Source organism: Tympanuchus pallidicinctus, unplaced genomic scaffold, assembly GCF_026119805.1.
Source record: "Tympanuchus pallidicinctus isolate F22 unplaced genomic scaffold, pur_lepc_1.0 scaffold1, whole genome shotgun sequence".
Classification (NCBI taxonomy): domain Eukaryota; kingdom Metazoa; phylum Chordata; class Aves; order Galliformes; family Phasianidae; genus Tympanuchus; species Tympanuchus pallidicinctus.
This window is the reverse complement of record NW_026294618.1, coordinates 2,096,281-2,384,638: the sequence shown is the minus strand read 5'-3', so window position 1 is coordinate 2,384,638 and position 288,358 is coordinate 2,096,281. Positions and strand designations below refer to the sequence as shown.

At 41.5% G+C, this 288,358-nt stretch overlaps 10 protein-coding genes and 1 long non-coding RNA gene across 14 annotated transcripts; 8 read left to right on the top strand and 3 right to left on the bottom strand.

Moving 5' to 3' along the window:
* The first annotated feature begins 123,521 nt into the window (after positions 1 to 123,521).
* On the top strand, positions 123,522 to 134,805 carry LOC128085728 (cysteine-rich venom protein-like). The gene is made up of 9 exons (XM_052693505.1): positions 123,522 to 123,676; positions 126,440 to 126,501; positions 126,859 to 126,909; positions 128,664 to 128,783; positions 129,270 to 129,357; positions 131,167 to 131,312; positions 131,797 to 131,891; positions 132,696 to 132,784; positions 134,222 to 134,805. The coding sequence occupies exons 2-9, from the start codon at positions 126,442 to 126,444 to the stop codon at positions 134,347 to 134,349; spliced, it is 777 nt and encodes a 258-aa protein (XP_052549465.1). The 5' UTR covers positions 123,522 to 123,676; positions 126,440 to 126,441; the 3' UTR covers positions 134,350 to 134,805.
* Positions 134,806 to 168,194: 33,389 nt separating this feature from the next.
* On the top strand, positions 168,195 to 175,675 carry LOC128088875 (serotriflin-like). The gene is made up of 7 exons (XM_052699760.1): positions 168,195 to 168,293; positions 171,480 to 171,704; positions 172,511 to 172,601; positions 173,114 to 173,259; positions 173,874 to 173,968; positions 174,644 to 174,732; positions 175,548 to 175,675. Exons 1-7 carry the CDS (start codon positions 168,195 to 168,197, stop codon positions 175,673 to 175,675), a joined length of 873 nt encoding a protein of 290 aa, XP_052555720.1.
* Positions 175,676 to 190,689: 15,014 nt separating this feature from the next.
* On the top strand, positions 190,690 to 203,398 carry RHAG (Rh associated glycoprotein). The gene is made up of 10 exons (XM_052692987.1): positions 190,690 to 190,900; positions 195,476 to 195,662; positions 196,571 to 196,721; positions 196,873 to 197,020; positions 197,561 to 197,724; positions 198,252 to 198,389; positions 198,700 to 198,821; positions 199,756 to 199,841; positions 200,689 to 200,762; positions 202,667 to 203,398. The coding sequence occupies exons 1-10, from the start codon at positions 190,795 to 190,797 to the stop codon at positions 202,742 to 202,744; spliced, it is 1,254 nt and encodes a 417-aa protein (XP_052548947.1). The 5' UTR covers positions 190,690 to 190,794; the 3' UTR covers positions 202,745 to 203,398.
* Positions 203,399 to 205,979: 2,581 nt separating this feature from the next.
* Positions 205,980 to 212,357, top strand: LOC128085345 (cytochrome P450 2K6-like). The gene is made up of 9 exons (XM_052692546.1): positions 205,980 to 206,343; positions 207,260 to 207,422; positions 207,596 to 207,745; positions 208,649 to 208,809; positions 209,464 to 209,637; positions 210,369 to 210,510; positions 210,672 to 210,856; positions 211,104 to 211,245; positions 211,524 to 212,357. Exons 1-9 carry the CDS (start codon positions 206,164 to 206,166, stop codon positions 211,709 to 211,711), a joined length of 1,485 nt encoding a protein of 494 aa, XP_052548506.1. The 5' UTR covers positions 205,980 to 206,163; the 3' UTR covers positions 211,712 to 212,357.
* A 9,806-nt stretch (positions 212,358 to 222,163) lies between these two features.
* Positions 222,164 to 228,216, top strand: LOC128085351 (cytochrome P450 2K6-like). Its single transcript, XM_052692551.1, has 9 exons — positions 222,164 to 222,526; positions 223,443 to 223,605; positions 223,779 to 223,928; positions 224,835 to 224,995; positions 225,651 to 225,824; positions 226,228 to 226,369; positions 226,531 to 226,715; positions 226,963 to 227,104; positions 227,383 to 228,216. The coding sequence occupies exons 1-9, from the start codon at positions 222,347 to 222,349 to the stop codon at positions 227,568 to 227,570; spliced, it is 1,485 nt and encodes a 494-aa protein (XP_052548511.1). The 5' UTR covers positions 222,164 to 222,346; the 3' UTR covers positions 227,571 to 228,216.
* A 7,667-nt stretch (positions 228,217 to 235,883) lies between these two features.
* On the top strand, positions 235,884 to 241,777 carry LOC128085359 (cytochrome P450 2K6-like). Its single transcript, XM_052692561.1, has 9 exons — positions 235,884 to 236,244; positions 237,151 to 237,313; positions 237,487 to 237,636; positions 238,543 to 238,703; positions 239,359 to 239,532; positions 239,789 to 239,930; positions 240,092 to 240,276; positions 240,524 to 240,665; positions 240,944 to 241,777. Exons 1-9 carry the CDS (start codon positions 236,065 to 236,067, stop codon positions 241,129 to 241,131), a joined length of 1,485 nt encoding a protein of 494 aa, XP_052548521.1. The 5' UTR covers positions 235,884 to 236,064; the 3' UTR covers positions 241,132 to 241,777.
* On the bottom strand, positions 240,774 to 251,449 carry LOC128085972 (uncharacterized). The gene is made up of 2 exons (XR_008209187.1): positions 251,330 to 251,449; positions 240,774 to 241,056 (listed from the first exon to the last, which is right to left on the bottom strand). It is a non-coding gene; the product is annotated as an uncharacterized LOC128085972 (long non-coding RNA).
* On the top strand, positions 243,695 to 252,007 carry LOC128085335 (cytochrome P450 2K1-like). 2 transcript variants are annotated; one of them, XM_052692534.1, is made up of 10 exons: positions 243,695 to 243,776; positions 243,868 to 244,073; positions 245,008 to 245,170; positions 245,504 to 245,653; positions 246,040 to 246,200; positions 247,264 to 247,437; positions 248,030 to 248,171; positions 248,983 to 249,167; positions 249,375 to 249,516; positions 251,217 to 252,007. In XM_052692534.1, exons 2-10 carry the CDS (start codon positions 243,888 to 243,890, stop codon positions 251,402 to 251,404), a joined length of 1,491 nt encoding a protein of 496 aa, XP_052548494.1. In that variant the 5' UTR covers positions 243,695 to 243,776; positions 243,868 to 243,887; the 3' UTR covers positions 251,405 to 252,007. The 2 variants fall into 2 exon arrangements, with proteins under 2 accessions (XP_052548494.1, XP_052548484.1); XM_052692524.1 differs by having other exon boundaries at positions 243,741 to 244,073.
* Positions 252,008 to 254,806: 2,799 nt separating this feature from the next.
* On the bottom strand, positions 254,807 to 262,469 carry CENPQ (centromere protein Q). Its single transcript, XM_052693418.1, is given in 10 exon segments — positions 254,807 to 255,912; positions 256,325 to 256,402; positions 256,663 to 256,782; positions 257,454 to 257,583; positions 257,972 to 258,040; positions 258,984 to 259,098; positions 259,470 to 259,530; positions 261,671 to 261,826; positions 262,354 to 262,421; positions 262,424 to 262,469. Coding segments are annotated over 10 exon segments (957 nt in total). The 5' UTR covers positions 262,455 to 262,469; the 3' UTR covers positions 254,807 to 255,783.
* On the top strand, positions 258,318 to 281,490 carry MMUT (methylmalonyl-CoA mutase). Of its 3 annotated transcripts, none has more exons than XM_052691520.1 (13): positions 258,318 to 258,579; positions 263,877 to 264,288; positions 265,862 to 266,229; positions 266,932 to 267,089; positions 267,826 to 267,997; positions 268,780 to 269,028; positions 271,291 to 271,402; positions 272,423 to 272,538; positions 272,907 to 273,022; positions 276,851 to 276,982; positions 279,093 to 279,240; positions 279,328 to 279,495; positions 280,732 to 281,490. In XM_052691520.1, the coding sequence occupies exons 1-13, from the start codon at positions 258,436 to 258,438 to the stop codon at positions 280,858 to 280,860; spliced, it is 2,424 nt and encodes an 807-aa protein (XP_052547480.1). In that variant the 5' UTR covers positions 258,318 to 258,435; the 3' UTR covers positions 280,861 to 281,490. The 3 variants fall into 3 exon arrangements, with proteins under 3 accessions (XP_052547480.1, XP_052547491.1, XP_052547496.1); XM_052691531.1 differs by lacking the exon at positions 258,318 to 258,579 and adding an exon at positions 262,413 to 262,471; XM_052691536.1 differs by lacking the exon at positions 258,318 to 258,579 and adding an exon at positions 262,424 to 262,501.
* Positions 281,491 to 283,867: 2,377 nt separating this feature from the next.
* Positions 283,868 to 288,004, bottom strand: LOC128088867 (opsin-5-like). Its single transcript, XM_052699747.1, has 4 exons — positions 287,932 to 288,004; positions 285,832 to 286,125; positions 284,970 to 285,301; positions 283,868 to 284,215 (listed from the first exon to the last, which is right to left on the bottom strand). The coding sequence occupies exons 1-4, from the start codon at positions 288,002 to 288,004 to the stop codon at positions 283,868 to 283,870; spliced, it is 1,047 nt and encodes a 348-aa protein (XP_052555707.1).
* Between the last annotated feature and the right edge of the window lie 354 nt (positions 288,005 to 288,358).

Here is a 288,358-nt window from a genome sequence, read left to right as displayed (position 1 = left end):
CAAGCAAGTATGCATCTAAAGTTGAGATAATATCAGCATGTCTCCCTTAAGATACAAATAGAATTGCATTATTTTATTAGATTAACATACTAAATAAACTGAACTATCCTTGGCACTCCATCGAAACTCGTGCTAGGAAGATTACTGGGTTCACATGACTGTTTGATGATGCATGATTAACTCTTTCCAGTGAGAAGTAAACTAATATTGCAGTCTGCTTGCCTAATAAAGGATTGTGAGGAGAGGAGGGGAGGGGAGGGGAGGGGAGGGGAGGGGAGGGAAGGGAAGGGAAGGGAAGGGAAGGGAAGGGAAGGGAAGGGAAGGGAAGGGAAGGGAAGGGAAGGGAAGGGAAGGGAAGGGAAGGGAAGGGAAGGGAAGGGAAGGGAAGGGAAGGGAAGGGAAGGGAAGGGAAGGGAAGGGAAGGGAAGGGAAGGGAAGGGAAGGGAAGGGAAGGGAAGGGAAGGGAAGGGAAGGGAAGGGAAGGGAAGGGAAGGGAAGCACTTACTGGACTTCCCAGTCTTTCAGGGTATCCCATGTTCTGACTTCTGAATCAGTATTGCAACTTAAAAAGTGTTTCCCATAGGGGTGGCAAAAGTTGTCTCACATGCAACCAACAGCAGTTGCTTTTCTGCTTTCTCAGATAAATTGCCCCTGAAATACTTCTGTTTGTAGTCATCTGGGATTTGTCTTTAATCAGTGCAGAGAGAAAGGTATTTCCTGAGGGTAAATATGCTTTCCAGTGTTGGAGTGGACTGAAATGCCTTCTGCATGATGGACAGTCTCTTAGGATAGACTTCAAGCAAACCTACCCAAAAATGAATGAGGAGAAAGGTGTGCCTAAACTGAGTTAAGAGAAATCCTACCCCAGGATTTTACATGGAATTATCCATCCTGTTATACTGTCCATTTTTTTTCCTACTTATAAAAAGGAACTGTTTTCATTTACCATTGAAAAGCAAGAAGAAGAAAATGTTCATTAGCAATTCCATCATCTTTTCCTGCATTCTACATAGTAGAAAACCAGAGAAACAGCATTTCATCATAACCTTGTACTCCAGATACTGCTTTTTGTTTGATATATGAGAAACTAGGGATAATCCATTCCACAAACATTTTTAAAAACAGTGGAGGGTCCCCATCAACTGAAATACGGAATTTAACCATGTCCTTGTGTCCCAAAGTTAAGATATATCACCCTCAGCCTTACAGAAATTTGCCTGTAGAGGAAAGATTTATAAATCATTCAGTAACAGATGATATTACAACTAAAGCAGTGGGAGTTTTGAAATACCTACATCAGATTAGGCTTGTGTTTATCTCAAAAAAAGCTCTGATCTACTTTGGGTTTTTGGCAGGCACAACATGAGCCCAACATGAACTATCATAAATCAAAGCCTTTTTTGAAAGTCAAACTTGGAATTCTTCCAACCTCAATTAAAAAGCATTTGATGCCTTTTGGATTTCTATTTTTTATTTTTATTTTTTTTTTCTTCTCACTTACTCTGCCCAGACCTGTCCACAACAAAGACCCCACCAGGATCCAATGAAATTGCAAATAATTTCCTGTTTCTTTTATTTGTGGGCTCTTTTTGAATACATTTTACTATGTGATATTACTTTTTAATAAACAATTTAGGAGAAAAAGTCATCCACAGCCAGGGACTTAAATTAGTCAAGATTAACATTTTATATGTGTTGAATAGTTTATGTCAGATATAAATGGCAACAGAAAGGCAGAAATGAGGCAGCATTTGAAATTAAGAAAGTTACTCAGTGGAAGTTTTCATGCCTTTCCTCTCTCTTCCCTCTAGGATTATGATAAACAAATTACTTCTGATTAATTCTGCTCCTGTCATGTGGTCTAAAACAAACTCAGTGACAAAAGTTTTTGCCATCTGAAGATAAATAAACCCTGTTACACAGATTTTTTTTTTGAGATCAATATAAAAGTCAGAGGAGATGTATGAATTTTTGCATGCAATCACTTTCACCAAAGAGTAGTAGAGTTTTCTTCAAGTTTACTACTGGGTTTTGTCATACTTACCATGGAATCAAATCTTGTTGCAAATCTGAGTAGTCTTCTGTTAATGTAGTTTGCCAATGGGCTAAAAAGTTTTAATACCAGGACAGGATCATAGAATCACAGAATCATTAAGGTTGGAAAAGACTCTAAGATCAAGTCCAACCCCAGCCACCCCAACATAATTGCTGACAATGGCCCTCAGGCCACATCTCCACAGTTACAGAACCCCCCAGGGATGGGGAGCTCATCACCTCCCTGGGCATCCTGTGCCACTTTTTTGGAGAAGTTTTTCCTAATACCCAACCAGAAACTTCCTTGGTACAACTTAAGGCCATCACCTCGTTTTCTATTGACAGATGCTGCTACATCCTGCCCAAGTTCAAAAAACAGGAATTGTAGATAATAAAGAAGCAAATGGATGCGTTTTGAGCCATTCCTTTTATTCTGGAAATTTGAAATCTGAGGATGTTATTACCTTAATATAAGTAACTTCATGAATTCAAAGCCATGAAATCTTTGTAGGTGAAAAATACTACCATAGTCTGCAGTGTAAAGTTGTCCAAGGACTGATTTTAAACCTTCATACATAATGACTCCCAGTAACACTTTATTCCTGAGGAGATAGATGAGTATTCCAGTTTATGTATCTTTAGCACCTCTTGATTGCAATATAAATGTATTGCAGTGGTACCAGTATTGCAGCTACCAGGACATACCTTGCAAAAATACTGCAGGATGACTCTTCCTCTCCGGTATACTTCTCTGATTAACTACAATAAGCCATTTTAGTTCTTTGAGAGGGTATATTTTCTGAATGCAACACAAAGCATATCATTCAACAGAATGCATGTGGTGCAATGCAGGGATGTAGTGCTTGGAAGGGCCCAAGTCACTCCAGATCTGTTATTAAGGTACCTACCAAATGTTAACCTCTTGGTCTCAAGACTACTTGGTGCCATGAAAATAACTGAGAGTCTCAGAATAATAAAACTATACTTGCAAGAAAAGGCTGCAAAACAGAGTTTGAAAAAAGTGCCTCAATTTCTCTTCAGTGCTCATAAACTAAAAGATTGGTAAAGAATCTCCATCTGTGAGCCAATGCACTTACTGTCAGAATGCGTGTGACAACAATGCTTTGACTATATATGATCACACACTGATTTCCCCCCTAAATATCATTTAATTAAACATGCACATGTTAGTTCTAAACTTACGACCTACTGCAAGAGGATTTGTGTGTGTGTGTGTGTGTGTGTGTGTGTGTCACTGATCAATATGCTGTGCGTAATAAAAGCTCTGTGTCTGTGTGGGGGCAGAAAGAAGTTACTCAGCATTTCCATTCCATTAGTATGAACTCTGTTTCACCTTCCTTCCCTTAAAACAAGATCTTATGTATGGAGTGCAAGTTAAAAATGGAGAAAGCTGGAGAGTGTGATAGATGATTGATCAGAACCATTGGTGCAGTTCAAGAAAACCAAATTGTTTATAGGGTTCCTCTAGGACACTGCTGTGATGTCTCACCTGCTCATTCTTGACAGAAGGCATCAATGATGAGCTGTTTATATATATATATATATACAAAGTTAGAAGATAACATTTATTAGGAGGTCATTAAAGTGCTGATTGGCTCCAGACTTAATTAAGGCATGCACCTTAGCAGTAAATTTAATGTTAGTAATTTAGAAGAGGTAATCTTTATTATCAAGCCTCTTCAATGCACTAGATAATGTTGCATCTTCTTTGTAATGGAGGGGAAAAGAGAGATGATTCTTTGTTCAGATATCGTTGTAGGGAATAGCAAATCACATTTCAGAAGGAGTTTTCTTTAAAATGAGAAGTCTGGATGAATAATTCAGGAAAATATATTTGTATAGCAGTAGTATTTAATAAGATGAATTGAGAGTTATTGAGAGATGTAGCTGTGGAGCTACATTATGCAGTAACTTTATAGTGGCTTTAAACTAAAAGAAAATAGATTTATATTAGATGTAAGAAAAGAATTCTTCATTGGCAAGGGTGGTGAGACACTGGCACTGCTAACCAGAGAAGCTGTGGATTCCCCATTCCTGGATGTTCTCCAGGCCAGTCTGGATGGGGTCCTGGATAGCCTGATCTGGTGCCTGATGTCCCTTTTCATAGAAGGGGGGTTGGAACTAGATGGTCCCTAAGGTCACTTCCAACATAAAACATTTTATGATTCTATGATGACTCTTTTTATGCTAGGGTTGCATAGTTAGACATGGCACAGCTGTCAATTAACTGTATTGTGCAGTGAAATGGAGTTCAAATAGATTTCCATATATCCCAGCACTTAAAATGTTGTGTCTTCAACTGAGAAATTTCCACATTGCTGCTGTAAAAGTGTTCCAGACCTCTTCTCACATTTATCAGGATACAGAAGATTGCAAAACTATTTGAAGTGAACATTAAGCTAATGAACTAAATGTGGTTCCCAGACCAAGTCCAAGAAGTCTGTAACAGAGCCAGATCCATACTGGTCTCCTTCTCTAATTGCATTGCCTACACACTCAGTAACCATAGAATCTTTGAATCACTATATGGCTTAGGTTGGAAGGGACTTAGAGACTTCAAAAATCATCCAGTTCCAACCCCTCTGCTGTCACCAGATCAAGCTGTCCCGGGTCCCATCCAACCTGGCCTTGAATGCCTCCAGGGATGGATCAGCCTCACTTCTCCAGACAGCAGTGCCGGGGCCTCACCACCCTTTGAGTAAAGAATTCTTCCCGATGTCTAACCTAACTCTCCCCTCTTTAAGTTGAAAGCTATTCCGCCTTGTCCTATCACTGTATGACCATATGAAAAGTCTCCCTCCTGTTTATAATCTCCTCTCAAGTACTGGAAGGCTGCAATGAGGATTTCTCACAGATTTCTCTTATTCAGGCTGAAGAAGCCCAACTCCCTCAGCCTTTCTTCGTAGGAGAAGTGCTCCAACCCTCTGAGCATCCTCATGGTTCTCCATGACAGTGTTGAAGTCAACTATGCAATGGTATCTACATATCCAGGATTTTACATGAGCTTTTTAGATGCACAACTGAATTATCTAAATTAGATCATATTCAGGGTGTCCTTGCTCAAAAATGTTTTCTTGTTGTGATGCAACATGAACAAAAACCTCACTATGAGCACCAAGAGAGCATGCTACAAACTAGATGGCCTTGAATGCACAAATGTGGCCTCAGATTCTCAAAGTGCTGTGGTTCAGCTACAGATGATCATTTGTACTTCCATAATGGTTATTTCATGGGTTGGATGAAGTACTCCAAGATAATGTCTGTCACTTTTTACTGTTTCTGAGTACCTGGTCCCTTTTCTTTAATCAAGTGCTGTCCTTAACCACTTTTATTCTTATGTACATATTTGAAATGTCTATTCTTGCCTATTTTTATCAGTTCACCTTAACAGTTAATGTTGTTGCTGGCTTCCTGTTTTCTCTTACTCAGGAGTGAGATATGGAGTGAATTTTTAGCTATCTCTCAACACAGCTAAAATGTACATGCTTATATATTTGATCTACATCTATCTCAGCATTTTGGGACTTGACAACCACATTTTGTGACATTCAGTAAACATCTCAGTGAAGGGAATGTCACATAATTTTGGCTCTGAGAGGTCTGCAATACACAAGCCTTGTCATATCTCTGTCAAATTTCAGAGCAAGATATATTTCAGTGATAGGCCTTGCACAAAACTCTACAGCGGAAGAAACTGAGTGAAACTTTTCCAATATTTCTTTCTGATTGTTCTATAATTTGTGAAAGAAAAAAAAGTCGAAGGGAGATGTAGGATTGAACTTTTACAAATGTAGAAGGGAAGTGATAGGAGGAGAGGGAACGTCCTCAAGTTGCATGAGGGAAGATTCAGGTTGGATATTAGGAAAAAATTATCTGAAAGAGTGAAATAGGCTGCGGCTGGAATGGGCTGCCCAGGGAGGTTGTGGGTCACTGTCCCTGGAGGTGTTCAAATAATGTTTAGATGTGGTACCAAGGGACATAGTTTAGTAGGGAAATATTGGTGGGGGGTGGGTGGATGGTTGGACTAGATGATCTTGGAGGTCTTTTCCAACCTTGGTGATTCTATGATTCTATGACTCCGTGATTCTATGAGTCTATATTTCTACGATTCTGTGATTCTAAGAAGGAAGACCCAGGAATTTGTGGTTTCATGGAAAGCTATTTTAGAAAGTTTTGAAGCCTCTCTAACTGTCCTCGTGCTCGATAAATTTTGTACCTTAAATCTCAGTGCTTAAACTTTTACAAGAGAGATGGGCAAATCTGTAGCGTTGCCACGGAGTGGGAATCTCAGTTTGGTTTCTGACTCAGGTCTGAGATCTGTGGTTTTAGACATGTTTAGTAGCATATGACACATTCTACTTAATTCTCATCATCATTAATTACTTACCTTGATAAAGTAGGATTCAGTTCCATATGGAAGCTACATTTTAATGTCCATAGTGTAGCATTGTAGGGGTCTATTTCAGCAAGACGTATTAGCTCCCTTTGTACCTAATGGAAACCTGATCAACACACTCAGTAGGGAAGATACTGACTTCACATTGTCATCAAATACCACATATTAAACAACTTATGGTACCCTGTGTGGCTTTTGGCTATCTCTCCAGAATGATCTAGGTCTCAGTTAGATTCTTGTATTGTTTTGCCCAGTTGTGTATGAGTTCTTTTTGGCCCTAGATCACTGAATTTGATTATTATGAAAATTAATCCTATTCCTACAGTTATTTAAGCTACATCTCAACATTAGCCATTCTGTTTATCATTAGCCATTCTCTTTTTTTCATCTCTATCAATGATTTCCACACACAAAATCTAAATGTAAATGTCCTGAGCTGACTGCCAAAAGATAAGAGAAAGTATCTCTTTATCACCAATCTTGTGCTCTTTAATCTTGCCAACAAGCTCCAATGGGCAAGCTTGAGAAAGTGAGTGACCACAGAATCACAAATGACACAGTAGCAGAAGCCCTGAGGTTACAGGGTTGGGCTATGCAATATCTGATTTTGAGACTCATTTACAGCTTTGCACAGTGGTTTTTCTCATGCTGCTTGGTGGCTTTCTGGACTTATCTCTGACCTACTGGCCACCTTTGTGTAGAGTCACCAAGCAGGAAAAAGGCCATATCAATGAATTGTCCCTAGATATGTTCAAAGCAATCAATCTAAAGCTTTTGATATATTTGGGTTTATCACCATGTTCCTTATTTGCACTTTTGTGGGAGCTCACATCTTAGGAGATGAAGAATTTTAATGCAAGTCACTAAGAGCTCATTAGACTCATTAGGCACTCATTTCTGTAGCCTTTATTTCTGACTCCGCTGCAATCCTTTATGTATGAAACTCCACAGTTCTACTGATGTAGGTAGAGAGACACTAAATCAATGTTATGAAGACAAGATGTCAGGGATCATAGAGTCATGGAACATAGATAACAAAACATCCCAAGTTGGAAGGGGTCCACGTGGATCCCCGAGGCCAACCCCTGGTTCCGTACAGCACCATCTAAATTCATGCCCTATGGTTGAGAGCAGTGTCCCAGTGCTCCCTGATCTCCGTGCCCACTGCCCTGGGGAGCTGAGCCATGCCCACCGCCCTCTTGGGCAGAACCTTTCCCTCACCCCCCTAAACTCCCAGTCACCTCGAGTATGAGACAACCCAATTGACTTCTCTACTTTACCTTGAATTTTGAACTAAAGGCTACCTGAAATACCAGCTCTTGTTGCTGTATGCAGGCTCGCTGTCTCGTGTTATCACCTCCTGCATTCTTCTGAGCCTCTCTCTGCCCTGGTTCCTCCCAGCCCTCCTTTCATTATCCCTTTGCAGCATTTCAGCTATGTATCAGAAAATGCAAAAGCTGTGAGTAAAGCATTACAGCAAGAGAACACCAGATAAAAATCCCCATTTGTGGATACAAACCTTCTTAAATTGCCATTATGTATTTTGATGATTTTTTAGCCTGTGGGTACTATCACTGTAATTTGCAGCGTATAAGTTTTAATAAGTCAATTATAAATATAATGTGTGCTGCAAATATCACCGCAGTAACAGCTTAATAAACAGGTTCTTCTTTAAATCTCATCCTCGAAACAGAGTTAATGTACCATTTCTCTAATTTATAATCAAAATGCAAAACAAAATTCAGCTTAACACTTACAGTGGAGCTCAGGTTCTTCATATCATTAACTTGAAACACCTGAAGGCAAACTTGTTCTTTTATAACTGTAAAAGATGCTAGAAAACTATATTTGTATATGAGGATAATATACATATTTGTGTTTAAATGTATGAATATATATACATACACTTTTTAACTATATATTTAAATAGAGAGGATGAGGAACTATATATTTAAATAGAGAGGAATAGAGATGTATATACATCTTCCTCTGTAGTATATGATTTCACAGTATAAAGAAAGATTCTATCATAATGACTGTGGTGTCCACATTACCCCAGCACAGAGAAGGCATTTACACAATGTACATTGCAATCTTGTTTTTAATAAGGCACAGAAAAACCCCAAGGAAATCCTCCACAGACTCACCTTCATATAAACACAGTGATTACTATTTTTTCAGCATCCCACAGCAGTGACTCCTATGTTCCTTAGATGCAAGCAGGTACATCTAATTGGTGACAGATCTATAATTCATCTTCATAAAGTGCTCAAATTCTCTGTGTAGTCAACAACGTGAGGTGGGTACCCCTGAAGGCCTGCAAATGGAAAAGGGAGACTGTGACGGCCATCACTTAGTCTCCAACATCCTGTTCTGAAAGTGCAGATCACTCCTTCAGTAGTACATTGCACTTCTACCTTGAGAAAGGCCGAGTGTATGTCTGGCATCCAGAAAAGTGGAATAAAAACCTAACGGCAAGCCTGACTCCTCCACGATATTTTCTCTTTTAGAAGGTTTGCAACCTGAAGTTCATCTATCTAGTCTGTGTTACTCACTTAAGTTCTATGTATGGACACAGAAGGATGAATATATCCAGAAGACAACTCACATCTTCATAGAAATCTAAGAAATGAAGTTGTCTAGAGTGTCCATTAATTTTGGAGACATCAGTGACTCATGTAAAATGTACGCTTAAATTTGAGGTTGATAAACCGAGAGGAGATAACCCTCTAATGAAGTCATATTTTTATAAAGTCTTTTCTTTTACAAAGGAAAAAGTAATAATTAAATTTAAGATAAGATAAAATATGATATATTTTGAGTTTTCTTTCTGTGCAGAAGGAGAAAGCAAGCAACTAAAATCTGAAAGCACTAGACTCTCTTGGGTGTTCTTATGTCCCATCACTATCACTGTCCTTCAGCATTTGGAAGTCAAAGGACTTGAATCCTGTATCACTTGGTCTCTTTTATCCACCTCTGCCCTCTGCAGCAGAAAGAACCCATTCTTCTTGTGGATGCTCCGTCACTGGAGGTGTTCAAGGCCAGGTTGGATGGGGCCCTGGGCAGCCTGGGCTGCTATGAAATGGGGAGGTTGGTGGCCCTGCCTGTGGAAGGGGGGTTGGAGCTTGGTGATCCTTGGGGTCTCTTCCAACCCACGCCGTTCTAGGATTCTATGATTCTTCAGTCTGGATCAGTGACATTGTCCTCAGCTTTACAACTCATTTCTGTTTCCCTTATGCAGCTGACATAACTTTATCCCCTGCTCACAACGCTTGCAACTGATTTCAACCAAAAAATAACTTACAGATAAGTGAGCACGAGTGTGCTGGGTCTCACAACCTCCTCATTCCTCTTCTCTTAGATCACCTTACCTACATGGAAACCTGGATAATTTAATAGGAAATATCACAGAAAACGTTTTTCGACACGTGCAAAGTGTGCTTTGCCTTCCAGACCGGATTTCTTCAGCCTGCCCAATTCTAGATACAAAACCATCCTTTGGTCTGCCACTACCACTCATGCACAGTAAGGGAAATTTTCCACTGCTGTGCTGTATGTCATTTACTCTTGCTACTGAAATACACAACCTCTAATTAGCTCGTCCAGGTCCAATTCTTCTTTTTTTTTTTTTCCCCAGTACGGAAAAAATGAAAGTCATTTATCCAGCTAACATTCATTAAAACTTGTAACTAGTTTGTTTATTGAAACCAGACACAGACAGCATTTCTTCCCCTTCCCAACCTGTCACCATGCGGTACATTCATGTATGAGGCATCAATAATTATACAGTGCATTACAAATGAGCTTTTAAAGCCAGGATGCAAATTAGGAATGTAAATGCGGCTTCCAAATTGGCTATGTAAATATGAAATATGATTCTTTCTAATAGAGCAGGAGTGAGCCCCAGCGGTACTGATCTTTTCCCTTTCTGGTCTGAACCCCCCCCTCCCCCCTCCCCGTTAAGCACCAGTGTCTTTTCACCTCCCCTCGACGAGACTCATCTGGTCAAATCGGACTCTTTCCTCTCATTTGCCTTCTCCGAGCCATGAGCACTAAATGAAGCGAGTAATTTGGTGCATTGTTGGGGGGGACGAGAGGAGGGGGACGGGGGAAGGGGGGCAGCTGACAGTGAATGGTGTCAGCTGCAGAGGCAGCAGAAAAAGCCGACATCTTAATAAAACAGCCTCGGGCAAAATCCCATTAAAGCCTTCAGAAGCTTGTTTCCCTGCAGTTGAGCAGGTAGGCGCTGTGCACTGCGTGGCAGCCCTGAGTGCTCTCTGGGAGCCCGGTTCAAAAAAAAATTAAAAAAAAAATTAAAAAAATAAAATAATAATAACAATAAAATAATAATAATAAAAAAATCGAGTAGTTTTTTAAATTTAATTTATTTTTTTTTCCCTCCTCCCCCCTGATCTAAACCATCCACCAGCTTCTGCCCCTCAGAGTCATTTGCAAGGCAGAGAGAGAGGGAGGGCAGGTGAGGGAGCAGGGAGCACGCGTGTGCCTTGATGTGCGGGGACAAGTGCCGATGCAGTGGCAGCAGTGGCTGCCGAGCACTGCTCGCCCATTAGCGCTCCAGAGCAGACCTCGGGCTGACCTTTGGAGAGCAGAGGGAACGGGGAACACGGGCAGAATGACAATGAGCAGACGGGGCACCGATGTGGCTTGTAGGACTTTGGTACCTTTGGAGGAGTGAGGAGGGGAAGAGAGGGGAAACGGGATGGGAGCAGGGAGACTGGAAGGGAACTGTGATTGCAGCGCGAGGGAAGATGGTGAAACCTCCCCACACCACCTCCCAGATCTCTGCTCAGTTACTTCTAGATGCTTGCAGAGAATAAAGGCACTCACAGGTTTTACTCGATTTAATTCTCTTTTCATGGAGGGTCTCTAACGTCACTGCAGAAGTCAGGGGTTGTAGACAGAGCTGGGGAGATGGCCCACACCCCTCAGTAGTCGTGGCTTTAATGGGTAAAAAGATTGGGTTAAGTATCAGATTATTTTGGCCCATTTGCAGCCTGGAGATGCCCGCTCCCACACACCCCCACCCAATCCTCACCACATCTCCCTGTCTTATTGATGATCCCTCTTTGTATGTAAGTTCTGCACGCGAAGGCTTCTTCTAGAGCATTTCTAGAGGTTCTCTTTACATGTGAGCTTATATTACAGAAATCTTCAGGACACTGACAGTTCAATGTACAGGGAAGAACAATTCTGCCTGACTCATACTGTGATGCAGCTGATCTGACTCTAATAATGTGTGGCAGCCTCCCATACAGAGAGACGATGCTCTTTGTACATTTGAAAGACCAGTTATGTCTCTTAAGAGAATACAGTCTGCCTTGGCTCAAGACTGCTGCATTGTATGTTGAATGTCTGATGGGTGTCTGGTTAGAAAAAAAGAAAAAAGAAAAAGAGAAGACTTTCTTATGTTAAATTAATTTTACCTGTTCTTTTGCCTATCTTTGGGCTTATAAATGACCCTGTGCTGAGAAGGAATACCCTCAATATATCTGGAACTTGGTACAGCAGCTTCTGTTCAGCTATTACTCATCTCTGTTGAGAAAGGAAGAAGTCTGTTTGGCTCTTAATTTGCCTAAAAACCACAATTAAACCTGTACACACCGTGCCTTCATTTTCCTACCTGTAAAACAGCAAGAATAAGAGATGAGCTTTAACGTTATATAGGGACTGCTGCGTATGCCATGGGCTATGATGTTCAGGCAGCTACCAGCAGGAACATTCACACCTCTGAGAATGCAAAGGCTCATTCCATTATCATTAAATTATCTTCGATATGCCAGAGCCATGAGACCAAGTCTGAGATCATGCAACTTGTGGGCTTTAGCTCCTCTATATATGAGCTTTTCCCTAGATAACAGCTAGAACACTCTGAAATCATTCCTATACTCTGAATTCCTAATTTTTCTTTCCTTCTGTTCTTTTTTATCTTTATTCACTCTTTATTAATTTCTAATTTTCCCCATTTCCTTGCCTTCCCTACTCTTTCCTCTAAGCTGCACAAAGTCCCAAAGCATTTTCCATCCTGCATTTCTGAAGTTTCATTGCCCCATGAGTGCATGTCCACTGGCAGAAGGTGAATAAATGGGATTGATCCCTCACCTCTCATTCACTTTCAAGGCAGAATACTGCAGCCACTCCCCCAGTAGCAGGTGTCATGGATCTCTAGAGAGGAAATGAAGGATAACACCTTCTCCTTAAAGTACCTTTTTAGGTAAGCTGAATATAAGTTGGAATTAAGCCAGGACACTACAGTTAGCACATCTCTGATAACTTGAGACCAGGAATATCAGGATATTCCTTCTGTGCCTGTCTCTTGCCTTGTAAAAAGGAAAAGTACAAAAGTTTCACCTCTTTTTTATACATATGTATGTAATATGCATGTTCACTCTTGTGTTTTGGAAGCAGAACCTCCTGGAAAAAGAAACAAACAAATTGGGGGGAAAGTTTTCACAAAGTTATTTCTTATAACACTTATGCTCCAGGAGGTCTCAAAGTGTTTGCAGTGTTTTTTAATATCTCCAAGTAAAATGGAATGAAACCCCACCGTAAACAGGACTCCCTTTCCCCTCTACTCTGATGCTTGGTTATGAACACAGGACCTTCATCCACTCCTTTATGCTGTTGCTGGTCATGAATGGACATACAATCCAGTCTGGCTAAAACTCACAGAAATGTTGAGGCATCTACAGTTCTCCAAGACTGGGTTGGTCTCTTCTCACTGGTGACAGATGACAGGATGAGGGGAGATGGACTCAAGTTGTACCAAGGGAGGTTTAGTTTGGATATCAGAAAACACTTTTTTTCAGAAAGTGTTGTTAAGCACTGCAATGGGCTGCCCAGGGAGGTGGTTGAGTCACCATCTCTGCATGTGTTTAAAACCATTTGGATGTGGTGCTCAGGGCCATGATTTAGAGGGGTTGATAGAGCTAGGGTAGGATGGTGCAGCGTCTCATGCATGGACTCAGATGTGAATGATCCAAATCGTTTATTACAAGTTCTCACATCACTTATATACCTTTGCAAGTTTTCTTTTTCTAGCTTTCCCATCCGCCCCTACAACTTTCCCATCCACCTTTACATGTGAACAGAGCATTTTACAAACACTCTTCAATCGTTCATGCAGGCGCTTCTCCAATCGGAGCCGTGAGACGTTCTTTCTTCTTCTAGAGGTGTCCTTGGTTCTCATGCTGCTTATCTTGCTCCACAGCTGCTGCTCTGAACAGTTTTTCTTGTATTCCCACAGTATGGTTAGGCTGTGGTTGGCCTTGATGATCTTTAAGACCTTTTCCAACCTGAGCAATTCTATAATTGTATGATTCTATGACCGTGAGCCCTTCGTGCATTCCCATCCAAACACAAAACAGATAGGTCATTACAGGCCTTTATGTAAACTCATTGGGTCATTAACTTTAGGCTAGCCTCACATGCTCCAAAGAGTCGTTTTCTGCCCTCATCTGAATTTCTACTCTGGCCCAGACAACCTTACAAACTCCTTCATGCTCACAGAAATACCCATAAAATCAGGAATGCAGCTAATCCAGGTGCTGAACTGAAGTAGAACTTGAGCTCCAAATCTGCTTCTCTTAAAGACACCTCAAGTTTACCCCAGGCTGTCACTTGATAGAGATCAAAATCCTTTTCTGGAATCAGCAGCTAATTTTAAATAGGAAAATACTGTTGTAAGACTGCAACAAACAAAATGGAAATTCTGCCTTTGAGTTAGAAGAATTCAGTTTCTGGATTTATGTTAGAACTGAAAGCAACAGCATAAACCTTAGCATTGATCCTTGGGCCTTTATTCCAGCATAAAAATTAGAGATCTAAGCTTATTTTGGATGACCTCTGGATGAAATTCAGCTTTGATTAGTTCATCTGATTTCCCGAGATTGTGGAAGATGTGGTTAGTTGTTTCATAACTGTCTGAATAAGAAGCTCTACCAGTGGGAGTGGTGTGAAAAGGACAAGCAAAATTTGTCGCTTTTCCACTTTTATCAGTGTAGCAGTGTGTTTACAACAGAGAAAAGACCAGACACCGCATAAGGAAATCTGCTGTCTACAGAGAGAGCAACACTGGATGCGCTGACTATCCAAAGCATTATTTTCCTTAGAAGTGTCAAACACGCGGCTGTGTGTCTGCGTGCTCGTGCATAAATACATATATATGCAAAAATATGTAATGACCTGTCTGTTTTGTGTTTGTATACATTTGAGTCGGGTGTAAACACCAAAGCAGACAAGGGTACGTTTGCATATTCAGGTACACCCGGCTCTTTTAAAACAACTGAAAGCCCTCATCTGTGTCTGTGTTCATAGTTTCACATCAACGTGCACACAAACACCTTCATCTCCTCCTGCTTTTCCTTGCCAGAACAATTTAAAGGAAAATATTCATGTGGATACTCCATCCTGGCAGAAAATTTAAATACAAGAATGCTATATTCGTGGAATTATTTTTTTCTTTAAAAAAGAACTATCAATTAAGAGAGACTATTCCAGTGTTCTTCAACTGTTCATGTTAATTCTGGTAATGATTTATTTGAAGTGCACCATATTGGATGTCTCTTATGAGCTTAATCCATCTACGAGCTCCATCAGAACTCTGGATGTGATGGAGACGTGACAGGAAAGCTGTCCAAACCCATCAGAGACACAAAAAGTAGCAGAACCTTGGAGAGATATTTGTTTTTAATTAAACATCCTAAGGTATTTCACATGATCCCTTCATCTGAGTACTGCATAGATAGACATACCTATAAAGAAGACAAACAAAACGAATGCTTGAAAGGATGAGGAGGAACAAACTCTCTCCTCTCCAAATCACAGAAGAGAAAAAGAAGATAACTCTCATTTGGACTTTCTGTAGACCAATGACATCTGTTACTGTGCAGCAGACGTTAAAAACACACACACACAAAAAGAAGCTAAAATACATTTTGCCTGAAGGTGTTCAAGAAGTGTGTAGATGTTGTATGTTTACACAAGGCACAGTTTAGTGGGCAAATATTGGTGTTAGGTGGACAGTTGGACTGGATGACCCTGGAGGTCTTTTCTAACCTTAATGATTCTATGATTTTGTGATGCTCTATTTCCATTGGAGACATAAGTAGGATTTTCACACATTTCTATATTACCTATTAAGTGAACTGAAAAAAAACCAACACCCCAAATCCCTTGAATTCACAGGGCACATATAAACAAATTTCAATGTTTGCATGAGCTTGTTTTGCATGATTAAAACCTAGGGTCAGTTTTAAATTCCACAAACTTCTGGCCTTAAAAAATTGAAGTTGATTTCATGCAAAAGAAATTAGCATTTCTGCTTTCCGTTTTTGCTCAGCCATGAAATAACTTCTACCTCACAGAAAAATTTAATTATTGGACAAAGAAAGCTTCCAGGAGAAAGAAGATTAGGAACACAGGCTTCTATACAACCCAGTTTGTCTCAAGGGAAGCCAGTGACTGTGACCTCACTAATAACATCAGAAATTATATTTTAAGTTTGAAAACGTGTCTCCTTTTCTACTCTGCTTCTTTTCCTGTTCTGTCTTTTAAACAACCCTCTGATCTCATGTTTATCAAGCCATGAGGAGGAAACAGGTACATTAGGAGAAATGCTCACTATTTCAGCCAGCTCCATTTTGTTATCATGGTCAATTCCAGTTTTCTCCAATTTTCCATATATTCCAAGTTGGAATTCTTTCCAAAGAAACCCATGAAAATTCCTTCCCCATCACGAGTTTGGGAGTTGGTTCAGATGACATTTAAAGGTCCATCAAATGATTTTGTGATTATGTATGTGGGAGTTTAGTAGTGCATACTCAGTGTACTACAGCACAGGACTAGTCACACCATGATGACAATGCATCAGCTTTGGAGATAGTACCTGTAGGTTACTCCTTTGCTAGTAACTTGAACAGCACCAGGAAAAAGAGCTCAAGCACTGAAGTGAATTCTCTACATGATAAAACTGCTAGTCATGCCTGGTATCAGTTGGCACGGAACAGCCAGCACTCATGCCTTAAGTAGAGTTGGTCTCAGGACCATTTGCAAGTGGAAAACAGGATAAGACCACTCTATTATGGAGGATAAAAGGCTTCAACAAACATAGCCAGAGAGAAGGATCTGGTGGCTTCAGTTTGCTACAGAGACTCTGCCATAAATTCTGGGTGCTTTGAACTATCCTCAGACTGGCTGCCAGAGGGGCTTTTGCTCCCACTTCCCCCAGCTGCTGTTCAGAAACCCATGTGCAAATCAACTCTCAGCTCAGGATGCTCCAGGGTTGGTTTTGAAGATATACACACAAGCATGTCTGCATACTCACAGAGGTGTGCAGATACATCCCTACCCAGAATAGGATCTTAAAGTGCAATTGTTACGCAGACAAAGGGGAAAAAAGAAAAATTTTGTGGCTTCCAAATCAATTTGGGCACACAGTGCATTAGAATGAGAAAACAATTGCTATCATATTCATAAATTCAAGCAGCATGTTGCTGGAGTTATTCCCGGTTATAGGCACCCGAAGTGCAAAAATTCATATCCTCCACTGAGCAATGTCTACACCACTGCTGTACAGCACTTTTGCCCATGTATTAGTTGGGGGTAATTCTATTTTGTTTTATAACATTAATGGAGCAGAACATTATCATAGGATAGTGGTCTCCCACTGCTACCTCATTTAAGCAATCAAGCAAAAATAAAGCATATGTTACACCTTGTAATGTATTTATCATTCTTGTATTCCTACACTATTATCACTGTCATAATGATCCCGTATATCTTTATCTGCTTGGACTTTTTATATAAGTTAGCTTCTCTCTAAGGTTTACAAGTTAATAATTTAGTCAACAGCCATGTACTATATATTATTTTTTCACCCAGAAGCACAGCCTTCCTGAGTTACAGTCTGCAGAAGATAGTTCAGCTGCAGGAGAATGGCCTACATATGACAGGAAATTTTTGCTATTACCCCATGTTAATTTGTGCAGTGTTAGGTGAGCCTTCATTGCTGCACTCGAACAAGTGACTCCCACAGAGTGTTTCTGTCACACACAAGAGCATTAAGATGAGGCTTATGTCCATCAGGATTCTAGGGGAGCAACTCGTGTCTCTCTTATATGAAATGATAAATAATATGAATTCCTGTTGCTCTTGACTTAAAATGTGAGGACATGTTTCTGGCTGAAGTATTCCACACAGATCAAAACAACTGTGTGGAATTTGTGGCTTAACCATTTCAACCCAAGAAGAATTTGGGCTAGTCATTTGGCTTCAAAAGCCTTAAGGACTAACACACATCAAAATCGATGGGCATTAGGTGTCTGTAAGGCAGTAGATCCTCATTATTCTCTCTTAGGGAAACAACATTATTGGCATTAGAAAATAATTGTTAGGGAAAAAATAAGAACCATCATTTTCCTCTGTGGACTTTTTCTATTTGAGCAGAGAACATTTTATTTTAGACTCTTCACCCTATTTCATATTCACACCAATCTCTTTCATAAGCAGTGCCACTATAACCAGGATAATAGGAAACTAAATTCACAACTTCAAAGCCAAGCCAAATCTGTAGGGTCTCAATTAAGTTCATTTAACATCATCACCCCTAATGTCATTTTAGATACCTTAAAGTATTCAACCTCACCTCCTGCCAGTAGTGCAGTGAGGAGCAAAACTCACCCGTGTTTTGCATCACAGCTGCCACTGCCCATTGGTGCCTCTACTATGCATGAGCTTCTCAAATGCAGCTAAAAGTCAGTGCACAGTAAAATGTATCAACCCCTTCATGTGCTGTTAATTTATTTGCCAGTAAAGACAGTTGGTCTGAACATTTTCCTGAATATTTAATATGTTTTCTGTGAAGGGGAGTTTGTGTCTGCTGCTGGTGCGACTGATGTGCTGTTGTTTTAAGGATGTATTTGTTTAGGGGCTGTCTTTCCTGGACTTTCTTCTTAAACTCTTCAGGAGAATAAAATTGCAAAACTGAGCAGAAGAATATTTTAGCTAAAGATCAAGAGAAGAATCTATTCCAGACCCCAAGGTCTGTTTGACTGGAATTTTCTCCCAAGAGAAGCAGTGGAAGCCTCAATACTTGAATTATTTAAAATTGGAGTAAGCAAAGAGTTGGAGAATACTGTAAGGATCAATTCTGTATTGACAAGGGGATGGACTAGCTGAACTAGCAAGGCTTTTTCATCTCTAAATTGGGTGATTCTATAAAATGAAACTATAGTTTTAACGAACATTTGCCATACTCTGTGGGTACAGTTGTGGTAGCAACATATATGTTGCTAGAATTAATTCTTTTAGCTTGGGTGGAAGTGGTGAACCTGGGAACTCTGAAATGTCATAATAAGTTCTCTGCTGTAAACAGGATAAGCTTTCCTTTTGCACTTTTCACTGTACACTGTACATCAGGATCAATATGCCAGAGAAGAAGAGAAAAGAAGTTCATAAAAAGGCATTGTCTTATTTTGAGCTACATTTTTTATTTCAGCATTTTGCAGGGAGAGAGAGAGAGGACAGATTCCCATCAAACTGAACAGCTACTTCTCCAAGTCGAGCGTGCAAAATGCCAGCCTATAATGTTCCTACATTTTGAGGGGACATGAGCCATGGGCCTGAGTGATCCAATACAGCATTCGTTCTTCTTTGAGCAGGGTGCTGATCCAGATGATCTCTTGAGATTCCTTGCTACCTAAATGACTTTACAAATGGATTGTACTTGACTTGCTGTACATGGGAGTCCAGAAGAGAATTAGCATATATGCAGTACTGATAATCTAGAGCTTAAGAAGCAAAACAAAAGGTGAATCAAATTAACTGCAGCGGTCAGAACCATAGAATCATAGAAATTCATAGCAAATGGGATGGAAAAAAAAAAAAAAAAGAAATCCTTTGTCAAGTTCACTGTTTTCCTTGTAAATCTCCAATAGAACTCGTGATTTGATCACTTTTTTCATCTATGGGATAAACAGAGGGCAATACAACTCACATATATATGACAAGGATTTTGACTTGGTTTGCAAGGTTAAATAAATATGCAAGTTACATGCTCTTGTTTTTGTTGTTTTGTTTTGTTATGTTTCTGCTTTTTTTTGAATTTTATTTTATTGAGAAACCTGAGACTCCTTTTAAATTATTATATTTTTTTTCTGTAGAAACTGGGACACGAAGCCTGAAAACAAATATGTGGAGAGCGACTCAATGACAGCCACATTATACCAGGCAGAGTTTCCATCTTCACTCCTCATTAAAACGCTTGCATATTCCAGTGAGGCAAATATCCTTGACTGAGCCCTACGGTGCAACTATGGTAAAAACTATAATGATTAAATAAATAAAACAACAATCTTAACATACCAAAATTCGTATCTTTCATTTTGAGTTAGTTTAGAAAGATCAGCTTTGGTAGTTTTTGTTTGAGGTTGATTGGATGACCTCAAGAGGTAACCCTAAACTGCCTTCCCACACTTGTACTCCTTTGTTTCAGTGTTCCCATGCTGATTCTGCAACTTTTGTTTCTTCTAAGTGAAATTATCTCAGTGCTGACAATGACAGTGAGGTTTATGGTGAAATGGTGTTTAAGCTTTTATCGTAACTTGATGTTGATGTTATTAACAGAAGTTTTGACATAATGGAATAAAATCAGTTTACTGTAGATGTTCACACATCATAAGCATTCAATACTAGGGAAAAAAATATTGATCTCTTACATATTAATTTAAAAATAAATGTTTTTGAACTCAAGTTCCTTTTGAGCGTGCTGTAATGAATACAAGTCACGATTCAGCATACTCTCTTTGACTAATGCCCTTTTCTTTAGGAACTGTGAGATGGAAAAACATACCTTTCTTTTTTTTTTTTTTTAAGGTTATTTCTTCTTCTTTATGTACAAGCTGTTAGGCAAATGACTTTTCTGTCACCGAAGGGACTTGAAAAGGGAAAGCAGTTGCAGATTTCTCATAGAGCAGAACTGGTGGCCAGCAGGGACAGGGAGGTGATCGACCCCCTCTGCTGAGCTCTTGTAAGGCCCCCATCTGCAGCACCATGTCCAGGTCTGGAGCCCCAGTACAGAAAGGATGTGGAGCTCCTTGAGTGGGGTCCAGAGGAAGGCACTGAGATGATCAGAGGGCTGGAGCAGCTCTGCTATGAGGAAAGGTTGAGGGAACTGGGCTTGTTTAGCTTGGAGAAGAAAAAGCTGTGGAGTGACCTCATGGTGGCCTTCCAGTGCTTGAAGGGAATATAAACAGGAGGGGGAAAAAGCTGTTTGTGATGGTGGATGGTGATGGGACAAGCGGAATGGTGTTAAAGTGAGACAGGGGAGGTTTAGGTTGGAAATGAGGAGGAAGTTTTTCCCCCAGAGGGTGGTGAGGCACTGGAACAGGTTGCCCAAGGAGGCTGTGGATGCCCCATCCCTGCAGGCATTCAAGGCCAGGCTGGATGTGGCTCTGGGCAGCCTGGGCTGCTGGTTGGCGACCTGCACACAGCAGGGGGTTGGAACTGGAGGAGCGCTGTGGGCCTTTGCAACCCAGGCCATGCTGTGGTTCTATGAGCCTATGATTCCCAGAACACTTGGCTTCCGGGAAAAAAAAATATATATATATATATCAAAAAAAAGTTTCTTCCTTTCAGTATCTCCTTGAGGCAGGTAGAACTGAGAAATAACCAAAGGGTCATTCCATACGTAGAGAACTAACTGGAGTATTTTACCTTCATTTTTTAATGTATTCACATCTGAGCTTTCGAATTAGCTTCTTATTAGCTGGATTAGTTTTGTCATTATTGTATAATAATTGTCATTATTATATATATATACATCATTATGTATCTATTAATTCCCTAAATGAAGCAACATAAATGGGAACGACTTCAAAAAAATTTCTTAAAAATTCAGTTTTGGGGAACCATCATTTTGAAGTTACCAATATTTTGGAAAATCTTTGGTTCATTAAAATGCTGGGGAATTTAGATATGGGGGTTTTTTTGCTTTTACTGCTCATTTCTACACATAAGTGGTCTGTAAAAGGGCCAGGTCTTTTTTATTACTTACTTTTTTCACCTGAATATTAATATCAGACCTAATCCTGCATCTGTTAAGATGCATGGTTAATGCAAGGGGTGAAAATGTATTCAATGTTGACATGATTTTTCTATTAAAATAGGTCACCAGTGAATTGGATATTTTTCCTGAAATATTCTGAAAGTTAATACTGGTAAGAAAATGCCAATATTAAATTCTGACAGAAGAAAAGAAGCACTTAAACTCACCATTTCAGACCAACTGTTCTCCCCCATTACTAAACTTTATTGTTAAAAGCTCTGAACAAGATTAGTCAGTGACGTTTTCCTCCTCTCTGTAAACAGAAAATAATAATTAAAGTGTGCATGTAAAATGTAACCAAGAAGTGTATTTCTTTCTGTTCTGCAGGATCCTTGCATTACTTTATGGAGACCTTGGGGTAGAATGATAGAATGACTTGGGTTGGAAGGGACCTCAAGGATCAAGAAGCTCCAACCCCCTGTGCCATGCAGGGCCACCAACCTCCACATTTAATCCCAGCCCAGGCTGCCCAGGGCCCCATCCAACCTGGCCTTGAACACCTCCAGGGATGGACGGGGCATCACAGCCTCTCTGGGCAGCTGTTCCAGCACCTCACCACTCTCATAGCAAAGAACTTCCCCCTGACATCCAACGTCAATTTTCCCTCCTTCAACTTCAAACTATGTCTCCTTGTAAGCAAGGTAGGCACTTTAGTAGCCTCATTCACCCTTTAAGAAGCTCACGCTACCTGTAAATTATTAAAACCTCCTTTCTTGGTAAGCATGAAGGGATTTCTGTGACATTCCAGAATGTGAAGTCCTATCCTATAAAGCTGAATAGGGTAGCACAACCTTCTGACATCCTGACTGTAAGACAAGACTTTTATGAACTACAGATCATGTAACAGGGATGCCGTGTATCTCTCTTTGAAGTCTGGGATTGTCTCTAGTCTCACTTCAATATGATTCGATTACTTTGTCCACGCTTCTTCCATTGCAGGTTCCCAACCTTGCCATAATCTAGCTGAACCATCTCCATGTAGTTTCTGATCTCATTGTCCTAACGAGGGAGAAGGAGCAGTTTGTTCCAGTGGTTTAAACTACAGCTCTGATAAAATACCTGATCCATATGTTTAAGAGAAGTCCTTTATGAGCTACTGAAATTTTACTCTACCTGACGAAATGTCTTCTTGAAGGAATTACAATTGCTGGGAAGTTCAACTGTTGTTTGGAAGCCAAATTTGTGATATTATTGCTTCTTTGTGCCAGAAAATATTTTCTCAAAGTGATCCTAAACACAGCATGAATGATCGAAGTGTAAACTAGGATTTATTACGTTTATTCTACCCCATACTTCTTTCCAGAAACTTTTAAGAGAATCTGTCCAAAAGAATAAAGTCAGAATTAACCCAGGGATTTCAGAATTGAGAGGTTAATGACACTTATTGTAGTTCTGCTTTTGGATAGGAAAGTTAGCTACATTGCCACATTGTTCCTAGTGAGTCAAAACAACAAAATGTTTAACCATGCCTTACTGCGCTGGAAGTTTCATTATTTTAGTGCACATCTTTGAGTTCAGGACAAACTGACGTGAATTATAACCTGATTAATCTATTTCTTTATAGACGTTAGGTCTTCTCTATAGCAGTATCCTGTCCTTCTCATCATCTAAACTAAATTGATAAAAATAATCATTTACTTTAGGTTCTTTTAAAATTTTGCAAGAAGCTGTTGCTAAGGGGGATGTTTCTTCAAGGACAATAAGCTGCTTGACAACTGAAGTTCAGCTTCAGTCCCTGAGATACTGGAGCAATTAAGCCCAGCTCAGAGCTCTCTAAGTTAGTTTGCAGCTGTACCTGGACTCTGAGTGATGTAAGTGCACGAAAATACAAACGTGACCTAAAATTGCCTTCATCTCTCCGTCTCTGGAGTTGCAAATTTTCCACCGTCATGCCTAGATGTGGTTTCCACCCATCCTCCCTCTGTTTTCATCTCTGCCTCCAGGAGTCTCGGTGGAGGCTGGCAGAAAGGGATGGCTGGCCACTGAAAACTTGCCTTCATTACTTTATCCTGTTAAAGTCTGCAGGGGGAAAAAAAGTTGCTGTGAAAGGGGAATAGATGGATCAGGAAAGTGTCTGACTTTGGAAAGGGGCATTCAGTACAGAGACTTTCTCACTTTATAAAATTTCAGTTACAACTCTCTTCTCCTCCCCATACACAGACGAAATCCAGCCAGCGTCTCAACCAACCTTTCAAAACCTTTTTCTGGCTTGAGGCTAATTGCAGAGCTGCATTCTGGGAAATACAGAGGGTGTCCAAGTCATTGAAACCAAGTCTTAACTTGGACCCACGTTTCCTCCTTATTAAACTGCCGGTAATTTGGTACATGAGAGGATTGTTTCTGCGAACACAGCCCCCTCTCCATCCTCTTATACTACAAAGATTGCATTTTTCACAGTGGATTAGCAAGTCTAGACATCCTATAAAATGTCAATGAATGTATGGATCTTCAGTGCACATTTCTCAGGAGAGCTATGCTTGTTTGCAGTGCTGCTCTCAGCCCGATCAATACAGCCACAACAGCCTTTTGCATTTTCTGTCAGAAAAGAGAACCCCACTCATTGAATTTCTTTTTTTTTCCTGTTTGTTTCTATCTTTCTTTCCAAGGCATTTAATCAAGTAGCGGAGGTAGAGAAGAAAGGAGGGGGAGGAAGGGAGTTAGATTATATTCTGAGCACCCAGGGAAGTTGTGAATAAAGTATTTTATTTTAATTATTATTACTAACCACGAAGGCACGGGAAGAATTATCATGTGAAAAATCATACCTCAGGGGCAAGATGAGGACTGGGGAAGAGAAGGAAAAGGAGGCACAGCTGAGAGAACCCCCACGGGATGTGATTATCTCCTGATAACAACATCGCCAGACTTATTGCTATTATGAAATTTCGTTTTTCCCATTTTTTTTATATATACACAGATACATATATAAATTATTTAGGTGAAGTACTTCAATTGCCTGCAAACTGCGAGTTTGCATTAAAATGCTTGAACTGTGAGATTCCCAGGTATATTAATATCCTCTCTTTTTGGTTGTTGAGCAGTCCATCAGAGTAAGCTCTTCATCCTCATCTATTTTATGATACCATTACAATGTATTTTGGTTGGGGAATGGAAGGTAGAACAAGTTTTCAGAGAAATAGACTTGTTTGGGTTCCATTTGGTTGCTGGAGGGGAAAACTCCACATAAAACAAATCTGTCTGTTCAGTAAGGCTTCCTGGTTTCTCATTATTATTATTATTTTTTCCCCAGCACCGCTCTGCTTCTTTTCTGCTTCTTAGAAATCCCAAGTTCCCCTTCCCATCTAGTTTAATAAATGTGAGAAGGGATTGCAGCCACAAGACTTAAGGATCTTGGGAATTACATTCAGATGTGTGTCATTACTCTGGCAGTTATATATAAAAATAGCGAGAGATCGATCCTGCTATTATAAACAAAGTAATCAGTGAACAATCGTGATTCACCAATTGTTAGGGCTGAAAAACACCTAAGAAATTCTGCTTCATTTTATGTTGCTCTCACCTTGCTTGTGTTGACATATTTTAAACTTCCTTTCAACTTTCTTAATTGCTCAGTATGTTCTGTTTCAAATTTAGGGCCCTGATGACGTTCTGAAATGTGGTTGCCCTATAGCAGGTGTGATGATGCCATCTCATGGGACTCCTGAATTTCTCAGGAGTCACTGCAAGAGTCGTGGCTGCTCATAGGGTCAGTGGCTCATAGGGTCAACCTTAAGGGTTTCTGGATGTAGCACAAAACTCTACATGACTTTGACACCAGGGCTTTGGATCAGTCACATAACATGGAGAAAATTTAGCAGATTTCAAATCTAGCAAAATTACATGTGAATAGTAAGAACCTTCTGAAATACTCACACATACATTCCTTCTACAGCAAAGGTAAGTATGTTTATATATCTTTTCCCATGCATTAAGTTCACAAATTCATCTAAGAAAATTCTACCTAACTTTGATACTTATCGGAAACAGATAAACAAACAAACAAAAGGAAAATAAAACAACAACACAAAGCTCTCAGGAGAAATGCTGTTAATGTAGCTGAAGCTCCTTGCTCATAGAATGTCCTCTAAGCTGCTTGTTGAATCTATACAGTCTGGGATGCTAAATCCTTTCTAAGATAGATATTTCCTTTTTCACAAATTGTTTGAGCTTTTCTCTCCTCCTTCCTATCCCCTGTGGAAATCTTTGGGAAATCTATTGAGTGATTTGGGGAAGGAGACTACACTAAGCCATCATAGAGTGCAGGGGACTTTTAAACCCAGAATAAACCAATCTTACAAGTGAGAGCCTGGCAACTTTATGTTCTTTCATTTTATTGTCATAATGAGTGTATCTCTGAATAGGCTCCAACAATTATATTTCCTTGTCTAATGATTTTTACAGGTAAAACTCCAACTGGAAAAGACAAATTTTACACACTGATGAAAACAATGCTGATTCTTACTTCTTTTTCTGCATTTGCAGTAATGTTATGGCTTGATTTGTTGTTTCTGTGCTGCTTCATCTCTACTGACATCACTGAAGCAACTCCTGATGCATATTTGTACAGATAAAATCACGCTCAGCCCTTCAGATTTCATCTAGTTGCTTTTCTTCTCTAATCTAGTAAGCAAGCATCATTCAGATGATAAATGAACAGAAGATAATGCTCATTTGGCTTTCCTTATCTACTTGAAGTGTTTAGTGCAAGCAGAATTCAACACTACAGCATTTTATGCCACTGAGATGGCTTATTGCCAGCTGTAGAGATGGCAATGCAATTGCAACCTACGGACAGACTGGTCTTAGTTATCCTGACACCGATAAGGAAATCTGTGAAGTTATGCCATAAAAAAATTTAAGCTACAGATATTCATCTGTCTAAGCCTTCTTTAGCTCAGCTGAAATCAGTAGAACTATATTTATTTATTTCTGGATGGAGATCTAGCTCAAGATCAATGTCACACGCCTGATGGAGTACGTACAGGAAAAAAGAAAAGGTGAAAATGTATGTATACATACACATACATATATATACTCACATAGGGATAAAGTTACAGCATAAATATCTCAACAAACTCCACCATTTTGCACACTAAGAGGGAGACCAAACTGTGGAGATCTGGGAGCTCTGCCTGTCCAGACGGATACTGCAGAAAGGTCACTTTTTTGTTAGGAAGAATTTCTGTAACAGATAAAAAAATAAAAAATAAAAAATAAATGATGTATTGGATGCTCTGCAGTTTCCAAATTCCAGGCTACGTGCTGTGATTTGGCCCACCTACTACTGAGCCACTGGGGGGTCTTCATTAAAACGCAGCAATGCAGTTCAGAAATAGAAGTTGAAAACCTTAAAACTTCAACTTGTGATTATAGTCATTTTAAGCACATGATGACGTTTTGACATCCAGCCTTTCTAAACAAATAGAATTTGTTACAGCACATGGATAGGTAAAAAATGATCTTTAGTAAATAGCAGTTTTTCTGGGCTCTAATGCAACACACTGTCATTCCAGAGGAGCAGAGACATCAGAATTCCTGCTTTGCACGCCCTACATGTTTTACAGAACAGCGTTAGATCCAGTTGCTGTCATGCCACGATGATTTTTTTCCATGGAGAGAAGCACACCAGTCAAAACTTTGCTGTCCCAAGTGGTTGGTGCCACTTAGATAGAAGTTAAAAGCCCCAGCAGGGACAACAAACAGGTACACAGTCAATTATGCCACCGACATAAAATAATGTTGTGTCTGTAAAAGGAGTGCAAACAATTAGAAGCCAGACAGTGGAATATTGTGATATATTACTTAAATTATAGCTATACTTCAGGAGGATGTGGATACACCACAGAGAGTTCAAAGCAGCGCCACAAAACTGATCCATGAGTTGGAAAAAGAAACTCAGTGATGTCAGGCTTAAGGAGCTCAACTTAGATTATCAAAGGGAAAGTGGAGAGGTGAGTTGATCACTGAGTAAGGTACACAGAAATGTTTGATAGCAGAGAGCTTGTCAGCCCTGCTAACAAGGGCATGACAAGAGCCAATGGCTGGAGGTTTACGTAGATGTAACTTTGAAATAAGAAGGAATTTCCTAGTGCTGAGAGGATATGTCTCAGCAACACATAACTAGCTTGGTGTTCAGACATTTTTTACTTATATGTAGGTATACTTGCACGTATCTTTATCTACATACTTTGATTCAGCTGTTGAAATAATTATTTGTCCTATGTCTGCTGCAGCAGGAGGAGGAATCCGGGTTCTTCTGTTCAGGTTCTGAAAGGAATTGATGATGTTATCACTTCAGCATGCTCAGGACATACACAGTCCCATATTAAGGTAACACAATTATATTTCATGTTTCTCAGCTTTGGCTTTATAACTTGTTGAGGGATAGCTTTCTTCTAGGGCATAATTTGCCTGTTGGTGATTGGTCTTCATCTATAATTTAAGAGATTGTGACCAGATACAAGATGTAAGAGAAGGACTTATATTGATCCTCATTCTCTATGTTATTTGCCATCTTCACTGAGATGGAGACTTCCTCTGAGAGGGCAAAATCTGTTCAGCTCCTATCAGCACTTGAAGGATCTGACCTCCCTGAAGTCAATGGGATTTTCAGCACATAAACTCTTCTCCCAGAGCATTTTATCTTCCGCTTGTCTGTGTTGAATTTCATCTGCCATTGTGTTGCCCAATTACCTACAGCAGTTTAGCAGTGAGGTCCATCTGGAGTTCTACTCCTTCCTTCCTACTCAACTCTCTTGGGCCCAGAGCAACCTAAATAACTTTGTGTCTGTGTCATAATAACCATAAAATAATTCTGTGTCAAAACAATTTTGTAAATTGGTGTTTCGACATTTGTCCTGAGTGCAGCTGAACAAAACCCTGTGTGTATAGCTCCAGTCTTTGCGCCTCAAGGACCCCCCTATTATACACCTGCTCTTGACAGATTGAGGCCTAAAACTGGATAGCTTAGTCATATATTAACCAGCAGGAAGAAAGTCTCTCCTTTTTATTAATGCCTGCCTACTAGTTCGGTGTTTGGAATTCAGTCCTACCTATAAATCAACATCAGAGACTACAACCCAGTGTGTTCAAGAGCTTTGTTTAAACATCAAACGAAGAACACAGACAAGCACTATGATAGAAATATAACTAATCACTTGCACATACATCTTTCCTGTCAGTAGGAGCTTAACCTTTTTGTTTAATGTTACTGAGGGAAAGTGCACTTATTTCCATTCTCTCTATTTTCTTTAAAGCAATATACAGGTTCACTATGAAAAATGATCATATTTATTTCTAATATTACACAAGCTTGGGAAAATAGATTTTAGAAGTATTCTGTTGAAGGGAAATTTATGGAATCCCATTATTTGCAAGTTTCAAGGCTACACAATGATTAATAACAACAGGAACTACTGAGATTGCTAAGCATGTCTGGGTAACCCATCCCTTGATGAAATGACAATTTATTAAGGAGGCAAAATATAACTAGGGCTTTAGCTTGTTTGTTGAGTAGCAATGAACAAAACATGACTGCATGTGGCACATTGATTGCATCAATTTAACTTCACACTCTGCTCCTGGCTTTCATTGCTCACAGGGGACTGTGGTAGGATTTAGCCATAGCGTGCAGAAAATCCTAGAATCTATAGACCGTTCCTTTTAATTTGAATGCTGAAGATTATGGATGAAAGATTGGTCGCCTATAGGATTTAAGACTTCAAAAGAAAGGAAAATAAAGAGACACAGAGGGGAAAAATACAAACAAAAAGCCCCTGTGAGAAAGAAGTGGAAATGTAGCCTCCTACATGATGTGGAGCTGGTTTCAATAAAGCTCCTGAATCTGATTTTCTACTTACTCACACAGGCTTCATTGAACTCAGTGGCATTACTCTTCATTTGCACTTTGGTAAGGGAAAGAAGAATCGAGTCTGCTTTTTCCTGGTTTGTTGACAGCTAACATGAAAATCTTCGCTACTTCTCCAGTTTGCATTCATCTTTAGGACTTGATACTGTTTCATTGAAAGTAAGTTTGTCACTGGTCATCAGTGTGAGCTCTGTCAGTGGGATCAGGACCTCTGCATGCTCCGTGATCTATTTCACAGGTATGAAAACGTACTCCTAACAAAGATGCGCTTCACAGAAATGCAACTTTCCTCAGGTGATAAAAGTCATCTCAGCAATGCTCAGATACAAACTCAGATAGAGTTTACAAGCTCCAGAATGTTTAGTCCTAAGTGAAAAACCTCTGGTTGGACTGCCTGTAACCAGCACTCCCCAGATGAGTGACTCACAGGTCTCACCATACCCCTCAGGTTCAGAAACAGATACAGTAAATAGCCTTGAATTTATGTCATGGATGTCATACCACATAATGGACTTGCCTCCATCCTCCTTGTGGCACATGCATTAAACATTTGTTCCTCTCCTCCATCTCACTTCTGTAATGACCTCAATAGATGTTTTCTCCTGTCCCTCAGGCATCTTGTGTCACTCATTTTGCTCTTCTCACTGCACCCTCACTACAAGACAACTGAACCAATTTCAGAGGCTTCTGCACTGTCTGGAGAGGGAATGTAGCCTAGCTGCCTACAGCAGACACCCCATCATCCTGTTGAACTGAAGTCGGGGAGTAGGTGACTTGAAAGAGCGATACACAATAAATTACAGAAGCACAGAACCACAGAATGGTTAAGGTTGGAGGGCACCTCTGGGTCCATCTGGTCCCACTCCTGCTCAGTCAGGGACAACGAGAGCAGGGTGCCCATGACCACATCCAGGTGGCTCTTGAAGACCTCCAAGAACATCTTCATTAAAGCAACAGTCATGTCTCTAAGTTAGGTGCTACGGATTATTTTGTTTTCTGCCCTTAAAGCCTTTTCAGATTTTGTTTTTTTCTACCCTTACCTAAGTTTGTTCTCACCCTCATTGATGCCACTGTGTGTGACAGAGATCCTTTCTGTCTTTCAGTCACTGGTTGCATCTTCTTCATATCCTTCGACCTCCAGTCTACTCTGAAACTCAGCAGGGAGTTGAAAACAAAAATTGTATTCATCTTCTGGCCCATATTTCTTCATCTGATTTTTCCAGCATTTTGTTTTAGTAAGTGTTTACTCACATTAATTGTATAGACCACATCAGGGTTCAATATAAATGAAAAGTGCCCTGACAAATATGACTGAGTTGAATTGCCCCTCTCATAACGTAATCTACAGTTCTTTCATTTCCAGGAGTTCTAATGGTAAAAGTACAGCACTAGTGAGCATCACAGGCTGTACAATACATTATAAATAAAAGTGCAGACACTACAGTATTCAAGATAAAAGGTATTAAGGTTACTGTAGGGGTACTGTAAAATTTAGTGTTCTGTAGAATATGCTAGTAGCTTCTAAAACAGCAGTCAGAAACTCACTAGGCACAAAAAAAACAAAGCAAATTCAGGAAAGAAACTGTCAATAGCACAAGCCCTAGAAGCCTTCAAAGGATTCAGGTCTGATCTATTTGCCCTTATTCAGTAACGCTTTTTTTCATGAGACATTCCATTGAAACCATGATGTGGAAAAAAATATTGTGCAATGCAGAACCAAGTCAGTAGCTGCAAACTCTTTGAAACAAGCTCTTTTCAAAACCATGCTGCTTGATATAGATGAACTAAATAATGATCACATAAATACAAGATTTTAGTGGACTGCAATTGCTCTCATATTTTGGGTTTTGGATCGGAATGGTGCCTAATAGTCCAGAATCCTAGGAATTTCGGTTTCCAAGCCACTGCAGAAAATCAGTGTTAAGACAGAGCCACGTTATTAGCATGAGCAATAATACAGCAATTAATATCATGTCCATTTTCCATTATCTGGCTTAATCTGACCTCAGCACCTTTCAGTATGTGCCAAAAACAACCAAGATATTTAGGCAGTGTCTCAGTATTTATAACACTTAGCTTCAAATGCATATCAAGAAATTTCTGTCAAACATAAGTATTTAGCTGAGGTTGTTTTATATCTAAAAGGTTAAGGTGAAATTTTAAAACTCATTCTGAATCTACCTGCTGGGTAAGTGCCTCACTGCAGATTCTAGCATAGGATTTTAGATGTGGTTAATGTCCCTCAAGGGAGAAGTGAGGCAACTCAATTGTCTGCATGGTTAAATGTCTCCACAGTGTTGCTTGATCTCAATTTCTGCCCCACATATTACTAAAAACTTTTGCAGAGCAGCAGCAGCAGCAGCATTTTGGCATTCCAGAGAATTCTCATCCAAGAAGCTGCCAGTGCTATGGTTTTTCTGGCATAAAGTTTCTCAGAACATTTTCTGATTATTTATTTTTAATTTTCTGTGAAGACCCAGTGAAAAAACTGGTCCAAAAAAAATCACAAGGAAAATAGGCATTTAGAATTTTCAACAACAGAGCTTGGTACAATGTGGATCTCTTTGCGATTGCTCAAGGGACCTTTGGCCCTGCCATACTTTCACATACCATAGTGACACCGAAATTAAGGAGGACTCAGTATTTTCTGCCAGCAGCATCACTTCTGAGTCTGATATGTGCTATTGTTACAACAGCTGTAGCAAGTTGATCCTTTGGGGGAAATCAAAGAGGAAGTAAGATTAGGGCTATATTTCAAAGGAAGACCAAGCTCAGCTAAGACTTCAGTATGGTAATTTCTACATTGCTAGAGATAGCTCAGCTGTAATTTAGGTTTAGAAGAGAATTTTATCTGATAAAATGAGGACTTTTAAATTAAGGTAGTCACTCAAAACTTTCTTTTCGGTCAACATGGGGAAATTAAGATTCTCAGAGTGCAATTCATTTCATCCTACTGGAAAAATGTCCAGCATACTCAGATCGATCACATACTAAAAATATCAGTTCCTCACCACTTAGCTCTGAAAACATTCTAGTGTGGAAGTAAAAACTCAAGTGAAACGACTCCGTTCAAAAGTTATACTAGTAAATTAAGCATTCATGTATGGTATTGTTTGGTGAGGAGGACAACTGAAACAGCAGCCCATGCCCATGGACATAGATTCTTTTATTTTCAGGACAGCGTGGGCTCACCCAAAATAACCATTGGGAAAAGTTTCTGATCTGTGCTGACTCCAGTATTGTGTCTTGGAAAGAATGTCTGAAGGTGTTTGACTCTAGTGTGTGGGAAGACACCTCTAAGCCTGAGAATGGATGACTGCCATTTTTGCAAAGGAAAATTCCAGGGCACTGTTTAGTTTAGGACAGAATGCGAAGAGTTCCCACTGTGATTAAAATAGGTGACCTGGGATAACCAGGTAGGACAAGATAAGTTGCTTTGGTTTGGCCACATGTGGCCAGTACAGGTGTTTCAATAGCCCAGAACCATATTAACGCACATATCATGTTCAGAATCTTCTGTTCCAAAGGCTGCTGAACTTGGGCTAAGCCATCACAGGACTCATCAAAGAGTGACTCTGACTGTTTCATGTTCCCATTTGCTCCCTGGAGTCACAGCCTATGGTAGTTAATTTTCCACAGCCTGAATATTTGAATTTTTGTTCTGTAGCAGTGTTGCTGACTGTCTTCTTCTGCTTCTTCTCTTTTAAGACCTTTGTGCTTTGAAATACTTTGGATATATTTGATCTTGCCTATTTTTTAAATGACTTGTCAACAGTTTCCTGTGGAGACAGAAAGGGGCTGAGGGAAAGCAGATTTTTAATGCTAGAATACTGCCTGCCTTCTCTGCTGAGGTAAGTTACTATAAGACATAAACATTTAGAAGCAGATACGTGGTGCTTGTTATTATGTCAAGAAAGATTTTGAGGTTCTTTTCTTCAAGACCTCTGTGCATGAAGACAGCCATTGCAGATGATAGCAAGCCTTCTACACTGTGGGCATGCAAGTTCAGTAGATGATCATGCACTGTTCACAGGTTGACCAAGGAGGCTGTGGATGCCCCATCCCTGCAGGCATTCAAGGCCAGGCTGGATGTGGCTCTGGGCAGCCTGGGCTGCTGGTTGGTGACCCTGCACACAGCAGGGGGTTGGAACTGGATGAGCACTGTGGTCCTTTACAACCAGGCCATTCTATCATTGTATGATTCTAATTTTGGAACAAATATTTATAACATATGGAAAGTAACTGCTCTCATCTTTCCATATTCTGTGTGAAAGTGATGCAAAGGAACCCATCTAGCTCCTCCTCTCCCTGAAGGTTCAAAAAGAAGGTCTCCTTCTCTTCAGTAAAGGGTAAAATCCTTCATATCTTGCAGAAAACCTAAATAACCTTCAACCACCCTCCTCATTTTGGATGGAGAGTGCAAAACATATTAAAAACAGGTTTTTGTGCTTAGGAGGAAAGGAAAAAAAACCTCTTACCAGCACTCCAAGGCCAAAACAACAGAGCAGATTGCTGCAGGATAATAGAAAACCTCATTACATGTGCTGCTTTTTACAGCAGACAACAAAGTCCAGTTTGGAAGGGCTTTCCTTCCAGCCAGCATATTTTGTTATTCATCTCTGATGCCGGGGTCCACAGCATTAGTTACAAGAACAAAGCTCTATCTTTTTGAGTTGTCATTGAAGTGGGCTCATTGAATCTGGTTCTACTTAAATAGCAGCAATCACCGATCACTACATGGACCCTCGTGTGTCATTATTCAAAGCAAAAATTCCTTTCAGTTACGGGAAATTTACTGTTTGCTCTGCAGCACTGTGCATTCACCCTGACATGTTTCCTACATGCCATTAAATCCTCAGGCCCACAGATGTATTATTTATATGCTCATTGCTTCCAAATACATAAAGTCAGACGTTGCTCAGATGGGCCTCAATCCTGCAGATATCTGTGCATGTGTTGATCTCCGCACCCAAACAGTCAGACAGAAGTGAAGAGAGTCCATCGTCTTAAATTATAGGGAGCTGATTGCAGCATCATGGCTCCTACCATTGAGAGCTGAAGTAGGAAATTATCTCAGGCTAATTTATTGCCTTCTAATTATTCGCTTTAAAAACGTAAGTAGATTTTGAAATAAAGCATCCCTCTGAAATGGAAAGTTCAAACAATTAACTTAAAAAAGGAAAGAATAGTCTATGCCAAGTCATTTAGTGCTTCCTTTTTTCCAGTGCTTTATTTCAATGAAACTATTAAAATAACGTGGTTGAATTCAGATGTAGTTTTTTCCTTCCAGCAATATAGAGTTGGTCAGTTTCTGCCTCTGAACTGCTCAGCTACAAGCCTGCACGAGGCTCAGTGGCTTACAATACATAAACATACAGAAGAGAAAGGCACAGACAGACAAAGTTGGCAGAATGCAATATAAAGAGGACAAGTGTTGCATGAAACTCCCCTCTCCCCTTCCACAGCGTATTAAATTCATCCTTTTGGATGACCTGGCATGACAAAGGTCATAGGTGATCCATTTCCTTTTGGAGTAGCAGGTCATATTTAGGCATTTCGAGTGGCCATATCCATATTCGTTATCCAACTCACAGTCCTCAGCTTGCAGAGAAGACTGAGTCATGAGATGAGGACCTTTTCTGGGAAGAGGTCATGGTGTGTTATTTGATAAAAGTTTATTTCCATTAAGCTGCACCCTCTGACTGCTTGACACCGTTGTTCCCCCCACTCCATACACCACACTCGAGTGATGCTGGCTCAAAAAAAGTAATGTACCAACAGTCTATTAATAAGCAAGGGAGGTCATGGTGGGAGAAGAAAGCAGATATAATGACTGTGAGGCTGTGTGGGCGTTGCAAGCTGAGATGCAGTGCTATGGAGCAGGATAAATACTGAACATTCCTAAACCATGGGACTTGATTGATTGTCTGAGAACACAGTGGTCCTCAAAGCTAGGGCAAAAAGGTGAGAGTCCAGGTCTACATTAAACTTAAACAGCTGTAAAGCAGAAAAAAAATTTGGCATATATGCATATGCTGTACTTCAGGCTTAACAAGGATGAGATAATTCTACCTGAAGGTAGAATTCTAAACAAAGGTTTAGGCTTGCTGTCTGTTAGTGTGCTTTCCAGTGACCAGCAGCAAGCAAAGCTCCAGCTGAAACCTCAGCGTTTCAACACTGATCAGATTATTCACTTGCAAGATGCATGCTGGAGCTCCTGAGTGCAGAGATTATGTCTGGAGGCACATACCAACCAAGCAATATGTCCCTGTGCATAAACACACCATCCACCCATCTTGCCATGGAGCAGCTGCCTGCCCATTGAGAACAGGAAAGCCTTTGCCACTCCAATTGCAACTTTGCACTGCAGCCACTACAGCTGTGATAGACACATGAGCTAAGGCAATGTTTTTATGTGAATCTTAGCTGCTGGTACTGAGGCTTTGGGGAAATTATCAATTACCATCTCAGAGGGGCACATGGTGCTGGTGATTTTTGCTGACACAAGCCCTGCTCTCACAGTGCTCAGCACTGGTACCTCCCGTTGCTTTTCACACCTTGCAGAATGGGACATTTTGGTTTGAATATGTCAGGCAGAGTCTTCAGCTGGTCTGGAATGAAGTAGAAAGATGTTGACTTAGAGCAGTAATAGAATAACTCCAGAAACTAACTGGGCTCAACAAGTTTTGATAGGCGTTATCGTAAGGAAAACTCTGTAATTGCTAATAAGAGATTTAATAAGAATCCTTTTACACATGTTTTTGCTATTATCATTGTTTCTTTCTAATCGCAGATGATTCTCTTATTTCTGCATACTTGAGCTGAACTCACTGATTGGAATATAAGGGCACTATTTTGAGGCTTTCGAAACAAAATCCACCACGGAGCAACAGCAGTTGAGCCCTAAGCCTCTTCCCATTAGTGGTAATAAACAATAGCTAATCCTTAGCAGCACTAAAGGATGCTTTAGTTTGCAGTCTGTCACATCCTGTAAATGTGTTTGGCGAGAAGAGAGGGGGTTATTAACACAGCGCATCTCCTCCTAGTGGCAACACCAGGGAAATCACAAATTCGCTGGGTTGTACCACTGTGACAGAATGTCATTTCAATTGCCTTATTAACCATATGAAAAAATATATCACAACAGTGAGAAAAATTCTCAGTTATCTATATCTTACCCCTAAGGCTATTGTCATGAGCCAGTGGCATACTAAGGAAAGAGTACTAATTCAGTTGTCAGCTGCCTTGCCTATTAAGCAGGAGGAAAAACACCAGCAACAAAATTGAAACAAATAATAAGGGTAAGAGAAAGGTCTTGATACCCTTGTCCACTCGATTTCTTACATTAAACAAATACAATTACTTTCCTGGTTTCCCTGTCACATAACATTGTACTGGTGGTATCGTGCTGTCTTCTAATTGAGTATTTACTCCACTTAAGACACTACATGGGCTGCACTTTAAAAACGTAAGTGCTGGAATATTATACTGCAAGTTCATGACCTGCATTGTAAACCATAAGAGGATGAGCAATGATCTGCTAAACCAAAACATGTTCAGGGCTGGAAAAAACAGGCTTGCTGCCAGCGGGATTAAAGAAGCCCATTCATTTCTCTACAGATAGTCTGGATTTGATTAACCATAGCCAAGCTGTATGTAGAAGGAGATGGACTGTCTCCAGGTGACTGTTCCACATATAACAGTGAGTTTTCCAAGACAAACTCAAAGACTTAATTCTCTGCATCCCTGCTTTTTGCATAACTATTCAAAGCAGTGAGCACTGAAGACTCTGATGCCTGATAAATTAGCAGATCATAGAATCATACAATGATAGAGGTTAAAAAGGATCACAGCGCTCCTCCAGTCCCAACCCCTGCTGTGTGCAGGTCGTCAACCAGCAGCCCAGGCTGCCCAGAGCCACATCCAGCCTGGCCTTGAATGCCTGCAGGGATGGGGCATCCACAGCCTCCTTGGGCAACCTGTGCCAGTGCCTCACCACCGTGAGTGAAGGGTGATCTCCCATGAGCATTCTGCCAGTCTATTCTACCTTATGCATACTTAGTAGAGTATCTCAACTGCTACTACTTGTTGTTGACAAGCCAAATAAAGCCTACTGTAAGAATCCAATGTATGAATAAATATGCTAATAGCATGAGTAGTAGTGCTTTACTCAAAGTTTGAAGAACTCTACTGAGGTCCACTGTGGTGGTGAATCACCACACCTCAGAAGTATTCTTCTCAGAAGACAGAATGTCATTCTACGTGATTTTAATGGCTGATGTTAGTTGCTGAAGATGTCAGGGTTAAGCTCGGTTCCTCCATGTCATGGGTATGTGTCTTCCCACACAGGAGCGCACAGAACTATCAGAAATGCTTTAGAAAACCCCTCCTTGCCTTGAGTCACATCTCCAGAAAGATTCAGGTATGCTCAGCTACATCTGTATTGCTTACAGCTCCAGAGCTCACGTCAAGGAACACAGATTCTTAGTAGTGCCACAAGACAAAAAGCAATGGGCATGAATTAAAACATTCCTTTTGAGTGCACCATCCTGGGTGACACATACTGAGCCTTCCTGAGGGAAATTGGACTTTCAGTTGAGGAGGCCAACAGCACAAGTCAGGCAGCACCAACTCCATTCCTGGCTCTAGCTAAAGCTTCCATACCTTGGACAGTCTACTGAGGTCTACATCCACACAGTGACTTTTCTGAAGTTATACTGCAGTGAAGACTGGAACCCCAAATCTTGAATTGCTCTCCTTCAGTCTCTTACTCCAGGCATTGTACAAGCAGCTCTTCCATTCCCAAAAGTCCCTTTGCCATTTCTCGTTACCAGATGTTTGGGATCCACCAGCAACCACCCCCTGCCATGACCCAGCTGACAGACCTCATCATGGGTTCCAAGGAAGAAGCAGAAATAGCCCCTGCTTTAATTTGCCTCGGGGTCAGAGACAAGGCCCACACAATGTTGAGCCTGTCAGTAATCATGGAGCCTTTAGCCTTTGCTAAAGCTTTGTCATCCTTAATACAATCAGAACAAACAAAAAATATGGCACACATCCCATTCGCTGGATTGAAGCTGTTGGGAGCTAAGGTAATTGGGATTTCTAGAGAGCAGAAGGCTAGGCTGGGTGGTTCTGTTAACATGATGCTATGGTAATACTGTTATCATTTCTAACAGTCATATCTGGTACTATCAATCAGCCTGAAAAATCTCCTGGCTGTGAAAATAAGTTTAAATTCCTCCGTAGTTGTTCTCAATATTCATGAGAAGATTTGGGTGAATATACAGATCTGATTCCTTTTAGTAAATTAGTACCAGACAATGCAGAGTCAAAAGGGCATTTTTTTTTTTCCTATCTTATTTTTGAACTTTATTTTATTTGTAGTAAGCCTTCAGCAATTTGTAATTAGATCTTTCATGCCGGGAGGAAAAAAAAAAAACGAGTAAAAGAGAGAGAGAGAGAGAGACCCATATTTCTGCAAAATCATTAGTGCTTTTGGCAGCCAAAGGCTGGATCCTCAGCTGGTGTAAATTGGAGATAGCTGTACTGAAGACATTGGGGCTGTCCTGATTGACATCATGGATGTCATTCCTACTGCCTGCAGGAGCCAAGGCTGAAGCAGCAGGAAAGCCTAATCAGCCTGTATTAATTAGACATTAGCATGTTTGAGGAGATGTGTAAAGGGAGAGCAAAGTAGGGTGCAAATGTGTGGTACAGAAGAGAAACCAGGCCTGAGGAAGAACAGGAAGAAATGGAGAGGACGTGGAGTGAAGGAAGGACTCTGAAGCCTGATGGTCACAAAAATCTGGTGAAGATCTGAATGAAGGGCCAGGAGGGTCAAGTGAGCTATTGAAAAAGGAAATCTCAGCCTGCAAACTTCTTAGAAGTTAATAATGGAAGCTAAATGGAGAACTGGGAGAGAATTAATTATATTAAGTCCTTCCAATTTGACATGCAACAGAATCCATCCGGGAAGGATCAGGTCGGATATCAGGAGAAGGTTCTGCCTTAGAGGGTGGTGGGCACAGCCCTGAGCTGCCAGAGCTCAGAGAGTCCTGGGACAACACTCCCAGAAATATAGTCTGATCTTTGAGTAATGCTGTGTGTGGAGCCAGGGGTTGGACTTGATGATCCTTATGGGTCCCTTTCAACTTGGGATATTCTGTGATTCTGCAGTTCTATTATCAGATAGATTGATTATTGGAATAAGCTCCCAAAAAATTGGCTAAATTATCTCTCTTAAATCTTGCAGCAATTAAGTCTCTTGTGGCAGTTCTGATTTCTAGACATAAAACTGAGTCGGAAAATAAGGTCTATCCACTCCTCTATGAATCTCTCAAGTACAATAGTGAAGCAATACTATTTAGATGTTGAAATCTTTGGGAAAAGAATAGTCTTTGACTACATTTTGCCTGGAGAATATATATATATGTGTATGTATACATATATATACATACACACGAGACATCCACATACCAGTGTGTGAAGCAGGGCCATCAGTCTGGTCTGAGCACTGGAACTCAATGAAGCTGAATTAATGAATCATGGCCTGGATCTGAGTTCTCTGCATACCACTGCAGCAGAGAATGGTTAAGGCCAGTCTGCAGCCAGGTGCTGAGTGTTCCAGATTTTGTACAACAGCATCACGCCTGCTTGGCTTCGGTTCTTCCAGCCAATTGACTTTGTACCATTCCCAGGAGATTCGGCCTAATCTAAAACTCCAGCTCACATCTTTGTGCCTAAGCTCTCTAGATTTAAAGATTTCCAGTACTAATGAGCTGAGTGAGGCACCTGAGATTAATTCACAGCCTGTGAGCCTGATAGGTGCCAGCATGGGCTGGTAGGAAAGGAGAAAGGAAGAAGCAAGTGTCTAATGTTAGGAAGCTCCTTCTGTAGACCAATAGACAGATGACACTCTCTGTCTCAGTTTGGAGCAAAGGGAGACTGACACAGAGAGACAAACATCCTCCTGCCTTGGTCACCTGTATTTGTGGCCTAAAATTAAGTATTAACGACATAGAGTTAATAATCTCTGCCTCAATTCTGAGTTTGAGAGACCAATGTGGGCCTGTGGAACTGATGCTCCTTTTATTCAGTTTGTCTCAATGTCATCTGCGTTTCTCTTCCAGCTAAAATCTCTCTCTCCCTCTCTCTCTATATTTATATTGAGGGGTGTAAGGAGAATGGTGAGGAGGAGAGAATTTGGGGGAAAAGAGCTAAGTATCACACATACCTTTATTTCACAGCCTACAAAGACTATCTTGGAATAACTTTGAACTCTTCTCATTTATAAGCCAAAATCTGTTCTCTGAATGTCCTCCTGAATTTGCTCCATGCAAACTATTTCTGCATATGAAGCTATCAATCCATCTGTCCATCTGGCTCGCTAATCTCCTTCCCAGCTTATTTTCTGGGTCCCTTTTTCATAACGTATCTAATCACCTTCCTAGAGGAAAATTTTCTGCCTATGGGTTAAATTGCCTGGAATGCTTGGGGGAGACAAAAAAAGGGGGCTGAGGGCAAATGGAAAAGGGTTTGCTTCAAAATATCAAGTGAATGTCTGTGGGAAAATGCTGCTGCTGCGACCATCTGTGTATTGACATATGCTTGCTATAGAGGGCTGAATGTGACATTCAGTGCTTCAGTGGGAATCTCGAGTGCCCAAAGAATGCAGGGCTCAGCCCTCTGTGCCTTGCTAGTGTTTGGATAAACCTTTTTACTGAATTATATACGATGATGACCTAGAGTGGTGCATAGGTTGGACAGAAGCTCCAAAGGATGTCAAGTATGTTACATCTGAAACAATAATTCCTTTAGAAAAATAATAAATTACAAGGGGTTAATTAAATGAAAACAGACTAATTGATGAAACAAAGAAATTATTTTCCCATAATGCCAATAATAAAAACTTGACAATCTGAATCAGAAGATAGTTAAGTCTTGCTTTGTCCATGAAAACAGATTGTATCTTCCTTCAGCACATTACAATGCACTGAAATTTAGAGTCAACACTTTCTTTTGATTGAGCAACCACTTTAAATCAAGTTGGCATGCAATTCCAAACAGAATTTATGGTTTTGAAAGGGGCAGGAAGGCTAAGAAAAAGTCATGGACTGTGTAGTTTCTTCTTAGAAAGACTGCATGTTGCCACTTAAAAGAAATTCATTTTTTTTTCTTTGTCTAATTACTGTTTTATGCTGCACTGTGGCATGAACTTTGCAAGCCATTTGCCAGAATTACTGTCTTTCTTACAGTCAAATTTTGCATTAAGAGTTGTAACAAAGGGAAAAGACTCTCTGGGACACAAGAAACAACAAGAATGGTGCTTTTCATGGAAACGTGAAGTTACAAAGAGAAATGAAAAAACACACTGAAACTGTGCATGAATGAACCAGCTAGTCAATGATATCTATAAAGCAATTTCCTTTGCATTCATCATGTTTGCACTGGACACCACAGCCCTGGCACCTCTTTGTCCAACATTCATTACACACAGTATGCAGAGGTATTAAATATTTCCAGTTGTTGGGAAATTGCACTCAATTAGCACGAATGATTGGGTACTTCAGGTGAAATGCTGAAACAACTTTTAGAAACAAACAAACAAACAGATGTAGGGAGAAGTCATGAAAGCACCCATTCCTCCACCTCAGCTGAAGATATCTTTTAACATCCAATTTCCACGGAAGAATTGCAAGCATCTTAATCTGTATTGCTGGCTTTGCACATCCCCAGCCCATTTCTTCCATCTGTGACTGTATCTGTGTGCATTTCTCTTTGCAAATAGACATATTTAGGCCACCCTTCATTTTTTTTTCTGTCTTACATACATGTTTTAGACATGTGACACATCAGAGCACCAAAGTTTAGTTCTGCCCATGGTCTTTCTACCAGGCAGTTCTGGGTACAGCTGAAAGGTCTCCAATGTCATCTTTCCTGCTCAGACTGAGTCTAAAAGCATTGGTGAACTGGTAATCCAACAAAAATGAAAATGGCATTAAAGAGAGAATAAAAACATCATTTTATTTCAACTTCAGTATATATTTTTAAGCATTTGTGTTGAAACTTTGATTGAAATGGTGAGAGAGAGATTCGCAATGGTAGGCTTGACTTTAAAGAAATGAAAATGGTTTCGGCCACGGCTTGTAGAGGATACCATTGTCTACCTAAACTCCGAGAAGCAGGTGAAATGCAGAACATTTTATATAAGGAGAACATTTTATATAACATTTATATAGCATTTACATAACAACCTCTCACTCCCATTCCAACTAAAGGCTTTCCAGACACATCAGCGTTTGACAGGATTTTCCACCTGCTCTAATGATTTGCTTGACTTGGCCACCTCCAGGGTTTCTAACTAGGCTCAAGTGTCTGTTTTTGACATCAAATTTCTCCAGCAGGCTCCTTTGTTGGGGATTAAGTTCAGAACATGGTGTGTAATTAATGTTTGTTAGCATGATTTACAGGTAGGCCTGTTGAAGAAAGCCCTCTGAGTTTCAAGATGCGTTCCATGAGCCAGGGTGCTTTCCGTCATGAAGGAGTGAAGGCACTGCTTTTTCCTCTGGTATTTTGGAAGCAGATAGTTTGCTTTTCAAAACTTGTCAGCAAGTTGTCTTTGTGAGAGTTACGGAGAGAGAAACCTGTTTTGTCAGAGATTGGTGGACAGATACTCCAAACTGACATATATCACCTTTATGAATACCTGAAATCCAGTCTACTCTTTGGGTGCCACTTCTGTATGGTGTTATAATTTCATTCTTACCCCTCACCCCTCCTCTCCAAATTTACATGAAAAAGGAGAAAGAAAACCTGTTTTTGCTAGTCTAGGCAATACACTGTGCCAGAAGCTAATGAGACATGAATAAGGCCAGAAATGCACATCTTTTCACTTCTTTAAACTTTTTGTCTTTCAGCTGCTTCTGATTTTTCCTCAGATATCAGCACAACTTTACTGTGCTGACAAAGTCTATGTGTGTTCATGTGGCTAAAAACACCAAAAATCCCTTGTTTCATCCTTTTTTCCCCTTCCAGTCTAAACGTACGGCTCTAGGTGAGAAACTGAATTCTCTGTTTTCACAGTATTAAATGGCATTATAAAAAACGTGAAATAAAACTCTTCAGAAACTATAGCAGGACTTTATTCTTCTTGTTCTTCTCCTTTTTTAGTATTATTCTTAATTATATTTTCTACAAGGGACAGTAAAAGTTTAAGAATTTGATCCAGCACTGAGATTATTCTAACATTAAGATGGCATTTTTATAGACTATTTGAGCCAATCTCAATGCAGGCTTCTCAGGCCTGCCCACTGCAAGTCACATTCTCTTTTCTAAGCACCAGATCATGGATTCATCCCACCAGAGAAGAAAATTTGACTCAGGATTCATGGCCTCGCTCACTGTAGAAATGTACAAATACAGTAGCAGTTGTGCGATCAATATTCATTAAAAAATTGTTTCAAAATAAAGAAAAATATCCACCTAAATTAGCTCAAATTCCATCCTTGTAAATAAGTCCAATAGCACGTGCATTTTAAAATAGCCTACATAAATGAGAGACAAAGGAAAACCGATTCAAAGCCTTACTCATTTTTTTCCACTGCAAATCCTCAAGAAACTCTTTATTTACTGTTTGAAGAGTAAGTCCATTAAACAACCTCAAGTGCTTGGGTGCCCATACTCATGCAAAAATCTGATAAGTTCATCCATTTTATTACTTTTTACTTACACAGAAAATCAAAGAGACTCCAAAGTAATAATAAAGATGAATTTCTTCCTCACCACTAAAAAGAAATCCAAAGAGTAATTCTGAATTCTCCTTAGAACACACTTTGAACAAGGCCTGTGATTTCTCCTGTTGCTCCAGATGGATAAAATACAATACCATACAATGCCAAAATTGCAATATGAAAATATTTTAAAATATTAAAATAAATAAAACTTTTTAAAATATATATATATGTACATACATATATATACACATAAATGAAATCATTACACTGAGGAAACATGCTATGCAACTCTAACAACTGATCTGGCAGGTGATCTTCAAGTAAGATGCAAAGTAAAGCAATGTCTGCTTAACTGACTGCTGAAGCTAACAGAATAAGCAACTCTGACACAATATTGCTCACAATCAACAAGACTGGAATACTAGATTGCTTAGACCCTTCGTTGCATCACTGCTGCCTTTTTGGATCCTTATGAGCACCACCGAAGAATTTCACTGGTTATCACTGAGGAGCTGCACAAGGGATGATGCTGGCCTCTGTATAACTCTGCTGCAATCCACCACCAGCTAATTCAATATGATAGAGTCATAGAACCACAGAATCCTAGAACGTCCTGGGTTGCAAAGGCCCACAGTGCTCATCCAGCTCCAACCCCTGCTGTGTGCAGGTCGCCAACCAGCAGCCCAGGCTGCCCAGAGCCACATCCAGCCTGGCCTTGAATGCCTGCAGGGATGGGGCATCCACAGCCTCCTTGGGCAACCTGTGCCAGTGCCTCACCACCCTCGGGGGGAAAAACTTCCTCCTCATATCCAACCCAAATCTCCCCTGTCTCAGTTGCAGTGGAACATCTTCTACAGGAGACATCAACCCAAAGTGCCAACCCCCTGCTTTTGGCAGCTCCATGCTGACACATCTTTCCTTTGAGAAGTGAGCAATCTGTAGTTATACGTGTATTTTCATTAAGAAAAGTGGCAGCAGAGAATATAAACACTCCTGGTGAAATATCTGTGTTTATCTTGCAATTAACAGAACAGTGAGGAGACGTTCATTATGTGAGCAACCACATTTTGCTTAAGTTTAGAGGTGGATCAACTTATTTTCCTACTCCCATTCACAAGTAAACAAATTTCCAGGTTAACCTCCAGAATTATTCATATGCAGTTCAGAATCATAGAAACACAGAATGGTTTGTGTTGGAAGGGACCCTTAAAGTCCATCTGTCCAACTCCCCTGCAATGAGCAGGGACACCCACAGCTCCATCACTGCTCACAGCCCCATCCAGCCTGACCTTGGCTGTCTGCAGGGATGGAGCATCAACCACCTCTCTGGGCACTTCTTCAGGCCTTCATTGTCTCCTCCTGTGTTTTTCCTCGCTGGTATCCCAACACTGTTCTTTTGATATGCAGTTTGTGCCCTTTAGGAATGGTCAGTTGTGGTATATTGTCTCTTCATTTTCAACTGCTGTGGTGAGCCATTTAGGTAAACTGCTCACTTACTCACAATCCTTTTGTTCTCCGGATTTAGTATGTCCTTTGTTTTTCTGTTCTGGGCAGATCAAGTAGTAGCAGATGAGTAGTACTTATCACCCTCTGAGTACCCACTATGAGAATCCAACTGTTCATAAACTACATAGGTTGCAAGTAATGCATCATATTTACTTTCACAGAAAGTACAAGGCCTACAGGGAACACAGTGATCCTACTGAATAGAGTGAGAATTCTCAGCTTCAAAAACAAAAAAAAAAAAACAAAAAAACAAAAAAACAACATAGTCATTACTATCAGCTGATTGTGTGGATGAGTTGATTGAGACAGTCTTCCACTCATGGTCTGACAGTTGTGCATGGCTGTCCAGAACACGGTTTGTATTTTATGTCATTATCACCACTGCAGAAATGCAAAACTCAGCCCTTGTTGGGCTCACACCCACTGTTTGGTCACCATAAATATGAAGCAAGCGTTGATGAATGTGAATAGGTGCCATTTTTTCTGCTTGGAGGAATTAAATGACACACTTTTGCTCCAAACTCATTTCTATGTCAGATGCCATTCTCTCAGACCATCTCTCTGCTGTTGTCTGTCACACAGAACAAAATGCAACAGGATATGTAACAGGTTCAATATTTACTACCATCCCACCAACATCTGCCTTTGATGCTATGGCCCAACACAACAAAATAGGAGGCATTACTTTTGGAGCACCCCTCGCAGCAGAAATGCAGGATGTGCAGCCCATTCCCCTTCCCTGGTGAAAGGCTGAAGATTTTTCTGCATTTTGGCCATTTTTACTCTCATCCATCCATCACAACTACTGTCGGCAGGATGCAACATTTTCTTTAAAATGGAATTAAAGCCTGAATTTTCACGATGATGCCTTTAGTGATGAGGTAAACTCAGACCAGAAGTGTCACTTATCCTATTGGTACCCAGAGCTGCAGTTTGCAGTTTACAATAACCACAAATGGTTGGTATTAAAGAGGATTAAAATAAATACTTGGAGTGTGCAGAGCCCCCTCAGCATCATGACCTGATAACACTGCTTCTCTGTAGTTGATTAAACACAGATTGAACTGCTAGCTGTTCCGTGCTTCCATTGGCTCACTCCTCTTTAGATGCACTAATCTTGGAAAAAGCTGCCCACACCCTAAACTTTATACCCCACAATTTTGGCTTTGATTTCACTGGAATTAGCACATGAGGGAAGGAACAAGTTATATTCTTTCCATGGTCTCATGCGTGATATTATTATTTCAAGGCCAGGCTGGATGTGGCTCTGGGCAGCCTGGGCTGCTGGTTGGTGACCCTGCACAAAGCATGGGGTTGAAACTAGATGAGCACTGTGGTCCTTTACAACCCTTTACAACCAGGCCATTCTGATCCCATGATTCTATGATTAGGATCAGGCTTGGTCAGATGATGGAGCCTCATTCTAACACAACTGTCAGCAAGCTCATTTCTCTGTGCTTTATCCAACAGCCCCCAGACCCATTGCAAACTCTGCAGGAAACACCAACCCCACGAGCAACACCAATTTATCACCTCCAACTTGCTTCTTAATGAAAACGCAAACCAACCAGCCAACCTCGGAGCAATCCTGGCCAACCCAAAACGATTCTATGCAACCACCGAAGCTGTGAGAGCTCTTTGCATTGTCTGAAAAGCTCGGCGAAGGTCTCTGCCGGAGCGGAGCGATGGCACTTTTCGTTGTAGCAACATTGCCACCTAGTGCTGCCGGGATGCAGTTCCGACACCGGGAAATCCGCCTCTTAAGCAGCAGAAACGACAAAACAAGTTGGTGTGACTTCCTCATTCCGTATTTTAGCCACGCTGGCACCTCTCTTCCCTCGATGTTCTCACTTTTAGTGAGAATGAGGGGATACGCCTCTTCTGATATAACGGGAATAATTAAAAGCTCGCCAGCTGGCTTTCACAACGGTGAGCAAAGTGCACTTGCACACTGCTTTATGAGGAATTTCAGGTTTTTCACGTTTTAAATTCGATCCCAGTGACTGTGCAGCTACAAAGAGAGGAAGGATATCTGCGGGGCAGAGGTAGGATTTTGCTCAGAGAAGAAAACAGCGTAAGAAAATACTCCAGAACATCTTGGGGAGGAAGTTCAAAGTTTTTCTCACCATAGCTCTCTTGATTTAAGTTTTGCAGTGGGGAATGCATCCCCTTTGTGGACATTCCCAGGTACACTGCAGGAGGGACATTTCTGTCAGTAGAGGTGGAATTGAATTTGTTTGGATTCAGATCATATCCTTGCGCTGTTCCTACACGTGATTTTGGAAGTCATTTAGGTCACCTGTACATTTTAGATGTGATTGAATTTTAGGCATCGTCGTGGTAATGTTTATTTATTTTTATGGGCTTACACCTAAAACAAAGTGCTTCTGCCTTCAGCATGCACCATATGACTGTATCAAAGGGAAAACAGGACAGGAAAAGCTTCTCCCAAAGAGTGGTGATGCAGCAGCACAGCTGTCCAGGGAGGTGGTGGGGTCACCATCCTTGGTGTTTATGAGTGGAGATGTGGCACTGAGGGTCATGGTCAGTGGGCATGGTGCAGGTAGGCTGCAGTTGGACTGGGGGTTCTTAGTGATATTTTCCAGCCTTCATGGTTCTGTGATTCTACAGCAGTGCCGTGCCTGGAGGTGTTCAAGGCCAGGTTGGATGGGGTCCTGGGCAGCCTGGTCTGATATTAAATGTGGAGGTTGGTGGCCCTGCCTGTCAGTGGATGCTGTAAGAACACATCACTTTTAGGAGACACCTAGAATATAAAGAGTGGAAAATGTGTATCCTACGAGACAGAGATGAAATGGCAGAGAAGGCAAAAAGAATGTGGTTTATGACAAAACGACTAGCAAAACAACAGTGTCAAGGCACAAGCATGTGTAGTGACTTAATCTGCTGAGAACAGAAAAACAAAGGACATACTAAATCCGGAGAACAAAAGGATCATGAGTAAGTGAGCAATTTACCTAAAATGACTCACCACAGCAGTTGAAAATGTAGAGACAATATACCACAACTGACCATTCCTAAAAGGCACAAACTGCATATCAAAAAACAGTGTTGGGATACCAGCGAGGAAAACCACAGGAGGAGACAATGAAGGCCTGAAGAAAAGAAGTGCCCAGAGAGGTGGTTGTTGCTCCATCCCTGCAGACAGCCAAGGTCAGGCTGGATGGGGCTGTGAGCAGTGATGGAGCTGTGGGTGTCCCTGCTCATTGCAGGGGAGTTGGACAGATGGACTTTAAGGGTCCCTTCCAACTCAAACCATTCTGTGTTTCTATGATTCTGAACTGCATATGAATAATTCTGGAGGTTAACCTGGAAATTTGTTTACTTGTGAATGGGAGTAGGAAAATAAGTTGATCCACCTCTAAACTTAAGCAAAATGTGGTTGCTCACATAATGAACGTCTCCTCACTGTTCTGTTAATTGCAAGATAAACACAGATATTTCACCAGGAGTGTTTATATTCTCTGCTGCCACTTTTCTTAATGAAAATACACGTATAACTACAGATTGCTCACTTCTCAAAGGAAAGATGTGTCAGCATGGAGCTGCCAAAAGCAGGGGGTTGGCACTTTGGGTTGATGTCTCCTGTAGAAGATGTTCCACTGCAACTGAGACAGGGGAGGTTTGGGTTGGATATGAGGAGGAAGTTTTTTCCCCCGAGGGTGGTGAGGCACTGGCACAGGTTGCCCAAGGAGGCTGTGGATGCCCCATCCCTGCAGGCATTCAAGGCCAGGCTGGATGTGGCTCTGGGCAGCCTGGGCTGCTGGTTGGTGACCTGCACACAGCAGGGGTTGTAGCTGTATGAGCGCTGCGGGCCTTTGCAACCCAGGCCATTCTGTGACTCTGATTCTATGAAACTTCTCAGCAACTGGCATTCAGATGAATCAAAATGAAGCTCCATCTGTCAATATAGGATTTTAGGATTACTCTATTGGTAGTGTCCAAGTTACAGTGAAACTCTTCAGATATGAACTGCCTGGCTCAATAACCCAGAGAGGTTAAAATCATGATATTTGTGATGATTTACAGAAATATACTCAGTATCCTACAGCTGTATCTGGAAATGTAAAGGGTTTAGCAAATCAGCAAATTTTCCTTGTGGGCCTTCTTGTTCTTCAACTGGAGAAATATTCCTCTGTGTCCCAGCTGTCATTGCTTGCTTGACAGATTTTGGAATGGGACGTAACAAGGTGTCCGAAACCATTGGAGACAGATTTTCTGTAGCCTGGTGTCTTCAGTGAGCATCATGTGCTGTGTGTGCCTGAGAGCTCTTGTCTCTCTGCTTCTTTCCTTAGTTTCCCAAAATATTTACCTTTCTTTTGAAAGCAATAGATACAATTGCACAGAGACTAACGCCCAGATAATTTGACATTTTCAGTGCTCTATAATGTACTGTTATAGGCATGATTTTCATCTCATATTGGTTCTCTTATCCTACAGAGCCTTTTGCAGTCTCTGCTTGTGCAAAGGACAGATGAACAAAGCTTTCACTTTTTCAGATGAGAGGTTGGAAACTTGTGATTAAGGTGAAACACATACCATGAAGCAGTAAAGAGCCAGCCTTGATTTTCTCTTTACTCATCTTTGATGTTCAGGTCTGACTATTAAGGAATGCGGGTAAAGATATTTGGGGTGAGATTCATCGCTGCTAATATAAGGGCTGTGTTTCTGAGACATCCACATTCTCTTTAAAAAGGAAGAAATACACTCAAGTGGAGCTCACCTGAGCACATTCTTCAGGAAAGAGAATTCAGTATGGCTGTGATAGCCTTTCTGAGATGGCTTTGAATGGAGTTAAACAGGTCTACAAACATAGATATCTTCAAACACAGAGATGGTGTCAGGGCCATCAGTCATAAATACAACTCAGAGACTTTTCGAAATCATAGAATCACAGAATCCTAGACTGGCCTGGCTTGCAAAGGCCCACAGCACTCATCCAGTCCCAACCCCCTGCTGTGTGCAGGTCACCAACCAGCAGCCCAGGCTGCCCAGAGCCACATCCAGCCTGGCCTTGAATGCCTGCAGGGATGGGGCATCCACAGCCTCCTTGGGCAACCTGTGCCAGTGCCTCACCACCCTCTGGGTGAAAAACTTTCTCCCAATATCTAACCTCACCCAATTCTCCATTTCCCAGTGCCACCCTATGGCTTTAAAACATTTTTTTTCTATTGCATTGTGGTGACAACAAATCCTTCAGCAGTGCTGACTGATTGCCCATTACCATCAGGCACCTCAGCACTGTCAGTGCAAAGCCAGTCTGAAGGAGGTTGTTGGACGTAACGCATCAAACATGAACGGCTCCATTCTGTTTGCACAGAAGATCTTAGGCTGTGAAGTGACAGTCAGTGCTGCTACAGTTTTTGCTTAGTAGATGGATTAGAGCAAGATGAGGCGATTTTGACAACAGTTCCATACAAACCTCCCATGAATTTTGGTGATGTGGGTGTCTCAGCACTGCCACAAATCTCCTCAGGTGCCTGAGACGGTGAGCATCTACAGGCACTCAGCAACTTGAGAAAATCTGGATGGTTGTTCTGGAGGTTCCCATTGGAGAGAAGGACACCTCAATCAAATTATTATGGCTGGATCCAAAGTGGGAGGGCTGGAATATCTTATACAGGTAGGTTGTAGAATCACAGAATCACCAAGGTTGTAAAAGACCTCCAAGATCATCCAGTCCAACTGTCCACCTACCACCAATATTTCCCACTAAACCATGTCCCTCAGTACCACATCTAAATGTTTCCTGAGCACCTCCAGGGACGGTTACCCTACCACCTCCCTGGCGTTCCATTCCAGTGCCTGACCATTCTTTTGGAGAAGAAATTTTTCCAAACATCCAACTGAATCTCCCCTGGCACAACTTGAGACCATTAAAGAGATCTTGCCGAATGAAGAAAGTAAGGATGAAAATCTTAACCAAGTGAAATTAAATGCTTAAATCAGGAATGCTTCAAAATTCCAGTAAATTCACTGGGGATACTTTCATGTAGGCACAATCTTGTAAAGATGCCCTGACCATTAGCAAGCTCAGCTTACAGCATACTGAGGGTGGAAGCAAATTTAGAGCTGTCAGGCCCATCAATCGAAGGAATCTATCACTGTCCCCAAACAAATGCATCTCCAGACTGTCAGCTGTGATGCCTCATGTGCAGAAATACAGTCTCCAGAGTATAACAGATCTCAAACCAAAGGTTATTTAGTTTTGAGAACTTTTACCAAGGTTAAATTCTGACCAGTTCCTACCGTCAAACAGGAAGATCAGCTCTTACCTGCAAGCCAATGTCCCAGCTTCCTCTATGGAAACTATTCTCACTTGCTGTCTGCCAGTTAGGGGACCAATACAACAGGCATACAACACAAGATGAGGAATATGAGGTGCAGTATTCCACAGGGAAGAAAAGAAGCAACAAATTGAAATGAATTTAAAATGGATGTTTTTTTACTGACGCTGGTAAGCAGTAGGGTTCCTTCAAGCTCTCTAATTCCCAATTTAAGAAGTACAACAGACTGCCATTATGCAAACTTGCCTAAATTCAAGTCTAACTAATTTACTGACTCAACTAAGTAAAGCAAATTTTGGCTCTCACTGCAAACAACAGATTTTTTTCTATTTGATAATGAAAAAAAAAAAAAAAAAAGCCAGTTTGAGTCAATCAGAAAGAAATTGTATGTGTGGGGGGTTTTTTTCTTCTTGTTTTGAAATGTAACAGCTTACAGACCAGGGATGTCTTGAGCCCCAAATCCCTCTTTTCATCGGAGAGTTGCTCCAAAAGTAGTGCCTCCTATTTTATGATGTTGGTTCATGATATCAGAGGCAGATGTTTGTGAGATAGATGGCAGTAGGTGCTAAGCCTTCTTAACAACATCAAGTTACATTTTGATGCTGTGTGACATGTGGCAGCAGAGAGGCAATCTGATAGAATGAATTCTGACGTGGAAGTGCCTATGAAGCAACGGTGTGTCTCTGAATTCCTACATGCAGGAAAAAAATGACACCCATTGACTTTCATCAATGCTTTCTGAATGCTTATGGAGGTCAACCAGCAGATGTGAGCATTGTATCAGCAGTGGTGGTAGTGGTGTGAAAGACAAACCACGATCTGGATGGTCATGCACAGCTTTCACACCGCGTAATGGAGAGCACCTCAATCAGCTCATCTGCACAAATTGGTTAATGGTGATGATTACGTCGAAAAATCGTGTTTTGTAGCTGAGAATTTACTCTAACAGTACTTTGGTATCTGTTGTAATTTCCAAAGAAATAAATAGAAGGCACTACTTTTCAAGCAACTTATATCATCCACAATGAACTTATTTTCAGAAATGATTTTAAATAAAACTTGAACTCATCTAAGGTTTCAGCACTCACAGTATCTGATATCAGTGTCTGGAAACCAGGAATCCTATAAGTTGGCTGTATCTCATATGATAAGACACTTTTCCCTGTATGTTTTGATGATCCTACTTGTTGTTTCATTTGACCCTCCTTGCTTTTTTGTTGAGACAGTTGCCAATTAACATCTATACATTTTTACTTAACGAGAAAAATTTCCCAGATATTCATTATTTGCTGAATAAGGGTGAATTTGGTGAATAAGAGTGACTCTTCTTGTCTCTTGTCATCAAATGAGGAAAATGCTTGCATCAAGGCCACTCTTCTCTTGAGATACTGAGCCTCTAAGAGTTGTCTGCAGCAAAGCTAAAACCCAGCATTACCTCTGCCTCCTCCCAGTTCTTTTTTTTTTATGTTAATGGAGTCCTCTTGCAGAGAACACTCTTGTGAAAGGTACAAATTTGTTTGACATAACATCAGTTTGAGAATAAAATTCTGGCATGACCATGGCTGCCACTGTTGGATGGGCAGAGGAAGTAATCTTATTTTTATAAAAGTGGTACTCTGACATTATTTTACTGGTAATGATGCCAAAAGGAAGAAATATCGTCTCCATGTCTTCCCACATACTTCCTCTGGCTTTTCCCAACATCTGTGATTTGCTTTCAGATGTCTTACTGTTTTTATTGTGGTTACAATGGGGGTCATATATTCTATCTGTGTCTCACTAGGAAAAATGATCTCCATAACAAGAACATTCAGAGATGTGTTTCACAGCTCAAATCTGGTAAACCATGACATGGAAATTGATGGAAATTACTTACTAATAAATGTAATTGTTGTTTTCTACTAGAAGGCAGATATGGGACCTGAAGCATGCTATTTCACTTGCAGTAGTCAGAGAAGAAGAAAGATAGGAAATTAGACTTTTCTGTCATAAAATTTAGAGAAAGGAATAAATTTGCCTGTGTATTTTTTTCTGCTCTTATATTTTTTTCCGTAGTGCTGTGCACATTTATAGAGAGTCTTTTAAATAGTGCACTGACTGATTGAATTCATCTGCTAGATGCAAATGAGCTCAGAATAGGACTAATAATTTTTTTTCTTTTCTTCATAGGAGCTTTCTCTACAGTATTTCCAAATAATTTTTGTGCACGCTGGTTCTAATTTTCAGGCTGCTGTTGAGGAGCTGGTTTGAACACAACAGTGTGAACATCAGGAGTTTTGTTTTTCCTTATCTTAATATGTCCTCTTTGGGCATAAATCTTCACTGTTTTGTACAGTTAGTATCTAAAGTCTATGGAGACAAAGTTGTATATCCAAACTACTAATGAGAGCATGCATGAGGCCATGTGCATTCACACACACATCAAGAGTGTCTTAAATAACATTTTTGAATCAACTGTAGATATTTGTTCGCTATTTGGATTCTCAACTCTCAGGTGTGTTTGTAGCATTTCCAAGTTTTTCTCTGCTACCGTAGGTCTGAAATTTTCATGCTTTTTATTAAGCAGACTTCCAGTAAACACAACATCTACTACAGGTATTGATGTGTTTGGTGAATTTGGGCATCAAAATTAAACGAAGTACTGAGTCTTTCCCAATTTAAACATTAATGCAAAAATGTTTTCAGGCGTTCCTATGAACAGGCATATCTACTTAAATGTGTCTCTTTTCCATTGTAAATGAGCAGAAGCATTTTGCATGCCTTCAGAAAGCTGAATTGTCTCACCAGTCTGCCATCAGATAGCAATGAATAGGTGGCAGCAAGAACACGAGGGATGAGCCCTGAGCTACATCCACGTGCATGTGATGGAGGAGCTGCTGGGAGCATCAGTGCTGATCCTCATCTATGCTGAAAAGCAGGGGAGTCCTCAGGAACAAATGAGCCTCTCAGCTCACAGAAGTGCTCCACAAGGCAGGTATAAATTTCCTTCATAACGTGTGAATCTGTCAGACAGCCTGGATAAATTGACTTAAACACAAATTCAGCATTTGCAGGTTTTAGGATTGCTGAACATTCTTTTTCTTTTTTTTTTCTTTTCTTTTTTTTTTTTTTTTTTTTTTTTTGGCCTATTTCTAAAACGTAGCCCTTCTGTCTCCTAGGAAGACCCCTAATTAAATGTTGGCTTTGAATGAAGGCAGACTGTGGTGGTGATATGTCAGAACAAACTGGGAAGTGATGGAGGAAGTATGGAGGAGCAGACCCACCTGGCAGTGGCTCAGCTCTTTGGTGGATGTGGGCAGTCACTGGGTTTCAGAACAACCCAGTGGCTTAGCCTCACATTGGCTAAAGCCATCAGTAAGAAACTGTCTTGTGAATTTACATGAAACGTATTTCTCGGATCAGGCAGGAAATCAAAATTCCTCCAAGGAAGCTGAGACTAAAACCTCTCTGAAAAAGAAGTCTCCAAAGGCCTTACCTCACACACGACACAGCCACAAACATCTGCTTCTGCTTCAGTTTTTCCTTCTATTAAAAAAAAAAGAGAGTATTTCCAGATCTCTGGAGCAGCTGCTCATTTTAAACCAGATACAGAGCAATAAGACATTCACTGCAGGCCTGTGGATGGGAAAACACTAAATTTATCAAACTAATTCTGATCTCTTCTCTTAGACAGTTGCTGAGTAGAGCAATGGAAGTCTTTACCCAGATTTTTAATGCAGCATTTTGAATCCTGAGTGAGAAACCAGCGAGTGTATGTGACATATTTCAGGAGATGTTCGTCAATAGCAAATGCGAGATGCAAATTCAACTAAAGTCCACAGTTTAATCCTCATTAAGAGGCTCATTGGTGTCCACTTTATCAGGATAATGAGATAGAAAACATGAGTCCTTAGGGGGACTCTAATTAGGCGTTCTGGCAGGTCTGTTCAAGCAAGTATATGATTCGAGGGGATTGCTATCATTGCATTTTGTTGCTGACATGCATTTGCAAATACATCCTGTGCTTCTAAGCTTTCAGTGCATCTGGGGATCCAGTTCAAGTAGCTCTTCTGATTTTTCAAATCCTTCCTCCTAATCCCTACAGCCCTTCAATCCCTCTGCCCAGTCAGATATCACCTATAGGGCTCCTTAAAAAAAGTATCCTTGTTTTGGCAGTCAGTGTGGGAAGCAGTGAATCTCGCAGATCTGATGAAGGCTGATCCTATGGCAAAAGCATACGAGTGAAATCTCTGGTCAGGACATATACCCAATCCAAGATGGGTTGAATGGTTTAATTTCTCTGTGCCTCTCATCCATACCTGTAAAATGGGGGGGAAATATCTTGCTTGCTTATGCTCTTTTTTCTCTCACTACTATTATATATTTACTAAATACAGATTCCTCAGACAAATAATATGGTTTTTATTACGTGTACCACACAAGATTCCCAAAGCTGATTGTATTATCTGCTCCTGCAAGATAAGCATATCCTTACCAAATTGCATTCCTGTTGGACCATAGCATGCTTCCCTCCTCTGCCTTCTCCACAGCTTAAGTGCTGCTTGGCCATCAGATAGTACTTGGCAGCTAATCCAGCCAATGTAAATGTTTTCATGGACAGGCAATTTTCCAGGAGCTGAATGACTCTGCAGTGCTCTGACCCCAGAAGCCAGGAAGGACTTTAAACACATCAATGCAGGCACTGGCTCCGGAATGCCCCGGGCTGTCAGCTGGTGGGCTCTGGTGCAAGTACTGGAGATGGAACCTGCCTGTTCCAGCTCCTCACTTGCACTCTTTCTCACAGCCCTTTTACTGGCCACTAGCCAGACACAGGCTGCCAAACCGTAGGGAAGTTTAGTGTGCCCACAATGGCAATAAAAGCAGCCTATCCTTTCACTCCTGTATTAGTAATGCAATTTAATAATTTGTTACAATATAAATAAAGCAAGTCAATGATTTTGCCCTACATAGATACAGTTTGTTTTCTTCCACACCCAATGGCTGCACATGGATTTCCTACCAGGAGTGATCCCAATGTGCACACCCCAGAAACCACCTGGCTTTTTTTTGTTTGACCTGGGCCAGAGCAGAGCTGTGAGCTCAGGAATCGTTCTGGCAAGTAATGATACAGTTGAACTCATGACAGTGCTCAGAATTTGCTGTGCTGCTACTAAATACACACTTATTTTATGGCAGAATATAGGTTCTTAACACTGACAGAGTGATGTGCAGAGTCCCCAGACTTTTTGCCTGCAGGTGCTTTTGCCTCTGATGCAACCTCTGTGGGTTGTTTAGGATGCACAGGCTTCACCTGCCTAGAAGTGAGGAAAACTGGTCCCACCATGGTGCCTTGGCAGACAGCTTTGCTTTGTCCACGAAAGCACAGCAGCCCTGTTCCATTCAAGAGAAATGTTGGTAGAGGCTCCTTTTTAAATGTCACCCAGAGGTTGGAGAGCTCCTTCAGGAAGGATGAAATCTGGGTTCCTCATTCCCTTTAGCATAGAGAAAGAGTGAAGTCACCAGTGCTTCCAAGCACAGGATAGGATGGGATTTTCTCCCTTTGCCTTTTGTCAAGGCCAAACCTCTGTGTACAACAGCTGCCAGTTTTACATAAGGGAAATATTGATGAAGTTTTTAGCAGTAGTTCCAGGTTTGTTACTCGTTCTCCCAACAAGAAACCTGGGCTCTCAGTCCTGCTTGGCCAATAGCTCCTGCACTGCTGGCAGTCGCTCATTTAGGTTCCTTGCTGACTGAAGCTGTTGAAGGCAGTCCTAACTGCATAAATTCACAAAGCAATCCCTGGGATGAAGCAATTCTGAACGCACAGATTAACAAAACAGCTCCTGTGATGAGGCTGCTGCAGATGAAGGCTCTGGAGGGACATCCGATCTGTTTTTCCAGAAATACAAAAGTTTGAGATACCAAACAAAGACAACAAGGTTGTTTCATTTCTTTCTGGCTGTGCTCCAATTTGATAATTACTATTCCACTTATTTGTATTCTCTCTGCAGTTTTAATTGCAAAAGATATTACGTGTGTCCCCCTTGAATTCAAAGGGCGCTGCTCCTATTTCATATTTTCTCCCAGTTTCTCGAAAAATAAAGTGAATTTTATCAAACCTGGTAGAGCAGAGGAATATGTGAAAATACTCTTGCCTCTGTTACTCCATTCACAAGAATCATAGAATCCTAGAATGGCCTGGGTTGAAAGGCCCACAGCGCTCATCCAGCTCCAACCCCTGCTGTGTGCAGGTCACCAACCAGCAGCCCAGGCTGCCCAGAGCCACATCCAGCCTGGCCTTGAATGCTTGCAGGGATGGGGCATCCACAGCCTCCTTGGGCAACCTGTGCCAGTGCCTCACCACTCTTGGAGTGAGAAACTTCCTTCTGAAAAGAAAAACTTTTATGCCACCATATAACTTTAGAAAAGATCTTCAGTGCAGAGATGACATGGAATGACAAGGATTCATATCTCCTAGGCTTTAATCTGAGCTTAATCATATCAAGTAGAGATCCAGTTTTTAGAGCATTGTTCTACTGTTATGATATCTAGTCTGGATTTTGGTAAAATTCCATACAAGTTGACTGACAGTTCCACATGTTATTTTCCTCCTTATTCATTGTCCTGAACATTTTTTTCCTAATACTGATTTCATTACCAATTAACTCCTGTCAGTTGATCATGAACATATCTCTGTGGACATATCACATCTCTATGAGATAGAAGAGTCGTAAAATTCCTGATATTGTGTGCTTGTGATCTATAGAGTCAGGATTGTCTTATTTTCATCTTGGAGATGTAGTAGAGGAGATGGAAATCTTATATTCTTCTGATGTATGGTATTCAGTGTTGACAGTACCATTTCTACATGCTTTTTTTTTTTTCAGTTTTCCAACATTCTTTTTTAATGTCTGGAGATCTGAACTCAATAATGTATTGATCTTAATGATGTGCGTGGAGACAAAATCAGTGCTATTTATTGCTCCTCCGTGTTACACACATAAGAACATTATTAATTCTTATCAATTCTTTTTTTTTTTCCCTGGAAAACAATGAACTCAGTCTTCAGACAGAGCCAGCCAGCAATTATTGTCTTTAGAAGTATGACTTTTTAAACATCTTCTCATCAAATAGAGATTTTAAGCTAAATACTCCAGGTCGCTCTACGCTTTACAGCAAAGTAATTTACTTCTAAAATATTTGTCATGTTTTTTAGAGGATGTCTTTGCTTTCTACCCAGGAACTTGCTGGAACTGTTTACAAAATCCAGGGTGTAATGGTCCATTTGGTGCTTTTGGACACAAAGCAGGTAGTTAATCAACTGTAACAGCTCCCAGATCCCGGATGTGCCTACTAAGCACACAGAAAATAGAGAACATTGGCTCTGTGGCAGAAGTTCATTCCAGAGATCCCTTATCAGAAATCCCTTCTCTACACTGTTCTGAAAACTGCTCGTAGCAGAAGACTTTTGCTGAAAACAAACTAGCTCTGCAAAACGAGCCAACCACCCCTTGACATGAGCAGTTTCTCTCTATCTTTAAATATCCCCATTTGAGGAATGGTATTGATAAGGTTATAAAAAATCAAGTGTGGAATCGTCCAGACATTTTAGATTTCCTGGAGGGTTTCCGGCAACGCTCAGCTTGTCTGTACCACATTTGACTCCATGGTATCTGAACACCAAGCTGAGTCAGGGGGACTTGAGTCGTTGATGTTTTCTATCTCTGAGAAAATACACTGTAGATAATCCCAGGATTGCCTGAGGGTCTTATTCTTGAAGTTTTAGTGTGCACTGGTTACGAGGGGAAAACAGTATTAACTAGAAACCAAACAGAAAATAACTAAACTGGGTCATTCCACAGCCAGTTATTATAAGGGCTTTCTTATCTCTCAAAGGCTTTCCTATTTCTGACTAGACACTGGTTTTACAGAACTCCCCTTTGGAGAGACAACTTGCATCTTCATTTTCCAGTACTCTCTTACACACTTGTGAGAAAGCCTTTGCAGCCATTAATCACCAGCTTGCAGCAAAACAAGCCAAACCTCTGAACCTGCCTCACACTGGAGTGCCGTTAAGAAAAACAATTGATCATTTAACACAGTGTTGTTCACATATGAAGTTTATCTCTCCTAATGAGATGTTGTTCTCCTCTTTTTTTTCTTTCTTTTTTTTTTTTGGTTTTGCTTCTTTTTTTTTTTTGTTTTTTTGTTTTTTTTCCTCTCCTATTTCATTATTACAGCTCCCTTTAGGCAGGTTTCCCTTGAGTTTTAATTATGAAAACAACACCTGTTTTCAGTGCCACTGTTGGAGTTTTCATCCGTTCCAGAGAAAACATTTGCTTTTCTGTTATCTTGAATGTCTTCCACTCTCTGCATTTATTTCCCAGAAAATGCTTTATCGATTTCATCTTGACATTTTGGTGAATGCCTCATCCTCCTCATTCTTCCTTCTTCCTGTTTTCAGAAAGCTATGCTCGCCCTTGTTCTCTCTGGTCTTCCAATTAGGGAATACTTGTGATTCTCTTTTTCTGTTTTAAAACCTGGTGTGATCAGACTTTTTTGCTGCTGTGTCTTCTGCTTTTTGAACCTGCTCTCCAGGCCAGTAGGGAAAGAGAAAGGTCTTTTTCTTGGTGTTCAGTCAAAATTTAAGACCTGCTACGATATTTCTATAATGAGATTGCTCTACTTTTAATCTTGACCTTAAGAGCAGTTTTCACCTGTCCTGTTTGTGTTTTTTTGAAGAGCTTGGTGCTTTTCGGTGTCCAGTATATCCATCATATTATCTAACAATAATTATACTTGTGTTGGCTTCAAGACCATGGGAAAAACACTCCTCTTAATGATCCTGGCTATTTTTGTAGTCTGTTTTCTTACTGTAGTAGAACTTTACTTTGCATTATACTAAAAATAATAAACAATGATAAAAAATAAAGTAGGACCTAACATTCAATATATTCTGCCTTTACCTCATCTACAATTTTTTTTTAATCACTGGCCCAAGGGGCCATCAAACATCCATAGGACATCAAACATCCAAGGAGGATTATCTTGACTTTATAGTAATAAAACAGCTATTTATACCTGGTCATCTGTCCTGAAGGAGTGAAGGAATAACTGCCATGGTTACAATATTGCTCATGTTGGACAGAATTGACAATCAGAGAGCAGATCTATAAGGAATTTTCCTGGACTGTGCTTAAAGAAATTGATTTATCACACTAGACACTGTGTCCGATCTGAACAACATGCTGACGTAATACAGGGTACGTGTAGAGCCTTCTAGAGAGCCTTGGACAAAGCCAAGGGAAAAAGTTAGACCTGAAAAACAAAGTACACCCAAGTACAGAGTGTTTGAGTTCCATTTTGTCCAATTATTCAACATAAGCCACTTTAAATGAGTAATTACATTAAACCAGAGATTTCACTTTCTTCTATAGCTCCTGAAGACAAATAATTGATAGGCCATTCCCAGATCTGCTTGCTTGGTCTGATACCAGGAGGGTCAAGCTTGGACTATTTGCCAACTTTATTTGGTAGCTAAAGCTGAGAGAAGTTTTCCACCCTCAGTATCCCTAAATCCTTCTGACAGGAATAGTTACAGGTTTCACTTTTACATTCCAAATCAAATCATTACGTCCTGGCACACTGAAATCATCACCAAAATTTTAGTGGAGTACACTGAAGAGACCTTGGATCTCTTTAAACAGATAATTTTCACTGAACATAGATCTTTAAATTTGGAACTTATTAGCAGAAATTTCCCATTGAATGTATGTCTGAGTATACTTATATTACTATCTGTCTATCTATCTATCCATCTATCTATCTATCTATCTACCTACCTACCTACCTACCTACCTATCTACCATGATGTATGCAACAAACTACAAATACATTGTTTCATTTAATTAGATCTCCATGCCATTAAAATCTTTACCCCTTAAAATTATGATTTTCTTTTTTTTTTTTTTCACTTGTTATGTGCATTTTGAAGACCTAGAAGATTAACAGTGATGTTAAGTAACAGGAATTTTCAAGGATCACATAACAGCCTCTCAGCCAATGTCACAGGTAATACTTTGACAAAAAGTGAATGTGGGAAAATGTTTAATAATAAAAAAAAAAAGTATATTTAAGCCATCTGGAAGATACAGGATTAGCAGATTTTTCCGCTTATTTAGAAAAACTTCGACCTAAGTTCTTTTTCCCATCCCACTGACAGATGGTAATTTTGCTTAAGAGATGGTCATGAAGAGCATTTTTGTATCTGTACTCCTATGTGGAGCTAACTTGGCAAAGATCCTGTCAAAGGTTATGAATATAAATTTAAGCCCACATTCTGAATTCTCTCATAGAGGGATCTTCCAAGGTTTGAAATTCAGATCAGCAAAAGTATCATGAGGTTTTCTTCAGCCATACAGGACTTCCTAAGCACTATACAAAAACTCCTCTAAAAATGCCATTTTTATTCAGAATCATGCTAGTTTTCCAAGTCCTATCATAGAGCAGCATGTTTCCTCTTCAAGGAGTTTAGGTGAGAAAATTTATTCAGTAGCGTGGTTTGTGTTTTGTGTTTAGCCTTCAGCTCTTGCCAACAATGGCACCTTAGAACTAACTCCACAAAAATTATCACTAATGTGGCAGTGGGTATCATGAGTGAAAAAAGCATCTTAAAGAAAGAGACTTCTTAGAGTCTGAGAAAGACTAAGAAGAAATATTAAAAAGAGGGAGAAGTCTTAATTAAAGTACATGGTTTCATATCCAGTGGGTAGGCAATGAAGTGTCTTAAGGGCCACCTGTTGGCTATAGCAGTAGGCTATGTAGGAGAGAAGTTTGTACTTAGGTAACAAAAAATAGAAGGGTCTTCCAGAGGACATTTGACCTTTGGAAAGATTTACAGCCAAACTTCTCCTGAGGGGGTTCACCCCATGTCGTTCCTAGGCTATGGAAAATGGAGATGAAATGTAGGGTGAAGTCATAGTTTGAAACAGAAAGCCAAGACTGGAAGGTTTTCAATCTTCTATGGTCTTGAAAATGCTAAACAATTCTGCATACAATAAATTCATTAATTCAATTTCATTAATATACACCGTGAAACCCAAGAATGCTATTTAACACAGATCAGTATAACTTAACCTTCATCATATTATAATTGAACCTTCCATTTCTGTTCTATTTTTTTACCTGGAAAATAAAATGTGCTAGCCAGCTTTGAATGAAGGGATTCCAAAGGGTTAGTTTTTGTTTTGTTGAAAGCAAAGCAAAAGTATGTAAAAAATGGGCAAGGAATAAAAGCATAATTGTCATTGTAGCAGACAAAAAGCAAAAGTATGATGTGATATTTTCAGTTACCAATGCTTTGGATATCCACACCTACAAAGTCACAGTCCTTGAAGCTTTACAGGAAGCTTTGCTAAAGCAGCCATTCATCCCGAGACAATTGCCAGCATTGGGTAAATTCTGCAGAACCCAGGGAAAGTGGAGGCACTTTTTATGTTGGCAAAGACTATAACTCACTGTATGGCAGTTGCAGCTTTGGAAATACAATTGTTACTGCACTTTGTTAAAGCTGGTATTCATAAAAAAGTAAAAAAAACAACAAAACAACAAGAACAACCCACAAACAACACAAAAGTCAAACAAAAGCCCTGCTAATGTTTAAATTTTATAGTGAGATACAGCCACAAGGCACTCGCACAGAAGAATATTTCTGATTGGCTACCAGCTGTTGGAGCTGAACAGATGAGCTGGAAAGTAGCAATTTACAAGCTATTTCATATTTAAAAACTGTTAGGTCCTGTGCAAAACAATCTTTTCTCCCTGGGAAAAACAACAGGAAAAAAAACAAAAGATACCGGGAGAAAAGAAGCATCCATTGAGAACTGATTCTCCCAGCAAAATGGGGACTTTTAGACTATCCTTTATTTCTTCGGTGTCATTTAATTATGTTAGAAATCAGACTTGTTCCGTAGAAACACTAATTAATAACTCGCTTCACCTCTGCTGTGCTACAACATGCCACAGTTTAACTTACATCTCACTTCTTAATCATTGCTGTATAGACAGAGCTATTTTCATACAAAGTCTTCCAGAATTTCTGCAAGCAGCTACGTAAGTTGTGATTAATTAAGGAAGATCACTGCACTTCAACTAGAATGGAAATAATAAATGTTTATTTCAGGAAAACGTAAAAGATTTGTGCAAAACTATTACATTCTATATATAGTGCTTATTTTAACAGCTCTACAAACCTGCAGAGTTGGTTCCCGTTGAAAACTGCCAGGATACATAGAATGAAATCTGGAGTAGTAATACCAGAGAGCTGTCAGTCAGCCATCCATCCATCTAATTGGCTTCTTACCATCTTTCCATCATGTTTTTTTTATAACTGGTCGCCTCTGGCTAAAATGCAAATCATGAGGAAGAGCCGTCTAGAAAAAGCTGCTGCTTTCTTAATTATCTGTCAGAGTACGGACCAGTGGACCCTGGGCCGCGGAGTGGAGTTATGCTAAGCAGCAAGGCATCCTGGGAATTGGAGTGACAGCTCATTTTCCTCCTGTGTTTTTCCCCGTTCGAATGACAATGCAGAAATACGGGTTTTTCCCACACTTTCTCTGAACACCTGGGCCAATGCTCAGGGGAACACAAAGCCAAAACTGTCACATTTCCAGACATGGTCTTATTGCTGTCACTGTGACAGGATTGTTGACAAATGCCAGCAGTCATCTCAGCATCTTGGGAAATGTCTGCCGTCGTTGTGTCAACAGCCTGACAGAAATTGTTAATGTTTAAACTTCTTCCACTGACAGAATCCTGTCTTGCTGACAGTATTTGTCATATGAAACTCAATCTTTGTCAAACTTGCTTAAAAATTAACACTTCCTCCATTTCTTTTGCAGCTAACTGCCTGTGCACTATTTTTTTTTTTTTTTTTTTCCTTAAGTAATAAGATTTCAACAAGGTAATATTCCACAGTCCGCAGTGATTCCAAGAGCACAAGCACATTATGAACTTATGGCCAGCTTGTCCTTTTGACCTCTGCTACAATGACAATTATGCTTTTATTCCTTGCCCATTTTTTTTGCCTTAGGAATCAAAGTTCTGAATTATTCAAGAGCCATAAAAATCCTATTTCTCAGTGTACAATGTGGAAAATCAATTAAACAGAGTTAGCTTAGCACTTATATAAAAATCAAGTAACAACTTTGTAGACATATATTAACTGAGTCCTTCTCCAGCTTCAGTTTTGAAGGTCAGCCCAGCTGGATAGAGAAACAGGGTCAGTGAGTCTTACTTGGAAACCTTCTTCCTGCTCTAAATCTGAAATTCCTAGGAGAAGCATTGGTTTGCGTAAAGGCAAACACATCTCATTGTATATCTTTCAAAAGAACAGCATAGAGATATCGTGGATCACTTTTATCGATTTGACTGAACGTGGTTGCATGCAACCTGAAGTAATTATCAATAAAGCACTGGGTAATAATGGTGAAGTACTGGTGTGGCAAATTTCTGCATATTTCTCTGCTTAAATGAAAAAAAACTCAGAGGAAAGGTGTTCAGTTGTAAGTGCAAAGACCTTCAGAATAATATAGGACATGATCTTGTGGATGCATTAGCAGTAATTTTTGCATGGCGTTGCATGGACAACAGTTAATAGGATCTCTCTCAGCCAATGCTAAAACCAAAGCCTGGCTCTTCACAGCTACTGAAGATTTAGAAGGAGTGATACCCTTCATACATTTCAAAGCTGTATATTTTTCTATGCTTTCTCCCACTTACTGCCTTCAAAGAATGTATTCAGTATACCGTTCTCTGACCCTTGGGAGAGTGACTCTGTTCCATATTTTCATAGTCCTGATGCTGCGTCCCTCATGTTCAATTCAGTTCAGATGCTCTTCATTTAACTTCCTAACCTGAGGTCCATGTATCCTTAAGAGCCTGTTATTTTCTGTCCATTGAAAAGGGCAGAAACAATCCCTCGGCAGACAAAGAGTTTCCCATATGTAACACAAGTATAAAGAAGTAGAATGATCTGAGACAGGATGGGTTTGTCTTCAGTTTTTGTTGTTGCTGTTGCTGTTAATTTTTGCTAAACAATTAAAACTGGTGTCCTTAAAACTACTTATGAAGAACCATAGACAAGCAATTAAATGACAGTGACTCTCCCATCTTAGCATCTCCTTGAAATACCCATTTATGTACTAGGTTCTTCAACAGCATGGAGTATTTGATCCACAGCAAGAGTTTTCTCTTGGTGCCATGCCATCTTACTCCTAGTGCTGGATGGGTGCTCTTTAGGTTTAGGTCCCTGTACAAGACACCAGAACAGCTAGGAACCTATAGATGAGACCTATAGAAGTAAGCAGCCTATAGAGACGTTAAGAAATGTGACAGAAAGAATGAATCTGTTGTCACAGTCCTTACTTATAAGGCCATTTACGTATTTTATGCCATTCAGACCTGTTTCAGCTTCCTAGTAGGTTGGGTCTGACAGACAAGAGAGGTCAGGGAGTGCATGTGCTATGAACTACTGGGATTTTAGGTGCTGAGCTGTCCAGTGTTGTGGTTCAGGTAATTTGCACTTGCTGGCCGAAAGGCAAGTATTCTTGGAGGACAACTGAGGTGTCAAGGAAAAATGGACTCCTTCTGTTAGGGAGCAGTCAATAAAATTTTCTGATAATCTAAGATTTAGATTCATTATCAATAATAGCAGTCTGACTAGACAGTCTAAAATGCCTACTTAAAAAAAAACCAAACTACTAAAGAGCAGAAATGATTCAGCTAGCCCTTGTCTTCATTTTCCCACTTATTATTATCCAAATATATAAATAATACTATTGAAACTGAGATAAAAATATTCAGCTGCTCCAGAATATCCAAGAAACTGCAAATCACAAGAAAACAGAGTGGCAAGGTGCTGTTTCTTATTCCAAATTGATTTTGAGGTTTATCAGAAAAGCGTTATACAAATATTGATTCACTGTCTTTTACATTCTCAGCAGTGAAATCAGTCTGAATGTGTTTTAAATTTAAGAATTTTATAAAATTTCTAGGTGAATTTTAAATATTCGTAGCAGCAACTTGCATCTAAATGTAAGTGCTGCAAAATTAGGACATTAGAACATCCTCAGAAGAATTTCACCTTTCCTGATTTTTGCGTATTCTAAATTCACAAAAATATCCTAATCCTACTCTATTTAAAGTGCATTATCAAGTAGAATCAATTATCCTTTCTGGGGTGATGTCAGCTGAGTGAAGCAGAGGGTAACATTGGATATTGTCAATGCAATCTGCAGTTCCATGAAAGTTTCAGTTCAAAAAGTTGAAGATTCTTTATAAAGCATTGCTATCTCTATGTTTTCCAAGAAACTCAACCAGGTAGAGCTACAAAGAAAAGTACATAGTTCTCTTGTACTGACACTGAAAATTATGTGTGGGAATTTATCAAGACTTTAGGGGAAGCTGATTGCAGAGCTGGTCCAAAATCTCGCATAACCAGCACTGTACACTTTTCATAAGGGAGGCATTTGTCACAAACCATGCTGGAGAGTTTGAATCCAACCCATCCTGCCATTTTCTGAGATGTTTATCTGCACGTATAAAGGAAGGTTTTCATGAAGTTGATTGTTTCTCAGATTTTCATTGTCAAATTTGAAGGCTGAAACTTGACTGGAGTTAAGAATGGAGTTGGAGTGAAAGTAGGCAGTGCTCAGCAATTCCGAGCTAGATACAAGCAATGAAAAAAAAACAAGCCAAAACAAAAGAACTGTGCATACTGGGCCACTGCAACTTGAGATATAAAATGCAAAATCCAGTCTTGTAATGCAAGCTTCTGGATCCACACAGGGCTTACCTGGAGGCTGTTCAGAAGCCAGCAGACTAAGTACAGCTATTGGAAACTAAAGCTAGATCTTCTTGTTCCCTATCCAGCCTTCAGCAACCTATTCTTCCCAAATGATGGCCCAAATCTGCACACAGTTCCTCTGAGCGATCACCTGTACTGACTGAAACTGAAAAACCTTCATTCTCCTTGACATAACTGAGCTGATGTAAAGAAGTCGAAAAGCCTATGAGAGCAAAACAGAGCACAGACTATGCAGCCTGAGTCCTGGGCTAAATAATTATCTCCGAGTATTGTATTATTTGCATAATTAAAAAGTTTGGCTGAATTTCCGACATGCTGTCTCCTACATCAGGGAGGTGGTGGGGGCGAGTTAATCAGCAGGAGAAAAGTGAAGGTTAATGAATTGTTATTCAGATGGTGCAGGCCCTGTGAGATTTGTGGATAATTGATATCATTTGGGAGCTGAAGCAGAGAGGAAGACGAGAGAGGAGCTGCTGCAGCAGCTAGACTGGAAAAGAGCAAGGAAATGATAACTTAGCAATTATCATTTTGATGGGTTGCTTGTCTTTAAAAACAACAACAACAAACTTCTTTCTCTTCTTTTTTTTCTTCTGTTTGCCTATGAGCTGAGTAGAGCTAAGACGAGTGTAAAAGAACCATTCGAAAGAATTTGTCTGGCAAAGGCAATGGCCTTTGAAATCTCATCTGGGAAACTGTCACAGAGAGGCTGGAAAAGATAACGTAGTGTGAGCTGAAGGCAGCTTCAGGTCATGAACATTCCATGCGATCCTTTGGTTTCAGCAGGGCTTTTTCCCAATTGGTGAAATTCCCCTTCTGCAGGACACTAGAGTAGGCTCTGCTCACCATTAGCCAACTGTCACTTATATTTTTCATGCTCTGAAAGCTTCTGGGAGGTACAAGCTCAAGCTCTGCTATATTCCTCAGTGTACAAAAAAGCCATAGAGCAAATACTCTCCCATTTTAATAAGTAAATCTTCACAAGAAGAAAGCTGTTAGGTGTCACATAGCACCTAAACCTGCAAATGTTTTGCTAATTGCACATGCCAGAATGGCTGTGTGTCCTAAAGTGGACAAATCTGTGTCATGAACTTTAAATCATCCCTCTGAACAGTGATAGGGGAATGACACAAAGTGTTTCCTGCACAAAACACTAACAGATTTCTGTCCAGGCACCATTTCAGATGCCTGTAGGTGGATGAGCGCAATTCAAAGTTGACAAGATGGAGGTTCTGTGCACCTTGGGCAGGTTTCCTGCCTTCCAGATTGCTTAAACTTCACTTTATGTGATTGAATAAAAGAGGTAGAATAATATCTAGTACAAGAAATTTATAGAAAAATATTTACATTCTAACTCAGATAATATTCTATTACTGGAATTTTGAGGGTCCCAAAACAAAGCTCAAGAAGTTCCTTGACATCGGTTGTTTTACCAAATTGGTTTGAGAAAATTCACAGGCAAATTTGAAATGCTTACTTTTGGCCTATGACCAAAAATATATCAACAAATGCACTGATTTTTTATCAGCCTGGAGACAGTGCAAAAAGGATTTCACAGAATCACAGAATCACAGAATGGCTTGAGTTGAGAGGGACCTCAAGGATCATCAAGCCCCAAACCCCCACTGCATGCAGGGCCACCAACCTCCCCATTTCACAGCAGCCCAGGCTACCCAGGGCCCCATCCAACCTGGCCTTGAACACCTCCAGAGATGGATGGGGCATCACAGCCTCTCTGGGCAGCTGTTCCAGCACCTCACCACTCTCTGAGTAAAGAACTTCCCCTTGACATCCAACCTCAATCTTCCCTTCTTCAACTTAAAACCATTTCCCTTGTCCTGTTATCTACTCTTTCAAAGAGTTGATGATTTCATCTTCAGTGCTGCATTGGGCAGAAGTTGGCATTTACCACATTTTGATATGTGCTGAAATATCAAACCATCACTGTTGTGGATCTCAGATTACTTGAATGGGAACCTGCCTATGCTCTGCTGCTCACTCACCCAAAATCCAAAATAAAGGAATATTTAGCCTTTTGTGAAGGAATCTGAGGTCCTGCTACAGGCAGAAAGATTGCTGAAAGCAGGATAGGGACAACTGTATTTTCTGTTGTCTCTAATTGAGGTAGAGCAAGCATAATACTGGTATTTGGTGGAAATTATCTAAATGTTATTATATTCCTGCCTCTAATCACCTAAACTGAATTTTAGGTGTAAAAAAGATTGGTATTATCTCTGAGTCCAGAGTGTAATACTGTGATGTCCAATGTAAAAAGGAGATTGTGAAATAGCTCCAAAGATGGAGCTTGACAAAAGATGGGCAAAACACTTCAACAGAGCCTGGGATTTAGTCTGAGCTTTGGGAAAGCTAATATTGGTCAATATGTAACATCTAACATATTAAAGTCTGGTTGACATTGCCTAAAAGGGGAAATATCCAGTACAGATGCATCTTATTGGGACAGAAGGAATCTTTTCATCGTGGCATAATGAACGTACTAGAAAATCTGTATTTGTCCACCACTGGAAGTTTGCTATGCCCCTAAATATTTTGCCACTCGTTACCAGGTGCTGCAGCAAACCCAAATGACTGCCCCAAATGTACAAGATCAATACGATATTCATTAGGACTTTGTTAATATTTTACATCTCTTCCACTGGTGCTAGTCCAGAACAACTCAGTTTTCCTCTCCTGTCCCACTGAACTGATCTTCTTCTTTGTGCATTGTCTAGCTGCCTTTGAACTCTTATTTTTTTCCTTCATTTTCTTCTATTTTTTTTTTTCCGTATGACAAGTTCCTGCGCCTTTGAGACCTTAACAACTTCAGGAAAGTTTTATTTATTTATTGAATAAAAAATTCAGTGGGAAAAGAACATACTCTCCCTCGTACCTGTATGGCAGGAAGAAAAGGGGCTGCAGAATCTAGGGCAAGGCTTGCTGTGATGAAAAAGATGACAGATACCCCCCACTGCAAGTGTGGGACTGAGAGACCGTGGATTGAATTTAAGGGGGATGCTGGTGACTTCAGGGAGAACTCTTTTACCTGAAAGAATTCCTTGTAGTTAAAATATACGACGCATTGCTGAAGCTAGTTATAGAGACAGGCAAGTGTGAAAATTAATTTAAGAGGCAGCTACACAGATTTTGGGTGAAGGCCTGAATAATGAAAATAGCACTGCTGGGGACATATTTTTGGCTGATTCCAGTGCTGAAATACACTGTAATGTTGGCTGATCTCAATTTAATATGATCCTGCAAGCAGGTGTCCTTGATGGTGCTTCAAGACTTCTTGCAAATGACTCCTTATGTTGCAGCTTTTAAAATATGTGGGCAGTACTGTTGGATACAACTCACAAACATTAAATAAACGGGAAGAAAAAAAAATAAAAAAGAGGATTTTCTTTTTTTTCCAGTGAGGAAGATAGAAAGCAAGCAGATAATTCTTTAACAGTAAGCATGCCTCAAATTTAACACAGCAACTAAAGCACGAGCAGGGGCTGGATTGATGGATCACATGGATGGGCCACTGGTCCTGGGTCACATGGATGGCAGCAGTGGTCAGAACACAGGACTGGGTGTAGAGAGAGGCAGATGATGACTTTCTGTCATCCCTGCAGTCTGTCACACATAAAATATTGCGACTGTCCCTCTGCCTCCGTGTCCCCATTTTTTCTGTCAATCTTTTGATGCCACCACTGCTACTTCCTTCAACCCATAGGCTGCCCCCGAATGGGTAGCAGTTTTGGACATGGTTTAATTGAAGAGACAAAGATATAGCAAATATACTCAGAAGTCAAAACTTGAGATATGTAAACTGAAAGACAAGGAAGCTTTTCCAAATAACTGATATTTACGCACTGTTAGCAAGAAGACTGGAAGAATCTTTGCAAGTCTTTAAATTCAGAAAGGCTTCAATTCTAACAACCAATGTTTAGCCACCTAAAACTCATGTGCTCAGTTTAAGCCACACATCAAGATTTCTTCACTTTTAATAAAATAGGAGTGCTCCAAGGGAATATTCCACTTACTTAACCTGCTAGGTGCTACGGTGTGAAGAAAAACTCCCTCTGAATGGCTATTTTTTTCATTGACTAAAGAGACAGCAGCTCAATTTAACTTTTAGATGTCCAATAGTAAGTGCTTTCAATAAGGTAGTAAATCCTTCTATGTCTGACTTGTGTATCTGATTTTTAGTTAATTAAATTATTGAGACAAATTCTACCACTCTGCTGTCTTCAGGATCATTTCTGTATCACTCTGTGTCATTTTTTAGGGTAGCAAATGTCCGGTTTTGAAAAGAATTTAATGTGATCCTAAGCCTTGATTGCTTCCAGAAAGATTAATTTTACAGCAGCTGATGCCATCACTGACCACTGAGCTAGAAACTTTGTACCTTATGGATAAAGCACAAAATGTACCTTATGGATCTAGCACAAAATGTAACCCAATCTGTTTGATTAGCAAAATCCAAGCAGTTGCATAACATACTCATCTGCACTTGGAGTTATTAAAATAGAAAGGATTTCAGTGTCTGGGGAGAGCTGAGCTTATCTGCAGCCACTAGAGATATCTGTCCTTCTGATACAGGAGGATGGATAATCATTCACAGTGACAATTTCTTCCATCCTCATCGGTGGAAGAGGCAGCAGTGGAGAAGATAGAAGACTTTTTTTTTTGTTTTTTGTTTTTTTTTGTCAAACACTGTGCTTTACCCCAAAGAATATTTCTTCTGCACTGACAGCTGCACAGTAAAAGCAGCTCCGTCTGTTAAAATATGCAAATGACCAGTATGCATCTCTCCTCCCTTTCCTACTGGGCAGGGAATTCTGAATCTAAATTTGTGGTGGAAAAAAAAAAAACAAAACACAAAAACCAATAATCAGAGTGAAGCATTTTTCAAGAGGAAGAACTGCAGTGCATTTGGTTGGACAACGATTTCAGCAAAGGAAAAGTAAAAACAGGGACGTACATATCAGCTCTAGTAAAGATATGTTTCAGTTTAGATCAGAAGAATCACTGAACAGGACAGAAGGTCATTAAATTGGGGTAAAAAATAGCAACAAAGCCATAATTCCTGGAGACCTTGGAAAGAAATTTTAACTAATGGTTATGGACAAAAGTACATTGAAAGAGTGCAAAAGTAAAGTAGGGAAATAGGCTGAGCTGGAAGCCCAGAAAGCAAAAAGAGTTTATTTATATTTTAACTCAAAGAAGACAGCAACATTGATTCTACTATCTATAGTTAGACAACATGAAGATCCCCATGGAGTGGTAACATAAGGTGGTAAAAGTTCAAGACATCCAGTGGTGGTCCAACATGGCAACCATTAAGGATGATGTCTGACCTCAGCATTTATACCATGGAGACATATCCATTTCTTTTACTACATTTTCTATCTCATATTCTCTTTTAATTTAACAGTCATATGTTTTCATACAAGGCCATTTCTAATGCTCACTGAACAAATGAGGAAGCTAATACTACAGTTAATGCTTTGCTGGAAGGTTGATTTGTGCCTCTTCGTAGAAAAAAAAGCCCTAAACATCCTCTGTAGAACTGCATCTCTGAGGAAGGTTTGACTTTCCTGTGCAAAATTGCTGAGCATCTCACATGCAATCAGCATCCCACATTGGCCACTCAGTGTACAGTTTTACCGTATTTGTTTTCAGAATAAAGAAGTTCATTTTCTACTGTTCCATATCAGCTCTTTCACAACAGTCTCCATGCACTATATTAAATTGGCTCTTGATATTCTCTGAATCAGCTTTCCAGAGGAATAGAGAAAATGGTTGAGAAAAAGAGGAGGAATACTCTGTTCTGTCCTAAAGTAATTGTCTAAGTTGTTAATTGTTGCCTGGATATATCAGTCCTTGAGAGTGTTTTGTATCAGCTTCTTAGGTGGCTGGACGCAGATTAGATGATGCTCTTTCTTTCTATCCATGACCCAGTAGAGTCCTGGAGCAGAAAAAGGATTTCTGATCCCTGATGTAGTAAGTAATGCCAGTACTAGTTAATTGTATCTTAATGGATTTATATAGGTGAGAAGGAAAAGAAATTAGGTGAAATGGCAAAAAAGAGTATTAATGTTCTTGCTCTGACACAGATTTTCTTTTATTTTCCTAATGAATTCCCTTTCAACCTAAGCTCAGTCATAAAGTATTACAATTGTGGGCCCATTGTGGAACAGCAACAGCACATAATCTATACAGCTGTGCATGCAGAATCTGAAAGAGGCCTGGCTAGCTTTCTACTTGCCAGCAAGCCACATTTTTGGCTGAAGGAACCAGAGCTGTTCCAACTTCATTGGCCCTAATCACACCAATGCTTCTGGATTGCCAAAGTCATTCATGCTCATTTCACTCAATCTCTAGCAATAACCATGTGATTTAATTTCACTTTCCTTCTAAGCTACTTTATGCATAATGCTGATGGAAAAAAAAAAAAAAAGAAAAAAAAAGCCTTGCTGGCATATATTATTTTTCATCAGCAGATCTCAAGGATGTTTGTAAACGAGGTCAGTATTTTTATTCCTGTTAGCAATTGGAAAGAAGACATAATCAGGTGAAGTATTTTTACTATGGTTTTATTTCTTTATCAAATCCAAATATGTGAGGGAAAGAAAAAAAAAGGCAGTTCTATTTCCCATACTGCATCTATACACATAAGCAAACGAGCACCAAATATTAGACTTGAGCAGTGTCCTACTTGAGTGCCCCCCTGTAGTTTGTTAGCAGGTTCCCCAGCACAGCTTTGGCTCTTGATAATTACGACTCCATAATATCATTTCCAGTGAAAGATCCAAGGCCTATTTTATTTCCCAGTGTAGATTCTGTTCTTAATGTAAATCTTTCTCAGATGCCTTATTTCTCAACATAACCAATGCAGTCTTCTGATCACTGGGAAATAAGCACTAATAGCCTGCCAGTTCTTGAACTGATAACTATGGCTGACTGTAATTGATAGACATAATTGATTTTGTCAATGTCATGTACTTTTTTAATCCAGAATTTAATAAAGACTAATGACTTTGAGAGTAGAAACGTTATGAGGAAAGAAAACCGAATAAAAATCATTCAGTTGTACAGTGTGGAAGCAAGAGCAAATTAGTAAACAGTTTTGGAAGATGGAATACCTGGAAACAAGACCTGAATTCACTCCTAAAGAAACAAAAAGTCCTTTCACTCATACGGGCAAAAGCAAAGCTAGATACAAGTAATGTGAAAGATATTCCATGGGTCCACATCTTTCCCTTCACCTTTCCTAACAGTCATATATTTTCAGTTATTCTGCTCTTCTATTTTATAATTAAAGCTGTTTCTTGTTTTATCCCTCAGCAAAATATTAAAATATGCCAAAATTTCAGAAACAAATCTTTGAGTGTGTGAGAAAGGATCATTTTCAATGATGTTTCTATCTCAAGAGCATTCCAAACTGTGTGCTAATTTGCCACTTGAGAATGTGTTAAAAACCTGGTTCTGAAATAAAATGCTTTAAAAGCATGAAAACATTGTTTGTGACCTGATCCAAAATAGTTTCTGTTTTGTTTTGGGTAATGAAAACATTTGCTATTTAAGATTTGCTATCCTGTATCAGAATTGGAAAAAATGTGCAGAAAAGAAATTAAGCATGGCTCAGAGGTTGCTTTCTGCCAGTTTTAACTTTGTCATTCACCTTTGTCTCACTGGTATCCAAGAAAGCATTAAGCCACCTCATGCAGTTTTAAGTATTCAGTTCATTTGATACTCATTTAGGAGAATATGGACCAGTTCCAATGGATTATGATCAAAGAATTGTGATTTACCAAATTAGAGAATGGCTGAGGTCGGAAGGGATCTGGAGTTCATCATGACCAATCCCCCTGCTCAAGTAGGGCCATCCAGAACAGCTTTTGAAGATCTCCAAGGAGGAGACCCTACAATCTCTCTGAGCAACCTATGCCTGAGGCTCCATCACCCACACAGAACAGAAATGCTTAGTGCTGGTCCAAGGGAATTTCTTGTCCTGACACTGGGCAGCACCATAAAAAGTTGGCTCTCTCTCCTCCCTACACCAGCTATTCAAAGAATTCAATAAGGTGTCCCATCAGCCTCCTCTTCTTCAGACTCACCAGCCCCATCTGTCTACATCTTTCCTTATAGCAGATGAACTTCAGTCCCCTGATCACGCTGTGTCTCTCTTGCACTGGAGGCCTAGAACTAGACACAGTGCTCTAGGCATTGACAGTAAGAAACAGAGGGGCAAGAGTTTTCTTGGTCAGCTGGCAGCACATTGCACAATGCCATCTAGGATACTGGCACTGGCACAGGTTGCCCGGAGAGGTGGTGGGTACCCCATTCCTGCAGACACCCAAGGTCAAACTGGATGGGGCTGTGAACACTGATGGAGCTCTGGGTGTCCCTGTTCAGTGTAGGGGAGTTGGACAGATGGACTTCAAGAGTCCCTTCCAACAGAAATAGTTCTATCATCCTATGATTCTATAGTACCATTACCCTTCTTTGTGGCAAGGGCACGCTGCTGGCTTGTATTCAACTTGCTCCTGGAACTCAATGGAGACATCAAATAATTGAGTGGAGGGAGAATCCAGTGCTAAAGTCTCATTAATGTCATCACCAAAATATTCCCATAGCATGTCAAGATGTAGGGATACTTAAAAAGATTAAAGGAATGCTTTAAATTTCATCTTTTTTTTTTAATGCCGAGTTCTGTGGGGTGTGAAATTTAATCTCCAGATTTGAAGGGTAATTGCAAACTCAGACTTATTCTGTGACTTGATTTCTTAAATGTAAAGTGGTGAAGCTGGTTGTTCCTTGACATTACCCAGTGCTGGTATTTTCTGTTTTAAGAATCAGATTATCATGGCAAAAGCTGATGCCTTTCGTGCTCTTATTCTCATGGTTCCCCAGTCTTACAGGCACCAATATGAACAAATTCATGGAAGTGTTTAATGATAAAGCCATTAATACAGCCTCAAAATCATAACATTAAGATATTTCAGCATTTTAGCCTTAGGCTAACATTACCAAGTTTTGTTGACTATTGTCGTATGCTTAATACTACTGAAAATTTTCTTGATGAGTAATCATATTAAAAATGCACGCATCTTTTACCATCAAAAAATGCATTAGTATGTGGAAGTAATGTTCAGTAATTGTTTTAAAATATCAGACAATTTACCAGTACTTCTCATAAATGCATGGAAGGCAAATAGTTTCCCATGCAGAACTTCCATCTTTGGTTTAAATCTCAGCTTGGTTATTTGAGATATCCTGGTTGCATGCAGTGAAATATAAGAATAGTGAACTGTTTTTCAAGCATATAATTCTAAATGTTTTAGATTAAATATCCAAATGCCAGCAGAAATAAATCCTGGTGGTTTTTTTTTGGTTAATATTTTACTTTTTTTTCCCCAAAAATTGTAGGAATTAAAAGAAAACAAAACAGTTCCAGAGGCTTTAAATGATGATTACATTATTTCAATAACACAAATAGAATTTTTACACTTTCTGAAATTAATATTAATTTGCATAAACTAGGCAGATCTTTGTCCCTTAAATCCCATTTTTTGAGACCCATTCCTATTCCTCATCAAAAACATCACAAAACGGTTCATTTCAGATAGGTACAGATAGTGTGTGTAATGTAGAATCACATCATTTCTGCTTTTAGAGTTATATGAAACTTCATATATTTGTAAATACAACCCATTCTGGTATTTTCATCGCTACTTTTAGTCTCATCTAAATTCTTTGCAGTCAATAGGCATTTTGTCATTGACTTCCTTGAGCATAGGATCAACCCCTCAAGCAAGAGTAATACCTGGCATCCTTTCTGAGATTAACTCGGCTCTTCCATTTCAATGGCTTATTAACCACAGGAGAAATAAACAAAAATACAAGTCAGTCTCCCTGTTTGAGGAACAGCATAAAGAGAGGTGATTTTACAGAATCCCAGTTTCAGCTAAATGCACCATGAGATTAAAAGGAGGCTTTGCAGGCACTTCATCCAGCTGTACGACTCTGCAAACTCCGCTGTAGGTTTACACACTCTGTGGCTTTAAGTATTTCTGAAGTACCGTACGGTAATAATTAGCAGCCAGAGGCAAAATAATCACTGCTAGTTTCATTTAATGCTAAAGCCAAAAACTGGGATATTTTCTGTTGGCTGAAATGTCAGCCCTTATCTGCATTATTCTAAGATCAGATGGAAACTATGTGCTTTTAGACGTGGTTCTGAATAACACCACACAGGTTGCAAAGATTTCAATTTGAATGTAAGGTGTGCCTTCTAGTGGATAGAGAAGCACATTTGTAATAAGCAGGTTGAGCTAATACATAAGCATTACTGATTTAAGGGAAAGTGCTAATAAGCCAGTGAGAACCGAAAATAATAAATCAAATCAACTTTGAAAATAATTTCGGTAAATATGAATATCAAAGCTCAGTGAGAATTGTGGGTATTGCATGGTGGAAAGAAGCTGGTAATGTTGCAGAAGGAAATTTTCAGAAGAGCAAACACAAATAAGAGAGTATGTTTTGATAAGGCCCGTGCCATCTTATGAACTACTGCACTTTCTGAAATTGGAGCCCTCCATTTTAGAATCATAGAATCATAGAATCACAGAATGGCCTGGGTTGAAAAGGACTGTGATGATCATTTAGTTTCAACCCCCTGCTATGTGCAGGGTTGCCAACAGTGTCTAGTGATTCTTCAAAACTTGTCACAGAATCACAGAATACTGAATGGCCAGGGTTGGAAGAGACCTCAAGGATCATGAAGCTCCAAACCCCTGTGCCATGCAGGGCCACCAGCCTCCCCATTTCACAGCAGCCCAGGCTGTCCAGGGCCCCATCCAACCTGGCCTTGAACACCTCCAGGGATGGACGGGGCATCACAGCCTCTCTGGGCAGCTGTTCCAGCACCTCACCACTCTCACAGCACACAACTTCCCCCTGACATCCAACCTCCATCTGCCCTCCCTCAACTCCAAACCATTTCCCCTTGTCCTGCTGTTAGCTACTTTTTCAAAGAGTTGATTCCCCTCCTGTCTGTAGGCTCCCTTTAGGTTCTGCAGGCTGCAATGAGGTCACCTCGCAGCCTTCTTTTCTCCAGTCTGAACAAGCCCAGCTCCCTCAGCCTGTCTTTGTACAGGAGGTGCTGCAGCCCCCTGATCATCTTCGTGGCTCTTCTCTGGACCCTCTCCAATAGCTCCCTGTCTTTCTTGTACTTGCGCCCTCAGACCTGCACACAGTGCTGCAGATGGAGCCTCATAAGAGCAGAGCAGAGGGGGGACAATCACCTCCCTGTCCCTGCTGGCCTCCCCTCTTCTGCTGGAGCCCAGGACACCATTTGCCTTCTGAGCCACAGGGGCACACTGCTGGCTCATGTTAAGCTTTTCATCCATCAGGACCCCCAGGTCCTTCTCCCCAGGGCTGCTCTCAAGCACCGCTCCTTCCAGTCTGTATGGATGCCTGGGATTCCTCCGGCCCAAGTGCCAAACTCTGCACTTTGCCATGTTGAACCTCATCAGGCTCACCCAGGCCCACCTTTCCAGCCTCTTGAGGTCCCTCTGCATGGCATCCCTTCCTTCCACTGTGTCAACCACACCACTCAGCTAGGTGTCATCAGCAAACCTGCTGAGGGTGCACTCGATTTTGTCATCAGTCGAGCTGTTATCCTTAACAGCTGTTCTTAGCTGATTTATGAACACCTGAAATCTTCTCCACGTTCTTTAGAAAAGCTGTGCAGAACTGCAATTCTTCCCATAAGGGTTGTCAGGGATGTGCATGCTTTGTTTGCAACGTATCAACAATGTGTTGTCTTTTGTCAGGAAAGGGCTAAATTAAATTACAGTAAATAAACAACGAAGGACATCCTACAGTCAACTTCTGCTTTGTTATTTTTTGTTGCTTGCAGAATTGGAACACTAGAAATGACTGAAGAAAGACTAAATATCTCTTTCTTGAATTTTTGAAAAGTAAAAATAAAAATTGTTCGTTTCAGACCTTATATGCCAAGTTTCAGCAAGGAGTGCATTTTTATAGTCAAATTATAGAACCCTGAATGCAAGAGTTTGTAATGGGAATGCTGGTACAACCGTAACTATGGCATTGCAATTGCATCACTATAAGAAAATTGGTTTAGATAATATACCCTTCTGGAATGAGTGCAGTTCTAAATGATCCTGCATCTCCATAAATCTAAACTAACTCAGTAATTCAAAATTACTAAGATTTAAGTTTAGTACCAATAAGCAATCAACTTATGGCTATTGCTATAATAACCGCTGGTCTGTGTTCCCTTATTTCACAGCAGGTGGTCTTTGGGCTGGTTCACAGCCAGAATGAAAATACTTCCAACTAATTCAAAACTAATTCCCAAAGTTGAGCTGAGGCACATTTCCAAACTTTCTCACAATTCCTTTTCACTAACAAAGAACGTGGTCGCTTGGTCCTTTTGTTGCTGTTGCTGTTTTTTTGGTTGGTTTTGTTGTTGTTGTTTTTCCCCTTTTCTCTTTAATCAGTGCCCAAGCATATTGTCCCTTTTTACACAGTTTTATACTAATATATTATATGATGACAGCTGTCTCACTGTATTTCTGGAAAGTGTCAAGGGAAATTCGCTGAGGAACACGTAAGTTCCACTAAACACACTGTTCCTTTATATCATCTCACTCCCCCATGCTGCCAGATACACCTAATATTCGGAGTGCTAAAATCTCATGCCTGATTCTCCTGGCAAAGTTATCAGCCTGACGCAAGCATAACAAATGAGAAGTGAAAAGAAAACGGGGTCAATAAAATCTATTCCCACAATTTACCGGAGTCCAAACTTTCTTATCTCTGGAATATGATAAAAGAAACATCTGACCTGCTTTCCATATAAAGGTGAAGCACACCTTCTGTCATGAGCTCAGTGCTGTTGTTTAGGATGCCTGGACAGGGGATCCCCACACAGTGCAAGATGTGACATGGAGGCAGTCACCAGTGTCAACACCAAATAGTTCCATGGTGACAGGGAGTAGACAAGACCTCTTGGCAATCCCATCCAAACACTCCAAACCCTTCTTCCCTGCAGACCTATCAGTGGTAAAATGGCCCACCCTAGAGATTGCGTTTGTCTCATCTCCCTTGTTGGGGTTGTTAAGAACTTTGAATAAACCAGCTCAGCTATGTAATCCTTCAAGAGGAGATCTTTTTTAAAAAAAGTTAGAAAATTCAAGGAATAAGGCAGCAGCTGAACTCTGCCAGTATGCTGTCTCTCCATCTGGTTTGAAAAGAGCTCTTTGGCTGGCTGGAAAGTGCACCAACAGGGGCATCGATATTTGGCTCAGCAGAGCCAGAACAAACCAACCATAAAACAGAGCTCTACCTCAAGTACTCAGGTTTAATTTTAAAATGCAGATAATTTTAAAAAATTAATTTAGACAGAGCTGTAAGTAGATGAAGTTATGTTAGATTTAGAAAAGGACTCATCTACTTTTACTGAGGTTATGTTTTTAATAGCTGGTAATTACAAAAAGCAATGACTAGACACTTGGTTCTTTGATTCTGCAAAAAAACTTAATAAAAATCTACATGACAACTCTTTTCAAGTTTCTATCCACTCATCTTATGTACCCACTAACTAGTTCTGTGCAGTATGGAGGAGAAAATGCACCAGCTTCATTCCAGGTTACAAACACAATACATCAGATACGGATGGTCCCTGACCTACAAACTGCCTAGAGACCAGGAAAGCATTATGGGGACAATTCAGCATTTGCCTTCTCTTTTCCTCCCAAAGTACATGCACTCAGGCACTGTTGGAAACACTGCTGAGCTAGGTAGAGCTTCTGTAAAACACATCCATGCATGGAACAAATTAAATTCAATATCATTGGAAACATTCTTAGTTTCCAGCTGCACTAATTCCATGATCCAACTCAACACATAAAATCACCTGGGGCAGCATGAGGAAGGATGTGAGAATAAAGAGCTAGGGGAGACCATGTTTTAGTTACTAAGTGTTCACTGAAGTGGATCAGGAGTTAATCATTTTTTCTCAAATGTGCTTGAGATAGATAAGGTCTCCATCTTTGTCCAAATAACAACAATAATAATAATAAATGGCAAAAGATAGAAAAATTAATGGTAAATCCAATTTCCATTTTGCGAAGACATGGTCAACTACAGCCAGTAATAAACAACAGAAGTGCTCTATTTTTGCTGTAGTGAATTCCAACCCAGTGAGATATTAAAATACTTTTCAGCTTCAGTCTTGAATTTCTCTGAGCAGTTCTGGAATTTAGGAGACATTTTGTTCCATCTCTTGTTTTACAGGAATTTGAGAAACTGTTGTATTCTTGACACGGTAATGGTGGACTGGGATTAGACTAGGCAGCATTTCTCAGAAATTTTTTTAAAGATGTGGAATCTTTGTATGTTTGTTTATTTGTTTCTTCATTATTTTTTTTTAATGGAATAAACTGTTAGACTTAATTCTATTTTTCACAAATCAAAGACAGATGCTTCTCAGCCATTAGCACAGTGTTTCAAAGTCTTCAAAGGCTTAGTTCCCACTACACTTTCTATCTAAGTCTGCATGTGAGTAGACCTTATTAGACTCCTTGGAAAGAACTAAAGAGATAAAAGGTATGCCACTAAACAGGCAACTGTATAAAAAGAGGCATCATTCCCTGCATCTGTGCTGCTTTCCATCTTTACTGAGCTATAACAGCTCTTTATCCATTACCCAGTGTCTTCTTTCCCCAGGATGCACAATGATGGCTTTCTGTTTGTTTTTAGGAGGTATAGGGGAGAGTTTAAATAGAGAAAATGCTATGTAATTTAGAAGATTGATACAGTAATGTAAGTAGGAAATTTTTGTGAAAACAGAAATATGTAAGGGTACATAATAATTGAGTTGAATGGAAGAGAAAAGCCTAGGCTGGGATATGTTCCCATACATCATCTAATCATTCTCAGTAATGAAGACATTTACAAAGACCAACTGTCAGTGCCTAGTTTGTGAGCAGAAGAGTCTGAATTAATCTAAGAAAAAGACAAATTCTCTACTGAAGGAAAACCATAGCTCTGTTGACTGCAAATCAAACAGTGCCAACGTGTGAATTCATCCCAAACTTATGTAATGACCCCGAATAGATTTAGATTGGTGTGAAATAGATAAAAAATAGTTGGTTGGCTGCTACCAGCGCGCTTCCGTACTCCCAGCCTTTTATCCCATGAGAGTAACAGAAGTGAAAAGGTTTCCAACTTCTTATGAAAATATTTTTCCACCATCCCTGTTCCCCAGCCCTGTCTGTTCTCCTTTCTCTCTGCATAAGCAGTTTTAGACTTTATTTAAGTGTCGCATTTCCAAGTGTTCACGACTCTGTACAAAGCTCGTCACACATCACTCATGCCTTATTTCACGGGTTGAGATGGTAATTAGCATATTTCACAATTAGCCAGTGTATTTGCTTTGCTAATTTCATTCCATGATGAAGGTGCTAACTTGGCGTGAAGCTGTAATGTACTGGTTGATTTATTAAGCTTCCTCTGATGGATGAAAATCACATGCTGTGCCTTTACTGTCGGGAAAAGTTAACAACATCCATTTGTAAGAGATGGTATTTGAAAAGTGATGTTGGTGTGATTGAATGTGTGAATCTGTAATGAAGCCAAGTCAGATAGCTCCTTCCCAATAAAACTGCACTCAACTTCTGTGGTGGTTCCTTCTTAAAAGTGGGGCTTTTCTGCCCGGATTCCTCCCCCACAGTGTACAGGTATCAACTACTCAGTGGGAATTTAGCACCTAGATTGCTGCAGATAGAACCTGACAGCTGTAGAAGAGCCTAAATCATCCAAGAGTTGGCATCTTATGTTGAGTGCTTTTATGATTAAGTATTTGCTGTTTTTTTCTCAATGAAGCCAAAGCCACATACAAAATGTGCAGTTGACCGATAAGTAAATCTATCCGTAAGACCACAGGCTTTCAAGCAATCCTTTAGAGGAAGAAAATCCCCAGTCATTTAATCCGACTGTAAACTCAACATTGTTGCATCCACATACTCTTCATTCCAAAGAAGAATTAGACACTGATGTTGTAACTGTAATCTTGAACTAGACCACATCTGGTCCCATTCTTTGTCTCCAGAGCCTGTGGGCAGCCAGCAGTGTGCATATGATGGTACTATTTTATTCTCAAAAAAGTGGTGGCTGCATGCAAACCATCTGTTGGAAAAGGTCCCTGGCCATTGCTAACCCACAGCTGCACTGTGCCACGGTCCTGTTCATCTTGCTTTATTAATATACTGTACAGTGTAGTGCAGTGAGTTTTCCCAGACTGTTAAACATGTGGAATCCCTCTATAGTCAATGGATAGAGATGACATGTGTAGGGAACAAATCACTCTTCCCAATGTATTTCCTAAGACAGCAAAACTTAAGAGAACCTGTGATTTCTTGTTTTGATTTTTAGATAAAGAAATACTATATAGGTTATGCATGATCTTCACCAAGTCAGACACAGCTCCTGACCAAATTGGACAGTAGTAGGGTAAAGAGGACTTCTATCATTTCAGTGACAAATTTAAGGTGTGACATAAAAGTATTCACAGTACTGGGCAGTGATGATGGGAGAAACAGTGAAATGCTCTTTTCTCTCTTGCAATTCTGAATTGTGTTCCTTGAGAAGGCAAAAGATCTTTTATATATCCAGTATGCCTGGGTAGGCAGTTCTGCATGTCTTTTTTTTACTTTTTTCTCCATAACTCAACCCTCAGAGAGCATCCACACAGTTTTGAAAGTGACATTTCTCATAGAAAGATCCCTCGTCTTCTGACGTTCATCTGTGGCCTGGGACTGGAACACTCCAATATCTGTTCTTCCTGTCTTCCAGTATTTCCCTGGCCCCTTTAAGGTCCTTTCCAACCCAAGCCATTCTATGAATTTGTGGTTCCTTTGGTTTGAACTCCCCTAAAGATGGTGTGTCATTTGGAGAAATGCCTGAAGAGGAAACTGTCCTACTGTTTGTACGCCCAAAAAGAGCAGGTTAGGTTCAGGGTCACTCAAGCCATTTCATTTTATCTTATATCTGCATTTTCTCCCGTGCATGAGATATGAAGTACTGGCAAAGCAACACTAACCTGTCTTTTCAGCACAATTTGTGCTTTCAGAGGTATAAGGAATCAGATTGCTCTGTATCAGCACTTCTACAAGTTTCAAAGAAATGTGAAAAATAGAAGGAAAAAAAATTAATAATAAGGCAAAGATGCCTTGTCTGTAGATAAGAAAAATGATGTATCTCTATTTAAGGAGTCAAGAAAATCACATCAGCAAAGTTAGCGTGAGCTGATGATCTTCATTTTATTTTCTGATTTTCTTTCTCCCTATTCTCTCTGCTGGGTTAATCTTTACTTTGAATGTCTGTACATATATCTGTTCAAACAGTATCAATAAATCAACAAAAGCTTGGATTCAGAGAAAAAAAATAGCAAAATCTTTAATTCATGTATGCTTCTAAGTATGTACATACTTTTCCAATTAAGGATGTGCTTAACTGCCATAAATTTCACCAGCTTAAATAGAAACACAGATTTAGAGCAGGTTGTTCTCTTCCATAATGTATTTGCTTCTTGCAGTCAACCTTCATGTGTATCAGTAGGCTTGGACTCTACTTTCCTGCTCTGCTGTAGATTGCTTAGTCCAAAAGTGGTCAACCTTTTCCAGAAAAAAAAAAAGGACAAGAAAACATGAAACTGATGCTTCCTGTTGTCCCACAATGTCAGAGATGGAGGTTGCTGGGGCATCAGTAGAGGTTGAACTTTCCCACCAATATCCCATTCCATGTTGTTGCTGTATGGCAGATGGCAGCGGAGGGGCAGACAGACAGAATGGCGTCTGACATGGAAGTGCAGATAAAGCAAAGGTGTGGAACTGAATTCCTTCATACAGAAAAAAATTCACCCGCTGACATTTATCAGTGCTTACTGAACGTTTATGGAGACCAACCAGTGGATGTGAGCACAGTGAGGGGTGGGTGGTGTGTTTCAGCAGTGCTGAAAATGACAGTAGTCATCTCCACTGGTGCAGATGTTTACTAACGTGGCATGCAGGCTCTTGTTCATTGCAGGAGAAAGTGCTCACTGCATTGAAAAAGAATGTTTTGTAGCTGAGAATTTGCTCTATCGAAGAGTGTTATTGTGCTCTTTGTATGCGCTGCAGTTTCCATGGAAATAAATTAGCAATATTATTTTTGGAGCAACCTACGTATCTTATATCAGGAACGCTGGTGACTTCCCTGACTTTAACCATCTTTTCACTTCTGCCCCCAAAATGCTTCCTTGTGTCCGTTCCCCTCCTCTTCTGTAATCACCCCACCCGTACGCCTTCGTGCTCCTTTTATTCCTTGGCTCAAGCAAATTCAAGCAAACTCAGCAGAAGGCAGGAGCTGCTGCTTCGCACACATTTCTGCTCAGTGTGAGCCCCCAGTTCACACTTCCAGCTGAGCTCAGAGACCACAGTCATTAATTATAGTTACTCATGTTGTTTATTCTCCAAGAGATGCTTTTTCACTCCATGAGAGTTACAGGAAACTTAAAAGAGGCCGTTTAGCCAGCCTTTTATCATTGGAATGTGTGAAAATCAGTATACTCTAAAGGACACCTTGCTGGGTTTTGTCATGAGTTTTGGAGCATTGCTTAGCTTAAAAAATCTATTCTAATTGAACAAAAGCCTATCTGCCAGATATGGAGTATTACAGGAAAAAAAGCTGAAGGCTTTGCTGCTGATTAGAACAAATAAAACAATATATCATGCATGCATAGCTATGATTTGAAAATGAACAAGTCTTAGTATTTCTTTTGCATTCAGCAGGAAAGCGAGATATCTTTTCCCTGTGTTTTATATAAAATGTAAAGGCTGGTTATATCCTGAATATTTTCCACTTGTTGCTACTGATTTTGTTACTGTAGTATCTGTATGAAGGTATCATCTGCTGCTGGTGCAGTCAATCACCAGGAATCAAAGTTCACAGGTTATTGAGGCTGGAGGGAACATCATGTGTGTTACCAATTGCTCTTACTTTGGTGGCTGGACTTAGGATACATAAAAGAAACAATTTTCCCTTCAGAAGTGCTGTGAATCAATGGGACTACAAGGTTCAGAACAAATCAAATCCATGCTAATTCCCAATTGTTCTGTGCTATCAGCTTAGGTGCTAAATCCATGAATCTCTATTGAGGCTGATAATGATGAGGGCAAATCTGGAATTATACTTCATCCCACACAACATCAGTGCTTGAAGTTACATCAGAGGACAGAAGATGAAGAAATGTCTCATGAGAATTTTGAGTTTATCAGTGATCCCAATTTCAAGTTCATTAGAGAACTCCACTTCTGAAGCTGGCCATAGGTGTTTCCTACCGGCTAGAAGTTAGGTTGCTGATAGGAGATGGTAAGGAAAATGCATAGAAAAATCGATAAGAATATGTAGGGAAAAGGGTGAGGGCAAGGAAGCAGATTGGTTATGTGAACGAAGGTCCTTTCTTGTAGGGAAAGAGAAATTTTAACACAAATGCCTTCAATCATGACAGAGCAACCAGCATAAAATCAAGCGTTCAGTGCCTGGGCTGTGGTTCATGTCCTCCTCCTTTCCATTCAATGGATGCTAACAGAGCAGTGTGCTCCTCTATGTTGCCAATATGGCTATTTTGAAATGATTAATTACCTATACTTAAAGCAAAACATCAGTTCCAGTCACTGATTGCATGGTCTCCTCAGTCTGTATACATGACTTAAGTGCTGTGTTTGGGCTTCCTTGGATTTCATGCAGTGCATCAGCTGTAATATGCAGGCTTATGTTAAATCTTTAGATGTCAGACATCCAACCTGTTAGTCTTGTAACCAAGGGGATTATCTTCCACATCCCCATTCACATCCCCATCCATCTAGCTTTTAGTGTTTTAGGCCCTCATTATATCTTACAGAGGTGGGACATCCTATGGAATAGTGCAGAGAGAATTCCAGACTGAAGAATGTATGCTTCTGGAAAATGAGTCTCCAGTAAAATAGGTGAACTAGTTTGTCTGTTGGAGAAGAAGTAAGGGAGTTTGGTTGTCTAGGCTGCTAGCTGGGTGAAAGGTGCAGACCAAAGCTTAAAGCTATGCCCAAAATACAGATGAGATGCAGAAGCTGTGATAAGCAAGGTTTGCTCTCTGCAGTCTGCAAGCTTGTCTTTCATACCCAAAACAGAATCATAGAATGGCTTGGGTTGGAAAGGACCCCAACTATCACCCTCTGCTGTGGGCAGGGTTGGCAGCCACTAGACCAGGTTGTCAGGACTTCGTTCCAACCTGGCCAGAGACATCTTTGGTGAAGAGTTGTAGAGACAAACACCAAAGTGAGGAGCTGGCACCCCCAGACTCTAGGACTTCATGAGCTGGAAAGGAGCCATAATTTCTCTCGGTACCTGTAAAGTCCCCCTGACGCCACAAGATGGTGCTTTTCATCTCTGGAAAAATCAGTGCTCTCGAGAGCGGAGCATTTGTGAAACTGTGACAGCAGAGTTTAGGATCATAGGATCATAGAACTGCTCAGGATGGAAGAGCGATTTTTGCAAAAGAGCAAACTTATCCCGCATCAGAAAAGAGGGTCAGAAAGACAGATGTAAAATAATATAATATACTAAATTAAATGAATTAATAAATAAATCTTTCAGCAATATTGATACACTTGCGATCCAGAAGCAAAATAGCCTCCCTGGATAAGTACCCTGACAGCTGCTGACAGCGAGGGACAATCTGGTCTGTAGCAGCAATGCCTTTTAGTGGTGGCACTGGCCAGGCTCCATCAGGGTTGCACAAGCTGGAGGACTCGCAGCTCCGCATCAGCTCTCAGAAAGGCTGCACGTATGCAGATTGCCTGGGAAGCGTCGGTCCCCCCGTTTCCAGACTCTCCGACCATCTGGCTGCTGGCTCGGATGGCAGCAGGTGGGATGAGGGCGTCTGGGCAGGCTGGGAGAGCTGCCCTGCAAGGCACACAGCTATGTGGTCCAGCACTCCCCTCCACAGACATCCCTTCAGCTGCACGTGTAGGAAGGAAAAGCTCCAGGTCTGCTCTCACTCGCTACGGGGTGGGGTATGCATAAATACCCTCATTTCCATACAGCTCCCATCTTTTCTCTTTGGCTTTGTTCTAGCCAGCTGATACTTCTTTTCAGTCTCTCTGGGCTGAACAGAGGATAAAATCGCAAAGTTCAAATCGGAAGGTTGGCATTTCCTACAGAGAGGGCATAGGAGTTTTCCTGCTCATGTCTGAGCAAACTGAGGCATCTCTCAAAAATCATTGCTCTGCAGCCTTTAGCAGAAGTCTGGTCCTTGCTGCCTTTGGAGAATTATTTTGCTGCTGCTGCCTGTGAAGGAGTTGAAATAGATACTGAAGTAAGGATATCTGGAGGTTGTGGATGCCCCATCCCTGCAGACATTCAAGGCCAGGCTGGATGTGGCTCTGGGCATCCTAGTCTGCTGGTTGGCAACCCTGCACACAGCAGGGGGTTGGGACTGGATGACCATTGTGGGCCTTAGCAACCCAGGCCATTCTATGATTCTATGAATCATCTTTGTCATCTGACCTGGGGGTATTCAGTAAAGAACAAGGGGGAGAGTGTGCGGTGACACTGACCACAGGGATATAAGAACAGCCTCATCATACTCAACAGACTGCGTGAAATCCCAGGCTACATCTGTTAAATCCTAGAATCACAGAATTGCTCAGGTTGGAAAAGACCTTAAAGATCATCAAGCCCAACCACAACCTAACCATACTACCTGAACTCTAACAATCCAACACTGAATCACATCCCTGAGCACCACATCCAAACTGTTGTTAAACGCATTCAGGGATGGTGACTAAACCACCTCCCTGGGGAGCCTATTCCTGTGCTTACGATCCAGGCAGCTCCCACTACCACACACACCTTGTCTAGTGCAGTGACTGTCTTTTGAAGACTTTGTCATTTCTGTTCTTGGGGGTTAAAAAAACAACGATGAAGTTGGTGATGTTGATGTTTGAAAGAATACATTAGAATCTGTCATATTTCATACAGAAAATACTAATGTAGATTCATAGAGTCATAGAATGGTTTGAATTGGAAGGGACCCTTAAGAGCATCTAGTTCCAACCCCCTGCTATAGGCAGGGGACATGATCTTTTGCACAACGCGCCAATAACAACCTGTACAGAAGCAAATGAATGTACCGTACTAAAACCCCTCCAGTTCCATCAAAACAGATCTTCCAGAATGATATCCAGCCTTGATTTAAAAGCATCAGATTATTACAAGTCTCATAGTTCAGTCCCATATCTAATCACCTTCTCTGTTGAATACACATGCGCTGTTCTACTGTGATTTGGCTGCCTTCATTTTACGACTATTACTCATTGTTATTCTTTCCTCAGCTGATGAGGTCTTTTAGTAACTTCTTGTAAAGGAACACGGACCATTTATTTACCTTCACTGGGTTATGGAACTTGCCTGGGTTATGGAACCGTATTCCAGCCAACTTCTTAGAGCTGCAACGCAGTCCACCTTAATGAGATAAGTCTTTTCTTATGTTAGGCTTTTCCATGATAAGAAGAAACATTTACACTGTGAAGACAAAGCCACTCTTGTATATTCCAAATTCAAATAACACTAATAATATTTTCTGGCTCCAGTTTACTGTTTCCAGCTGGCTGAAGTGATTTGGCAACCGAAAGCATAAGCTTTGTTTCATTTCTTGGTATCAACAAGTACCCTTAAGGCATATTAGGGAGGTATGACAAAAATTTAGTAAATGCCAAAAGCAGTTGAAGCTTAGTTATTGTCTTGCCAGTGTGAGAGAAATATAATCGGGGTTTTGTAAGATGAATATAGAACAAGTCCTGGCATCACAAGCCCATGTCAGTCAGGAGGAACTTCCTACTTTCCAGCATATATTTCATTTTATGTCAATTTATTTTTACAGTGTGGCTAAGACAATGGAGGATTAAGCACAATGGTATGGCATAAGACAACACGTGTGTACGTGTGTACACATGACATACATTGTTTCATTATACACAATTGCACTTAACCCAGAATTCCTTAAGCATTGTTAGGATGAGAGGAAATGGTTCCAAACTAAAAGGGTAGATTTAGGTTGATATAAGGGAAAGTCTTTTACAGAGAGGGTGGTGAGGCACTGGAATGGGCTGCCCAGAGATGTGGTTGGTGCCCCATCCCTGGAGACCTTCAAGGTCAGGTTGGATGGACTCTAAGCACTGATGGAGTTGTGGGTGTCCCTGTTCATTGCAGACAGTGGGACAGATGGCCTTTAAAGTTCCCTTCCAACTCTAAGGATTCTATGATTCTATGAACTTGATTCAAAAAAGAAATGGAAACCTTTAGTATGAAATGCACAATAATGAATAAGGTTGTCCATGCTGGATCTTCTGCCTTTGTTTGTGTTATTTAAACACTACCTTTCAATTCTACTTCTGCAGCTTTAGCTCTCACTGTCAGATAGTTCTGCTCTGTTTCATTGCGTGACATAAAACTGGACATGTGAATGTTTTGATATGTGAATTCCTGGGCCCAGGAGCTCAGCTTCCTCCATCTGAAATAATCAAATATGGAATAGTTCAAAATGTTGTCATCTTTTGATGGTAACTTTGATTTCAGATTCCTCTAGCAACACAAATGCACCGGTTAAGCTACAGGGGTGACCTTCTGGCCTTCCTTGCATTCTGTTTTCACTTGTTCTGGATTTTCCTCATCTTACACCTTGAGGTACAATTGAAAAATTCTCTCTAACGTTCTTTGCCCAGATTTTTACTGTTGGCAAGACTTACCTGAAAGGATAGTTACAGGGCTTAGCTCATTCTGTAGTTCAGCAGGTCAGACCAGGAGCCTGGAGCAATGTTTGCTGTCAATTACAGACAGTGACCTTGAATGCAGTGCAACTTCATAAAGTCCTTTTCTCTTATTATGCAATTGAACAAATCCTAGTGAATAACAGCCAAACAGAAATAGATTTTCAGGTTCATCAGATCCAAACAAGTTCTTAGCCTCCTGTGTTGTTTCAAGGAAGAGATTACAGAAAACAAACAAGCAAACAAAATCTAGTGTGAATTCTAAGCCAAATGCCTCCTTCTTTTTCTGTTGCATTGCAGTAGAGCAAGTGGCTGAAGAAGCATTTCTATGGCTTTGACATTTGATTCTAATAGAATACTCGAGAGGTGGCATTTACCTAGATAAAGGATTTATCTAGAAGAACAAGTATGTTAGAATAACAAAGTAGTTGTCCTAACTTTTGTATACTAAGGGCTACAGAGCCTAATTATTTGAGTTATCTAAACCTTTGGAACTGCCAACCTCCCTCCCCCATCATAGAATCATAGATCATAGGATGGCCTGGGTTGAAAAGGACTTCAAAGATCATCTAGTTTTAACCCCCCCGCTATGTGCAGGGTCACCAACCACCAGACCAGGCTGCCCAGAGCCTCATCCAGCCTGAGTAGCCAAGCAATCCATCCATAACTTGGCACGAGGGACCTCAATGCTCTTGCTTCCGCAAGAAGTCTGTTTTGTGGTGGTGATGGTGGTGCAGGAGGAGGGGGAGTCACTTTTGGCAAATCTGTTGTCTTCCATGTGCTTCAAACACAGCTCCGCAGGGCTGACCCAATCTCAGTGCAGTTCCTGGATCCCATCCCATTAACCTGGGGCAGGAATAAGCTGATCTCCTCCTACTACTTTTCACTGGTGAGATAGGAGCCCAAGAGTCCCAGGAAGTCTGTTATGGTCATAAGGAAATGTGTGAGATAGGAAGTGCTTTCTGGGTGGCAGTGGAAGAGGATGCTATACCCACAATACAACCACACAGTCTGATCAGCAGTCAAAAGGAGGTTAATGAAGGTTAATGAAGAGGGAAAAGTTTTCTCCCTAGAATGACTTCCTGAAATTATTCACAACTCTTCAAACTGACTGGTCTCCTCCTGAACCCTCCCTTCACCTTCCTGGAGCTTCCATCAAAACCACCTCTTCATCCTCCAGAACCCCACTGATACTTTTTGCTACTCATCATCACATTTGTCTCCATAAAGCTTTCACAGTTCTTCTGTCACAGCCATAGAAATTGAATCTTGCCTAAGATATCTCAAATCAGCCCTGCTACAAGGCATAGGAAAAGATTTAAGATGCTGTGACAGACTTACAGAAATTACGAACAGTTGCAAACATTCTATTTCAAGTGAATGCAAGTGCTCATCAACATCTGTATTTGTATATGTGCATGCACAGTGGGGTGCAGGATATAGCCTACGTGTCAGAGACCAATACTGCTTCAAGTCTTGTCTTTCCATCCTTCTAATTAGGTATTGAGCTGTAAAGGAATTACCTCCAAACCATTTCTACAGCTGTCTGACGCTGCTGATTGTAAAAAAACCCAGATCACAGTGTGCAGACTCTTTGTTCATTTTGATCTGAGTTTGGAAGAAAATGCAGCTGGTTTAAGGACAGGTAACAGTGAAGCTTTACTGCTATGCAGACTTAGGAGATCCAAAATCTCAACATCAAGCTATATTTCCCATTTCTGTTCAGTAAGAAACCTTTACTTTCAATCTTTTAAGAGTATTTTCTGCAGCTGGACAGAGGAATACAAAGAATAACACTCAGTTACACCCCAATAAATGTTTATTTTCTAGTGATATTGAGGCCAACCCACAATCACATTTTCTGAACGCTAGAAAAACTAAAACTGGCAGCAACTTTATATAAATTGAGTTGCAAAACTATCAACAAACACGGGCAACCAAGATGCTAAGCTTTGCCCCTTTCCTGTGTTTAGATTTCTGTTTTATTTTGAAGACATCCACTCTAGAACAGGCAGCAAAATTGGCATGCTTAACAGCCAAATACAAAATAATTACAATAAAGTATATAGTTATCCAACATCATCATTCTTCTGATGATTTTAAGCCATCAGTAAGCATGTATAGACTAATCTCCAATTATTTTTTTCTCTGAATCACTTCCATATCTGACAATTAGACTGACCAGCAACTGAATATTTCAACATTGGCTATCCTAATACTTACTCCTCATCAGGCTCTTGGGCCAAAGGATTAAATACGTAAAATGTTGAAGATGTTCAGAGTCTAAATCTAAGCTTGTTTCTCTATAGATCTTTCAGTTTCATGTACTTGAAACTCCACTAGTAGTCTTGTTTCTGTGTAAGTAATGACTGTCAGGATTATGTGATGACAACATTCAAGGACATCAGTGAAGGATTATGGCCCATTCAAGCAGTGTGAAGAAATGTCCTCTTCAAAGAGATTATGAACAGCAGGTTTTGAAACAAAATAGTGATGCAACAAGGTGGGAAACTCAAAGAAATTGTGAGGAGCTCCTTGCAAACACCTTAAGGAAGAGGGGCATGGTGTCACGGGCTTAGGCCATAGTGAATGTTTCGTTGATACCTGATGTGAGTTATGAGGATATTCTTGCAACAAGCTAAATCTCTTTAATCTTCACGTGTCATTTTTGAAACCAGCAGCTTATGGTGAAACTCATCACAGGGAAACTGAGATTTATATCCCATGGATTGACTTCCTTGCTTGCATTAAGATAAATATACACTTAAAAATCAATATCATAGAATCATAGAATGGCTTGGATTGGAAGGGCCTCCTAGGATCATCATATTCCAAATCCCTTGCCACAGGGAGGGCTGCCAAGATCTGGAGCTAAATCAGGTTGCCCAGGGCCTCATCCAACCTGGCCTTGAACACTTCCAGGAACAGAGCATTCACAGCCTGTGGATGGGGGGCACAGACCTGGACACAGTCCTGCAAATGGGGCATCACAAGAGCAGAGCAGAGAGGGGCAATCACCTCCCTGTCCCTGATGGTCACCCTTCTTCTGATGGAGCCCAGGATACCATTGGCCTTCCGAGCTGCAAAAGCAAGTTAAAAAATGGAAACAGCTCGTTGACACAGATTAGTGCATTTTTATGTCTGTACAAAAAGGAATCATCATTGAAACGACATGTCATCTCTGATATATTGTTGATAATCTCAATAAGTAAATAAAAATAAATAAATAAAGCCAGACTGGGACTTAACTATGCCATTTAGATGCAAGTTTGGTGTCTAAGGTATGTTTCAATAGAATAGGATCATAGAATCATAGAATCTCCAAGTTTGGAAAAGACCTCCAAGATCATCCACTCCAATCATCCACCTACCACCAATATTTCTCCACTAAAACACATCCCTCAGTACCAGATGTAACTGTGTCTTGAATACCTCCACAAATGGTGATTCCACCACCTCCCTGGGCAGCCTTTGCCAATGCATCACCACTGTTTCCAAGACAAAATTTTTCCTAATGAATGAGTGAGTTTGTGAGAATTATTGCCATTCTTCAGAGAAAAGGCTAGAAAAAGTGGTGTCCAAAAAAATGTGGGTCTTACACTATAAATTAGGACAACATAATATGTTTTGCAAGCAACATAAATTAGACTTACTTTTCACTGATTGTCTTTTTATCAGACTTATTTAACATTTTGAGAAGGAAAATGATTTTTCTGATGGGTATTAAAAAAATATCTTAACTGTTTGTTTTTCTTGATAGATTTTCTGTGAACGTTATTGTGAAAGGAGATAATTAAAAAAACATTTCTATTTTATAAGCATAATTTTATTTAAGTTGATTCTTTTAAAATTGATTCTTAATTTGCAAACTAGTAATTGATCATCAAGATTATACTACTCCTTGATGTCTGTGAAAGAATAAGATCTTCTTCTACTGTAATTATTTTAATAAGAAATATAATACACTATCATTTACCTGCATTTTATCCAAAGACTTAATATACTCAGTTTTACACTTTATCAGTTAGAGAAGATGGATTTATTATTAAGGGAGACTAGAGTCCATAGCAGAATAGACATTGTACAATGATCTCTATTCATCTAGCAGCCAGTTACAATGACTACTTGTCCTCTGCACATACACTGTCATGTTCAGAAGTTAAGAAGGGGTAATTATTTAAGCTATCAAAGGTTTAAGTCCCATTCATGATTTCCCCTCTCTTAAAAGTAAGACAAAATCATCCTTTGTACTTATTAAGTCAATACTGAAATAAACAACAACAACAACAAAAGATGTTGAATTTTTGTTCCAAAGGAAACATTCTTTCTAAACTACCTTTTTGCTTCTAATTAACAGGTAAAAGTAAAGTAACACTTGAATTAATATTAATATCTCCTTTTTTATTTGCTTTTTTTTTTCTAATTAAACCAAATGTCCCATAAAAACCCATCAATCTATTTCATACATAAATCCCATTAAAGGTCATTAAGAAAACTGTCAAAATAGGCCACAGTCAGAACCTGTTTCTGAATTTTCTTAATGCAGTGAAAAATTCAGTTTCAGGCTATGTTTTATTTTCAATCACACTTTTAAAAATCTGTCAAAACGGGAATCGACAGGTTTGAGTATGGACATACTGAGACATTTCAAGTCTGAATATATCATAGAATCATGGAATATCCTGACTTGCAAGGACCCATGGGATCATTGAGTCCAACTCTTGTCAGACTTAACAATTTCTATGTATGTTTCTTTTGATTCCGCTTTGGAAAATCTACCAAGGAACTTCTGTGAGACTCCTTATATGTGGGAAAGGAAGGGGAGCAGCTGGCACAACAGTGAATGAAAAGTTTAAAGGGAAAAAAACAAAAAGGGAAAGTTTTTAAGGCTAAATAGATTCATAGAAAAATGTTTCTTTTCAGAGCCAGATTGCACCAAGAAACTAAAGTTTCAATGGAGAAACCAGGTTTTCAGGTGATGGTTTTAAAGTTATTCACCTCCATTTTATGAGGATCCCTTGACAAACTCAACCACACCTATGGAAAACAGTGTAATGTTTGCAATGTAGGAGGAGCAGAATTTCTAGGCATTCCTAAAGAGAGTCAGATTAAATATAGTCTTCCAATAATGAGGGGTCTCTTGGCCTGCCCTTGCCATCTGTAGGTGTGACAGAACAAGGAAAGAGTATCCATGAAATGTCTTTAGTTTTACCTTCAAAAAAAGCCCATGGCACCTCACCATTGAACAATAATCTAATGGACAGAGTGAGTTTGCATCTCATATTTTCCGAGTATGTTTTCAGGTCAGTAAAACTGAATCATGCTTACTTCAACTAGTGTATTTTTAGTTTCCATGCAATCATGGCATTTACTCAATTTGCAGCTGTATATCTGTCTCTAATGGTTGCTATTCCCCTTAACAACACTTGGACTACCTTTCCAACCTACTGATCTTGATAGAAATGAGGGAGTTCACTGGTTACAGCCGTACTTAACACTGTGCCCATGGGTACAAGCATGATGTCAAGCTATGACATACTATTAAATTTTTTAACTTCCAAAACCAAGGCAGTCACAACTAAATTTGATTTGGGAATGGTCTTTGATCCATGTTAGTTCTCACATCACACCCAGGAACTCTTCAGAAGAGTTCATGCCAACAGCAGACCAGAGCTCATGCCAACACATCAAGTACCAGGGTCCATTACCTACCATCACTTTGCTTACTGACACCAAATTGTTCATGGGTCTTAAATTTCTAAAACTATATGAAAATTATTGACCAGATGGAAAACTGAAATGGAAATTTGCACATCTAATAAGAGAAAGCTGATGATAGCCTTTCAGTATGCAGATATTTGGTACGCTGGACAGCTGTGGATTTCCTCGTACTGACTGAACTCCATTGGCTGCAATGCAATTTGGAAGCCTAGAGAACATCTGCATGTAATCCCTTATGTATAGACGTGTTAATTTGCCATTCACAGCTTCAGTACTTCCAACTATTGTTTAGCTGTGAGACTGTTGAAATATAAAGTTGTGGTAACACATCACCCAACGCAACATTCCACATCTCAGTTGTCAGAGATAGTACAATGGTGAGAAAGAACTACCATCAGTCATTAATAGTGTTCACCTTTTCAACCACACAATCTCCAAGCCAAACGCAAACAAGAAAAGGCTAGCTCAGCCATTGCTTTATTCAGCAATAAAGCTGCAATTAATACGTTTCATGTTTACTGTTATAATGCATTTATAATAATTAGCACAGTAGGTTGACGGTATAATTAAACACATTCTGATCAGGCAGCTGTGCAGGATTCCAGAACTGTTGGTTAATGAAGCTCAGTGTGAAACTGCCAATAATGAATCTGATAATTTTTTACAGAGTAAAGGCAAATTCAACAAATGCTCCTTGATGCAGGCAGTGGGTAGAAATTGCTTTCAGTTATGCTTTCAATTACTTTGGATGAATGAGGCAGGAACCTCTAGCTTAATATAAGTCCAAATCCGTCATAAGTAAGTAAATATTTTGACACGGTGTTGAAACTGGCTTCTGTAAAAGCACCTGTAAAATTTATAAGCCTTGAAAAGGTCACATATTGTATAATCATAATTCATTGCCAGCTACAGGAAATCCACAATGAATCACTGTAGTAATATTTTAATACAGGGAGCAGTCAGTAGTTTTCTGAAATATTGTCGGAGATGATGTGACTGATAAATACTTGTGTCATCTGTTACCTCTAAGAAAGGAGGTAGTTAAACAATGGGAAATCATGCATATTGAGTATGGAACAAAGTGTATAGTAATATATGCCATATTGGAAAAGACAAGTCCATCTATTTTGCAGCAAGATTTTATATCATATTACATAAGATAATAGTCTGAAGAATTAGAAGATCCACTGTTTTATCCTTCTGAAGGAGGAAGGACCCATTAATTAGTCTGCAGATTCATTTTGGATGGCAAAGGATGAGAGGATGAGACAGTGCAGCTCTTGTTTCACCTTCCTGTCCATTGGGAAAAAATACAAATATGAGATTATTAATCACTTCCAGGAGAACCGGATGCAAAAAAGCACTGTGAGGTTATGAAAGGGACTGTTTCCAGGGGAACTAACTGACATATGACAAACAGGTGCCAACATGGTTCATAAGGAAGTCAGGTTTACCCTACGCCACATCCTAGTTTCTCTAATTTCCACACATAATTTGCCCTCAAAGTGAGAAATCCTTCAGCAAGCCAAGTAAGAAAATAGATTAGAAAACAAGTTGTCTCATTCAAAAAAAACATTTTTGAGTGACCCACTCTCTGTGAAAAGAGATTTCTATTAAGTTTATGCTGATTGTAAACTCTATGGATGACGAATTTGTCTTAAGAAAAATAGACCTCTTCAGTACCACTAGATCTGATTATTTGAGTGCCACTTAAAGCCTGCAGCATTTAGTCACTTTTCATTTAAAAACTATAATGATCAAGTGGAAAAATATTTTTATCACTGCAACTGAGCAACTAAACTAAATTTTTTTCCACTTCCTTCTAGGGAACTAATTGAAGCAAGCAGAGATTTTCTTTAGGTACTTTTCCTTTCAAAATATAGGCAAGTTAACCATGTGCTTTGGTTATTATACCTTATTACACATTGTGTATTATCTCTTAGCTGAAGAGGAAAGTAGAATACTATCTTTTAATATTAATGTATTAAAGGCATTTGGCATATGAGCTTTATGTTGCAAACCTTTATAGTTAAACTCTGAATATTAAATAGCAGTTCTTCATGAATGCAAATATTTGCTTTATTGATTCCTCTTCTTAAAATTCAAGATTAAAACAGTATACCATGCAATTAAAACACAAAACATAAATGCTGAGTCCTTATGATTCAACAAATGTAACAAGCTGACCTTGTTTACACTAAGTATACATAGAATCATAGAATTATTGAGGCTGGAAAAGACCTCTGATATCATCCAGCCCATGCATCAAGCCGTCCCCACTGTTAGGTCTCTGAATTACTTCTACTGTTTCCAAAATATGTGATCATGGAGTCTATTGTCAGTAACTTTGTATTCACACCTTACTGATCTGCACCAAAAGTAGAATCAGTGAAAAAACACCCTGTGAAGCTCTACCTCTTCAGGGACCTGATATCATTCTTGACTGTGTAAACAGACTCCTGCCATACGATTGTTGCTTGGCAAGATGCTCAATGTGCTGTCCTTTTTTTTTGTTTATATCAACACAAATAGTTCACCAAAGCCCTAAATATGTGCACGTAAATAAATGCTAATCATAAAAGAAGAAGGACTGTCTTTTCATTAAAGAATACATGCTATTAATACACTTATAAAGGACTTTGCCATCATTATCTTCCTTGCAGAGAGCATGTCCTCTGTCTGTTTTATCTGGAACTGACACATACAGCTCCTAAATTTTTTCCAGCTGACTTCATATCCCTAAATATATTGTATTTTTTTCTTCACTAACATCTTCCTTCAATCCACAACCATCATAGAATCATAGAATCACCAAGGTTGGAAAAGACCTACAAGATCATCCAGTCCAACCATCCACCATCAGATGCCTTTTCATTCAGAAAACCTAATAGATTCCTGTTTCTATTCATTTTCAGGCCAGTCGTTCTCAGCTTACTCCTTTTCTTAGTTCTTTTCTAACCTGCTCTCCAGATGGTCCACGACTATCTGAACTTATGTCCGCTATCATTTGCAAATCTGCATTAAATATTTCATAGACCCAGTATGTAACGTGTTGTCTGAAAGCACGGTTGGGATCTAACTCTGGAGAATGCTACCAAAGCTGGGAACAGCCATACAGAGTGTCCTCAGCTGGTAAGCAGTCAACATGGCCAAACCCTGCTCATCCCACAACAAGCACACAGTATTACGGAGAAAATAAAAATAGCTGCTGTGTTCCCCAGCTGGCAGAGAGACATTTAGAGCTAAAATTGTTTTCCTATACTTTCATGTGGGCCAGAGCTATACAAATCTGTCACAATGTTGGGAAAGGACTAGCACAGAAAGGCCCCAACATCAAGAACTAAATTACTGCTGTTTGCTCTGCAAACTTCATATCGGCACTCTATGTAGAATTTGTTTGTCGGGGACAACTTAATACTTTATTGATATTTAATCCTATAAAAGATAAAGGTAAAGCTACTTTTAATCCATTTCTATTTGTCCATTAAAATATACATTAAACATTATGTTTATTTAAATATGACACTCCCTTGGGAGTTGCTGGGAGCTATTCTGCATTAAACTAGGCTGAGCTGATTGTGAATGTTGATAAGAGGTGTAAATCTGATTTTGAAAGACTGGCAGTGCCTAAGTAAATGGTAGGGATCATCTGGAGCTTATAATAGGTGTTATTTTGCAGTAGTAATATTCAGCTAGTGGTTTATAAGCCCATCGGTATCTGTTCACAAAGCCTGAAAACTGCTAATTATCTCTTATGTATCCTCCCCCAGCAATGATGGTTGGACTGCATGATCTTGTAGGTCTTTCCCAACCATGGTGGAAAATGATTCTATGATCGATACGGATTGAAGGAAGATGTTAGTGAGGAAAAGGATACAATATTCTTAGGGGCATGAAGTCAGCAGGAAATTAGTTCTCCACCAATTAATGTCAATGTGAAATGCTGAGCATGAATGCCTCTGAAAAAAAAGGTGGCAGCAGGATCTAGGCTATTTCCATGAGAAATGATTGCCAAGCCTCTGGTGTACTCTGCCTACAGGTGAGTTGCCACAATGATACATTGCAGTGAAGAGGAAGCAGGGATGTTTTTGGGTAGAATGTCCAAAACCGTGGGTTACCACTGACTACTTTATTTCCAGTGAAGCCAACAGGAAATATCTAGTTGAGTTTCCTTTCCCAAATTTTACTGTTCTGTGAGGTGAAGCAGCTTATTGTACCTTTATAGGCTATAGCAAACAGTCCTTAAGAGCTAAAACTGAGCCTACATAGATATATTTTTGCCTTTAGAGGTGAGACTGGAACAAGCCCTGGACAACCTGAACTAGATGTGGATGTCCCTGTTCATTGCAGGGGAGTTGATGATGTTTAAATGTCCTTTCCAATTCCAAGGATTCAATGATTTTATGATTCTGATATATGTTTTAAAAGTTCAGGCCTGTCTCCTAACCTTGGTGACAAGTTATTGGGCCCAACTACACTTTCACACTCCAGACTGTATGGCTGGATCCCACACTACGTGTTGAAGATGCTTCTTGTTCCAAAGTAACTCCTGAATTATACCCTGGCATTGCCTAGAGAGGCAACTGATCAGCCTGAAATCCAGACATGGCATATGCTAACAGTTTATGCAATAGGCATTGCATTGCACTGCTATGCATGAGATCATATTCTTACCTACATAATATACAAACGTAACTACAGAGACAGGTATCTATTACCTGAAAAGCTTCAGAATCAGGAGATGATGGAAACTGTCACAAAAGCATTCCATAATGTGGGATTCATGTGGAGTTGGGCCAAAACATTTCTCAAACAGAACCATGCATTATGTCTTTTAACTTACAGGAGTGAAATCCAGAATTTGTGTTCAACTCTGGTAAGTCAGGTGATACCTTTGGCTGGAGTATTTTTCATATTATCATACACAGTCAACATTTACTGTCAAGATTGAGATGATCTCTTCCTATATTTGCATACACTTTAGTCATTCATTGAAGTCACACCCTTTGATCCTTCAATTATGTCTTTTGCAAGATGGAAGCACTCCAGATGATTCAGGGAATTTGTAATTGTGTTTTTGTTTTGGTTTTGTTTTTGTTTTCCAGAGATGAGTCTACCAATTATATTCATCTGGACAGTGGCCATTTTTTTTTTAAAGCCCTTTGAGAAAGCCTGATGTGGCCACCAGAAGCATCCTGCTAAATATGATGTCTCTGTCATTAATATCTCCAACCATGGTCTTCATGATGTTGCACAGAGGATCTCTTCACATCCCTGCCTCTCAAAAGAGGTAAAGCATGTATGGTGCATAATATTACCTGCCTGAGGGCTACAATGAATCACACGCTCCCTTTTGCCATACAAAACTGCACTCTTTTACTAATTCATTCTGAATTGTTTGGCTTATTCTGAGATTCTCTGTACTCACGAGTGGCAGAAAGAAAATATACAGGATTTGTAGGAACTGCAGGAAGTTAAAACCAGTGAATTGTGGGATTGCTGCTGATTGACTTCTAGAGCTTGCAGATTGTGTGCCCAGATAATTTCAAAGCACATGGCGTTAAGGGGTCAGATCAGCCTCATGCCAACATTTTTTTCAGCATCAGGCAAGATTGTCACTTAAGACCTAGCCAAAAGATTTACAATGTAAATGGTTAGTGCATATGGGCACAAGATTGCCTAAAGTCCCCAGCTGCCAGTGTAGACAAAGCCTTAATTAACCAGTGATGCTGGAAATTTGTGCAAGTATGGAAGTTTTCTTTATTCAGCAAGCAGCTCTCCAAGTTGTACTGAACTGAAATCAACAACCGGCTTAACAAGTAACAGTGGCACATGGCTTTAGCTCAGTGTTTATTAACCAGCTATTCAAACAGCTAAAGGTAAGAGTTTATCGGTGTATCTCACCAGACATTTGATACACCAAACAAGCGAGAACAAGTTTTCTTTGAAAGAAAGATTAGATACATATATTTAAAGATCTAATTCTCTAGGGACAAATCCGATTATGTGCCCAGCTTTTAGAGTCAGAGAAATGTGGTGTCCGTGAGAGGCACAAGCAGTTTTAAGAACCTGATCTGTGGAGAAGTGGACCACTTGATCTCACTGGGCTGAGAAATTCAAGGAGTCCTAGGAGTTCAGACGCACAGCTCTCACTAAATGGTATTAAAAATCTCAGTTTGTACATCCAATTTTATGGAAAGCCACCAAAGCAGATAATCCCCCTTCAGTAGTTTATTTTATCTTTTGAATTCTTTGTTCACCTTATCCCTTCCTTCCTCAGTGTGTGAAATGAAATGAGGAAGCTGCAAAGAATACTAAAACTCAGATAGCTACGCTTTATTTCGTAATCCTAATTCTGTAAGACAATACAAAAGATAGGGTTTTCTTTTTCAAGCATTCTTTAATTGATGAGAGCTTCCTGTCAATCTTCTGTATATAAGGGACAGAGATGTAGTGTTCTCAGAGATGTGTGCTTCTGAGCAAAGCAACAGAGTTGATGTTTTTACCAGGAGAAGGAGAACTGGGTCAGGATTAAATATATGCATATAAAGTTGTTTTAACCAGTAAGAGTTGTTCTAATCCAGCTGCTGCTCCAGAAGATTGTGGATCATCTTTAGATCTCCCTTCTTTGGCAATACTATAGGTGTCTTGGATGCCTGATGGCATCTCGAATGGCTCTAGGTGCCTATCTATAGACTAGGACCTGTGTCCACAGGGCTGATGTCTTCACTTGAGAGTTCTGTCTGCAGCGAAATCTGAAGATCATGAAGAACGGTAGGTAAATATCAGCTATTAAGTCACCTATTAAGTTAATGAATTGGCTCTCCTTAAGCAACTGCTTTAATCTGTTGTCTGTGAAGGGAGAATGAGGCTTATCAGATGAGACGTCAGAGTCTCTTTGTTAGTCTATCAAATATATGCAAATGAATCCTGTTGTCCTAATCCTGAAAGCTGCAGAAGGACCAACTCCTTTTGTATCCATTGTTGGTGCCATTGTTATGGGACTATCCTTACTGGTCTCAAAATGCTGATGAACAAAGAGTGCAGCCATTGTGTGGTCTGTTGAAGTTCTGGGTCAGGGCATGAGAATCTGTGAATACGACTGTTTAAATCAAAAGTCAGGAAAAATATCCTTTTAAAAATCAGGGAGAAAAGGCATGGATACCACAGCCATTCCTTGCTTTTTTCTTTCAACATGTATTGTCTGACACCGTGCTTTTCCATGAACCATCCAGAAAGGCAACCAATAGCTACTGTGTTCAACGACACCCACTCAGTTCCCTCATTAATGAGAGCATTATCAGGACAGATTGGGGTCAGGATGCCATTCGTCCAGAAGGTGATGACTTAACTGGCCTGAACCACTACCAGAGATAGAACACCTAAAATGAATGTGAAACTCACATCCTACTGGACTGCAGGTAGGTGAACAGTCTTTGTAGACTCATCCAGGTCACTGCAGAGATATAGGAGTTATCAAAGAAAAGTTTGAATATTAGATAGGACAAATCACACTAGAGAAATACCTTTTTCTTTCCATTAATGATAGAGTTGTTAATGGGAATACCTAAGGCATCTCTGTTGGGTATATCTTACCTGTCTCTGAGTGAAAACACTGATATGATCCACATAATGAGGCTATAAATTAAGCATCTCTATGTAGCCAGACAAAATAAAAGTAGAACAGGAGAATATTCACCAAAGTTGCAGAAATAAGTCACATGAAAAAACAACAATAGTTGTGCTGTAAACAACCATAAAAGGTGGAAAGCTTGGACAAATTTTAATGTAGCCTACTGTGGGATTGGTAAAGTTAAGGTGTATCAACACAGGCCTCAGGGAAGGGCAGCCAGTTGTGCAAACTTACGTGTTTCTGAGGGAACTCATCCTACACTAGGATATGCTCCTCCATGTCAAAACCATGACTGTAATCCAAACTAAACAAAGGAAAACAATCTCAGGGACTTCTGCCTGTGTTACAAATCCACCCTGGGTTTCAGGAAAGACACAGCATCCGAGTCTTAAATGACATGCCTAATGCTAACTACAGAGTAATCCATACTATGTTCTTTCCTTAAAGCCAGTTTTTGCAATGACTGATGATATTTGGTCACAGTGCAAGCAGAGATATTCTTGTAATCGCCCATAGGTTTAAAAATACTATCTTAGTTCCTATATATACTTAATTTTCAAAATAATTATGTGATTGACATGGGAAAGATGAATCCTTATGGTGGAATAAAAGATATCTGCTACATGATTACATTTTCAAACTATGTATATTCTGTATTAAAAATAATAATATTATATTCTGCCTACCGTAGTCTATAACTGTTGTAGGTTTGTATTATAATTTATCTACAATTTATCTCTCTTCCAGCTACCCTTCATTTTCAATTATCATGTTAACTATTAGCTAAGAATACTACCCTCCTTGAGTGTCCTTGCTTGCCAACTAAGTTTCCAATTGAAATTGCTGCATATTCAAAACCTTGTTATCTCATTGTTCCTTGACTTAGCACAGTCTGAGAAAACTCTAGAAAAATACAGTTTTTGCAGGTTCTTTTCATCATAGAATCACAGAATGGCCTGGGTTGAAAAGGGCCACATTCACCTGGTTCCAACCCCCTGCTGTTTGCAAGGTCACCAACCACCAGACCAGGCTGCCCAGAGTTACATCCAGCCTGGCCTTGAATGCATCACCAATGCAATTCCCAGAACCTGCAATATTTCTTCTCGATGTGCCTGAAACCCACAAATAAATGAATAAATAAATAAATGAATAAATAAATAGATAGATAGATAGATAGATAAATATCCTTTGATTTATCTTGCCTAACTGTAAACCTCTGAACCATAAGGATGGGGTCTGACCTAGTGTGTCCATTACCACTGAATAAAATGAAGAGCTTTCAGAGAACATCTTAGCCCAGTTTTCAGAGACAAACCTGTCACAGTAATGTGATGAATACTCTCCTACCTGGTCCCTGTCTTCTTTTGTATACTACACAGGATACCTATACAAACCCTTAGAGTAGATCCTTTAGGTGAGAAGATAAAATGAGTTCCGATGAGTTCTACCCTCTATGAACTAATTCATGATATCTTCCAATGGTCTAAATATAATATGAAAAGCAGGGGAAAAAAATAAAAAAATAAAAAAGGAGCGAGATGCAACTTCTCAAAATTTTCTTTTTACATACGACCCCCATTTTAATTCTGAAGAGTCACATTAAGGAGTTTTCTTATCAGACGGCAAAATATTCTTATGGAAGAATGTGGAAGAACATTCTTAAATTTCACTCAGACAAAGGTTCAAGGATTAGAAGTACAGCAGAAATAATAATAATAATAAAAAGCCTGACATTGAAGCAAACTTCCTTGAGTTTTTTTGAGTTTCTTCAGTTTCATTAGCAGCCAAGCTGGATAATTTGGTTCCATGTGTAAAAGTTTTTTTGTCATAATATTGCAAACTGAAGATGCTGTTTAATTGACGTCAGCAGAGCACAGTCCCTTAGCTTTGATACCTTTTCCTCACTGTATTTAATAATGTAAACAATATTATGAACACCTGGAAGCACCACAGCAGATTCACAATAGCAACTTGTTGTACTCTGCACACTCGAAATTGTTTCTGATGTGAAAAGGAAAAAATGTGGGGGGGCTGCCATTTCAGAAATTCATATTAATTCCCTATAGCCAATGTCGACTGACTCAGCAAGGAAACACTTAACATTAAAGTTCGAGCAGTCCCCAGAGTATCAGCTTCCCTACTTCTCAGTCTCACACTTTAACAAATGGCAGAATAGTTTTTTCATTAATTTATCCTACTGATTTGGCAATGAGAAGATTTAGGACATACATTTACATAGGATTGAAGTGGAGACAGCTTAGAAAAGTTAACAGTAAGGTGGGAATTTTCAGCAATGTAAACCTGCACTTTCTGTCATGACCTATATTTGCACCACTAATGGCCACTGCTGGATAAGTTATCATAGAATCATGGAATCATAAAATGGCTTGGGTTGGAAGGGACCTTAAGGATCATCAAGCTCTAACCCAACTGCCACATACAGGGACACCAATCTCCATATCTAATACTAGACCAGGCTGCCCAGGGCCCCATCCAACTGTAAGACTAGCAGTAAGCAAGGCAGAAAAATGGGGAGACAAACCATCAGGAGGACCTAAGTCCTCTATGTGAGTCCCTGAAATCTCTATAATCCTCACATGTGGTTTCCTCAGGAAAAAAGGCTAATATATTTCTGATGTTATCTTTGCTTCTCTCATCACTGTATGAAAGTGATGTCTTCTTTAGGTGCTGGAATGGGCTGCCCAGGGAGCTGGTGAAGCCACTGTCCCTGGAGTTATTAATGAAACGTGGAGACGTGGTACTCAGGGACATGTTTTAATGGGGAAATATGGATGGTGGGTTGGACTGGATGATCTTTGAGATCTTATCCAACCTCGATGATTCAATGATTCCATGATTCTCCAGTGTTAATGCTGATAAATCACACAGAATCACAGAATTGTAGGGGTTGGAAGGGACCTCCAGAGATCATCGAGTCCAACCAAGTTCTTGCTTTGCTTGCATATCCCCACAGTGTAAGAACTGTAAAAAGTGGCTTTATCTTGGCCTCACCTCATTATCCCACCTTGATTTACAACCCATTCCAATTCCCTTGCATGTTTTTTCTGTACACGTCTGAGAAGAGTCTGGATCTGTTTTTTCTACATCCACTGCTGAAATAGTAATTAGATCCTCCTCAGTGGCCTTCTCTTCTCCAGGCTGAACAAATGCAGTGTCTCTACTTATGTCATGCATTCCAGTTCCCAGTCATCTTTTTTAGTCTTCCACTGAACTTACTCCAATTTTCAAATATCTTTCTTTTAATGCATGCAGCAACAAGCAAAATACAGTTGAGACACAAAATCAGTGCTAAGGGATTTGAGGTGAAAACTCAAGCACACCTACATACATGCATGTAGGTGTATATCATATAATCACAGAATCATAGAATGGCCTGGGTTGAAAAGGACCACAATGATCATCTAGTTTCAACCCCCTGCTGTGTGCAGGGTCACCAACCAGCAGACCAGGCGTTCTTCATTCCGGACCTGAAAATACTTGCTCTAATGTTTGACATTGAAATCAGACATATTACGCACACATCTGTGTCATTCTTCTGGTTGCACCATTTGCAGGATGAATCAGCAACAGCCTTCAGTCAGTACCCAGTGTTCTAGTTACACGTTAATTTTCTGTGTGAGTATCTTAATGTTTTATACTAATGAGAACATGACGATCATGAACCCAGATGCTTAGGGTCATACTCTGACTATTTTTATAAATCTTCTGAGTCTTGGCTTGTTTATTTTTGGTGAACTATGTTTTATGCAAATTAAAGCTCAAATAGCTGGGAGCCTTCTGGTTTTGCTTCATAAGTTCCTTTGTCTTCAGTATCTTAAAAAGAAAGTCAAGTATTTGTCAACTGCTTCAGTGCGGATGTTATATGCCCTATACATACTATTCCAGTGTATCCTAATCAAGTTTATAATGTAAGATATACATCAATCATCAAATATATATTTATAGATGTGTTTATAAATATGCACATGCACAGGCATATGCTTATTTACATAGAGGGCTTCATGTGCACTATCTGCTTGGATAGCATTTATCCTGATAGAACAGAGTGCAGTTTTCTAAACAAAAGCTGCCTCTTGGCAAAAAGAATGTACGTAATACGTATACCCACACAAGTAAATGAGAAGAGTAGTAAAAGACATCTGCCTAGGTCAGGGCCATTTGCTCAGGGGCATGATTTAGTGGTGGGCTGCTAGAATTGGTTAATGTGGTTGGACTTGATGATCTTTGAGGTCCTTTTCAACCCAGACCACTCTATGGTTCTATGATGCTATGGTTCTATGAACAATATGTTTGGAAGGTGGACTAGATGATCTTTAAAGCTCCCTTCCAATTCAAGCATGATTCTATGAACAGACCTACTAGACTCAGCTTTCTGCTATGAATGGCAACAAATATGTTCAATTTAAGAAGGACTTCTACAATAGATGCAGATGGTCTATATATGATGTAAATTATAGACCATTATGATTGTCCAGATTAGGTACTTATGGTCAACATATGGCCCACAAATTAGTGCTGATTTATAGCAAAATAAGAGAGGGATATTACTTTGTGTATGTTACAATCAGCAGCAGTCTTCACTGTTGCTGGATGAGTACCACTAGGTGTGAAAAAGCAGTGATTTTAAAAGAACTGCATTACCTTTGGGTTTTGGAAGTTGCTGCTTTTTTCTTGGGGGGGAGGGAGAGAGACGACTTTCGTTATCGTCCTTGAAGATTTTAATATAATTAGCAAACATTCCAATATTCTGTTAAAACTTTTATTTTTCAAAAGTTACAGAAGAAAAAGAATCATTTAGAAAACTCTTCACATGTCTAAGCAAATCAATCTTGCCAACTTTTAAAATCATGTTGAAGGCACTGAAAAGTGACATTCAGCCTCCTTGTCTTCAAGCATGCATACAGAAGCGTCTATTATTGGGTCAGGTACCTAGGTTTCCATTGCAGCCAGTGGAAATCAGATATAGCCAAAACGAATAGCTTGACAGACTGCTGATGCACTCAGCACTCTGTTTTACAATTATAGACATCACTGATCTTCCTTGGAGATACTCAAAAGCCACGTGGATGTTGACCTGGCAGCTAGGTGTCCCTGCTTGAAGAGGTTACACCCAATGACATCCAGAGGTCCCTTCTAGCCTCACCTATTCTGCACCTCTGTAACTCTGTAATCCATGGACAATGCTGACATTTTCAGGCACTATTATTTCATTAACTCCAAAGGATTACTTTCAGAGCTTAGGAAGACTTAAAATATGTCTACACAGTAAATAGTGCCAGGGCTTAGGCACTGGGAACAGTTTGTCAATGCCTTTTAACATGTGCTACAATAACTACCTGTCTAACTCTCATTCAAACAAAATCCAGGCATGGTTCAAGAAACAGCATGGGTCAGAGGCCATCCCCAATGAACAATTTCAATGCAGTCAGAACAGGTTCACAGCTTATAAGTCTATAAACTAAATTATCAGTGCTTTCTCCAGACTCATCTTTCCAGGCTCCATTTGGATTCCTAGCAGTGTCCTTTGTGAGATGTCTTTGTGAGAATTCTAGGTGCTGTGGAAGTGAATAATTCCTGGGATTTGGTTGGATATCCAAAAAATTACACATCTGAAGATGGTGCAGCACCAAACGTGCTCCCCTGATGTATCAAATCTTATGTAGATCTGTCATATTGACACATAAGCTACTTCTTAGCAGAGCCATTTCTTCCAAACTGAACCTTAAAACAACATACAGCCTCTTTTTCCAGAATGCACGATATCCTCTCCTAAGATATCCAGCTGAGATGAATCTTTCTGCATTGACATCTTTTTCTCTTTAATCACTATATAGGATATTTAGGATATATAGGATTAGTTTATAATAGGCTTCACACGTGAAAACTTTTTAAAAAGTAATCTCACCATTCAAATCTAAATAAAGTTATGTAAAAAAAGAGAATGCCACCTGCTTTCTATAATCCTGATCAATAATAGGCCCTGGTTCTCTCAACAACTGAGTGAGAACTAATATAAGGAAACCTTTTTAATACAATTTAACTTCCTTTAAGGAAGGTGAGTTTGGGCTTTGCAGATCTGTGGAATATAAAAGAGCTATTGAGCAGTGAGACAATGGCATCTTCTTGGGATTACAAGGAATAATAGAGAGAACCTACCTTTGTCTATCATTTAATTCCCAGATGTACAGCCTGGTAGCAGTACTAGGACATAATGAGTCTGCTCTGCTATTTGCTTGCCTGTGGCTTGGAGCCAAGGAGTCATTTTGCCCGAGATACAAAAGACACTCTGTCTGCACAGAGATCCCTGCATCTTCCCAACACGTTTCCTCATACATTTTGTGAACCATCTTTCCCCTCCCCTCTCCCTCTGTTATGTTAGCTGCGAACTGCAGCGAAAATCTGTCTGTGACAGACACTCTTGGTACTTGGTCAGCTGTCACACAAGCGTGAGGTGAAAGACTTCAAATATGGCATTGGTATCACAGATACACACACACACACGATGCACGCACAGAGAAACAGCCATCCTTGGCTGCTGCTCAGATCCAAGCAGGGGAAAAAGGAGAGTGCTCCTATATAAGCCTGAGCTCTGACAGACAAAGAAGGCATAGCTAATTGGTTTCATTAAAATCAACTGCATAAGTTCTCAACTCAAAGGGATATTGCTTAATCTCTAGCTGAAATGTTAGCAGCATCTCTGTTCTGTACCCAGAATTCATCTCTGGAACTATTTACCAGAGGAGATCTCCACTTTTTTCCATTAATGCTACTTACTTCCAAGGCAGCTATAAAGGAAGAAGGCTAGATCACAGAATCATAGAACATCTGAAGTTGGAAAGGACCCATATGGATTCCCTAGTCCAATCCCTGGCTCCACACACCACCCCTCAAAACCAAACCCTGTGTCACAGTGGTGTCCCAGCGCTCCCTGAGCTCCAACAGCTCAGGCTGTGCCCTCTGCCCTGGGAGCTGTGCCATGCCCACCTCCCTCTGGGTCAGAACCTACCACTAACCCTCCCCTGACACTGCTCCATGCCATGCCCTTGGGCCCTGTTGTTGTAATCAGAAAGCATTGCTCAGTGCTGCCCCTGTGCTCCCCTACAGCCTCACATCAAATTCCTCTTCTCCAGGCTCAACAGAACAAAGAAGCCTTGGCCACTCCTCGTAAGCCTTGTTTTTGGATGCTTCCCCATCTTCATAGCCCTCCTTTGGATGGTGTCTTAGAGTTCTGTAGATAAGAAGATGATGAATGACCCAGTCTGACTTGCTGAACGTGAATTGTAAATCATCCCATGGTAATACTCCTCATTCAAGCCTTTACGTGGCCCCTGCCAATGCATTTTCATAGCTTTGGCATGGCTAACATCATGTTATTGGTATGTTGCAACCTTACCATGTTAGTCTAAGACACTTTGCTGTGAAGTCACAGTGTTTATCCAACATATTGATTCTCCAGGTGAAATATCCTCTTTGGATCTTGAACCATGACAGAAAGCTGTTACCTTCTGCCTGCCAACACAATGCAGCATACAAGGAAACTGACGGAAGCAACTCAGCTGGTCCAGTCAAAGATCAGTTCTTGATAAGTTCTGTTGGTTCCAAGAAGCTCTGATCGTAGTACACAAATTCCAAGACTAACTTTGGTTTTCTTGTGATTCTGAGGATTATTATAGATAAACTAGGCTACTTGATGGCCAACTGAATTCTACTGCCAATAAACACAAGAGTCAGGACATTTAGATTAAGTGTGAATACATGTAATTATGTCTGTGAACTTGAATTCTACTGCAGGCTTAACCTCAAGATTAGGCTTAACCTGGAGGTATACAAACAAGTTGGTCGTCTTTTTATAAGATTGAAAAAACAGATTTCAAAGATAAATTGGATAAAAGTGACTGACTTTTTATCTTTATTGAGTGTGTCTTGAGTTCTACTGTGTCAACTGGACTAAATGCTTAATGTTTAGCAAGTGACTCTCCATTTCTTTCTGTGAGTTTAATAATTCTTGGCGAGTAGGTTGATCTGATATATCTGAGAGAGTCATTCAGGGCTGCCAGATGTAAAAAAGCTCAACATTTGTGAACCAATAACTGAATTTAAGGCAGTCTATCTTATAGTATCTCAAGATAGTGCCAGACACTGAAGTTGAGGTAAGTAAATTCAACATATGTAGGAGAGTGACAGAATAAGACAGTGGACTATATTCTTCTGCCTAAACTTTAGTAATTTTAGTAATGTAATTTTGAAGCCATGCAGGTATGACAGACATCTAGGGAATTCCAAGAGTTTTGAAACCCAGTTGAAATAAGGCAAGATAACTCAGAGTGTCTGAAACAATGCAATCCATTAATTTATGTCTAGACATTTAGGGCTATTTTAAGTACTACAGGATGTCCCGCCTACGGTTCATTCCAGAAGGAAAGCCTCTCACAACTGACCTGTAATATGTGCATGGTGTCAGCACCATGCACATGTTTCAGATACGCTGCAGATGTCCATGTTTTGCAATAAAATCCTTTCCTCTGTGTCTGCACTCCTCACTTCCTATGCGTAGATCAGCCTTGAAAGTCATCGTCGCACAGCACAGAACTACAAAAATCGTCTGTTGGAGTCACAGAACAATATAATTACATTCATGTAGTACAGAGTACAGTCCAGGACAGATAGCTCCACACCAGGCAATGCCAATGTCTCCATGGACAGAGAAATTTTATTCTTCAGTCATGTAATCCAGGCTTGCTCATCTTTCTTTGTATTTCTCAATGAGGATATTCTGAAGAGGATTCTCAGACCATCACTGGTGGATGTAGAGCATGTGAATAAAATCTGGACTATGCAGATATCTCTTCTTATTCTGTTAATTTATTTTTTTTTAATCTTTTTTTTCTTCTTCTTGTTGCCCAGAGAAGAGAAAGGGAAAAGCTGGCTTTATGATATAGAAATTAAGTTCCAGTTGTGACTGAACCACAAACTTTCTGCATTTGGCAAGCAATCGTGTCCTTCTGTTTCCTTTTGTCATTTTATATAAGTAACTTTGCTTCCCTTTTTCTGAAATGATTCGGGTGGAAACATCCATGGGTGCTTATCAAATACGTCTGGAAATAATTTTATCACTGAAATTTCTAAAATCCTGTCCTGCTGACAATAGTGATCTTTTTCACTTTTTTTTTTCAGATCCCCTCCTATCCTTACCAATGAGAACCAAAAACACCTCTTTTAAACTGCACAAATTCATCCTTCATCTAATGCCAAAGAATCTGGTTTCACTTCCACACACTGGCATTAGGAATTCTCTCCCCTCGTCCTGACTCCAGTTGGATTCTGCTTTTTCTCAGACTGTTTGCACAATTGTGACTTTTCCCAGAATTAGAAACAAGAGCAAACTGCACATAAGCCAGGCAATAGCTATAGAAATTCTGTGTAAAGAGATTAAATAATAGGAAAGACTACTCCATCGGAGTGCACCAAATTTGAATATATTATTCCATTCCTTCACCTGTTAAATTTCTTTCATCATGACAGCAAGGCTGTTACTATTTTTTATTAGTCGGTTGAATAAAAATGTAAGTTAAAAAATAGGTAGTGAATGAGACTTCAGTATGGCCATCCAATTATTGTAAGAGATACAGGCACTTTCAGGACACAGTATGTTTTCAATTAGGTGTCAGATACAGGATGCAATTAAGCATATCCTAAAGATACATATTAATTTTCAAATTCTATAAATAAGAGGAGTCCTCCACAGATGTGGATGCATCCATGCATGCTTAAATGAATTCAATTTCTCGTACATAAATGCCTTGGTGCATGCAGTCTAAATAGTCTTTATATTTTCTTCAGAGCTGTTCAGCATCTGTCCTAATAAGACTGGTTTTAATTCAAAGAGGGTGTAACTATATAACATCAATATAAGAGTTGGTGACAGTTGTAATGCTGTGCATACTGCAAACACTTCTTAAAAAGAAATGCAATGCACAATTCAGTAACACCGTCTCTACTTCTCTTTTAGCCTGTCATCACATGATTCTATCTTTGCCACAGCACTTCTTCAGGTTTGCATGGTGCACGCCCTTTACCACTGAATACCTAGGGGGAAAAAAAAAAAAAAAAAGGTACAGCTTTTATTACCTCTATTATGCATGGGATTTAGTGTGATGAGAGGGAGTACTACTCTAGAAGGCATTTGGAATCATGCCCAGGTACTTGATGGTATTGTATTTTTAATCCACAAGAGGAAAATAAATTATTCCCAAGGATTTTGAGACTTCTCAATAAAACTTGAAGAACACTGTTCATAGAAATTATAAAGTCTATGACTAGTCTAAATATGCTCTTGAACTCTGCCTGTACACAGTATTAAGACAGAGTGTATTTGTGAGACATAGGCAAAAAAGATATGGGGCTCTTTGCTATAAAAGGCCATGGAGTGTAACTGCATTGCCAATAGCAAGGAGATGTAGCCTGACAGAGATATCAAAAAGGTCCACAGAGGATCTGTTGTCTCGTGGAGCCATCTCTTTCTTCAATACACTCCTGAAGAACATAATAAAGAACACATAGGATGTTTGGATTCAGGTTTGACTGTGAGATACTCTTGTCTCAGATCCCTTAATGAGAAGATATCTTTACCACCACAGCCAATGAAATAATGACTGACGGTTCCAATCAACTTGCTTTGAGTGAATGCAGAAGACCTGTAACTGGCAGGAGGGGAAGGAAACAAGAGTTCCACTGGTCTAGACATGCAGCATTCCTGGAAGGTACTGGATTTTGGAACAATTCTTTGGGCATATAACTTCACTGAAGGATCTAATTTTCAGTGAAAAGTAAGAAATATTTTTAAAACATAAAAATCCAAAGAATGCTCATTTTCCATCATCATTTCCAAATCCAAAGTAGATATACCAGATGTTCCCTTCCCTTAACTTCGTTTTTTAACCTGGAAATTTAATTTTGTTTTAAGTTACATTTTTCTCAGTAAACGTCTAATGGAAATATAACCTTTCTAAATAACTGTACTGCTGCCAAATGCAATCGGTATGGCAGAGCTCTGAAGTTACCAAATAAAAGAGCTGTTTAACTTTCTTCTAAGCTATGCTTGCTTAGAGTTATTGACTTTGGTATTCTATGAAGAGATATAGAAGAGCTTGTTTTCTCCATACAGAAATTAGGGATGACGAAGGACAAAGACTTATTGACACATAAAAGAACCAGAATCTTCTCCCGATTGGAATCACTGTGTCTTGGTGATTGACTTTGCAACTCTGCTGTTCCTAGAGATACCACGTGGAGCCTTCAGGCTGCTGTTTTCTAAAGTTTGTGCTTAATGGCACTGTAGTGCCAACAGTTTACTGTTAAAACTGAGGCCTGGGGAAGTGAGGAAGAAAGGTGTCATGTTTCTTCCAGGAGTATTAATATACTTTGTAAGCTCAATCATGGATGCAAAATGCGTATCAGGCATATGATCTGAATTACCTCCCTGAGATAAATGCAGTGATACGTAGAAAAGAGCACACTTGTGTTCAGGGTAATAAAAAAATGATATCCTCAAATAATTGAGATCGTTTTAGAAATGAATGTGACTGATTGTGTCTAATATACCACTGGGAAAGCTGCCAGGAACTCTCTTTGGTCTTTAAAAGAAATACATTTATTGACTGCTCCATTTGCGTAATAGGCATGAAACTCCAGATGGGCACTTGGGCTCTCATTTTATGTTGGGCAAAAAAAAAAAAAAAAGAGAGAGAGAGACAACTCTACCCATTTATGGTTCAGGATTGGAAGAAATCTTTTCTATGAGAATGGTGAAGAACTGGAACAAATTGTCCAGAGAGGTTGTGAGTTCTTCATCCTTGTGTATTCAGCTTATAAGGCAAGGTTTTGGTAGCTGGGGGGATGCAGAGGCAGTCACTCTGAGAAGAGTCCAGCAATTGACTTACTGGGACAGTCCTTGGAGAGCTGCAGCCTGTGGGAAGCCACACGGGATCAGTACTGGGGAAGAACAGCATCCATAGGAGCTTACGTGGAGCAGAGGCAGAGTGTGGAGGAGCAGCACAGTCAAAGCACTATGGACTGACCCCATTCCCTGTTCCTCACTTACCTGTCCTTCTGCATCAATCAGCTGGAAAAGGTAGAAGGTGGACAGTAGGAATGGTGGTTTTTGTGTGCTTTTAGTTCTCATTATTCCACTCTGTTATTAGCAATAGGTAATGACTACATTCATATACCTGTAATTAATCTGTTTTGCTGGTGAGTGATCATTCTGTCCTTACCTCAACCCATGAGTCTTCTTCTATCATATTTTCTCCTCTTCTTTTGAGGGGGGAAAGGACGTGGTACTTTCACACTGACAGCTAGCTGATTTCTATCATGCTGCCCTCACACTGCTGGAAAGAAAAGAAAGAAAAGAAAGAAAATTCTCTTCTCCTCATCAGCAAGAAATATTCTGTCACGTCTTTGGAAGCAGTGTATGATTCTATGATTCTTTCTAGGATTCTAGGTCAGCCAAGTTTGTTCTCTAAGTAGAAGGAAAGTGAAATCACATACATCTCTAAAGATTAAAACTAATTTTCAGGTTGATAAACCTAAAAGAAGGCTTTGAGCAATCTGGTCCAGTGGAAGGTATCCCTGTCTATACAGGAGGATTGGAACTAAATGATCTTAAATGTTCCTTCCAACATAAACCATTCTATATTATTCTATATTACTATTCATAAACTTAGATGAGATTAATCCTGATCTATGGTAACAGTGATTTTTTTTTCCTTCACTGAATCCTCAGCTAATTCTTTCTGGAGCCATGACGTGGCACAATACCAGGAACAGCAAGACACCAGGAGACTGTCTTCTACACACAGTAATATTCTGGTGTCAGAGTGGGGTTTGGAGGTTTTTGTGTTTATTCCTACAATCTCCTCTCAGAGCCGTGGTGCCTCCTCTGTGTCCTCCAGCCAAATTGCCATTCCTGTGAAATAGCTGAAATATGTAACCTTCATGTCCTAAGATGATAACTTCAGTCCACATTTGGTGACTACAGTCTCTTTCAATATTTATGCCCACTGTCCTAGTGAAAAAAAAAACCAAAAAACACTCATTTGGGAAAATGCAATTCTCCACAGAAGAGAAAGCTGCAATAATATTGGGAACATGATACAGATACATATCTTTCCCTGGTTTCTACATTCATTGTAACTGCTCTCAGTTTGTCCCAACAGGTATGAGATCCACATATTTTGTGCATGCAGTGCTCCAAAATGCCAACCCAGCCTGCAGACACTCTGAATTAAGAGCTGAAGATTTCATCAGTTGTAATCTCCTATCATATATTGTGCAGGCAGAAATGTGTGAGCACAGGAAATAGAGATCCAGTTCCCAGATTTGCCACAAAACATTGCTTCAGGAAAATTACTAAGAAATTACTAAATTACTAAGAAATTTTGCTATACTTCATCTAGACCAGCCCAGGCTCCCTCTGTAGCCAACAGGAACAGAACTATACTGCTGGAACTTGAGTTAGGTAAGGTATTTAATATGGCAAAAAGGAACAGATTTTATGTTGACTATTGAGGTACTCTAGACATATCTTCTGTGCTAGATATGCATCATCTGGGCATCTAAAGACACAGAATCACAGCATAGCAGAAGCTGGAAGGGACATCTGAGTCCATCTAGTCCAACCCTTGCTCCAGCAGATCCACCCACATCAGGGTGATCAGCATCACGGCCAGGAAGCTTTTGAAGATCTCCAAAGAGGAAACCCCAACATCTTTGGCTCCTAAGCCAAGGCTTTGTCACCCACACATCACAGAAGTGCTTCCTGATGTTTGTGTCCATTGTCTTTGGTTCTGGCACTGTGCATCACAGAACAGCGATGGAGAGCAGCTTCATCCTCTTTGCACCCTTTCATTAGGTATTTATAGACATTAATAAGATCTCTGTGAGTCTCCTCTCCAGGCAGAACAGCCCCAGTTTTTCTCATCCTCTCTTCACAGAGCAAATGAGAGGAATATGAAGTATGATTCTTTATGTAGTTTATTAGTGCTTTTAGTTCACCGTGTGATCACTTCTGGGATTCTGTTCTCAACTGAGAAAGCATTTTAGAAGATTCTGTAAAAATGAGAGCAAATGAATGATCTTCTTCCTAGAGGGAGTATATAGCAATCAGACAAGATAAAAAAGGGACACAGACAAATAAATAGAGATAATAAAGACAATCTGTAAGATAATATCTGTAGACTAGACCTACCTTACTGCAGTGAAATATATTGTAGTCATCAGAACAAAGAAATTGCATAGAAGATGCAGGGATAGTTCTACAAATGTTTACTGATGACTTTCCTGCAACAAGATAGAAGATGCTGATAATTTACCAACTGTAGGGTGAAAGTCAGCACTATAGGCTGAGGAAGTTGAAGTCCAAAGGAGAAATGGACTTCTTCTCTCTGAGAGGGGCTCTCCAGATTTAAATACAAATAAAAGAAATAAGTAGCTGTTAACTGATAAGATGAATTTGACATGAAAGCTTTAAGTAACCTAAGAAATTGTATTTATATTAGAGGTGCCAGTCATGCAGGCCTCTTTTAAGTGCCAGAGACTTCATGTGATTTACTAGAGAAGTGAGGTTTAGATAATCATGTTTTCGAAGTACATAAGCAGTTTGCTTTTGCAGTGGATGCGATTAATTTCATCAACCTTTAGGCATTTTCAATATAGAAGTCTACAGCTGAGTTAGTTGCTCTAGGCTTTATCTAGAGAAAATGAAGTACAACAGGCATTTTTATGTTTTTGTGGGTATAATCTATTTTGGCTAAGTAACACAGGATGAAATGATTTACATCTTGGATGTGTCCATTTTTCTCTATATGCCACCAAGAGAGTTGCGCCTGACTAGTTTCAATGACATCAGAGAAGATAATTTGCCCAAATTTAATGAAAACATCCAGCCAGGCATAAAAAAAAAAAAAAAATAAAAAAAATAAAAAAGAGGATATTTTCAGGGTAATGAGGCAAGAGGTTAGTAGATCAACTTTTATTAAACATTCAAGAATTCACATCTCTTTCCTAGGATCTTTTTGTAACAGTAAACCCAGTATCGAATTTTCTGATTAGGGATAACAAGGCATTTCAGTTTTGTGAACTGCACATAACATAAATACCAAAAACGTATCAGCACAAAGAAGTGATACGATAGAAGAATGTTACAGACTGAAGTATTAAAATTAAAAAGCTACTGGCAACATTATCTAGTACAATAATGAAAGTCCAATAGTTCAACTAAGAAGTTAAGAAAAAGATTGGGAAAAAAGACTTGTTGAGATCACTTTGTTAGCTCTAGCAGAATGAGGCAGTCAGTTAAGAGTCTGGTAGACCTTAAGTTTTCCATATATAGTGAATATGAGGAGCTTATAGAAAGACATGATTTATCATCATCCCGCGTTCCATGCTCCATGAGATAAGGCTATAAAGGTCACTGCAGGAACTGCAGTAATACAGATGCAATCCTTATCCTACTCTATTTTTTCCCCATGCTCTCTGAGCCAGGCGTATGAGAGTAGGGGAATATGGACCATCCTGAAAAAATAAACCAGGGAGAGCTCACAAAGAAAAGCCAGTGGATTCATCCCAAGGGCCAAAACTAGCATTAACACTGTAAAATATCCTCATTAATCTGGGTGATGGGAATTAATCCAGATTTGCACATGGTATAAATTTGAGAGGAGTGGCTCATGCTGTAGCTGGTTGTGCTGTCGGTCAGAAGGACATCAAAAGGCTGGAGAAACAACAGGAACCTCGTGGATTTAAACAAAGGAAAATGCCAAGTGGAAATATAACCTCATACATGAGTACCTACTGGGGATCGTGTGTCAGGAAAGCAAAGATGAAAGACCAAGAGGCTTTGGTGGACAACAAGCTGGACATGAGCTAACAATATGCCCTTGTGGCAAAGTTGACCAATAGCATCCTGGGCTGCAATAAGCTGAGAGCTGCCAGCTGGTCAAGAGAGGTGATCTTTCCCCTCTGCTCAGCACTGAGTGCTGAGCGCAGATCTGAGCTGACCAGTACAAGAAAATGTGGATATATTGGAAAATGTTCAGTGAAGGCCCACAAAGATTTTTAAGGGTCTCAAGTGTTTCTCACATGATGAAAGGATGAAAGATCTGGAACTGTTCAGTCTGGAGATGAGAAGGCCTCCACCAAGAACCGAGTGCTCTGAGAAAGAAAAAATCAGCTGAAAACAGATCAGATCTAAGGTTTGGAAATGCAAGGAATGGAAATAGAAATTAGAATTCTTTTACAAAAATAAATTATTATATCAATGTCTCTATTATGAGATTGAGCTATAGAACAAGAGAGATAATTTCTAAGCCTATAATTATGCATGCATGTTTTTGACTGTCAGGCTAATAAGGTACAGGAGTATATGAAACGTCATGGTAGAATTTCTATTCAGAGAAATGTTGCAATAGGTTAGGAAGCCGTTCTGAATCATTTTTAGACAGGTTTCCTACAGAGGTGATTGATGCCAGTGTCCAAGACACATTTGACAATGCCTTCAAAAGCAGTTTTTTAACTTTTGGTTTATCCTGAAGTAGTCAGGAAGATGGACTAAAAGATTGCTGAAGGTACTTTTGAACTCTTCCATCCCATTCTCTCCTATCCTATCCTATCCTATCCTATCCTATCCTATCCTATCCTATCCTATCCTATCCTATCCTATCCTATCCTATCCTATCCTATCCTATCCTGTCTCGTCCAGTCCTGTCCCATCCCATCCCATCCCATCCCATCCCATCCCATCCCATCCCATCCTTATTCTTTTCAAATGATTGTGCTAGTAACATTTGTTTTGTCATAAAATAATTAGGAGTTTCCACTACAATTAATTAAATGATCATGCTTGATAGCAACTAAAACAAGTTTATACTGGCACCCTTCCAGTATAAATAAGATAAAATTACACAATCATAGAATATTTTTTGGTTGTACAGAACCCCTGAATTGCTATTCTACACTAGTATTGAAGACATCATTAACTTGAAGCTTAGATTAGTTTAATCAGCACTTCATCCAAGTTCTGAATATCTCCAGGTCTACAAAATTTACCATAGCTCTAGGCAACCTGCTTCAAAGTTTAACAAGCCTCACTTTAAAAGTCATATTTCTTTATGTCAAGTCAGAGATCTTTACTTCTTGCCCATGCCATAAAAGAGTCTGGACCTATCTTTGCCAATATAATGGCCTATTTCTAGACTTCCATTTGCCAATGTCTTTCTCATACTTAAGTCCAAATCTGGATGCATAAGTGCTCAAAAGTTGGGTTTAATCAATGTTCTCAGTACTCCTGCTGTGTAGTAGCCAAGACTGTACAAAACATGCTTAACCCTCAGTGTCACAAGTGCATACTATTACTCATATGGAACTTGTCACTCATGAGAAACCCTCAGTAGCTTTTTGTTAGTGTTGGTCCTTAGAAAATTAGCCCCTCCCAATTGTTGACTTTCAAATAATCTCTGTGAGATCACTTCTCTAGTTGTTGAGGTCCCTCTGAATGACAGCCTTATTGTCCATCATATTGACTGCTCCCTTCAATTTGTTTTCAACCGCGAACTTGTTGACAGCGTATTCCTTCCTGTGTAATTGCTAGGCATCAAATCACAGCATTACCTATTTTCTGGTCTCAAAAATGTACTGTGATCCCATATAATGTAAAGCAAAAGAGTATTTTAAGGCATACTTCACAAGTGACTGGTGTAGAAGTTTTGAGATTATGTGGAAAACGTGGTTTAAACAGAAAAATAGCAACGTTTTGTATAAGTACCTGCAATTGCAGGTTCGGTGGCCCGTAATCTTCGCAAGGATTGAGAATAAAAACAGTCAATATGCACACAAATACACTTCTGATCCAGTGGTATTTTTACCTGTTCTCATCTTACCTAATGTACAAGGAAATGCCGAATCAGACTACAATGTGTGCTTTAATATTAGTGCACAGAGTAATCTGTTAATCTTTATCCAGTACTGAGTGAAAGCATAATTTACAGAAGTATCCTTCTCTCTTTGATTTTTTATGCCTATGGGATTGATATAAAGAAGCCATAGCATGAACAGGAACTTGGCCCACGATATCTTTACTCCCATAGAAAAATCAATGGGCCAGATTTCTTGGTAACAATAGTGTCAATCTGAAGACATCTCAGCAGCCAGCTGAACTTATTTGCATTACCACAGATTAAGATCAAGCATTACTACAACTGCAGGTTTCAATCATTAGCAGCAATCTTTTGTACCTGGCGTTCCTATTGACTTCAAATTTCACATGCAAGGAACAATGCACACAAAACTCATTTCAGAGAATTTCATCTCATCCAGCACAAGAAGTAGGAGGAAATAAAATACAAACAGCCAAACTCCTTCTTGGAAGATTGTGCACATGATAAGTGTGCCATTCCATCTGGTCACCATTTGAATTTTTAATACCTGTGACACTGAGTCACCTGGTCCTATCAGGAAACAGAACAGCTATAAATCATGCTCCAGTGAAGAGCTCCAGCCACTTCCACCTGCAGAAGGACAGACGAGACTTCCAATCTTCTTGGAAGAGAAAGGTAAGATTTATAATTTGTTTGCTTAAATTACTGCAATTCTAATAATACATTACAATGCAAGCAATATAATCATCAGAAAGATTCTGATCTCTTCAACAGTTCAGGACAGCCACAGAAAGGATTTTATTTGGTGAAAAGTGAGGATTTGGTAGCCAATGCTCTAATGCAAAATGAAAAACAAAGGAGACAAAATGGATGAACAAACGCAGTAGATGGAGCAATCATTGCTTATTTTTAGAGTGGGGAAAATGCCCCTTTGTACGAATTACCACTGTACAAAGTGTCAGACAGTCATACAAGCACAGAATATCCTGTTTTGCAGGCACCTGCAGCAATCATGAAGTCCAACTCCTGACTTCACGCTGGGCAGGCTAATTCTTATTCTGTGTCTCTCAGAGTGCTGTTTAAATGCTTAATGGACATTAGTGGCTTTAGGGCTGTGAGCACCATCCCAGGGCCTTTTTTTCTGGCACCCTCTGAATGAAGTACATTTTACTAAAGCCAATCTGAACTCCCCACACTTCAACTTTAAGCCATTACCTCACATCCATTGACCAGTCACCGGTAAGACCTTGTGCAGCAATGCCCTTCAACTGAAATGACAACTCACATTAGTCCATTTCAGGTCTTTCCTAACAATAACAACAATGAATGGGCATTTATTATTTTTCATTATTTTGTAATGGCAATTCAGCTATATGAATAGTTTAGGAAATTGTATGCATATAGATATATAGATATTAGAAGAGAGCACTAAGAGAAGTGATGGGAAAAACATATCCACACCAGTTTCTTTCAGTGTCAGCTCTCTGCACACAGATGGAGTTTCAGGAAAGTCAGTAAGACTTGGCACATGTCCTGATTTATGTTTGACTGAGGGGAGCAGGGGAGGGGGGTGGAGAGACTGATTTTAGGACCAGTGCCTAGAAATTAATGCAGAGCAATTAAATTTACATCTCTCAAACTGTAAGCATTTGGTTGAAATCAGTGGGATTGCCAAAAGTATGCTCGTATCTTGGAGCAATACATCCACTGGTTCTTAAAAAGCATTCCAATTGCATTTTTTCAATTGTATCATGTTTTAAATGAACAATTATGTTTAATTGCAATTAAATTCATTGAAAATATTACAGTGAATGAATATTTTGGCTATGCATTTAAACTAGCTTCTTCAATTTGTTTGCAAAATAGGCTCACAATTTAAATTAGTGGTTACCTTTTAATGGAACAAAGAATTTGTATTTGTATGTCACAAGTGCAAAAAGGTTGTTTTCTATCTGATTACCAGCATCTTTTTTGCTAAAAAATGTATTTTTACTTGTAACTTAAGTACATGAAAAAAATCCCCATCTCCACTTAGTTTTAGTTAGGAATGAAGTGAAAAGAATCATTCTTTAGGTTTTTGGGGCTATAATCTTTCTGTTGTTCAGCACATAGGTTAGATATACTGCAAAGTTTTGTTAGGGTTCAGAGAATAAGTGATACAAGAGTATTGTAATGCACTTCAAGGAGTCACAGATTACATCAGAATGAAACAGTGTCGTAAACCAATACAGAAAATAGGAAATCAGTGATTTAAGCAGTTAATTTTCAGAATATTTCCCAATCTGGTTCTTGCTCAGATCAGCTAGATTTTTCTCCTTCAGAGCAAGGTAAGCAAATCTTGTCATTCTATTTGGAAAAGAGCAGTGTTTTCTTACCCACATGCTCTCCATGAGCAGGAGCACCTTGCATTTCACACAGAGTGGTTGCCTCAGAGATTTGACTGAGTGTAAAAGTATCAACTGGCCTTTCGGTAGGGATAAATTAAGACCAGCAGTCCTCAAGACCAAGAAGTTAAGCTAGTAAGGCATCTCTGCAACAACATGCCCTTAAGTTCCCTTGTAGTTAGAGGTTGGGAAAACTGCCAAAAATAAATAGATTCCTCTCTAGTCAGTTGCTTTGCCGAAGGTAGCTAAGCAGGAACAGACTAAATGTAGCAATTACTTATTATTGATTGCAATCAGAAGACAAAAATTTTAAGTAGCCTTAATTACACTTTGGATCACTGTAATGGGATGGTATGAAGGCTTCAACTTTCTAAGTAAATGTTCTTGGTCAATCCAAAGCGATTGCATCATTACTGGAGAAGGTTCCCATTTCTGTTGTGAGCCCACGCTGTCCATAGATTAAAAATTATGTATAATAAATAATTTTAAAGAATAAAAGCTTTCTGAACAACTCTTCCTCAGGAAGACAGTTCTGTCCCAGTCTTTGGGGTGCTAGTCATTTCAGAAAGGCTTTGACTCCAGCTTTGAATGCAGAGACCTGCACACAGGTGAGTGCTCAATGCCCCTTTCAAGCAATGCAGTCCAGTCTAAGCAGGCAACAAGGAGAAGACAAAGTTTTAGGTTAACATAGGCAAAGAAACAAGCCAGAAAGCAGCTTCCATCCTTGTGCTCCACGATTCAATGTGCAGAACTCTTCCTACAGGAAGGAAGCATGAATATCCTGAATTCAGGTGAAATTATTCAACCAGGATCAGGCCAGGAAGAATGAGACACAAAGAAGATGACTCAGAGAAATTTTGAAATGCAACACTGCGATGAATTTTATTTAGTTATTGCTAAAAATAGGAGGGGGAGAGAAGGAGGAAACAGAGAAATCATTGCCTTGCTGCCAAAAAAAAAAAAAAAAAGAGAATGCACAAAGGAACGACCTCACGTATTCAGAACAGTGAAAGGGGAATTATCACAAAGGGGAAAAACGTTCTTCTTTTTTCAGAGATGATTCTGCCAGCAATACTCCTGTGTCTTGCAGCTGTGCTGTGCCCGTCTGCTGGAGAGGTAGGAGCTGCACTTTGTATAGAGGAAATTGGGATGGGGCCTGAGGGAGTCTTGGTAGGACTGAATATGTGTTTCTTCCTGTACACAATGATTTTATTCAGAAAAAAATCTGCTAAGATATTTGGGATGTGGAAAGCATTTATCCTTGAAATCTGACAGACGTTCCAAGCAGCAGACTGCCTGCACACTGTCACAGGAGACCATCTATAGGCTCAGTTTACCTCAGAGTTGGATTAGTGGGAACGGCATGTTCCAGTATCTCCCACTCCCTTTCCACAAATCCGACACTCTTCCCATCAAATCTTCACCTTTTTAAAGACAACAGCCCCCTAATGATCTACCTTTCTCATCCCACAGGACCTCAGCTATGTTCCTCTACCTTTACTCACAGCCTCATCCTCTCAACAGGTACCACTGATTTCCCCCCAGCAGCTAAACAAACTAATATGCTCAGCATCCTTCTTGTGGTTCTTCTCAACACAGATTTGGTCTGAAGTTGCTTATTTTTGTTTCCAGTATACTGATATGCCTAAAGGCTTGACTACGTTTTTCCCTTCTATAGCATCTTGACTAAAACTACTACTTTTTTCTGCAAATCTTTCTTCTCTAAAGCTATAAAAGCACTAAAGCTTATCTGAGTACACAAGGAGTGCAAGTGGTGTGCGTGACTCACAATCACTCCACTGAGATCACGCAAAAGAATAATCAAAATACTGTGGCTGAATGGCGTTCAGTGACATATAATTAAAAATATAAATAGAATATGTATTTTAAGTCATAGAATCATAGAACATCCATAGCTGAGAGGGACCTGTAAGTGTCACCGAGTCCAGATCCTACCACCACAGAGGACCACCTAAATGTCAGACCATATAACACAGAATTATGGAATCACAGAATGGTTTAGTTTGCAAGGGAGCTTTAAGGTTATCTAGTTCCAACTCCCTGCTATAGACTGAGAGCGTTGTCCAGAAGCTTCTTGAACTCCAGCAGCTCGGTGCTGTGTCTAGAAGAACTATTAAAAAAACAGAAAAAATTGTATTCAATGTGATTGGATCATAATGATCTATGAAAATATATACATAAAATTAAGATCTTAAGATTTTTAGCACTGCTTTTATACTGCTAAAAATGTCATCATTAATAAATGCATTTTGGATTTGCATCCTCATACATGGGTTCTGTTTTCTAATCATCTCACCAAGTTAATCAGAGCTGAGATGACGTGCAATATGACAGAAATAGCAGTAAAAGCAAACACATGATAAGACGTAATAGAGAACAATGGCCTGAAAATACGATGAGACTTTTAAGCTTCTTCTCTCCGTGATGCCCTCAGAAGACCACTGAGAATGACTGGAATGAGAAAATTGAGTTCTTTGTAGTTCTTTCTTAATCAGAAAAGGCATTAGGAAGTTTTAAAAATGCCACCAATTACAGCAGGAGTGAGATAAAATACCTGACATGAAAAATAAATCTGACATGAAAAATAACAACAAAATATTTGTAATGCAGTGGGGTCTCTGGATGGAGGTGGGTAGTGATCAACAAGTTCATTCAGCAGAAAAAAAAACACCAATAGGCTCAATTAAAATGCTGAAGAGGAACAACACGTCATAGTTGTATTCATGCATTTGCCTGGTTTTCACATCTGGTTTTTCCAAAATATCATAATGGCAATTAGAATATCGATGAATTAGATTTGATTTTGGTGCCTAAATTTGCTTGTTGAAGTTGTGGATGCCCCATCCCTGCAGGCATTCAAGGCCAGGCTGGATGTGGCTCTGGGCAGCCTGGGCTGCTGGTTGGCGACCTGCACACAGCAGGGGGTTGGAACTGGATGAGTGCTGTGGGCCTTTGCAACCCAGGCCATTCTATGATTTTGTGAAAAATTTAAGAGCTCAGCAGCACAAGAAGTCTTCCAGGATTTTCCAACCATCCATGGAGGGCTGGCAGATAGCTTCCAGGAGCCAGTGATATTTTTGTTACCACTAAGCAGGAGGCAAAACATGTCACGTTATCTACTCCATTACAAGGATCATCTCCTTCACTGACATCACTCTTTGGGTACATCAATATTTCCTGGATGGTATTCAGTATTAGTGACGTTCACATCATAAATAGATAAGTAAATAAATAAATGCTTTTGTCTTTCAATTTAGATGCCTGAAGCTTCCCTTGCTCTGTCAACCAACAGAACTGATCAACAAAAGTTGATCGTTGACAAACACAATGCCCTCAGGAGAAGAGTCAGCCCACCTGCCAGTAACATGTTGAGAATGGTAAGCTGTGCGCTGCAAATCTATCTGCAATGAGCAGTGGACCCTCTGAGGGATCAGAACTGTATGATGGTTCAGTTGGCTTTATCTAGCCACATGTCCGCCCTCCAAACTCCTCCTGAGGACCTGGCACAGCCACCACTGTAAGAACATAAAGTTGTGCAGATGGAAAAATGATTCTGGAAAATGTTGCTGTGCATAAACAACATGCTTTTTTTTTTTTATGAATATATATATATTTTTTAATATAAATAAAAGGAAAAAAAGGAGCCACAACATTGTTCATTCCTTTCTGATATACGCTTAAGACGATCTTCACAGTTTCTAGTCATTTCCTAAGTTCACAGTAATTTCGATCAAAAACCCCTCGTCAGGAAGGGGTTGTGTACAGTTTCCAAGTTTGGTTCATCCATGAGGACTCAGTACGTGATTAATGTCTGAATGGAATGATTAATAGTCTCTTCTTTCATTGTTTCTACTTTCCTGTAGGAATGGAGTCCTCAGGCTGCAGCTAATGCTCAGAACTGGGCAAATCGATGTTCTTTAAGTCACAGCCCTCCAAACCAGAGGGAAATCGGTAAGTTGAATGCCATCTGAGTAATGCCTCTTATGTCATTAAAGTGAGCAGGTTTGGGGCATGAGATGAGCCAAACCAATTGATCTAAAAATGAAGTCAAAATATTCCATGTATGCATTTTCAGAGCTGTGGATTCATACCTTCAGCAATGAGACTATCTACTTTGCTAAATGCATTTTATAATTTTGTAATAGTTTGAATATTTATATATTCATATAATTGTGCACCGATGTTATTATTTTATGTAATTTTATATCTTTTTTTTATATAATTTTATGAAATAAGGACTCACTTTCCTAACTTCAAACATCTGCTAAGTAAAGATCTAAGCCAGAACTGATCAATGTATTCTTCTGTACATTAAATATAAGTAAATATAAAATGGAAATTCTATTAAGATATGTCTCATTTGTCCTAGTTTTTGTATATAATATAGATTGAATCTGAGTGAAGCTTTTAGTTTGTTTTCCAGATGATTAGCTCCAAAAACAAAGTTTGAAGCAAGGGATCTTAGCCAAGATGCTCATAAGAAGGATTGTGTTAAAAGAAATTATATGTTATATGTTATAAATTATATGATTACTTATCACTAATTAATTCAATTTTCAAATTTACGTGAAATTCCCTACTTTTGAAAAGAAAGGAAACGTGCAAAATTATTTTTCTTACTTTTCTCACTAATTCCATTCCTCAAATACTATTTTCTGTACCAACCATTTCAGATGATTCAAAGCACTGAACTATTTATGAGGTTTTCAGCTTTGATTTTGTTGTAATTTATCTTTAAAATTACTTGACTAAGTATTTGAGATGTCATTGTATGGAGGGTGTTTTTATTGGCACAGGGGACAAAGGAAATTTCTGGATGTAAATCTGTCCAGTAAGTGAGAAAAATTCAGCGCCATTCCTATCTTGATTGTACCAGTTTTCTTCAGTGGATGAAAAAAAAGTAGTGAGAAAATATACTCAAAACATATACAAAACATAAGAAAATGTTGATCCTTTTTATTGCTGTGATCTGGATTTAACTATGAGAGTTGCAAGGAGCAAAGGGTGAAGATCCAAAACCTGACAGTTGTGCTGCTGACTGATACAAGACCCATAACTTTTAAATTCTCTGACAATCTACTTTTACTTATAAATATCTGTGATGTTTATACAAATACCTAATTCACTGGATATGGTGTTACAATTGCACTATGCTAGCAATAGCTATGATTAGTGCCCAGTGAAATGTTTGCTGCTGATTTCTGTCTATACTCTATACAGTGTGGACTGACTTGCAGTTACCATGCTTTCTTCCAAAAAAAAAAAATAGAATCCATTGGTTCTCATGGAGGTGAGCCTCAGATGAGAGCTGTCACGCACGCAGAAAAGTTGATCAGGGCACCAGACTTGAAAAAAAAAACAATAGGTGAAATCACTTGACACTGCCAACAACTTTCTGTGTGCCAGAAATAAGTTTTGAATTGTTGGGATTGTCCTAATTTTATGGGGCTGTGACTTGAATCATGACTCAGGTTGCCATCCACCTTCCAAATATCAAAATCAGTCATCAATACGTGATACAGGTGTATCTATAGGTACACAGAAGTCTGTCACCAACTGAACTACCCAGCCAAACAGGTTGGCCGTGCTGCAAACTGGTCAAGTGACAGCATCAGCACTGATTAAAGTTGGTGTCGTGGAACCAGAAAAAAATTCCTGCCGTCTCAATGGGGATGAGAGATACCAGGAAAATTACAGCAACTGAGCCTGGCTCTTACACATCTGTGTTTTCTGCATTTCTCAGTACTTTTCTCTTTTCAGGTGAACCATGTGGCGAAAATCTCTACATGTCAACTGCCCCTTCCTCGTGGTCAGATTCCATTCAGGCTTGGTACAATGAGGAGAAAGATTTCAAATATGGAACTGGAGCAACAACAGCAAATGCTGTTATTGGCCATTACACTCAGGTAGAAGCAGCTTCTGGGTATTCCATTCTAAAGAAGTAAATATTCCTGTCAGCCAAGAAACATTTATGCTCTCATTATCCCTAAAAGCAGTAAGTACATTAGAGATATGAGAGTTATACCAATGAACATGAAAATTTCTACAGTAACAGAGTACAAAGTTTTATACCTTGGTTCAATTATCTTCCTTAACACTTTTACCTAAATGAAAATTTACTTTATTAAGACAATTTAATTTAGAAGTTGCAAAAACATGTGTGATAAATTATTATTATAATGATTATAAATTATCATTATTCGAGATGAACTTTGATTCAAGGAGGAGAGCAGGAGAGCATGTTTTTCCAGAAAGATGGGACTAATATTTTAATAAATTTTAATAAATAAATTGACTTAACAGTTGCAACTGTTTCCTTAATGCATAATTTACTTTAATGACTTCCAAATGTATTTGTTTTTCATTCTCTTGTTGTTTTTCTACCTGCAGGTAGTTTGGTACAATTCTTACAAAGTTGGATGTGCAGTCGCCTATTGTCCTGAAAGGACATTCAAGTACTTTTATGTGTGCCATTACTGCCCTGCGTATGTATTGATTCTGCTACTGGAACTTCTTGTTACATCATCAAAGTAATTCAGGAGATGGTGAAATCTGCAACACAGTGCAACACTCACAGCTGAGGAACAGGTCTAAGGAGTGTATTAGGAATATGCACAAAAATATAGCTTGCATAGTTGGATAGTGATAGGACAAAGGGGATGGTTTTAAAGTGAGACAGGGGAGGTTTAGGTTGGATATGAGGAGAAAGTTTTTCATGCAGAGGGTGGTGAGGCACTGGCACAGGTTGCCCAAGGAGGCTGTGGATGCCCCATCCCTGCAGGCATTCAAGGCCAGGCTGGATGTGGCTCTGGGCAGCCTGGGCTGCTGGTTGGCGACCTGCACACAGCAGGGGTTGGAACTGGAGGAGCGCTGTGGGCCTTTGCAACCCAGGCCATCCTATGATTCTATGAAAACGTAAAACATGTAACGCAGAGAACAATTTTATGATTGAATTTAATTTGCCCCTTATCCCTAATTCTTATGATAATAAATCACAAAGAAATAATTTCCTCATTCTACTTGAAATCTTAGTTCACGAAGGAACGTAAATATATGTACTATCAATAACACCAGGAACACCAGTGGGGGCTTTAATAGAGAGTAAGATTTCATGAACTTTGCCAAAAATTAATTTTCACATTCATGTTTTCATATACAAACATTGTTTGATCTATAGTTACAATTGATTGATCATACATTAAAATATATATTTATCTATATAATTATATGTTAATCTCAGATATGTTATAGTGAGTTTATTGTTTATATTGGCCATGTTTATGTTTCAGAGGGAATATAATGGGTTCAATTGAAACACCCTACAAAGAAGGACAACCCTGTGGTGACTGCCCTGATTCTTGTGACAATGGTTTATGCAGTAAGTTTCAAGTGCTTTAATTGTGGCCAAGGTAAAATTGTAAAATATATGTTAAATGATCCCAATGGGAAGTTTTAAAGTGATATGATTGAATACCAGCCCAAAAGAGAGGTTATGACTGTCATGCTGTGTAGATTGCTGTGTGATTATTATTTATCAGTTGTTCTATGGAAGAACAATTGTAGTCCCAAACTTCTAGAGGGAGGTGTCCCTATCTGTAGCAGGGGGGTGGAATTTGGTGATCTTATAGGTCCCTTCAAACCCAAACCAATCTATGATTCACCATGTCAGGTGCTTTGCCAAAGTAGAACAACCTGTGCTGTGAAACCAAAAAAGGAGTCTGTGAGAGGGGAGGGCTAATGCAAGACATTACTTAGTGTTATGGGATGTAGAGACACCCAGTTTCTTGGACTCATAAGAACAGATGAAAATATTCATACAATCCACATACCTCCATTAAAGATGACAATGCCTGGGTCTCCGTACAGAAACTCTGATGTAGAAGTCCTAGTGAATGAGGGCTCATTGACTGCAATGAGGTCAGAGATGCATTTATACCAACAGTAGCACAGAAATCTGAGCTCCACATTTCCTGCTGTTGTCTACCTGTTTTTCCATAGTCAAAGGAAAATGTTCTTACCTTTGAATCAATGAAACCAGAGAAGGAGGGAGTTGTTTTTGTTTCCTCCTCTTTAAAGCAGTGGTGGCAGATCAGGTACCAATAGCAACTTGTTTGAAGAGATACCAGTTTTGTTTTTATTTTTTTTTGAGCAAATTTGAGTTTTAAGAGCTACATCAGAAAACAAAAGCAAATGGTCTGAGTCATTAATATAAGCCAACTTAGCCTAGCTTCTGTTGTGTAATAGGCCTAATTCTCATCAGGAGCTGTCGTACAAAGCAAGAAAGAAGAAGACAGGCTCTACAGCAGAGTCTGTTGTGATAGAAAAAGGGGAAATGTTTTCAAGCTAAAAGAGAATAGATTTGGGTTGGATATAAGCAAAAATTCCTTTAAAGTGAGGGTGGTGAGGCACTGGAATAGCCTATCTAGTGTTGTGGTTGATGCCCTGACCCTGGAGACTTTCAAGGTGAGGCTGCATCAGGCCCTGGGCTACCTGATGTAGCTGTGGTGATCCTGTGCACTGCGGGACAGATGGACTAGATGGCCTTCAGAGGTCCCTTCCTGCTCAAATAATTCTATGATTCCACAATAAAGTTCCAAAACGCTTTGAAATTTCAGTGACAAACTTTCTGGGAAACAGTTAGGGATACTATAAATATACTGGTCAAAAATTTGGGATTTGGTTGTGGAAAAAATAGCAACAAAGAGGAATAACTGAAGGGTACAAAAATGACAATGAAAAGAAGTATTCTGAAAGGAAGTATTCTAGTTTCTCATTTCCAATTTATGATTAATTTTGTATACGAATGCATTTTCAGCCAATCCTTGCAAGTTTCGTGATGTTTACTACAACTGTCCAGAAATGGCAAAGAGATATGGATGTGACCACAGCTTTATCAAGGCAAACTGCCTTGCCTCCTGCAGATGCCAAAATGAAATAATATGATCAACTCTTCCCTTCGCAGACATCCATCTCCTTAAGTAATTTCTTTCACAAAAACAGAGTCTACCCTACCTTTCCATGCATGCAGAAAGACTGAATTCTGGCCAGTGATACTCATAAGGAAGATCTGAAGGTCGTGCTTGTATTTTATTCACACAATGCTGTGGAAGTGTAGTGGAGGTGTTAAGTGAAAGTTGGCATTTGGGTATTGGACATAGCGATCAGCTTCTCACACCTTTCTTTTCCCAAACTGTTGTCTAAGGAGTTAAATGTCTAACTAATTAAATGTCTGTTCCAGAAAGTTCCATATGTTTCATATGTTCTTGGTGTAGTAATGTGACTAATCTTAACCTGACAGACTTTGTAAACTCTGGTACTGTTAATTGGACAAGAAGATAAAGGGGATCACCTGAGAAAATGTAATTCTCAAAAATAAAAATAAAAATTAGGAGAGCAGAGGATTTCCAGTAGCATTATAGTACTGTTCTGTGTTTTTGCTGACCTACATAAAATACTCAGTTGCATATATTTGTTAAAAAAAAAAAAATGTCATTCATCTAAATAAATGATCCTCCTTATGGTATGATTACACTTAGCATAAATGCAGACAACTAAATCTGCTCTCTTCTAAAAAAAAAAAAATAGCCTGAGAAAATGATTTAATTCACAAAAAAATAAATTTCCAAGGAGAATGGATTTTGTGTTTGGAAATCTTGCTTTTGAAAACACAGTTATGGTTCCAATTTCTTTTTTTTTTTATTTGAATGACTGCTTTTAGCATTTCAGTTGTCAGTGTTCATTCCTTCCTCATCGATCCACTTTAATTTTTATTCTTTCTTATTATCATGAAAAACATCACTTCCACCAACTTTCTGACTTGATCAACATGTCATTTTGAGGAGTTTGACTCCTTAACAACAGCAGCAGAAACAGATCAGGTGAGGAGGGAGATTTCCTCAGCAAAAACAGCAGTCAGGCAAACAGCTTTCCTTCAGGATCTCTTTCAGAGAGAACAGTCGTCAGCACAAATAACATGCAGTACTCACTTTTGTTACCTCTGAGAAGCAAATGTTCTGCTGTGCAGCTAGCAAGAGGACAACATGTTATTTTAGTTTTACCCTACAGTGGTTTCTCCTTCCAGTGCTCTGTTAGTAAGGAGGCTGCTTTCATAATTCAGATTTCAATTCCCAAAGACTTCAGAATAATAATTTCAGCACACATTCCTGATTCACACGCTGCAGTGCCAATTTCAGTATCCATTAATTTAAATACTCATTAATTTCAGTGGCATTCCTGCTAGCACTGAATGGTGAACTTACACTTAAAACCTGGTTTCACAATTCAAAGGGCTCATTGTTTTGTTGTTCAGCCTTTTTGTGCGTGTGCATTGTTTTTTTCTCATTCATATCCATCACTTCTGCCCTTCTTCTTGTCTGGGCATCCCTCTACCAGGAAATTAAGCCATGCTGGGATATGTGTGTGAGCACTGTACATGACTACCTGCACTCTCAGATCGTCAGCACGGATCCACATATGAATGCTGACAATGCATTAGCTAATCCAGGGTAGCAATCATGGAAATGGGCAGACCAGCTACACCCCACTCCAACAAAAGGCAATTTACACTCTGTAAAGTGTGTAGAAATCTATTTCCTTCCATCATGATCCATAGAACAATATACGATTTCTCAACTGCTCACAATAGGAAACAAAAGTAGGGCAGTAAGGCAAAAATCAGCCCTCACAAATTCCACATGTGATGACCCAGGGACCAAAAGGTCGATAAATATATTTTAGATATTCAAGAATTTGGCTTTGTCTCAGGCTGATCGTGCCAAAACAATCAAACCTTCTTCTTCAAGAAGGAACTCAAGCTAGTGGATGCTGTCTTGACTTCTGTAGCATGCCTGTCAAAACCACAAAGGCTTTTGTGAGCCAGGTAGCTGAAGATGAAGGTAAGACACAGCACATGCTGTTGAATGTGCACATCCATTGTGCTCCTGTATAAGAAGCTGAGAGCGAGACCTGAGGCAGCTGGGTTTCTTCACAAACTGACAACAGCCATGTCCAGAGCTGATTGCACATGTTCCCATTCAACATAAGCACATGAGTCATCTTGTAGCCTTCCCTTCTCCAGGCTGAGCCACCCCTGCTCTCTCAGCCTGTCCTTTGGTTATTAATGTGGCACTCCTCTGGATGGGCCATTCTGAAAATTCACATTTTGAATAAGCATCATTCAGTATGCTATTACTGGATATCCTGAAAACATGGGTAGCCTTCTGAGAATTAAGTTGGGTGTGGATGCAGAAATGTCAAAATCATTTTAAGTGGGGTGGGGTTGAAAAATCCTGCATGTAACTGAGGATTGTCCCTCACCTGGGATCTCCCCAGGCTGCACAATGAAATGTTTCTTCCCCAAATTCAAGAAAACTGTATTGTACATGTATTAATATAGCAACAGTCCTCTGTGAAAAAGATGAAAGAAAATGTAGATTCACCTGAACAACATATCTGCAAGAAGGATCGCTAATTTTTAAATAATGCCTTCAACAAGGAGTTAAGCTTCCATAAACCAGCAGGAGATAGGATGATACTGTTCATAATACATCTACAATGCACTCCAAGGACTGGTAAGATCAGTTACATCTTTCAAAATGCATCAGGTGTTACAAACAACACGATGAGCCTAATCCCACACTTCCTATTTACAAGGCTATGTTTATGTGAATATATTTTAATTCACACTTCATTTTGCCTGCACCTTTTTAGTTATTTCCAACTAGTTATTCCCAAGAACAAACTGCAAAGGTTCTAAAAGAGTTAGAAAATTTACAGCTCAGTGGGCTTGATATAAGGACTTTATATCTTATATATGTAGGTACAGCAGAATAGCAAATCCCATAAATTCTAAAACATTAAGAGAGAATTCTGACAGTGTAATCTCTTCAAGGCATTTCTTTCCATGCTTTCTTGAGGTATGATGAAGGAGTTCTATGTTTTTAATTTGCCTCACAGCTTTCAACAAAGCACTGTTTGGCAAATATCACAAATGCAAAAACATGCTCAATGCAAGAACATTGTCATTGAATAACACCATTCACAAACATTAATGTTTCAAAATATGCAAATGAAATTTAACATCCTGCACACTATTCTAAATATATCAACTTTCTCCTCTTTTTCACACTGAGCATGTTATTAACCAAGACATGTAGGCTCTACAATGGCTACCAACATCATACTAAGCAAGCACAAATAAATGTATTGGCAAAAATAGGGCACGTATCATAGCATTCAAATACAATGTTGAAGAAAATCTAATGCACTAAATGGAAGGACAGCTTGACTTTCTGAAATGTATTCACAAATAGCTGAAATTGCATGGTAGATAAAACCTTCTGATCTTCAGTTAAACCTAATTGGTTTAGCTAATTAGAAAGGGAAGCTACAGTGAGTTTACAAAGATTGGGAATGTAATACCATAATGAAGCTGTATTTTTAATTCTCAAACTTCTGATTTTGGTTGCTACATTAGGCGAACGTGTTGATTTCTCATGCATTTTTGCCTGCCGTTTGGTAGGAATGTATACATTTAGCTTAAACTTCTTTCACATGCTTCTGTAAACCAAGAAAAATTAGTTGGAATGATCAGTTTACACAAGACTAATAAATTCTTCTGTTGTTTTTTTTTTTCCCCATCCCAGTGCCAATACTTTCCAGTACCATTGCCAATTCCCAGCCCAATGCTTCTCAGTGCTGATTTGTCCCTCTGTAGTGTTTGCTTGCCTTTTACCCCATCATATATAAAATTGATTTTATCAAACAGATTTCCTCTGAGGCTGAATCATCATCTCCTACATCCCATGTTATATCTAGTGCCAGACTGTCCACAGTCATGTTCTGCACTGGCCTGATTTTTATTCTGCTCTGCAACAATAAAGATGTAAAATATTGCAGTGGAATTTAAAAGTCCTTAAAAAAATTGGGACTGTTGCACTTAAAAGCTTAATTATCTGAGTAGACAGGCGCCTTTTACACCTATGAGGAGATAATCTTAATTAATTTCCTTTTAACTGTGTAACAATTAGCCAGAGATAAGCTTTTCGATGAATGCCAAACAACTTAATAATGAATGTTTCTCCAACTCTTTCTTTGCCATTTTCATGCAGATTTCCTGACTTTGCTTGTGTGTCCATCTGCTCTGAGGCATCAGCATGCTGAAGAGGCAATAAAGAAAAACTTTAAAGGAAACAGAAACAACCTAATGATAGTTTCACACATCTGTAAATCAGCAATTTATCATTTTACAACCATAAAAGAAAGCAGTGGGTGTGTACTCAGGCTCCTATCAAAATCTCCCGTGACCTCAGCCAGCCATAGAAGAGCTGCAGAATGTGGTGCATTGCTCCCTGAGATCCAGCTCTGGCACCCACATCCCTCTCTCTGGCTCCCAAGCTCCTTATTCACTACCTAAGACAGAGGCGATTTTCTCCAAATTAGATGCAAATTGCAAACAAAGACCAAACAAGGAGTGGCCTGGATCAATTTAAGAGGAATCAAGGTCTGATTTGTTTTAATCTTCCCACACCTCCTGTATTTTGACATAGGCAAGAATTATAGACTTCTCAAGGCATGGCAGAGAGCTATTGAAGTGTCCCAAATATATGCTGCTCCCAGGGCCTTTTGTGAGGATCCTTAAAAGTTTCTCAGCCTCTCCACAAACCACTACTGGCTGTAATATGATAAGGATAAAATTCTCAAACCTCATACTTCTTTCAGATACAAGTGGCAGGGACTGCCCACTGATGTCAATGCATTTATCACTCTGCCTATCATATACTAAGTTTGCCATTTAGTAGCTGCAGTATATATATATATAAAAAATCTGTTATTTTTTTTCATGGCTTTTACTATTCATGTTGTACCAGCTGTTTAGACAGGTTAAGAGGAGCTACAGTAAAAAATACCTTACCAACAAATTTTTAAGTTGGGTCAGCATCGTGATTATACTCATTATGCTCATACCCTTCAACCAGCACTATATTTATTGATATAAAATAGTGATGTAACACAACTTAGTCATAAACAAGGCAGCGACTTAACAAGATTCAAGATGGCAAGCTACACTTGGTTATTTACTGTACAGAGCTAAACACATTTGTCCAGGAAACTCTTGTTGAGTCTCCATGTGCAGAGTGTACACCCATTCAAACAGAGAGGTGAGAAGCCTAGGTTCTGCCCAGTCTACTCCTAGTCCCAGACTTGGTCAACGGTTTAAATCCAAAGGATTGTATATGTACAATTAATTTAAGGTATAATCTTAGCAAAGCTTACTAAGTTCAGCAAGCTTTCGTCACTTATGGAGGTTCTGTAGCATCAAGGAACCTCTTCAACTCAAGATATAAGGAATCTCTGAAGAAAATGTAATCTCGAGACATCCATATTTGAGGGGAGATCCTGTTGTGCAATCTGCTGTCATAGAGGAGAGCTCAAAGGGCTTTTCAGACTACTCACTATTTATGGGGTTAGAGGACTGATCCATAGTCATATTTACAGATCAACTACAGAAGTTTGTTGCTTGTAAATTTGGCATGAGTTGGGCCATTGATTGAGTTGGGCTATGAACTCATGCAGAGCTCATAGGTGGGATTTCAGATTTAATCTGGGATATCTACCCATTCAGAGCCCTTTGGAAATCAGAGGAAGCTGAACCTTAACCACAGCGGTCTTTTGCAATCTCATTTTGCAGTGCTGGAGTGGTTTCTTCTGCTCTGATTCCCTTCTTAGGGGAATCCCAGCCTCACAGCCTTTGTCACTCAGTCCTTGGTTAGTAAAATTCATTCAGCATCTTTTACCATGCATCAGACAACCGCTTCCTGATCTTTCACATACTACCTCCCTCCCACCTAAACAAAGAGGAAGCCATGCAACAGCTAAGTTGGCTGGAAATGTAACACTGCTGTTCCCATGGACACAAACAGTGATTAAACACTTCCCACAGGGAAGGACCATGAGTGATGTTAGTGCCTGAGGTCCAGCACAGAGAAAGCAGAAAGCATGGCAGCACAAGGACTCCCTGGCCTTCCCCTGGGCTAGGGCATTTCTGCTCGGAGTTTTACAAGGTCTGTTTGATCCCATAGTCTTCAGCACGACAGTAAAACAAACAAGTAAGTAAATAGAAGTGTATAGAAATGGCCCACTCATATGTAGTCACACTGCAATAATTCACTGTGTTTTCCTAGTCTGCTTGTGTTCCTCCAGTTCCATCCACCTATGTGCCATGCTTCATTCAGGGGGCTCTTGCTAACAACCTCAAACCTACACAAGGGAATTTTGTTTCCACATGAGGTCTGTCTCAGTTCAGAGACAAATTTTTATTTTTGGGGTGTTATCATTAAATAAAATGTAGTCAAAGATTTAATGTAAGGGTGTGCAAATTAGACACTTATCCCCATTGAGCTCTGCCTCAGTTAGCTGTATTGCTGAATTTCCAAGATAATTAGCACTGTATTTTGTACACACATAGGTCACTCTGAAAGTAATGCATTCTTTTAATTACGTGGAAGCTACAACAGATATAAAGAGCATAATAGCACTAATTGATAGAACAATTTCTCAGGGACAAAACACTATTTTTCAACAGAACCACCACCATTAGATGTGGGTTTTCACCAGCAATAAAGAAGATCTTGCATACAACACTCATAAAAGCCTGTACCAGCTGAGATGGCGCGTTGTTGCTGTCACCATTGCTGAAACACTCTCACTGTGCTCACATCCAACCTCTGAGTAATATCTAATATCTAATTTACATCTACTTACTTTTAGTTTAAATCTGTTACCCCTCATCCTATTACTGCATGTCCTGAAAAAGTGTCCCATCTTTCCTCTAGGCCCCTTTTGGTACTGGTAAGCTACTGTAAGCTCTCCTCAGAGCCTCCTCTCCTCCCACTGTCCCTTCAGTTGGTGTGAGGTTCAGTACATCAGCTCCATAAGGATCAGAGCATCATATTCAAAGGGCTCATATTCTAAAAATCAGTTTCATGATCTATAGCAAATGATGACATGAACAGAGAGTGAAGTACCACTGAGACTCTTTAAAGGGAAGTTTAAAGTAATCTGACAGAAAGCAAATATTCTTTAAAGACTTAAATGGAAATGTTTAGATATATCAGTTCTGGTAGATGGATGAAAACATTACAGAACCTCATTCTTCATTCAGGCTCTTTTTTTTCTAGAGCCATTTCTCATGACACCTAATCTGCACAAATGCAAATACTTCTCACTATGAATAAAGAGCTGAGCAAATAAGGGGGAAACCTATTGCAACAGTCTTGGAACACTGAGTATTCCACAGTAATTGCTCACGTACATGCTCTTACTCTGTAGAAAACACAAGGTAACAAAACAAATAATGAAAAAGATACGTATTTCCTCCTATTTTTTTACTGGACAAATGGATAAAGATCAGACATTGGAGGAACAGCAGTGGGTATCCAGGTGTTGCCAACTCCGGTGCATACTGGGATGGCTGGGTTCTTGTACCTAGGCTTTTTTGTTCTTCTTTTACTAAATGCATCCTTTTGACCTTCCAATGTCTATGGCTTGTTGTGAAGACCTTTTATTGTCAACCATGTTACGTTCTGACAGGCAACAATTATTCTCACTGATGAGGGCCTCTGCATTTCACAGAATCACAGAGTGGCCAGGGTTGGAAGGGACCTCAAGGATCATGAAGCTCCAACCCCCCTCCCACATGCAGGGTCACCAACCTTTGCATTAAATACTACCAGGCTGCCCAGGGCCCCATCCAACCTGGCCTTGAACACCTCCAGGGATGGACGGGGCATCCACAGCCCCTCTGGGCAGTTGTTCCAGCACCTCACCACTCTCACAGCACACAACTTCCCCCTGACATCTAACCTAAATGTTCTCTCCCTCAACATCAAACCATTTCCCCTTGTCCTGCTGTTATCTCCCCTTTCAAAGAGTTGATTCCCCTCCTGTCTGTAGGCTCCCTTTAAGTACTGAAAGGCTGCAATGAGGTCATCCCGCAGCCTTTTTTTCTCCAGGCTGAACAAGCCCAGCTCCCTCAGCCTGTCTTTGTAGAGGAAGTGCTGCAGTCCCCTGATCATCTCTGTGGCTCTTCTCTGGACCCTCTCCAACAGCTCTCTGTTTTTCTTGTACTGGGGGCTCTGGACACAGTGCTGCAGATGGGGCCTCACAAGAGCAGAATAGAGGGAGACAATCACCTCCCTGTCCCTGCTGGCCACCCCTCTTCTGATGGAGCCCAGGACACCATTTGCTTTCCGAGCTGCAAGAGCACACTGCTGGCTCATGTTAAGCTTTTCACCCATCAGGACCCCCAGGTCCTTCTCTGCAGGGATGCTCTCAAGGACCGCTCCTTTCAGTTTGTATACATTTTCCTTCCAAGATCAAAATTCATAAGTCATATTTTACAGACCCACAAGTTTTGCTACACACCATGATTTTTGGAAAAGGAATACATTCAAGAGACTTTTTTTCTCTCTCCTCTCTTCTGGTCTTTCTGGTCTTGGAAAATTTCAGAAGAACTGCACAGGCTAGAAGCAAACCAAAAGCTGCAGCTCCTTCTCAGCCAACAGATGGTGCCTGAAGAACAGCAGAAGAAGCTAAGTGCCTCCTAGCAAAATACATTAAAGAGCATAAATGTGTAAGTGAAAGAGCAGCAAAAGTGTAATCCTTCATTCTCAGTTGCTGAAATCAGGCAGACATGAACTTTTAAAGGTTTCATTTCCCAGCTCCATATTTGATATGGAGAAAAAAATTGTAGAACGGCTTATGTCCAGAAAAAATGCATGAAACACAGGTTTTAATTAGCTCCTTCCTAGGAGGCTGATTGACTTTGGTAGGTATTGTGAGATTTATGCAGAGATTTGTGCCCTTGCCCAGTTTACATTGCTCTGTCCTGTTGTGACTTGGGTAGGGTTCATTTCCCTCATAGTAGCTCAGACAGTGCTATGCTTTGGATTTGTAATGAAAATAATACTAATAACATAGCAGAAGCTAACTTCAAATTGCATCCCTGCTCCTATTATTTTAATGATTCAAGACCACACAGCTCTAATTTTTGTTTTGGGGTGATTTTGGAAAGTATTTTATCCAGTTTACAACTCAAGCAATACCATTAGCTTCTATAGAGCTGTTCTGCTGTTTATCACTGATCTAAATAACTTTCATAGGCTGTGCAAGAGCTCTGGGCTGCCCCCAGGATCAGGCACAGCCTCATGGGGACCATACAGTGATGCAGTTATACAGCAGACTCTTCTCATGACCACAATACTGGTCAGGACTAATAACGAGCTGCATGTCTCTTATCCACCCCTTCTTATTCCTCCCCATTAAATCCACATCTGGTTTCTAGAGACAGCAACTAAGATGATCTTAACTGTCTTCAGTGAAAGCATCCACATGTCTGAGCTCCTGATGGACCTCTGCATTGCAGGGGGTGGGACCAGATGGCTTTAGGGGTGCCTTCCAACTCAAACACTTCTATGACTCTGTGATTAACCCCTGCTAATAGCACAGAAAATAATATAATTCCTAACAGAGAACTATTTCTTTTATTTTCTTTGTTAGTTTCCTGTTAGAGAGGATCACTCTTCTCCTCTAATCATAACCACGAAGCTAATACAAAACAGGGCCTTAAGCAATGGGATGTATATGACTTGCCTGTATCCTCTATCACTGAGCACCCACTTTCACAGAAGGGCAGAAAATGTCCCAAGGAGTCGGGAATGGCTAAGCAGGAATTTGTTTGTAGTTTAAATACAACTTAAAATCTGCAGCTTCAACTCTCTAACAAAACAGAAAAGAGGCCAAAGGAAGCACCCATTAGATGAAATCCTTCTGTGCTGTTGCTGCTAAGATTTTACTGCCGGAGGAACGTATTGCAGAGCTTGTTTTGTATTTATCTCTCAGTTTATCAGAGGACTGTGTCAAAGAAAATGATGAGTGGGAAGATACTTCAGGACTGACAAGACCGTGCTGTCTGTGTTGCTTGAACGGCAACACACATGTTAACCAGCATCGTTAATGAAACTGTGAATCAGAATTGCATGCCTGATGGCACTTGTAAGGAGCAGCCACAACCTAATGAGTGCCACGGCTCTTTGGTTATTGCTGTGTACTGCCAGTTACATCTGTGAAACAAGGTGAAGATAAAAGATAGAGAATAATAAAGTAGGATGTCATTAATCGGCTCCTATGAAAGTAGCATATCAGTAGATAGCATTTAATAATGCATTGCCCCGAGCAGCTCGATGTCTGAGCCTGATCTCATCTTCTGCATAAAGCATCTCTCTGGAGCCCCAGCTGCTTTTGTTCACATTGTGAACTGTAGGATTGGACCTGTCTTGTTGTCAGAGGGTGTTAGCAGGACACTTATCCTGCCAGGAGGTGCTGCAAAATAGGTGTGTTACCTTTTTTGCTGCATTTAAGGAACAGAAAACAAATAATACAGCCATTTATGTTAACACACCACCTAATGAGCCATAGCATTGCCAGGCAGGCCATTACCAGTTAACACAAAGCAAGACTGGGCACATGCTGGGCATTGAAGATACCTGTAAGCCAAGAGGCACAACACAACATCTACACCAACCACAGCAAACGAGCTCACACATTAAAACATCAGGAACATCAATATGGGGAGTGGGATCTGTCTTGAATTACTTTAAGCATCTGCAGCCAGCTTAGTCATACTGAGGGTCTTTTACTGAGAGAAAGACAAGCAATTACTAAGTTTGGAGAATAATTCATAGGAAATTCAATACTGTTTCTCAAATAGAGATGTTATTTTGTGAAAATCTGGGCTGAAAAAGATTTATACGTGGGACTGATGGGTGCTGTATAGGATGTACAGGAAAACACAAGGCCAGCAGAGCACTCTAGTCCATGCAAATCAGCACTAGATGTTTCTGAGTGAGCAATTGGATTCACACCTTGCTCTATTTATTCTGCACACCTACAAGCTCAGGAGTCTTAAATGACAGCACTGATCAACACTTCATTGGTTAGGTTAGGAGCTTAGATACTCAGATCACACCCACATATAGACATTTATATTTACGCATTTTAATCTGCAAGCCAAACCTTATTCCACGAGATCTCACAGTAAATCCTTAAGACTACCTGCATGGGTAACTTGCCTCCTACCTTAGCTGTAGTTATAAGCCCACTTTCAGACAATGAAAAAAAAATTTTCTCATATTTTGAAAAACCTGGACTTCCTTTGGACGAGGGACAAGAGTGCTAGACTCCAGAGATTCCTATTAATTCTGGTAAATGCCCAAGAACTTCTCAGTTAGAAGGCAAATCACCAACTCGCTTCACCAGTTTTCAAATCCCTGTTCTGAAATTCCCCAGAGAACAAACATGCTCTGTAGAACACACGTGACCCAGGTATACAAAGACTACAGTATGATGAACCATAGAATAATCAATCTGGAAATGATCCAGGTAGTGATTCTGAAATCCAAAAGATGATTTGAACACCAGTTCATGTGGCAACAAAACTAAGCACAACCCAGTAATGCACAAGTCTGGATTGTTACCCTCACCCTGTGTACACCACTAAGCCTATAAGCTACCACGAGACACAGTTGCATATGTATGACTGTCATCCAGGCATACATCCAGCTTAAGCCACCTTGAAGATTCATGTTCAGTCTTAATTGCTTGGAGCAACATAGAAATATATTTCATGTAAATTGCATGGAACACAGTTAGGAGAAGCTGGTGATCTGGAAATGGTCAATGAATTTTGGATTAGATGACAAATTTTCACTGCATGATAATTAAGTGTGTTTGGGGTTTTCTGGACAGACTGTTCGTAACTCATGAACAACAGCTTATTCCTCAGGAGAATTCTTAACTGAATTTGCTCTAAAGATAAGCCCACCTATATAGTTGTCTTTAATCAACAGGTGATAATCATGCCCGGATGGTCACTACTGAATAACAGTAGTTCCCATACAGAAGACGTAAGTCTATTTACATGGCCTCCAAGTTATGATAAATGAAATAACTTCCCAAATAATCCTCTGCCTCAGAAATCATTTTTGATAGCTGAGAATTAGAGGATTGTAATTCATAGTGAAAATTCATTTTGAACACAAAAAAAGGGAGAATCCAAAAGCTAATCCCTAGGGGCAGTGCAACACAGTATAATTCAGTGCTGGAAGCTAAAAGTGAAGGCGTTATAGATGGGATTTGCTTCTCTTTGACTTACCAAAATAAGATTTAGTTTAAACAGTACCACTTACATTCTGTCTTCCTTCAATGAAGAGCAAGAGAAGATGTCCAGAATATAATTTCTCTACCTTTTCTATTATCACAGAATCATAGAATGGCCTTGGTTGCAAAGGCCCACAACACTCATCAGTCCCAACCCCCTGCTGTGTGCAGGTCACCAACCAGCAGCCCAGGCTGCCCAGAGCCACATCCAGCCTGGCCTTGAATGCCTGCAGGGATGGGGCATCCACAGCCTCCTTGGGCAACCTGTTGAGGACAGGTGAAATGAATCATGCACTGAATATGCCTCAGTTCACCAGACAACCAGGTCAGAGGACTAATTTTACATGACTAAAACCAGTTACTAGAAGTCTTCATTTTGAACAATTTAGTTCTTTGTCATGCAAGTTATTACATCTCTCACATGAAAGACAACTGGCGTAGAGCAAATGTTGCATGCCATTGCTCCTGGCAGGTGTGTTACGTGAGTCAGCTTGGTAGGTGTACGAGTGCATGAAGTCAATGCTAGGGATGCAACGTGTGTGCTTCAAAGACAGAATAGCTGTTGCACAGCATGCCTGGAGATTCCACGAAATTAGTACGTGTAGTGTTGCTCATTCACACAGACACATGTTGTGTGACTTTGCAACTGAGAAACAACGTCTGCAACAGCACTGCATTGAGGTCTAGGGCAGGAATGGGTGATGTGTCCATACCAGTACTATGAGTTAGCTAAGAAGTTGAAGGATGAGTGGAGAGGTGTAATTTTGTGCTGCTATTCATAGATGAAACATAGCACGTTGAATCATGCCTAAAAAGCCCTACAGATATATAGAGTCCAACTACCTCTTCCTTACACATCTGTTGTTGCCTGCCACATTCCTCTCATGTTTTAGAGAACTCCCACGCACTACAGGTCAATAACTGATTACATTTAAAGTGCAAAGAGTAAATACTGTTTCTATTCTTAGTTTTAGACCTTTTTTCCAGATGTGGCTCTAAATCTTGACCCTTTCACCTTGTCTCCACCCCTGTTATGCTACAGAGAGCCAGAACACTGGCTTGATCCATCTGATAACAACATGAAGGCAGTAGCCATTTGCCTTTGCTGGTCATCTAGCCTCAGACATCCCCTAACAGTAACCACAGGAGAGAAAATATGGTGGGTCACCTGCAGAGCATGTAAGCCAGCTACTGTGTCATACTTTCAATTTCTGCTGCTCTGCTTGTATATATTTTGGTTTATTTCCTTCTTAAACTACCTTTGCCAACTATTGTAGTAACTGTAGAATGAAATTCTATTTAATTAAACCTTAGGAAGTAACTTCTTGATAGCACCTGTCAGGAATCGTTACTTTTGTATGCACAGATTTTAAATAAAATAAACCTTTGCTTTTTGCCAACATATTTCCTTTGTAAAAGACTTCTTCCTTATATCCAACCTAAATCTACCCTCCCTGAGCCTAAAGCCATTCTCACATTCCTTCTACATCCCTAGGTAGAAGCCCTAAAAACTGCATTCTCTTTGGCTATCAAAAACCAAAATACCTAGATTGTGTATCCAAGTACATTACCTTAAATACAGTAGTACCTTTCTAAGAGTGAGTAAGAAACATTTAAAAGAGTCAAAGAAAGAGGCCTCTAAGTGCTAAAACTTCCTTACAGGGATGAAGTCCAGCTAAACAAACAGGTTCTCCATTGTCTGCAAATTTCAGTGTAGCTGCTTGCTTCTTGTTTCATGTTGCTATTAATTCTGAAGCACCCAAGCTGAATCCAAACTGCATCAACTTCCCAAATGATATGATTTTCATAAAAACCTGTCTTTCTATACACTAAGACAGAACCAGTAGGCAGTCCTGATGGCATTTCCCATAGAAAATGCGGCTTCCTTTCCTTTCTCCCTGCTCAAATAGACACAGATCCCTCCAATCCCAGGCTAAGCTCTGTCATATCCCAGCCACATCCATGGTGCATGATCCTACTATTTATTTTACCTCCACAAATTCAGCACGTGCTGGAGGCTTCTGTGCACAGCCAGCTGGGTTGTAGCAGATAATGTGTTGCAGTGACAAGTGTGCAATAAGGTGCAGCTCTTCCTGCATTTTTCTGCTTGCTGCATTGCAGCTAGAATCACACAATTCATACCAAACTGTGCAAACCTGCCCGCGTTGTTCAGAAAGTTGCCTTCATTAAAAATAGAGGAGTGCCCTCTGGTGGAAAACTGAACGTCAGAAGTCGAAATGTCTGTGTCACTAAATATTACCACATTACTCAGCTCCAAAACAATGCAGTTTGCCGATAAATCAAAAGAAATCCTAGGGCTCGGACCACTTCTCAGTAACATCAGTAGTTATTTTTATGTGGAAAGAAGAGAGTTTACTAAAAGTGCATCTAGTCAGAGGTCATTTTATTCTTAAATAAAAACTTGGTTTAGATTTCACTATTTTCCTTCTTTAATAAAAAATAGATTGGGATAGACTTTGTCATGGTATATTTGGGATTTAAACTGATTTAGCAGGCACCCAGAGTAACACTCTTTGCCCTGAATATAGAGGGTATGCCCTGGATTGAGAGGGGACTGTGGGAAGTGGAGCCCTCTGTTAGATAACACAACTTTCTCTGTAGGCACAGGAGAGTTAGGCACCATCAGAAGAGCACCCTTTCTTGCCAACACACCACAGAAACGATTGTTGCAGTCAGGGAGGTCTCTCCTGCACCTCTGCACTGTATGTCTGTATATAATCACACTCAACTTACAGACCTCACTGGTAGAAGGATGTCACCTACTGGCAGTTTGGGGATGAGAGATGGTCTATGAATTCCTCACATTCAACAAGAGTGATACAAGAACAGAAAATCCCTCTGCCACCTCAACGCTCTTATCTTTCTGTTCTGATCTTTCTGTCAGAATCATACATTTAACGCTAACAGACGCATGTGCAAAGTTTGGTTCTCCAAGGTGCTGAATTCCTTGGCTTGAACACAAAGCTACCTTGCCTTTAAATTACGTGTGTACTTAAATATTTGTCAGGATTGGTGCCCAATCCTATCAACTATCTGTGCTGCCAAACCTGTAGTCAAAAGTCTGGGTTAGACATGCCAAGGAGATACACATCTTGATGGTCCTTCCCTCAGTCTTAGTCATCATTACCATAGAAGAGCAAAATACTCCAATGTGTGATATCACAGAACACAAAATAGTTAATAAATACACTGCTACTGTATCCAGAATGGCTTCAACTCTGTAAAAGAAACAGCACCTCCCTTTGAATATCCTATACAAACATGTAATTGTAGAGTCAGAGAATGAGAAAATCAATTGAATTGGGAAAGACTCTGAAAAGCCATCTGTACCCGCTCCCCTGCAATAAACCTATGACTTGATCAGGTGCTCAGAGCTCTTTCCAGCCTGACCTTGGTTACCTGCAGGGATGGGGCACCACCACCTCTTTGGGCAACCTGTGTCAGTGCCTCACCATCCTTACTGTAAACAGCTTCTTTAGTAATGGAGCTCTCTGCATCCAGAGGGAGAGGTATGGCCATGAGCAGAGTTTAGAAAAGTACAGAACAATGTGGAGTGAACCAGGAACTTGTTTCCTATCTGTCAAGTTCAAGAAAAGAGGGTTATGCTTGTGATAATCTCTAGCACCTTTTTCTCTCCATGCAAAAGCACAGTGACTGATTTTAAGAGTTTCTGGCTTCAAAAGATATTAGGCTAATGTATATGTGATCTGCTGGAGAGAAAAAAAAGATTTGTTTTTACCTTCAGGGCTCTGAATCACAAAATCACAGAATCACAGAATCCTAGAACCCTAGAATGGTTTGGGTTGGAAGGGACCCTTAAGATATTTCATTTCTAATCTACTCCTATAATCCCCACTATCCCAGGCTGCTCACAGCCCCATCCAACCTGATCTTGAGTACTTCCATGGAGGAGACATTCACAGCTTCACTGGGCAACCTGTTCCAGTGTCTCACCACTCTCCCAGTAAAGACTTTCTTCCTAACATCTAATCTAAATCTACCTTTTTCCAGTTTAAAACTGTTTCAAAACAAGGCTTTCCCTATGGCGAGAACAGTGCAAGCCTTTCAGATGGGAGCAGCAGGACAGGAAGGAAGATACCTTTCCCTTGAAGTGAGTCTATGCATTTTATCAAATAATTGGTATTATGATATTATAAATAGTAGATGAGTATAAGCAACAAACTGCAGGCACTATACGTTCAGTGCAACTTTTAGAATGTTTAAAATGTTAAATGCTTAAAATAACAGGTAAGAAAATCCAGAAGAAATGAGTCAAGGGTTTTCATGATGATTACAACCCAGCTATAAAACAGCTACTGTTTGTATAGAATAAGATAACTGTGTATTATCAGCAAAAACAGTGTAATACTAGTGATACTCACTCAACTTCCATAAATGAAAGCAATGTTCTACCAGTTATTAAAAAAAAAACAAACACAAATACATTGTGATAGCACTTTTTCTTCTGGCACTGAGCCTCACCTCAGGCAGAGATTTCCATTCTGACATCTCCCACAATTCTTTTTTTAATTTCACCTTCGCAGTAACAATCTTAAACATCATGTCCCCATATTTATATAAGATTGTGTAGATAAAGATTGACATAGAAAAGATCATACAGTTGATCATGTGGTAATGAATGGATGCCTGGTGCCATGTTGTTTGTTTTTTAATACATGGCAATGTGTTTAAAGTCGTTCCATTATTTCTTAGTGTCAGGCTGAGCAGGTGGAGCAGGTTGTTATATTCAACTGGTTCCTAGAGCCACTTCTTCACAGGATAAATTCCATATACACAAAACCATCTCAGGCAAATACCTCTGGTTTGTGCATTTTGCATTTGGACTTGGAAAAGTTCCTTCCAGTTCTATTCTTGATCTAAGCAAGCATTTTGAAAGTGAAGTGTAAACTACTCTTCATTCCTCACCATTTGTTTGTCGGCCTTAAGGGAAAAAGGAAAAGAATCATAAACAAGGAAAAAATACAGGACACTTCAGGTTGGATATTGCAAAAAATTTCTTCTCCAAAAGAGCAGTCGGGCACTGAAATGTGATGCCCATGGAAGTGGCAGAGTCACCATTCCTGGAAGTGTTCAAGAAACATTTAGATGTTTTACTGAGGGACGTGGTTCAGGGGAAATATAGATGGTAAGTGGACAGTTGGGCTGGATGATCTTGGAGGTCTTTTCCAGCCCTGGTGATTCTATGGTTGGGCTCGCAAAGAAGTGGGGTTACTTCTGTAATGACATCTACTTGGCTTGTTCTCAGGATGGCCATCCATATGGGTTCAGGGAACAGGACTGTGTGTGCAGAGAGCATCTCAGCAATCCTGGTCTTCAAGGTATGGCTGCTCTCCATTAGAGGACAACATAATACTATGGTCTTGGGAAAATTAACACCTGAATCTGCTTTTGCAGTGGGAACACTCAGCACTGCATTTGATGGCCTCTGCTCCAGGCTAAGTTAATTCTAGGTTTCACTCTGTTACTTGGAGATAACATTCCACCCATGGTACTATGAATGATCCATGCAAAATCACTGCTTAGAGTGAAAGTAGTCCACTAAGTCTTCCTAGGGACGTCCACCACAGAGCCAGCTGGAACAGCTGGTTACACTTTTGGGCAGAGTGCTCTATCAAGGAAGGAGCTCTGTATATGATGCTCCACGATGCACTGGTGAGCAACCTCTCTCCGTAGAAGAAATCTAGGATGACTCAGTGTGTGTTAGATACAGATGGTGCAAATAACCCCTCTGGTTTCACAAAATCACTGAATGGTTGAGGGTGGAAGGGACCTCTGGAGCTAATTTTGCTCAGGTTCACAAGCAAGTTGCTCATGACCATGTCTAGGAAATGAATGCTCCACTGAACAGACCAGGGGAAAGGGGAAACAGACCATTTAGGAGACCACAGGGCAGGTACTGCATCAAACAGCTCACCTAACCCTTCTGGATATCCAGCTTTACCAAATTAGCCTCCTCTTTCACTTTATGGGAGATTTTGTCTAATAACTGATCAGCTAACTGATCAGCTACACCCATTGCAAATGTGAAGGTGGTAGGAAGAGAAAAACAGTGCGTAAAGCACCATTAACCTGTTAAGCTTATCACCGATGGATATAACTGAGCCAGCAAGCTCAGCAGACTTGCAACAGAGAAGTATGAATACAAATCTACATGAACACAGTTTGAGCTTTGAATTTTACACTCAGAATGAATACAGTCCTCTAGCTCTGCAATCCCAGCTGCCAGCTTTAACCAGACATGTTTCAGCATACAGCAGCCGGCCTTTCTGAGATCCTTGGCATCACTCTGAGATGGCCCAAGTGCATACATCTGCCACTTCTGGGAGAAAGCAGAGGGAAAGTCTTCAGAAAGACAGCAAAGTATAAACTGAGAGTTGAGATAAAGCAATTGAGCAGTGGCTCAAGTATTCAAGAAGGAAACACACCTACATGGAAATGCATCACAGAAATAAATTGGACAGAAAAAAAAGAAAAAAAAAGGCAGTCCAAAAACTAGCAGGGAATCACTGAACCTTTTTGGTGAGTCATAAGAGCCATCGGTGTTCACAGAAGTGCTGGAAATTGACATCTCAGCACCACTGAGGATTCACTCCAAGAAGCCCCATATACCAGCTCACCTTCCCCATACCTGCTCCACCAGCACACTCTGCAGGGTCATAGGACTACTGGTAGTCCAAAAGCTTGCTGAATCCTAGCCTCCACTGCATGCAATAAAAGTCATACCAAGCAATAAATAATTATTTGATGATTTAAAGTTATGTATCTCCTGCTTGAACAGTTTTCACCTTTGACAGAAGTAAGGGTTAAAAGATAAAGATTTCGGAAGAGAATTTGAGAAAAGCGGCCATAGTTTACTCTTAAAATTAGGCTTTCAGATGGTGACGTGATTTTAAGGTAAATATACATTAACTGTTTATTTGATAAGCTGAAGAGAGTTTGCAATTTAATTTTTGGCACTAAAAGTGTTCTTGAGAAACAAGTGCTCTAGTTGTACAATGGAGAATGTAAAAGAAAAATTGCTATGACAAACAGAATGTTTCCTGGTAAACACTTTCTAAGTCCATGGGAGTGGTACTTCACTGATCCAAAGCATTTGCTCTTTGAAAAGCAAAGGACAAGCAAGACAAACATGCTCTCTCCTGAAAGCCCAAGAACTTTCCATCCCCTTGTATAAGAAATAAAGCAAAGTAGGCAGGAAACCAGCATGGCTGAACAAAGCCATACTGCACCAATACGGTGGCCTTATAAGGTGAGTGACTTCATCAGTAGACAGAGGAAGGGCAACTGATATAATCTGCTTGGATTGCTGCAAGGCCATAGATGCAGTCCCACATAACATTCTTGTTTCTAAATTGTAAAGGTACAAGTTTGAAGGGTGCACCACTCAGTGGATAAGGAATTGTTTGGATGATTGCAGCCACAGTGTTGTGGCTCTACGTCCAGGTGGAGGCCAGTGACAAGTGGTGTCCTCCAGGCATCCATCTTGAGACTTCCAACCTCTTTATCAATGACCTAGGAGAAATGCAGTAAATTTCCTTGTAGATTGTCTTTCTTTCAACAGAAGTTGGGACAAATTAAAGATGGCAGTGAGATGGCAAAGGGGTACTTAAGTTTGAAGAAAATCACCACCAATACTCACAGTACTAATCAAAGAAATCTTTGAAGCATGAATGACCAAACTCATGGAGATAATCACCCCACTGCAAAGGTGATTTAGAACTTTTGGGAAGAATAAATATAGAACTTCAACCTAAGAAGGGAAAAGAAGGAGCATTTGAATCATCGTAAATTTGGACTATGTCAGTCTGTTTCAATATAAAGGAAAATCCCAGATCAAAATTTTTTGGGGGAAAATATATAAGGCCATAAAAGCTTTCTTGAGAACAAAACACATTCCACATGTTGAAGTTCCAGCCAGACATCAAGAGGACCTGTCAGATGGTGAGGCCTCACAGTAGCTAAGTCCTTACAAGTACACAGAGTAGAAGAGTAAAAAACCAGTTACCCTGCTGCTGTGGTATGCAGCAAACCTACACACAAGATAAAATCCTGCTCGTGTTCAACTTGAGTTATGCAGAAGAAACAATGCTAAAGCAAAATAATTATGTTCAGTGACTGCATATGGTAAAGTACAACCAGTAAGAACTGGACAAAGCTAGAGATGTTAGGAGTTGTAATGGTACTCATACCTACCTTATCAGGAAAGACATTTAGGACCAGAATTAGATCAGAAATGGAACAGTAAAAAAGTAGAGTCAGTGAAAACTTGTAGTTGGAAAGAACTGGTTTTTGAGAGTAGCCTGAGGGGAAAAAATACAAAACAACAGAAAGATTGTCCCAAACTTAGAAAAATGGAAAATAAAATCAAAGAAGGGTTGTAGATAAATCTTATAGCAGTAAGAGAATAGACATCTACAGACCTAGGTCACACTAAGCAGTGGACCTGAGTCCACAAGGACAGCAGAGAAGCCCTTTGGGCAGCTCACTGCATTCTGTACCAGGCCAACACCTGGAAGCCTTGGTGCAGTGGGAATAGCATTGCATAGAATCATAGAATCATAGACTGGCCTGGGTTGAAAAAAAACCACAGCGCTCCTCCAGTCCCAACCCCCTGCTGTGTGCAGGTCGCCAACCAGCAGCCCAGGCTGCCCAGAGCCACATCCAGCCTGGCCTTGAATGCCTGCAGGGATGGGGCATCCACAGCCTCCTTGGGCAACCTGTGCCACTGCCTCACCACCCTCTGCATGAAAAACTTCCTCCTCATATCCAACCCAAACCTCCCCTGTCTCACTTTAAAACCATTCCCCTTGTCCTTGCATCTCAATATCAAAAGGACTGTAATTTAACAGTTGCTCCATCTGACTCAATAGATTTAGGATCCATAATTAACAGTTGCACAGCTGTGAATAATCACTTGCATAGTTATGTAACAGTCAATTAATATTACTAGCTTGATGACTGGTTAATTGTAGTACATTTTATTGGTTAGTAGGATTACTGATTTTGATTACTTGTTGCTTTGCTTATTACCTCAAGGTATCTTCACTAATCAATAGACATCTTAATTGGTTTGTAGCAGGTACATCTCATGTTTCCAGTCCAAGAGGGGTGAATCAGCTGTCAGCTAACAGATGGATAATTGGCAAGATGAGTAAACTGAAAGTGACAGACAAGACACATTTCATCTTTATAAGACTTCTGACATTGTCCTATATGTTGTCATATATGAACAAAGAAAATGCACTTTGGATTAAATGCCTGTGAAGAGAAGACACACTTAGCTGGAATTCGGAATGTTTCAATTCGCATCTCACACTGATGTGAAGAATTCATACCAGGTAAGGACCCCGAGGGCTTCCCTGTTGCAGGAGGCAATCACTGTTTTCACTGTTTACTTGCACAGTTGAATAGGAAGTCCAATTATTAAAAATTTCACTGGCACCAAGCTGGTTTATGTTCCACATTGTGTAGAGGACGGGATTGGAATTTAAAACGAGCCTAATAAATTGGAAATGCTGTCTGGGATGATAGAAGATAAAGCAGAAGAATAACAAAGGGCATAAACACCCCCCTCCATGGAGACATTCAAGGCCAGGCTGGATGTGGCTCTGGGCAGCCTGGGCTGCTGGTTGGCGACCTGCACACAGCAGGGGTTGGAACTGGATGGGCACTGTGGTCCTTTTCAACCCAGGCCACTCTATGATTCTATGATTCTGTGATTCTGTGATTCTATGATTCTATGATTCTATGATGCTATGATAAATGCAAACTGGATGATAACAAGCCAGAACACAACATGGCAGGAAACAACCTAAAGTTTTAGAATGGATTTTAAAAAAATAAACACTTTTTATTCTGGGGTGCATTAGCCACCGTCTTATTAATAAGACCTGTAAGTTAGTTATTTCATTCTTCTCACTATTATAAGTCATAAGTTGGCATATTGACATTCCAAAGAGGTTTCTCATATATTACTCTGTAAATATTAGTGCAGAAATGACTCAGAATGTAAAACCTGTACTGCACTTTGTGGAAATTCCTAGTGCAAATTTTTAGGAGATGTGCAAGCTTAACCTTACACCGGGCTAAGTAATCTGCTTGATATCTTAAAATACTGTATAAGTGCAGTAAACAAGAAGTTGACTTATTTCCTTCAGGTACTTGAAGCCTGCAGTTCTTTTCTACTGGAAATTTACACTTGTGATAATGCTACTAACTTCATTTCTCCATTTTAATCAACATTACCCCTCCAGCAGTGGGACCTGTGGTGAGGGTACATTTGGCCAGACATGGTATGGAGACCTTTCCCAGCTGCTCAAGTGGAATTGATAACTTTCAGAAGAAAAATAGAAGCAAACAGACTGAGCAACAAGAACAGAGGGATTTATTTATTCTCCTTTTATGAGGAAGAAAGAACTAGACCAAGATGAATACATGATCACAAAAAAAATGGCAACCTGCAATGTAATAATAATAACAATCCAAGCCAGAGTGCTGGGTGGCCCATAGGCTGCAGTGAATATTTCTTAAAGCTCTCACCACAGCTGCCCAGGCTTGTGGTGTAATAAAGTATTCTCAAAGAGAAATCTGAAAGTCAAGAATTATTGAAAAAGGACTTCAGGATCTGCAATCATGCAGCATCTCAACCTGCTAAAAGCAGTGCCTAACTCTGTAAAGCCTAAATGAAGCACAGAAATAAACAGGTCACTTCAAAAGTAATGATGTCTATTAATTTCCATGAAAACTAATTTCTAACCATGAACACAAAGAGCACAGTAACACTGTTGGATAGAGCAAATTCTCAGCTACAAAACACTATTTTTCAAGGTAATCACCACCGTTATCTGTGCACTGTCACCAGCTGTGAACAACAGCCTGCATGCTGCACTCATAACAGTCTGCACCAGTGGAGATGACCACCATTGCTGCTATCACTGCTGTTGTGCAGTGATTCACTCCTCGCTGTGGAATTCAGTTCTATCCTTTTTCTTCCATTTCCACATCAGATGCCATTCTGTCAGACTGCTCCTCAGCTGCCATCTGTCACATGGCAACAACATGGAAGGGGATACTGGTGGGAAGGTTCAACCTCTACTGCCATCCCACCAACATCCGCCTCTGATGATGTGGGCTAACATAAATAAAATAGGAGGCAATACTTTTGGAGCAGCCTTCCTATTTACTAAAGAGTCTGCTTATGACAAACAGTTTTAAAATTAAGGCCCAGAGATTGGAAAAGACTTCTTTGTTTCTTCTTGGAAAGATGCTTAAAATAATTGCTACATTTTGGTGCTTTTTCCTGCAGATGAAACAGAGTCATGGTGGGAGAACTTAATTACTGATAACTGTTGATAACCTTTCCTTTCCCATTTTCCCTAATAAATTAGGAAAAAAATGTAATTCACACTGAATCACCCCAGTGACCTGGGACTAATGTGCTTAATTCTGCATATTTAGAGGAAGAGATGCAGATAAGTGCAAAGCACAGTTAGATTTCCATCTCCTTCCCCTGTGCAAATAAATTACTTCACCCACTGTGTATGAAACTTGGATGGAGGCTCTGCTTGAATATGCTGAAGCACGTATCCCTCCTGGATGAGTGCCCTGATTCCTCACGTCACAGGGATTTGTGTCAGCTTGCACACTCTGTCTCTTCCCTCTTCTCCCTCTTCCCATTTACTGCTGGAAGTGGTGAAGATGCCCAGATAGAAGCGTCTCACACCATATTAGATGGCTCGGTGACCATAGTACATCTGGCACATATCTTGTGAGAGTCAAAGACCTGGCTGTCTTCCATGTCATAACAGATTGGGTAGATGGGGAGGGAGAACGGTGGGTGCTGTGTACCTTGACTTCAGCAGTGTTCAGTGTTGCCTCCAACAGCACTCTCATAGGTAAGCTTAGGAATTTCAGACAGATGAGTGGGCAGTGATATGCACTGAGAACTGGCTGACTGGCATTGCTCAGAGGGCTGTGATCAGTGGCATAATCTGGTTGGAGGCTGTAGCTAGTCATGTTCCCCAGGGGTCAGTGCTGGGTTCGGTCTTGTTCCACACCTTCATGAGTGACCTGGATGAAGGGGTAGAATCTCAGTATGGGAAACCAAATGGAAAGGTATTCATTTCAGTTTTTAAACCAATAAAAACACTGCAGAAGTCAGAATATGGGACAAAGATGACACCTTAAATTCTCTATAGTCAATAAATGCACTTGATTTTGGAATGGTAGGTGAAGCAAGGCCATCAGGCCCAAATCTTTGAAAATGATTTTTCTGGTCAAATTGAACTTGCTGATACAGACAGAGTTCATGAGACATCAGTCATCCAAAAACAGAGTCTATGAATATTTGTTTATAGTGCTTCTGAAAGAGCTTCTGGCTGCTGAAGGCAGGTTTTTATGTGACTTATTCTCTGTATAGATTCATTTTGGGATGTTTGATCCATAGATAACAGACAGCTCCAGTTCTTACACTCCTTTGCAGAAGAGTAGGAGATGAGATTCGCTTCTCCAGGACTGAAATATCTGTAATGCAAACTAATTGTTCCAAATACCTTTAATTGTTAGTTAACTAAAATGTGTTTTTAATTCTTGAATTATGTGTCCTGCTTTAAGGTGAGGCATTCAGAGCAATGCACATCCCATCTTAAAACTGACTACTTTTCTACAGTGACAAAGAGAACTGAGTATAGGTGAAGACAACTACAGTACAGATTTTGTTAAGCTGAGTTCTGGTTATTAAAAGGCTAGTATTGGTATGTTTGGTTGTAGTGGTGGTATTAAATGCCAAAAAATAAAAGTTACTGTGGTCCCCACATTTGAAAATGAGTACTTTGAGTACTACTGATCTCATCTGCCTTTCACCTGCAATTTCATCTGAATCCAGGTTAATGAAGACCATAGTCTGATATGTAATAAGCTTGCCAAAAATTACATATCTTAGTATGAAATGAGGCTCTCCCAGGAAACCCTTAAAATTCATAAAAGGCATTTAATCCAGTTGGGAGTCCAGAAAATGTTGTGGTGCCCCTGAGTACCCTGCCAAGCTCCAAATGCCCTTTGGAAGGGAACTGGTCTTTCTTGTGTCCTGTGTAACATTTTTAGCACTGCAATGTGCCTTGGACATCTTCATGGACATTTCATTCTACTGCATTTAGATTTAGGTCTGCCTAAGCCTAGAAGAGGTCCTTCACTCTGATGGGTTAACTAGCTCAGATGCAGACTCCCACATTATACTTGCCCTCTTTTAGTTAGACACAATTATTTTCTATGACTTCTTTCAAAAGAATCTACTCATTAACTTATTAAGAAATGTCTGTATTTGCTTTTCCCCACCTTGAACACAGAAAAGCACTAACGCAAGCACGTGTATTTAGATATCTTCGACATTAGTGTGAATAACTGGGTACTTACCAATATCAGAAACTTGCAAAAGAAATGTATTGGTTTCAGCCAAGAAGCAATTTCTTTACCAATTATTCTTCTACAGTTCATTATAGCATTCAAAAAGTCAATGTTCCAAACTCTGCTTCCTGGACTGTGTGTACATTTTCTATCTCTGTAAAAGGCAAAGGTATTACAGGATGTAGAAACCAGAACTCCATAGCTTCCATTACAGTGCTTATTTTTTTCTTTTTATCAGGGCCTTTTTCATGCAGTTAAATACTCCCACTTCCCTCTTTTCCATCTATGCCTATGATTTCTGCTCGTCAGACTGTGGAATGGCCCCGTTTCAGCAAGGTGTGCAGAAAGCCCTCTCACTTGCGAGGGTGTGTAATGCATCCCGTGGTAACATGAGTTCAATCCAGCCTTTATCAAGCACCTTCCCTCTTCATGGTGTTAAAACCTCTCTGCTGTTGCAAACAAGGTGAAAAGCTGCTGCACAAACAAGTTTGTCCATGGCCAGATGCAGTTAATTCAATCATTATTACAATTAATATTGTCATTAATCACAATAGCATTTCCAAATGACTCCTCATCGTGGTGCACTGTCACTTCAGATGAGGCATCTTTAAAGAATTTTTTCATTACTCTGAACATTTCCCGTGCACTTATTGCGACCAGTCCAATGCAATAGACCATGTAGGACTCACTATTTGTGAATCAGATTTCCTTGTTTTCTTCCACATTTTAGCATGCTTTTCAGTCTTCATAAGTTAAACAGTTTTTGTCAATTGGACAATGTTATGCAAAGACCAATCCTCCTGCTACGCAATGCATCAAGTGTAGGAGAAGGCCAAAATGGTTATGAGTAAAATGGAGGATTGACTTTTTACACAGGTAGGTAGTGATAGGACAAGAGGGAATGGATTTAAACTGAAAGTGGGGAGGTTCAGGTTAGATGTTAGGAAAAATTCTTCACTCAAATGGTGGTGAGGCAATGGAACGAGCTGCCCAGAAAAGGGTGGGCACCCCATCCCTGGAGACATTCAAGACCAGGTTTCATGGATTCCTGGGCAGTTTGGTGTAATGGTTGGCACAGCTAACCATGGGAGGGAGGTTGGAACTAGATGATCTTTGAGCTTTCTTCCAACTCAAGCCATTCTATGATTCTATGATTAAGGCTGGAACATTTTTAAAGAATTCATGGCAAAAGGCCCCATATTACCATCAGTACTGACATGTTAAAGAAACACCTTTTCCAAGCAAATGCCTGTAGCAAACAAAAAAATGCATTCATGTGAAATGCTAGTTGTTTGTATAGCCTGTTTCAGACAAAGATATCTACAGCTGAAGTCATTAGCTACGTAAGCTGAAGGTGAGCTGTGATGAGAAGTCCTGCTGCGGGTCTGCTTCTGGCAGTGGACCTGAAAAATCACCTATAGTCAATAGTGCCTGAAATGTCTTATTAGTAAAGGGAAAGCACATTTCAGCCATGAAAGACAGCAGTTGTACCGTAGTGGGCACTGATCTAACTGGTATATCTGCTTGGACTGAAAATGGTAAAGAAAAGCCACGGAGAATGTCTTTGCTCTCCTAAGGCATAATAGCAAGTGTTCCTATGGGAAGGGTACAGTTTGTTGCACCTGCTCTCAATGCTAGCTGAATACACAACTCCTCCAGATCGTTGCAATAGTATTAGAATTGTGCTGTTGTCAGAATTTTCAACATGCAAGTTGTCCATGCTCAGCATCTCCAAATCTGTAATCCAATGACCTTCAAAGATTCTGCTGCCATTAAATTCAGGGAGACTGAAAAAACGAAGAAACTGTAATTTTGCCTTCCCTTGTCCTCAGATCAGATTCTCATAGTTCATATTTACTTAAGGGCTGGAAGAATTTCCACAGTCAAATCTCTCCAGATGAATTTGTTTATATTTTAAACTAACTTTCCATAGATTTTTCCATAGATCTATCTACTTTTAAAATACATACATAGAATCACGGAATCATTAAAGTTGTGAAGCCCTCTAAGACCATCCAGTCCAACCATCAACCCATCCCCACCATGCCCACTATCCATGTCTCTCAGTGCCACATCTACCTGTTTCATGAACACGTCCAGGGACGATGACTCCACCACCTCCCTGCACAGCCTGTGCCAATGCATTAGCACTCCTTTGGAGAAGAAATTCCTCCTAATATCCAACTGCCCTTCCCCTGGCACAACTTGAGGCCATCACTTCTCATCCTATTGCCGTTATGTGGGAGCAGAGGCAGACCCCCACCTCACTAAAGATATTAAGCAGGACAGACCCCAATTCTCACTCCTGTGGAACACCACTCATGATGAGTTGCCAACTGCATGTAATTCCATTCACCACCATCCTCTGGGCCCAGCCTTCCAGCCAGCTCCTTACCCAGTGAAGAGTACATTTGTAGAAAACTGTGAAATCAATCCTTTTTTATTTTCTTCATTTTTTTTTAATTAAATCACTCCACCCTTTCAGATAGTCCACTTAAGTAAGAGGGAGTTGGTATGCTGAATTGCTCTCAGTACCTTTGACCAGGATGTCAGTTTTATTAATCTCTGTTTTCTTCCCAATTCTTTTACCCGTTGAATATGATTTGTAACATATCTGAAAGATATTCTTTATAAGATAAATGAATTTGATTATTTAAACAGGTGTGGTGCATTTTAAAGGAATAGTTGCAAAATATTATTTAATTTTTACAACACAAATAAAGCTCAGGTGACTGTAGCAATTTAATGAAAATTACTGGGTGTACTGGATGGAGTGATTCAGAGGGAAATGTGTGTTTTCACTTTAAATCTTTCAGTCAGGCTTAGATAAATATTTTCTATATGGTAGAAGGGAAAAAGGCAAAACAATCACCCAAGACACTGAGTAGGTGGAACTGCTAGATTCTGCCTCTCCTTACAGTCAATAGAGAGATGCAATCTTAGTAGTTTACTGGGTAGTTTACTGGGCTTCTTACAGTAACTGTAATCTCATCAAAGTTACCACAAGAAAAGCTTTCACAGAGATAAAACACCCTTGCCCTTCTATGAGAACACTGAAGGATGTAGGAGAGCTAATGACTTCCCATTATACAAAAAAAAAGAACAAAAGCAACTGTGTTGCAAAGGAGCTATAATCCAATATTAAAATGCTGGCAATATCAACAACTTCAGAAGTTCTGTAGAAAATAGGAAATAAGGAAACAAAATTCAGTTGTACTATGAACAGTAAACTCAGCTGAGCATCAACCAGAATGTTGCTCAGTGAGGAGGCACCAAAGTAAAGGCAAGGATGAGGAAGGGAGCTACATGTGCAGAATGAGGAGATGCTTTATGACTTCTAAAAGCCAGCAGGCACCATAGAAGGAAGCAAGGCAAGTTGCACTTCAACAGAGCAGAGATGAGCATTGAGGAGCTGTCAAAGTTGACATAATAATACTTCATTAAGGCCAGTGGAAAAAAAGATGATATGAAGGGTGATTTAAGTAATGCTACCCTGAAGGAAAACGAAAATCAAGTACAAGCTATGCATCCAAACATCTCTCCAAAGCAAGGGGGAAGAGGGACACACCTGTTTTGCAAGTAGGTTACTCTCAGCAATACGTGGAATCACAGTCTTTATGGTGCCTATAAGTAATTCCTTGTGCCACAGCCCGTTGGCCTTGGTGAACTAAAGCTATATATATTTTATATATTAAACTAAAGTTCAGAAGCTACCTAAAGAAAATATCACCTTTTCCCAGTGTGTTGATCTTTCTGTGCACAGCCACTAAGTGATTGTCTTATGTGACTTATGTCTCTACCTCAAAATATTTATGGCATCCTTTTGCCAGAATCAGAACAGAGAATTGCAAAGCAGCATCCCTGAAGTTGAGCTTTGGTTTTGTGAACACATCAGTCTGTTTATCAGTCTACAGTGGTTTTTGTGTTGCAAAAGAACAGGCCCTTTATCTTCTCTTTTCCTGCCCCGGAGATGAGAAAAATAAAAATAAAAAGACAGAAAGAAGAACAATGCAGTTGGATTGGTTTATTTGCAGTCGCCTGCTCCTTAAGAAAAATTATTTCTTCTAAAATGTACAGCCCCAAAGGTGATGTCATTTATCTGTAATAAATATTGACAAAGAAAGGGAATGGGTATATATATACAACCCTAGCGTGAGGAGAGCCTCTAACTTCCACCACTCTTCCCAAGCAACAGAAGTATCTCCAGAAAAAGGTAATGTACAAAGAATTCAATTTCAGTATTAGAAATTGTTATCCACAGTTATGTGGTCAGCATTAGTTGGGCATTGTGTTAAGAAGGCTAGTGTAGTTAATAGCTAAGTTTTACCAGACCTGGTAATTAAAAGAAAATGTCTCCTTGTATTTATCACAGAGGCAGAGTTTTAAAAAAATGAATTATATTTTCTGCTTTGAAAGCACAGCTTCCACCTGTCTGGGTGAGAAATCTCTGAAGTGAAGTCTAAATCATGGTCTTTTAGTTCAAAAGGTGCTCTTCAGATAAATCAACCCATTTTGCACTGAACTGTGGTCAATAACAAGAAATACATTTCTATTTAATGACTGCTATTTAAAATTTATTTCTCTGGAGTATGGGAAAATACCAGTACATCTGATATTTCTTCAAGGCAGAACTTCTTGATTGTCAGAACGGCAAAGCACTGGCACAAGCAGCCCAGAGAGGTGGTAAAATCTCCTTCTATGGAGATACTCAAGACTCATCTGGATGCTGACCTGTGCAATCTAATGTAGAGAACTGCTTTAGCAGAGGGGTTGGACTCAGTGACATCTTGAGTCCCTTCAATTCTGTGCTTCTTTGGTGTGCCTTCAAAATGTTGCCATCTAGAGATGTCAAGTACTTGTCCAAACTTTCAGGTATATGCCATTTTAAAATATCTTTTATATATTCTAGTACACAGTAAGCTGATTGTGTCTTCTTAATGCAGAATGAAAATTTTGTTACAGAATACATTCGTATTTATTTACAATTTGATCAAAGCTGCATTAAATGAAGAGAGGTTTCAAACAGAGCTACCTAAAAGCGTGTTGCTGTGATCTGTCTTTTTGTAAACTTTATATGATTTATCTGATTGAATACTATTGACACAGGAGGGTAACAATATGTGGGAATAGTCATCTTCTAACTTTGAAAAAAATGCCAAATACATTTATTCCAAGGAATCTTTATGAGGTTGATAGGACAAGAGGGAATGGTCTTAAAGTGAGACAGGGGAGGTTTAGGTTGGATATGAGGAGGAAGTTTTTCCCCCCGAGGGTGGTGAGGCACTGGCACAGGTTGCCCAAGGAGGCTGTGGATGCCCCATCCCTGCAGGCATTCAAGACCAGGCTGGATGTGGCTCTGGGCAGCCTGGGCTGCTGGTTGGCGACCTGCACACAGCAGGGGTTGGGACTGATGAGTGTTGTGGGCCTTTGCAACCAAGGCCATTCTATGATTCTATGATTTGGTTGACATCTGACAATTGAAGAAGTGCAGCAGTGTTTTAATCTGATTTAATTCTGAATCTAGAAATGTTTTGTGTTTCCTGTTGTTGGAGTTACAGAAAGATCCTCTTCCTATGTGTAACTGGAGGAAGAGTCAGACAACAACTCAGCAGACAAAAATATCCCTCAGGTTTAGGATTTACTCTTCATTAACATGAATGAGAGCCCTGTCTCTACTTCATGCAACTGACTTTTATCTTATGCAAGCCTGAGAACGCAAATACCTGAACGGCATGAAGTCTGTAGTGTGATAGGTTGTGTTACTGATTTGTATCATGTGACAGAGAACAGTACTGAAATACATGATCATTCTCTGTGCAAGCTATCTACCATCAGGAATGTTCAGTTACTAGACCTTGTTCTCTGGGTATTTTCATAGGCTGAATCAGCCTCATAAGGTTTCTTAGCTTAATCACAGGGCCATCATAATGTAACTATGGAGCCCATTGGATTCAAACTCATATCTGCATGGCACTGCTGGGGTGCCATTTTTGTTGTTATCCATTTGGGAGTGGATACATGCAGCAAAAAATACAGCAGAATAACCCAACAGTCTGTGCAGCTATTGGTCTGAACTCAGACCTCTTCTACCTGTGATGTCACATGTAAATGAAAAGGTAATTGTGTTGTCCCTTTTCTTTTTTGGCATAGTTTCCCCACAGGTAGAATGAAGCTCTGTATAGCCAAGCAAAATTCAAGAAAGGTTCTCTTGTTCTAACAGTGGCTTGATTGCCATTTTCTGATATAGTGACCCACACCTTATGTTTGTTCATACATTTCCTGTGAATATTAGCAGTAAGATCTCTCGGATAGATGTAAAAATCACAAGGTACATTTATGTGCTGTGATTGAGTGAGGTCCAGTGCCAGTGGAATGTCTTTCCTATGGTTTAAACTGATGTGGATTAGTCATAAAATGTGAACGTGAAGTGGTCTCACACACAAAGAACGACTTCATGTATTCCAGTCTTCCAGTCAGTCTTTCCCAGACTCACTGTCCAGGGCCAAATTTTGCTTAGAGATTGAACTGCAAACGAGGATTAAAAATGGACCTGTTTGTGCCTCATTAGAGACCTGAGTGCTGCTCTTGAAGATGAAATTTGATGTGCCTTGTATAAAAGCAAGAGTTATCAAAGCATCTGGGAAGAAAACTAACATGCTTTCTGTACAGCTGTCATTATTCTTCATTATTATTCCCATAATAAAAAGAAATTTCTGACACTGCATGTGTAGATCAGACTCACCATGGAGGACTAAATAGCAAGTAAATTCACTGCCTTCAATACTATACACCCAGCATAAATGAGAGAGAAACCACATCACAAATTCAGACAGTTTCAGATATTAAACAAGAAACAGGATATTAATAACATTGTAAATGCTCTCTTCCAAGTTGTCATTCTAGTTCCTAACTAACTGAAAGGAGAATTAAGTGTTTTTCCAGGACCCATTAACCTGCAATTAATTCTTTGAAATGTGGACACATCTTTCAGGTCTTACCAGAACTAAAAGCCCTCTGCAGCCTTTCTTCACTCCTTCAGCTCACCTAGCATCAACACATTTATTATAGTTATCACCCAGCACAGATTGAATGGTGGATTTTTTATATTGTCACCCTATATTCATGGTTTTAACAGTTGTACCAATAGTTTTCTTGGCAGCTAGGATTTGCTAGATCTCTACCAATGACCTGTAATGCTCACATTGTGGATTTTTTCTGAGTCCTGCTCTAAGTTTTATAATGTTCAACCAGTTCCATTGCTTCTCTTTTCCTCCTTTGCTTCAGTCTGTTTTAGGACAACTTGTTAAGCTCAAAGTCACTCTCATTCAGGATCTTGCCACATCTTCAGTCTTTAGAAAGAGATAATTTATTCTCCCTCATCTATAGGATAAAACATTTAATATTTGCTTTTCTTCTGATGTAGAATAAATATTCTATTCTATGAATTTGACTGATCTGGAGACTATTTACGTACTGTGCTATTTCCTTCTATAAAGAGTATTTTCAACTAATAACCAAGTGCATTATCTGAATGTTTTGTTAATGCATTTGTTCAGATGGGAATGAACACCTCCATTTTATTGCATGATTATCATGCAGACTTCACAAAGAAACAGGGAACAGAAAAGAAGCAGAAGCACCTCTTTATGCACTGAAACAAAGCTCCACTCCAGAATACCACCTTTCAGTATGGATGAAGCTTTCTTGAGCAAAACATTGCCATGACCCTGCTGTACACATTAATGAATTTTATTTTTTTTATATATGAGGAGGCAAAGAATTAAGAAATAATGCAGATTTGGGATATACTGAGTAAAGAAATCAAGAGGAGTTTGATCTCTCTCTGAAAAGAAACTCACAGCTTTCTGGTACTGGTGGTCTCTGTCTCAATACAAGGTGAAGTTGTCTCTCTGTAAGAGACAGTGGTGTCCACGCATCATCATATACTCATTTGTGCAGACTCAGCATATGCAACCATATTTGGTAATGACTAAAATAATCTCCTATGTGCTATGCTTCATACTGCAATGCTTTCTCATCCTGCTTACATTCCACAGAACACCACAAAGTTTGTGCAATAGAGATTAACAGATTTTTGTTGTTTCTTTGCCTGCTTTTCCTCCATAGAAATGGGTCCTCTCACTGCAATCATTTGCCTGGCTGCTTTGATACACCAAACTGATGGACAGGTAGGACCTGTCCTATTGAACGGACCGGTTCCAGGAAGGGTAAGCCTGCACTGGGGAAGGGATCTAAAGCAAAATAAGGCTGACAAAAAGCTCTTTGGGGGGGGCTTTTTGAAGCCAGCTAAAGTCAGCAGACTAACCATGAGCTAGCTGCTATTATGAAACATGGTGGGACCACTCCCATGACTGGAGTGCTGTGATGGATGGCTACAAGCTCTTCAGAAGGGACAAACAAAGAAGGAAGGGTGGTGGTGTGGCTCTTTATATTAAATAGCATTTTGATGATGAAGAGCTTGGGGTTGGAAACGATAAAGTTGAGTGCCTATGGATAAGGATCAGGGGAAGGCCTGTAGGGGTGACATCTTGATGGGAGTCTGTTATAGACTGCCTATAGACATCAACTTCCCTGATATATGTTGGAAATATAATACAGCGCAGAGGAAGCAGTCCAAGAGGTTTCTAGAGCGTGTAGAAGATAGCTTCTTTATGCAGCTGGTAGGAGAGCCTACCAGGAGTGGTGCCCTGGTGGACCTGCTCTTGACTAACAGTGAAGGACTGGTGGGAGATGTGAAGGTTGGGGACTGTCTAGGGCAGAATGGCCAAGACAAAATTATAGAGTCATCTACTGTTGGAGATGTCAGAAGGGTGACTAGCAAAACTGCTATCTTGAACTTCCAATGGGTGGACTTTGACCTGCTCAGGACACTTGTTTCAGGGGTCCCTTGTGTCCTGAAGGGTCCAGGGATCCAGAAAGCCTGCATGCTGAGATGGAAATCTTAAAGGCACCAGAACAGGGTGTCCCTGAATGCCGTAAGGAGAGCTGCAGGGGGAGAAAACCAGAGTGGATGAACCAGGAATTCTTGTTGAGACTTTGGGAGAAAAAGAGTCCTCTAGAAAAAGGGACAGGCTACTTGGGGAGCCTACGAAGAAGTAACTAAGATATGCAGGGAGGAAATTAGAAAGGCAAAAGCTCAGAACTGATGAACTCAGAAATGAACTCAGATTGGCCACTGCAGTAAAAGAGAATAAGTTATATATTTTACAAATATATTAACAGTAAGAGAAGAACCAAGGAGAATTTCCATCTTTACTTGATGCAGTGGGGAGTGTGACCACTGAGGATAAGGAGAAGGCTGAGGTCCTCAATGCCTTCTTTACATCTGCCTATAATAGGCAGATCAGTTATCCTCAGGGCGCTTTGTGCCCTGATCTGGAAGTCTGGGATGCTACGCAGAATACAGCCCTGGTGATTCAGGTGGAGACAGTTAGAGAGCTACTTCTCCATTTGGGCTGTCACAAGCCCATGGAACCAGACAGGCTCCATCCTAGGGTGCTGAGGGAGCTGGCGGGGCTGATTGCCGAGCCGCTCTCAGCCATCAATCAGCATTGTCTGGAGAGGTCCCACAGGGTTGGAGGCTTGCTGATGTGACTCCAGTCATTCCCAGATGAGGGAAAGGCTGTGGATGTAGTGTACCTAGACTTCAGCAAAGCCTTTGACACGGTCTCTCACCGTATTCTCCTGGGGAAACTGGCTGCCCTAGCCTGGACAGATCTACCCTTCTTTGGGTAAGGAGCTGGCTAGAGAGCCATGCCCAGTGGGTAGTGGTGAATGGAGTTAAGTCCAGATGGTGACCTCTTACAAGCGGTGTCCCCCAGGGGTCGGTACTGGGACCCATCTTGTTTGATATCGTTACTGATGACCTGGATGAGAGCATTGAGTGCACCCTCAGTAAGTTTGCAGATGACACCAAGCTGGGAGGTGGTGTGGATCTGCCTGAGGGTAGGGAGGCCCTTCAGAGGGATTTAGACAGGCTGGATCGCTGGGCTGAGGTGAATGGGATGAGGTTCAACAAGGCCAGGTGCCTTTTCTCTCAGAGAGTGATCAGGCACTGCAATGGCTGCACAGGGAGGTGGTGGAGGCACCGTCCTTGGCAGTGTTCAAGAGGCATCTGGATAAGGAGCTACAAGATCTGGTTTAGTGCTTGTGGTAGCAATGGTGATGGGAGGAGGGTTGAACTCGATGACCCTTGGTCCTTTCCAACCTTGTGATTTTTTTATTCTGTGATTCTATGACCATTTGGTCTAAGCAAAATAGTTGTATCTAAACACATTGTGTAGATAGCTGATGCGATTGAGTGATCTCTAGAACTTTACAATACAGAGCTGAAATTATTGTTAGCACACATTATCACATATAAACATCTCTGTTTCCACAATAAAGATGAATTCTTGTTTTCCTGAGGTTTTTGTATTAAAATGTTTCTTCTGTCTATCTAAATATTCTCCTTTTTGCAAGAATAATTCGAAAACTACTTATTCCAAATGAAATAGATGAACTGATAATACTTTAAAATAATTAATCTCAGTGTCAGAAATGCAGTCATCGTTTCTCTAAGAGAGTTAATAGTTTAAGGTATAGATATCCACTACGTAGACATTTGGATGTGAGCTATTTATCAAGATCCGCTTAATAAGGAGAAAAAAAAAAAAAAGGAAAGGAAATAGGTGTTCCAGGAAAGATGATCACATCTTTCATTAGGATCCATTTCTTTACTGTGAGGGTTAACAGTCCTGGAGTAAGATTCCTAATGAGGTGGTTGATGCCCCATGCCCTGTGTCAGTGTTCAGAGGCATTTGGATAATGTCCTCAATATTATCCTTCAATTTTTGGTTAACCCTGAAGTTGGACTAGATGATTGTTGTAGGTCTCTTCCAGTGGAAATACTGGTTGGACTCTTTCTGGGGGATCTGAGACATTCAAAAGATGCATTACAGGCTTTACAGAGAGCTGTACCTTTTGGAAGAAAATCTGAGACTCCCAGGGTATTTCAAATGATCGTAAATATTTCAGAAGATGGTCTGCAAAATGCCCTAAAATCTGATTCAGCTTCACATACTTCCAAAGCTTGAAAGTGATAAGAGCCAGGGACTTTTTTAGTGCATACAAGAGGCTAAAGTAAGTCATGACATTTGGTTCCAGAGCCAAGCGTTCTCCACATTTGATGTGGAGACATCTGAAGTTAGAATTACTATCTACTATATTCATTTAGGGTCATGTCTTCTTATGAAAAGTGCAGTTTAAACGAAAGAAGAGAGAGGAAAAAAAAAAAAAAAGCACACAGAAGAATAGAAGAATCAATAAAGGAAAGCTAAGAATTTCCAAGTTCTCAATCAGTCTTGCTTATAAAAAATCAGAGAACTAGAACCATCATTGCTGTTGTTTTCCAGGTGCTTCCTGGCAACCGAGTGAACCAGAACTTCCCTTTTAACATTGGATACCCACGAGGGAAACCCCGTTACCAAAACCCACCAAAATACAATGGTAATCGGATAAAAACCAAAAAAGTGGTTCAACAAGATCTTGTTGCTCTCAAAAACAAGCAGATGATCCTTGAGGAACACAATGAAATACGAAGATCTGTAGTTCCAACAGCTAGGAACATGCTGAAGATGGTAAGTGATGGATAGCTAATAAGCTGCTTTCAAGATGATCAGCAGAATGTTGTATCCTTCTAAACACTCCACACTCAGTGAATAGAGAAGACAGGAAAGTTACTCTGGAATTGAGATGAAAAAAATCAAAATTATATCCCTTGGTTTCTACAGAACTCATGCTCTAAGCTTGCAAACTAAGATGCTGTAAGCACTTGTAAAGTCATTGCAAAGGTCTCAGAACAGGCCACGGGTGCTATCTGAAAACTCTCTCTTAGCCAGCAAGTCTTGATTTGATAGGATAAGAAGTAATGGGCTTCAATTGTGTCAGGGGAGGTTCAGGTTGGATATTAGGAAAAATTTCTTCTCAGAAAGAGTGGTAATGCATTGGCAAAGGCTGCCCAGGGCACTGGTGGAGTCACTGTCCCTGGAGGGATTCAAGAAAAGGGTGGATGTGGCACTTACTGACATGGTTAGTGGACATGGTGAGAGTGGGTTAATGGTTGGATTGGGTCATCTTAGAGGCCTTTTCCAACTGTGATGATTCTGTGATTTGTGCAGTTAACAAAACTCAAGTCACCTGGCAAAAGTCCCTATGCTTAGGGTCATTTGTTTGGAGATGGTATGAACACAAGTTTGCCCCAGCCGCATCGATTTATTGCTGTCAAACCTGTATTAACCTGGCTAGCACAGGAAGTCACAGATTCTTTTTGCCTTATCTTTGCTAAACATAACCACCAACAACTCAGACACAACTTTTTTTCTTCTCCTTCAAGGACTGCACAAATTTTCTGTGACCTGAATGCTCCTTCCTTTGTGTCTTTCAGATGTGGAACGAGAAAGCTGCCAAAAATGCTCTGAAATGGGCAAACACATGTGAAATGCAAATCAGCCCAGTGCAGAACAGAGTTGTTAATGGTATGGGAAGAACATGGGGACTAAACTTATGGGTTAATGATGACTTGCAGAAAGCATATCTGCATGAACTAGAAATAAGGATAAACGTTAATCTGCTTTTTATCTTTTGAGGATTCTTAAACACGAAACTGTCATCTTTGTCAGAGAAAGACCCCAAAAGACAAACTGTTGGAGCCCGAGAGAGAGGGCAAGCTACGAACTGACCCTGTTCTTGTACCTTTCTTTAACTATTCTCTCTCAGTTCCTGCTGGAGACAAGTCAGTAGGATAGAGAAGTGTTGGTCTGACTAAGTACACATATTTTTGTGCCACATTTTGTAGTCAAATAACCAACCATCTGTGACTGAAAGGTCACTGATATCGGAATAACACACCTTGCCAGGATCAAGTGTACTACACTCCAGGGGTTGTAGAGTGCTAATGCCATAAAAAATCGCCATTCCCTCTGTCGTGCCTCCCATCCTACAACTTTCTTCACTCCTATGTAATAAAATAGACATACTTCTACTTCAGGTATCACCTGCGGTGAGAATATCTTGCTGTCATCTCAACCAAAAACATGGGCTGAAGCAATCAAAGTCTGGCACAGTCAGGCCGCCAATTTCAAGTACGGTTTTGGAGCGACTACGAAGAGCGCCAACGTCAAGAACTACGCTCAGGTATGGGGAAATGAAGTGAACTGCAGTGATACACTAGAACCACACATGTACAGTTAGGGTTGCTGAGGGGTGTTTATTATCAGGAAAAGAAAAAAAAAACAAAATCAGTGCCATCAAACCGTTATCTTTTATGCTCTCGTCCAAAGATGACTGAAAAAGTCTTTTCTCATTTACATCTGAGACAATGGAACCAATATCTAAGAGAGCTGCCCTGAAGAGAGGCAACCTGTAGAAAACATAAATGATAACGCAGCCACACAAATAAATAAATAAATGATAACAATGCAATATTTTTTATTAGTAAATAATGGAAAAAAACATTAAAATATATACATATGGACAATGAAATGTCAAGGGAAAAGAGCTATGATGAAGCCATTCAAGTTGAAATTTCTATTATTCTCCCAAAATTGTGTCCAAAACATTTGGAAACCAGAAGACATCACTAATTCATTTTCCTATTTGTTCCACCTGACAGCTAACTTGCAAACATAACAAACAGAGAGTGAAAATGAATAAATAAATGAATAAATCTATCTTCTGATTTAAAATGTAGTGTGAAATACATTTGAAATACAATTTCTGACATGACTTCACTGTTTTTAATTCTACAGCTAGTGTGGTACAACAGCTACCAGGTTGGGTGTGCAGTTGCCTACTGCCCAAGGAACCAGTACAACTACTTCTATGTCTGCCACTACTGTCCTCCGTACGTACTGCTTTTTGGTTCTCTTGAGATGTTCTAGACATGGTTTTAGAAAGTCCTGCAGTCTGTTGAGCATTTCTAGGATCAGCTGCCTCCAGTTTGTTTTGGCCACTTGGAGTTTTGAAAAACGCCAATGTGAATTGTTGCTTTAACATCGAGTTGAGTATAAATGTTTAGTGTAATCCATGTTGAAACTGGAAGTAGGGAAATATTAGCATATGAATGAAGACAGAAAGGTCTGTGTAAGGGTCAGGCATCAAACACGAGTCATCCTGTAACTCTGAACACAAAGAAGATAGTCAGACACAAGTGAAAGCCAACAGCAAACGAATATTCACAGAAGAAAAGAGCAAATCTCTAACACCTGCATGTCAGAAGGTTGCTGCCAAGATAATTTCCTTATGTGCTGGAAAGCCATTAGAAAAGCAGAACAAGGAAGCACGTAATTTTTTAAACTGGTAATGCTATACAAAGGCAAAAAGCCAATTAGTTTTCTTTCCCTAAATGCCTCCTATTTAAAAACAAAGATCTGGTATTCTACAAATAGCCCAAACTCAAACAGAATAATCATTTTACCCAAAACTTGTTGTTGTCTTTCATTGTGATGAAAAAAAGTAAGCTGTCAGTGGCTCAGAGCTGCACTTTGATCTCCTGGTGTTCGTTTCTTTAATATTTCAGAGGGAATAACATCATGCAAGTGGCTGCACCTTACAAGAAAGGACCCAGATGTGCAGACTGTCCCGGCCACTGTGAGAGAGGGCTTTGCAGTAAGTGCACGTACTTTTCTCCTTAAAACAAACTGTTGTGCTGCCTCATGTAATGACTTCACTCCCTTATAGTGTGTCCCTCCATACCTAACCTTTTATTACCTTCATGCAACCTTTGGCAGGAAAGATGTCACAGAACCACCCCTTAATTTACCTCCACCTAACATAACAGTGGTTGAGCAACTACTGACAGGGCGTGAGCAGGGACTGGGAGCAGATGATCTCCAGGGGACCCTTCCAACCCCCTCACCCACCGTATTCGGTGCACGGCGTTGCTGCAAAGATGTGCACGATTAGATTGACAGTCTTCTGCTGCCCTCTGCAGGGAAGCTCCGGTCACAGTGTCAGGATGTGCTTCTACATCCAAGGGCACGTCTGAATTGTCAGCTTTCACGTGTGTCCCTATGGACATAAAGATCTCCACCTGCCCCTGGCTGTTGTAGAATTCCATGTGGAGCAACTCAACTGTTTTTCTGTCTGCTTCCCCTTCTATGAGCAATTTTATTCTTATATACTCAGTTCTTATTAAGTATTCTTATATACTTATATGCTTATATACTCAAGCAATTTTAACAGCTGAGCACGGAACTATAGAATACCAAGGTCAGAAAAGAGCTCCATGATCATCTAGTCCAACCACCTGCCAATATTTCCCCAACAAATGTACAAAGACTGCTTAGACAAGAAAACAAATGCAAAAACAAAAACAAAAAGCACTTTGTAAAATGCAGAAGTATCACAGTAGGACTGTTTTTTTTTTTTTTTTTTTTTCAATTAATACATTTCGTGGCCTTTCTCTGTCTGTTCTGTTTCAGCCAATCCTTGCAGACATCGAGATGCATTTCCAAACTGCAGAAATATGAAAAGCTTGTTTGGCTGTAAACATTCAGTGGTGAAAACGAAGTGTCCTGCCACCTGTAAGTGCACCACTCAGATTGTATAAAGGCCTGGAGGATGTCATTGCAGCTGCTTTGGAACTTATGTACGAGGAAAGAGTAGAACTGAGAAGAAAAAAACATTCATGCTCAGTGTTTCAGCTCAGATTGACCTGAATGTAACTTTTTTATGAAATCACATAATTGTTTCAGTTCCAAATTAATCTGGTGGCTCAGATAGACTCTGATGTTATGTTAGGCTTTATAAAAATCATGATTAAGCTATTAATGTGGTTTTTGGTTTTTTGGTGGAAGTTCCACTGATTCATATTATTTTAATGGGAAACGCACTTTTAAAACATGAAAATACATGTTAAATTCCACTTAACTTTCTTCTGTTACCTTTTCTTCAATTATAAATGGAATATATTCCTGGCTAAATAAATGTATGTTCACAAACAAGAAAAGTTGTTTATATATATTTTTTTTATTTGGAAAGTTTCTCATGGATACTTCAAGGATCTGTGATACTTCATGCAAGCGAGGATGAAACTGGAAAAGAAAAGCAGAGCCAAAAGCCATGCACTGTTTTGTACAGAAAAGATAAGAGGTGTACAGTGATTGTGACCTAAACACAAATCTTCTGACACACAGAATCACATCTAGGGTAGGAAGGCCCTACAGAGGGGTCTGTATGGGTTGGATCAATGGGCTTAGGCTGGTGGGTTGAAGTACAAGAAGACAAAGGGCCGGGTGCTGTATTTGGTCACAACAATCTCTAGCAGTTATAAAGGCTTGAGACAGAGTGGCTGGAAAGCTGAGTGAAGGAGATGGACATGGGGGTGTTGGTCAACGCTTGGCTGAACAAGAGCCAGCACTGTGCCAGGTGGCAAAAAGGCCAAAGGCATCCTGGATTGTATGAGAAATAGCAAAGCCAGCAAGAGCAGGGACGTGATCATCCCCTATACTTGGCACTGGTGAGGCTAAACATTGAGTCCTGCATTCAGAGTTGGGCCCCTCGCTACAGGAAAGACATTGAGGCCCTAGAGCATGTCCAGAGAAGGGCAATGAAGCTGTGAGGGGTCTGGAGCACAAGTGTTATGGGGAGCAGCTGAGGGAACTGGGTAAATCAGGCTGGAGAAGAGGAGGCTCAGGGGAGACCTCACTGCACTCTACAGCTGCCTGAAAGGAGATTGTGGCGAGGTGGGGTCAGCATCAGGTCCCATGTAACTAGCAGTAAGATGAGAGGTAAGGACTCAAAGTGAAGCCAGGGTGGGTTCAGGTTAGATATTAGGAAAGATTTCTTCTTGGAAAAAGTGGTCAGGCATCGGAACAGACTGTCCAGGGAGGTGTGGAGGCACCATCCCTGAAGGTGTTTAAGGAAAGGGTAGATGTAATACGTAGGGACATGGTTCAGTGGGTAATATTGATGGTAGGTGGGCAGTTGGACTAGCTAACCTTAGAGGTCTTTCTCAACCTCAGTGATTTTATAATTCTATGATCTGTGCATTGAAGTGATAAATGCATTTTCTCCAGAACTGCCCAGGTCACAGCACTAATTTCTATCAAAGCACACCTCTGGACCTCTTCCAGTAAATTCAGCTAAAGGCCTTGGATGTGCCTTCTCCTTCCCGTATTTGCATGCAGACCATCAAGTATCACCTAAGGGGGAGTTTAGCTGGATCTGCTGTACTTGGTCTTAGGGCCATGATCATTCTTGTATTGCTTCTAATCTTACATTTACTTGCATAAGATGCTGGTGATATTATTATTACCTGTTAGGTCTTTAGTCTTTGCATTGTTTCTGTGTGTGCAGAGTTGCTGAGCATTTGACACCACTGTATCAGAACAATATGATTCTCTTGCTGACATTCCTGCAGTGGGTGCAGTTCAAAGAGATCATAGAATCATAGAATGATTCAGGTGGAAGGGACCTCAAAGACCATCCAGTCCCATGAGCAGGTTTGCAAACTATCAGATCAGGCAGTAGATCCCAGAGTCCCATCCAGCCCGGCCTTGGGCTGGGAACCCACAGCTCCCTGGACAGCCTGTTCATGGGTTGTTTTAATGATAGCCAAATAAACTGCCTTCTCTTCATCCATTTTTTGGCTGGAAAGCTGACTGATGGAAAGGGACCTTGGTGTACTGATGGACAGTTGGCTGAATATGAGCCAGCTGTGTGCCTAGGTGGCCAAGAAGGCCAATGGCATCCTGGCTTGGATCAGGAATGGTGTACTGAGAAGGACTAAGGAAGTCATATTGCCCTGTAGTCGGCACTGGTGAGGCTTCACCTCAAGTACTGTGGTCAGTTTTTGGCAACTCAATACAGAAAGGAGATGGAGGTGCTGGAGCAGGTCCAAAGAAGGGCAGCAAGGCTGAGGAAAGGCTTGGAGAATATGCCCTACAAGTAGAGACTGAAAGAACTGGGGCTGTTTGGTCTGGGAAAAAGGAGGCTGAGGGGAGACCTTATTGCTCTCTCCCAATACCTGAAAGGTGATTGCAGTGAGAGCTGGATTGGTCTCTCCTCACTGGTGACAGAACAAGGGGAAATGGCCTCAAGTTGTGCCAGCGTAAGTTTAGGTTGGATATCAGGGAAAATGTCTTCACAGAAAGGGTTGTTAAGCACTGCCATGGGCTGCCCAGGGAGGTGGTTGAGTCACCATCCCTGGATGTGTTTAAAAACTGTTTGGATGTGGTGCTCAGGGCCATGATTTAGCGGAGGGCTGTTAGAGTTAGGGTAGGATGTTTAGGTTGTGGTTGGACTTAGTGATCTTTAAGGTCTTTTCCAACCTGAGTGATTCTATGAGTCTATGATTTTTCAGGTTTATTTTCCTGCTCTGCCCCTTAACCTTCGAGCACTTGGGTTAAATTACACCAGCAACATGAATGTGAAACAAAAAGTGAATTTGTCCTCATATCCGATACATATCCCCTCCCCTGAATTATTTTTCTAACGTTAATGAAAAGGTAGACACAGAGTTTATAAACTTTGACAGAAATTATAAGATGTGCAAACAGCTGCAAACAGCACTTCTCTGAAGAAAGAAGCTCCACTCTCAAGCCTCTGCAGAGCAAACAAAACATCCCAGCTCTGTGCAGGATGCCCTGCAGTGTCCTCAGGTACTGAGTCTTGTATGCCAGCCCAGAGCAGGACTGACATCTCTTACCACATCCCCTCGCCATTTTAGACCAGCAAAAATCATTCATTCGATAGGACTGCAATTCTGGTTCAGAGCACAAGAGGGTGAACTATGCCCAGACATTCACCTCGATCGGGTTTTCACATTGCTGCTAGTAGGGAGATCTTTTACTAGAAACAGAAGTTCTGAGCCTGCTCCAATTGTTCTTAATAGTAATCTGTGCGGCGTTTATTAGTTAACTCTTGATGGCTAAATAATCACTTCATATAAAATCAGTTTGTAGTGGTTAATTCCCCTTCACTGTTTCATTGCATCTCTGTTGGCCAAATGACTTCCCTGTCAAAGCCATTTGTTCTATGAAATTAAAGCAATGTTTTGATTTCCAATACATCAGTGTTAGTTCCAGCAGCCTCGATCATTTCTTCCATCCCTCTCTCTCCAACTCAACAAACATTTAATGATGAGAGAATTCTGTGAGAGCTCTCTCCTCAAAGGGAGTTTTTGTGCTCTGAATAGCCAACTGTGCCATTGGAGCAAGGCAGCAGAGCTCACCTGCACCACAAAGTGCTGAGCTGGGGCAACACACAGCCTACAGGGCTGAATGGCACATGGGCATCATGCAGCCTACAGGGCTACTGAATGACATATGGGCATCATCCTTCTTCTCATAGCTAATTTCAAAAGATTTCAGTTCCCTACTGATACGGAAGAGGAAAATAGCAGGTGAGATGGAATGCTACCTGGATTATCAAGACTGCAAGGAGAGTGTGGGACAATGGCTGGCACTTAGCTGTTCATGTCCCTAGGAAGGCTGAGATGTTTCTGAATAGTGAATAATCAGTTTCCCATAGACAGGTGACTCCATGATTCTATGACTGATTCTCAGTGAAATAAAAACAATGTGACAACTGAGCTCTAGTAATACTGCTTTTCTCCCTTCTCAGACTATATTCACAAACTTATTTTGATAGTAATGCCATGAATGTTTTTTCCTTTTTGGTACTAGCATAGGTTTCTCAGTATCTACTGAAATTATGCTGTCAGGACTCTGATACTTTTGAGATGTAGTTCAGCAGAGAAAGTAATAATACCAAGAGCTTCTTACTGTTTCTGTTTGGCTCCAGACATCCTCACAAGAAGCACATATGCTGAGAGATGATAAGAGCAGCTACTATGGTACAAGTCTTATCTGTGGAGAATGGGGTAAAAGCTCCTAAGTAGCTCACTTAGGTGGCAAAGACATTAGGCACAGTTTTGAACAAAAACTAAGTAACATTTAATGGTCTCATGGCTTGTAAAGAAGGAACACTTTTGATATTTACAATAAGTCACCTGCAGCCATCATGTTATCTACTTTCTTGAGAATCAACTTCAGAGCTAAGGAAAATGAAAGATCTTTCACTTCCAGTGTCCAAAGTCTTTGCTGAGAGCTCTGGGCCAAAGTTTTCAATATTTTTCTCTATCTATCAGTCAGATAGAGAGAATAACCATGCCATGAATTTTACCTCATTCATGCCCTTAATGTATCAAACCTATAATAGCAGCAAGTTTGAGCAGCTAAAGGTTAGACTTTCTACTGAATGGAAAACAAGGTTTGGAAAGACTGGGGGGTCTTTCATTTCAAAATGCTATCCAGAAATTTGCTGACATCATCGGGTAAAAACAGATCACAGAGACTGTCCTTCCACTGTTCAGAAAAAGCATGAATTACACGTTTCCACTGAATGATTAACTTTTAGATAGACATTCACAGGTGAAATGTGCACCACTCCAGCTTGGTAACCCTCTACATTACCCAGAGCAGCATCATTCCTTCAGTCCCATCAAAAACACATGTTTCTGGTGTTGCAAGATGGGTCACTTGATGGGAATAAATCATCAGGTGACCTGATGATAATATGTAAATGAATACATGGAATCTTACGGGCTACAAATAGAGCTGCAAAGGGTTAAAAAAGGAGAATTTGCTCAAAAAACTACTACTTGCCCACTGTATGCATTCACCTGTTGCCACCATAGGGCAACATTCTAAAATGTTCTATTGTGTATTCACATATGACTATCATAGAATCACAGAATCACAAGGTTGGAAAGGACCTACAAGATCATCTAGTATCCTCTATCCAACTAGTATCCAACTGGTATCTAGTATCCAACCATCCTCCTATCACCACTACTATCCACTAATCTACTAAGTCATATCCCATAGCACCTCATCCAGATGCTACCTGAACACTCCAGACACCTCTGGAACACAAGATGTGTGGCTATATTTCCCATGGGTGTACAATTTCCCCTTCTGACTGCGTACTCCAAGCAGATCCACTTATTATTTCCTCTGAGTTTCTATCCCAACTGGGGCCTTCACTGCAATGTTCAGGTTAAGTCTCTATCAGGACATGCACACATGTGCATACATACATACTTCCTTGGCAAGCCACTAGGAATCCATGTGGTTGGAATATCCAGGACAGAAAATGGCAATGAGAACCTCAAGCCCTTGCAGCACAAAGCCACCAGGGCTAGGACAGGATGAGGATGGTTCCCACCCCTGGGCTGCTCCTGGCTCTTCTCAACCAGACTGCCAAGGACGGGTTCCTCCAAGTGTGAGGGTCACAGTTAAACTGTGAAAAACAGGAGATGGGACTTCCTCATTAAAAAGATACCACACAGCCCTTTTGACTGCAGGCAAGACTTTTAACCTCTCTGCTTCGATCTCACTGACTGCAATGCAGAGATAAACTGACACAGCCAGGGGTGAGAAACATTAATTAATGCACAGTAAGAGCCTGAGAAGCACTAAGATCTGGTGATTATAATATTGCATTCCATAGCCAGACTTCCAGTAGAATTACATCACAAGTCAAGGAGACATAGGGCACAAGGGGGTAGGAGTGATGGTCACTGGGCTCAGCAGGATGCTTTGGGTCAGCACAGTGCAGCCATCTCTTCCTACGACTAATGAAGGTGCTTTGACTCTGTCATCAAGTGGAAGTCTTCCAGAAAAAGCAGTTTTCAGGAGTCAAGCTAAATGGATGTGGAGATTGTCTTGCATATATTAATGAAATTGCTCCCATTAACTAGTCCCTGCATTTAGTGATGAGCAATCCAATGTACCAAATGTCAGAATCTGTGTAGGCTCCATTTTCTGATACAAGCCAGGACGCTTTTTGGCCACCTGGGCAGCCTGCGGGCTCATGTTCAGCAGAGTGTCAACCAACAGATCAACAGACCAACCAACCCTAGATCTTTTTCCATACACAGCTTTAAAGCCACTCTGCCCAAGCCTGTAGCACTGCCTGGGGTTGCTGTGGCCAAAGTGCAAGACTCAGCACTTTGTCTTGTTGAACTTCATCCAGCCCAGAAATCAGCCTGTCCAGATCCCTCTATAGTGCTCTCCTACCCCTGGGCAGATTGACACTTCCAGCCAACTTGCTGTCATCTGCAAGCTCACTGTCATGGTTCATGAGGGTGCACTCAATTTATTCATCTAGGTCGTCAGTAAAGCTATTAAACAGGACAAAATGCATCCTTCAGAGATCCTTTTTCAATCTTGGAAAATTATGTTATCAAATGAACTCTTTTGCCCCTAGGAGCTACATATCCAGCTAGGAGGGATTTGGCAAGCTTCTCCACTGCAGTGTGAATAGACTTCTTACCTACAGGTAGACCAGCTCTAAGTCAAGATCTGTTTCACCACTTTGACCAGTAAGGCAACAAGAGTCTGATGATACAAGACTGTAGCCATAAATGCACTCAATAGGTGTTAAGAGTCTACTAATTGATTGCGATAAATGTGTATGACAGAGCAAGTCAACTTCATTTGATAAGGTGCTCATTATCCGGGAGCAGCTATTGTGCACAGGCTCAGTTCTTCTGGAAAGGTAAGGTGCAGATTTCTTCTTCTTGGTTCAGGGCAAAATTTAGGTATTCGAGATAATGGCAGGAAATGAGGGAAACACCCCATGTCTGGAAGTCTGGTAAATCTGGATGCATTTTACTGGTAGATTTTTCCAGATCAGATTCAGATCTGAGTCTCCTCCCAGCTGCTTTGGGGCTTTTTTTTCTTTTTTGTCTGAAGCAGACACCATTGTTCAGACTGTGGTTATCTGATGGCTTTTCCTGCAATTCTGTGGCTTGGTGACTGTCTGGAGAATTATTGTTACAGGTTAATGAATTTTATTTACTACTTTACTTACCCAAGGGAGGAAACTGAGTCCTTCAATCCTTTTTATTCCTCAGGCAGCTATATGGAGAGATTTGTTTGCAGGCAGAACTGGTGCTGTTTAGTGCATTGCTTATTCAACTATTCCCATTTCCAAGAGAAATAAAAGCAGACCATGATTAAGATATTTCTTTAATTTCGTTACATATTTGCATTTAGCTATAAATAACAGGCATAGGATGGTGTGCATATCTTCAGGATGTTCTCAGAGAAGTAGTGCCTGAAAAGATTTTTCCAAAGCCCATTGGAGACAATAAAATGTGTGGGTCTGAACTATACGTTTTGATAAAAAAGATGGAACACATTTTATTTATAAAACATACACCCAAACTTCTCACTGTCATTCTCTGTGAATAAGTCTTACTATTTTAAGAATAGTAGCTGGCATAGAAAACACAAGAGTGACCTGACCAGGTATCCTAACGAAGACCTCTAGACACAGATTGATGCTGAGACATCTCTTACCATTCTCCTCTCAGTAAGTTGATGATAGATTTGCAATTAAGGCACTGGAGCTGGAGAGTAGCAAGCAGGAGTCCTTGTGCCAACGTCTTCAGTCTTCTTTGGAAATAAACCAGGGCCAGAACCTCGGACTGTTGGATGTTCTAACCAACTCAATCTGGAGGGGTTTTTTGTGGTCAATGAAGAGAAGAGAGAATAGTCCAGAAATTTCAGGATGACAAATGCAGGAGAAACTCCAAGCCATTAAGGAGTCAGTAGATGCTCAACATATACTCAGTTTTCTGTGATCATCTGTGCCTCCCTCTGCCACTGGGATTCCTTGAGGTCCCTTCTAACACAGGCCATCCTGTGATTCTGTGATACTGTAATACTGTGGAGGCTGTCAGCTTGAAGAAACTCTCTAGTGGAAAACTTGGATATATTAACTGTGAGATGACTGCTAACCCTCATAGTGATGTAATGAAATATTACCTTAGGATTCTTCATGCATTTCCAGAAAACAGAAGATCAAATTCTATCTCACAAGATACTGGTAAAAATTGATTTGAAATCCTAATTAAAATTTTAATTATTTTCCATTGACTAAACTGAAATTGAGACTGTAAGAAGAGATAAAATATTCAGGAAAACAGACAGTCTGCAAAATATCAGAGAAAATCAAGGAGCCAACCTAATTAGAAAAGCAAAAACTGAAAGGGAATATGATTGCTGCCTACAAATATCAAAAAGGCATAGAAAATGCAAGCACTGGTTGAGTCACCAGGTGTTTTTGCCACCAGAAATAGTTATGTACACTGTATGATTAAAATTAGGGCAGAAATCTGTTCCTAAGTATTAAAACTGGAAAGATATGCAGCAGTCTTCCAGCTGAATGAAGGGTATACAATTTAACTTAATAGAAATCAAAACATTTTTGGAGGGGATATTGTGATAAGCTCCCCACAGTCTCAGGAAGACACCTCAGTGACCTAAAAGCTCCCTGTGTTCCTAAACAGGCAGCTGCTGGGTGATGGAAGAGGTAGAAAATGCAATCGCAATAAATATCTTGCCATGGAAGCAGCCATTGTTCTGGGTGTTCCTAAGAAAATCAGCTCATAAAAAGAAATGAGAAAAGGGGAGAGAAGACAAGAGAAGAAAAATAAATGGGTAAAGAATGAGGATGGAAAAGTAAAATGAGAGGAATCGATAAAATGTGAAGGCATTGAAGGGAAGTATGAGGAAAGGGGAGATCATCCAGATAAAAACACAGAGAATTGCCCGTGGGAGCCACAGTTCACTTCAGGCCATACCGTATCAGTTTCACTTTTAGCCCTGCCTCCTGGGTTTATTCTTGTAGTCTCATAGTGATGAACAGTCATTGCAGATCTAGCTAAGCAGATCTGTTAACAAACCAGCATCCATCCTGGTAAGATTTACTTAGTGCTGGTAAGCATTTATTTCAGATGCATCTGTAAAGTAGGTAAGTAAGATCCGTAAGACTGCGGCATCTAATGAGCTGTGGCATGAAAACCTTGTCTGAAGTGTGTGAACACTGCAGAGACTGGACTTTTCCACTGCAATTGTTTTCTGCTGTACCCATATGCAAAGTGTTCTCAGTTCACTGGAGTACGTCCAGTGCCTGCTTGGCCCAGATGGGCTGTTGTATTTTAAGTAGTAAGCTAGGCTGCTGCTGTTCACTGAAATATTGCTTGGCCCATTGAAAGGAAATAATAAATTCATCTTGTCAGTTCAATAGCACAGGACTACTTCTGGATATTCAGTGATTTAGTACCTACTTCCTGGAAACTAAAAAACAGACAAATTAATTATATATGTCACAAATCATGTCTTGCATTTGGTCAGCATTCAAGCTGCAAACAAAGAAGTCTATTTGCCTGATATTCAGGCAGCTGAAGGAGAAGTTAGTTGTACACAGGAAAAAAGTAAGCAGTATGTGAGTTTCTTGTAGGAATTTTTTATCTACAGATTGTTCTACCTGCACTGGAAACATGCATGCATTGCTATAACTGCTCTGAGCTTTGCGTTACGGAGTTCACTTGAGATTGCTTTACCATTTGTGTGCTGTACAAGATTTAGTGGAGAAAGAAGTACTTAACCTTCTCAGTGGGAGGGCACAATGAAGGGGCAGAGATGGGAAAGGCCCTTTTGCTGAAACAGAAAGCAAGTAAATTTGCTTGTAAGCCATCACCCTAATGATATAGCCTTTCCTTCTAGCAAATTGGGGCATATGGGACCTTTGCAGGAGTAGCACAGCATTGTACTGAGATGAACTGTAACTATAAAGGACCAAATGTAAATGGAAAGGAGCATTTATAAAGGTGAAATGAGTTGTTTTCTGCAAACGTCAAAATGCAAATCAGACCTGATGGTGGAATAGAAGCCTTGAAACTTACAAACACAGAAAACAGGTAAAAAAAATCTGATTGGGAATCCAAATTTCTTCAGCCACAAGGCAGAGATTGTAATGAAGGCAAGCGGGCAAATGCATGTACTGTTGAAGCTAAATTACCTGAATTCATAACATCTATAGGCTCATTAACTTTCAATAGCAGTGTTATATTATTCCTCACAGGAAAACACTCACATACAGACTGATGGACCTAAGCTGATCTTATCAACAGTTAAAGCAATGCATCACGTTTGAGCATAAACATAGAAAAGCATCTTGCACGTGTCTAGAAAAGGCTGTCTTCGCTGAGACATTTGTCAGCGAAGAAAGGAATTGATAGAGAAAATTTGTATTACTTTCATGAAAGGGTGAATATGATGAAGGAAATCAGCATTACAGAAATTGTGTAGTTTCAAAACTGATCACGACTTTTCTCCAGCGCTGAAAATCCACTTACGTTTCACCTCAACTGATTGAGGAACATTGAAGGAGTTGCCAGAGGCTGTTCTGAAGACTGTTTTGCACATAATGTGATTGTCAGATAAAAGGGAATTCAGAAGAATCCATAACTTTCTTGTCTCTCTGACTCTTAGACGTGTGATTTCTCATGAACACCTTTTATAAACATCATAGAATCATAGGATGGCCTGGGTTGCAAAGGCCCACAGCGCTCATCCAGTTCCAGTTACCTGCTGTGTGCAGGTCACCAACCAGCAGCCCAGGCTGCCCAGAGCCACATCCAGCCTGGCCTTGAATGCCTGCAGGGATGGGGCATCCACAACCTAAATCTAAATCAACAAAGTATCTCAAACTTAAAGTTTTTTTCTGTTTCTCATTGCTTCTTGTGAATAATAATAGTAATAATAATAAAGCTTTAAAGAGCATGTAAATCATCCACCTTCCTGCATTCATCCCTTTCTTATCACAGGAGCAACTCAAACAGGCCCATTAGTAAGGGAGCAGGAACACTTATATCTCTTGTGGCCAGCTTTCCTGTAGCAGTAGGATACTCCTCAACCAATAGCTTCTGCTTATTATTTTAGTCCTTCTTCACAGTGCTTCTGTAGTAAAAGCAGAACCTAAAACAGTGGAGTCAATGACAGTGATATGGATCCAGTGAAGGCAAAGATACTGTTGTAATCTAAGAAATCAGAAAAAAACCTTCGATGCCACTTTCCCCTTTGAAATGAATGAAGCTACATTTGTGCCTGGGGACAAAGCTCGCTTGTGGAGGTGAGCTTTCGGCTTGAGATGGAACGTGTGTCAAGAGCAGGACTCTGATCCTAGTTGGGTCCCTTCCAACTCAGGATGTTCTATTCTGTTCCACCGTGTTGATTCAAAACATTGCAAAAGTTAATGTTTAATGAAGTAACTCTACTGTGACACCACAGAAGTGGGATAAACATTAATATTCTTGAAGAGCCTTATTCAACTATTTGGAAGGCTGGCATGCTCTCAAGACACAGTCTGTAAATCCATCCAATCAGAAGAGGAATATTTGTAGTTCAGACTTCAGTGGAATGAACTCAGGGTTGTAAATGATACCAGGCTGTTCAGCAGACTAGTGGCATGAACTCAGGGTTGTAAATGATGCCAGGCTGTTCAGCAGACTAGTGGAATGAACTCAGGGTTGTAAATGATGCCAGGCTGTTCAGCAGACTATGTTGGATCTCTTCTAGGAAATGTCCCAAATCTGAGTAATGCCTAATTAGCCATCAAACATGATCAAAAGGGCCCAAATTATCTATTTAGCCTGTCTGAAATATTTTCTTTTCAGGTGAAATTAATTCTCTTGGAAGTTCCTATTTCTATTCTCTGTATTTCTGAAAGAGAAGCACTATTGGTTAGATCAGACACAGAAATCTATGGTTTATATCTGTTCAGATGAATGCCACTGTTGATGATGTCTGAGGGTATTCTTTTGGAATGTTTCTCATTCTTTACGTAATGATATAACTCAGACTACTCCCTTATCTCTTGTTTTGAATTGTTTGGAAGACAAAGTCTTTTCACATATTTATATAAAGGCTGTGATATCTTACCAATACCATATCATTACATAGGGCATAAAAGTAGGATGTGAAACCCAAAATCTATTTTAAGAATACATGGTACAACACACACACCAGTTAGTTGACAGATCCAAATGTGCCATAATGCTCATCATGGAGCACCCTCAATTCTTCCATTCTATTTAAGTAGTCATGATTGAGCTGAAGCTAATAGGGGGATACAAGGGAATTTTTTAGATGCTGAAGACTATCTGCTCCAGGACATGTACAATTTGATTACACTCTGCAGCAGTGAGATGGTTATGTAATGAGTTCTGGACATTGAAATGAGGTTTTGTAGGTGGCTGCTTCCCATCAACCGTCAAGTTTATATCAGAAACAAGGCAACCAAAGACAAAGATGGGAATGACAGAGACAGCCTTCAGCACTGTCATCAGCACTACTTCCTCCTACAGACAGAGTTTCCACTTTGATGTAAGGCTGCAAGATCAGGATCCATTTACTGAACACAATCAATGAAACACAGATATTGGAGTATGTGACTATTGGAATGCTCTATCTTCATGTCCCTAAATGTATGTAATTGACTTGTGGGTACCATATATATGTGTTGGCTGGACATCAGCTCACCTCACTGGGAAAGCCATTGAATTTCCCTTTCTTCTCACACATAGTCAAAAGCAAAAGAAGAAGGTCATGGGGAAAGCTGTATACATTCTATGAAGATGTCAACATGAAGTTTGCAAAATAAATTTGTAAATATTTTATATTCCAGGTACTCTGCTACATCAGTTTTCTGACACACGTGTGCTAGAGCACAGCTTTTGTTTGCACTCTCAAATAACAGATCCCTGCTCCATCCACTGCACAGGTTGCAATGGACTACAATTGAGCAAACAAGAATATATTTTTCAAGTCATTATAATTCTTACCTGAAAAGCCCAGGCTTATCTATCCTGAGTCAACTTTCTAGGAGTTTGATGCCTAAACCTGAACTACTTGATACAGTCTCTCATTGTAAACAGTGAAGAGAAATGTATACCTATAAAGCATTATGCATCATTTCCTAAGAGCTGATAAAAAGTGATGAGGTTTACCATTTTCTTAAGATGCACATAATTTCCTATTAACCACTAAGGCAGTGAAACTTGATTAACTTTGGCATGCATTAATAGTTTTACAGTATTTATAGCCTGTGTGTTTATGTACCTACATTAAATTGTAGATATAGAGCAAAAATCTCAGAAAATCCTGCTTAAATGAATTTGATCCACATAAAATGTTTAATACCTATTGAAAGGTACTTTTCCAAACAATATTTCAACTAGGAGTCTCTGCATCCCTGAAAGAACTTAACATAAGGATTGCACACATATATATTCACTTGGAAGCACACAATGCAATTGAAAAATAAGAGATATTCATGGTTGAACCGTGGTTTAAAAACAAAAACAAACAAAAACACACATTATTCGTGATTTTGTTCTTGTTTAATTACTTCCTGTGCAAATGAAGGGGCTCAGAGCTCCTTACAGTCATGCAGTGCTGGCTGTCTGATCCTGTGGCACAGCAAGAACGATCAGTATCTCTTTAACAAAGCTCTGCTTCCTTTCTTTGAGCTGTTCAAATGATATACAGTCACTACGAAGGAAAAATGTGCATACGCTCACTGCAGCTTTGCCACAAAGAAGTTTGATTCCATGACAGAGTGCTACATTCTTCTTTATTCCCAAAGCTGCAGGCTCATCTTAGAGAAGAAAGGCCTGAGATAATCTTAAATTTTGTCCAAACAGTGGCCTTTTTACTTAGAGAGCTGAACAGTGCCTGGAATTTTATATTAAGATTACCACGGCTCTGTCCAGAAAATGTAGTCCAGGTAGTAGAATGAGCAGGGCACCATTCCTAAAGCCTAACTGGGGTCAGTCACTCGGTTTGTTGAGCTGCATGCTGCAAAGAATGTAACTTAACCTCTATTCTGGGAGATGTTTTCCTGAAATAAAGTCTCCTACCGTGCAATTTTGGCCTAAATATGGAATGATCAGAGCCAGTAGTCAGCATCACATGAGTAAAACATTTTCTCCCCAAACAGAAAACATTTAAGGTTCAGTACAAAGTTTGACAATCAATGTGAATCTCAAGGATAAGTGACCACACTCTCATAATCTTAATGAAATTGAATTAGCTCTTTTATTCATGAGAAAGTTGATAAGCTGAGCTTTTTAAAACCATTTAAGAAATCTGGCGTCTGAATTATTTCTACTTGTCTGTGCCAAAGGAAATTCAAAAAGCAATAATTTAAGTTGAAAAAACACAGCTTGATGTTTTGACAGCTAGGAAGATTCTTTTTGCCTTTCTTTTGGAGAAACAGAATTGTTTTATTTTAGAGCAGCAGATCACAATGAGAACTCGTGTCCTCACCAAGTACACTTCATTCACCACGAAATAGAAACACAGTTCTCTTTTCCCAACTTATCCTGTTACCAAGAAGTAGGAGATCATTCATGTTTCCCATAAGAAGAGAAAAGTTTGAACTGTTCAGATGAAAGCTACAGCCTGGAGAAGTAGATGGACTGCAGGAAACACAGCTGACTGTAGCTCTGTTTTGCAACACATGCAACAAATCAGACTACATGAGATTTCCTTCTTGGCTACTTTCTTAGTTAAAAGTAAGAATACACAGAACGTATCTGTAGCTAAAGGAGTTGTTTTGCATTGCAAACTGAGAAATATTTAAACCAGTATTTCATACACAGAAGTAGCCTGGGAAATAGAGGTGGCAATATTGGCCCGTACCGTTTCCTTCCCATAGTGGGTGTGACGGTTGGTTTGCCTGTCTCTTTTTTTTTGGCTGTATCACCCAGACCCACAGAACTAGGCAGCTCAGTTGAAGGCAAGCGTCCTTTATCAGGTCCTTGCAGCCTCCAGCTCTCCCGCAGTGCCTTCAGCCCTTGACACCAACATGAGGTTCAAGTTCTCCATCATCGCTCTTCTTCTGGAAGCGCTCTTCATCGTTTTGTTTGGGCTATTTGTGGAGTATGGCGATGGGGACAGCTATTCGTATCCGTGTAAGTACTGCCGAGATTCACAGAAGTTAGAATTGCTTTCAACTAATCCTAACCAACACTTCTGAATAACTTAGGGGATCAACTAACGTAGCTTGAAAAGAAAAACAGACCGTGGGGCAAGGAATCTTCTGAAGGGTGAAATCAGTAGACTTCAAAGACGAATTCAGGTTGTGCACATGCTGGAAATGATCCCTGGCCCACCGTGAGCCAGGCTACAGCTACGACTGCACAGCAATTTAGCATCTCAGACAACTGTACTGTAACATGCTGCTATATACATATGTAATGTTATATTGCTGTGTAACTATATGGTAGTTACACAATTGTACTGCAGCAGTAATAATACAGCTATTTCCTAAGATGCCTCTTCACCTACCTCTTCTCTGGCTGGCCTCCAAAACAACACAACAACAGCAAATGACTTAACAACAGTGTCTGGGGAGTCCTGGTAAAATTTAGTAAGCCAGAAGGATGTTTTCTAGGTCATGTATCCTTCAGATTCAGATTAAGGTCCATTGTCCCTACAAGAAAACAGAAAATTGCCTTCTCCTGAATGTCATACCTACTGGTACTAACTTGTCCTATACTTTCTTGGTGTTCCTCTTGCCAAGTAAAATGAAGAAAGGTGTCTAAGATCCTTGTGCTTATTGTAGCAGTTAAACAGCCTTAAGTGGCCATTTACACTTCTGTGATAACTGTTACGGAACTTCAGGTGTTCCGAAGGGAGATATCTGTGCTATCTAAAATGCAAGCTATTAAATTAGGGATTGCCTAACATCTTTCATTCTTTAATCAGGACAGAAAGTTTGGCTTGTTTCCCCTCTGTCTGCCTTCCTGCACAGGCAGTGTATGACTGTGCTGTAATCTGTGCGCTGTACCAAGTTGTTTACACTACAGAACCGCTAGCAAGATTCTGGCTCAGGTAGAGCAGCACTTTGACCTCCTCCTAGGCATAGCAAAAAACAGAGGTTGTTTGTGATAGGCAACACAGGTGGGAAAGGTGCTCTGGGAGGGAAGAGCACGTACAGATACAAGTCAAGCCATGCCACGTGCCCTTAGGCCAGAGGACAGCTCTGGGCTGTTCAGTTTACTAGCACAGACGTAAACGAAGAGAACACCACCGACTTGATGTTGGACTTTATGATGCTGACCTGGCAGTATGTAAATCTAATCCTTGGTAAACAACTGGAAGGAAAGAAGAAGAATGTCCTAACACCTGTATTTTCACTCGTAGACCCTCTTCTTCTCAAACATCCCTATCTGCAAAGTGCATACCAGCAGTTTGCAGAAGCACCTGACAGGCAGTTAATGGCAGAGTTGTGTAGGTGATTTGGGACATATCCTGAGCCAAAAATTTCCCTGAATTCCCATACTGATAGCTTCAAACTTCCTTCCATGTTATCCCAAGGAGCCCTGAGTTGGTAACTTCACCTGTAGCTCACAGGTTTAGTTACATCTTCCAGTTACATCTTGCACTCTCAAAACTGCAAGGCAGGTCCTGACTGCATGCCTTAAATATCTCAGCACCATAAATCCAAGATTTTTGGTGGTTTTGGACTCATTTATTAGAATGGTGAAAATAATCATTGATGACAATTGCATTTTTGCACTAAGATAAGGGGAACTTAGCTGAAATTTTTCTCCAAACAAAGCTTTTCATTCTGTTTTTGGAGGAAGTTATTACAGGCAGACTTGGATGGTCAACTTTAGGTTTTATGCCACTAAAATGGGAAGACATGGGTTTGAGATGATTCCACAGGTACTCCTATGGAATTTCTTCAGTGCTGGCATTATTTAATGTATTGCCATAGACCCATGATTCATCTTGCTAAAAATATTCTGGATCCCTTCCCTTCAAGTTTGTAAGGTAACTGCTTTCAGCAGAACAAAGCTGCAGTTTAAGTATACACACAGCTGTTTAAGTGTATTTGCATTAAGACTCACGGTCATGCATTGACCTTGTAGGGAAATTAGTATGTTGGTCTTTGGCAGCCTAGGCAGAATCACAGGCAGTTTCTTTGTTCAGGATCTGCTGGAGTATTTTTCTCTTCCTGCCTCACAGAATGTAAGAACCACACTCTGTTAAACACAACTAGTTACTGAAACAGATTATTTCAAAGTCCTTTGCTTTCTTCATCATTTCAAATCATTCTAGACCTACTGTTCTTTAGCAGAAGGTGCAAAAGGTAGCTTGAGCACAAGGAATGAGCTAGATCAGTTGCAAGTCTTCACTCAGCTTGTGAAATCGATTACAGGTCATATTTGGGACTGGGATAAGATTCCTTATAGTACACTTCAAGTGAGAGCTGAGCACAAAGAAACCCCATAGAAGGGTAGAGCAAAAATTAAGTTCCTCCATCAAGGTGTCTTTGAAACCTGTTCTTTTGCTCATGTGTAATGTCAGGTTACTTAGACATCTCCTACAGTAGGTAAGATTGAGTGAGATGCTAAATACATGAATCCTGCATAAGATGAATACCACATCTCTAAGCACCCTGTGCCAATTCTTCACCACTTTCACTGAAAGACTTCTTCTTTATATCCAATCCAAATCTACTCTCTTTAAATTTGAAGCCATTTCCCCTCATCCTATCCCACAGACCCTAATGGTTCCTCATAGAAAATCATTTCAAAAACAGAAGAAAAAAGTTTTACAGAGGTTCATACAGAGAAGCACCACTCAGAAGATTTACTTTAATAAGGTTCTTTTCCTAAACGTTCCCTACCAATTTTCTCTGGCACAAGGATACAGGCAAGTTAAGCTGTGTTTGCATCCCTGCACTCAAAAGGAAACTAAAAAAATTGCTGCTGGTAAAATTAGAAAGATTTTATTAGCATTGTTTGTATTGCCCTTACCATAGTTTTTCCATTCATTGCAAGGCACTTTGAAGCAACAAAATCATTTGAGCTCGAAGGCAGCTATTAACTTTCACTGAACACTGCAGTACAAGATATTCAAGAGTATCAAAAGTGTGGAAACCCAAACAGAAGAGCTGTTTCCATATCTCTTAAAATGAGCGTTAGGTACAACACAAGAGCTTGAAAAGTAGTTCTGGGAACAGTAACAAGGAGGAAAATGGGGAGTTCCCAAAGGACTGCAGGAGCCTCAAAAATAATTTCAAATTATTGAAGTCAGGAAATAAATTTGAAAATGTTTGGCCTAAAAAAGAAGCTGAAGGGTTGGGGGTGTTTGAGAACCACCACATTTCTACAGTAATGTTAGATGTGTGTAGACAACTGTAAAGAATGTTACTACTGGCGTGCTTCCATTTCAGGACTGAAATACAAATATAACAGGGTTTATTAAGACTCTCCAGGAGCTTATTGTACTTCTGGGCCCTCTTTTGGCTAAACACAGAAACACATATAGCAAAACAATAGGAATGTCAAAAGCACCTAAATGTGGAATGTAACTTCAATCAAATATTGTAATAATCGGGTCAATGTCTCAAGTCCCTGTGTGTTTACATGTAAGAATCAGCAAAATAGAAGTGGACAGAATGAGCTTTTCTCTGCTGGGCTTCATACTAACAAAAAAAAAAAAAAAAAAAGAGAGAAAACAATTACTGGGTTCAAATCTTGTGGATGTAGTGTTCATTAAATTGCATAAAATTCTTCAGACTAACCTTTTTTGAAATATAAAATATCCATGTTGTGGTGAAGCACTGGCACAGGTTGCCCAAGGAGGCTGTGGATGCCCCATCCCTGCAGGCATTCAAGACCAGGCTGGATGTGGCTCTGGGCAGCCTGGGCTGCTGGTTGGTGACCTGCACACAGCAAGGGTTGGAGCTGGATGAGCATTGTGGTCTTTTTCAACCCAGGCCATCCTATGATTCTATGATTCTATGGTGATAAATTTAGTTTATATTAAAACTAAGTTCAAAGAAGGACTAGATGGATCAACAACAATATTGCTTAGATGGATCAACAACAATATGGTTTAGTGCTAGTGGTGGCAATGGTGATGAGGAGACGGTTAGACTAGATGATCTTGTAGGTCGCTTCCAACCTTGTGATTCTATGATTCTATGATTCTATGCTGTTTGAAAGAAAAATCATATTTGAAGTAGGGCTAAGTTTATGCTACTTAGCAACATTAAGACATTTAGGGCCATATATAAACTGTTAAATTCAAAGTAGGCAGTTGAAGAACTCAATCTGTTCTACAACACTTTGTTAAGAATCACAAGCATACTTTTGCCCAGTGCCAACTAGTAGACTCTCAAAACAACCTCTTGTACATTTTTGAAGTTGGCCAAGATGTGATGGATGCAACAACCTTTATTTCAAAGGAAAGAAAAATTTTCTGCAAGGACATGAAACTGTGAAGTTCCATGTGGCTTCAGGTCCAGATGAAAGCATATTAATGTTGTTCACATAGAGATCTAGTGTTCCTTGCATAATGATAAATTATAAAAACAACCAATTTTTTTTTCCAAAAACTCAGCTAAAAGGCAGGTCAGAAAGGATGGAACACACTGATAACATAAGTGTAAAATCCTTTCAGTTTCAGCTAAATCTTCCTTTATCCCTATATATTCTTCTCTCAAGTCACTGTCAGACATCTTCTTTCAGACTTTAAGGACGTCCATGTGATGATATTTATTGGATTTGGTTTCCTGATGACCTTTCTGAAGAAATATGGATTCACCAGTGTTGGTATCAACATGCTCATTGCTGCCTTTGGTCTTCAGTGGGGCACTCTAATGCAAGGATTTTTGCACAGGGGTGAAAGAGGGAAAATTCATGTTACCATCGAAAGGTACGTATGAAATTTTCCAGAAATGAAACTTCTATCCCTTAAAATATCAGAATAAAGATACAAAATCTGTAAGATTAGTTTTCCAAACTCACGAATTTCTGATGGAACACTGCTATCAATCTTTTTAACTTTCACCCAAATAGCAGCACCTGCTGCACTGGGTCAAGGGAGTGCAGGATGAACTCTGAGCTGACAAGTTACATGTGGAACATAAGCCATGTTTAGAGAGACTGAATGGAATCTGTGGAGCTGTGCAAACAGGAGAATTCTCAGCAGTAGTGTGGCTCCCTCCTGCACCCAGCAGGCGCAGAGGGATCTGTTCTTCCATGGCACACGGGGTCACAAAGGAAAAGGCTTGAGCAATCTGTCAATCCACACATGAGGTTTTCTCCTGCTTAGGAAGGAATAATTGGCGCAAACACAGGGTTTGGAGCCCAACCTCAGAAGAAGGGACTTCACAAGTAATGCTTCTAGGTGCTTTTAATCTCTCCTCCATTGATCCATCTTGCTTCTAGCAGGGTCTCAGAGTGTTTCCATGTATGCAGTTCTGCTATCTAAGAAAACTTGCAGAAGATTTTGAAAGAAACCTCATCCCAAATGGTTAGGGATAGACATCTTCAACACACACCTCTTCCAAATTTTGACTGTGATCTCAGACAGCTGAGTAGGAGGCAATTTCCCCACATTTTCTCCTCAGCCTTCTATAAGATGCCCACACAACCCAACTAGGAAATTCTGATGTAATTTTTATCCACAAAAGAAGATTCTTTGTGACTTTGTTTGAAGATTTACTGCTCTGTCATTTAATGACATAACAAGTTTGAATACATCTTTATTTCAGCTCCCATTAAGCTGATTTTCTCTCTCATTTCTCGTTGGTTTGCTTGCATTTGTTTTCTCATCTTCAGCATGATAAATGCAGACTTCAGCACAGCAACTGCTTTGATTTCATTTGGAGCAGTCCTGGGGAAAACCAACCCTGTTCAGATGCTTCTCCTGACGTTTCTGGAGATCACAGTCTTTGCAGTCAATGAATATCTAGTTACGGAAATATTTAAGGTACAACTATTTACAAATAATTGTTTCCTGTTCTCACAATTTCCTGTTGTAACACGTTTTCACTGTGTAATGTTTCCAGTCATGCAGGAAATCAAATCCTCATTTCTTTGTTGTGTAAATCTTGTGCTACTATTTCGGGTCCCTGATACAGGCTACAGATATTGGAGCCTCAATGACCATCCATGCCTTTGGAGCTTATTTTGGTTTGGCTGTAACGCTCATTTTGTATCGTCCTGGCTTGAAAAACAAGCATGAAAATGAGGAATCTACCTATCACTCAGACATATTTGCCATGATTGGTAAGTAAAAGTAGCACAGCAAAAGTAATACTGGGAGATGAAGAGTCTTCTACCCCTCTTTCATTCATACGTTTTTATGATCACCTATTATTATACTTCCCCACCACTGAATGCTAGAAACCATACGGGTATTGAATTGGGTTTTCATCCATCTGCCCACCAGATCTATTCATAGGTCAATTTATAATTGAAAGCTATCTGCTCCATCAATAAATGACCAAAGATTTACATGCGAACTCCCTCACTAATGCATCCTGCTCTGGTATTTTCACAGTGATAGTGAGCTCTAACTGTGTGGGGCACAGTGAGGGGTTGCAATATGTTAAAGTAAGATTTGTCAGAACGCATCAAAATCCCAACTTTCAGAGTCAAAAGCTTCTGCATTGACTGCTATTTCTTCCAGCATTTTCAGTTATTTTACGTTTTCCTTGACCATCTTCCTCATTTCTTGTACTTAGTGCTGTTGTATTGGATCTTTCACAGTGAAACACCTCTTCTGACCAAATTGTTTTCATTTTGTTTTGACTTTTGCCCATCCAGGTACCCTGTTCCTTTGGCTTTTTTGGCCCAGTTTTAACTCTGCAATTGCAGATTTAGGTGACAAGATTAAAATAATTATCAACACTTACTACGCCCTGGCAGCATGTGCTGTTACAACATTTGCCCTCTCCAGCCTGCTGGATCAAAGAGGCAAATTCAGTATGGTAAGAGTCCTACCACTACCTCTGCTAAATCAAGAAATCCCCTATAATACAGGTGATAGATTGGTTCCCAGTGTCCATGAGCTAGCTGAAGCCCCTGCACTGCAGACACAACCAGGGTTGTCATGCTTCAGAAAGCTGCAGTGTCATATTGCACTCTGAGTCAACCCACTCTGCTTTATGCATGTGATTTGGTTCCCCAATGGGATCACTGCATCTGAAGAGAAGAATGCTCTTAGGTACTATCAGGATGGTTCCACTCTCTCACCTGCGGAACCTGCTGACATTGGTTCATTTAGAAGGACATTTGGGTCTTATTCAGAAGATGATCTTGCCTGAGTTTTTCTTTTGCAATACTCAAAAGAGGTCGACTGGCTTAGAACTGCTTTGAACCAGCACCCTCAACTCATAACAGGGAACTGTTTTAAATTCCCAATTGTTTTTCATTGTAAAAATCCCTTACAAGTCATTCAGCCCCAAAACAAACCTCAGTTCCATGTCTAACAGCTTCGTGGTTGCACACTGTGCAGGTTCTCATTCAAAATGCCACCCTGGCAGGAGGAGTAGCAGTGGGTACCTGTGCTGACCTGACAATACACCCTTTTGTCGCCTTGTGCATTGGGAGCATTGCTGGGATCATCTCTGTCCTGGGGTTCCACTTCCTGACTGTAAGTATCCAGGACCTGCCTCTGCTCTCACTCACATACTGCTTCACCAACTTCAGTGGAGCTTGCTTTCTTTAATAGAAAGAAACTGGCTGATAAACTGCAAAGAATAAATTCTCTATTATTTTCAAATTATTATTTTGAAATGCATGTGATTAAAATATATTCTTATGAGATAACTTCAGAGGCTGAAAACATTGGGAACATCACTGACATTCTGTGTTCTGTAGTGCTATATTTATGATGGGAACTTGGACACCTGTGGCATTAGAGGTACTCACTTGATTTTGAACTACATTTCCTCTCATTTCAGCCTGTTTTGGCATCCAAGCTGAAAATTCAAGACACATGTGGAGTCCATAATTTACACGGCTTACCCGGAATACTGGGAGGCATTGCTGGCATCATAGTAACTGCAGTACAACGTGAAACTAAGTAAGTAATATTCAGAAAAGAGAAAGAAGTTTCCTTTACTGAAGATCTATTTTAATTTTTCACTCTCCTTGGATCTAATTATGATTTATTTTCAGAAAACCTACTGTAGGGAACTGCTTTCACAGGGGTTGAACTAGATAACTCCCAGAAGTCCCTTCCAACCCCTACAGTTCTGTGATTCTTTGAAATTCACCTTTGATTAGATTTCAGATCAGTGTTCTGAAACACTGGAATAGGCTGCCCGGGGAGATGGTTGAGTCACTACCCCTGGATGTGTTTAAAAACTGTTTGGATGTGGTGCTCAAGGACGTGATTTAGCAGAGGGTTGTTAGTTAGGGTGGGATGGTTGGGTTGTGGTTGGACTTGATGATCTTTAAGGTCTTTTCCAACCTGAGGAATTCTATGATTCTATGATTCTGATTTAAATGGGACTGTTCTTGGTATCCTGTCATTAACATGGTTTATATGCAAAGCTTGTTCCACATTCAAAAATCAGATAAAAATTTACACAGTTGTCAAAAAGTAAATAAATCACCCTTCAGAAGTAGAAAAGTCATTCTCCTGCTTCTGCAATCAAACCTCAGGCAACAGAAATACTTACAAGAAAAACGCCAATCAACAAAATGGGCCATTTCCATTCTCTTAAGAAGATCACAAGAAGATGGAATGGTAGTCTTTTTGATAAAGGGAAACATTTTATCAAGATTGAGAACATGTCAGTAACCTTTTCAAAGAACTTGTGTTAAACTATAATCCAAAACAAAACCAAAATACAGGCTGTTCCATATGGTTTTCTGCAGTGGCCATGGCAATGAAAGGTTATTTTCCAGCAAGTCGTTCTGTCCAGCAGAGAGCAAACATAAAGTTGTGAAACCAAACCTCACTCTGTACTTTCATAGTTTTCAGTGTTGACTTGTTTTTCTGTCTGTTTCAGGGGAGGTGTCCAACTTACAGCAGGCAAACAGGCTGCTGCCTTGGGCAGTACAATTGGAATTGCACTGCTTGGTGGAGCATTGACAGGTCAGTTCACATACAGTTCACGTACACAGTTCATAATTGCACACAGCAGTTGAAATATATAGGATGTTAGAGATGTGCTCGTGGAGAATTTCAATCAATCTATCAATAATTTCACCAGAAAACTAGGAAATGGAAAGACAGAAAAGAGTAAATCATGATAGCACACTAGCAGAATCATGAATATGGGAAAAGCAGTTTCTCAACCAGTCTTCAAACAGCAGATAGATATCTTACTGAATCTTACCTTCAAAGATACTGGTTTGTATACAAAAAGCACTGTTGTTGCTCCAGTGGAAGTTCTGCTTTCGATTCAGAAACTTAAAATGCTGAACAGAAACTAGTTTGAGATTAACTCACGACCCATTAGGTGTCCCATGTTTTCATGTCATTCTGTTACTCCTATATAGATGTCTCATTCTAGAGTAGGGTGTCTGAGACATCCGTAGTGAACTGGTAGATAGAACACAGGATTTACAGGAGAGCTGTGTCTGGCCCATATCCATTGGGATCTCAACCATATTTCCCATCTTTTCTGCTTTGTATATGGAGAAGAGCGGGCTGAGATATTTTAGTGATTTCTTTTAATTTAATATTGTTAACTAAATCACTATAACATATTTCCTCCCAAAAGCTTGATAGTGGTGCCTTCCTTAGTCCCAGAGTTGTACTAAAGGACATGATTTAGTGAGGAAATGTTGGTGATAGGTGGATGATTGGACTGGATGACCTTAGAGATCTTTTCCAACCTTGGCAATTCTATCATTCTGTAATTCTATTCCAGGACATATCTGAAGAATGTATTTTTGGATATAGTTTTTTTCAACTTCTGAGGTCTTTTTATCTGCAGGTGCTATTCTAAAGCTGCCCATCTGGGGACAAGTATCTGACCAGAACTGCTTTGATGACTCCGCTTATTGGGAGGTAAGATACAAACCACTGTTAAAACAAAGGAACTATATTTTCATCATGTTAGAAGAGATACAACACATGGAGGTTTGGACATCAGTCAACTTCCAAACACGTTGCCCAGCCTTAGGCTGTGAATTTATCAAGGCAAACTACTGGATTTATTTTTGACCAGCCAACTAGTCATGCTTTGAATGAAAAGCAGAAATAAAGCCAAGAAATTGAGGCCTCAGTGGAGTTCTTTACATCTGCAGAGAGAAAATTGGAAAGGCAAAAGCCCAACTTGAACTCAACCTGGTCGCTGGAGTCAAAAGGAACCAGAAACTCTTTTACAAATATATCAATAGTAAGAGGAGGACCAAGAAGAATCTCACAGAATCACAGAATCATAGAATGGCCTGGATTGGAAGGGATCTCATGAAGCTCCAACTGCCTGCCACAGGCAGGGCCACCAACCTCCCCATTTCACAGCAGCCCAGGCTGCCCAGGGCCCCATCCAACCTGGCCTTGAACACCTCCAGGGATGGACGGGGCATCACAGCCTCTCTGGGCAGCAGTTCCAGCACCTCACCACTCTCACAGCACAGAACCTCCCCCTGACATCCAACCTCAGTCTTCCCTTCCTCAACTTCAAACCATTTCCCCTTGTCCTGCAGTTATCTGCCTTTCGAAGAGTTGATTCCCCTCCTGTTTGTAGGCTCTCTTTAGGTACTGCAGGCTGCAATGAGGTCACCTCGCAGCCTTTTTTTCTCCAGGCTGAACAAGCCAGCTCCCTCAGCCTGTCTTTTAGTGGAGGTGCTCCAGTCTCATGATCATCTTTGTACCCTCCACTGGACCCTCTCCAACAGCTCTGTTTTTCTTGTTTTGTGGGCTCCAGACCTGGACACAGTATTGCAGATGGGGCCTCACATGAGCAGAGTAGAGAAGGACAATCACCTCCCTGTCCCTGCTGGCTACTCCTCTTTTGGTGGAGCCTAGGATACCATTTGCTTTTTGAGCTTCAAGAGCACACTGCTGGCTCATGTTCAGTTTTTCATCCATCAGGACCCCCAAATCCTTGTACTGCAGGGCTGCTCTCAAGGACCACTCCTTCCAGTCCGTATAAATGCCTGGGATTCCTCTGGCCCAAGTGGAAAACCTTTCACTTTGCTGTGTTCAACTGCATTAGATTCACCCAGGCCCATCTTTCAACTCTGTTGAGGTCCTTCTGAATTGGCGTCCCTCCCTTCCACAAAGAAATCTCCAATCTTTACTGGATGAGGCTAGGAATGTGACCACTGAGGATAAGGAAAAGGCAGAGGTTCTGAATGCTTTTTTTACATCTGTTTTTAAAAGTCACACCAGTTATCTTCAGGGTACTCCAGTCTCTGACCTGGTAGTCTTGGCTGGGGAGCAGACAAAACCTCCCACCATTCAGGAGGACACAGTCAGAGACCTACTAGTCCAACTGGACTGCCACAAGTCCATGGGGCCGGATGAGATTCACCCGACAGAGCTGAGGGAACTGGTGGAAGTGATAGCTGAGCTGATTTCCATCATCTATCAGCGCTCCTGCTGATAGATGGACCGGGGGGTATTGATTGTTAATGGCAGTTCTGCAAGCTATTTGACATTGGAAAAGCAATAAGTGCTGGTTTTCAACAAGGTCTGAATAATCTGAATAGCCCTGTCATATAAAAGTGATACAAACCGACAGGAGAATGAAAGGTTTAAATCAAGGGTGAAGAACTAACTCACAGCCTGTGTTGACCGGCAGTAGTAATTAGTCTGCTCACTTGAAGGTCCTTTAGTGTCAGTAAACTCCTCACAATTAATAAATAGACACATAATATGTACAAACAGAATTACCTTCTCAGTATGCTTCAGTCTCCTGATATCTTTATCTCATCAAATGAACTGTTCTTTGATTTCCATGACAGGTTCCAGAAGAGGAGAAGCTGCATGAAATTAATTCCAACAACTATGATGAGCACAGCAGATTTGAAGCTATCATGTAGGAAAACATATATAAGTCCTTATGATGCTCTTTTCTGTTTCTAGTGCTAAAAACCAACTCCCCAGAATTTTTCTAACCACAAATATCTTCCAGAAGGAGCTGTAGGTAGCTGTAATTCTGTAATATTTTTTTTTAAGTTTGATTTTAGCATAAATTGTCATTATGTCAGGCTCAGGAGAACCAATTTGATTTTCCCAACGTTCGTTCTTTTGGAATGAGGATTGCTAAAATCTATAAAGATTCTGTCTCCAACTTTCCCTCCATCAACCAAGCAGGTGAACTTATTGTAGAAGGAAATTTCCAAGTCAGGACTTTCCCCTGATGAACCCATGCTGACAAGGGCTTAGTTATCAGATCAAAGGGGGAGACTGTAATACAAAATAGCATAGATATTATTCCTATTCTGCTTGCATATTTTTTCCTCAGAAAACTATAAAGATAAGTACAGCTGAATTCCTATCTGAGGATTCAGGAGCTCATTTATTCACATGAAACCATGAGTTAATTGCACTGAGAGCTGACTGCAAAGAAATGCCTCCATGAGGAATAACTATTTACTATGAAGAAATCCCCCAGAATGGTCCCCTCAGGAGTTACGTTTTGCTCATTGAAACAAATGGAAAAAAAAAAATAAACTTTGTGCTTCTGTTGTCCAGTTCTCTCAATCTTTCTGTAGCAAACTGAGCACTCACCTGCTGTTTCCTGACCTCTGTTGACAGGTGAGGGGTTACCTCTTCAGGCTCCCTCAAAACTAGAACAGAGAGATGAGCCCTTCTACATGGAAATTTATGCCACGTAACCCAGCTGTTGTTTTCTAAAAAGTCCTTGTTTCTTTTTGATAAAGAAGAGTCCTAGGTCAGCCTAGGAAACTGTGTAAGATGGTTTATAATGTTATTAAATATATATTTTGATGCAGTGAGGTAATAACAAGGATGAGTGTTCCCCTACACCCTGAAAACATCAAGATGATGGAAGAAGAACCAACGAACTTTCATTAGCATGGAGGAAGCAAAGCATAACATCAACAATATTGATAAAGGTCACCTGTGTTGAACTTCATGTCACAGTTATGAGTGGGGGGATGTATCCTGCAGGGAAAAGCTATTCGTAGCCCATCACCCTTATCTGTAATGAACACATGCTACTCAGCTCACTCACCATCTGCTGGCACTGCAGAAGCCAGAGACTTACTGGAAGGAACCAGCAAGGCTGAGAAGGCAAGGACAGTGGAATTTGGGGGTTTATTTACTTCTCCTAGTGCATTTCTGGAGACAAATCCAGTCCCACAGCATCCTTCCAATAGCCTGTCAAGTCCTGTGTATGCAAGCAAATTCTGTACATGTTCTGAAATTCTGCACAGATCTAACCCTTGACCATCTGTAAGTAAAAAAACTCCGCATCACCATTTCTTTTCATAACCTAAGAGTCAGTATTATCAATTGTTAATAATTACATCTTATCTGTGTGTGGATGGAACGATGCTCACAGTACCTTTTTACCTGCTTTGCAGAGGTACAGAAGAAACACACCAATTAGCACATAGTTGGACATAGGCTTTAAACATTTTCTGGGGTGTCATCCAAGAAAACAAAATGACCTGGCCTTTACTCCAAATGCCAGCAGCAGACTCGGGGCCAAACAGGGAGAGATGAACCTAGATCTTGCTCTAGATCCTCTTCCATGCTCCCAGCCAGGTATAAGTAATCACAGCAACATTGGAATGGGAGGGGATCCTGAAAGGCCATCTGGTCCCACTCCCCTGCAGTGAACAAGGACACACATAGCTCCTTCAGGTGCTCAGAGTGCCGTGCAGCCTGACCTGGGGTGTCTCCAAGTACAGGGAATGCACGACACCGCTGGGCAACACGTACAAGTGTTTCACTGCACATCAGCTCCTTGCCCTGCTGGCCATGCTTGTTTTGATGCAGCCCAGGATACGGTTGGCTTTCTGGGCTGCAAGGGCACATTGCTGCATCACGTACAGCTTCTGACTGCCAACGCCCACCGGTCATTTTCAGCAGGGCTGTTCTCTATCTATTCATCCCAAAGCTTGTACAGTACTGGAGGTTGATGGGACCCAGGTGTAATCCTTGCACTTGGTACAGTTGAACCTCACGAGGTTCACCTGGGCCCACTGCTCAGCCTATCTAGATCTCTCTGGATGGCAACCCATCCTCTGTGGGTGCTGACTGCACCACACAGCTTGGTATCGTCCACAAACGGCTGAAAGTATGCTCTATCTCACTGTTGATGTCACTGATGAAGATATGGAGGAGCATCAGTCCCAGCACTGAACCCTGAAGGACAACACGTGCCACTGATCTACAACAGGACAGTGAGCCACTGACTGTGCTTCAGCCATCTTTCTTCAGTAACCATATTCCCCAGGCATGGCTTTCAACCCAGACATAATCCTACAGTCTCTTCTCTCTTATTCTTCTTGAAACTGTCAGATGACAAAAGTAAGTAACACAGCTCAAGTCTGAATTTCTTTCTCCTCCTACCTCTAAAAGAAAGTTTGCTGTGGCTCTCTTGAGCTTAGAAACCCAAGTACCTTTGCTTTTCTGCAGTGGATGCACCACTCACTCAGCGACAGAGCACACACCAAAACTGGATGTTGAGACTAAGAGATTTCTGTCTATTCTAGGTCCTGCAGGTTTTGTCCCTCACTTGGCAGTCTTATCTCTTCCTTGGCTATCGACATCAAGCTGTGCAAAGGCAGATCAGATAGTGTCAGAGTAAAGGCCTCCAAGAACTGAGCTCACTGACTTCAGCATGACAAGAAGGATTTAGGTTTCTAACCTACCTGAGGAAGGACAGAAATAGGTAAGAATAGGGGTGAAGGAAGTGGAATGAGACTGGAAACAAAGAGGCAAAATTGGAGTGAGAACAAGAACCAGTGGATGTATCAAAAGTTGTGAATATAATTTTATGATGATAAGAAGTAGTGATCCTTGGGTTAAGTTGCCTGAGGAAAGTTTGGGAGTTATAAAGAAGATTGTTTTAAAGAACAGAGCATTTAAATGAAACAAATGACCCTTGCATCTCTTTGGCACACACGCTTCTTTAGTGCCTCCTGTGTTTGACTGATTTCAATTTCAAAGGTCAAGGCAGAATTTGAGTTGCCCTTGCTACATTTATGCCACCAGATATCTCTACCAGTGTGAAACACTAATTGACAGATAACTCGTTAAACAATTACTAGGAGAGCATAAAATTTGTGTATTTTGGTACTGCCCAGTAGGTATTTTATGAGGGTAAAATTGAGGAGAGTTGTCACTTCCAACATTTCTGAGAAGTGGAGCTCATCCCTCAACTTCTACACCTCTTGGTGCAGAAGTGCCATTATTGCTTGAAAGAGCTTCAGGTAGGAGCTTGCTTGAATTATCATCTCTTCAGTTCAGCTTTTGCTGAAAGGCAATGGATTGGGCCAGCCTTGTTCCTGTGGGCTTACTGTTCATCCTAATTCTCCTGCTGAGTTTGAAAACACCACGTTTCTGGAGGAGCCAAGTGAAATTCCCCCCAGGACCGCAGCCTTTACCCATCATTGGAAATCTGCACATGATGGACCTAAAGAAACTTGGCCAGACAATGCTACAGGTAACTTCTGTTGTTCCTTTCCTTAGAGCTCTCACTCCAAGTCTGTCACTGACTTCTTGAAAGGGATACAGAGATCTCAAGGCATGGAAATTGCAAAGACAACAGTATTATTCTTTGCAGTGGCTTCTCTCCCTACTGTGTGATACTGTGTAGTGCAGAGCAATTGGCTTCCAATCACGCTATTGAGGGAACTGAGCTAATTCTGTGGAACAGAGGAAATGTTAGCACTCTTCAGGCAAGGGTAACAACAAGAGAGGGATCCCGGATCTCTCATAATTACAGAAACTTCACCAGGGACTGCAGAAACAGCTAGGGAAGGGACCAGAGCTTTTTGAAAGCTGTTTGCTGGACTCAGTCATTGGGAAACTGGCAAACAAACTTTTGATCCTCTCTCTTGATGGGAAAACTTTCTGGTTTCCCAGAGCAAACTAGGAAAAAAACCTCACTGCTTATTCTTTCGTACCTTGTAGCAGGAAAGTCAGGGCTCTTGGGATGATCGTGTTTAGCAGTCAGATATTTCAGGATTTGCGCATCCCTTGCTGAGCTATCCCTCAAAGCCATGAACAGCAAACATAAGGGTTTCTGGCAGTTCCCGTGCCTTGATGTATTACCAGCTTGGAAATCAATCTCATTTTGGTTAGCTATGCATTTCCAATGAGTGACAGAATCAGTGTCGTGGACATTATTAGGCCCTCTGAAAATCTTTTATTCAAATACCCAATTAAGGATTACAGATCCTCTCGTGATTCTTTTAAATCACAGAAGCTCCAACACATGCAGCATGAATTCCCAACACTTTGGACAGCAAATGCAAAGCCAGTGCCATGTGGGAACAAGAACATTGAACCTGCTGAATAACAAGTGCTTTTTGCTTTGCTGAACATCATCCTCTGCCTCTTTCTTTTCATTCTACTAGTTTTCTGAAACGTATGGTCCAGTCTTCACAGTTCAGCTGGGACTGAGGAAAGTGGTGGTGCTGTCAGGATATGACACAGTGAAGGAAGCTTTGGTGAATCATGCAGATGCATTTGCTGGGAGGCCTAAAATACAAATCGTAGAAGAAACAGCAAAAGGAAAAGGTGAGTGGGCCGTTCTCATATTTTCTGTCCCCGTCCTTTTCAAGAGGCGCAGGTGAAAGGGAAGCATGATGAACCTGATGAACCTCAGCAGTCCATCAGTGTGAAACCATCACAGAGTGCATGAAGACTCTTGGCTTAAACTGTTGTGTATGTGTTTTAATCTTCCATTTCAGGAGTTGTATTTTCTCGTGGAGAAAACTGGAAAGTGATGCGAAGATTTACTCTTACAACCTTACGAGACTTTGGGATGGGAAAGAAGGCCATAGAAGATCATGTTGTAGAAGAGTACGGATACCTGGCAGACGTAATTGAGTCACAGAAAGGTAGGGAGATTCTTAATTTGATAGCATGTACCTGACTTTTCTCTGAAAGCATTTTCAGGAATACCAAAGGATGAAGGAAGAAGAGATACATCATTCTCCACTATCAGTGCTGTGATGAGTACACATGAGTTGTGTCTGTCTCCTTGTACCTCTACCTGGCAATTGCCTGGTGTGTAAATGAAAACTTTTATTGAAGCACTCGAAGGCAAACACAGAGTTCAATTCAAAAAAGTCCAGTTGAGGAAAAGGCCTTATTATGCCACGTGTAGCACCATAAAGGACAGACTTGGACTCGGGAGAAAAGTAGAAAGCAATTGCAGGTTTGCACATATCTAGACTGAAAAATGGATTGCCCGTCGAGTCATATGTCTGGAAAGCACCTTCCAGTAGAAGACAGAAGATTCCTTTATACATTTCTCCAGCATCATCCAGGGCTATTTGTCACTAGGTTAGTTACCAACAGCAGCACTTAGAATGGAATCACAGACTGATGGAGTGGCCTGGGTTGGAAGGAACCTCTACAGACGATCTAGTCCAGGTTCCCTGGGAAATGTAGGAAAACCTTCCACTAGATCAGGTTGCTCAGAACCTCCAACCAGCCTGGCCTCGAGTTCCTCCAGTGATGGCACCCACAACTTCTCCAGGCGTCCTGCTCCGCTGCCTCATCAGCCTCATTGTGAAGAATCCCTTCTTTATGTCTACTACCCTGTTTCCATGTTAAAACACTACTTCTTGTCCTATCACTACATCCCCTTTTACAGAATCTCCCTCCATCTTTCTTACAAGCCAACTCTCTGCCTATCATTTCCCTGACTTCAATGGGGCTCTACCCGCTATCGTGGCATTTTAATTGATGGCAATAACCATTGATTGTGTTGTTTGCATCATCTTTTCCTTTGCTAGGGAAGCCCCTTGAGATGACTGAGCTGATGAATTCTGCTGTTGCTAATGTCATTGTGTCTGTATTGCTTGGAAAGCGGTTTGACTACGAAGACCCCATATTCAAAAGGCTTGTGTCACTGATAAATGAAAATATGAAGCTTTTTGGAAGTCCATCAGTGTCGGTAATTGATCTGGTTGAATGTTTCTCTTCAAAATCATGCTCAACACAGAGTGATAACAGTGCATCTACCCCCGATCACTGACATTCATCTCTCTGTATGTGACAAATGCATCCTGAAGTGGCAGGAAACAGACCTTTGGTACTACATACGGGTTTCTCTTAGTCTGGGCGAGTGTAACTTAAATTCATGAAGAAGAATTGTAGAGCATGCTACACAAAAAAAGGAAAGTGTTCCCAGGTGATAGAAGTTGCCCTTCATTTCCTATCTCCCATACAAAGAACAGTGTCAAAACTGTGGAAATATCTGCAACTGTCTCTTAAATTGTAAACATCTCTTGAGACACCCAACTCCAACCAAGCTGGAGAGGGAGGGATGAGAAATCTAAGAGTGGAGAGGTAGGAAATTATGTCTAAGGCATACACATAAATATGGGTTTTCTAGGCCATCAGCTAGTGTGATTTAGATATTAGAGAGAGTAAATTTTATCAATTTTACTTAGTTGGGTGGGGAAGAGATGGGTGAAGAGTGCTTTGTGACAAGATTATAAGGCTATATAATATTTTCTGTGCGGGGTTTTGTTGATAAGCACTGTTGAATAGTGGTACACCTACTTAGTAGCTGCTTTTTCTTCTTCTGCCTCTGTGCATCTTACAGCTGTACAATATGTTCCCCATCCTTGGATTCTTCCTGAAGGCCCCCCAAAAATTTATTGAGAATGTAAAAGAAGTCAACAATTTTATCAAGAACACTTTCACAAAGTATCTCAAAGTCCTGGACAGAAATGACCAGAGGAGCTTCATTGATGCTTGTCTTGTCAGACAAAAAGAGGTAACAGAATGCCAGCAGCCTCCTCATTTCACCTTGCTTCCCTTTCAATTGTATGGGGCTGCTGTATCACAGCCTGAACCTCTGATTGATCACCTGAGGCAAGCACCAAGTCATCCATGGGAGCACAGGTGAAGGCAATTCACCTCTGCTGCAGGAAGGGGAGGAGCCTGTCTCTACCCCTCCTAGACCCATTTAAGAACTCACTGCCAGGGGGAGCATATCTTCTGGAGACACACTCCACTGGAGTTTTTTATGCAAGCCCAGGATTGGGTGTGTGTCTTCGTTTCCTTACTCCATTATCCTAATTACATCAGACAAACTCCTGGATGTACTATACCATCTGTATGTTCATTGATTGTTCATTCAATGGATGCATGCATTCTTTGATATGCTCTGCTCCATGGCCCAGGGGAGAGAAAGCTTGTCTTCCTCACTTGGATAAACCCTGTGAGTGCTCCCCGTACTTCAAAGTATTCTTGTTAACACTGAAATAAGCCTTGCTGACTTGACTGTGTGTTCCTCTGGGCAGCCCAGTCACTCCAAGCACTCAGTATTTCAAGACTCAGTTTAATACAGACTTCTGAAGGCATTGTCTCAAAACTTCGTCTTCCTTCACACTTTTAATTCCTCCCTGACATTTGTCTATGAACTTTTTCCACTGTTTTCCAAAATTAAAACAGTGCTTCTTGACTATTTAACCAGATGATTGAATTATTGTGTTATTTTTCCAGGAGAATGCAAAGGACAATAAATTTTTTGATGATGCCAACTTAAGTGAGGTCGTGAGAAATCTGTTCATAGCTGGCATGGATACCACAGCCACCACTTTGCGCTGGGGCCTTCTGCTCATGATGAAATACCCTGAAATTCAGAGTAAGTGGAAACTGGGCGCTCAGTGGCTTTCTTCTCCTCAGGTCACCTTGCCCTGAACCAAAGCAGGGCTGAATAAAAAGCCAGTTCTCCTTATCCCAGTATTCCTCGCAGAGGAAAGAGAGAGTTGAACAACGCATGTATGATCCATGTGCTCTTTTCAGAAAAAGTCCAGGAAGAGATAGATCAAGTGATCGGGTCAAACCTCCCAAGAACCGAGCACCGAACTAAAATGCCATACACAGATGCTGTTGTGCATGAGATTCAGAGGTTTGCTAATATCCTGCCGTTGAACTTGCCTCATGAGACGACCATGGATGTCACTATCAAAGGCCATTTCATTCCCAAGGTAACACACCGGCAGCACTTCTTTCCTTCCCTCTCTCTCCAATGGGACACCTCTTCCTTTCCAGACTGCCTTGCATCCAGGGATGCTCACTCACTGCAAGGTGCTCACAGCTACTTCAGCAGCAGCTACCCTGTTCATGTGATAACATGATCATTTGTTCATATGTTATATTTCTTCAGTCCAGCATTCACCACTGCTCCCAGCAACACCACTGTTAGTGCAATCACTGCTCTACCTTGGTTTGCAGGGAACCTACGTCATCCCCTTGCTCAACTCTGTCCTGCAAGACAAAACCCAGTGGGAGAAACCATGCTCCTTCTACCCTGAGCATTTCCTCAACTCGGAGGGGAAGTTTGTAAAGAAGGATGCTTTCATGCCTTTTTCAGCAGGTATGTTCTATTCTGCTCTTTGGGCTCTGAACTGGGCATCTGCAATTCTCTCTTTCTCACAGAAGCTGATATGCCACACTCTTCCTAGCTGTTACCTCTCCTTCTCTCTCCACCTACATCTGCTAACTTGAATAGCCCAGCTTTACCCATGGACTCAGACGCTGAATTCACTCCCCTATGACATAAAGCCCCTCACAACTGAAAAACAAAAAAGGAATGAAAAGAAAAAAAGCACAGCTCCCATTGACTCTTACAGACCATTCTGCATTTCTTTGCAGGGCGGAGGATCTGTGCTGGTGAGACTCTTGCCAAAATGGAGCTCTTCCTTTTCTTCACACGCCTTCTGCAGAGGTTCACCTTCCAGCCTCCTCCTGGAGTTTCCCCCTCAGACCTGGATCTCTCTGCCACCACTAGGTTTGTCGTTGCCCCAGTCACTCATGAGGTCTGTGCAGTGTCACGTTCCTAGGGACTTTTATCAGCTGCCTTCTTTTCCTGGGACACTCAGATGAAATATCGTAGCTCACCTCTATTCCCACCACGGAAGTCTGGTACTTCTGAAGCTGGTAGGTGATTTCTTGCCCAGGCACACCTTGACTCGTAGCAAGAGGTGTGTCACCCACCATTCCAAAAGTTCGCAGTCCTGACCTTCTGCCACTCTCTGAATGAGAAATTGATGGTCCCTGTGAGGACCAATGAGTCCATTCTGCATGTTCCCCTCAAGGAAAGAGCCTGGGACCAGACTGTGCTGACTCTGTGGCCAGAGCTCATGGGGTGTTGCACACATGTCACGTACGCACACGGGGACTTTCACCTTCCTCCTCCAGCACAGCTGCACTCAGCTGCCCAGTGAAATGGTCCATTGCACATTTTGTCCCCACACCACTGCCCTGACTGTATGCAAAGACACACATAGAAATGTCACTGAACAGTTCAACGTGAGATGAGTGTAAGATGTTCACTGCTGCAGAACTTTGGTGCAGTCACACAGAGGACTCATAGAGGACTGCATGCCATCTAGACATTGAAATTATTTTAATTTTCTATGGAATAATATATGTGCTAATAAAAATTAAAAAAACCCAGGAAAACAATAAATTCTCCATGTCAAATCAGACTGTCTCTTCAAAACTGTTCTCTTCAAAACTGAACAGTTTTGCACCTGAAATGGAAACTCTGTGTTGAGAACAAATCAGGGCAGTACTTCCAGTAGGAACTGGGCAAGCCAGTGCTTCCATGGCACCAGTTGGACCAGGAGATCTTGCAGGTCGTTTCCAACCTTTCGGTTCTGTGATTCTGATTCTATGGTTCTAATGGCTCCCTCTATGCAGGGAATCATCCAGCTGAAAAGCAGCTTGACAGAAAAGGTCCTGAGGGTCCTGGTGGACACAAACTCCACATGAGCCAGTGAAGTGCTGTTATAGAATCACATCTGGCTCATACAGAATCACAGCTGGCTCATGTCCAGCTCCTCGTCCATCAGGACCCCCAAGTCCTTCTCCGCAGGGCTGCTCTCAAGGAGTTCTCCCCCCAGTTTTTATATACCTGGGGTTGCCCCGACTCCAGTGCAGCACCCTGCACTTGGCCTTATTGAAACCTCATTAGGTTTTCATGGGCGCTCTTCTCCAGCGTGTCATAGAATCATAGAATCATAGAATCACCAAGGTTGGAAAAGACCTAAAAGCTCACCCAGTCCAACCGTTCACCTATTCCCAATAGCTCCTACTAAACCATGTCCCTCAACACAACATCCAGCCTTTCCTTGAACACCCCCAGGCTCGGTGACTCCACCACCTCCCTGGGCATCCATTCCAGTGCCTGACCACCCTTTCTGAAAAGTAATACTTCCTCATGTCCAGCCTGAATCTCCCCTGCCGTAGCTTGAAACCATTCCCCCTGGTCCTATCACTGATGACACGAGAGAAGAGGCCGACCCCCAGCTCACTACAACCTCCCTTCAGGCAGTCATAGAGAGCAATGAGGTCTCCCCGGAGCCTCCTCTTCTCCAGGCTGAACATTCCCAGCTCCTTCAGCCTCTCCTCATCAGCCCTGTGTTCCAGACCCCTCACCAGCTTTGTTGCCCTCCTTTGAACACGTTCCAGGGCCTCAATATCTTTCTTGCAGTGAGGGGCCCAAAACTGGACACAGTACTGGAGGTGCGGCCTCACCAGTGCTGAATACAGGGGAACAATCACCTCTCTGCTCCTGCTTGCAACACTGTTTCTGATGCAGGCCAGGATGCCATTGGCCTTCTTGGCCACCTGGGCACACTGTCGGCTCATGTTCAGCCGAGCATCAATCAATACCCCCAGGTCCATTTCCTCTACGCCGTCCTCCAGCCACACCGCCCCAAGCCTGTAGTGTCGCCTGGGGTTGTTGTGGCCGAAGTGCAGGACCCGGCATTTGGCCTTGTTGAAACTCATCCCATGGGCTTCAGCCCAGCTCTCCAGCCTGTCCAGGTCCCTCTGCAGGGCCTCGCTTCCCCCAGGCAGATCCACACTTACAGCCAATTTGGTGTCATCTGCAAATTTACTGAGGGTGCACTCGATGCCCTCATCGAGGTCATCAATCAAGATATTGAAGAGGACAGGCCCCAGCACCGACCCCTGGGGAACACCACTCACGACCGGTCGCCAGCTGGATTTGACTCCATTCACCACCACTCTCTGTGCCCGGCGCTCCAGCCAGCTCCTCACCCAGCCGAGAGTGCATCCATCCAAGCCTCTGGCTGCCAGCTTCTGCAGGAGAATGCTGTGGGAGACAGTGTCAAAGGCTTTGCTGAAGTCTAGGTAGAGCACATCAACAGCCTTTCCCTCATCCACCAGATGGGTCACTAGATCATAGAAGGAGATCAGGTTGGTCAAACAGGACCTGCCCTTCATGAACCCATGCTGGCTAGGCCTGATCCCCCGGTCACCCCGCACATGCCGCATGATCTCCCTCAAGACAATCTGCTCCATAACCTTCCCTGGCACCGAGGTCAGGCTAACAGGCCTGTAGTTCCCCGGATCCTCCTTACGACCTTTCTTATAAATGGGAGTCACATCGGCAAGCCTCCAGTCTTCTGGGACCTCACCAGTCAACAAGGAGTGCTGACAGTTGATGGAAAGCGGCTCGGCTCTCACCTCCGCCAGTTCCCTCAGCACTCTCTGGTGGATCTCATCTGGCCCCATCGACTTGTGACAGTCCAGCTGGAGCAGTAGGTCTCTGACTGTTTCTTTCAGAATCACAGGGGGGTTAGTGTGCTCCCCAGCCGAGATTACCAGGTCAGAGAGAGGAGTATCCTGAGGATAACTGGTCTGACTTTTAAAGACAGACGTGAAGAAGGCATTCAGAACCTCTGCCTTTTCCTTATCCTCAGTGGTCACATTCCCAGCCTCATCCAGCAAAGAGTGGATATTCTCCTTTGTCCTCCTCTTACTGTTAAAGTATTTATAAAAGAGTTTTTTATTCCTTTTCACCCCAGTGGCTAGGTTAAATTCAAGCTGGGCTTTTGCCTTTCTGATTTCACCTCTACACATCCTAACAACTTCCTTATATTCATTCTGAGTGGCCTGTCCCTCTTTCCACAAGCGGTAGATTCTCTTTTTCTCCCGGAGCCTCAGGAATAGCTCCCTATTCATCCACGCCGGTCTTCTTCCCCGCCGGCTCATTTTGCAGCTCAGGGGGACTGCCTGCTCCTGCGCCCTTAAGACTTCTTGAAGAGCAACCAGCTCTCTTGGACCCCTTTACTCCCTAAGACTGAATGCCAGGGGACTCCCCCTATTAGTCCCTTGAACAATTCAAAGTCTGCCCTCCTGAAGTCCAAGGTAGCAATTTTACTATTCCCCCTCCAGGCTCCACCATGAATCAAGAAGTCTATCATTTCATGGTCACTCTGTCCAAGACAGCCTCCAACCTCCACATCTCCCACCAAACCTTCCCTGTTTGTGAACAGCAGGTCTAGTGGGGCAGTTCCTCTCGTGGGCTCTCTGACCAGCTGTATCAGGAAGTTGTCCTCTACGCATTCCAGAAACCTCCTAGACTGCTTCCTCTGTGCTATGCTGTACTCCCAGCATATATCAGGGAAGTTAAAGTCCCCCATGAGGACAAGGGCAGGCGACTGTGCAGCTTGTGCCAGCTGCTTACAGAATACCTCGTCTGTCTCTTCATCCTGATTTGGAGGTCTATAACAGACGCCCACGAGGGTGCCTGTCTTGTCAGCCCTTCCTCTGATCTTTACCCATAGGGATTCAACATTATCGTCCCCAGTCATAATCTCAGTAGCATAAAAGCATTTCCTAAAATAGAGAGCCACACCGCCACCCCGCCTACCTTGCCTATCTTTCCTGAAGAGTTTGTAGCCATCCATTGCAGCACTCCAATCGTGGGAGCAATCCCACCATGTTTCTGTTATGGCAACTAGGTCATAATTTGCCTGCTGCACAATGGCTTCCAACTCTTCTTGTTTGTTGCCCATGCTGCGTGCATTAGTGTAGACGCACCTCAGCTGAGCCCCTTGCCTCTCACCTAATCCCAATACCACTTCCCCAGGCTGCTCTCTAGCAGGCCTGGCTTTATCCCCTTCCCCCTTCCTATCTAGTTTAAAGCTCTCTCTACAAGTCCCGCCAGCTCCTGGGCAAGTATCCGTCTCCCTTTTGGAGACAGGCAATTCCCATCAGCAGACCTCAGGCCAGGTGCCCAGTAGACCGCCCCATGATCAAAGAACCCAAAATTTTTGCGCTTGCACCAGCCTCTCAGCCATGCATTTACAAGATGGCTTTTCCTGGTCGTCTCAGCGCTTGTCCCTGCCACCAAGGGAATACTGGCAAACACTACTTGTATGCCCTCTCCATCAACTAACTTCCCCAGTCTCCTAAAATCATTTTTTATAATCCTCAGGCTTCTAACAGGGATCTCATCACTGCCGGCCTGAACTATCAATAGAGGGTAATAATCAGGGGGGCGGATAAGGCTGGGGAGTTTTCTAGAAATATCCCTGACCCGGGCCGCAGGAAGGCAGCACACCTCCCTACGGGTAGGGTCAGGCTGACATATTGGACCCTCTGTTCCTCTCAGAAGAGAGTCACCTACGACTACCACTCTCCTTTCTTGGAGGAGGCAGTCTTTAAACGCGGAGCTGACTGCCTCACCTTAGGCAAGCATGGCGGCAGTGCTCCCATGTTATCATCAGTCACCACTCCCTCTGGTTTCAGGGCTTCATACCTATTACAGAGAGGGACCAGGGGAACCGAGGTAGGTCGGGAAATTGGGGGTTGCCTGCGACGCCGGGATGAGACCTGCTGCCATTCCTCATCTTCTCTCAAGCTGTCTCTCCCTGTTTGACTACAATGAGAGAGAGGGTCCATTGTTCCTTCAGTCTGGGTAGTGAAATCTCAGCGCCTTTCTCGCAGAGAGTCACTCCACCAGTCGATCTCTCGCTCACACTCTCTGATGGTCCGCAGTCTACCTACCTCCTCCCTAGGCTCCACCACCAGGTGGAGCAGCTCGTCCAGCGCACACAAGTGGCATCCTTCCCATCCTCTCCCGGCAGCAGCAGGCTGAGGCACTCCCGGCAGCCAGAGACCTGAACCGCCACATTATTAAGCAGACCCTCTGTCGGGGTTGCCACAGTCTTTGCATGGGAAGCACGTGTCCAGGTCCCTCTGGATGGCTTCCCTTTCTTCCAGCGTATCGACTGCACTCCTGATCCCTTCAGAAGACTTCCAGAGCCCTGAAGTCCCTTTTGATCACCTGAGAACTTCTTTTGCCTACCTCTTTGTCATGGTTTTATGATTTTTGGTCATCAGTATTCCACACCATAACATCATGTAATGCACAGTTTGATATCTGCCGAATGTTCATCCGACGGAGAAGAACTACATTTCCCCAGGAGGCTTTGCGGTCAGCAAGGGGATGTAACTCCATGCAAGGTCACCTGATTTCTTCTTCTTCACCTGCTCTTCGCTGTCTGCGCTTCGCCATCTGCACTTCGCCGTCTGTACTTCAGTCACTCAACTGGACTGCACTTCTCACCCCAGCATTGTGGTGAGGTCTATACAATTCAAACAGACCCTCTCTCTCTCTCATTGTATTTTACTAATACTATATTTAGTAAAATCATTTGTTCCACCTCAGATTAGTGCTGTTGTTTTCAAGTATTTTGGGGTCCCCTGCTTCCCCTTTTCCAGAGGCGTGGATCCGCAGATCCCTCCGCCCTGCTGGTCACAGAACTGGGCCGGACCAGCCCATAAACCGTTGACACTCTTCATTTCCAATGTGGAAAACCAGTAATGGATAATAATCAGAGGGCTTAACCAGGCGAGGGATCTTCCTGGCAAACTCTCTCGTCCAGGCACCAGGCAGGCAACACACCTACCTCCCTGTGGGACAGATCTCAGCAGCATATTGGGCCCTCAGAAGGAAGTCCCCTATGACAACAGCCCTCCTTTTTTTCCTGACTGAAGCTGTAGCAAAATGGGGTGCAGACTGACTAGCCTTGGGCAACCTCTCCTGCACGGATAGACTTTCACTGACATCCACATCCCCCAGCCTCTCCAGCTGCAGAGCCTCATAGCTGTTATGTAGGGGCACCTGGGAAGGTGGGACAGGTTGAGGGGCAGTTGGCTTGATGCCTCGAACAGGGACTTGTTTGCATCTCTCGCTCTCTTTGAGGTTGCTTCTTCCACCACTGCTTGAAGAGCATCTCCTCCACACCCTTCCTGTAGGGAGGGCAGAGTGTGACTCCATCAATCGATCCCCTTCCCACAGTCCCAGATGCTTCTCAGCTTTTCTACTGCCTCTTTTAGCTCTTCCACCATGCTGAGCAGATCACCCACCTGCTCACACCTCACACAAGTTGCCCTCCTGTAGCGGTGACAGGGCCAGGCATCCTCTGCAGCCTGAGACTTGAACTGTGGCATGGACATTTATGCTTTCTGTCTGAGTCTCCACTCACTTTCTTCACAGCGAGATAACACCCCACCTCCCTGTGTAGTCATGCAAATAGGTGGCTTACGGTTTCTCTTCGTTAAAACAGCCCACGTGATGCTCACAGCCCGACTCCTCCTTTCCATCTCCCATAGGCTTTTTCAAGGCAGGGGGCATGGATGCAGAGCCATTGCCCTGGCAATTCACACTTCAAGTCAGCTACTCTCACAAGAGCTGCCGGGCTGCTCTGTTATCGCATAGTTCCCTGGATAGAGGAACCAAACCCTCCCTATGTAGGGAGATAAAATCCTACCATTGTGTCCCAGAGTTAGCAAGTGTGTTCTTCAGTATTCCAATTGCTGAAGAATCGCAAGATCAGTTTGCGTTTACACGGGGAGGCAGGCAGTGGACCTTTCAGGTCCTGCCACAGAAGTACGTGCATTCACCATATTCTAGTGGCCCGTGACCTGGCAATTGGAGAAAACCCAGTAATGTTAACTTGTATCGTTATACTGAAGATCTCCTGTTGACATCCGACTCACTGGAGGCGGTAGGACAGACAGCAGATTCATTAACTACCTATCTGTAAGAAAGGATGGGCTACAAATCCTCACAAGGTGCAAGGTCCAGGCCTGCAAGGTCCTGAGGGTAGTTTGGTCAGGAAGGACCTAAGTACTACCCAGAGCTCTAATAGATAAGGTGCCGGCTTTCCCAGTCCCTACAACACCAAAGCAGCTGCAGGAGCTTTCAGGTACATTGGGATATTGGCACACCTTTATACCTCATTTAGGCAGCTGCTATACAGACTTACACAAAAGGGGCAACTATGGGACTGGGGAGAAAGGAACTGGACTTTGCTTTTCAACAGGCAAAACTGGCAGTTAAACAAGCCCAGGCACTGGGTATATTTGATCCTACCCTCCCAGCCAAGTTGGACATTCATGTCACTCAGGATGGCTTTGGCTGTGGCCTGGAGCAATCTCAGAGTTCTGTTTAGATGCCAGAATTGGATGCTGGTGTCAGGTCTGGCATTTAGCAGAAGAAAGATACACTATGATTGAAAAATCAGTTATTGGTTTCCTACTCCACATTACAGAGGGTAGAGCCGATAACCCAAACAGCTGAAATCATAGTTATGACCTCCTTGCCGATTCAGGGTTGGTAAAACATCAGACCCACATTCCTAAGACAGGGGTTGCCGAGGAGCCAACAGTGGCACGACGGGTCGCCTATCTCAGCCAAAGGAGTAGTCTGTCTTCATCACCACTAAAAGAAGTTCAGAAAATCCTAGGCCCAGTGACGTATCACAGTGATGCAGCAAAAGAAATACTGGTTGCTCCACCGGAGAAGAGTCCCGTTCAGGAGGGGAAATATCCTGTCCCTGAAGATGCCTGGTACACAGATGGGTCCAGCAAGGGCAACCCGAGCCAGTGGAGAGCAATAGCGTACCATCCCTCCACTGAAACAGTCCGGTTTGACGAGGGAGATGGCCAGAGCAGCCAATGGGCAGGAATACGAGCCATGTGGATGGTTATAACCAAGGAGCCCGATGATGGAATCCTGAATATCTGCTCAGATAGTTGGGCTGTGTACCAAGGGCTCACTCTTTGGATTGCACAGTGGACCACCCAGGAATGGACTATCCATGCCCAACCGATCTGGGGCAAAGACATGTGGTTAGACATATGGAATGCTGTTAAACACAGGACTGTACATGTCTACCATGTTTCTGGTCACCAACCCCGACAATAACTGGGAAATGACAAAGTGGACACACTGGCCCAAGTTTGATGGATTGAGAATTCACCATCTGAGAACATCACCCATTGGTTACATCAGAAGCTACGGCATGCGGGACTAAAGACAATGTGGGCAGCTGCTAAAGCATGGGGACTGCCCATACAGCTGTCTGACATCATCCAAGCATGTCAAGACTGCGACACTAGCTCCAAAATGAGACTGAGATCGATCTTGAAGGTCTTTTCCAACCTTGGTGTTTCTATAATGAATTAAACTCCAGTACAAACCAAGCAATCTGTCTGTTAGTCATAGAATGCTTGGGACACAATGGGAAGTTGTGAAATCAACAGATGAGTACGTGTTCTGAAATTCTGCACAGATCTAACCCTTGACCATCTGTAAGTAAAAAAAACTCCGCATCACCATGTCTTTTCATAACCTAAGAGTCAGTATTATCAATTGTTAATAATTACATCTTATCTGTGTGTGGATGGAACGAGGCTCACAGTACCTTTTTACCTGCTTTGCAGAGGTACAGAAGAAACACACCAATTAGCACACAGTTGGACATAGGCTTTAAACATTTTCTGGGGTGTCATCCAAGAAAACAAAATGACCTGGCCTTTACTCCAAATGCCAGCAGCAGACTCGGGGCCAAACAGGGAGAGATGAACCTAGATCTTGCTCTAGATCCTCTTCCATGCTCCCAGCCAGGTATAAGTAATCACAGCAACATTGGAATGGGAGGGGATCCTGAAAGGCCATCTGGTCCCACTCCCCTGCAGTGAACAAGGACACACACAGACTCCTTCAGGTGCTCAGAGTGCCGTGCAGCCTGACCTGGGGTGTCTCCAAGTACAGGGAATGCACGACACCGCTGGGCAACACGTACAAGTGTTTCACTGCAGATCAGCTCCTTGCCCTGCTGGCCATGCTTGTTTTGATGCAGCCCAGGATACGGTTGGCTTTCTGGGCTGCAAGGGCACATTGCTGCGTCACGTACAGCTTCTGACTGCCAACGCCCACCGGTCATTTTCAGCAGGGCTGTTCTCTATCTATTCATCCCAAAGCTTGTACAGTACTGGAGGTTGATGGGACCCAGGTGTAATCCTTGCACTTGGTACAGTTGAACCTCACGAGGTTCACCTGGGCCCACTGCTCAGCCTATCTAGATCTCTCTGGATGGCAACCCATCCTTTGTGGGTGCTGACTGCACCACACAGCTTGGTATCATCCACAAACTGCTGAAAGTATGCTCTATCTCACTGTTGATGTCACTGATCAAGATATGGAGGAGCATCAGTCCCAGCACTGAACCCTGAAGGACAACACGTGCCACTGATCTACAACAGGACAGTGAGCCACTGACTGTGCTTCAGCCATCTTTCTTCAGTAACCATATTCCCCAGGCATGCTTTCAACCCAGACATAATCCTACAGGCTCTTCTCTCTTATTCTTCTTGAAACTGTCAGATGACAAAAGTAGGTAACACAGCTCAAGTCTGAATTTCTTCCTCCTCCTACCTCTAAAAGAAAGTTTGCTGTGGCTCTCTTGAGCTTAGAAACCCAAGCACCTTTGCTTTTCTGCAGTGGATGCACCACTCACTCAGCTACAGAGCACACACCAAAACTGGATGTTGAGACTAAGAGATTTCTGTCTATTCTAGGTCCTGCAGGTTTTGTCCCTCACTTGGCAGTCTTATCTCTTCCTTGGCTATCGACATCAAACTGGGCAAAGGCAGATCAGATAGTGTCAGAGTAAAGGCCTCCAAGAACTGAGCTCACTGACTTCAGCATGACAAGAAGGATTTAGGTTTCTAACCTACCTGAGGAAGGACAGAAATAGGTAAGAATAGGGGTGAAGGAAGTGGAATGAGACTGGAAACAAAGAGGCAAAATTGGAGTGAGAACAAGAACCAGTGGATGTATCAAAAGTTGTGAATATAATTTTATGATGATAAGAAGTAGAGATCCTTGGGTTAAGTTGCCTGAGGAAAGTTTGGGAGTTATAAATAAGATGATGAGACAGCAATGCCAAAGAACAGAGCATTTAAATGAAACAAATGACCCTTGCATCTCTTTTGCAGACACGCTTCTCTAGTTTCCCGTGCCTCCTGTATGGTCTACTGATTTCAGTCTCAAAGTTCAAGACAGGATTTGAGTTCTCCTTGCTACAAATATACCCCAGACATCTCTACCAATGTAAAATACTGACACTTAAGTCATTAAACAGTAACTAGGAGAGCATAAAATTAGTGTATTTTGGTACTGCCCAGTAGGTATTTTATGAGGGTAAAATTGAGGAGAGTTGTCACTTCCAACATTTCTGAGAAGTGGAGCTCATCCCTCAACTTCTACACCTCTTGGTGCAGAAGTGCCATTATTGCTTGAAAGAGCTTCAGGTAGGAGCTTGCTTGAATTATCATCTCTTCAGTTCAGCTTTTGCTGAAAGGCAATGGATTGGGCCAGCCTTGTTCCTGTGGGCTTACTGTTCATCCTAATTCTCCTGCTGAGTTTGAAAACACCACGTTTCTGGAGGAGCCAAGTGAAATTCCCCCCAGGACCGCAGCCTTTACCCATCATTGGAAATCTGCACATGATGGACCTAAAGAAACTTGGCCAGACAATGCTACAGGTAACTTCTGTTGTTCCTTTCCTTAGAGCTCTCACTCCAAGTCTGTCACTGACTTCTTGAAAGGGATACAGAGATCTCAAGGCATGGAAATTGCAAAGACAACAGTATTATTCTTTGCAGTGGCTTCTCTCCCTACTATGTGATACTGTGTAGTGCAGAGCAATTGGCTTCCAACCACGTTATCGAGGGAACTGAGCTAATTCTGTGGAACAGAGGAAATGTTAGCACTCTTCAGGCAAGGGTAACAACAAGAGAGGGATCCCGGATCTCTCATAATTACAGAAACTTCACCAGGGACTGCAGAAACAGCTAGGGAAGGGACCAGAGCTTTTTGAAAGCTGTTTGCTGGACTCAGTCATTGGGAAACTGGCAAACAAACTTTTGATCCTCTCTCTTGATGGGAAAACTTTCTGGTTTCCCAGAGCAAACTAGGAAAAAAACCTCACTGCTTATTCTTTTGTACCTTGTAGCAGGAAAGTCAGGGCTCTTGGGATGATCGTGTTTAGCAGTCAGATATTTCAGGATTTGCGCATCCCTTGCTGAGCTATCCCTCAAAGCCATGAACAGCAAACATAAGGGTTTCTGGCAGTTCCCGTGCCTTGATGTATTACCAGCTTGGAAATCAATCTCATTTTGGTTAGCTATGCATTTCCAATGAGTGACAGAATCAGTGTCGTGGACATTATTAGGCCCACTGAAAATCTTTTATTCAAATACCCAATTAAGGATTACAGATCCTCTCGTGATTCTTTTAAATCACAGAAGCTCCAACACTTGCAGCATGAATTCCCAACACTTTGGACAGCGGATGCAAAGCCAGTGCCATGTGGGAATAAAAACATTGAACCTGCTGAATAACAAGTGCTTTTTGCTTTGCCAAACATCATCCTCTTCCTCTTTCTTTTCATTCTACTAGTTTTCTGAAACGTATGGCCCAGTCTTCACAGTTCAGCTGGGACTGAGGAAAGTGGTGGTGCTGTCAGGATATGACACAGTGAAGGAAGCTTTGGTGAATCATGCAGATGCATTTGCTGGGAGGCCTAAAATACCAATCATAGAAGAAACAGGAAAAGGAAAAGGTGAGTGGGCCGTTCTCACATTTTCTGTCCCCGTCCTTTTCAAGAGGCGCAGGTGAAAGAGAAGCATGATGAACCTGACGAACCTCAGCAGTCCATCAGTGTGAAACCATCACAGAGTGCATGAAGACTCTTGGCTTAAACTGTTGTGTATGTGTTTTAATTTTCCATTTCAGGAGTTGTATTTTCTCGTGGAGAAAACTGGAAAGTGATGCGAAGATTTACTCTTACAACCTTACGAGACTTTGGGATGGGAAAGAAGGCCATAGAAGATCATGTTGTAGAAGAGTACGGATACCTGGCAGACGTAATTGAGTCACAGAAAGGTAGGGAGATTCTTAATTTGATAGCATGTACCTGACTTTTCTCTGAAAGCATTTTCAGGAATACCAAAGGATGAAGGAAGAAGAGATACATCATTCTCCACTATCAGTGCTGTGATGAGTACACATGAGTTGTGTCTGTCTCCTTGTACCTCTACCTGGCAATTGCCTGGTGTGTAAATGAAAACTTTTATTGAAGCACTCGAAGGCAAACACAGAGTTCAATTCAAAACAATCCAGTTGAGGAAAAGGCCTTATTATGCCACGTGCAGCACCTCCATAAAGGACAGACTTGGACTCGGGAGAAAAGTAGAAGGCAATTGCAGGGTTGCACATATCTAGACTGAAAAATGGATTGCCCGTCGAGGCATATGTCTGGAAAGCACCTTCCAGTAGAAGACAGAAGATTCCTTTATACATTTCTCCAGCATCATCCAGGACTATTTGTCACTAGGTTAGTTACCAACAGCAGCACTTAGAATGGAATCACAGACTGATGGAGTGGCCTGGGTTGGAAGGAACCTCTACAGACGATCTAGTCCAGGTTCCCAGGGAAATGTAGGAAAACCTTCCACTAGATCAGGTTGCTCAGAACCTCCATCCAGCCTGGCCTCGAGTTCCTCCAGTGATGGCACCCACAACTTCTCCAGGCGTCCTGCTCCACTGCCTCATCAGCCTCATTGTGAAGAATCCCTTCTTTATGTCCACTACCCTGTTTCCATGTTAAAACACTACTTCTTGTCCTATCACTACATCCCCTTTTACAGAATCTCCCTCCATCTTTCTTACAAGCCAACTCTCTGCCTATCATTTCCCTGACTTCAATGGGGCTCTACCCGCTATCGTGGCATTTTAATTGATGGCAATAACCATTGATTGTGTTGTTTGCATCATCTTTTCCTTTGCTAGGGAAGCCCCTTGAGATGACTGAGCTGATGAATTCTGCTATTGCTAATGTCATTGTGTCCGTATTGCTTGGAAGGCGGTTTGACTACGAAGACCCCATATTCAAAAGGCTTGTGTCACTGATGAATGAAAATATGAAGCTTTTTGGAAGTCCATCAGTGTCGGTAATTGATCTGGTTGAATGTTTCTCTTCAAAATCATGCTCAACACAGAGTGATAACAGTGCATCTACCCCCGATCACTGACATTCATCTCTCTGTATGTGACAAATGCATCCTGAAGTGGCAGGAAACAGACCTTTGGTACTACATACGGGTTTCTCTTAGTCTGGGCGAGTGTAACTTAAATTCATGAAGAAGAATTGAAGAGCATGCTACACAAAAAAAAGGAAAGTGTTCCCAGGTGATAGAAGTTGCCCTTCATTTCCTATCTCCCATACAAAGAACAGTGTCAAAACTGTGGAAATATCTGCAACTGTCTCTTAAATTGTAAACATCTCTTGAGACACCCAACTCCAACCAAGCTGGAGAGGGAGGGATGAGAAATCTAAGAGTGGAGAGGTAGGAAATTATGTCTAAGACATACACATAAATATGGGTTTTCTAGGCCATCAGCTAGTGTGATTTAGATATTAGAGAGAGTAAATTTTATCAATTTTACTTAGTTGGGTGGGGAAGAGATGAGTGAAGAGTGCTTTGTGACAAGATTATAAGGCTATATAATATTTTCTGTGCGGGGTTTTGTTGATAAGCACTGTTGAATAGTGGTACATCTACTTAGTAGCTGCTTTTTCTTCTTCTGCCTCTGTGCATCTTACAGCTGTACAATATGTTCCCCATCCTTGGATTCTTCCTGAAGGCCCAAAAAAAATTTATTGAGAATGTAAAAGAAGTCAACAATTTTATCAAGGACACTTTCACAAAGTATCTCAAAGTCCTGGACAGAAATGACCAGAGGAGCTTCATCGATGCTTTTCTTGTCAGACAACAAGAGGTAACACAATGCCAGCAGCCTCCTCACATCACCTTGCTTCTCTTTCAATGAATGCATGCATTCTTTGATATGCTCTGCTCCATGGCCCAGGGGAGAGAAAGCTTGTCTTCCTCACTTGGAGAAACCCTGTGAGTGCTCCCTGTACTTCAAAGTATTCTTGTTAACACTGAAATTAACCTTGCTGTGTGTTCCTCTGGGCAGCCCAGTCACTCCAAGCACTCAGTATTTCAAGACTCAGTTTAATACAGACTTCTGAAGGCATTGCATCAAAACTTCGTCTTCCTTCACACTTTTAATTCCTCCCTGACATTTGTCTATGAACTTTTTCCCCTGTTTTCCAAAATTAAAACAGTGCTTCTTGACTATTTAACCAGATGATTGAATTATTGTGTTATTTTTCCAGGAGAATGCAAAGGACAATACATTTTTTGATGATGCCAACTTAACTGAGGTCGTGAGAAATCTGTTTACAGCTGGCATGGATACCACAGCCACCACTTTGCGCTGGGGCCTTCTGCTCATGATGAAATACCCTGAAATTCAGAGTAAGTGGAAACTGGGCGCTCAGTGGCTTTCTTCTCCTCAGGTCACCTTGCCCTGAACCAAAGCAGGGCTGAATAAAAAGCCAGTTCTCCTTATCCCACTATTCCTCGCAGAGGAAAGAGAGAGTTGAACAATGCATGTATGATCCATGTGCTCTTTTCAGAAAAAGTCCAGGAAGAGATAGATCAAGTGATCGGGTCAAACCTCCCAAGAACCGAGCACCGAACTAAAATGCCATACACAGATGCTGTTGTGCATGAGATTCAGAGGTTTGCTAATATCCTGCCGTTGAACTTGCCTCATGAGACGACCATGGATGTCACTATCAAAGGCCATTTCATTCCCAAGGTAACACACCAGCAGCACTTCTTTCCTTCCCTCTCTCTCCAATGGGACACCTCTTCCTTTCCAGACTGCCTTGCATCCAGGGATGCTCACTCACTGCAAGGTGCTCACAGCTACTTCAGCAGCAGCTACCCTGTTCATGTGATAACATGATCATTTGTTCATATGTTATATTTCTTCAGTCCAGCATTCACCACCGCTCCCAGCAACACCACTGTTAGTGCAATCACTGCTCTACCTTGGTTTGCAGGGAACCTACGTCATCCCCTTGCTCAACTCTGTCCTGCAAGACAAAACCCAGTGGGAGAAACCATGCTCCTTCTACCCTGAGCATTTCCTCAACTCGGAGGGGAAGTTTGTAAAGAAGGATGCTTTCATGCCTTTTTCAGCAGGTATGTTCTATTCTGCTCTTTGGGCTCTGAACTGGGCATCTGCAATTCTCTCTTTCTCACAGAAGCTGATATGCCACACTTTTCCTAGCTGTTACCTCTCCTTCTCTCTCCACCTACATCTGCTAACTTGAATAGCCCAGCTTTACCCATGGACTCAGACTCTGAATTCACTCCCCTATGACATAAAGCCCCTCACAACTGAAAAACAAAAAAGGAATGAAAAGAAAAAAAGCACAGCTCCTATTGACTCTTACAGACCATTCTGCATTTCTTTGCAGGGCGGAGGATCTGTGCTGGTGAGACTCTTGCCAAAATGGAGCTCTTCCTTTTCTTCACACGCCTTCTGCAGAGGTTCACCTTCCAGCCTCCTCCTGGAGTTTCCCCCTCAGACCTGGATCTCTCTGCCACCACTAGGTTTGTCGTTGCCCCAGTCACTCATGAGGTCTGTGCAGTGTCACGTTCCTAGGGACTTTTATCAGCTGCCTTCTTTTCCTGGGACACTCAGATGAAATATCGTAGCTCACCTCTATTCCCACCACGGAAGTCTGGTACTTCTGAAGCTGGTAGGTGATTTCTTGCCCAGGCACACCTTGACTCGTAGCAAGAGGTGTGTCACCCACCATTCCAAAAGTTCGCAGTCCTGACCTTCTGCCACTCTCTGAATGAGAAATTGATGGTCCCTGTGAGGACCAATGAGTCCATTCTGCATGTTCCCCTCAAGGAAAGAGCCTGGGACCAGACTCTGCTGACTCTGTGGCCAGAGCTCATGGGGTGTTGCACACATGTCACGTACGCACACGGGGACTTTCACCTTCCTCCTCCAGCACAGCTGCACTCAGCTGCCCAGTGAAATGGTCCATTGCACATTTTGTCCCCACACCACTGCCCTGACTGTATGCAAAGACACACATAGAAATGTCACTGAACAGTTCAACGTGAGATGAGTGTAAGATGTTCACTACTGCAGAACTTTGGTGCAGTCACACAGAGGACTCGTAGAGGACTGCATGCCATCTAGACATTGAAATTATTTTAATTTTCTATGGAATAATATATGTGCTAATAAAAATTAAAAAAACCCAGGAAAACAATAAATTCTCCATGTCAAATCAGACTGTGGCCAATGTTCTCTTCAAAACTGAACAGTTTTGCACCTGAAATGGAAACTCTGTGTTGAGAACAAACCAGGGCAGTACTTCCAGTAGGAACTGGGCAAGCCAGTGCTTCCATGGCACCAGTTGGACCAGGAGATCTTGCAGGTCGTTTCCAACCTTTCGGTTCTGTGATTCTGATTCTATGGTTCTAATGGCTCCCTCTATGCTGGGAATCATCCAGCTGAAATGCAGCTTGACAGAAAAGGTCCTGAGGGTCCTGGTGGACACCAAACTCCACATGAGCCAGTGAAGTGCTGTTATAGAATCACATCTGGCTCATACAGAATCACAGCTGGCTCATGTCCAGCTCCTCGTCCATCAGCACCCCCAAGTCCTTCTCCGCAGGGCTGCTCTCAAGGAGTTTTCCCCCTGGTTTTTATATACCTGGGGTTGCCCCGACTCCAGTGCAGCACCCTGCACCTGGCCTTATTGAAACCTCATTAGGTTTTCATGGGCGCTCTTCTCCAGCGTGTCCAGGTCCCTCTGGATGGCTTCCCTTTGTTCCAGTGTATCGACTGCACCGCTCAGCTTGGGGTCATCTGCAAATTTGCTGAGGTTGCACTCGATGCCATTGTCTGTCACTGACGAAGATGCTGAAGGGCACCGGTCCCAACACTGACCCCAGAGGGACTGCCTGTCTCCGGCCTCCACCCTGATACAGAACCATTAGTCACAACCCTTTGGCTGCGTCCAGCCAGCCAATTCCTAACCCATCAAACAGTCCATCCTTCAAATCCACACCTCCCCAATCTAGAGAGAAGGATGTGGTGAGGGCCCGTGTCAAAGGCCTTGCACAAGTCCAGCTAGATGACATCACCGCCTTTCCCCCATCCACCGAAGCCATCAATCCATTGTAGAAAGCCACCAGATTGGTCAGGCACGATCTGCCCTTGGTGAAGCCATGCTCCCGAATCTCCGCTTTACCTCGTACGTGCCTCATAGAGTACCTCAACTTCTTCTATGTCTGAGGAAGCCAGCTTCACGTTACCTTTCATCAGAGGGGGAACGCCCTCCTTGGCCTGTCTCCTCCTGTCTCTGTACCTGTAGAACCCCTTCTTGTTATCTTTCACATCCCTCGCCAAGTTCAGCTCCATTGCACCTTGGCTTTCCTGATCCTATCTCTACACACACAGACAACAGCCCTGTGTTCCTCCCAGGATACACAACCCTGCTTCCACTTTCTCTACAATTCCCTCTTTTCTCTCAGTTTAAGCTGCAGATCCTTGCACAGCCATGACGAACGCCTGCCTCCCCTGCTCGACTTCTGCTGGAGGATGGAGAGCCGTTGCAGTCTCAGAAGGCTGTCCTGAAAGAGCTGCCAGCTTTGTTCTGTACCCATGCCCTTAAGGACAGTTTCCCAGGGGATCCCACTCTGCAGTTCCTTGAGCAGCTGGAAGTTTGCTCTCCTAAAGCACAGGGTCCTAGCTCTGCTTTTTGCCAGGCCCGCATTCTTCAGGATCACCAACTCACTACACTGGGTCACTACAGCCCAGGCTGCCTCCAATCTTAACCTCTCTAATGCTCTCCTCTGCATTAGTGAGCACCAGGTCCAGTAAGGCTTCACATCAGGTCCATCTGCTACCTGGACCAGGAAGTTGTCCTCAACAGACTCCAGGAATCTCCTGGATTGTCTGCCCCCCGCCACGCCGCTATCCCAGCAGGTGTTGCCTTCTTAGAGGAGCCCACCCTAGTACCTCCAGGACAAGTCTGGGGCTTTCCCTTACCACCTCCCAAGGTAACAGTGTTCCCACATGCTTCTCTATCGCCTAGTACACCCCTTCCGCCATCATATCTAGTTTAAAGCCCTTGTAACCAGCCTTCCCACCTTGTTCCCAAGAATATTATGGCCCTTCTAGTCAGTCGGCTCCCATCTGCTGTCAGCATTCCTCCTTTCTCAAGGCTGCATCCCAAGCCATAGTAACCAAAGCCCTGAGCACAACACCATTTGCAAAGCCATTCATTCAGCGTGTCCACCCTCCTCCTTTTGTGTGGATCCCAGTCAGCAACTGTGAGGACAGAGGTGAACACAGCTTGCACTCCTGATCCCTTCAGAAGACTTCCCAGAGCCCTGAAGTCCCTTTTAATCACTCGAGAGCTTCTTTTGCCTACCTCTTCATTTCCAATGTGGAAAACCAGTAATGGATAATAATCAGAGGGCTTAACCAGGCGAGGGATCTTCCTGGCAAACTCTCTCGTCCAGGCACCAGGCAGGCAACACACCTACCTCCCTGTGGGACAGATCTCAGCAGCATATTCGGCCCTCAGAAGGAAGTCATAGACTCATAGAATCATAGAATCATAGAATCACCAAGGTTGAAAAAGACCTAAAAGATCACCCAGTCCAACCGTTCACCTATTCCCAATAGCTCCTACTAAACCATGTCCCTCAACACAACATCCAGCCTTTCCTTGAACACCCCCAGGGTCGGTGACTCCACCACCTCCCTGGGCATCCATTCCAGTGCCTGACCACCCTTTCTGAAAAGTAATACTTCCTCATGTCCAGCCTGAATCTCCCCTGCCGTAGCTTGAAACCATTCCCCCGGTCCTATATCTAATGACACGAGAGCAGAGGCCGACCCCCAGCTCACTACAACCTCCCTTCAGGAAGTTATAGAGAGCAGTGAGGTCTCCCCTGAGCCTCCTCTTCTCCAGGCTGAACATTCCCAGCTCCTTCAGCCTCTCCTCGTATGGCCTGTGTTCCAGACCCCTCACCAGCTTTGTTGCCCTCCTTTGAACACGTCCTCTATGACAACAGCCCTTCTTTTTTTCACAGAATCACAGCATCACAGAATTGTAGGGGTTGGAAGGGACCTCCAGAGATCATCGAGTCCAACCCCCCTGCCAAAGCAGGTTCCCTACAGCAGGTCACACAGGTCAGCATCCAGGCAGGTCTTGAACATCTCCACAGGAGGAGACTCCACCACCTCCCTGGGCAGCCTGTTCCAGTGCTCCGTCACCTCACTGTACAGAAGTTCCTTCGCACATTGGTGCAGAACTTCCTATGCTGCAGTTTCCGGCCGTTTCCCCTTGTCCTGTCTCCACTCACTACTGAAGAGTCCATCCTCGTCATTCTGCCCCCCACACCTCAGATACTGATAGACCTGGATCAGGTCCCCTCTCAGTCTTCTTTTCTCAAGGCTGAACAGACCCAGTTCACTCAGCCTTTCTCCATAGCAGAGATGCTCCAGGCCTGTCACCATCTTCGTGGCCCTCCACTGGATTCTTTCCAAGAGATCCCTGTCTTTTTTGTACTGGGGAGCCCAGAACTGAACGCAGTGCTCCAGATGAGGCCTTACCAGGGCAGAGCAGAGGGGGAGGATCACCTCCCTCAACCTGCTGGCCACGCTCTTTTTAATGCACCCCAGGATGCCATTGGCCCTCTTGGCCACAAGGGCACACTGCTGGCTCATGGCCAACCTGTCATCCACCAGGACACCCAGGTCCCTCTCCGCAGAGCTCCCCTCCAGCAGCTCATCCCCCAACCTGTACCGGTGCATTCAATTATTCCTCCCCAGATGCAAGACTCTACACTTGCTTTTGTTAAACCTCATCTGGTTTTTTTCTGCCCAGCTCTCCAGCCTGTCCAGGTCTCGCTGAATGGCAGCACAGCCTTCAGGCGTGTCAGCCAATCCTCCCAACTTTGTATCCAACTGGCCTCCAACCAGACTCTGCACTGCCAACGACGACCCTCTGCACTCTTGCCAGTCAGCCAGTTCTCAACCCACCTCACTGTCCACTCATCTATCCCACACTTCCTCAGCTTTGTTATAAGGATGTCGTGGGGGACAGTATCAAATGCCTTGCTGAAATCAAGGTAGACTACATCCACTGCTCTCCCCCCATCCATCCGGCCAGAGACAACATGATAGAAGGCTACCAGATTGGTGAAGCACGATCTCCCCCTGGTGAACCTGGTGAAGACAGAATCCTTCCCAGCAATAGCAGGTTGATTACACTGGGCCCCTCTCTCAGTCTGAGGGAGTGAGATATGCCCTGACCACAAGTGGGCTACTGCAGGCCTATCCAGCACTGAAAGCAAACCAGGCATGTACCACCAAGGCACTCATTAAACTGATGTCTGCCTACGGGACACCTCAAGTCATCGAGAGTGACCAAGGGACTCCTTTTACCGGTGCAACGATACAGCGCTGGGCAGAAGAAAACAAGATTGAATGGTGATTCCACCGGCCATATAATCCAACGGGGGCAGGCCTTCTTGAACGTTAAGTGGTATTCTAAAGGCTGACCTGAAGACAGACTCCCAGGCCCTGCAGGCATGGACCAAAAGACTGCATGAAACCCTGTGGGACCTGAATGAAAGACCTAGAGACGGCAGACCCAGTGCCCTGAAAATGCTGCAGACAATGTGGGCCTCCCCACTTAGGATCCAAATTACGGGCACTGATAATCAGGCAACACCCCAGATTGGCAGTGAAAATAATCTTCTGCTCCCTGACCCTGAGAATTTAGAACCAGGTACGCATAGAATAAAATGGCCTTGGAAGCTGCAGGTAGGACCCAAGTGGTGCGGCCTGCTTGCAACTTGGGGGAGATTGCTGGCAGTGGGAGGCTTGGTAGTCTCTCTAGTAATTGGTACGTGGCCTGCTGATATTGTCATCAACACTCCATTCTTCATTGCTAAAGGGACCCCCATCATGTCCCCACAGCAGATCAGGACACCCCCTTTGGTGCCTGACGTAGTTGCGCAGCTGCAGACATCTGGCCAGAAGGCGTGGTACAGATGGCCCCAGTACAAGCCAAAGCGCTGACCCAGGATAGAAATACAGCCTGTGTCTTGCCCTGGAGGTACTTTCCCATCCTGGTGCCTCCGAAACATCTGTATTACTCTCTGTGAGTCTTTGAGCCTCTAGGATGGCTGGAAGGATCGAAATGCAATCGAAGCATTCCAGTGTTGCTGTGAGATCGCGCACAACACCCGGTGATAAGACTGGTGGAGCACAGGATGGACCTGCACTGCATGACTACGTGCCTCCAGTAACACCACCGAGAACTGACCCATGAAAGAGCATGAACATCCACCATACACTGATCATCGCTATCTTAATTTATGCCAACGTACATCACGACGGGAATTGCATAGGCGTTGCGATGTGTGGGATCTCTGTGTTAGGGAAGACTCAGCCTCTATTTAATTGATCACTGGTTTATGCTGTGAAGGGATGGAGCGTATGGGAACTGTGGAATCGTGGCCTGAACCACTGATTGATCACCCAAGGCAAGCACTGAGTTGCTGCAGGAGCACAGGTGAAGGCAATTCACCTGTGTGACTGGAAGGGGTGGAGCCTGGCTGCACCAGTCCTAGACCCCATTTAAGGGCTGACTGCCAGGGGGGAAGGATCTTTTTCTGGAGGTTGCTTCCTTTGGAGTTTTTACTGCATGCCTAGGGCAAGGGTGAGCATTGCTGTTATTTTTGGTTGTCTTGTTCCACTGCGATAATCTTTCCAGTTATACAACCTGTACAATATCAGCCTAACCATGCCACTTTGCTAATTGTGTGTTTTTCGATTGTACAGCCTATATTAGAATTATGCTAATTAAAATCTAAAGAGTCTGCTTATTCCACACTGGTAACCAAGGATGCTTAATTGCCTACCTCAAAGATAAAGCTCTATATCTTAGACACAGTACATGTAAATAAAATGTTGTTAACTGCCAAGGAAGTTTTTGGTTTTTTTCTTTTTTTTTTTTTGTGGTTGGACTGGATGATCTTGAAGGTCTTTTCCAACCTTGGTGTTTCTATAATGAATTAAACTCCAGTACAAACCAAGCAATCTGTGTGTTAGTCATAGAATGCTTGGGATACAATGGGAAGTTGTGAAATCAGCAGATGAGTACGTGTTCTGAAATTCTGCACAGATCTAACCCTTGACCATCTGTAAGTAAAAAAAACTCCGCATCACCATGTCTTTTCATAACCTAAGAGTCAGTATTATCAATTGTTAATAATTACATCTTATCTGTGTGTGGATGGAACGAGGCTCACAGTACCTTTTTACCTGCTTTGCAGAGGTACAGAAGAAACACACCAATTAGCACACAGTTGGACATAGGCTTTAAACATTTTCTGGGGTGTCATCCAAGAAAACAAAATGACCTGGCCTTTACTCCAAATGCCAGCAGCAGACTCGGGGCCAAACAGGGAGAGATGAACCTAGATCTTGCTCTAGATCCTTTTCCATGCTCCCAGCCAGGTATAAGTAATCACAGCAACATTGGAATGGGAGGGGATCCTGAAAGGCCATCTGGTCCCACTCCCCTGCAGTGAACAAGGACACGCACAGCTCCTTCAGGTGCTCAGAGTGCCGTGCAGCCTGACCTGGGGTGTCTCCAAGTACAGGGAATGCACGACACCGCTGGGCAACACGTACAAGTGTTTCACTGCACATCAGCTCCTTGCCCTGCTGGCCATGCTTGTTTTGATGCAGCCCAGGATAAGGTTGGCTTTCTGGGCTGCAAGGGCACATTGCTGCGTCACGTACAGCTTCTGACTGCCAACGCCCACCGGTCATTTTCAGCAGGGCTGTTCTCTATCTATTCATCCCAAAGCTTGTACAGTACTGGAGGTTGATGGGACCCAGGTGTAATCCTTGCACTTGGTACAGTTGAACCTCACGAGGTTCACCTGGGCCCACTGCTCAGCCTATCTAGATCTCTCTGGATGGCAACCCATCCTTTGTGGGTGCTGACTGCACCACACAGCTTGGTATCGTCCACAAACGGCTGAAAGTATGCTCTATCTCACTGTTGATGTCACTGATGAAGATATGGAGGAGCATCAGTCCCAGTACTGAACCCTGAAGGACAACACGTGCCACTGATCTACAACAGGACAGTGAGCCACTGACTGTGCTTCAGCCATCTTTCTTCAGTAACCATATTCCCCAGGCATTCTTTCAACCCAGACATAATCCTACAGTCTCTTCTCTCTTATTCTTCTTGAAACTGTCAGATGACAAAAGTAAGTAACACAGCTCAAGTCTGAATTTCTTCCTCCTCCTACCTCTAAAAGAAAGTTTGCTGTGGCTCTCTTGAACTTAGAAACCCAAGCACCTTTGCTTTTCTGCAGTGGATGCACCACTCACTCAGCTACAGAGCACACACCAAAACTGGATGTTGAGACTAAGAGATTTCTGTCTATTCTAGGTCCTGCAGGTTTTGTCCCTCACTTGGCAGTCTTATCTCTTCCTTGGCTATCGACATCAAGCTGTGCAAAGGCAGAGGGGAGACAAAGAAGGACAATTGGAGGGAGAACAAGAACCAGTGGATGTATCAAAAGTTGTGAATATAATTTTATGATGATAAGAAGTAGAGATCCTTGGGTTAAGTTGCCTGAGGAAAGTTTGGGAGTTATAAAGAAGATTGTTTTAAAGAACAGAGCATTTAAATGAAACAAATGACCCTTGCATCTCTTTGGCACACACGCTTCTTTAGTGTCTCCAGTATGTTCTACTGATTTCAATTTCAAAGTTCAAGACAGAATTTGAGTTCTCCTTGTACATTTATGCCACCAGATATCTCTACCAGTGTGAAACACTAATTGACAGATAACTCGTTAAACAATTACTAAGAGAGCATAAAATCTGTGTATTTTGGTACTGCCCAGTAGGTATTTTATGAGGGTAAAATTGAGGAGAGTTGTCACTTCCAACATTTCTGAGAAGTGGAGCTCATCCCTCAACTTCTACACCTCTTGGTGCAGAAGTGCCATTATTGCTTGAAAGAGCTTCAGGTAGGAGCTTGCTTGAATTATCATCTCTTCAGTTCAGCTTTTGCTGAAAGGCAATGGATTGGGCCAGCCTTGTTCCTGTGGGCTTATTGTTCATCCTAATTCTCCTGCTGAGTTTGAAAACACCACGTTTCTGGAGGAGCCAAGTGAAATTCCCCCCAGGACCGCAGCCTTTACCCATCATTGGAAATCTGCACATGATGGACCTAAAGAAACTTGGCCAGACAATGCTACAGGTAACTTCTGTTGTTCCTTTCCTTAGAGCTCTCACTCCAAGTCTGTCACTGACTTCTTGAAAGGGATACAGAGATCTCAAGGCATGGAAATTGCAAACACAACAGTATTATTCTTTGCAGTGGCTTCTCTCCCTACTGTGTAGTGCAGAGCAATTGGCTTCCAACCACGTTATCGAGGGAACTGAGCTAATTCTGTGGAACAGAGGAAATGTTAGCACTCTTCAGGCAAGGGTAACAACAAGAGAGGGATCCCGGATCTCTCATAATTACAGAAACTTCACCAGGGACTGCAGAAACAGCTAGGGAAGGGACCAGAGCTTTTTGAAAGCTGTTTGCTGGACTCAGTCACCAGGAAACTGGCAAACAAACTTTTGATCCTCTCTCTTGATGGAAAAACTTTCTGGTTTCCCAGAGCAAACTAGGAAAAAAACCTCACTGCTTATTCTTTTGTACCTTGTAGCAGGAAAGTCAGGGCTCTTGGGATGATCGTGTTTAGCAGTCAGATATTTCAGGATTTGCGCATCCCTTGCTGAGCTATCCCTCAAAGCCATGAACAGCAAACATAAGGGTTTCTGGCAGTTCCCGTGCCTTGATGTATTACCAGCTTGGAAATCAATCTCATTTTGGTTAGCTATGCATTTCCAATGAGTGACAGAATCAGTGTCGTGGACATTATTAGGCCCACTGAAAATCTTTTATTCAAATACCCAATTAAGGATTACAGATCCTCTCGTGATTCTTTTAAATCACAGAAGCTCCAACACTTGCAGCATGAATTCCCAACATTTTGGACAGCAGATGCAAAGCCAGTGCCATGTGGGAACAAGAACATTGAACCTGCTGAATAACAAGTGCTTTTTGCTTTGCTGAACATCATCCTCTGCCTCTTTCTTTTCATTCTACTAGTTTTCTGAAACGTATGGCCCAGTCTTCACAGTTCAGCTGGGACTGAGGAAAGTGGTGGTGCTGTCAGGATATGACACAGTGAAGGAAGCTTTGGTGAATCATGCAGATGCATTTGCTGGGAGGCCTAAAATACCAATCATAGAAGAAACAGCAAAAGGAAAAGGTGAGTGGGCCATTCTCACATTTTCTGTCCCCGTCCTTTTCAAGAGGCGCAGGTGAAAGGGAAGCATGATGAACCTGACGAACCTCAGCAGTCCATCAGTGTGAAACCATCACAGAGTGCATGAAGACTCTTGGCTTAAACTGTTGTGTATGTGTTTTAATTTTCCATTTCAGGAGTTGTATTTTCTCGTGGAGAAAACTGGAAAGTGATGCGAAGATTTACTCTTACAACCTTACGAGACTTTGGGATGGGAAAGAAGGCCATAGAAGATCATATTGTAGAAGAGTACGGATACCTGGCAGACGTAATTGAGTCACAGAAAGGTAGGGAGATTCTTAATTTGATAGCATGTACCTGACTTTTCTCTGAAAGCATTTTCAGGAATACCAAAGGATGAAGGAAGAAGAGATACATCATTCTCCACTATCAGTGCTGTGATGAGTACACATGAGTTGTGTCTGTCTCCTTGTACCTCTACCTGGCAATTGCCTGGTGTGTAAATGAAAACTTTTATTGAAGCACTGGAAGACAAACACGGAGTTCAATTCAAAACAGTCCAGTTGAGGAAAAGGCCTTATTATGCCACGTGCAGCACCTCCATAAAGGACAGACTTGGACTCGGGAGAAAAGTAGAAGGCAATTGCAGGGTTGCACATATCTAGACTGAAAAATGGATTGCCCGTCGAGGCATATGTCTGGAAAGCACCTTCCAGTAGAAGACAGAAGATTCCTTTATACATTTCTCCAGCATCATCCAGGGCTATTTGTCACTAGGTTAGTTACCAACAGCAGCACTTAGAATGGAATCACAGACTGATGGAGTGGCCTGGGTTGGAAGGAACCTCTACAGACGATCTAGTCCAGGTTCCCTGGGAAATGTAGGAAAACCTTCCACTAGATCAGGTTGCTCAGAACCTCCATCCAGCCTGGCCTCGAGTTCCTCCAGTGATGGCACCCACAACTTCTCCAGGCGTCCTGCTCCACTGCCTCATCAGCCTCATTGTGAAGAATCCCTTCTTTATGTCCACTACCCTGTTTCCATGTTAAAACACTACTTCTTGTCCTATCACTACATCCCCTTTTACAGAATCTCCCTCCATCTTTCTTACAAGCCAACTCTCTGCCTATCATTTCCCAGACTTCAATGGGGCTCTACCCGCTATCGTGGCATTTTAATTGATGGCAATAACCATTGATTGTGTTGTTTGCATCATCTTTTCCTTTGCTAGGGAAGCCCCTTGAGACGACAGAGCTGATGAATTCTGCTATTGCTAATATCATTGTGTCCATATTGCTTGGAAAGCGTTTTGACTACGAAGACCCCACATTCAAAAGACTTATGTCATTGATGAATGAAAATATGAAGCTTTTTGGAAGTCCATCAGTGTCGGTAATTGATCTGGTTGAATGTTTCTCTTCAAAATCATGCACAACACAGAGTGATAACAGTGCATCTACCCCCAATCACTGACATTCATCTCTCTGTATGTGACAAATGCATCCTGAAGTGGCAGGAAACAGACCTTTGGTACTACATACGGGTTTCTCTTAGTCTGGGCGAGTGTAACTTAAATTCATGAAGAAGAATTGAAGAGCATGCTACACAAAAAAAAGGAAAGTGTTCCCAGGTGATAGAAGTTGCCCTTCATTTCCTATCTCCCATACAAAGAACAGTGTCAAAACTGTGGAAATATCTGCAACTGTCTCTTAAATTGTAAGCATCTCTTGAGACACCCAACTCCAACCAAGCTGGAGAGGGAGGGATGAGAAATCTAAGAGTGGAGAGGTAGGAAATTATGTCTAAGACATACACATAAATATGGGATTTCTAGGCCATCAGCTAGTGTGATTTAGATATTAGAGAGAGTAAATTTTATCAATTTTACTTAGTTGGGTGGGGAAGAGATGAGTGAAGAGTGCTTTGTGACAAGATTATAAGGCTATATAATATTTTCTGTGCAGGGTTTTGTTGATAAGCACTGTTGAATAGTGGTACATCTACTTAGTAGCTGCTTTTTCTTCTTCTGCCTCTGTGCATCTTACAGCTGTACAATATGTTCCCCATCCTTGGATTCTTCCTGAAGGGCAAAAAAAATTTACTTGAGAATTCAAAAGAAGTCAACAATTTTATCAGGAACACTTTCACAAAGTATCTCAAAGTCCTGGACAGAAATGACCAGAGGAGCTTCATCGATGCTTTTCTTGTCAGACAACAAGAGGTAACGGAATGCCAGCAGCCTCCTCACGTCACCTTGCTTCTCTTTCAATGAATGCATGCATTCTTTGATATGCTCTGCTCCATGGCCCAGGGGAGAGAAAGCTTGTCTTCCTCACTTGGATAAACCCAGCGATTGCTCCCTGTACTTCAAAGTATTCTTGTTAACACTGAAATTAACCTTACTGTCTTTTCCAAAATTAAAACAGTGCTTCTTGACTATTTAACCGGCTGATTGTATTATTGTGTTATTTTTCCAGGAGAATGGAAAGGACAATAAATTTTTTGATGATGTCAACTTAACTGAGGTCGTGAGAAATCTGTTCATAGCTGGCATGGATACCACAGCCACCACTTTGCGCTGGGGCCTTCTGCTCATGATGAAATACCCTGAAATTCAGAGTAAGTGGAAACTGGGCTCTCAGTGGCTTTTTTCTCCTCAGGTCACCTTGCCCTGAACCAAAGCAGGGCTGAATAAAAAGCCAGTTCTCCTTATCCCACTATTCCTAGCAGAGGAAAGAGAGAGTTGAACAACGCATGCATGATCCATGTGCTCTTTTCAGAAAAAGTCCAGGAAGAGATAGATCAAGTGATCGGGTCAAACCTCCCAAGAACCGAGCACCGAACTAAAATGCCATACACAGATGCTGTTGTGCATGAGATTCAGAGGTTTGCTAATATCCTGCCGTTGAACTTGCCTCATGAGACGACCATGGATGTCACTATCAAAGGCCATTTCATTCCCAAGGTAACACACCAGCAGCACTTCTTTCCTTCCCTCTCTCTCCAATCGGACACCTCTTCCTTTCCAGACTGCCTTGCATCCAGGGATGCTCACTCACTGCAAGGTGCTCACAGCTACTTCAGCAGCAGCTACTCTGTTCATGTGATAACATGATCATTTGTTCATATGTTAAATTTCTTCAGTCCAGCATTCACCACCGCTCCCAGCAACACCACTGTTAGCGCAATCACTGCTCTACCTTGGTTTGCAGGGAACCTACGTCATCCCCTTGCTCAACTCTGTCCTGCGAGACAAAACCCAGTGGGAGAAACCATGCTCCTTCTACCCTGAGCATTTCCTCAACTCGGAGGGGAAGTTTGTAAAGAAGGATGCTTTCATGCCTTTTTCAGCAGGTATGTTCTATTCTGCTCTTTGGGCTCTGAACTGGGCATCTGCAATTCTCTCTTTCTCACAGAAGCTGATATGCCACACTCTTCCTAGCTGTTACCTCTCCTTCTCTCTCCACCTACATCTGCTAACTTGAATAGCCCAGCTTTACCCATGGACTCAGACTCTGAATTCACTCCCCTATGACATAAAGCCCCTCACAACTGAAAAACAAAAAAGGAATGAAAAGAAAAAAAGCACAGCTCCTATTGACTCTTACAGACCATTCTGCATTTCTTTGCAGGGCGGAGGATCTGTGCTGGTGAGACTCTTGCCAAAATGGAGCTCTTCCTTTTCTTCACACGCCTTCTGCAGAGGTTCACCTTCCAGCCTCCTCCTGGAGTTTCCCCCTCAGACCTGGATCTCTCTGCCACCACTAGGTTTGTCGTTGCCCCAGTCACTCATGAGGTCTGTGCAGTGTCACGTTCCTAGGGACTTTTATCAGCTGCCTTCTTTTCCTGGGACACTCAGATGAAATATCGTAGCTCACCTCTATTCCCACCACGGAAGTCTGGTACTTCTGAAGCTGGTAGGTGATTTCTTGCCCAGGCACACCTTGACTCGTAGCAAGAGGTGTGTCACCCACCATTCCAAAAGTTCGCAGTCCTGACCTTCTGCCACTCTCTGAATGACAAATTGATGGTCCCTGTGAGGACCAGTGAGTCCATTCTGCATGTTCCCCTCAAGGAAAGAGCCTGGGACCAGACTGTGCTGACTCTGTGGCCAGAGCTCATGGGGTGTTGCACACATGTCACGTACGCACACGGGGACTTTCACCTTCCTCCTCCAGCACAGCTGCACTCAGCTGCCCAGTGAAATGGTCCATTGCACATTTTGTCCCCACACCACTGCCCTGACTGTATGCAAAGACACACATAGAAATGTCACTGAACAGTTCAACGTGAGATGAGTGTAAGATGTTCACTACTGCAGAACTTTGGTGCAGTCACACAGAGGACTCATAGAGGACTGCATGCCATCTGGACATTGAAATTATTTTAATTTTCTATGGAATAATATATGTGCTAATAAAAATTAAAAAAACCCAGGAAAACAATAAATTCTCCATGTCAAATCAGACTGTGGCCAATGTTCTCTTCAAAACTGAACAGTTTTGCATCCGAAATGGAAACTCTCTGTTGAGAACAAACCAGGGCAGCACTTCCAGTAGGAACTGGGCAAGCCAGTGCTTCCATGGCACCAATTTGTCCCTTCCAACTTGTTTATTAAAGAGCCCTGCTGTAGCTTTTGAGTCAAAAGGGCATTTGAGAACTATCTAGTCTTCTTGAACTTTAGCAAAGCTTTCAACACCATTTGCCATAAGTTGTCCATCGTGAAGCTGATAAAGAGTGGGCTGGCTGTTGAGATAATGAGGTAGGTTTCAAATGGCTGAACAAACAGCCGTGTAGGATGGTAGGCAGTGGTGCCAAGTCTCGTTTGGGGCCAGTAGGACATAGGGGATCAACACTGTGTCCAGACTTCTTGAACAACTTCATTCATGATATAGATGAAGGAACAGAATGTAACCTCAGAAAAATTGCTGATGGCACAAAATTAAGAGGAGTGACTGATAAACCCGAGGATCTGGCTGTCATCCAGGGGGATATCAAATGGCTGGAGAAACAGGCTGACAAGTATCTCAAGAAGGTCAGCAAAGAAAAGGGCAAAGTCCTGCACCTGGGGAAGAACAAGACCATGAATCACTCACTCTATGCTGAAAAGCATCTTGGTAGAAAAGGTCCTGAGGGTCCTGATGGGCACCAAGCTCCACATGAGCCAGCAATGTGCTGTTGTAGAATCACATCATAGAATCATAGAATGGCCTGGGTTGAAAAGGACTTCAAAGATCATCCAGTTCCAACCCCTGCTGTGTGCAGGTCACCAACCAGCAGACCAGGCTGCCCAGAGCCACATCCAGCCTGACCTTGCATGCTTCCAGGGAGGGGGCATCCACAGCCTCCTTGGGCAACCTGTTCCAGTGTCTCACCACCCCCACAGTAAAGAATTTTGTCCTAATATCTAGTCTAAATCTACCCTCTTTCAGTTTGAAACCATTTCCCTTTCTCCTCTTGTCCTGAGACTTCTCACTCTCTTCTTGTAGCTTAAACATAGTATAGCTCAACAGTGCTGCTTTTCTATCATCAACTAGAATTTATTGCTAAGTGAGATTTAGAGCACTTCAGTGCATCATAGAATCATAGTGCTTAGTGCTTCTTGTTTGAATGATCTGACCATCAAAGTTATGGCTTAAAGCTCTGGCTCCTATCATTATTGATTTATGTATGAAGACACAGACAGTGAGGCTTAGAAGCAAGAATATCTGAAGTTGCCTCGCAAGGCTCCCTTACACTCAACAAAATGATAGCTCTAGAGTGCAGCTCATTTCAATCATTCCAGGTCTCTACTAGAGTTATGCTAATTAAGATTTAAAGAGTCTGCTTATTCCACACTGGTAACCATGGATGTTTAATTGCCTACCTCAAAGATAAAGCTCTATATTTTAAATACAATACACATACATAAAATGTTGTTAACTACACAGGTTTCCCAAAAAGCCTGTGGACTCTCCTCTTTGGAGATGTTCAAGAGCCTTCTGTAGATCACTGGGCAAGTAGTTCCAGGTGCTCCTGCATGAGGGAGGGGATTGGATCAGATGACTTGCAGAGGTCCCTGTCACTGTCAATGATTCCATGATTGTGTGCCTTGAAATTCCCAATCAATCCAATGAGAGCAAAGTTACAAAAGTGCCTAAGCACTTAGCAAAAATATCTCTGTGTATTAATCACTTGGGTGATGGCATTCTGATTTCAGCACTTAAGGTAACAAAGCTGTGCCTGTAACAAGGGTGAAAATCTAACTATCAGTAAGCTGAATGACATGCAGAATTCATGACTTTGATATCAAACAGCAGATTCATGACATCTGGGCTATCATTATTGAGCAATGATGGATGGTCACCCGATCACACAGGCTTGGTAAATATTTAACTGAATCTGTACCATACTGGTACTCATTAACAGGCACAGGGAAAGAGAACAAGCTAGTCACAAAGTGCAATACCCCTAACTGGAATAGAGGTTTATGGACTAGTGTTTCTTTTTTCTTTCTTTCTTTTTTTCCAAGAAGACAGAAATCCAGACTTTGCATTTTCTCTTGTCTCTTTTGTAGTAACACTCTGCTGAATAGAGATGGACTGGAGCAACTGCACGACCATGGCTTTAGTGTTCATCCTGACTTTTTTGTTCATTATGAAAATTGGAGGTGTCTGGAGTAACCACCAGAGAAAGAAGTTTCCCCCAGGACCAAGGGCCTTACCCATCATTGGAAACCTTCATTTGTTTGATTTGAAGAGACCCTACAGGACTTATCTACAGGTAGCCATTATCTTTTATGCTGGACTCAATGCTCGATCAAACGATCCCTGTGGATCGCTCCCAGGATATCCTATTCTATTCTTCAGGATATTCTATGATCCTATAGTTCACATAATCACACATAAGTGCATAGTCAAAGATGCCAGAGAATTTCCCTTCTCCTCAGTGATGATTTTAAATGAGATATTTGTACCTACATGTCTGCATGAATGTCACAACCACAGATTCGAAAGAACACTGAGATGCAGTTTTGGAAAATAATTTGCAGATATCCCATGCAATTTAACTGGCTTGGCAAAAGCAGGCTCCATCTCCTTTCAGGTCAATGGAACCACTATATTTTTGCTGTAATTGCTGTGTCTATTCTATCAGACAGCTGATCCCCCAACTTGAGCTCAGCTCAAGGCTTAGAATTCACACATATTCTGTGCATAAACACAACTGGGAAGCATATGTTCACCCTCAATGTCAACATTGCAAATGGCAGAAGGCTGTTAGTGAGGAAAACCCTCTGTAAAGATCAAATTCTGCTGCAGCTACAAGAGTCTGGGATGACAATACCCCACCCAAAGCACTGCCCTTAATTCTCACACATGTCACTGCTGCTATGTTGTTCTGTATAGGTGCTGGCACTTGCTTATTGGCTGCTGATGGCTTTGACTGCCAGTGCTAAATGCTTACCTTCAGATTCCCTGTACAAACACTCTAGAAAGGAAGATCAGTCATGCAGACCACCTCATATTGTCAGGAGAAGCAAGAACATTGTGTTAAGTAAAAATAAACCAAGCTAAAAAGGTACCAGCTTAGGCAAAACTGCTTAGGAAAACATTTTCATAACTTATGGACAAGGCAGGTCAATAAGCAGCACTGAAAAAATGGTGAATTTGTCTGTAGGTTGCAAAAGTTGTAAGTCACTGTTATCTTCTTCTGTCAGCTGTCAAAAGAATATGGTCCTGTCTTCAGTGTTCAGATGGGTCAAAGGAAAATAGTAGTGATCTCTGGGTATGAGACAGTGAAGGAAGCTCTCATAAACCAGGCAGATGCGTTTGCAGAGCGACCTAAAATCCCCATCTTTGAAGATCTGACCAGAGGAAATGGTAAGTTGGCTTTCTTTTTCCTAATCAAAAAAACCTTTGTTTCCTACTTAAAAAGCAGAGGATGTCACATCACTTAGAATGAGAGAAAATATAAGGCGCAGGAAATAGGGAGTGATAACCTCATTCACTTCAGTGGATCTGTTCAAATATTGAACCAAATTTTGTTTTTCTTTCTTTTGTTGAAGCCTGAACAAATTCAGGGAAACTTTTATTACCTCGGTCAGACAGAAATTAACCTGTTTCCAAACTTACTGCTATTGCTGCCTACATCATTTCTCTGCAAACTATTTACTCTAAATCTGCCACTGCCTTGGAATCTCCTCTGTGTGTCAGGAGTTGTTTTTGCTCACGGTGAAAACTGGAAAGTGATGCGAAGATTTACTCTCACAACCTTACGAGACTTTGGGATGGGAAAAAGAGCCATTGAGGACCGCATTGTGGAGGAGTATGGCTATCTGATAGACATCATCGGGTCACAAGAAGGTGGGTAGATGAGACGTTCGTCAGATCTCTATGGTTTTGTTCCAGTTATCACAGAATCATAGCATGGTTTCGTTTGGAAGGGACTTTTAAGCTCATCTAGTTCCAACCTCCCTGCTGTAGGAGGGGACACCTCCCACCAGACCAGTTTGCTCACAGCCCCATCCAGCCCAGGTACCCTGTGGTTTGACAATAACCTTCTCCAGTTCTTCAGCTGTTTACTTTGAGCTAAATCAATTTGATTAATTTGGCTCCTCTGTTCATTTGGTATGGTTATCTGACAATAAATGCTCGTCACTAATAATAAAAATAAATAAATAGTAATATTCATTGCTTAATTTATATAGTGTCTTCCCACAGTGTAATGTGTTCTTTTGTTCATTGTGTAGGAAAACCCTTTGATGCTAGTAAAATAATCAACGCAGCGGTTGCTAACATTATCGTATCAATATTACTTGGAAAACGATTTGACTACAAGGACTCCAGATTTATAAGGCTTCAACATCTGACCAATGAAAGCATGAGGCTTGCAGGGAAACCTTTGGTTACGGTAATGTTAAACATTTTCATGTTGCTATTCTATAGTGAAATTGTACTGGTGGTCCATTGAGGGTATTAAACAAAAAAGACTGAGATATTGAGAGATAATGAGTTTACAGTCATTTGAGGACAAAACAAAGCTTACAAGGCAATCAGGTCATCATGCATCCAACAACCAAACCCTCAGTCTCGTAACAACTTAAATTGTAGTTGGATGAGTGTTAAATCTGGACTGAAAAAATCAGATTGCTTTCTCCCTTCTTCCTTCCTTTTTCCCTTGTGATATTTCCTGTTTGCAGAGTATTGACGTGAAGTGAATGGGAGAAATAAAATAAAATAAAATGAAATGAAATGAAATGAAATGAAATGAAATGAAATAAAATAAAATAAAAATAAAATAAAATAAAATAAAACATAAAATAAAGCAAAACATAAAATATAATTATAAAGGAATATATGGTAGTCAGTTTAATTTTCTGTGAGATAACTTTCCCCAAAACATGGCTCACACATGTAGCTGCCCATGCAGTACACTCTCAGAACATGGGAAAGGGAGAAGCTATGGAGGGTATGGGCTACCTGTATAAGAAGCCTTGATACAGAACATATTGTTCCATGCTACTTGTATGTGGAAATGTCTCAGTGAGTGATAAACCATTTGCAGCCAGCAGTACAGATATCACCATACACATCTGCACAATTCAATTTCCATTCTGCAGAGGGAAAGGGTTTAACATACCACCGTTTGTACCATTGCAACAGTGGCAAGATACAGTTTTTCACACCAATTTCTTCCTTTCATTTTGTGATTATGCTCCGTGTATGTTTGTGTGTGACACAGATTGAGATGCATGGGAAATAACTGTAGTACTCCTCGAATTTTTACTGTTTCCTTTATTTATCAGTCCTTGGGGGATTTTCTACCATGAATTTGTCCTGTCATGATCTAAACAGCAAAATATTAACGTCTCCTTTCTTTGTATCTGAAAAGGGGACATGATATTATTCATTTGTTCCTGTAAAACGTACTTAGACTTTTGGCAGCTAAATGCAAACATCTTTCACTCTTGTAGATGTACAACATCTTCCCATACCTTGGATTCCTCCTGAGGGCCAACAAGACTCTTCTCAAAAACAGAGACGAATTCCATGCTTATGTAAAAGTGACTTTTCTAGAAAATCTCAAAACTCTGGACAAAAATGATCAAAGAAGTTTCATTGATGCATTCCTTGTTAAACAGCAGGAGGTAACTGAATCTTTTTTCTTCAAACTTTCATGCTTTTGTGAAGTCCTTCACAATTTCCTTTGAGTGCTAATAACCACAGCTTGCTTTCTTTGGCAATTTAGCTTCAGCCAACACGTTGAAGAATCAGTGGGTGTGAATGGGTATTTCATTCTGAATGAATGAATGTTTCATTCTGTTGCAATTCTGACCCCTTTCAATCAGCAAAAATTTCCTTCTTTAAGCTTTTCTCCAGACTAGTTGGGTACATTTACCAAGGCTACACCTTTCCATATGCTCTGTTCTAGTCCTTTTGACTCTTCCAAAAACATAATGCATTACAGAGCAAAAGAGCTCCCTGGGCTCTACTGGGATCCTTATTTGATGGCTGTGATGCATCTTAGTTACCTTCTACAGAGATAAACCAACTCTCTTTGAAGCTGGCCTCATTTATGGGCAGCGGTTACACAAAACAAAACCTCTGTCAACACTGTTACCTGGGTATAAGCCCAAAGCTCTTTGTCCTTTATATTAAATAGAGTATTTAGCTGTCTGTATGGCATTTTCCATGGAAAGCTTTAAGTTTTCACCCTTCTACCTCATTCACTTCTTTCAGGAGAAATCCACAACCAATGGGTATTTCCATAATGGCAATCTGCTAAGCTTGGTGAGCAACTTGTTCACTGCTGGTGTTGAGACCATTTCCACCACACTAAACTGGAGCTTTCTGCTGATGCTAAAATACCCTGAAATTCAGAGTAAGTGGCTTTATGACAGATGCTCTTGAATTCAGCACTTTAAGAACTGAATAGGACCTTTGATGGTTAATGAATCTGTTAAAAAAAGATGAACTTTTCAGTTAATTATTATCTAGGTATGACTACACCCTGTGGTTCAGACCCAGTGAAGGACACATTAGCCAGTCTACACTGTAGATTACTGACAATTTTCGTATGGACTAAGTTCTTTTCTCAGTAAAATCTCGATGATTAGAAAAAAAAGAAAAAAGAAAAAAACAACACACAGAGCTATCCTGTGTTGGGCAATGAAGCTGTTCCAGATTTCTTTCAGAAACACCCTGTGGATAACCAGTGGAAGAGACTTGCACTTTAAAATGCCTGCAAGCATTCAGGGAACTGCTCTTTGCCCAACATCTGCAGAGAGGGACATTTTGCTACCTCTGCCAAGCTGATCTAAAGCTGCTGCCTCCCACCTTCCAGAAAACAACACAGAACCCAGCAGAGAACATGAAATTAAAAAAGAAGTAATTTTACTAGTTCTGTTGTTAATATTTTAATGCAAGGATATATAAGAAAACAGAACTTATATGCACTTGTACACATATATTTAGTTGACAAGGAAAATATGAACTATGAAGAGTCTTCTTCAATTATCCTTATTGGCAAAGAAATTATCAGATACTGTAGTTCTGTTCACCACCCATTATTAAAAGATTTTGGCAGAGTGTGTGGTTTTCACTCCAGATCTTCCACTGTTTTGCATCAGTGCAATGCAGTATGTCTGAGGGGTGAATCATTATCTCTTTCTTGCACTGGTTTCTCTCCTCAGGAAAGGTCCAAGAAGAGATAGATCAAGTGATCGGGTCAAACCCCCCTCGCACTGAGCATCGAACTCAAATGCCATATACAGATGCTGTAATCCATGAAGTTCAGCGGTTTGCTAATATCCTGCCATTGGATTTGCCTCATGAGACTGCTGAAGATGTCACTCTCAGAGGCTATTTCATTCCCAAGGTGAGATGCTTATGGGATTGTTTCTTTTAGCGTTTCTCCAGTCTCAACCTTGGGTAATGTGATGTATATGAACACTTTTGTGAAGCCACACAATGGCAGTCAGAATAATTTCGTTGTCCAGGCTGATTTCTTTATGGCAAAATCTTATTGCCATTACTTCCACTGAAATATTTGACTACAGAATACCTCCACTGTCTCATTTTGCAGGGAACCTACATAATCCCTTTGCTGACCTCTGTCCTGCGAGACAAATCCCAGTGGGAGAAACCAGACATGTTCTATCCTGAGCACTTTCTTGATTCCAAGGGAAAGTTAGTGAAGAAAGATGCTTTCATGCCATTTTCAGCAGGTACCTTCTCATTTTATTTACTGCTGTTGTACCAGTCTTAGGCAGCTCATACCAGTGGTTCTTTGTTATCGAAGCCCCCATACTACCCTTTTCATGGGATCATTGCCCAACTTATATTTCACAACTTTCTCAGGATGTATTTCTGATAATAGGTAGTACTCACAAACGTCTGCTAATTTTTTCAGCCTCTGGTTCTTAGTTTCTCAGTATTTAATCGTTATAAAACAGAACTGGTAGTGACTTCTTAACTGTGAAGGAGGTTTTCAGTAAATTTCCTGAATGTTTAGATAACACATTTCTGCATTACAAACACAATCTGCTCTACAATATGTGAATCTTTGGCTCTACCTCTTCCCATACACAGCTGCATTTCTGGCCATATATATCCTATACATACAAAGCATCAAGGAAACGTGGATTCTGTACATTTTCCTGGGGCACCAAGTTTAACTTTTTAATGTCCCTTTTCAAGAGTCCTCATTAGTCCCAGCTGATCAGGTCTTCTGAAGCTGTGACAACAAACAAGGGTCACATTATGTTAATACCTAAGTTCCTTTAAATAACAAAGGATGTGAAGTGGCTGCCATTGAGTCTCCTACAGAGAGCGACGATCTCCTCATCTTACATACCCGCATCCTTTTCCAGAGCACAGGATATTCCTGCTCTCACAGTGATGCTCCTTTTCTGACATTTCTACTGTTTTTCAGGCTCTGTCATTGTTCAGTTAAGTTCCCATAATCAATTTCTGGCCAGCATTTCCACAATACTCTGCACTTTTTATAGGCCTTGTATATATTTTGTGTGACATTTGAATATGCTTTTTCTCATCATACTCAACATCCAATATAAGGTAAAACCCATTTTTTTTTTGTGAAAGAATGTCTGATATTCCCAATTCACTAACCTTCCTTATCAGATTCAAGTCTAAACATCCCCACTGAAATCACATCCATGAGATCTGGGCATTCCCTGGAAGGCTTGGTTCATAGCACAGCCACGCCATAGTGTCTCATTTTCTTCCTTGTCAAACAGGGGAGTTAAAATCAAATCTTAGTTCAGACTATTATTAGTTCTGGCCTTGAACTATCATTAAGAAATTTAGAAGTTGCTGAATTTGACCAGGATTGAAAAAAAATTACATTCACAACAGTTCTAAAAGGAGGCTTATGTTAAGTGTTCCACAGACCATCTCCACCCTCTCGCAGCTCTGTCCTGGCATAACCAACATTTGTGAGTTTTCTGAGGTCTTTCCTGTCAAAATATAACATTAAAAATTGCCTGTGATAAGGCTAAGCTCGCCAAAATCTGGACAAAACCAGTCACAGTTGGTTCAGGAACCAAAACTAAATCCCTACTGGAGAAAAAGAGCACATATTTTGTTTAAAACTGGAGTTCAGAAATTTAGATTGTATTTCCATGTATCCCCAAATACAAGCATACAACCAACCCGCTTTAGGAAAAGAAAATAATCACTAAGTGGCTTTATAATTACTCCTTTAAGACCAAATATCTGAGTACCTCTCTCATGCTCCCATGTACTTCTGAGTGTTGCTTTGTCTTTTGTTCATATTTGGGACACGGCATTTCAAGTCTCTGTTCTTCCCCACTATAAAAGGTGCTGAGAGATGTTTGATATCTTCCAATCACTGAATATCAGCTCCAGCTGATTCTGTTCCCACACATTCTGCATGTCTTTGCAGGACGGAGGATCTGTGCTGGTGAGACTCTTGCCAAAATGGAGCTCTTCCTCTTCTTCACCAGCCTCCTGCAGAGGTTCACCTTCCAGCCTCCTCCTGGAGTTTCCTCTTCAGACCTGGACCTCAGCCCTGCTGTTTCATTTAACGTTGTCCCCAAACCCTATAAAATCTGTGCTGTAGCACGCTCTTAGGGCTCAAATCAGCATCAATTCGATGTGAAAATGTCTTGACTTTTTCATGGCTTCCTTTGGCAAAAAATATTCGCAACACTGCATCGTAATGAAAACCTTCAGCACATCTAAACCAAAATGTTGTTTTATTTTTTATTTAGAATCATAGAATCACAAGGTTGGAAAGCATCTACGAGATCACCTAGTCCAATTGTTCTCTCATTACCTTTACTACCACAAGCTACTGAACAATAAAAGAAGTCCACTCACTGTGAAAGGGGACTTGTTGTGGACCAGAATTATCAGTGACTCAAGGATCAACCTAACTGATTGCCTAATCTGGGCTAAATAATAGAGAAACTTTATTTCTTCTTCTGCCTCTGAATTGTAAACATTAACTGACATGTATGAAAATACAGGGCAGGTTCCACAGAAGGCAAAGTTTGAAAAAGGATTTGACAATGGAACAGGTATCAAAAGTCAGTGAGAACAGCTTTAGAAAATGAAAGATGTTATCTTGTTTCCTCAGCGTAGTCCAAGCAAATAAGATGTTTGCCTTTCTACCACATATTCGCCTTTAAATAAAACACCTCTGCAGTATAAGAAATCCAGTGTAACAAGAAATCACAGAACCATCAGCATCAGAAAAGACCTCCAACATCATCCAGTCCAACCATCTACATGCCACCATTTCCCCGCTAAACCATGTCTCTTAGTGCAACATCCAAATGTTTCTTGAACACCTCCAGGGACAGGGACCTCACCACACACCTGGGCAGCCGATTCCAGCACCAGACCACTCTTCTGAAGATTTTTCCTAAGGTCAAACCTGAATCTCCCCTGGCGCAACTTGAGGCTATTCCTTCTCATCGTACCACTGATTGTATGGAAACAGAGGCCAAACCCCATGTTGCCACAACCTCCTTTCAAGGTTCTAGGGACTGTGATAAGATCTCCCTCGAGCCTCCGCTTCTATAGATTAAACAATCATAGAATGGTTTGAGTTGGACGGGACCTTTGAGATCACCCACTTCCAACCCCCTGCTGTAGGCAGGGACACCTCCCTCTAGACCGGGTTGCTCACAGTCCCATCTAGCCGGGCCTTGAGTGTTTCCAGGGTTATGTTTGGCCTTCCATTGCTAGCTCATGTGAATCTTGCATTAACTGACACCCCCAAATCCTTCTCCTCAAGGCTGCTCTTAAGCCATTCTCTGCCCAACCTCAGTCTGTGCTTGGGATTGCCCTGACGCAGGACCTTGCACTTAGCCCTGTGAAACTTCATGAGGTTGGCATTACTTCTTGTTTACCTTCATGACCCTGGCTAAGTTTAATTCTGCCTGGGTTGTAGCTTTCCTAACCTAATCCCTGGCTGCTCAGATGACTTCTCTGTAGCTCTCAGTGACTCCTCATAAGACTTGTTCTCCAGATCCCTCGCAGCTTTGTTGGCCTTCTCTGAACACAGTCCAGGGCCTCCATGTTTTCTTCTAGTGAAGAGCTAAAAACTGAACACAGCACTTGAGGTACATCCTCACCAGACTGAGTACAGAAGGACAATCACCTCCTGCTCCTGCTGATTGCACTATTTCTGATACAAGCCAGGATGCCAGTTGGCCTTCTTGGCCACCTGGGCACACTGCTGGCTCACGTTCAGCTGAGTATCAGTTAACAACCCAGGTCAGTTTCTTCCACACAGTCTTCCAGCCACTCTGCCCCAAACCTGTAGAGTTGCCTAAGGTGGATGTGACCAAAGTTCAGGACCTGGCCCTTGGTCTTGTTGACCTCCATCCCACTAGCTATCCAGACTATCCATACCCCAATCTTGAATATCTTACAAATGAAGTGTCTGAAGGCATAATGAGATAACCGAAGGCACGATCTCAGTGCTTGAAGGAGCAGGAGATTATACAATTAAACTGTGTTTTTCCTGAGAGCGCACTTTCACATAACATAAGTCAGTGACTGCTAGCCATCAAAAGGGCCACAGTTGTAATTATGACAGTACTTCATCTATTGGACACTTTGGGTACAGCTGTCTAAGAAAAATCTCACCTTGAGAAGAAACACAAAATCTTCTTCCACCACATGATGACATTTGCATCTGTAGAGCAGCTACTCATCTTCTGCGGTGATGGAAGACTTGCAACACTACAGCCCTGTACATTTTTTTCATTAATATAGATGCATCCTGCATGTCTACCACAGATAGAGAAGAAATTAAGTTGTTTACTTGGGGTACAACATTACTGCTCAGGAAAAATCTTAATCCAAGTTGACCTCAGTCCAGAAATCCAAGATCATTCCTGAATTTTCTGTAGCTATAAAACCTCGGTAAACACAGCACACAACCCTGGCAAATATCTGCTGCTTTTGCAATGCACTTTCTCACTCAAATATTGCATGTACACCTACTACAAATTCCAGCTGGCAGAGGCCTCCCACCTCCTAGTGATGGTAAGAGGAAGTGGGAATAGGCTGAGAGCAAAACGTAAACCCTGGTCAACCCCACTTCACACTTTGCTCTCCCCCAGCAGAGTGGAGCTGAGCAGTACTCATGGCTCAGGGCTGCCACCCAGACACATCAGGACCCTTTGGCCTTGTGCTATTGCAGAGAACATTGCTGCTTGCTGAGCCATCACCAAGAAGTGCATAGGGGAATTTTCCCCTGTATAAGGGAAAGACAGCTCTGCACGCTTTTTGCTTTTCCTGACTCATCCGTTGACAAAGCAAAACAAAAAGTTTACGGAATTGATACTGCAAAGAGAATTTTTCCCCAAACAAAAGCATATACTAGCAGAAACCTGTTAGATGCAGAAACCTATGGCAGATGGGAAGACTGGTATATCCCAACAGCCATCACTAATCAACTCACACAGCTGCTGCCAGCAGACTGAGGGATGGAAAAACAATGGCACTGACCAAGACACAGAGGCAACCTGCCCCCCATGTCAGAGAAGAGGTACATTAACAAAGCAAATTGCTGAAGCTCAGACTGCTCAACTCAACACCTTGGTGTTAAGAAAATACCTTTCAGCATTCATTTTACCAAATAGGAATCAACTCTTTGAAAGGGTTGATAACTGCAGGACAAGGGGAAATGGTTTGGAGTTGAAGGAGGGCAGCTGGAGGTTGGATGTCAGGGAGAAGTTGTGTGCTGTGAGAGTGGTGAGGTGCTGGAACAGCTGCCCAGAGAGGCTGTGATGCCCCGTCCATCCCTGGAGGTGTTCAAGGCCAGGTTGGATGAGCACAAGGTAGAGCTGATATGGAATACGGATTTATATTCTTGCAGTATCTCAACAAATCTGAGGCTTGTAGCTCACCCACCTGAAGCTAATATTTGTGAAACTGAAGTTTCAGTTACTTCCAGGTGCTACAGAAGCAACTTGGGATATTCTGCTTGGTTGCAGGAAACAGGACAGGAAAGGATAGATTTGCAAAGCTTTTACAAGTTTCATTATTATTGTGAGACCCCTCTCCTGCATCAGGGAAATAAAGGAGAGACTTCCCTCATTAAAATTTGCAGCATCTTATAAACACTGTACAATTATGTCAGTAAGCAGAGTTATCCAAAGTATTTAGAAACATTTATAATCTGGTTTTCCTTCTAAGTGTAGGAGAAGAAATTATGAGACGATTGTCTCAGGTTTTATTAAGAGTTTCAGTAGCTAGTAAGCAACAGAACAAGCATCTGTGTGGTAAGTCAGTGTAAAGAGCACTGTGTTCCAGCTGACAGTTTGGCTAGAGAAAGCCCTATTTAATAACTCAACCACTTCCAATAGAAACTCTACCCTGGAAAAAAAATACAGGAGATGAAAGGACATGTGAAAACGGATGTTTGACTTCATTTTCTTTCTATAAAGCTGGAAAATAACTGGCAATGAATGAAATGAGGTGAGCACAACCTGCAACTTAAAAAATTTCTCAAATCATGAGCATAAACAACATAGAAGTGTGTTTTTAGAAGCACTGAATATGAAAATGTAAATATAAATGAATAATTTCTACCAATTCAGCAGGAATTTTAATCTCCTGCCATGGAGATGATTTTAGGTTACTTTTAAACAAAAAGTTGATAAGGAGACTTGTAACCGAGTATGAGATAAACATATTTGTACTACATTTCAGGTTTAAAGATGGACTTAATCCCAAAATAAGCGTTAGTTGCCACCTTCCTCCCTCCCTTCACATGGGACAACAGATTTCAACATTAAAAGAAGCCATAATACGTCAAAGAAAATAAAATGCAGATACAAATTTACAGCTTGGATTATATTCAGCAGCACAACAGTAAAGCCATTAAGAACAGAAGTGCCATTTCCATGACCCAGTACGGTGTCCCACTGTACCACAGAGTGCACTGGCATAAATCTTGTTTCAGAGAAGACTCCAAATGTTTAAGTTTCTCAAACAAAGTCCACCTTCTCATAGATCTTTTCAATGAAGGTCAACATATTCCTCATGTCAGCTGACTGCTGAATGGTGTTCATATCCTCTAAAAGACCCTTCTGATTTTCTACCATCAAAATCTCTTCCTGAAAAGAATAGTAGGCAATAAAAAACTGATTGAGTCCAAAAGGAATTTCAATCCATCACTCTTTCATGATGGATTGAAAATCTATTATTTTTAGATACAGCTAAAAATAATAGAGATTCAAAGGCACAGAATGAGATAGGCTTCCTTCCATCCATAGATATGCACCAGAAATGATTACAGGCTCCCTAAGACCGTAGGGTTCCAAAGACACAACAGGTATTCCTTTAAGTGGCATGTTTTTAAGGGCTTTGTTCTGTTTTTAAAACACAGCTATATGTTCTGAACAAAAAAGAAAGAAAAAGAAAAATCCTTCTGCTAGACTGGCCTTTCTGGCACTGGTTAAGTGATAAACAAACTTTTGCCTTCCTTCTCTTGATCAAATTGCCTCTGAAAATATACTCCATGCTCACCTGCAAAGTGGATGCCTGTAAACTGCATTTGGGGAGTTCTGGAAGGTGAAGTTCTTTAGTGTCACCTTCCCTGAACAGCTAGAAGGGAAAAATAAACAAGACAAATAAGGACAAACAAATATCAAACACACAAGTAGAAAAATAAACTGTCATTACCCAAGTTGTTGTGTTTTTGTTTTTGTTTTTTTTTAATTTTGCAACTGAAGTTGAAAAACTGAAAAGGTACATTTCTAAAAGCAGATGAGGCCTTCATACACAACCTTCTCTGCAAAACAGCTTGGCTCTGCTGGCTCTTAAAACAGCTTCCCCTGTAATGCAGCAACACCTACTGTCAGTACCTTCCTGGCCTTTTTTTCCTCTTCCTCCAACTGGCCCTTGAGCACCTCGATGTTGTGCTGCAGTCTCAGTATAGTTTCTTCTGTGTGTTCTGCTGATTTCTCAGCTTCATTTATTTCTTCCTAAGATGAAATATAAGCAAAACCAGAACGACATCAACTTCAGAGATGGTAAGACTTCTGTATTTAAGTATAAAAATCCCTACACATGCTGTCCTAAAGAACAGGAAAAAAAAACCAACACCAAAAAAAAAGAAAACCAGAACAGCAACTGAACTTAAAGATTCTTTAATATCTTCATTAGTACTTTGCAAGTCACTGAGGGTTTCCTGTCTCTTCTCCAAAGCATCAGTCAAGATACTGAAAAAAACCCATGAACTAAAACTCTGTTCTGCAGCAAAGGTGGGTGACAATGAAAACAGCAGACTGCACCTTCAGAGCAGCACAGGCACAGCCAGCAGTCCTACCATAATGTTGCAGCACACTAAGGAATAGTGATAGGACAAAGGGGAATGGTTTCAAAGTGAGACGGGGAGGTTTAGGTTGGATCTGAGGAGGAAGTTTTTCCCCCAGAAGGTGGTGAGGCACTGGCACAGGTTGCCCAAGGAGGCTGTGGATGCCCCATCCCTGCAGGCATTCAAGGCCAGGCTGGATGTGGCTCTGGGCAGCTGGTTGGCGACCTGCACACAGCAGGGGGTTGGGACTGGAGGAGTGCTGTGGGCCTTTGAACCCAGGCCATTCTATGAATGGCAAGAGCTTAAAACTTATTTCCTTCCCTTCTGCACATTTCATACCTGCAATTGTACCAAAGCTGTTTCATTCATCTCAAGCATTTGTTTCTGTGCCACTTGAAACCTCAGGACATTGCTCAGGTTGCTCAGCTTCCCTGAGGGTACCTTTAAGGTCTTGAAGACTCTCAGCACCCTTCATTTATAAGAAGAAGAAAAAAAGAATGACTTGTTAGGAGTTTTGTCTTTTTTCTTTTCAAAATAAAAAGAAAACTAACTATTAACTTCCCTGTGGAGAAATAAAACAGTTTAGCACAATTGCTGCCAGTGAAGTAAAAGGATCAAGATGGGAAGAAAAGCTGTCTTAAATTATTTTCCAAAGTGGAATTCTAATTCATTAACTGTGGATTAGCAAACATGATGCTTGCCTACAAGAAGGGCACAAAAGAGGATCTGGAGAACTACAGGCCTGTCAGTCTGATCTCAGGGCCAGGCAAAGTCATGGAGCAGATCATCTTGACTGCCATCATACTGCATGTACAGGAGGAAATCAGATGACCAGACCCAAAATTATAATTTCTTACCTTTCTTTCAGCAAATTGAGGTGTTTCTGAACATCTTCTTTTCCCTTACTTTGTTGGCACAAAATAGATCTGGAAAGAAAGGCAAAAATTTTATCAGAAAGCCTGAAAACATAAAGAATGCATTAAGACAAGCGAAAACAGTCAGAACTTCTCTAGATGAAAATTCCCAGCTTCAGACAAAGTATTACATCATACACTTTCTGGCAGAAAAGGACACAAGAGGGGTTTTGGTCAACAGCCACATGAATACAAACAGTCAGCCCAGATGGTCAAAAAGGCCAATGGTGTCCCTAGTTCTCACCAGAAACGGTGTCCAACTGTACTAAGGACTGCCCCTCTGTACTCAGCACAGGTGAGACCATATCTGAAGAACCACGTCTAGTTTTGGACCCCTTTCTACAAGCAAAATACTGAGTTGCCTTGATTGAGCATGTAAAGAGAATAGCAGTGAGGCAGGTGAAGGAATGGGAAGTAAGACATATAAAGAGAGACTGAGGGAAAAAGAGTTGTTCAGTTTGGAGAAGAGAAGGCTGAAGGGAGACCTCATTGCTTTCTTCAACTTTCTGGAAGGAGGATGGAGCATGGTGGTTGTTAGCCTCTCTTTTCAGGTAAGAAGTGATTTTATCACTTTCATAAGGAAACAGACTAAAGTTGCACCATGGGAAGTTTAGATTGGGTACCAGGGAAAATTTTTTTCATGGAGAGGGCAGCTAGACCTTGGAACATGCTGCCCAGGGAGGTGGTTGAACACCCAGCCCTGGAGGTATTTAACATATGTGTGGATGGGGTGTTTAGGGACATGGCTTAGTGGTTTGTGTGGTAGAATTAGGTGATGGTTGGCCTTGATCATAATGGGTCTTTTCAAAATTAAATGATTCTATACCAGGTAAAATGTATCCAGCCAACTACATCACCAGAAGAGCTCCAAAGCTTTCCTGACCTAGGCAGTATTATGATTTTCAGTCTATTCCTTGTGAAGCAGAAAAGAATCACCAGGATATGCAGCACTTACAGTATTCCTGAGTCCATCACACCTTCCAGAAACTTCCTGCTGCTCTCTGACAGTGGTTGCCACGATCCTAGCTTAGCACTGGATAGCTTCACCTTTTTTGAATGACCTTTTTCTCCTGATAACACAAAGGTAAAAAGGAAGAGAAATGGTTTCCCAAATCTTGGTCAACAGCCTCACGACTCACCTCAATCACCCAGCAGACAAGGATGTAATGGTTCATATTTTTCCATGTCACAAAAATATTGCATCAAATCCATCCACATTATGCAGTGCTTACTTGTTGCCAGTGACAAGTTCTTTAACAAGCACAAAATAGAAACAGGTTCCTTCCTAGACTAAGACTGTACTGCAAATATTCAGTTACTGTTCAGAAAGAAACAACCTCCAACTTATTTTACTGACATACCTTAAACATCTATGACTTGAACAGAGTAGTTACTATCAGCACTATATGAGACAAAAAATAAGGAAAGAACACAATCTGACCTGCAGAGGAAGAAGAATCCTCATGTTCCTCAACTTTCCTTCCGACTGCCTGAGTGACATGCTGAAAAGAAATATTTACCACAAACGCTGTCATTTTGAAACATCCTTTAATGTGCAATCACTTATTTACTATCAGAAACCTGCTATAAAATGTGAAAGCACATCAGTGCCTGACTACAAAAAAAGCTTTCTGAACCATAACACTTTAATTCATCTCAGGCAGGTTAAGGAAAGCAACTCGTTCTTCCCATTGCTCCTGTTTGAAGGATGGCTCATGAAACACACAATATTTTTGGCTAATTAGGGCTGCACTAACTCAAGTGATGGCAAACAATTTTATACATTTTCATACAGTGGCTAAACTCAGTCCTGTGAACAGAGAAAGATACGCAGCCGTGCTTCCTGTTCTGAAACAGGAACTTGAGAACAGGTTTCAAGATTGATGAAAAAGATCATCAATTTTTTTTTTGTGTATTTGCAACTACACTTTAGTTAACACAGATTGAAAATCTGCAGATAATATAATGGGTTGTATGGGACTGCAATCAGACACTCAACTCAAAAATCAGATTATATCTCTTTGTTAGACTTTTTTTTAAGCCCTGTCTTTCCAGTAAGAGATGTCCCCCAACCCACAGTCATGCCTCATTCATGTCATCACTTTTTAGCAGCACGTACATTTGTGAACAACTGTTCTCAAGGATGAAGCACAGGAAGAATAAAATTTCCCTGAAAACCTTTAACAAACATCTTGAGAGCTCACTAGGAATGGCAGCCATTGTCATCAAACCTGCCTGATGTGTTAATGTCACAAAAACAGGTCATACATCCCTCTGGTTTTATGATTTTGTTGCTCTCTCTTGTTTTAGGCTTGAATAATATATATATAAAAGGAAAAAAAATAATTGTTGCTTATACACATCAACTATAGAACATAGAAGGGCTGCTCTGAAAGTAATTTTATTATGTTGGCCCATAATATCAGAGGCAGACGTTGCTGGGATGGCAGTAGAGATGGAACCTTCCCATCAATATCCCATCACATGCAGGCATTATAGACAGTCTGACAGAACGGCATCTGACATGGAAGTGGAGATGAAGCAAAGGTGTGTCACTGAATTCCTCCATGCAGAAAAAATGGCCACCATAGACACTCATCAACATTTGCTGAACATTTATCTGCAGTACTGTGTCCAGGTCTGGAGCCCACAAAACAAGAAAGACAGAGAACTGTTAGAGAGGGTCCACAAAGATGATCAGGGGACTGGAGCATCTTCCCTATGAAGACAGGCTGAGGGAGCTAGGCTCATTCAGCTTGGAGAAGAAAAGGCTGTGGAGAAAAAAAAAGACCTCACTGCAGCATCTTCAGTACCTAAGGAGTCGAAGGGAGGGGAATCAACTTTTTGAAAGGATAGGTAACAGCAGGAGAAGCGGAAATGGTTTGAAGTTGAAGGAGGGCAGATTGAGGTTGGATGTCAGGGGAAGTTGTGTGCTGTGAGAGTGGTGAGGTGCTGGAACAGCTGCCCAGAGAGGCTGTGATGCCCCGTCCATCCCTGGAGGTGTTCAAGGCCAGGTTGGATGGGGCCCTGGGCAGCCTGGGCTGCTGTGAAATGGGGAGGTTGGTGGCCCTGCATGGCACAGGGGGGTTGGAGCTTCGTGATCCTTGAGGTCCCTTCCAACCCTGGCCATTCTGTGATTCTGTGATTTATGGAGACCAACCAGTGGATGTAAGCATAGTGAGGAGCTGGTGATGCATATCAGCAGTGGAGAGAATGAAAGTGGTCACCTCCACTGGTGCAGAATTTCAGGAGGGTAGCATGAAGGCTCCTGTTCATTACTGGTGAAAATGCATAGCTAACGGTGGTGGCTATGTTCAAAAACAGCATCTTGTAGCTAAGAATTTGCTCTATCAAATGGTGGCACTGTGCTCATTGTATCTATTATAGTTTCCATGGAAATAAAAATGAGACATTGCTTTGTGAGCAACCTATGTATTTTATATGTAGCCAAAGACAATTCTGAGCTACCTAGCCAAAAGGTTGGACCCCATGGCCTTGGTCAATGTCTGTAAGGGCATTTTCTCACGAGGAGCAACTTTAATGAGGGATTCATTATCAATTACACCAGAAAAGCAGGCAGAACTCTTCTTTCTTTCTTTGGTTACTTTTATAGCTTGCTTTACCTGAAAAATAATGACTTACCTTTTTTTTCTGATGATGTTTATTTCCTTTGCCCCCTGTTCCCTTCTTCTGGCTGGTAGGTCCTTGCAGGTTGTGTGACTTAGTGGGTCTTTTTGCTGTTCCCCCATCAGCAGCCTCTCCCCTTTTACCAGAAGATGCATGGTAGCGTTTCATGGTCTGCAAGCCATGCAGAACAGGAGGAAACAACACAGATAACCCACTAACTCAATTCCTCGTAGCCCAAACCATGCATCAAGGAGCACAAGGCTGTAAAAACCCACAGGCAGAGCGTGTTCCAGTGTCTGTCACCCTCATTGTAAGGAGGTTTTCCCTCACGCTCACATGGAGCTTCCTCTGCTCCAGCCTGCCCCTCTGTCCCCGAAAGGAGACCAGCCCACCCACTTCCACACAGCAGCGAATGGCCACGTCTGAGCCGGCACGCAGACTACAACTCCCAGCATGCACCGGGGCCCGCGGGAGCGGCTGTATACACTCGCCGAGAGCAAAGCATGATGGGAACTATAGCCTGTAACTGCAAAGACCCCCTCCCCGCTTTCCCGAGCCCGTGCCGGATAATACATCACAAACATCCACCAACCCCTCCAGCGCCTCACCCTGCCCAAACACTCACCACCCCGCCGCCTGCTGAGCGTTCCCACCGCCACCGATTCGCGTCAGCCCATAGAGCCGTTAGCAAACCGTACCCCGCGCGCAAACCGGCGCATGCGCACTGGCAGCCACCGCCCCTCGCGTAGGAGGGCACAAGGCGGGAATACGCGCATGCACACTGCCTCTCGACGCGCATGCGCAGTGCTGCGAGAGGTGCGGGTGCCGTAAGGGGGCTGACGGCAGGTAGCGGGGCTGAAGGGGCCGGGGTGGCTTTGGGGTCTGTCCCGATCCTTCCAGTTCTCCCGTTCTCCCCGCGAATAGGGCTGGGAGCCCTCAGGGACGCCTTAAATCGGCGTCCTCACTCCTATTGGCCGCTGAAGGGGTGTGTATAGGGCGGGCTGTGGGACCAAACGGGACTTTGTGGTGTCTGCTGCCCGGGTAGGTGTGTGTGAGGAAATGGGATTTCACAGAATGGTTTGGGTTGGAAGGGACCTCAAGGATCACGAAGCTCCAACCCCCCTGTGCCATGCAGGGCCACCAACCTCCCCATTTCACAGCAGCCCAGGCTGCCCAGGGCCCCATCCAACCTGGCCTTGAACACCTCCAGGGATGGACGGGGCATCACAGCCTCTCTGGGCAGCTGTTCCAGCACCTCACCGCTCTCACAGCACACAACTTCCCCCTGACATCCAACCTCCATCTGCCCTCCCTCAACTTCAAACCATTTCCCCTTGTCCTGCACTTATCAACCCTTTCAAAGAGTTGATTCCTATTTGGTCAAACGAATGCTGAAAGCTCTAGTATTGTGTTCAGTTGTGGGTCACGCATTGCAAGAAAAACATGGAGGCCCTGGAGCGTGTTCAAAGTAGGGCAACAGATCCGTGAGGGATGTGGAGCACAGGTGTTATGGGGAGTGGCTGAGGGATCTGGGATTGTTCAGTCTGGAGAAGGGGAGATTCAAGGGAGACCTTATTGCTTTCTGCAACTCGCTGAGGGGAGGTTGTGGTGAGGTGGGTGTCAGCCTCTGCTCCCAGGTGGCAGCTATAACAACAAGAGCTAATGGCCTCAAGTTGCACTAGGGGAGATTCAGGTTGGATATTAGGAAATATTTGTTCTCCAGAAGAGTGGTAATACATTGAAAGAGGCTGCGCAGGGAAGTGGTGGAGTTACTGTCCCTTGAGGCGTCCAGGAACCGTGTAGATGTGTCAGATAGGGACATGGTTTCATGGGCGTGGTAGTGATGGGTTGGACTCGATAATTAGTGAGGATTTTCCAACCTTAATGATTCTATGATGCTATGACTTTCACTGGCTGGTTAATCATGGTGTTGTTTAGGGGCCAAAATAAATTACGTGTTTCATGTGTGGCTGTAGATGAGTTGCAGGAATGTCTTCCCTTGCTAGAAGAAAATGTAGGATTTTTCCTCGACTCTTTTTTGCGCTGTCTGATCAAATGGGAAGGGAAAAGGATGTCTGTCAAATCAAACAAGTGAATAATATGCTTTTGTTTATTCCTGAGTAATTGTTTTGGCTTTAGCAAATTGCTTGAGCTGTCATGCACACTTCTCCCATGTCAGATTTATATGATAAGGTAAAATATGTGGTTTTAATCCCTTCAGCTCACGCCATACTTGCCACCCATTGGGTCAAACATGCTAAGAGCCAAGGATGCTCTTCTGTGCCTGCAGTCCTGCCGTTGCTTCTGCCCAACACAGCTTCCAGCCTGCAGGCTCACATGGCGCTCACTGCACCGTCAGCCACTGCACCCTGAATGGGCTGCCCTTGCTGAAAAGCAGCTGAAAGGCAAGAATCCAAAGGATTTAATTTGGCATACCCCAGAGGGGATCGACATCAAGCCCTTGTACTCCAAAAGGGACACAGAAGACCTTCCTGAGGAGCTGCCAGGGGTGAAACCTTTCACTCGAGGACCCTACCCAACCATGTACACATACAGGCCGTGGACCATCCGCCAGTATGCTGGCTTCAGCACTGTGGAGGAGAGCAACAAGTTCTACAAAGATAACATTAAAGGTAAGACAGCTGTGCTGGGTGAAGACATCACTGAGCTAAACAATGGGAAACATTCACATGAAGAATTGTATGGCAAATGTGATTATGAAGCCCTGTGAGTTTTCATTTCTGATGGGTTCTTCCCAATGGTACTGGATCGTTTCTGAAACTCTCTTTACTTCATTTTACTATCGAGATGGAAAGATGAACAAGTTAAATGCTATCTGTTACTACTCTGACTTGACGCTGACAAAATTTGGCAGCATCCCAGGGTCCAAAGAGTAGAGAGTTCATGGAACATTTGCTCTTATTTTGTGAGCATGTAGAAGCTCGTAGAGACAAAAAAAATCTGAGCTTGGTCAGTTAGGTTTCTGAGATCAGTTCATTCTGGCATCTTGGGTTCCCATCTCGTATTGTCAGTTTTAAACTCACATAAATACATACGTGTTGTGTCATTTGTGCTGCACTAGTAAGGCCAGCTTCATAAAAGATTGATGTTTTCATTACTTGAGAGCAGTTTCCCCAGTATTTCTGCAGAGTGTTTTGCTTTGCAGCACTATTAGGTATTTTCACTTGTAAAAGTCTCTGAGTCTGCTCTCTTACAGCTGAAAGTTGTCACTGTACCTCAGGGCTAACACTAGTTTTTAGATGAGCGATAGAGGCTGATATGTGACAGCTAAGAGTTCTGCTGATGATAAAGAAGCTGATTGGCAAAGGAATGAAGTGTAGTTTCTTCAGGAGCTGCAGTGCTGATGGATGTCTGGGATTTGTAGAGTTTCAGGTACTGCTTCCACATCTCAGCAACAAGGAGCTCTAACTGTCTGGTTCCCTGCTCTGTATGGACAGTTTTCTCTCACTGCATATGTCATTTGAGCCATGGCAATGGTCTGTATTCATATGTTTTATTTGTAGTAAAGAGAACTTAATGTGGTGTGATTTATCACACTGTGTTTCCAGCTAAGCAGTATTTCTGTTTGCAAACCCTGATACTATCTGTGTATACACATTTATAATTTGTGGCTCAGTAATGCATTAAGCATAGTAAACTGATTATGTGGTTGACATGGAAAGACTAAATATTTTGGTCAATTAAGCTTTTCAAGTTGAAAATTACCATGTGTTAGATGACTTTGGAGAAATCTGAGCAGGAAGCAACAAAAAATGGGTTTACTGCACAAACCTGAGTGGTGGAAAATAAACTGTATAAAATTGGATTAAATCAGAGATTGGCCTGGGTTGGAAGAGACCTCAAGGATCACGAAGCTCCAACCCCCCTGTGCCATGCAGGGCCACCAACCTCCCCATTTCACAGCAGCCCAGGCTGCCCAGGGCCCCATCCAACCTGGCCTTGAACACCTCCAGGGATGGACGGGGCATCACAGCCTCTCTGGGCAGCTGTTCCAGCACCTCACCACTCTCACAGCACACAACTTCCCCCTGACATCCAACCTCAATCTGCCCTCCTTCAACTCCAAACCATTTCCCCTTCTCCTGCTGTTACCTATCCTTTCAAAAAGTTGAGATCCAGTTCTAATGCAGCTGTTTAACACTTCTGAATCTTTTTTTTTTCTTTTTTTTTGTTTTCCTCACTTAGCTGGCCAACAGGGATTGTCTGTTGCTTTTGATTTAGCCACCCATCGTGGCTATGATTCAGACAACCCACGAGTTCGAGGCGATGTTGGAATGGCTGGAGTTGCCATCGATACGGTAGAAGACACCAAAATCCTTTTTGATGGAATTCCTTTAGAGAAAATGTCAGTTTCTATGACAATGAATGGGGCAGTCATCCCTGTGCTGGCAACGTTCATTGTAACTGGGGAAGAACAGGGAGTGCCTCAGGCCAAGCTGACAGGGACAATCCAGAACGACATACTGAAGGAGTTCATGGTCCGAAACACGTACATCTTCCCTCCAGAGCCATCAATGAGGATTATTGCTGACATCTTCCAGTACACCTCAAAGGTATTCATTGTTTAAGTGTGTTTACTTCATTTTTATACCTGGTTGACTATTTATAAGGGGCTTTGCAGAACGAAACAGAGAACAGAAAGACCTGTCATAGTGAACAAAGATGAGGTTGTGGAAGAAGATGGGAAGACAGATCAAGGCAAAGTAAGGTCTCAAATCATTTGCAAACATTTATAAATGTTAGGATTAAGTAAATTCAAATCCAAATCAAATTCAGACGAGCCTGAAAAAACAGCAGGAAACTTGGATACAAGGAGTAGAGAGGCTTTTTGTTGTGCAGGGGGAGAAGCCACATAGTTAAGAAGCATTATTCAGCTGTTAGCAGGAGCAAGGAGGTAGAAAACCTAAAGGCCTTCTGCAGTGAAATAAAGCACAGAAAGCAGATAAGGAAAAGGGTGAATCCTTGGATTTATGCCTGGAAGTTCGGTGCTGCCAGTTGTTTTTTGAGTTGCATTTTCATAGGAGAGTTGGGACACTTTGAGGAAGAGAGTGACAATGAGAAATAATAAATAAAGCACAACAAATATTGAGAAGTAGTAAAAGCATGGGAATGTATGCGAAATAAACATCTGAAAAGAACAGTTAGCATGTTGTATTTGCAATCTACAAATAGTGGATTATTTGTGAGTGTTGTCAGCACAACTCTCAGGTTTTCTCCTCCCTTCTGCTGTAATACACGTTTTTTTATTTTTGCAGTATATGCCAAAATTTAATTCCATCTCAATCAGTGGATACCATATGCAAGAGGCAGGAGCTGATACCATTCTGGAATTGGCTTATACTATAGCAGATGGCTTGGAATACTGCAGAACTGGACTGAAAGCCGGCCTTACCATTGATGAATTTGCACCAAGGTGAGCTAAATACAAAACTCATTTTGGGTAAAGTTCCTACAGTTGAATTTTAACCTTTTTCAGGATTTCTACACGTACAAATAATATTTGCAAGGCTCTTGCTGCAAATATATTTTCCTACCTTTGAAACTTTGTAACAAAAAAAAACAAACCAAACCAAGAAGAATACTTAGCTGGTCCAGACTACATCTGTTTTAATGGACCGAATAAAACTAATTTACAAGCCCAAGCATTGCCCAGGCTTGTTGTAATAGTTGGTTTGTGAATCAGTGAGAGGGTCTCTAAGCAGTTGTTGAAAGAGGTTCTAATGGAGTTAGAGCTTTAGGACTGCAGAGTGACTTCTGCTCCTAAGTAGTTTGTGAGCAATAGCCACACACATACATTGTGTCCAGCATCTTTCCCCAGCATTGCAGTGCCAGTGTCTGTGTTAGTGATGTGCTGGAGCTCTTCTTCCCCCAGGGCTCCCCCTCATCAGACCCAGGGCTCATCTTAGCAGTTCCAGAAGCCATAACCACTGGCAGTTTGCCTGCAGTTACCTTGTTTCAAAGACTGCTTATTGGCATAGATGTGTGTCTTCTGTAGCAAATGGCAGCAGTGTCCAGGAATATTCCTATCACCTCACGTAAATCTGTAAAATTAAATTAATCGGGGGCCTTGCTGTAGGTCTTGTCCTTTACTGAAATTTTGTTTTTAGATTGGTTTAATGTTTTATCCTGTTTTTGTACTCTTATTACAGGCTCTCCTTCTTCTGGGGAATTGGCATGAACTTCTATATGGAAATAGCTAAGCTTCGAGCAGGGAGGAAGCTATGGGCTCACTTGATAGAGAAAAAGTTCAATTCCAAGAATCCCAAATCTCTGCTGCTTAGAGCTCACTGTCAGACTTCAGGCTGGTCACTCACTGAGCAGGTTAGGAATTGTACTCTATTTCCTAATTAAAATATGTTCTCGTGGTGTATATCTTAAAGAGGGCTGTTACAGGCACCTGCATTGAGTGATTCTTCACTGGCTTAGGGCACAGGTTACCCAGTTACCCCTCTCTGAGGATCATGATAGTTCTTCTTTTACTCTGAAGGTTTCTGCACTCAATGCAGCTGTTGAAATGTTTGAAGAAAGCCGAGAAAAATCTTAACCTAAATGCTAAAATTGCATTTTGTAGTACTGACTTCCTTTTTGTGCACAGTACTTCAGATTATCTGTTGCATCCATTGATGTATCCGTGAATTTGCTACAAGCAAATTTCAACAGTGGCTCCCACCTTTGTGTAATACTGTCATTAGTGAAATTACTGAACATGTGTGGCTCCAAAATGGATCTTGACTCGTGACCTGTTCTCCAAATGTGCTCTGAGACTTTGGTATTCTGGGGTGGAGGGATTCCACCGTCTCTAGTTTGAATTAATTATTTGTAACACAACTTGATATCCATTGAGCTTTGCTTTATTATTGTGACCGATTTAATTGTACATCAATAATTCTGGCTTGCTTTATTGATTAATCTCTTTGCCTGAAATACTGTTGAGCGATACATCCATTTCATTGGATGTCTCCCATTTTTTCAGCTTTTGGTACGATTACAGTTCTTCTGCTGGGAATTTTTCAATCATTTATGTGCAGCAGTGTTTGTGAAATCAATGTACCTCAGCCCTGTGCCAGAAGCTTTGACCTTTAGAACCTTCCTTTTCTTTCCAGGATCCCTTTAACAATGTTATTCGCACTACGATTGAAGCAATGGCTGCAGTGTTTGGAGGCACCCAGTCACTGCATACAAATTCATTTGATGAAGCTTTGGGTTTGCCTACAGTGAAGAGTGCTCGCATTGCTCGCAATACACAGATCATAATACAGGAGGAGTCAGGGATTCCAAAAGTGGCAGACCCCTGGGGGGGATCCTACCTGATGGAGTGCCTCACCAATGATGTCTATGAGGCTGCTTTGAAGGTTGGTTTGCACGCCGTTTTATGTTTTGTAGGAAAATTGCAGCTATAGAATTTTTGAGAGATGACTGTTCTGTATCTTGGTAATTTCTTAGGGAGGAATTATTTAATCCTTAAATCTTCAGTGGATTTTTTTTTGTAGATGAACTTTATAAAAGCGTATATACAGTGTTTAGAATCATAGAATCATAGAATCACCAAGGTTGGAAAAGACCTAAAAGCTCACCCAGTCCAACTGTTCACCTATTCCCAATAGCTCCTACTAAACCATGTCCCTCAACACAACATCCAGCCTTTCCTTGAACACCCCCAGGCTCGGTGACTCCACCACCTCCCTGGGCATCCATTCCAGTGCCTGACCACCCTTTCTGAAAAGTAATACTTCCTAATGTCCAGCCTGAATCTCCCCTGCCATAGCTTGAAACCATTCCCCCTGGTCCTATCACTGATGACACGAGAGAAGAGGCCGACCCCCAGCTCACTACAACCTCCCTTCAGGAAGTTATAGAGAGCAATGAGGTCTCCCCTGAGCTCCTCTTCTCCAGGCTGAACATTCCCAGCTCCTTCAGCCTCTCTCTCTTCAGCCTCTCTCTCTCTTCAGTTTAGAGAGATGCATCAGCATTTCAGCAGACTACCTTCAGAAAGGAAATATTTCATTGTAGGGCAGATAATGAAAATATTTTGCACTCTGAAGTCTCCTAATTTTAGAAAATCTGTGTTTTCTGTGTATGTTTAAAGAAAAAAAATGGGGAGTCTGAAGAAGAAATGATCAACCCATCCTACTTAGGTACATGCAGAACAGGATCTCCAGGGAACCAAGCCTGCTGGAGTTCCAGAAGTGTTTGGACAACACTGTCAGACGTGGGCTGATTTTTTGGATGATCCTATGTAGAGCCAGGAGTTGGACTTGATCTTTTTAGAACTCACTATGTTCTTTGATTTATGTCTACTCGTGTGTGTGTTACTCTGCTTCATATTTAGAAACTAGAGGTTATTGGAAGCCAAATTTTATAGCCGTGTAAGGAGGCAGAAAATTGTTTGGCCAATGCAGAATTTTTGCTGTTGTTGTTCTATTGATTCAAAATCTTTTTTATTTTTTTTCAAATAATATATTTCATTTGTCAGTTGTTAGTTGCATGTCAAAGGTATAGCCCAAGAGTAGCCTGACTGGTGGCAGACCTGAATAAAACTGTCCACCTGTATGTGGAGCTGTTGGATTGGATCCAGAGAAGGGCCACAAAGATGCTCAGAGGGCTGGAGCACCTCTCCTATGAAGAAAGGTTGGGAAAGCTTGGTGTGTTCAGCCTGGAGAAGACTGGAGGAAACCTCATTGCAGCCTTCCAGTACTTGTAGGGAGCTCATAAGCAGGAGGGAGAGCAGCTTATTACATGGGCAGATAGCGATAGGACAAGGTGGAATGGGTTTAAACTAAAAGAGGGGAGATTTAGATGAGATGTCAGGAGGTAATTTTTTACTCAGAAGCCAATGAGGCAGTGGCAGAGGTTGCCCAGGGAAGTGTGGGTGCTCCAACCCTGGAAGCATTCAAGGCCAGGTTGGGTGGGATCCTGGGTTTCCACAGCAGAGGGGTTTGGACCAGATGGGCTTTAAGGTTCCTCCCAACCCAAGCCATTCTGTGTTTAGCCTACAGGTAAACAGTGATTCTGCCTTTAAGCAAAAGTGCCAAATCCCAACATCAATTAATGAACTAATACAGGATCAGACACTAGGCTGGCACCATGCAGATTGCTCTGTGTAGTGGGGTGCAGTGACAGGTGTCTTTTAGGACTGTGTTAACTGAGATGCTTCCAGACAGTACCAAGCATGGTCTGATGACCACTCTCTGTAGGTAGTTTGAGCACAGTATTTTAGAGTTGAATGGGCTTTTGTACGAGAGTTGGACCATGACGCAGCACTTGTCTTCAGGATCTGGCAAATGGCCCTGGCTTTTTTTAGTTCATTAAACTGACAGGCAAAAGTCAGTGCAGAATCAAGGTCTCCAATTTTAGTCCTTCGTGAAGGGCAAACAACAACTGTTTGTGGTTGAAAGTGCATTGCACTGTTACTGAATTCATGGAGTTTTGGCAATAAAAATGATCTTGTTTGAGATCTCTTGCAACATATACCAGAATCTGGTCAGAGACACAGAGAGCTAGGAGAACAGGACTGTATACTTAGATGTACTTAGAATTTGGATGGTTGTGCAACTGCAAAGCTTGGTTTGTGAGCCTTACTAATCCTCTTTTTCTCCATCTTCTGCATTTCCCAGCTCATTGAGGAGATTGAAGAAATGGGTGGAATGGCCAAAGCTGTCGCTGAGGGAATTCCCAAACTTCGTATTGAAGAGTGTGCAGCCCGAAGGCAAGCCAGGATTGACTCTGGTAGGGAGCAAGAAGGAAAAAGAAGGGAACTTTTGTTTTTTTCCTGCTTTCTTTTTGAGGTAGTACATTTAAACTGTTCCTGAGTGTAAAACTGTGACAGCCAGCAGGTGGCAGTGTTGAATGCATCTGGCCAAGAGGCTCCGTTTCCTTGAGAGCCGTTTATTTGTCCTGAAGACCAGAAAAATCATTTCATTTTAACAGTCACTTCATTTTAGGAGATGATGCAGTTCTTTATTTGTGCATAGATACATAAACACAGACAGTGAGTGTCTGTGGAGGTGTGTGTGTGTATGTGCAACTGTGTACACTTATACACATATGAATGTGTGTGTGTGTGTACATGTATGTTTATTACCTCTGCTCAGTTTTTCTGGTCTGCAGGGATAACTTGAACAGGAAAGAAGTTCGATGAACCTTTTTTGAGTATAAATTTGAAGCAGGTTCTTGACCAGTCAAGAATGATCAATACAATCCTGTTTCTTCTCCCAAGATGGATTACTTCATCCTACTTTGAAAAGAGGAGTAGCAAGCAGATAAAATGCTTGCTAAGTCCATACTGGCTGAAAACTAAAATGCAGGTTTTGAACACGATAATTTAATACACAAAGCTGGCTTTCACTTATTTGTTTGCTAAAATCAGAAAAGTAAATGGAAAGCAATGTAGAGGACAAACACTTTTGTTGAGTCCTTGAAGAATCAGTTATGGAAACTCAAAAAGAGAAAATAGCAAACGTATCTTAGTGAGTCACTACTAAATGAGTCTGAAAGACAAATATTCTGTTTCAAATTGTTTTCTGCCCAGTGTTAAGTGTGCTGAATGTTCATGCATATAATCATCTCTTACAGTAAAGTGTGGGAAATAGACTTAAATCCTTCCTGTATTTCTCAAAGTATTTGAAATGTTATAAAGCAAAGCACTGTATTTTATTACTTAAAATGTTCTTGTTGTATAAACTTTGTGTCTTTTCACACTAATTTGCACATATATCCTAAATTTTTTTGTGTTTCCACTGGAAATAGGTTCTGAAGTAATTGTTGGAGTAAACAAATATCAGCTAGAAAAAGAGGAGGCAGTTGAAGTTCTGGCTATTGATAATACTTCAGTCCGTAACAAGCAGATTGAGAAGATTAATAAGGTGGGAAATACCTTCTTAAAAATGAAGGCTGTTACAATTGCAAATAGAACTTAGGTAAACATTACAGGAAATGTGGCTTCCCTAAAGCATGACCCTTAAATCTGTTTGGATCCACTCTAGTTGTCAGTGGAGAAGTTGGATTTCTGTTCATTAATTTTAGTAGAGTGATGGAAACCCCCCAGGAAACGAAGTAGCAACAGAACCATTTTTGTTTGACTTTTGTTCATTTGGTGTTCATCATTGCCTTTCAGACAGTCTCCTGAGGACATGGATTTCAAAACTGAGACAGACAACAGCTATGCCATGTTTTGCAATCAAAGCACGTAACATTTCTTACTCAGGCTGAATATTTTTCTTCTGCACTTCAGGTGAAGGCCAGCAGAGACCCTGCAGCAGCTCAGCGATGCCTTGATGCTCTAACACAGTGTGCAGCCACAGGTGAAGGCAATATCCTGGCTCTTGCAGTGGAAGCAGCACGTTCAAGGTATTAGAGATAAGGGTGAAAATCCAGCTGCTATTTAAAAACTGGTTGTTCATTTTCAGGGGGAAGTTGTGTGCTGTGAGAGTGGTGAGGTGCTGGAACAGCTGCCCAGAGAGGCTGTGATGCCCCGTCCATCCCTGGAGGTGTTCAAGGCCAGGTTGGATGGGGCCCTGGGCAGCCTGGGCTGCTGTGAAATGGGGAGGATGGTGGCCCTGCATGGCACAGGGGGATTGGAGCTTCGTGATCCTTGAGGTCCTTTCCAACCTGAGCCATTCTGTGATTCTGTAATTCATCTTTCAACTGTTTTTGGGTATGGTGTCAGTGAGGTTGGTCTCGAGGTCCTTTGGACTTTATTTTGGAGATGGAAGCAAACACAGACTTGTGCATATGATATTGTAAGACTGTTGCATTTTACAGTCTCTTGAAGCTATGCTTGAATTTCTACTGAAGAACAATGCAATATGAAGTATCTCATCTGAAATGATGTTGTACACAGGAGCTGTGTTGTTTCAGGCTCAGAATCTTAGCAGTTTTGAGACAGAACTGCCTTTTTCTGCCACCCTGCCATTTCATAGGTCAGGGAGCTTGAGAAGCCACTGAGATGTGAAAAGAGATGTGCACAATCCTAACACGGTCTGTTGCTTCATCTTTTCCTGCACCAGAGCTTGGTGTGAAAATGTTTTTATCGTTGAAGGAGGATGTTTCCTTAGGCAGACAGCGGTGTAAAAGATCCTCTTGAATGGAGCAGTGAGGCTTCCTTTAGAACCCAATGGAAGATGGGTGGGTTTTTTGTTGGTTTTTTTTTCACCTAAGGTGCTGTTAAGACTATTTTCTGCTTCAAAGTAAACATCAGTCTGTAGAATACAACATATCTGTCTGTTCCTTAATTAACTAAATGCCTCAGAAATGAACAAGCCAAAATCACTCATGTTTGGAATGCCTTCTTGCTTGTTCTCAAGTTTCTTCATTCTCTTTTTTTTGAACACTAACAGCCACTCTTTGAATACGTTTCTGTACAGCAGCATGTCTACCTATACTGACTTTGAACTGTGGAGGTCACTGGAGGATAATGGTGGATTTACCAGGAATTCATGTCTTCTGTACCAAAACTGACAAATTACCCGCTAGTTTCTTTCCTTAGTGACCTTGTTTTTATTATCTGTCAAAGCATTAATACTTTGTAAGCTGCAGATGTGAAACAAAATTTATCTCTGCCCTGAAGCCATGTAGGCTAAGTATGGGATGTGACCACAGAATGACTTTGTTATGGCATCTGATCGTGGAGTTTTGAGCAACCTGGGCTAGAGAGAAGTGTCCCTGCCTATAGTGGTTGGAACTTGGTGATCTTAAAGGTCCCTTCCAACCTAAACATTCTGTGACTCTATAAAGAGTATCTGAAAGAGCACTGTATGTACTGTGAGCAAGGAGTTCTTCTATATAGGGCAACATGCAAAGAGATTTTCAAGAGAACACACTCAGGGTAGTCTGTTTCTTCATCTCTTGAAACTCCCATTGTTTTTCTGCATAGAAGGAACAGAAGAGCACAACACAGGTATGCTTGCACGCGCTGCTCTTCGGTTTAAAACAGAACAAACTATACATACATGTTTCTTTTGCAAAAGAAGAGAAGGAAAAAGATTTGTTATTTTCTAGAGAAAGCAGTGTGTTCTGCCACAGTAAGCCTTTAGGCAGTTTTCACAGGAGTAAGTTGCCAGTGTTTATGGAGGACCTGTATCTATGTCAAGGCTGTGATGCAGGCTGTGATGTCTGGCACTGTGAGAGGGAATCACTATTTCCAGATCCTATTTATCAGTCTGCTGCAGACTTGCTGTTCAGCATTGAAGAAGTCTCTTAATCTAATGCTTATGCAGTCTGTTTTTCTACTTTTTTTTATTAATATCAGACAACAGTAACATTAACAAGATTATTTAGATATTCTGAAAAACAAAAGCCAGTGTAACACAGGTAGTACTTGCTAAGCTTTCTGAGACCTCACAGATGCTGTGAAATGAAGATTTACACAGAGATATCAGCAGGTTCTGATGCAGTCATGGACGGGTTGCTTTGTCACTAATGCTCTCTATGGCATTACTAATAAAATAAATTCAAAGAGAGTTCCAGGCTAAGTCCAGTTCATCCATAAACTTATAGATAATATAAATCATCTATTACTTGACATTGGTTGCTTTTTTTGTGTATAATTTTCTGGAGTCCAGACTTGATTCCTTCTTATGCTGAAGAAGAAAATGGGTAAGAGCAGAGAACTTTCAAAATATAACTCCAGAAGGTAAAGGGGGAGGGGAAATGACAAAAAGATGAAGCTTTTGTCTGTAACATGAGTAAAAATCTGCATGTCCAGCTTGCTGCTATCTTCGAGGCAAAGCGGGGAACCTGAAGACAGATACCTCAAAATAAGAGACCACCTTCAGGGATATGCATTAGAGATCTTGCTTACATGCTCAAGATAGGATTTTTGCTATTTCTGCCATTTCACATTAATGTAGCTTTAGATTATAACTACTGTTAAGTTTGCTGAGTATGCTGCACGTGAGCCAGTGACAGGGCAGCAAAATAGCTGGGCAGCCACAGGAAGTAAAACACCTCTCTGAGATGTACAGGGGATCCAGTTAATGCAGCGAAAATCCATCTGTTCTACTGGCTGTGTGGCAGACTGTAAGGTGGGCATCACACAGAACCGATCTGAAATGCAAACAGCAAAAGGAAACCTGCCTGCAGTTCATTGGTCATCCTCTTGTACAGGTATATGGACAAGAAGTTGCACCAAATGTCCTTTGAGTCATTTGTATTAAAACCTTTCGAGTACCTCATCTCACCTAAGAGCAGCTTATAGGTGATAGCATATTTTGACTGACTGGTCACTACTGATGATATATTTCATCAGGAGCTCGGTGGCATGCTGGCATATGGTGCCAGCTCCCAGTTCATTTCATACCACAAGGAAGCAGTTTGTTGTGATGCAGCTTAGTGAACTGCTCTTCCTCCACAGCTGTTTTCCCCTTCTAAGTAGACTCCTTTCCTCAGTATTTGGTTGTAGGCTCAATTGTTATTAGAACACAGCGTTGTCTTTTTGGGACAGTTCTGCATGTGAGATTTTACACGGAAGGGTGGAATCCATTAAGCACAAGATTTTAAATGCTTTGTAATAGAAGCTGTTGTTTCATTTGTTTGTATGAGAAGGCAGCACAGCCTGGTTTGCTTCTGGCAATTGTGCTATAGCAGCAAAATGTGTATTATTTCTAGCACACGCAGTGTCTCAAATAGCAAACAAAGCTTGTTACTCACATGGAAATCTCGGTCAATAAAATAGCTATGCTAGAAGCAGATAAGATAAGAAGTACTAAAATATAAAGAGCAAGGTCAAGAGAAACAAATTCCAGTAAACGAGTTAGGTTGCAGTCTGCTTTTGTGTGTGTTCTTTTTCTTTTTTTATTTTCTTGATATATATATTTTGACTCTTAGTATATGAGTCCAAATGCAGAATCCTGCAAGCTGAGCATTAAAAAATTCCCGGGTGAGAAAACTTGATTTAATTTCCTCAGTATTTTGCCCTGTAACAGTCCCAGCTGCCTTGTCATATGTAAAGTCACTTCTCACATCAGCAGAACAGTATTTTCTTAAAAATACTCTTGCATGTTCCAGTAGTGAGATGCAAGTCAGGCATCCAGAGTTGCAGGGCCACAGGGGAAGCAAGTGTAATTGATTTTTTTGCTCCTGCAGCAAGGCAAACAGTTGGGCTGCTGCCAGTTATTTCTGTATTCTGTTTCCATGTAAGCCTCCTGATAGCATCAAGACTTTGTTTCTGCATCTTAGGTGCACCGTTGGAGAAATAACAGATGCAATGAAGAAGGTGTTTGGGGAGCACAAAGCCAGTGACCGAATGGTGAGCGGAGCTTACCGACAGGAGTTTGGGGAGAGCGATGAAATCCTTCATGCTATCAACAGGTGAGAAGGGCTTTGCAGGAAGCCAAGCACAGGGCTCACATTAGGTTTCCGTGCTGCTGTGCCTTAAAAAAGCCCCATAACAAACCACCTGCGTGGGCATTCCCATACCTGTAAGCCAGTAAGCAGGGTAAGAAAAAACAACTGTGATAGGACAGAAGTCATCAGTTAATTGAACTAACACTGAGATGGTTTCTGCTCTGAGGATTTTGTTGAAACAGATGTGGTAGTCTTAGGATTAAAAAGCTGAGAAACACTGTCTGAAATCCCCACACACTGGTTTGCTTTGTCTCAAGACTGTGTGACAGTAATGTCTACAAATATTTCCAATTATTCCTATTAGTAAAACCTGGTTTTGAGCTGCCCAAAAATTGTCCCTGCGGCTTCGTTCTTCACTGTTCCTAAAATTGTAAGGCTAAAATATGCCTGGATATCAACCTAAAACTTCCTGTCTATCGTTGTTACTTTGTCATGTCACTAGAGAGAAAACATCAGAAGATGGCAATATGTGTGAAAGCAGTGAGTATTTGTGCCTTTTGGCAGCTTCTGCCTTTGCTGCTGTTCTCCTGAGTGAAGAGGCTGAATTGTTACAGTGGGCAGTGATGTAATATGGGCTGATGTGTCCCTGCTCTGTTGGGTCTTCTACATTAAAGAGTTATGGGATCTCTTGAAAGGGAATTTTCGGATGGCTTCACAGTGCTGATGTTTAGCCTGATTGAAAGGTCATTGTGCTGGCAGATTACACAGTCTTCTCTTATTTCAAATGTTTCTTTTGAATGTAAGTATTTATCATTAAGCCTTTACGTGAAGCTGAACCTATTCCTTGAGAATCAAGAAGTAGTTTCTTTTTTGCATCTGCCATTATGTCAAAGTTCATGTGAACCAGCTAGTGTACGTGGTATTGAAAGTAACTTTGCTACAAGCCACTTTTGCACAGGCCTTCAAAAGTGAAATTTCACACCTGCCCCTCTCTTAACTCAGGTCTTGGGGTGTACTGCCTTAGGTAGTCTTGGAGCAGCAAAAAACTGTTTCTGTTAGGATTGAGCTTGTGGGTAATAAGAAAATAAAAATATGGAATAGAAAACAGAACAGAGAGAAGAATTGTAAGACTTCACAAATTAATGCAGATACTTACTGGTTGGAACTTAGGAACACAGAAGGCAGTCCCAACTCCTCCAGATCCTCAAGTAGAAGATTGGTTAGTCTTCTTCTCTCAGCTCCTGTGATAGAATTCATGTCTAAACTGTGCAAGTGCTTTATTTACTGCTCTCACATGGTGCATTTTCTGCTCCTAGCACAATCTACTGAGGCTGTTTAATTCTGTGCTGCTAAATGCTTTGTCTCAAGTCATTCTTTTCCCCAAACTAAACCCGTGGATTCCTACAGTGACTAACCCAGTCAAGTCAGCATTTGGTTTCGAGATGCACCAAGTCCATACAGCTCCATCATTTAAAAGAGTACTGAGAACACTATAAGCAGTATTAAAAAACTCCTTTTAGCAATGTTTCTGAGAAACAGTTGTCTTTGCTTCCTGCTCCAGGATAGATACTGGCAGTATATGGATAATGAGAGGTAAGGTGACAGATGAATCTCGGAGGCTGTGGTTACACAGTCACTTGTAATTCAACAGACAGCTGAACTGTCACTAAGCAGAAGGGAGGCACTGGACACACACAGAATGGAAGCTGTACTCATCTTTTTCTGTGCTCCTGCATAGTGATGTACTACTGCACAGCACTTCTTGTGCCATGCTTCAACCTTTTGAACTAAATGCTCATAATTATTCTTAAAATCTAAGAGTTGTGTTTAAGTTGGTGGTTATTCAGCTCATTAAACCCTCATAGAAAGCAGTATTTTTACCATTGCAAAGCAGAAAAGTCGTGGTTTTCTTCAAAAAAGAATATTTTATTGTTCCGAATAGTAAACACAAGGAATGGATTAATAATCACATAACTGTGCCAACTACATAAGCGAATGCTGACTTGGAAGATCCTTTTATTTGATGTACAGAAATTATGCTGCAGTTGCAGCTAGTGCTTTTATTTCAGATTTGGGGAAATGCTTCTGGTGAATCTCAGTGACTGACAGTGATGTCATTCCTGCTTTCCATCAGAGTTACCAAGTTCATGGATCGCGAGGGGCGCAGGCCCCGGATACTGGTTGCAAAGATGGGCCAAGATGGCCACGACAGAGGAGCTAAAGTTATTGCTACAGGATTTGCAGACATTGGCTTTGATGTGGACATAGGTCCCCTCTTCCAGGTATGACTGACTGAGCAGTGTTCAATCCCACGTCCTTCAGCAGCCAGGCCGGGGCAGTTAGCTGTGTGTAATCCTCTTTCCATACAGACTCCTCGCGAGGTGGCCCAGCAGGCTGTTGATGCAGATGTGCACTGTGTTGGTGTGAGCACACTGGCAGCAGGTCATAAAACTCTCGTGCCTGAACTCATCAAAGAACTCGATGCCCTCGACCGCCCAGACATTCTTGTCATATGCGGAGGTGTCATCCCACCCCAGGTATGCACCAGCATCATCTCCACCTGTGCTAGTTTTAGTTGTTTCTTAGGTACTCTGAACGTCAGAGGTGACATACAGCACTGAAGGCTGCTGGGTGCCATCACCAGCTTCAGCACAGATCTGCAGGAAGGTCACACGGTGCTGTCACGTCTTGTTGATAGAGCTTTCTGTGCATCATGTCCTGGTTTAACTTACGTTGTTTGTTGGATGGAGTATTAAGTTCTGCTGTGAGGAGACTAGCCTCGGGGAAGTGTTTTTCATGTTCTGTTAGTTTCAATTACCAGTACCTTGCATAATGCTGGTAAAGGTTAGCTCCCATCTGAAGGGAACTTGTTACTTTCAGTAATGGCTCTGAAGAGGCACAGTGACTAAGAGGTATGGCTGACAGTGCAGCTGCAGGCTGCACATCTCATTCTCTAGTTAGCTGCTCCTCCTGTTCTCTGTCATCAGGCTTAGTCCCTCTCATTAACTATTTCTCCTAAGCTTGCTGGATTCCCTCGCAGTCAGATCTGTGTCTTTTTCCTACAGTTTTCTTTAGCTCATCCAGAATTTGCCAGGCAGTTACATCCCTAGGTTTGTCTTCTGTCTAGAGAGAGACAGATTCTAGAGAGAGAATCTAGATTCAGACTGATTTTGCATACGAATTTATTTTAACTTCCTTTTCCCTGACGTTTTCCTTCTCTAACCAGTCAGGTACATAGTTCAGGATGGACAGACTTTTAAAATGTACCAATCTCCTAGGATTTTTCTAAGAGACAAATTATGTTCTGTCCATTAGGATACCACTAGCCTGTAGCTGAAAGACATGTAGAATATACTGTGTAGAAGTGAGAGAGACTAGATAACTGCTTCTCCAATCACTTCAGAATTTCAGGCTGACTATAACATCAGAGTTACTTAGATTGCAGGGACCATGAGCAGCCAGTCACCTATTCCAAGCCTTTGTTCAAAGCAGCATTTTCAAAGGTAGATCAAATTTAGATTAGGTTATTCAGGGTCGCATCCATCTGACTTCTGATATTAGTCTGATGATAAACAAATAAGACCCTTGTTGTAGATGCTTTTTAGCGTTTCTTTATTCCTCCAGTTACTGTATTTTTTTGTCATTTCCCTTGATGCTCTGTTGCCTCTCGGGGAGTTGATGCATATTTTCTCAGGCCCGGCACATACAGTCACTGTGAAGGTCAATTTTCTGTTGCACTGGTAACTAAAGATCTCACATTTCTTTCTGGACAGGATTATGATTTCCTACATAAAGCTGGTGTTACCAAAGTGTTTGGCCCAGGGACTCGTATTCCTAAAGCAGCTGTCCAGGTATTGGATGATATTGAGAAATGCCTGGAGAAGAGGCAGCAGTCCATATAATGCTGAAATGCAGCACTATTCACCCAGCCTTACGTTCATCACTTTGGGAATGTAATCAGCGAAGGACGGCCAGCCACGTTCCTTTGGTTCCCCACGACCTGGTGCTTTGTGCTTTCTAAGAAAGTTGTAAATTCTCTGCTTGTTCTGCTTGAGGATTATTTATGTATTTACCCACAAAGAAAATTTTATCTCTGAAACTATTAATTCAAGGAATCAAGGGAATTCAGTAGGTGGGTTTGCTGTTGGTTTGTTTTTTCCTTTTTTAGGTACACTGATAAATAAAATATCAGCTCAAGCTCTTTGGTTGACCTCTTTTGCATCCAGATAACCATTTGAATTTTGGAATCGTGTATTTGGCAGGCATGGGAGTCTTCAGGCAAAATTACTAAAGTTCAGCAGAGATGTGATTGACTTAAGCAGCACTTTGGTGTTAATGTTAATCAGACTCAGTTCACTTTAGAAATAAGTAAGTAGATAAAATATAGTTTTTCTAAGTTCATGGTTTGTTTAATAAGAAAATAATGTTGTGTCTGGCAGTAATCAATATAGGAGCAGCTGTGCACCTTTTGCCTACATCATTGCTCCTGTGCTTCACTTTTTCTCAAATAAATCATAGAATCAAAGAACAGACTGGGTTGAAAAGGACCACAATGATTGTCTCATTCCAACCCCTGCTGTGTGCAGGTCGCCAACCAGCAGCCCAGGCTGCCCAGAGCCACATCCAGCCTGGCCTTGAATGCCTGCAGGGATGGGGCATCCACAGCCTCCTTGGGCAACCTGTGCCAGTGCCTCACCACCCTCTGCATGAAAAACTTCCTCCTCAGATCCAACCCAAACCTCCCCTGTCTCACTTTAAAGCCATTCCCCTTGTCCCATCACCATCCACCCTCACACACAGCCGTTCCCCCTCCTGTTTATCCGCTCCCTTCAAGCACTGGAAGGCCACCATGAGGTCACCCCACAGCCTTCTCTTCTCCAGGCTAAAAAAGCCCAGTTCCCTCAGCCTTGCCTCACAGCAGAGCAGCTCCAGCCCTCTGCTCATCTCAGTGCCTCCTTTGGACCTGCTCCCAGAGCTCCATGTCTTTCCTGTGCTGGGGGCCCCAGGCCTGGATGCAGTGCTGCAGATGGGGCCTCACAAGAGCTGAGTAGAGGGGGATGATCACCTCCTTCCCCCTGCTGGCCACCCCTTTTTTAATGCAGCGCAGAACACAGCTGGCCTTCGGGCTGCAGGCGCACACTGCTGCCTCATGGCCAGCTTCTCATCCACCAGGACCCCCAGTCCTCTGCAGGGCTGCTTTCAGAGGGTTCTTCTCCCAGTCTGTATAAACACCTGGGATTGCCTCAAACCAAGTGCAGCTCCCTGCACTTGGCCTTATTGAACCTCATCATGTTCACATGCCCCCCCCCCTCCAGCCTGTCCCTCTGGATGGCTTCCCTTCCCTCCAGTGTCTCAGCTTGGTGTCATCTGCAAACTTGCTGAGGGTGCACTCAGTGACATTGTCTGTCATTGGTGAAGATGTTAAGACCACTGGCCCCAAGACCGACCCCTGAGGGACACCGGTTGTGAAGTTCCTCTCAGTGGTGATTCTCACTTAATGCTGTGCCTTTGTCCAGTATTGTTCTTGCTATAGCTGTTTATTTAACAGCTAGGCTTTCCTTAGGTAAATTCATCCTCAACTCTCACCTTTTTTGCCTCCCCTCTAGAAGGAACTGAAAAAAATCCTTTGTTATGATGACACTGTTTTTATTCTTTTCTTCCTATTTCTCTGCTCACAGGTAATATCAACCATTACCTATGTTTGCAGTATAGACTCTGCTTTTTAAAACTCATATCATCTTCAAAATCTGCATCTTGTTCCTTTCGAGTTCAGCAAATTAAATTCCCACCTTCAACTGGAATCTTTATATGCTTGAAGGAGGGTTCTTGAAAGCTCTGGACTGGGACTTGCTAACATATATCAGTTCTCTCCTGTCGGATTAAGGTTGAAAAATGAAATCATGAGTCTAGGGAAGGAATGGTTCTCTCGCCCAGCGTGCACTATTTGTACGAGGCCCTTTAAGAAGACAAAATATTCAGGTGAACTGACTTTCCTTCAAGCTAGGGATCAGTTCCTGCCAGGCAGGTAATCCTGGCAACATCTTTTGCCATGCCGTTCCCAGCCATAACATATCTCCTCCAGGAAACAAATGGTAGAAGAGATATCAGCCAGCAACAACCTAAGAGCACAATTCCCTTTGCCAAGAGGGTCCTTCAGATCTCATCCTGCTGTCTGCGACGTACAGAAGGCTGCTACCTAACCTCTTCAGACCAAGGCTGTTTCACTCCTTTTTGTGCTTTGTGATTTCAGGAACAGCACCTCTAAGGGTGTATTTGTTGGTCTCTTTCAGATGTGTAGATAACAACCACTTCATCACCTCTTCCTGGCATTGGATATTTCTTGCTGCCTGTATGTTTTTCTGTCTGTAAAGCCAGGCTGGATGGGGCTTTGGGCAGCCTGGTCTGTGGGACGTATCCCTGTCCATGGGGTTGAAACTGGATGGGCTTCAAGGTCCCTTCCAACCCAAACCATTCTGTGATTCAGGAAAGATGCTTTCTCAGAAGTACTTATTTGGCAGTGCTTTGTGTTCAGGCTGCTCTTCACTCTGATGGCTGTTACTGACAGAGCCAAGGGTCCCCAGATGGGTTGCATTAAAAAATTACAAGCAGGAAAAAAAAAAAAAATTAATTATAGCTGTTTCCCTGAATGTTCGTGCGACCAAAGGTGATGATGGTCTTGTTTAGTACATAAATCTATTTCCTCTAAGGCGGAAATTCGTGAAAAAAACAGCGTTGTTGTTGTTGTGCATTTTAAAAACAGTAATTGGGAGCAGTTTGAAAAATATATACTTACAATTTTAGTATTCGACATAAGATATTCAGTGACAACTCCGCATGCTGCACTCCTGCTTGTTTGGGCCCACGGGTGAGTCAGAATCTTGACGCACGTGCTGCAAGCATTGCTGCACATCAGTGCACTGCAGCTCCCTGCCTCTCCACCTTTGCATTGGAGGAGAGACGTACGTTCTCTCTCCCACTCCACATCATCGAGACGGAATTGTCGGCAGAGTTATCAGCGCTGAAGAAATGGACCCGCCAGCCCCAGCAGCACTGCAGCTGTTTGATTTCATGACGGAAAGTTTTGCTGAAGACGTAGTAAATAAAAGGGTTGTAGGCGGTTGAAGACTTGGCAAACAGACACGGCAGCAGCGTGACGATGGGCTGCAGGGAGTCGCCGGAGTTCAACATGGACCAGAAGCTGGCTGCTGCGTACGGCGTCCACGCGCTCAGGAAACCAACTGAGATCAGCACGGCCATCTGAAAGGGAAACACGGCTTCAGTCCTCTTCCTGCACAGGGCACGTGGGCATGGGCTCAGGTGAAATACCTGAAGCAGTGAGCTTGGTACTTGTGCAATAAGTGATCTGGGCAGTGCACACGTTGCTGCTGCCACCGAGCGCATACACACTGCGATGCCTATGAAGGGGCTGTTGGGGGTTGGACTCGATGATCTTGGAGGTCCCTTCCAGCCCCTACAATCCTGTGATCCTGTGATCATCCTTTCTCATCCCCCTCCTGACTCTGCAATACACCATGGGAGAAACAGCCCAGCCAGAAAGCTTATCAACGGAGTGGCTTCCAGAAAGCCTGAGTCTAAGCTCTTCTGCAGGAAATGTGGCATAGTGCTTATGTGAAAAATAACATTATCTTTAAAAAAACACCTGTTTCTATAGGGACTGTCTATAGCTCTCACCTAGAACAGCCACTCAGTCCATTTAAAACGCTTAGGCAGGCAGGACTTCCACTCCAACTACCATGTGAATGTATTCATCAGTTACTCCAGCATGACTGGAAATCTCTACATCCAAAAAAAAATCACAGGTGTATCTGACTACAAACAGCTCGCACGGTACCTGTGGCATATAATCCTGAGGCACTGTAACCACATCTCCACCTTTCACCAACGCTAAACAAACGCAACAGAGGGTCATGAGCACACCACACATGAGCAGAAGCAGCTCCCTGCAAGCTCCTGGCTGCTGCAGACCCTTCCCCTCCCTGGGATAACTCACCAACGTCAGCTTCTTCTCCAGTTTAGCTGCGTGAGGAATCCTGTTGATATTCTGGATTTCTTGGTATGCTTTATGAACCTTCCAGGCAATTCCCAAGTAACAGGCGACGATGGTCAGAGCAGGCAGGACTGTGCAGAGGAGGAACATGCTCAGGATGAATGAAAAGCCATTGGAGGAGCTGTGGAACTTGCTCCAGGCTATTGTACAAGAGATGCCAAATGGCTCGGGGCCGTAGTAGCCCCAGCCTACCAAGGGCAGAATGGCCCAGAGCAAGGAGTAGAGCCAGATGAAAGTAATCAGGATGTGAACAGTATTCTTAGAGATTTTGTTACCTGCAAGAAAGAGGACAGCAAATCTATGTGGATCTCACCTCAACCACACAGTTTTTGCAACAAGTTCTTCAACGTATGGATGGTGGCTGCAAATATGCATGGGTTGGGTGAGCCATGAGTGCAACCCTCAGTGCCAGCCTAAAGCTTGTGAAGTGATGCTGCTATACAGGATCAAGGGAACTGCAATCCCAGACCAGGAACACCAGCACACAACTCAAGTTTCAGTACCTCTGCTTGCAGAGAAATGACAAGATAAGACAGTGTGGTGCAACAAATATTTGGGATCTCCATTCCCAACAACAAAGTTGTTTCATCAGTATTACTGAGAAATGAAAAGCCACACTGCTTAATAAGGAATTCAGCCAGATCCCTCTAGTTGAGGTGTGGTAGGAATGGTGGAGGTTTGGTATTGCAGTTAAAGTTGAGACAGTTACTGGTCTGATACTGCAGCCCGTGTTCAGCAGAGTCCCTCTCTGAACATAATGGCCCGAATGCATCGTTGTGAGGCTCCCGGAGACGCAATGACTTACTGTTAGATTTGGATGAATTGGTGACAAGGAAACGAATCACAGCCATGGCACACAGCGTCATCATGCTGCAGACACCAAAAAGGAAACCCATCAGGGCATAGTATACGCAGGACGCATCTCCTCCCAGCCAGGCGTGGTTCCAGGCAGATGCAATGGCCAGCGGGTACATGCTGACTGCCATCCCAATATCTGCTACTGCCAGGTTGACTGTAAGCAGCTCCGGTGACTTCAGGAGGGAAGAGCGTTTCATTGCTGTAGCAAGGACAGCAGAATTTCCAAGGATTGTCAGGATGGCTGAAAGAGAGGAATCAGCACAGACAACAATACACAGACTTAGCACACCTATGAGATGCAACTGCACAGAGGATGTGATGCCTGTTGTTAGCCTGGGGCTGAAGGGTAGAAGAAGACAGATGTCAGTCAGGCCGTGGTTTTGCTAAGGACTTGCTAGAGTGAAGAGGAGAAATTCTGTCATATGAATCGCAGGCTGTACCTTGCCCTTTCCCATCACCAGACATCCACATTACTCCTCTCCCTGTTCCATGCACTACATTCCACTTATTCGCCCCTGGATCCAATCTCGTGTAAGTAGCCCACACCTGTTCTCGTAGATTACCTTGCACAACATAACATCAAGTAGAATGGACCTGTCCACCTCCACTGTTCTCTGGTAATATCCCTGTTTACTTTCTATGAGAAGAAATTGTTTTGCCAGAGGCAAACTGGAGAGCAGAGGCTGCTTTGCAAAAGGACCTGTTGGACATACATTATTCAGTGATGCCATAGGGCTTTTGACAACAGTGTCAAAAGGACATGCAGCTAAACAACTCATTTTCTCTTCTCTTACATGTGAACACTGCACTGGAGCAATGTTTTGATCAAAGGCTTTTCTGAGAAGGTGTCTTCTGAAGTCAGAAGTGAAAAAAGGGTACAGGAAAAGTGAGGGTGGTGATGCACTGGCACAGGTTGCCCTGTGAGGCTGTGGATGCCCCCTGTCTGGAAGCACTCAAGGCCAGGCTGGATGGGGCTGTGAGCAGCCTGGGCCATGGGAGGTGTCCCATAGGCGGGGGGGTTGAAACTGGGTGATCTCAAAGGTCCCTTCCAACACAAACCATTCTGTGATCCTATGATGAAAACATTCTGTTATGTTCTCTCACAGCAGTGGAAACAGGAAGGCTGCATTTGCTCACACACAACCCATTCATCAAGTGCTCACAGGCAAACAAATCAGGGGACACGCAACAAAACCAAACTACATGCGCTGGCATAAATGCACACATGGGCACAGACGTCAAGGGAAAGATTTCAACAGGACGTGTGTTGGTGAAGCTCTGGACAATGCAGTGCCATGTGCAGCTCTGGTAGCTCACTGCTCAGTACATGGGATGTTCCTGAGCTGCACAGAAGATTCTGATACCGTGCTGGAAGCGATGCCTATGGATCCCTATAGGAGTGCTGTGAGATGATAGCAGAGTGGCACAAGAGCAGTATCACAACAGCAGCAGCAGGAGCCAAAGGAGTTCCCTTCTTGCTACCCCATCCCATTACTTGAGCTCTGTATTTGCTTCTCTGAGAAAGCAGCTGACATCTCGGCTTGGGTTCTGTTTTACCTTTTCAGTGTTGTGCAGATATTGATTTTTCTCATGATGAATTCCACTCTTTGCTGTCAGCATGACTGAGGGGACAGGCGCACAGCAGTGCATGGAGAGGTATGAGATATGAAATCCTAATGTCAAAATCCTAATGTCAAAAAATAAATGCTGGTCTTTCTGGGACTGCATGCCTAACCCAGTGCAGCTCCTCTGCAAATAAACAGCTGTACACAAACAAAACATCTGGTCCGTGCAACGCAGCTGCTCTTCACCCACAAGGAAACCCTCCCATGGTCACACCACGCTGCCCTCCCTGCTCAGCCCTGCAGGACAGGCTGCCCCCTCCCTCAGTGTGCAGGGCTGGGATCCCACAGTAAAAGGCAGACAGCTTACTTTCAATACTTGTGATGCCACAGAGGCAAACCTGTGCTGGCAAGTCATGAAAGCAAAGGATGGGGCAGCCGCGTTCCGCTCAGGCTTCGAGCAAACAGGCTGTGCAAGAACTCACCTACGATCAGAAGAAAGACCCCAGCTCCATAGTCCACTACCGGGTGCAGTTTGGAAATGTACTGCTCCTCCATCATCCCTTATGGAAGCAGGTGAAGGTTTTAAATTAAAAGTGAAGTGGTCGTGGTGACAAAGGGGCTCTTCCTCGTGGCTCGCCTGCCGCAGATGGGACCCTCTGCTTTCTCCTCTTTCCTCCTCTCGTGTGGCAGAGGAGAAGGCTGGGGTGAGAGGAAGGCTCACCCCCTGTGGACACAGCGAAAGCTCAGTGCAGCCACTGGCACTGCACGCCCGCCCGCCTGGCAGACATCTCCCCTCCCACCCCTCCTCTCCCACCGCTTGGCTTGTCAAGCAGCTTCACAATGCACATCCCCTCCAAGTGCAATTGCTGAGCAAAAACAATTGTCATTCATCCATCAGCAGCCGTGGGA

Bases quoted from the DNA above. Each gene is read 5' to 3' on its own strand.
- LOC128085728 (XM_052693505.1), top strand. From the start codon at position 126,442: ATGATTCTGCCAGCAATACTCCTGTGTCTTGCAGCTGTGCTGTGCCCG. The intron at 131,892-132,695 runs GTATGTATTGAT...TTTATGTTTCAG, and splicing joins GTGTGCCATTACTGCCCTGC to AGGGAATATAATGGGTTCAA. The intron at 132,785-134,221 runs GTAAGTTTCAAG...ATGCATTTTCAG, and splicing joins TTGTGACAATGGTTTATGCA to CCAATCCTTGCAAGTTTCGT.
- LOC128088875 (XM_052699760.1), top strand. From the start codon at position 168,195: ATGGGTCCTCTCACTGCAATCATTTGCCTGGCTGCTTTGATACACCAA. The intron at 168,294-171,479 runs GTAAGCCTGCAC...GTTGTTTTCCAG, and splicing joins ACGGACCGGTTCCAGGAAGG to GTGCTTCCTGGCAACCGAGT. The intron at 173,260-173,873 runs GTATGGGGAAAT...TTAATTCTACAG, and splicing joins ACGTCAAGAACTACGCTCAG to CTAGTGTGGTACAACAGCTA.
- RHAG (XM_052692987.1), top strand. From the start codon at position 190,795: ATGAGGTTCAAGTTCTCCATCATCGCTCTTCTTCTGGAAGCGCTCTTC. The intron at 195,663-196,570 runs GTACGTATGAAA...TCTCATCTTCAG, and splicing joins ATTCATGTTACCATCGAAAG to CATGATAAATGCAGACTTCA. The intron at 198,390-198,699 runs GTAAGTATCCAG...CTCTCATTTCAG, and splicing joins TGGGGTTCCACTTCCTGACT to CCTGTTTTGGCATCCAAGCT.
- LOC128085345 (XM_052692546.1), top strand. From the start codon at position 206,164: ATGGATTGGGCCAGCCTTGTTCCTGTGGGCTTACTGTTCATCCTAATT. The intron at 209,638-210,368 runs GTAACAGAATGC...TTATTTTTCCAG, and splicing joins GTCTTGTCAGACAAAAAGAG to GAGAATGCAAAGGACAATAA. The intron at 211,246-211,523 runs GTATGTTCTATT...ATTTCTTTGCAG, and splicing joins TTTCATGCCTTTTTCAGCAG to GGCGGAGGATCTGTGCTGGT.
- LOC128085351 (XM_052692551.1), top strand. From the start codon at position 222,347: ATGGATTGGGCCAGCCTTGTTCCTGTGGGCTTACTGTTCATCCTAATT. The intron at 223,929-224,834 runs GTAGGGAGATTC...TTCCTTTGCTAG, and splicing joins CGTAATTGAGTCACAGAAAG to GGAAGCCCCTTGAGATGACT. The intron at 226,370-226,530 runs GTAAGTGGAAAC...TGCTCTTTTCAG, and splicing joins GAAATACCCTGAAATTCAGA to AAAAAGTCCAGGAAGAGATA.
- LOC128085359 (XM_052692561.1), top strand. From the start codon at position 236,065: ATGGATTGGGCCAGCCTTGTTCCTGTGGGCTTATTGTTCATCCTAATT. The intron at 237,314-237,486 runs GTGAGTGGGCCA...TTTCCATTTCAG, and splicing joins AGAAACAGCAAAAGGAAAAG to GAGTTGTATTTTCTCGTGGA. The intron at 238,704-239,358 runs GTAATTGATCTG...TGCATCTTACAG, and splicing joins TTGGAAGTCCATCAGTGTCG to CTGTACAATATGTTCCCCAT.
- LOC128085335 (XM_052692534.1), top strand. From the start codon at position 243,888: ATGGACTGGAGCAACTGCACGACCATGGCTTTAGTGTTCATCCTGACT. The intron at 244,074-245,007 runs GTAGCCATTATC...TTCTTCTGTCAG, and splicing joins CCTACAGGACTTATCTACAG to CTGTCAAAAGAATATGGTCC. The intron at 249,517-251,216 runs GTACCTTCTCAT...ATGTCTTTGCAG, and splicing joins TTTCATGCCATTTTCAGCAG to GACGGAGGATCTGTGCTGGT.
- MMUT (XM_052691520.1), top strand. From the start codon at position 258,436: ATGGGAAGTAAGACATATAAAGAGAGACTGAGGGAAAAAGAGTTGTTC. The intron at 258,580-263,876 runs GTAAGAAGTGAT...TAATCCCTTCAG, and splicing joins TTGTTAGCCTCTCTTTTCAG to CTCACGCCATACTTGCCACC. The intron at 279,241-279,327 runs GTATGACTGACT...CTTTCCATACAG, and splicing joins ACATAGGTCCCCTCTTCCAG to ACTCCTCGCGAGGTGGCCCA.
- LOC128088867 (XM_052699747.1), bottom strand. From the start codon at position 288,004: ATGGAGGAGCAGTACATTTCCAAACTGCACCCGGTAGTGGACTATGGA. The intron at 286,126-287,931 runs GTGAGTTCTTGC...CCTCTCTTTCAG, and splicing joins GGTCTTTCTTCTGATCGTAG to CCATCCTGACAATCCTTGGA. The intron at 284,216-284,969 runs GTGAGTTATCCC...TTTCCCTTTCAG, and splicing joins TGGAGAAGAAGCTGACGTTG to ATGGCCGTGCTGATCTCAGT.